General features: G+C 40.1%; 3 protein-coding genes across 4 annotated transcripts; 1 reads left to right on the top strand and 2 right to left on the bottom strand.

The window, feature by feature from the left end:
* Nucleotides 1-645: 645 nt before the first annotated feature.
* POGLUT3 (protein O-glucosyltransferase 3) lies at nt 646-14,977 on the bottom strand. Of its 2 annotated transcripts, XM_058045203.1 has the most exons (9): nt 14,755-14,842; nt 10,428-10,529; nt 9,828-10,021; nt 9,164-9,450; nt 8,183-8,399; nt 6,648-6,844; nt 5,472-5,666; nt 4,302-4,406; nt 646-3,475 (listed from the first exon to the last, which is right to left on the bottom strand). In XM_058045203.1, exons 3-9 carry the CDS (start codon nt 9,922-9,924, stop codon nt 3,350-3,352), a joined length of 1,224 nt encoding a protein of 407 aa, XP_057901186.1. In that variant the 5' UTR covers nt 9,925-10,021; nt 10,428-10,529; nt 14,755-14,842; the 3' UTR covers nt 646-3,349. The 2 variants fall into 2 exon arrangements, with proteins under 2 accessions (XP_057901186.1, XP_057901185.1); XM_058045202.1 differs by lacking the exon at nt 10,428-10,529 and having other exon boundaries at nt 9,828-10,025; nt 14,755-14,977.
* A 5,587-nt stretch (nt 14,978-20,564) lies between these two features.
* EXPH5 (exophilin 5) lies at nt 20,565-55,389 on the bottom strand. The gene is made up of 6 exons (XM_058018567.1): nt 55,271-55,389; nt 38,095-38,252; nt 33,800-33,944; nt 29,147-29,195; nt 27,438-27,564; nt 20,565-25,867 (listed from the first exon to the last, which is right to left on the bottom strand). The coding sequence occupies exons 1-6, from the start codon at nt 55,387-55,389 to the stop codon at nt 20,565-20,567; spliced, it is 5,901 nt and encodes a 1,966-aa protein (XP_057874550.1).
* Nucleotides 55,390-84,909: 29,520 nt separating this feature from the next.
* Nucleotides 84,910-239,399, top strand: DDX10 (DEAD-box helicase 10). Its single transcript, XM_058018377.1, has 18 exons — nt 84,910-85,095; nt 89,414-89,474; nt 89,713-89,843; nt 91,328-91,486; nt 91,943-92,063; nt 93,177-93,366; nt 95,390-95,516; nt 96,808-96,970; nt 98,225-98,309; nt 110,850-110,951; nt 117,654-117,741; nt 123,296-123,384; nt 131,236-131,698; nt 181,660-181,773; nt 183,991-184,152; nt 198,118-198,174; nt 227,342-227,475; nt 237,556-239,399. Exons 1-18 carry the CDS (start codon nt 84,910-84,912, stop codon nt 237,743-237,745), a joined length of 2,622 nt encoding a protein of 873 aa, XP_057874360.1. The 3' UTR covers nt 237,746-239,399.
* Nucleotides 239,400-288,358: the final 48,959 nt, after the last annotated feature.

Genomic DNA, 288,358 nt, shown 5'->3' with positions numbered 1-288,358 from the left:
GCTTTGATTATAGGGTTTTTAAAATTATGAATCTACAAGGCAGCTCTGGCACAATTCTGTCACGAAACCAGCACATTGGTGATCCTGAGGTAAATATAAAAAAATACAGTCTAAAGTATACATGAACTGTATTTCCTTTATGTATAACAGATGAGGATTTACTAGCTCTCATTTCAATACAAAATTGAGGTTGGGTATTTCCCAATGGGGGTGCCTAAATATATTAGGACATACATACGACATAAAACCAGTGTTCATTATATGAAGGTTCACTGTTAAGGTTGAAGAAATCTGAAAATAAAGAATCTGCCTTTAATCTGCCTGAAAGTAAAGACTCTGCCTTCCCAACATTAATGGATGTGAAGCCCCTCCTCTGCAGATGCCTGTGCTTGAAAACATTGGCCCTGGGACTATACATTATTGTAAACTATATACTATTTCAAACAAACAAACCTGCCTCTGTCATCACTGGTAAATCCCTGACAAAAACAGGTTTTATTCTCTATTTAAAAACTGAAATTACTAGAGCAAAATTTAGTACTGTGGTATGGCAGCAATTTTCCAAAATTACCACCAACAAGAGATTTCTACACCTTTGAACAGTCACTGTTCAAGAAATACGACAGAATAATACAGAGTCCAGTCTATGTATGCCACTTGAAAATTCTATTTAATGTATGTATTACACTTCACATGCAAAACCAGGTTTTATTCAGTATTTATCATTTCCTGTAACACACCAGGCTGATGGGTATCATCCTCTCAGCAAACTCACATAGATTTGACATCTTTTCTGGCCTGGTGGGGCACTTGTTACGATTGTTCTTCATTACAATTTAAATTGCATACAGCAGCACCAATGGAAAGAAGAGAGACCTTGCCTTACCTTCTTTTACCTTTGGAAGAGCTATAGCTGTAAAGTGAACCAGATTCTCTCAAATTAATATGGACTTGTAGTAAAAGTTCCACCATCTCTCTACTATTTTTCAACTAGAGCAAGAAGATTAGTACAGTCATATTTTTCAGGATATTTCTTGCTGTGAGTTATGAAAGCAACTGTAAGGCACTCTGTTGACAAACTAGTCTTTGAAGTGATACTTGTTACAAGAGAAAGGACTTTTTTTGGCAGAGAAGAATTAAGAACAGTTTCTTCCCCTTTTTATGAGGGAAGAAAGGAAGGATAAAATATTCACATTTATTTATAATTTAAATTTTATCTGATTCTTCTTTCAGTTTGAAAGACTTCTGTTTCAAGCTAGGCAAGTTTTCCTACATAGGTATTTCCAAAGAACCATGAAGTATGTGTCATGACTCCCCCTATTCTCTCTCATTTAAAAAAATACAAATGAATCACTTTTGGACTCTTGATTTGAAATATGTGGAACACTTTGTTTTTCAACCATCTTTTATGCTCACTTGCCTTTGCTGAGTGCACCACCTCTATAAACATGGGTGAATACAAAAAGCACGTGGCATAACAGGTAATTTCCCAAAATAAGATCATGTAATACAGTAAAAATAACTGTGCACATGGAACAAAAGGAGAGCACAGACAGTCCTGAGTGTCAGCTTCAGCAATGGAACCCTGTTGCTGAACTTCGATGTAGAAAACTTTATGTCAGATGAGTTGAACACATATTTATAGACTGAAGTTCTAGGACTGGTTTTCATGCTAAATAAAAACACAACCACTATAAATATGAGTGTTAGAACCAGAACAAAGAGGATTATGGGTAGAGCAACATGATACAGGTTTATTTCTTAACTGGCATAATATAATAAATGACTGATGGACAGTTGCACTGACCTCTTTAGAAAGACAAAGTTCTTTCCATATTTAGCATACTGCCTTTCTTCCTGCTCTAATGCAGAAATTTTATGCAATTTGCAGTGTAGAACCAAAAATGAAGCCTGCATGGTGTGTAGTGCACCAAATCAATCAGACAAGTCTACTGTCCTGCAGACATCTCCATTCTTTTTAGTGTAGGGAGAATTCAGTATCCATGAAAGCTTTTATTTGCCTGTAGTGAGTCAGGAGCTGCTCAGGCAGGCTGCATTAGCTAAGATGGAAACACAGAAATGGGTGCTTGTGGGCACTGGTCTCAGTATTGGTGTCTCCTTCCAGAACTATTTATGCATTTTGAAGTAGACAAACTTGGACAAAAATCAACAGAGGTATTTGGAGTTGTACCCAGCACTAGGATTCCTCTTCTGCCCCATCCAAAGGCAGACTTTATCACAAAGGTATGACCAGATCCTTCTGCCCTTGTGAATTTTGCATTGCTAGCTGCAATGTTCATGGCTGCACAGGAACTTTGGCAGAAGACATGAAAACCTCTTGCCCCGTCTGGAGCTAAGGCACCCTCTGGAAAAAACGGCCTTGAATTAAACCAAGGAGGACAACCAGCTTCCCAGTTGCTTTACATGGACTTTAACTCCTAGACTATTACAAAAGAATTAAACCAAGCTGATCTAAAACTCTGCTAAATCTAAAACAAATTTCAGATTTCACGTAGTCCAGAATACTGTGGATGGTATTGCTGAACTAAGATACCAGTGTTTCCCATGGCATGAAATTCCCAAGTCCTTTTGTGGAACTGTGACTACATGTACAGACAGTCACAGGAAGGGAACATGTTTTCAGAGTGGTGACTTGGCACCCAAGGCACTGTGACAGCTAGAGAGTCTGTTTTAAAGCAATATTTAATTCTGGTGATTCACAGACATGATGCTTATAAACACTTTTTTCTAATCTCTCTCCCTGCTCTCCATTTTCCTCTAAAATTGATGAGCATTATATCATGTTGTCTGTTACCTGTCATAAACCACAAAATAATCTGAAAGCATGACCAGATCTGCTATCTGTAGATCTCAAATATTCATTTTCTTTGTCTAGTTCGAAAATTGTTTTGCATACAAGAAACAATCTAACACTGAGGTAAACTTTATGAAGAAATCATAACACTGTTTCAACGTATCACAAATGCTCCTTTAGAATAACTTGCACTGACTCATGGCAAGATCTTTTGCAGCGAATAGTTCCTCACAAAACTTTGGTAAATAGGTCCCATCTGGAACATGAGCAGCTCTGTGCTCTGCTTCCTGATGATGCAGTACATCAAACAAATCCCCCAGACACTCCCCACTGCAGGCTCACTGTCTGTCTGGTGGTGGTCATGCAGCCAAAACTGTGAGAACCAACACTGTAGATCAGAATGACCAGGAAAAATAGTATGAAAATACAAGAATACATAACTAAGAATGCCTGGTACTGCATAAGAGTCTTAGATTTCACAGCTTAATTCCTATTCCTGCATTTTACGTGGGTAATTTTCTCCATCCAGTACAGTTACAGATCTTCCCTTAAAGGCTTTTTTCTGTGGCAAGTGCACACTGAGTCCCTGTCATCAGGCTGAGGTACAAGTTCCATTCCATCCCGTATTTCAGGTTTGCTGGCTTGGCGTTCGGCGTATTTCTGAAATATGTAAACAACATTTAAGAATGCTGTAAGCACCAACATATAATTCAAGAAGCAGAATTTTCCTCCTCCCTTCCACTCAGAAGCCTACCTTTATCCAGGCTCCTTATGCCATTGTTCACAGCCTCTGCACAAGAAGTCTTTGCAACACACCTACTAATGGGCTACATTGCCTCTGAAAACCTCCTGTCATGTTTCTGCCTATTATTATGGTAACTTGGATATTGTCATCATCTGTGCCTAACCACTTTACACAGATAATGCATAAAAATGTCATTTTTGTACACTGAACAGTTCCATCTTTCGTGTTAACCTGTGGCTGGTGCAGCTGACATCTAAGTGCACAGCAGTATAGGAAAAAGATACTTTCAGAGAGGAGAAACTTTGTTCACTAGAGATTTGCATTTTCTAAGGAAGAAATGACTACTGGGCCTGCTTCATCCCCTACACTCTACTAGTCACACTTCTGGAACTTCTTTTCCATTTATTCATTATTTTGTAGTAGAGTAGCTCAGAAGTATGAAGGGAAAAAGGAAGAAAAGTGGATATACAGATTTTTTCCTACAGAGACCTACTGGAAACCAAATACCAAGTGACAATGAAAACAGGGCTGACTGGGGATGGGGGCAAAAAAAATTCCTGATTCTGTAAAATAACCATTATGTCAGGTAGATTCTTTAATTAAGAAGAAGGGTTTAGCAAAGCTCTTCACACTGATCTATGAATAATATGTCTGCTAGTGATTTAAGTAAGGACTGAATATGAAATTTATAGCATCAGTAGCAGCTGGGGGGAGAGTAATAAAGTGATGTATTGTACTCACCTGGAGCACTTTATAATAGTAGCAGTAAAACCTGTGAGGCTGAAGTAATTCTCTTGCTGTTAGTTGTCCTTGTTTAGCAATTTTTCTTGCTTCCTCATCATTCTCCTTGAAAATTCAGATGAAACAAATGAATAACAGAGCAACTCAAAGCCTGCCTAGCATTAGAAGTTTTATTAAATGGGTTATTCAAATCTGCAAAATTAACTACAATTACTGGTAGATTGCAAAGGCATTATTAAAATTGCAGATTTGTTTAAAAATACTGGATTGCTTTTATCGTCACTACTGCTACCTTAGGGCTATCAATAACAACTTTCATGACTAACTTTACAATTTTGAAAACTCAATTGATTACTGCTCCACCATTTTGTCCAAGCCTCAAGCTTCTTCAAAATCAGTTCTGATACCTCCCAGATCTACTTAGTTTTACAGAGGTCAAAACCACATCTCTTGTCCTCTCCAATGCAATGGAATTCAATGTCTTCTTTTTTAAAAAAAGTGCATGAATTCATGTATTTATTCTCAAGCTTTTTAGGTCTATGTTGCAAAGCTTTTAGCACTCTCCTCTGATTCCTGAGGTAGAATTACAGTACTCTCAGAAAAGAAACTCTTCATATGTTTTTTTAACCTTAACAGCACTTGGACTTAAAGCACAAATGGTGTTTTCAATCACAGAATTTATCTGTTTGCTTACAGGATCCCAGCCTCCCACTCTGAGCACATTACAGAGAGCAGCAATTTTTTGTACATTCAAACAGAACATGCAGTAACTTCTGCTCTAGTCAGGGCCTAAAAAAGCTACAGCATTAATTAAGTAGTATCTAGGAATCTGGTTGTTTCTTTCACAATTACCTTAGTCAGTATGCTAAGGCTCTGACTCATGAACTCTTCTGCCCATACTTAAAATGAACACTTAAGTATTGCCCTAAATAGAGATGGTTATTTCTTGGTTATTTGGTTATTTGTTGTTAGTATAAAATGGTTATAGGCCTTCCCATTTTATACTAACAACAAAATGTACTTCCTTTATACCAAGATCTCAACAGCATTCATGCAATATATATATATATATATATATATGTGTGTGTGTAAATACAAAAGAAGAGACTATTAAGATAAATTGTTTACGTTTGTTTATCACTTTGAACTTGAATCAATAATGGAACTTACCTTAGCCCATTTTATTTTCTCTAGCAAGTCCTCTAAGTTTCTCTTAACTGGAATATAATGTTTCCAAGGTTTTAATCCAATATAAAAGTGTTCATAGTACTGGGAGTCTTGCTTCAATACCAGGCTGTCACCCAGCAAGAGGTATGGAAACCTGTAAGCTGCTACAGTGCCATCTACATTCACTTGGTATTTGTACTGCAGTATGAAGAGAGAGGAAAAAAGGTGAAATGTTTTGTGTCAGAATGGGAACAATGACTGCATAAATTATTATTTTAACAGGCAAGAAGTAATCATGTTTATTCATTTTCATCTTCAAACTCATTTCAGTGTTAAGCACGTGTAGTTTCATGGTCTTCTGGATAATATAATGGAAAAAGGATTTGTTTACAACAGGAGGCTGACAGACAAGAACCTTTGTGTCACATGAGCTGCCTGACGGGTGTCCTATTGAAGTGTCCTGGGATAGAGCAAGGGCTACAGCAGGGAAGGAAATAAAACTAATCTATACTTCAATTCAAACAGTAAATTTATTCTGACAACATTATTATATAGAATAACCTGAAACATATTATTATATAAAATAAGCTGAAACATAAGACTAGAAATAACCATGAATGTCATGCTTTGGCAGATGTTCTTGGCTGTAACAGCATTTCTGAAATACTGAACTTCAGAACAGAATTTCAATTGCTATATATTGTAATGACTTTACACAGGATTCTGTTCCCTTTATTTTTTTTATTTCTCTTGCAGTAGAATTTGTATGTTAAAGTACAACAAAAATACTCATCTATTTTTCTAATTTGTTACTATAAAGACTCTTTCAGATATCCATAGTGTACTTGAAATGGCTGTAAATTGTGTCCATTGTTTTCATATTTACCCCAAATCAAAGAAACCCTGATGGTGAGAAATCCAATTTCTCAGTCTATTAAAACAAAAACATAAGCCAAGATGCCTCACTAAGGTCTTTCTTGGCTTCCTCTACAAGTGTGTCATACTAGGACATGGATTACAGGTGGTTTATCTACTCTGCATGGACCTGTGCTACTATAGCAGCATAATTGTTTTGTTTACTGAAAAGAATTAACAAAAATATGCTTTCTTTTCCGCTGAAATTAATTATTTGAAATAATAAATTTCAAAATTAACCAGAAACTATAATTTTAGTACTACCTTAAAGAAGTCAAAAAAGCCCATCAGCTGAGCCTTCCCCAGCTCTTTTTCTTTTTCTCTGAAGAAGAAATATCCAGTTATTCCAGCATCTAGTAGTTCTGGATTTTCCTTGGATAACTTGACAAGATGGAGACGTTCTTCTCGGCTGTCTCGACCTCTGAATAAAGCCCTCTCAGTTTTGTTGTCCCAGAAGGGGCCTATGAGCAGTGAGTGACAAGACAAAAGCAAACAGCAGTGAAATGTTCAGGATCTGTTCAAGGCAAATAAAGAACTTGGTTTGACAGTGGTATTACATTTGGAGACATGGTAGGACAGGCATGGCTTCCCATAACCACTTATTAATCACAGGATTAAGCTCACAATTCTGGTTTGAATTTTGGGATGGGAAACTCATACAAGGAAAACTGGAGAATTGCTTTTCCACTCAACAATTTTTTATTTCAATAACTTCAACTATCTTGAAAGCTACCTAAGGGATTATAATAAAATACGTAAGGAAAATGCTAATAATTAAAGCAATTCTCCAGCCATAAAGCCTGCCACAAAAACCTAATTTCTTTAGTAAAATCCACCTCTGTTACCCAGCAATTTAGTTAGGTCCTTGAAGAACCATTTAATGATGCCTTAAAAAAGAAAAGAAATGGCTATGTTGTGTCTTCTCAACACTTAGCAAGAGTCTGAAAGACTTAATCTCTGCTTACTGCATTAACTATGCCCTTCCCCACCTTTCTTCTGAAAATTTCCCTAGAGCACCTACTAAATGGAGTAGTCTCCTACTGTCTCCTAATTGGAAAAGCAGCTGTACTAAATCAGTAAACACAGAATGCCTCTAACTGATCATTTAATTGAAATATTTAATTTTAAAACTAATAAAGAAAAGAGGAACTGAGAACTAATTAAATAAAAAGAAGTAACTTTCCACTCCAGTTTTACTCCTTAGGTATTGCTTATGCCATTTGTTTGATCCCTAAATATTCTTTAATTTCCTGAGGGGGAGGAAGACACCTGTCAGTAAAGCTGACTCCTTTTTCAAAGCCAGAAAAGCAATTCAAGGGATCTTACTCTGAGGTATTTCTTCATATGGACAATGTTTTCTCATTTGAAAGAGGCTGCAGCATAGTATCAGCTTACTTCTTTCAGGATTCAAATTAAGTTTTTGTAAACAGAACACTGGGCCACAACAGTCAGGAAAAGGATTACTGTTTGATTAGAAGAAACATATTTGAGCCCTTGACTGAGGAGAAAGGCCTTTTAATTACATTTAGTTTTCCTTTGCCAGGTCACAGTAGGCATCTTCTGGATACTTTTAATGTCAAATTCACATTTATTGCGATCTGGACTTCCTAAATTTTGGTTCTGAATGATACACCACCTTAGTGGCAGTGTTGAGAAGTGTTTGCAATCTGTAAAGCCTAAGCTGCTTGTATTCAGAGATTTCCCAGGGCACTTTGAACTGAAGACTTCAACACATTTGAATGCAACTAGCTTTTTTGATGGAAATCACAAATTCTTTTTAAACCCCCAGTGTAACTCACCTGTATTCCCTTGAATGGAAAGGAGATCATTGGTGACTCCACGCAGAGTTTCCAGAGTCGAGTGGGTTACATCATATGTTGGCAGGATGATATCTCTGGAATCCACAGAGCCACACCAGGAGATGACAGGTACAGGCCCAGGTGTATCATTAACCTTCCTGTGCTCAACTGGCCAGTCTCCAACATTGAGATAAAACTCCACGTCAGGAAGACGAACCTAGATGTGTACCCAAGAAAGGATAATAACACAGAGAAGCTGTCTGTCACTCTTACATCTATGCATCAGTTCTCTCTTGTCATGCACTCAGTGCACCTACTGGATAGTTCATAGATTTAGCTGTGCTTAATGCATGAATTCCAAGCTTTTTCCCTGCAAGCAAGTTCGAAAGGAACACCCAGAGGCCAGGAAACAGCTCCCAGTTGGGCCTTAGCCCTTGGAGCTTTCCAAGCATTTCCATTACTGCCAGGAGCAGCCCCCACACATTACTCCTAACACCCAGTGTTGTCTTGATGGAATGTCAAATCTTGCTTCAGGAATTATACATGTGAAGATACGACAACAATTGCAGTACTGCCATATTTAAATATATTTAGCCTGGATAAGAGATGACTGAGAAGGGATCTTGTCAATGCTCACAAATGTCTTAAGGGCAGCTGTCAAGAGGATGGGGCCAGACTCTTTCCAATGGTGCTCAGCAACAGGACAAGGGGAGACAAGCACATACTTAAACACAGGAAGTGCCATTTGAATATGAGGGAAAACTTCCTTGTTGTGAGGAAGACGGGGCCATGAAACAGACTGCTCAAACAGGCTGTGGATAGTCAAAACCCACCCGGGAGATGATCCTGTGCAACCAGTTCTGGGTGAACCTGCTTCGGCAGGGGAGTTGGACTAGATGTGCTCCAGAGGTCCCCTCCCACCCCAAGCACTCTGTGGTTCTGTGATATTGCCTTAATATGTGACATGATCCAAAGCAGTACCTTCCTGGCCAGTGACAGGAACATTTCATCGGAGAACATCTTGAAGTCTGTGTACTTCCCTAGGGAGCGCCGGTAGATGTGATTATCCAGGATAGTGTAATGGACAATAGCACCTCCTGTTTGGCTGAACCTGGCTGGGATTTCCTTGAGCATTCGCTGCAGGTCAATGGTGGGAAATGAAATGAAGTCTTTTGTAATCTGAGGCTCTTGGGATGGACAGGACATCATGTCCTGCCAGACCTCAGGGTCTTCCACAGGACAGTCACAGTATTCATGATAAACTGGTTCTGTGGAAAACAAAGCACCCAGAGTCTGTATTCGTGATTCTACAGCACACATAATTTATACATTACAGTGGCTTGACATTTTTATACCATGCTTTCTACAGTTTTCCTAAGAAATCATCCTTCCTGTAATTTCTGGAATTTTGCAGTGTAACTGAAAAAACAGCAACATTCTTCTCTTTTCAGAAATACAAGACTCTGTGTTATCAGGGTGAAAATATTTTGCTAAATAAAGGTCCATTTCTGTGAACGTGCCAAGCACACGGGGCACTCAGAACTGTTTGAGCTGTCCACAGCTACCACAGCCCACGTACTGCAGTTTGAAATATACCCTAATTCAGAACTTTGACACATTACATTATAACAAAAAATACCCTTACCTTTCAAAATATAAGGTGATTGAGCCACATGCTGATCACCATAAAGTATCTCAATTTTCAGGCCTTTTGTGACACTTCCATACATCCGATAACGCATAAGGAATGTACCATCATTTCTATCCAAAGGCCGAGGCGTGTAAATTCTGGTCACTTCTTTTGGAGAAAGTGCTTTAATTACCACTTTAAACTGTGTTCTTCCTGGCAAGAGGAAAATAAAACCAGACAAAATCACTTTAAGCTATTAGAATTACATCTAGTAAATAAAGGTAAGGAGCAAACTCCACTGAATTAAGACCACGGAATTTAATTTATTTTTCAGTACAATTTTTTAATTATACCAAGTTGGTAAAACTAGTTTCCAGTGATGAAATATCACCCTACCAAATATTCTTAGTCATTGCACACCTCTAAATGGAAAACCTGCAGGTGTAGATAGAAAGTTAAATATTTGATTATAAGACAGAAGGAAAAGCTAACAGTATTTTGAAGCTAAGATCAGGTTTTATTCTAAGTTTTCAAGTTAGTGCTCTGAGGAACAATAATTTCCTCTAGAGTAAGAAAGACAGGAAACCAAGTGAAAGTAACAGGAGAAAAGAATACTTGCCAGCTTGTGGAAAGGCAGTTGCAGCATGCAGGAGTCACATACAAATTGTTCAGCTTTGGGCTGCTGCTGACTGTCTTGAACATTTAAAGATCCAGCTACTGAAAAGCAGTGATAAGAGAATGATAATAGAGATGTTCCCTGGACATCTGTCTGACCTGTGCTTAAAGATCACCAGCATTTCATCATTAATGCACTAAGATATGGAATAACTTATGGACAATATGAGTATGCATAAAAATAAATCTGTTATAGTCTTTAGTTCTATCACAAGTGGTCATTGCCAACTTTATTAATTAAAAAAAAGGAGGGGGACAAATTATTCACTAAGTGTGACAGTCTAAGCATTATGAACCAAACAAATACAATGCTACCACCAAGTAATATACAGAAATAAATGCAACTGAAAAAATCCAGAAAAAATCAAGATGTAACTAAAATCTGAATATGTCCCAACAGCACTAAATGGTTGAGATGTCAAAGTTATATTTTGCATCCACAGATAAATACACTGATGTGGTAAGTACCAGTCTTTTAATGATTAATCATGTCTTCCTTAGATCACTGGGTCTTAAAATTGGATTCAAGTCAAGTACTGTGCAAGAATATTCAGATTAAATTACTCTCCCGAAGAAATGAACATCTCTGCCTCTAAAGGTCACTGCAAGTCACAAACTTGCTTGAAAGTAGCTGACTTCAACCAAGTACCCTCTCCCTAGGTGACTATCACCTAGTATTATTTGGATGAAGAAGCATTCAAATCCAGAGTATGTCATGAGGTTCACAGACAACTGTTTCTTGTTGGTATCACATCTTTGTCTCCTTGTACCCCTTTTATTAAACAGCATTTTTACTGGGTATAGTGATTTCCCACTGAAGAAAATTACATTTTCAGCCATCATAAAAATTAGTGAATATTGTGAAATCAGAAGTCAAATATTACTGAATTTTATATCCTTGTCCTGACCTACAGGAAATACCTAAGTGGGTCTTTTCCCCTGCTGGTTATGTACGTCCTGCTCTAGACATGGAGCCCTTGATCTGCCCAAAGGATATGTTGGGTTTAGCTGGTGGCACTTGGACACAGGAATCATTTGATAAGGGAAGTGACTGATAACAAAGCTCCATGGGAAAAAGCTAACTCCACTGAAAGTGAAGGGGAAGAAAAACGAGACTGAGTGTCTCGTGTAAGTACAAATAATTCATTGGAGGAAACAGACTTCTTGTTTGTAATTTACAACATTGATTGTGTAATGGGGCCAAAGCCTCCATGGTATACTTAATCATGACAACTTTTTGCTGATTTTTATTTTTTATTTGGAGGAAGTTACCATGGTACTTTCACTCCTGTTTTTTTGTTTCTCTCAGCCCAAAGGAATTACAAAAGAAAAATGTGTCCTTGATGAATCAGCAGTGCTACTACTTCTCTGTTACCCTGAAAACATGTCTGGGAGAGCATTTTGAGTACAAAATAATTTCCCAGCACTGAAGAGACACTAAAATATAGACACAGTCAAAATGGGATACTTTAGGTAATCCAGGTAATGACACCTGCTTTATGCATTTTTTTTCTTCTGTGCAGCTTGCAAAAGAGGTATGCCATGCATGGAGGAACAAGTGACGAAATGGAGGGAAAGAGAGGAAAAGTAACAAGATACTGAATTTAGGCAAATTGCTAGAGAAGAACAAAAAAATCCTAGTCACCCTATTTCTGACATGTATGCAGAAGAGAAATTAAAAGATCTGAAGATTTTTTGATTCAACTGTTTTACTAGAATTGTTGCTGGTTACTTTCACAGATGGAAATCACAAAATCGACGGACTCACTAAAGGGACACACAAATTATTAGCCTATACTTTCAGAGAGCTGGATGCAAGAGCATACATCCAGTAATAAACAAAGAAAGGCCTTGTGTGTGACCATCACAAAAGCCCAGGGATTGTGGTCACCAAAGGGAGGTCCTGCAGTGCCCAGGTATGAAGGTGAGTGAACTGAAATGTACAACTGTTTGGCAGCACTGCAATGAGAGCTGGAAGAAGCATGCCCTGCTCTTTGAAAGCATTTGGTGAAACCTACAAGAGTATCTGGGAGGCCTTGAAAAATATTTATTAGCACAGTATCACCTGATCAACAGATAATCCGAACAGATCATCAGAGATCATCTGAGCAACAGTTAATAGCTGATTTCATCACGGTCAATAGTAGACATGGTTGGCAATTGTTAAATCTAGGATAAAAGCCAGCAGAAAAGAAGGACAAGGCTTATCCAAGTAGCCAAAGGAAAAAAATCTATGCAGTTTACACTAAAAGAAAGTTCTGTGTTTTCAGCAGGGATTTTCTTAATCTCTGAAATAATTTTTCTAGGGAAACAATGAATTCTGCATCATTCAACAACCTCCTACAAAGGCAGGTAAAACAGTTACAGCCTCTGGGCTGAAATTCCAGTGTAATGTGCAATGGTGTATATCAATTCTGGTGAACAGACTAGATATTCAGAAAACAATTCTGCATTTAAAATCTACTTATTATGCTACACAAGTTTTATAATGGATCCCAGTAAGTCCTGACCCACTTAACCAAAATTCTAATGCACATAAAAAACAATTTAATAGATTTGGACACATTTCACCAATGTGATGCCTTAACTGTGGTTCTGCTGCTCTGATCACAGTGTTCCTGTTTCGCAGTGGGGGTGATAATGTCAATTTTTTGCTATCTCCACAGGTATATTTTGAGATGTTTTTAGTTTATGTTGGAGAGTGGTGCCTGAATGAATATTGTTATAATTCTTAATGATGTTTTACAGACTTGAACATTTTAAATCATTAAAGAACAGAAGTTTATACCCAGGGTCTCTATGAATACTTTAAACAGTGCTCATGCACTGAATATGATCAACTCTACCACTAATTTTTTTAAGGATGCTTGGCACCCTCCTAAACAGTTCTTGGCATGGGACAGCAGCTAGCACAGGCCGAGGCAGAAGCTCTTCCCTGCTGGCAGCACTCATGCTCTGTCTTTGACTGGAGGCCACAGCAGGTCATGGGATGAATGGAGATCACTCCATGCCAGATGGCATTGGGACTTGGAAACTTTCCTGGGACACTGAATTTATTAACATAAATACGAACACACACGAACACACTGCAATCAAAACTAGGTCTCAGTACCCATGTCCTCCCAGTTTATCTTGGAGGACTTACACTAGCATGAGAATCCAACTGAACTTCACGCCTTTTCACCTTTCCCAACCTGTTGTTTGAACCCAGGGCTCTCCCTGTGCAGCTGCTATCAGCCTCCACCCCACAGTGCAGTCGCATTCTGGACTGCAATTACAAACTGTGCTGACATCCAGCACCAAGCTGCAAAAGCAGATGGAGAAAGCCCAGACCTGAAATATCTGAAGTATCCACACACCTGTCAGACTGAAGACATCCCCTGTATAATATATGGCTGCTCCTTAATTCTGCAAGCAGCAGCTTTCTAACTAACAAGACATGAAGAGGCCATGCATACTTGGTAGCTGCCCGCTCAGTACCATCTCTGTGAGCAGTAAATAATACACAGCAAATTAAATAGCTTCTACCCTATATAAATTAGCAACACAGGATTTCCTCTGGGGCTATCTCAGGGTTATCTTCATTATGAAGTCTGTGACACCAAAGTAATTTTTATTTCAAATTTAAACTATTAATAGAGAGTGTGTGGCGTTAACTTGCAGCAGCAAACAGCTGACTGGCATCATACCACTGGCCTGCAAGAACGAGCCCAATTCCCACCCTCAGGAGAAGTGTCGTGGGATGGTTTGTGCTTGTGCTGAGTAAACAAAAATGAAAATTACTCCTTAACGGAACAGCAGTAGGATAACAGAGCCCAGAGGCTCTGCTGACTGAGACACAAATTTTAAGCAACTGGTGTGTGTGCAGCATTAAAAGTAATTACGCTACCACTTCCCATCTGTGCACTGGGAATCTACGTCCACTAGCTCCAGGAAGACTGGTTCTTTCTGAGCTTACGGTTTTTTACAGTAAATTCCGAACTGTTTAGAGCAGACTACTGGTGAGAGCAGAGGAGGCACTGGGCAGCACCAGAAGAAATGAGCCTGGGACCATGTGCTTCTCTTGCCATCCCGCCTGTCCCGGGCGCTGCGGGACCGGGTGCGGGGGCACAGCCACCACACGGAACGGGGAAAGGAAGGAAGGAAGCAAAGAAGAGGGGAAGAGGGCAAGGGCTGGGCACCTCCAGCCAGGTTCTGCGGCGAAACCGCGGCCCGGGCTAGGGTCTCCATTCCTGCCCCTGCCCGCCCCGGAGCACACGAACGGTACCTGGCGGGGAGCGGGAGAAGTTCCGTCCGGCCGCGCTGACCGCCTGGATGTAGAAGTACCGCACGGGGACGGTGACCCCCGCTTCCAGCCCGGGGCCCCACGCCAGGCTCCTCTCGGCGCTGACGGGGTCCCCGGGGTCCGCCGACTCCGCCGGCTGCAGCAGCGGCCCCGCGGCGCCCAGCAGCAGCAGCACTGGCAGCAGCAGCAGCCCGCGGCCCCCCATCGCCCCACCGCCCCCTATCGCGCCCGCTCGGAGGGGTCCGGGGCCTCCTCGGGCCCTGCGCGGCCCCCGCCCGCTCCCCGCCCCGCGGGGCGGCCCCACGGCGCCGGGGCCGGGCAGAGCCTGAGGGAGGCGAGCAGAGGGCCGGGCTTTCCCCGGGCGGCTGATTCCGCCTTTCCTGGTTCTCCTCCTCCTCCGGGCTGTCCCGCGATGTCCCCAGGGAGGTCGGGGGGTGGGAGCCCAGCCCAGCCCGTGTGCGCTGGACCGCGCCGGCGGTGGGAGCGAGCCCCGCCCGCGGGGACAGGCACAGGAGCGGGTTCGGAGCCGTGCAGTTCCCCGGAGCCGCGGGAAATACAGCACTGTGAGAGTGCTGGGAGAGCGGGGAGCGGGCTCGGGGCCGCTAGTCTGCGGTTGCCTGTCCCGTGGGGCTTTCTTCCCTGCCTGTGGGCGCTTTGAGGGCCGCGCTGAGGAGCAGGTGATCGGGGGTGTGTCGGCCCCCTCAAAGAACACGTTACCTGTGGTTTAGGATACGACTCAGCCGGCAGCTGAACAGCTGGCCTGGAATTTAGAGAGGAAAAAAATCATCTTTATCGCTTATTGTTACTGCCTTGTGTCAGCTGATGTACAGGGATTGCTGTAAAAGGAAAAAAAAAGCCCCCAAAACCTGACAATTTAAAATTCCTCACTGTTTTTAAGATTTCCCATAGCAATTGCATTTAAAGCAAAGGACAGAGCATGGACCCTGTTAGGATGCGCTGACACACGGTTCCCTGTCAATAGGCTCCACTCCCTGTCCCAGAGAGGAGGCTCAGACACGCACCCATGCCCAGGTGCTCCTGAGGTCTGTGCGTGACATGCTGCTGGTGGCCCTCATCAGTGCTGTGATGCTTGGTGAGGGGGGAAAAGGGATCACAGTATTATCCTCTAGAAAATTTAACAACCAAGTAATTTCATGGATTTAAAATGTTGGATTGCAAGTAAAGAGGGTAAAACTCCAATGATTTGTCTCCTAAGGTTGTTTTATCATTTTTCCTATTTGCTGCTACTAGGAAGTATTTCAATGTATGAGTAGATGGGAGGGTTTACAAGGCTGTAGGAGAATCAAGCTTCTGGGCAAGCCTGGATTTTCACATGCAAAGCAATGGGAGCACAAATGAGTTCTGTCTGGTTTTGAATAACACGAACTTCAAGTCTCTGTGCATACAGACCATGAAAAACAGGTTCCTTGAAGGGGAAATTATCAAGTCTGGTTTCCTCCTTGCTTTTGTCTCTAGTCTCTTCAATTCCTTCACTTCAGATAGCCACAGATCTCCACTGACATACCATGTCTGATACTCCCAACAGGTGAGAGAAAACTTGTGTAGTATTGCAGGGTACAGGGCAGGGCTGGGGTCAGGCGGGGACATCAATCTGCAGATCAGGATCAGTCCCTGTGAGGGGAATTGGGGTCAGACACAACTTTGGGATAGCTGCCTGTCCTGGGGTTGTCAGCCTGCAGATAGGGCCAGGCTCAGCAGGGAGGGCAGAGGAGAGATGGAGACCAATGACCTATGCCATCAGTGGGGCAGGGACTGATCACCCCAGGCTGGCCAGAAATGGTGTCCATGGGCAGAGAGAGCAGGGGGAGCCCTGAGGAGGTGGGGGGATCAGGGCCTGATGGTGCTCTTGGGCCACTGTCCCTGGGAAGGAGCCACCCCTGTTCTGGTATGGGCTGGGAGCAGCTGCTGGGAGCAGCTCTGAGGGAATGGCCCTGGGGATCCTGGTGGGCATGGAGGGACATGGGCCATCAATGGCAGTAACAGTGGGGTGAAGGAACAAGGGCAGAGCCAGAGGTCGAGGGGAGTCATTATCCACCTCCACTCAGTACTTGTTAGACCACATCTAGATCCTGCATCCAGCCTTGGGCTCCCCAGTACAAGACATCAATAAACTGGATCAAATCCAGGGGAAGCCACTGAGATGGCGGAGCTGGAGCACCGGCCCTGTGAGGAGAAACTGGGGCAGCTGGACTTGTTAAGCCTGTTAAGAGATACCTTCAATGAGGGGGTAGACCTCACAGGAGCCCCTAGGAAGATCATGATATGGTGCAGGGCAGAAGGATGAAAGACAACTAGCATGAGTTGAAAGAAGTGATTGTCACCTTGTAACATGTCCGTGTTATAGGCCAAGGCACAGAGAGACTGTCCAGTCTCCATTTTCAGAGATTTTCAAGCCTCAAATGGATGAAGACTTAAAAAGCCAGCCCTCACCTCAAAGCCAATCTGCTGTGAGCAGGAGGTTGGACCATAGACCTTCTGAGGTTACACCCACCCTCACATATCCTTTGATGAAACCATGACATTTCTGTCCCTTCTTTCAAATGTCATCAAGATGGTAGAATGCTCAAAGATCATCTAGGTACATGCACGACCTACTGGGTAGACAGAGGTCTAGACAGAAAAACCACCTTAGTTCATAAACCGTGTTTCCTTCTGAAGCCGGGCTGAAGGACTGCTCAGGTACCACAAGTACTGGCTGTAGTAATTAAGGCTGAAAGACTGTGATTGCGCTCACACATTTACACAACACGTGGCAGCCAGGTTTCACTCAGGCCTAATTGCAGCTGAAGGGATCTTCACGTGGAGCTCATCACCTTGTAAAACTACTCATCAAACACCACCCTTGGCCCCTATGTGGAGTATTGGCACCTCAAGGCAAGTTGCAGGCATGTGGCTCTCTAAGGGTTTAATATACCTACTGTAAAGGTTCTACCATGGATGGAAAACTAGTTTGTGTGCTGGAGCCTCGTCAGCTGGCAGGACAAGAGAAGGCAGCACATCCTGCCTGAGCCCAGCAGCTGATGTGACTGCTGGCTACAGCTGTGAGATGGACCAAGGCTGCCTGCCCTGCTCAATCCATGGCTTTGTTGGCCATCAGCACCCTGATGATGTTAGCAACCATATTGAGATGCTGGATTTTTTTTTTAACAGTCTACTGCATTCACAGCATGTGAAAAACAAATACAATACCAATACATTTTTTCATGTAAATGCAGAATTTTTTTCAAACAAATAATTTTAAATGTAAAAATCCTGTAAATTATCAATATATTTTTGCCAAAGAAAATCTTGGAAGAGTGCAAGTGTCAAAATTGGGCTCTGCTAAACTGAATGGAGCTGAATGCTATTCAAAAGGTATTTCTCCCTATGTTTTCATGCAGTTGACTGTTAGAATACTGCTATTCAGTGCAAATTTTAGTTTACAAATTCTCAACAGGCTGCAGTCTTCCACAACTAATTTACAATCAAAAGCAGTTTTTACTTGCTTACATTAAATCAAGCCACCTGATTTCCTGTCATACACAGCATAGCAAATGAAAAAAAATTGTATCTGCAAGGTGAGCACTTAATCCAACTACTGTTGAATGGTTAGAAAATAGTTACAAATAAAAATGTTCTAAATCATCCACATCTAGTCAAGAAAAACTGTATGACCATTTACTTCCTTTGTACACATTTCTTTTATTATTCTTTACATTATGTAGCTAGTATCCCAAATTTTTGGATTAATTTATTTTGCAGAAATGTACAACAACAGAAATTCCACACAGATACTCAGCTGGTTTTATTGTCTTACTCTACAGAATCCTGTACACACAGAGAATAGAGACATTTACATAAAAACATAATCTCTCCTTAGAATACCACTTTTTACAACACTGCAATTATACAGTAGTCATCTCCTTCCAGCACTGCCTATGTCAGCATATTCTTTTATCCTTGTGAAACAGGCATGTGGTAGAGATCAGTTCTGTCTATAAATATACAGTTTATGTTAGTCTTTCTATGTACAACAAAAGACAAATTACCCCAGCAAAAAGTAATGATACTTATATATCAGTACAGATTTGAACTACAGACCCACTTCTTTAACGAAGCTTACAGTATGAAAAAATAAGGATACCTCTTACCTACTGTCATATTTTCATCTTTCAGTTTCTTGTGGAGTAGTCAGTGATACAAGCATTGCTTGTTTTGTGTAAAATGGATTATTTCAAAATACCGATATACTGTCCTTCAAGTTAGAAAAATATAATTATGTCCTACAGAAATTTTATTGGATTAAAAAGCATATAAAAATATGGACCATCATTTCAATCCATATATGAAATTAGAAATAAAGTAGAAGAAAATGTATAATTATTTTAAAATATATCTTCTGGCTCAGTGACCCTCTTCTGATTTTTCATAAAAAGAGAACAAAGCTTAGTTAGAAATTTTATGGCCAGGGCCAAGTTTTGGCTACTGAGTAATAATATTACATTATTGTTGTGAGGAAGGGCCAATGGAACACGTTTACACCCATTCAGTTAAGAGGATAAAGAGACTGTGGTCACAGCAGGAACAGTTGAAAAATACCAAAAGGGGACAGTAATTTGACAAAGGGCAAAGAGCCCTTTCTTACTGGTTTTATTTACGTTGCCTGTAAAAAGCCACCAGTCAGTACGGTGCAGTGGTGCCCCAGCCAAGTGCCCTCTCAGGCTGCCCCAGGTGCTGCTGCCCTGGAGGGGCCCAGGGGCTGCAGGTGCCTCATCCTGAGACCAGCCAAGCAGAGCCAGCTACAGAACTCTAGGGCCCCACAAACTGTTTTGGTTATTTTCTCACTACTAGGACAACTAAAGATTGAACCTATGAGGTTAATACAGGAAACCAACAAGCTAAAACTTTTTATATTTTGAATTGTTAAAAGTGTATGTATTTTAATCCAAATTAACCTGTTTCTAAGACCAGAAATCTGGCCAGTCATGTCAACTGTAACCAAAGCAGTGCTGGTTATAAATCTTCCATGTCTGGAAAGCAGATTTCCATGCTCAGCTTTCTTTCTTTTGACCAGTTTCTCAGGGCTGTGCCCTGTGTTGAGCTTTTTCTCCTACACTAGAAGTACCTCTGCAACTCACATTGCTCACTGCTCTTGCAATGATGGGAAGTCCTGGTGTGGAATCTGCTTTAACAGCACAGCAGAAAAAATGCCACCAGGGACAGTGTTGCTATGCTTCCCAGGAATGCAGAAAAAGAACATTCATGCAGAATGCGCTGTAAAGATTTAAGAGGTTTCATTTTGTGAGGATATTTGTTCAGTGGGAAGGATTAGCATTATCATGCTTGATAATGAGGAAGATCAGAGAAACAACAAATTATCAGCAAAATAACTGCTTGGGTTTCTGTTAAGTTCTGTAAGAAAAAGCAGCTCAAGCTAGAATTTATCCATTCCAGCACTGTGTAGCTGGCAGGAACCTAAGTACTGCTTGCTGACTCAGAGGAAAGCCATCCCTGGACTTACACTGCCCAAAGCTCCACGGCTGTTTACCTTCTATTATTTGGGGAAGGGATTTTTTAACATTGTTTTTTCCCTGCTGAGAGAAACACGAAGGGTGAAGCCACACATTTAATACAAAAGTCAAATGCTCAGCTAATATACCATACTAACTCCCTTGAAACTAAGGAAGCTGTACCACTTTATAGCAGCACAAGAATGGGCTCAGCACATTTGACATGTTTTTGCCAGCCCAGAAACTACCACGCTATTGTGCCCTTTTAGTACCACAGTCCCTTCATAGCTCTGATTCTTTATCTATCTCATCTAGGTAATATTCATCATCAGTGGTGGTATCACTGTCTGAGTCCGAGTAAGCGGCTGGGTCTTCCCCGTAGGTATCAGTGAGCTCTCGGGGGGACGAGGCAGCTGATGACATTTTGCTCCCAGCAGAACTCGAGCTCAGAAGCTCAGCCCTGCTTATAGAAGAGCTCTCTGTATCTCTGAAAGCACCAGGGTTATTCAGAAGACATGGTCTCCATAATCGCCCTTCTGTGAGTGACCTCTTGATATTTTCCAGGAAAGCCAGTTGTTGCTCTTTGCCAAATATACCAAATTCCACAGATGGATACATTAAATTTCTGGTGCTGTAACATTTCTCATCGTCTGATGCCCAGTTTTCATTCTCATCACAAGACAACAGCTCTGAGTAAGATTTAAATCTCTTGCCATGTATGCCATCTTTGGGTAGAATATTGCTTCCTGAGGCAGAGATCTCAAGGGAATCTCGAGCACAAATGCCCTCGGAGAGGTGACGCTCTCGCTGACTTTTTGCACGGCTCTTGCACAACTGATAGCTATTGAGGTTAGCGTTTTCTAAGCCAGCAGGCTGAGAGGTATTTTGATGCTGACCAAGCACTGTCTGGGAAGTCAGGTTTTGCTCTGGACATGTGTTTGCCTGCAAGCAGCTATTCACATAGGTGTTGGAGTTTTTGTCAGTTAATAGTGGCAAGGGAGGAGCACAGGTATGACTGCTAGCTCTTCCTTTCTCTTCATCCAGTGGGTATGACGTAGTAGCACTGGGGGAGATGGTCTGGCTTTTGCTTTCTAACCTGAGATCAAGCACTTGGGAATTCTCATTTCTTGTGCTTACCGATTTATCTGGAAATAGGGTTGTGAGTCTTGGCCTGTTTTCCACTTTCACTGCAGTTTTTTGAGGACTGATGGCTTCCTTCTGGGTATATGAACTTGTAAAAGGCCTCCTTTTGCTGTTAGCAAGAAAAGAGGGATCATTCTGATTTTCAGTCTTCTTATTATCAGCTGTTCTTGGTCTTGGAGTATTCTTGTCAGAGTTCAGACTGTGATTCTGATTTTCATTGTCCAACTCCAGGAATGGCTGGTGGGAATCCATTGAAATCAATGAGTCAAGGGACATGTTGACCTCTAAAGAAGCAGCACTTCCATCATTCTGTGAAAAAATGTTACTTATGTGTGGTTTGGGGGGTAGATTTTTACTTGAAAATTTACGACTTGTTTTGTAAACAGCTGCCAATTTATTTTTAATTGAAGGTCTGTTTTTCCTTTTCTCTATATCTTTGACTTTGTCTCTTGTGCAGTCAGAGAGAAGCTTGTTCTCCTCTTCGGCACTCTGTGTTGTGTTCTGATTTTGTGTAACCCTGGGGACTTTATCTTTAATGTTCAGGTTGCCCTCAATATGCCTCTCTGATTCCTGAAAACCACTGTAAACCTTACCAATATGAGAACTCTGTGAGTTTTGCTCTTTTTTAATTTTTGAATTCTTTACTTCATCTGTGCTAGCCACTTTGTCTAGCTGAAGAAATGGATCAGCACTGGAAGCTGTGCTGACCTCAGATGCTTTGCTTGGAGACTCTGGAAGCACTTTGCTGCAAAAGTTTGAACCATTCTCTTTTTTTCTTGAACTGTCAGCCCTTAATTGCAGTCCACTAAATTTATTATTACACAGAGGGGTGGTTTGGTGTAGGACATCTACTCTCTGTTTAACTTGGGCACTATCCCTGTACATACCTTCCACAGGAGTAAGTGGCACATCAGCATGCTCTGTGCTACCACTCCTTCCAAGGGAACTCTTCTCCCTGGAGCGGATGAATAAACTGTTCAGATTTTTCTTGTTTACTTTTGGGGGCTGAGAGCAGGTTTCAGAGCTTCCCTTCTGTACAGTATTTTTATTTGTTGAATTAGAATATAAAGGCTTCTCTAAATGTCTGGCTGGCTTGGGAGGGGTTGATAAAGTGGACATTAGTGGTGTGGCTCTTTGTAAAATTTCCTTCTTTTCTTTTACATGTATTTCTGCCTTTTGGCTCCTTGAAGCATCAGAAATGGCCTTACCTGACTTAGTCACTATCGCAGTGGATTGTGGGCCACCAAAAGAAATTTCTTTTGTCACCACATGAGAAAGTACATTTTCTGCTAATGGTAGACATGCTGAATTATCTTTCCTGTTAGGTACCACACTCACTGACTTCTCAGAGCTAGGGGATAAATGAGAATTCTCTTCTTCACTATCAACAGCAGTTCTTAAATTCTGAGGTGTGACCAGAACTGAAGATACTTGGTCAGGAGAATATGAAGACACCTCTTTTTCTGAAGTAGTAGGGAAAAAAACATTTGCTAAACTCACATGACCTTCATTTTTCTTGTTTTGTATTCTTGGTGACTGAGCAGTCTCTTTGGGACAAGGTAAATCTGCATCCTCTGAATTATCTCTAAAGAGGCTACAAAATGTTTTTGAATGCCTCCGTGGTAGTGTGTAATAAATTGAAACTAGTTCATGATACTTGACATGATCTTCATCAACACAAACTGTAAATGTGCTTGTGGTTTTATATTTCTGCAAAAAATTTCCCCCTTCCTTATAATCTGAAAACACAGAGGATTCTCTTCTACTTAGATGTTTACATCTGTCTGTCAGATCAACTGATGTACTGCTACTTACTGAATCATTACTATTTTTGCCTAAAGGACTGTGGTAATCTTTTTTAGTTGTGGCAGCATTTAATGATGCTGATGTTAGAAAGGAACATTTTGGATCTAAACAAGACACATCTCTTTGATTAGAATGACAGGTGTCAGCTCTATGCAGAGTTTCAGACCTTAAACAATCATATGCTCTGCTTTCTCTAGGTAAAGAGATAGGCGTCTCTGACATAATACTACCAGCAATGCTGGCTGATTTTCTAGGCAAAGTGTAATAAATAACAAGGGGGTCAGAAGATTTGGAGCTGTTTCTGCCAGGAGAGCCAGTAATGCTACAGCTACTGCTATGTCTTGGCGAGCTGTCTTGCTTGTGAAATCTTCTAATACAAGGTGAAGTACTCCTCATTTTTTCAGTTCCTTTTTCAAGGCAAAAATAACTTAAATTATTTTGAGAGGTATCGGGTTCTCCATCAAAGCCACGCATATAAATATTTCCAGAATTTCCATTTCGTGGGGAACTAGTAGTGAATTGTCCATTATAGTCCTTAGTAACTAAAGTGCTTGCATTTTGCAGTGTTTTCTGTGAAATCTCTTTGCTAACACTTGTCCTACTCACTTCAGCTGTTGTCCCCCCTTCTGCTTGAGATTCAGTAACAGTGCTATTTACCGAAGAGCTAGATAGTGTTCCTAAGCATTTAGCATTGTCTTTATGAGAAAGTGCTTGGGGAGAATTTTGTGAGAAACTAGATGAGAGCTCAGGAGGACAGGACAACATGCCTTGACAGTTTGCTAATTTTTCAGTGGATAGAGCAGCAGTTACATTCAGTAATGAGGAGTGTCTCTTTGGAGTAGCTTTGTTAAGGGCTTCTGCACTCCAACTATCCTGTTTGCTGCTCTCTCTTTGAGCTGCATAATGCAGATTATGTTCCCATTCTTTCTGACGTGGAAGAAAAGATTCCTTCCTGCTCCCATCACCTGGCAAAACACAGGGAGGCTGACTGAACTCACTATTGGGTGGGCAATCATTTTCCTTCATTTCTACACTTCTTTTATCACCATTTGATGTATAAATTTTTGCAGGATCTCCTCTGGCAGTGGCTTGGGCTTGTCTCTTTGATGTCATTGTGCTATAGAGAGATACATCTCTTTGCCACATGGCAGAAGCTGGGCTGTTAGGGGAAAAACTCCGTGCGTTGATGTAGCTTGTATCTGCTTGTTGAGGAACTGACGGTAACAGCGTGTCTTCATCTGCCTGTTTCACACCTTCAGCCTTTTCCAGGTGTGTAAAGTCTGCCTTTGTACTCCTTTGGGTAACAACAACTGAATTCCTGTTCAGTCTTGTAGGTTCTGGTTGGTTCTTTGAATTGGGAAAGACTGACTCATCAGTTCTGATACCAGATGAAGAAACAGAAGATGTACAACTTAGCCAAGGCTGACAGCCCTCAGTGAATTCTGAAAAATTTCTGCTTGCACTTCTGGTCATCCTTTTGATACTTGTATTTTCTGGAGAGTACATGTGAAAATCATTCTGCAGGCGCTGTGAACCAAACTTGGCATTCTTTGCATGTGCCCACTGCTGGTCATTTAAATTAGCCATAAATGCTTCAAAGCTGGCGTCAGGGGAAATAAACACCTCATCACTGTAACACTGAGGAATATCAGTCCAAGAAGGATAGCTATCTTTTCTTCCATAAGAATTTTTTTGGTTTGCATACAGCTTCCCATGAGAAGAGGTGTCTCTATAGAAGGATCTAGAGAGATTATTTTCTGATTTGTATACAGGATAGTTTTCCCAGTTATCAAAGGGCAATGGAGAAGTAGCTTTGTCAGGGCAACTAACTCTGCTAAAACAATTGCTGCTTGAAATAGATCTTCTGTAGTGTTTTGAGTGGTAACTTGGGTATTTCTTAGTTTCTTGTAAAGAGCTGGGATATCTACCATGGTCTGTAGCATGAAATTCCATCAGTGATTGAGTTCTAAACATTGTTTCTGGAGCTTGTTCTGAAGAGTCTGGTGTGTTGTTCCATACAATGGAAGACAGAGGAATTCTCTTTGGGTTCTGTCGACCAAACCTTGGTACAAAACCATTCTTGCTCTCCCTTGCCAATGGATGCTGCAGACTAGATGCTGAGAGCTGATCAGAAGATACTGATGATGGACACCTTCGAAGGGAACACACAGAGTAACTCCTGCCAGCTGCATCCCTGTTCATACAAGCCTTGTGCCTGAATCCGCTGTTGTGCGTTACGGAGGGGGGATATAAGCTGCCCTCGGAAGACCGCCCGAAGGACACCGCAGACAGCCTCCTGCGCTGCAGCCGGGGGTTCCCCTGCACTGCATCACCGTAACTGCAATCCTCCTGAAAGGCCGCCTGGTGCCAGTTTATATATGCACTTTGTAACTTCCTTGGTCTGATGAAAATCTTGTGTTCATCTTTGGCCCGCAGCGTTCTCATTCCATCCGGGAAAAATGTGCTAGGCATGTCACTCCAGTCATTTCTCTGTTGCCCCCTGCCAACAGTCTGCCTCTTTGAAGTAGGGAACGCACTACTACTTTGGACATTGGATGCACTGCTTGTAGAAATGATCCTGTCCAAAGGGTCTTGGGCTTGTTCCTGGGCCAGTTGGTCATCCAGATCACTTAGAACTGCACAGGGAAACAAAAAAAAAAGATACTTGGTTTTGGTTTCTTTAATAATCTTCTGACTGCTTATGTTAAAAAGTTTCATGTACTACATTATTAATCAGAACTGGCTTTAAAAGGAGTCATCTTCTCAGCATTCAAAACCCTTCCCAAACCACACATTCTTCCTCCCTAGGACTTTTCAGCAGTCACCCATTATGACTAGAAGAAAAGAAATGTTCTCCTCCATGACTGCTCTTTATGTAAATGTTAGTCTTAAATGCTATTTAAAGGAAGAACAAAACAATTTGAAGTCTGAGTTCTCACTCACTGTATTTGTGTGTGTGTGTCTGTAAACCTTCCAAATATAGTCTGTAAGCAAAAAAATCCTTGAAAAGAATTCACTAGGCAAACACAGACCTTTCTGTTCACAAAGCACAATTATGACATAACTATAAGAAAACAGAATCCTGCAAACCATCAAACAAGCATATTCAGCAGTCTGGCATGTCCACTGTTTATTTCATTTATTAAATAAATTCTCTTCTGAATTGTATGAGCACTGAAAATGGCATTTTCTGCATAAGAAACGGTAATTAAATAGTTAGGAAGCTGTGATTCAATCTAGCAACAAATATGTATTTATATAAACATATATAGGCAACCTCATGAAATGGAATTAAACACTATGTAGCTCAATTAACCAAGATATTCAGTCAGAAGACTGATAGCAATGTATTGAAACTATTTTTATTGTCAAAAGCATTTTTCCTTTGCTAATTGTATTCTGCTATTTCCAAAATATTACATATAATATACAATGGATATGATTGTTTTGTTACAGAAGTTCCTAATCCACTTAAATACATAAGACTGAGTGATCAGTCACTACAGACCTGTGCTAACACTACAAAAGCATTAAGAAAGCATTGATAAATATGTATAGTTGGTATAAAATGTGATCCAAAGGTACTAAAATTCTCCATTTTTCAAAAGTTTCTATTCAGCACACAAAATAGAAGACTTCTGAGAAATCCAGCTTAGAACAAGAAACAGGATGAGTTGTTTCTGAGTCTTCCATTGGGAGGACATGAGCCAAGCTGAAAAAGAACCTGCAACTCTTGACTGGGGGTATAAAAAGGCTCCCACAAAACTAACTGAATGCCATAATGCCTCTTGATTCTGTGGTTTCTGGCTTTACAGTTTATAAAACCAGGCCCAATGATTCATCATGATCCAAATTATTCATGCAGGAAACGGACAGAATTCTCACATAACCGTATGTCTTCATCTAAAGGGTGCAGCGTGGGCTCCAGGCAGAAACAGCAGAGAACTGTGCACAGTTACATGGGATTCTTCTGAACTGTATCAGTATGAGAGGAAATGCACTCTAAGAGTGATTGATCACTGACATCTCCTGAAATCAGTGTTGGAGTAGACATTCTGCTGTCAGACAAAGACAACACAAAGTAGAGCCACTCTGCTAGAAATGAGCCATTTTTTTACAGCTGTGCTTTTGCAGAAAATTCTCCCAAACCACAGTAACTTCTGGTAACAACACTATCAAACAATACCAAAATAAGGACACACTTACCACTGAAAATCTCCTTCTCTAGCTGTTCATTCCATTCCAGTGTACTTTTCTCCACTGTTTCATTTTGGTTTGTATCAAAAGATTGACCACTTGTGTCAGTTGACATTGGGGAATTACACATTTCAGCCTGTTAAAAATTGTAAAGTAACCTGGTTTCAGTTCTACGTGTAGGTTCACATCACATTTCACATATCACATCACAACCCGTGTCACAAATTCCAGAGGTGAGCAAGCTCTGTCAGTCCATTAAATAATGTATTATTAAAATACACAACTGAGGGTTGTAAAATTGCATGCAGTTTATAGAGTTCTATACATATAATAAGGAGAATTACTCATCTTGTCCTCATCCTGTATGTTTTGGATAAGGGCATAGTTTACTTAACTTATCCTAATGCATCCTTATTGCATTGTATCTCTCAATTTAGTTTTCCACAATCATCTCTTCCTTGACCAGTGTATTTTAAAATTCACCCACTGACCTCCCAACAGAGATTTAATAATTTAACACTACAGTCCATTTTCTTATAGAAAGACAGCACTTAGTGATAAAAGTGGGGAAAATGTCATCCTATTCTCCATCTGTTTTTTGATTACATGTTAAACTGAGAGGTTCTATCCCACCCATATTTCACTAAGCTCACAGTTTCAGATGGTGGAAGTGCAGACAATTGTTTAACTGCTGAATAATTTTAGCTGAAACTCTTCCTTCTTTTTTCAAAAAAACCCCACCCTACTACTTTTTTTTTGTTTGTCATATTTATACTATTTTACTCATCTAACTATAATATGGCTTTATATAATATGTTTCTATAACAGACAAGATTCCCTGATAAGATCTTTGCTCAGTCATATATTAATATAGATTATCTCTTTGTTTTTGAAATATGAGAGAAGGGAGGTGGCCAGTTTACATCCTCTGTGCCTTTGATTATACACTGTATACCTTCTTAGTCCCCTCTGTGGTTATGCCACCCAATTGAAGATGAGGAAAACCATGTTAGTAATACAGGGTCGTGAAATAATTAAGATAGAAAATATAATCCTTGGAAGCAAATCTGATATTTCAACAGCATGCACTTAAATTACATCAGAAATATATCTGTTTTATCCTTAAAATGAGCTTGTGCTTATAAAATGGAACATCCATCCATCCATCCATCCATCCATCCATCCATCCATCCATCCATCCATCCATCCATCCATCCATTAAAAAAAAAAGTTCCTACTTCAAAATTTACATTTACATGGTAACTCTGTGCATGGAAATGTTGCACAAAAGGTTCTAGATTACTGCCTGTCAAAGGCCAGCTACTCTTTTTCATCCTTGTACAAATGAAATGAAACAAAGTAAATATACTAGATTATGATTTAGTGTGAGTTTTGATCTATTTACAGGTTGGTTACAGTTGCCAAGATATGTGAAGGTCCTGACCTAGGAAAATATCCATGCAATTATTCTGTCATTATGAGAGAACTGAAATCCTGCAGAGCTAGATGTAGGGCCTAGCTAGGAAAGCTTTGGATTTTAACAGAAAAGCTCAGTCTACTACAACAAGTTCACAACAAAGACATTTTACTCATCATTTAAAACAAGAACTGCAAGAATACTATTTAAACACGTTAAAGCAACAGCCTAGAGCAAGGGGACTAGTTTTTGAAAAATCTGTATTGAAACATTGCAGACAAGAAATTGATAAGCTACTTACCGTTGCCATTTCTTCCACTTTTGAGGGTGGGCTAGCAGAATTGTCATATCTGTAGGCAGAGGGATTTAAATGTTGGTTTTGAAAAGGAACTTGCTGTAATTTCATCAAGTAGGAAATATCCAGCAGCTTCTCATTTTAACAACTATTGAGAAGCATCTGAAAAAAAACTTGCTCTATGAAGAATTCATCCTTACCTCCCCCCTGCCAATATCCTGCAAAAATAAAGTGCTTGGAAAATGCACCATTCAGTTTGGCCTTGTCAGCTGGCAAACTTCATAACTGCACAGCCAAAAATGAACTCAACCTACTGACATCTCAGTGTCTGCAACAGAATTGTTTTAATCCAGCATTATGGTAAGATGGTATTTGTTCTTTTTCCAAACAACTATAATTTAGTAGGTACTAGTCATACTTAAGTTATATACTTGTTAAGTTCTGACTGGTTTGCATCTGCAATTCCATTGTTTTTCTCTTCTGTTTCACCCTACTCAGATGCAGAGCTGTGCTCTGTCCCTGCAACGGAGGAGAGACAGAAAGCAGATTGGTTTTGGTGTGAACTTTGGAACTTGCTGCTATTCACCCCAAACAGCCTTTATTTACCAATTTTTAAGACGTGGTAGAAAGCTCATCTGCTTTCCTAAGCTATTTAAGGCTGCAAGGGCTTGGCAGAGAACTGGCTCCAGTGTCCCTGAGTAATGCAGTGGTTGGAACAAGCCAAGAAGCCCCGAACATAAAAAGTACTCTGTCTGATGGGGTGACTTGCAGACAAATACAAAATAAATGAAAGAAAAAAGAACAGACTAGACGTCACTGAGTCTATTCAGGTCTGCAGATCCTTGTTTTACAACTAAGCAAACCCAGTCCCTTCAGATGCCCCGAAGGAAATGTTGTTTAGTATGTGCTGATTGCCAATTCTTCCTCTCTCAGAAACTGTTTTTTTCCCAGGAAGTTAATTCTTGGGAGAAAATGAAGTAGGGGAAGATGGTTCTGCTCAGTCCTGTTTGTCTCAAAGTCTTTTTGAATGACCTTGTTCTTAGGCTCTTAAAGCCTCCCTGTGCTCAGGTAGACTACTTTATTGTGCTTCAACAGCAAGTATAAACCGGCTTGTTGGCAAGTTCTTTGTGGCCCAGCCTTTCCTCCTGAAGTGCTTTGTCATTTGTTTGCAATGTGCTTGCAGGCAGGGAAGAACAGTTGAAAGGTGCAATTTGTTTTTGCTTCTGTAATTGTGAACTGTAAAACCAGGATTCCTCTCTGACATGGGGTCCAACTGAAACCAAACAAGCCTGTTGACTTCAGCGGGCTTAGGATTTGGCTAGACAGTCTGAATCTAAAATTCCTAATTTTTCCTTGTAGCTCTGAATAAAAATAGCCATTAAATCAGCAGTTACCTCCCTCTTTGAATGAAGCTTACAGAACCAGAACCCAGAACTGTATGTATCTTTTCCTTTAAACTTAAATAAAGTTGTGTTTTAATGCTTCTAAAACAAATTAAGAACGAAACTTAGGTTTCAGAGCTTTTACAATGATATCCTGTAAATTAAATTCAGTAAAATCCTGTGGCTTAGCAAGTTACCTTAGTTATACTTATATGCATAACAAAAATGCAAAAGCTTTGTTAGAAGCTTTCTTCCTCAGCTTTACTGTGCAAAGCCACTCTTTGGCAAAGCCCAAGAGCACAAAGCTCTCCCCACCTGATGTTGTATTAATTGCTCCTTGCCATGAACCTACGTGAAGTAGACATGTTAGTTAGAAATGTCAGTTAGAAATGTCTTCTGATAGTCTAGGCAAAATTTAAATTTTCATTTGCACCTGTGGCACTATTCTAAATTCATCTATGTCTTTATTGTCACTGTTCTCTCAGAAATAACTGGTCATTGCATCCTGCGTTATTTTTCTCCCTGCTAACTTACACTGACGAGGTTTTTTTAATATTTTCCCTATGCCAATCTCTCAATTTTCCAAACTGCCTTATTAGTTTCTATGAACTGTTTTAAATTTTCCAGCATCTAAAAATTAAAATTTTTCTTACTTTCAGAGAAATATTGCTTAATTTTAGGAAACAGTAATTCAGTTTCTTTTTTGGTTAATGACACGGAGCAATGTTTACATTATTTTGCACACAATGCATATGCACATATACTTTTAAATATTGTCTGTTATTCATAAACAGGAAAGAAGCTAAATTGATGTTGAAGTTCAGAAATATTTGCCACGTAGAAAATTATCCTCAATATGGAAAATGAAAAATTATATGTTCTACTTTTCCACTTCCATATATATGTATCTTTTTAATGACAATCAAATGTAAGATGAAAAGTAAAAGATGACTATCACAACTGGTAACAATAATAAAAATCCATGAATTAAAATCAGCTGTGAATTAGTATTTCCACAGAGGCAAGGCACCTGTCTTCCCCAGGCTACCACCAAGCTGTCTAATGTCAGTATAATCCATTTTCTTCAAGACTATTCTTATCAGTACTAAGTAAGAAGCCAACTAAAACCCAAACACATAAATCACATATGCTGAAAACACAATTAAACAGCATTTTTATCCAGGATGAATCACACTTACACATATAGAAGAGAGTAAGAATGAATTCAAGAACTGACACCTTTGAACCGAAAGGGATCAAACTGCCTTCAGACTACAGTTACAAACCTTTTATTAGCATCTTCCGTATGTCCATGTGAGCGCACTCCTTCCTGCAGCATCCATAGTTTATTCTCAGAGCAGAACACCACCACAGCTGCCGAAACTCCCTCTCCAGAACTCAAAGGACCCTCTAACCAGCCATTAATGTTCAGCCATTGAAAAGCTTCCGCCAGTTAGGCTTACTTACAGGATTTACGGTGCTGCCTCCTACAGTGTTTCACTAGCTCTCCAAAATAACTCTACCTGGTGAGAGGCAGATTATTTCAGTGCTTTGCCTATGCATAAAGCAAACCACATGCCACGGCAACACCTAGAAGAGGGTGGGGGAAGTTTTCAACAGAGAGGCGTGACTAGAAAATGTAGCAATCAGCTCAGTTACACGTCAGGATTGACTTGTTTATTTTTCAAGTTATGCATGGTCAGAAATCAAAGGCATCTGAGCCTGAGATACGATAGATTTTCCATGGAAAAAACAGATAAACACACACAAGAAAAGCTGATCTTATGAGTAGGCACAGTTTTGTTTTTTTGCCTTCTTCAATTAAGAAATCATTTCAGTGCTTAGATTCTACAGCAAAGCCTCGACCTTTGTGTGTGCATTGGCTACCTCACTGTGCACCAGGATAAAGCACCCTTGAAATCTGATTCTCAGTTACACAAGTGTCCCTTTATTCTTTGGGGAAGACTGTGGCCCAGTATTTCTGTGTTCCAGAATAAAGGGGCATTATCAGGTCACAAGAAAGAGGAAGGAGAAGATGACAGGTATGGAGCAGTGTTAACACTGCATATTCTTTTTTCATGTTGTGTTGTTATGTAAGAGAATTGTTACCAGTGAAAATCCACAAGGCTAACCTCAAAGCCTCTACTTAAACCTCTCCTTAAATCTCCTGCTTTCATACAAACACTCCACAATAGCAAGCTGCTATGTTACAAAACCTATGTATCAGACTAATCATAATTTCTTTAGAGGCTTGCATTCCCTGTCATTGTTTATTACAGCTGTTTTATTGCATCATGCCAGCAGGGAGCCCCAGGCACAGACCAGAATACCAATCTGAGACGCACCGAGCAAAATCAGCTTTTTGTACAAAGATCTTGCATCTTTGTACTTGGATTTCACAGCACTGCACAATGCAGCTCTACCTGTGATTGCCAGTCCCAAGCATTACCCTATGATGCACACAAGAATAGCAAGATTTCATGCACGTGCTGCTGACGTACAGCCACACAGGACAAAAGTTAAGAGAGATCAGGCAGCCTAACCAGCCTGACTGTAGCTTCCCCCACCCCTTTTCCTCTGAACAGCAGCTTCAACCCTGGCAATGGCAAAGGAGAAGGATGCTCTTCAAACAGTAGCTCCTGAGCTGCATATGAGACCAACTTTGGTTCAGATTCAAAAACCAAAGTAAACCAAAGCAAACCCAAGTACTGAACCCAAAGCACTGACAAAGCACAGAAGGCAAAAGGGCCAAGAGCTGTCCGGTTTGCCTGGCTGGAGCTAAAGCTGCAGGGCTGCCTCTAAGCTGCCTCTGGGCTAGAAATGGTGGGAACTGATGCAGCACAGCTGCCTGGGGCCGGCACTCTCTGCCATGACTTGGGAAAGCTGTGCTTTCCTATCGTATCACAGCCACAGGGCACCTGATCCCCATGCACCTTACGCTGTGTCCTCTTGAGAGGGAATGAAACAGGATGCAGCTGCTCCAAAGTCTACAGCCTTTCATTTACTTCAAATCTTTATGCAAAACCTGAGCAAAATAGGTTTAGCCAAGAGACTCTACCTACTACTTGTGACTTAGTCCCTTTCTTCTGACACAATACAGATAATCTTTCATTACAGGACCAAATAAATCACAATCTTCCCAATCAGGTAAAAAGCATGAGACTGAAAAAATAATTTAACAAAATTTTCTAAAACTTTAGAACTTTGTTCTATACCACAGAACAATTCATATACTTTTTAGAAGCTGGAAATAATGTATGTTCTCATTATAGCTCACCGTGGTTGCTTCTGAGTCTGGGTTTTCCGTGATCTTCTAAAGGAGGAAAGCCAAGCAAAAGGTGATCTGAACCCCAGAAAGGAAGCTGAGGTGTTCTTTTGTGCTTGAGGATTTGTGCGGGATGACATTTTTATTTCTTTATGATCTAAAAATGTGATAAAAAGCAGATTTGTTTTGAGCTCTTAATAAATGCAGTATTAAAATATACATAAATGTTTTATCTTCATAAAAAATTGCTTTTGCTTACCTTTTATGCCAGGTAAATCCAGTTTTGACATTTTTGGACAGACTATGTGACATACTGGTTTATAATGACTAACTAGAAGACAGAGAAAGATAAACAGGTCTAAAGTTTCAAAATGTATTATTTGTTTTGGGTGATGCATGTGAGCTACATGAGGCTGATTTTCACAAAGTAATCAGAACTCAATTACTTGAAAATCATACCTATTTTAAAATACAGGCAAATCAAACATTTGAAAATTGAGGCCCCTCACAATCATTACTCACTTTCTTTTTATGTTTGTAAGAAATAAAAATGCAACAACCCAGAACATACAATGACCTAAGTGACTGTAATGTAACTACATAACACCAACTCAGACTAATGTGCCCTCTGTATCACAGATTTCCTTACACTGGGATTCCTGTGGCCACTAGAGTACCTTTTTTTTCTGCTACAAACTGCATATCACATCTGTATTTTCAATGCACGATATTGTGAATTATTTCTTTGGAAAGGTTATGACTTGTTTTCTTCAAACAGAACTCAGTCTGCCTGTAAAAGCAGCAGGCATTTGGCGGGAAGATGAGGATGAGTATCACTTATAGAAAAGGGAAAGAAACAGAAGGATCAGTACCACACCACAGCAAACTGGAGAATACAAGGAAACAAGATATCACTAGGAATAAGGCATTACTTTTTTTTTTCCATTTAAAGCAACACATTTAAAGCCTGAAACAGCACAACGGCCTGAAAATGGCTTATCCAATGAGTGTAGGAGAAAGCAAACCCAGAAATTAGGGAAAAGTGACATTTATAACAACAGCAAGGGGCAGCATTTTGGACATTGTCCAAATGAAGTGAATAATTCATGTAATGTGATTTAAATCTTGTGTGTAATACATGGCTTTCCCTTCAGTGACAATCTCTGTGTACTTCAAAATGCCTCATTCTTTACCCCTTTCAGAGCCTATTCTCTTGGTGGCATGGACTTGACAATGCAGGTGACATCAAGAGAGTCCTAATAGCACTGCCATAGCCAGGATGGTCTTAGGATGTAGACACAGCAAGGCTTGCAGGAAGAAGCAGGATCTTTTATTTAGCCAGCTTATGCAGCTGGAAATATCAGACAAGCCTCTGAGGCACACAAGCCCTTCTTCAGATCTGAAATAGAAACAGGTGCTTTCAAAGTTAAATGCCAGAGAACAATTACACAGAGTTTAGTCAGACCATCTCTGAAAGATAAAAAATGTAGGTAGCTGAGGACTAGAGGGGATGTTGGGGATAAAAGGTCAGGAAACCCTGAGATCTATTCTGTGCAGGTCTGTAGTATGAGGAAAATGTTTAAGGTTTCACTTATCTTTCGAAATCCATGACTCTAGTTCCAGTTGCTATGAAGCACAAATAGGAGGAGCTCAATGAAAAACATGCAGAAGTGTGAATGGAATAAAAGCATATATTGTGCATGAGAGCTATCTGGATAGAAGATGAAAGTGCAGAATACCATGCTTTTTATAGAGACACTGTGTTTCTGCTGCATATTCATTTTGGATGGGCATCAGAATCTGTGAAATGAGATCTCAAGAAATTGCTTCCTGGTCAGGCCAACTTTTCAGGCTTTGACACTCACCCTGATAATAAGCACTGTGCATGCCTTTAGCCCAGTGTTACCAGAAAAAGTTTTCCACTGGTAGAGTCAAACCTTTCTCACCCAAATTAATCTACTTATTCCAAATGTCATTTAGGTGCTTTTAGTTTTTTAAGAAAACTAGGCAAAACAGTTTTTTTTTTTTGCTGGTTTTGGCTGGTATAGTTAATTTTCTTTCACGGCTGCTTGCATGGGCTGTGTTCTGGATTTGTGCTGGATGCAGTGTCAGTTACACAGGAATATTTTACACAGTTAAGGCTTTTCCTGCATCTCACCCCACCCTACAAGCCAGTAGCTCAGTGTGCACAAGGAGCTGGGAGGGGACACAGCTGGGACAGCTGACCCCAACTGACCCAGGGGACATTCCAGACTGTACAGCACCGTGCTCAGTGTGGAAAGCTGGGGGGAAAGAAGGAAGGGAGGATGTTCAGAGTGACAGTGTTTGTGTTCCCAAGCAACCATCGTGTGTGCTGCAGCCCAACTTTCCTGGGGACAGCTGAACACCTGCCTGCTCACAAGAAGTGGTGACTTAATTCTTTGGTTTGCTTCCTCATGTGCAAGGTTTATCCTTTATCTATGAAACTGTCTTTATCTCAGCTCATGAGTTCTCTCACTTTTAGTCTCTTGCCCATCCTGATGGGGGTCAAGTGAATGAGCCACTGGGTGGTGCTTAGTTGATGGTTGGGGTTAAACCACAAGAGTTCTTTAGGATACCCAGTGTAAGGCTCGAAGTGTTTGAGATAACAACAGACCTCAGTGGAATGTGCTAGACAGAATTTATCACTGTTCTTGCTTAGAATTCTTGTTTAGCTATTAATTGACAGGTTCCAGTGCTTGCCATGGGGATTGCTTGCCAGGCTGTAAGTTAGAGCCTATGCTCCTTGGTGCAATGGTTACGCGCCATGGTTATGGTGCACCTCTGCAGGGATTGTGACCAGGAGTAAGTGCGTAGAAGGTACACACCTCCAAGGATCCGTGGAGAACTTCAAAGTGAGTGGCCATGGATAAGCCCATGACTCCCCCACGGAGACTGCAGCCACAGGTAAGGCCATGTTGGAGTAGGTGCATTTCTGAAGGCATTGTGGCCCATGGAGGAGGCCATGCTGGAAAAGGTGCACCTCAGATGAACTGGGGCTGTGGAAAACTCCATGCTGCAGCAAGTATATCCCTGGAGAGACTGTGACTACTAGACTCTCACTCTACTGTGACTCTGCTTGGAGCAGGAATACCCCTGAGACACTGCAGTACATGAGTTAGTCTTAGCTGGAGCAGAGGCAAGGTGAAGGCAGTGGGGTGGTTAATGGGGACACACTGAAGAGTGTGGGACCTGAGCCATGGAATAAGGAGTAAAGAATGTGCTGGGTTTGGCTGTGATAATTAATTATTTCCATAGTAGCTAATATGGGGCTGTGTTCTGGATTTGTGCTGAGAACAGTTTTGGTAATTCAGGGATGTTTTCCTTACTGCTGAGCAGGGCTTACACAGCGCCAAGGCTTTTCTGCTTCTCACCCCACCCCATCAATGAGTGGATTGGGGATGTACAAGGAGGCAGAAGGGGATGCAGCTGGGGCCAGCATACCTGATGAATATCCCATACCATACAGCATCATACTCAGCATATAAAATCTAGGGGAAGACAAGGGAAGGGAGGACATTCACAGTGATGGCATTTGTCTCCTCAAGTCACTGATACATGTGATGGAGCCCTGGAGATGCTGAACACGAGGAGTGGTGAATGAAAGCCTTGCTTTGCTTTACTTGTGTGCGTGGCATTTGCTTTATCTATCAACTGTTGTTACCTCAATTCACTTTTACCCCTCCAATTCTCACCCCCTCCCATGGTGGGGGAGTGAGTGAGTGAGTGGCTGTGTTGTGCTTTGCTGCCAGCTGGGGTTAAACCACAACCTTTTTGTACAATGCAGACATCCCTGCTTTGATTGGGAAACTACCATTGTATTTACTATAATTATAGCAATTTCATTTTGATTAATAAAGACTTTTTTTACCATGAGAACAACTAATCACTGGAACAGCCTCCTCAGGGCCATGGTGGAGTCCCCATCACTAGAGGTTTAGAGATGTGACTGCAAATGGTGCCAAATAATCTTATCCAGGTTCCCCCTCCTATGAAAAACTGGACCTGAAGATCTTCTGATGTCTTTCCAACCTGGGCCATACTATGATTCTAACTATGGCATAAAAATATCAGGGATTTTCTGTTGTGAATCCCAGCTCTGCTTTTAACAGAACGTGCTCAAAGAAACATACTCATTTTGAAAACACATCTTTAGTAAAACTATGATTTGAGAAGAAGCTCAGTGCAATTTCAGAAACAAGGATTAACTATTACACTCTGACATGCCATAAGACGTTGGTTTGGTGACCACTATTATATAGATGAGGAAATGGACAAATGTAACTCACTGGTGTTTTTGCTCTTCCTTAACTGATGCTCTAATGGTGGTTTTAACATTCTATTGACATCAATGTAATTCTGATATTTTCTTCTTTTTATTTCTTCAAACCATTCTCCAGTCACTCCCTGCAGCCCTTTTTCAGATTTCTTTCTCTTCAGAAGTTTGCTAAAAAAAAAGGAAAAAAAAAAGCCATTTTAGATATTACAGGGCCATCATTAGGAACTCTCCCTGTTTTTCATTAAAGTATTTACAGTATATCTCTACATATAATGACTTTTACAAAGGCAGTGGGACATTCACAGCAATCACATAAAAGTTTTAGTGACAGCAACATTCTACTGTTTAACAAATGACTCATATGCTTGCATTATTCTCATCCTTAAGGAAGTGCATCTTTTTTCCTTGCAAGAATAAGGCAATCCATATGCATTCTAAAACTAATTGAATGTAAGATTAAGTTGATCCAATAATCAAATTAGAATAAATCACACTCAAAATAAAGCAAATTTTGAAATATTTATTCACTCATTTAAATAGAAGAAATAACAAAATTATTTTTATTTTCTAGGGGTAGATCACTGATGCCCTGACAATGAGGTGCCCACTACACATTTTCCATGCAAAGGAGAACAGTAAATTGAGAATTCAGCTAATAGATATTCATGAAACATGTTCAACAAGTTTATCACATTTTCCTCTTTCCTTGATGCATAGTGATTCTGCTTGTGTTCAATATGGATGGAGGCAGCCAATAATGAATATGAATGTTCTGCCACACTGAGGGGCAGCCTGAGCAAGCTACACACATGTGGCTGCAACTGAACAAGATATTTAGTAGCAAGTTCAGATTCTAAACCAAGAGGTAATAGGAATGAATTGTTTAACTGGACAGAAAAGAAAAAGGTACGATTGCAAAGGAGTGGGAATAGTGCAAGGGACATGCAAAGTTACTTGTTTTTAAATTACATTTACACTAGTGTCGAAAGTATAGATGCAAATACAGCAAATCCACACCCCCAACTGATTCTGATGGTAACAAAACGAGACGTTGTGCACAGCCTGGAGATGTAATACCAATGTTTGAGCAAGGCTTTCATGTAAATCTGCCTCCTTAATCAGGGGTAAAAATCTGTGTCCAGAATACAGATGCTCCCAGAGAACATAAGTTGCTTCAGTTATCAATTTAAGTAAAAACTCATCTGAGACAATACTACTTCACAGAACAAACTTAAAATTAAACATCTAGTCTGGAAATGGATATATTTTGATCTGGAATTTATGGAATTCATTGTCCATCCTAGCCCCTACTGTGCATCTGGTGGCATCTGATGGACAGGAAGGCTGGAGGGAGGCATTTTTGGGAAATGAGTATTTCCCTTGAAGAAGATTACACAGCCACCTGCACGAGTACTAGCCATTCCAAATAAACTTATTACAGAGGCAAAAATGTTACTCATCGCAGATATTACCGCACCATGGGAGTGACTAAACACCGTAAATGCATTGTGCAGTCTGGAACGCAGCCTAGCACTGATGTGAAGCAGGAGGGGATGAACAATGTGCTCTCCATAGCCAACTCCATGACCTCACTCCTGTGGTAAAGGGGATCCAAGACACTGGGAGGAGTAAAAGCACAGAGAGGAAGGCATGAGCTGCTTGGGAAGTAGCCGCAGCCACAGCGACTGCCCGGGAGACACCCCCTGGGCGGTTCTGCTGAAGTCCCGAAAGCGGAGAGCATCTGTTGGGATCCATCCCCGCGGGCCGAATCGCTTTTCCCGCGGGAGGCGGCGCTGCCATGGCCGTTCGGGGCAGGCGGGCGGGGCCGTGGCGCCCCCCGGCGGCGGCCGGCGGCAGCACCGCCCAGCGCCCGCTCCCGGCGCGTCCCGGGGCAGCGCCGCCCAGCGCCCGCGGCCCGGGAGCGACAGGACGGGCAGAGAAACAGCTGTTCGCCGCACATTTACGCATTCCAGGGCAAAGGGAAATATAAAAACCCCACAATCACTCTATAATAGACCATACCAGGCACTGCACGAACGCGCCTTGCACGGAGAAATGGAGTTAAAAGTTTTGCACAAACACTGACTTCACTGCTCAAACACTATAAAGTCTGTACTGGTACATGCCTGGCATTATATGTAGTCGTTATCTGTGTATCTGCTGCTTTTGAATTGTGCTGTCATGCCCAACTCATCAAATAAATCTTTTAAACTGCCTGTGCATATTTATATTTATACAGACAGAGTCATATATGGAACCCTATATATGTAGTTATTTGAGTAACAAATAATAGTTAATGAGTGTGATACACGATACATAGTTGCAGTATTGCACGACTGTTAAGTATTTCTCCTTTGCGATGACTCCCAGCCAAACCGCATCATTTCCCTACATACCTGCTCTGTCAAGTTTACTGCCCCCTCACGACACTAATGAACACCGGTTGTGAGCCAGAAGGAAAGCCCATCTCAAGAAACAATTACAGCAGGAGATGCTATCTGCACTCAGTATTGCAATGAACCTGCCTCTGAGGCAGCACTATTGTTACTTGGATAACACATTATGTGTTGAGACACTGCACGTAGGAGTGTCAAAACACCTATTGGCCTCTAAACCAAATGCACTAATCCTGCTTCCCAGTCTGCTCCATCCATCCTTACTCCTCATTTGCCTACGGCTATTTTGTACACTTGGAGCCACTACCTTTTGAGAGGAGACAACATCATTGTGACTGGGAAAAGTATCTATAAACTATTGTGGGGTTGAAGGCAAATCCATTCCCAGGATTACTTACAGGAGACTGCTCCACAAACCAGTGCAGGCAGCAACCCTAAATGACCTCACAGGCTCATTATCTTTCCCCATCTATTATTCTACAGAGCGTCTAAACCAATGAATCACTCAGGAGCAACTTCTTTGCAGTGTTTTTAAAAACGTCTCTTCCTTATTGGCACAAGGATGTCCCAGTATTTCTTACAGACATCTCCAGGGAAAAGTTATCCTAAATGTTTGTGTGCTCTAGACTTTCATGTGGGTTACCATAAATACTGTCCATAGATGTGCAGCCTCCCCTGCCACTTCCTGTTAGGATAATAAGGAGTTTTAATTGCTACTGTAAGAGGAAAGGCATTTTCCTTACCATCTTCACTCTGAATATAAAGAGGAACACATGTTCAAGGTAGTAGAAACTGGGTTGCCAAATAGGACATTTGGGGACAGCACTTGTTTGCAGAGGACAGAGGATTCAATCCTATTTTTGCTAAAAGCAGAAATTATTATTTCTATTGAGTTTAACAGAGCAGGATTTGACCCTAAAGGACTCTTACCACATACTTCATAAGAGAACAGATAAACAGCAACTACAAAGAATGAAAAATTGCACCAGGTGAAGAATAAACAGATCAAACTTGCTCATTGGATCAAAGCTCTCAGTGTCTGAAAATACAAGACTGAAAAGATTGCAGAAAAAAAGTAGTGTTGAAAGCATTAGATAAAAAATACAGCAGGGCAGATAACTTGCAGTAACCTAAACCAAGCTTTTCTCTTTACTCTGTTCATATTCCTTGTTTTGTCAGGAAGAAAAGGCTAGAGATCAATTAAAAATCAATGCCTGAAGAACCTGTTGTTTCCCAAATTTATTTTTTTTTACTTCAACTTACCCCCTTCATACCACTTTATAGATTATGCTGCACTGGTGAACTGTACAACTCCATCACTTCTATGACCAGCTATTTTTCTAGAAAACTCTGGCTCTTGTCACAGCCGCAAGTAGCTCTAAAACGCTCTCCTGGGGCAACCCTATGATGCTGGATTGTATCCCCATTTGTCTGTTTAGCCCAGAAATACATTCTGCACTTTTAAAACTAGATCTGAGAGCAAAGAGGGGAAGAAGGACAAGTGGTGGAATTCTTTTCGCGGCTGTGTTCACAACACAGAGGTAAGCAGTGCTCTCGGAGTTCTCTGCTCTGCAGACAGAGGGGGAGTTTTCCCTTGTCATATTTGCTGCTTTTTCCTCTGGTTAGCTGAAGCCAGAAGGGTGTTTTTGGAATGGTTTGGCCATTGTTGGTTCGGGAACACCAGGACCATCATCCAGGGGTACCCAAAGCTGCACGGCCAGGACATCGGACCCGAGCCCTGGAGAGACTGAGAGAAAGCCAAGGACACACCCACGGAAAGGACTCTGAACTACAAAGGACTCTCTGAATTTGCCGTCTCTTCAGAACAGCGAGAGGTTCCCTTGTTTAATATTTTTCATTTTCTCGTGTTTGTGAATACTTTGCTTGTTAAAGAAACAGACTTTTTCTACTTTTCTCTAAGGCTGTTTATCACCTGAATAGATGGGGGGGAAGAGCTGCTGAATTTTGCCCTTTAAGGAACATCCTTTTGGAAGTTCCCTTCCAAATTTGTTCCAAACTAGGACAAATGCATATGCAAGTATATTTTCTTACTTATAGTTCCTTTTAATTTTATGAAAACAATTTAAAGACATGCTTCTAAGTTGTCATCTTATTTAGAAAAAAAAGGGAAAAGAAGTATTACTGAGAAAGGCAAAGGCTACCACATGTGAAATAATTTGAAAAAAATTATTATCTGTCATTTCCTAGAAACGTATAATAGCAATAACAACAACATTTCAGTTTCCAAGGTGCCAGAGAAGCTCCTGTGGCAGGTTAATCCTACCAGGAAGAAAAACAATGAGTCAACACACTCTTTCCTAGCATGTCAGACACACACAGGTCTGTTTTCTAAGGCAGTCTTTATTCTTAGTAGCTGGTATACTTTTACTCAGGTTAAAGCATGTTTTGTTTATTTTTCTTTCTTACTGCTGTCTCTTTGGCTAAGAAAAATGAACCAAGTCAGCCTCATTATTACCTGTAAGACTTTATGCACAAGTAGATGAATAACAGAGGAAAAAAGACTCCCATATTTTGGTTGTACATACTACAAGACAATGTAAAAAGATCTAATGGAAAATTCACTTATTTGTTTATTTGATATATGTAAAATTAAGCATTTCTGCAGTAATTCTCTGAAAAGTCAAGGTCTCCTCTATTTTGATGAATAAAATGTGTTGTCAATCAATAATGCTTGAATCTAACCTGCTACGTTGTTGCTGATCAAATTTAATTTTCTCTTCCCCTGAAATAATAGTTTTCTAAGTGTTCATCCTTTTCATCTTTTTGTCATTTTTGTCATTATGTATTCATTTTATAATGCCCATTAACCCACCAAGTTGCCCTCAGAGGTATTTATCCGAGTATGTGACCAACAGAACTAAAGATGTGCATGGGCACAGAGCATGTGGCACAACAGTGCAGAATAAAGAGTGTGAGTTCAGTGTCTGTGACTGACCAGGACCTGAACACCAATAAATGTAATGGAAGGACTTCAATTCTCCTCAACAGGCACCAGGTCAGGCTGCGGCAGGGAGAGTCCCCTAGTGGTGACACCCCTGCGTGGAAAGGAGCCACTGGAAGTGCCAAGAAATATTCACCTGAAGGCCAGGGGTGCCCAGCACTGAACTGTATGGCATATGTTTTCAATTCCACTTTAATGGTCGCATGACAGTGCCAGCTCATAATTATCCCTAAGTATTTAGATTCCAGTTATGTGCAAAACCAAGACGCAGAAGGCAGAGGAAAGTGGAAAAGTAATTGATCTTCTCTAGTTTTTCATCCCAGACTGTACCTTTAATAGTCAGAAGTACTTAAAACACAAAGATATCACTTCTGCACATGAATTTGATATATGCAGTGACAAGTATCCTTTAAACAGCAAGTAGGGCTACAGAAACAGATTCTTGCAGACAGAAATATAATTTTGTCCTTAGAACACTTTTGTTGAGAACAGGTATCAGATTCATACATTATGACCTGCTGTGTGTGTCAGGGATACAGTCAGGGAATATGTGAGTTAAAGGCAGAACATCTTCTCTGCCCTTACTAAAGCTCTGCCTTATCTGCTATGAGGAAAACCCTTCCATTTCTACTTCTCCTCTTCTTAATTAAAAAATATAATAAATCACAAAATCTGTCATTATTACACTCTCTCTATTCAACAAATTTATTCATTTAAATTAAAGCTGATCACCTGCTTTGAGATAGCCTAATCCAGTGGCACTGTGTGCATTCATTACACACAACCCACAAAGCCAGTGAGATTTATGAGCATACACAAAACATTGGAGTCCCAATGGACATCGAATACTTCTACTCTATAAATCACAATGACTTTTGTGTCTACAGTTCTTTAACTTCAGCACCCTCTGTACAGTGACCAAAAGTTACCTCTGTTTTCTCCAAAACATTAGCTTCTCATATTAAAGTATGTGAAATTAATATAGTGACTTACACTAGCTGCTCTTTTCCTTGATCAAGTCCAACACTCCTTTCCCCTTGAAGCTTTTGTCTGCTTTTTTGAGCAAAAGCACACACTTTCCTTTGAAATGGAAAACTAGGAAATGTTGTAAGGGCAAGAACAAAGGTTAATTCTCATGCTGACTACATAACTCCTCTGTGTTCTGACAGCTCAGGAATCAGAAGCTCTTAGTTAATGCTCTGAAATGAGAAGCTCAATGACTGCCTTCAAAAAGTTAAGTTTTCAAAACAGACCATTGAAACCTGAGATCACGGGAGCTGAGGGTGATTAATTATGCACACAAGGTGCAACAATGCCTCAAGACATTACTGTTAACATTAAACTATTTCTTTAGCAGCTACCCCGGCTTTACAGTGAAAACATCATTTCAGCCCAGCTGGAACAAACAGAAAAGTCTGTAAGTACAGATCTTTTAGCAGTTATAAATACTTAGAAAATGAAAGCTTTTAGTCCTTTGGGCAGCTGGTCACTAGGAGAGAATGAGGTGGAATACCACTAGGAATGTCACAGCTGTTGGTGACTCCCCAGCTTGGGCTGACTCTCTGCAGTTCCTTTCACAATGCATGCAATACAGGGGAAAGCTCCATTCTGTGAATGTTTTATCCATTAGTTACCATGTCTCTGTAGGCTACAAATGATAGTCTAGAAAAAAGGGTGTTACATTGCAAGCTACCTACCAATATTGTATGGTAATAACAAAACAAACCCATGATGCAACGGAAAGAAAACCCACTTATCATCTTTAAAGTGTGTCACATAGCTTCTGAATGGTAGTAATTAATGTCTCTAATGAGATTACTTCATTAATAGGAATTTCTATTAATATTAATACATGCTAATAGAGGCAATGGATATAATTCTCCACATAAAGACTCTGATTTATTTGCAGTCATAGATGTAGTCTCAGTCCAAAAACACTGGAATAAGTTGTGAGCTCCTGAATTTCTGTCCCAGAAATCTTACATAGAAATGTAAGATGTATACCATGTGTACCAAATGATGGGTTGGAAGGCTGATGATCAGGTCTCTCAATAAATCTGAAGCTAATGATTAACAGAGACATATTTACTCTGCCAGGGTAGAGCTGCTAGTTGATTACAATGAACTTTTATAAATATTGATAGCATGCAAAGAGATAGTCGTCTATTGCAAGTAATTTACAGCTCAGTCATGTATTGTAAAATTAACTGCCTTACAAAGACATAAAATGCAGACACTATTCTTTATCTTATTGTTTGATTTTCTTTATGAAAAACATATATTTCCTAATAAACAATATAAGAACAAAAACAACCCAAAACCAGAAACAAAACACAGGCTAGGTGAGAACTCTGTAGGAGGGGAATTGGTTTCAAATTAAGAGCAAATCCTCATCTCTACAAGCAGATTTGTGTATGATGACCCATGGGTCTGGACAGAGTTCTGAAGTTGAGAGGCTCCAAAAAGGCCATTTGCTTGTACAGAGCTAAGCCTGAAGCCAAGGGCTCTCAAAATGCACCTCTGCAATCTCAGATAATTGTACAGAGTCTCACATTGAGCAGAGTTCACAGCTCTGGACAACAGAAGTAAGACAGGTCAGTGTACCTGCACACAGTTTATGTGTTACTGTAACACTACAAAAGCCTCATTTACATTGCTTTAAACTAAGGAAATAGGTCATAAGAATTAATGAAAGCTTTAAAAGTTGACACAGTGGGTGTTTTTCATCTGGAAATGTAATGCTTTTATACATGTATGTAATATATACTTACACAGAGATCCTCTGCCGTAGTACCTTAGACTCACATAATTTATCACAACTCTTCCACTGGAAATGGAAATATTTTATGATAATAATGCTTTAAAGTAGAATATTTACGTGTGTATAATTTTGCATATATTAAAGAACACAGAAAAATAAATATGTATTTAAGGACACACAAGTCTCTAATGAAGAAAGAGACTGCAGAGCACCCCAGACACAGTGCTGAAGCTTTTCCTGACTGCAGCTCTCTGCACTCAGACCCCTGCTGATCTAAGAATCCAAAGACATGGCCAGTATAAGTGTTACAGTTCCTTGATTATTCCAATAACAAAGTAAATTCAATGTAATTAATGTGCTATAAAGTGTAAATACACTGTACTTTTCATAATTTACTCCTGGCTATTGTGGTTTTGATGTGTTGTTCACAGTTAATATGGTACCAGGATATGGATTTATTTATTTCTGAGAAAAATAAGATAGGTTCAGTTAAGAGTTTAAAATGCAGACATTTAAATATAGTTTATTATAGTTAACAGTGTAAACATAATAATTTAGCTGCAGAGAAGGATTAGGAATAAATTTCCTGTGATGTTTTAGATGCACATGTCCTCAGAACAAATCCCATTTTTTTCTACCTGCTTTAATGAATTTCCTGCAATGAATACTTAAGGAGTGATTTTTTTCAGACTGTAAGCTTCAAGGAAATATGTAATTTGTCAATTTAAAACAAGTACAAGAAAGACCAAACAGAGCTCAGGCCTTAATTTAGATAGTCCTGTGTTAAATTTCTGGAACAGAAAAGAAAATGGGGTCTCTGTGCCCAAAATTCAAAACTCTAGTGGGCCAGATACCACTTGATTTGAAAACTAGATTCAGAGAGAAAAAAAGATTTTAAAGGATAATTAAATTGACTACACACAAACCACTGGCAAAACCTAAATTTATAAAAAGAAAAGGAGACAGATACCACAATTTTCAAATGCCATCAAAACAGTATCTGACAGAAAGCAGTGAACATCAGCTGGAGTTCTGACACAGCCCAAGGAGCTTTGCCCCCAGCTGTTAGCCAGGCTGAGAGCCACGTCTGCGGGAGGTACAAGTGCTGCATGTCTGGATGGATACAGGAGTTTGAAGTACATCAGGGGCCAAATCCAGCAAAACTCCAGCTCCTTGGGCTTCACTAGGGAAAGCAGGTGTTGCAGCCTTTGTGACACACAGGCCTATGAGACACACATGTCACCTGAGCACACCACCAGAGCACAGCTGTGCCAGTACGCATGGGGAGATAGCCAGCCACCACTCTGAACGTGAATCAGATGTGTTTCTGCAAAACACTTTTTTGAATTACTGGCATAGCCAATTTATTATTTCTGAAATAGATGCAAAGACTTGAAGGTGTTGGGACACTGTGTAGAAGTTGTCAGCATGAGATAATAATTCTCATCATATAGACACCTCAATGACTCTCTGCTAGCCTAGTAGGGAAAGCTGTCTTCCACCTAACAGTAATTTCTAATTCCAACTAGAATGTCAATTATTAATTAAACTTCTGCACTTGAATTGTGGAGGAGACAGAGGGTGTTGAGAATATTACTGCTGGAAAGGTCAGACCTGGGAAGTGTGCAGACTTCCTACAAGGTGCACAAGACTGTAATTGGGTCACAAGTCCATGGAAAACCTTAAAAACTTGGACTGTTCTGCATTATCTATTCCAGAATAACTCCCCATATTGACTGTCTACTCAATAGTCAGTGCTTGCTTGCTCTGCTGTGTCCGACCTATTTATTCGTGAAGGCTGGTCAATTTATCTATAAAGACAGAGTTCAATGAATTCTGCTTTTACCATTAAGTTTGAACTTCGAAAATGTCTGCCTATGACTTAACAGTAAGTCTTTGCTTAAATCTCATCCAGTTTCAACACCATCTTACTTTTTAGCAGCCCTAGTGACATCAGAAAGTGAGCTCAATAATAACAATAATAATCTTTGTGATTTTCACTTTGACACTGTTTGGTCGCTTGAAAATGCAAAAGTTAGTCTCAGCAGTCTGAAAGACCAGGCACAAAGCCTGTGTTTGAATGAGCACGGGTGAAAGTGCCCTGAGAATGTCCTTCCTGCTCCTGTGGGTTTGGCTGCCCGGGCCCTGGACCAGCCTGGGCAGAGCAGGGCTGGGTGTCCTTAGACAAAGGTGTTGTGCAGACAGCAGCCACAGGCTCAGCAGGGGTGAGCCCTCCTTCCCTGCGAGCTGCACAGGCTGTCCCGCTGGGCTGTGCTCCACTTACAGCCCCAGCTGCATCCCCAGCTCCATCTGTGCCCTGACCCCTAGGCTGACACCCAACTCGGCCTCCAGCCCGGCCCCTCACCCCTGGCCTGCCTGGCCATCACAGGCCATGGCTGACCCTGGTCACTGGCACCAGGTCTGACCCTGTCCTGACTGCTCATCTTGACCATGGCCCTGCACCATGATTCCGGCCCTGCCCCGTGAGCAGCGGGCTGTGGGCGAGCAGGCCTGACCCCAGCCCTGAGCGTGACTCAGCCCCACAGCCTGGCCCCGGCCCCGGCCCTGCCACAACACCACAGCCATCACTGCGCTGCCCGTCTGTGTCACGGGACACAGCCCTGTGGGGAGCCACCATGGACCCAGTAACCTGAAAAAAGCAGAAATACATTCAGTGCCCTGCTGACAGGCTGTTCCAAATGTTACACACTTCAAAAGGTTCTTCCTTCTGCCACCACACACACCATAGGAAACCCCCTGCCCTCAAACACCAAGCACAAATCTTTAGAGGAAAGGATTGACACTGAAATTAATTCATTATGAAAGGACAAGACCAATGAGCTGGCAGCAAGGCTGGTCCAGACTCTGCTCTGTAGGCATAAAACTGGAGGTACATCACAGCCTTTGGTCTAGTTATCTCAGATGGACAGAGTAAAAACCAACAGAGAAAATGGCACACACAGTGCCTACCTGCCCCTGGCCATTTCTATTTCTCCTTCTCAGCCTGTGTGAAGCCCCAGTCTGTGAGTCTAGACCCCACCATAAGATAGGACTATTAAAAAACACAATGAGGAAAAAACTTGGTATGCAACTTACCAATTGCAGTTGGTTACAGTACCCCCACTCAAACAAGGGAAGTCTCAAAATGGGATTCTTATGATAGCAATTGTTTACCAAAGCAATTGTTTACCAAAGCAATTGTTTAAGTCCCGGTCTTCCCTGCCATTTTTGCTTCTACTGGCACTTCTTTAGCATATTAGCCCTTCAGGGCTTCAAAGCCTATTTTCATTAGTGTTTACAAACCACTAAACACACCGGTGGCACAGTATCAGTGGTAAGTAATAATAGTATCTCCTCCACATCAAGACACAATAGAACACTTGCGCCCAGAAACATTCCTGGGTGGAGTATCTCTTATGAAAGAATTTCTTTATTAATGCTTTGTTCAGTAATGCTGTCCTGGTATCCTGTCTGCTCTCCCCATCCATGCAGCTCATGTACTTTGGAGCTGATTTTTAAAAATTCTTTGTAATTGTGAGGAGTTGAGCCCCAAATCCCTATCTCTAACACCCAACAAGTTATTCTTGATCTCCAAGAAAGTAAAGAGGACTACTTCTGTGAATATGACAAAATAAAGCCTGCAATGGCAGACCCCTCAAACTGTAAGCAAGACAATATAATTGGAGCACCAAGTATGAATATGCTTAAATACATACAAAACTGAGTATGTCTGCACTTCTGCAACAAATGTCTTCCCAAGAGAAGAAGGAGAAAAAATATATTTCCAACACAGGATTGTATTCCCCTCCTATTGCCAGACCTGTGAGAGTAAATGGCAGTCAGGAGAATACAATAAGGAATTACTTGCAACAAATGAACTCAGTAAATGATCTGCGTGAGGCAGTAAGAACAGCTGTGTGCCTGTAACAAGTAACTATGTCCAAATGATTTAGTTTAGAGACTGTCTGGAACAGTCAAAGGAGGGGACTCATCTTTCCCACAACACTCAAATGTTGTTAATGGGTCAGCAAGAGTGGAGCACTGAGTGGTGCTGACTGTACCTTCCAATTAATTTCATGTGCTTTTCATCTTCAAATTTGAGGGTAAATTAAAATAAACCTTTGTTTTGCTCCTGTCTATTCTCATAGTCATCTGTAAAATAAATTTCCTAAACATTCCCCCCCCAAAAGCATAAACCAACCTGGAAAAGAGCAAAACAAATAAACTAAATAGAATGAGTGCTCTCCTCTCCCACAAACTCCATTTCCCTTTCCTCTTTTTTCAGTTTCTATTCAGAGACAGTGGCTGAGGTGCCAGATATGTTCTAGAGCTGGCAATTATTTTTTTGCCATTCTTCCTACTGAAAAAAAGAAAAAAAAATCCTTAAATAATACACGCATACTTAGTTCTCAAAACATGATCTAGAAAGTAAATTGCTATTAGGGCAGGTAGGTTCATTTCCCTATTCTGTGGCTCAGTCTCTCAGTTATTTTCAATATCTTTTTTGTAAGTGAAGATAACAATTATTTCCCCTTTTCTCAAGGATTAATTAACAAAACCAGCACAAGACTATTGCATGCAATTGTAATAGGAGCATAAAACAGCCAAGTCTCCTAAATAAAATTATTAAAGGATACAGAGCTTTTGTGCCCTTTTACATGCATTTTCTATTTATCCATAACTCTTCTACTCTGTCTTGCAACTGTTCACTTTTTGGACAACCTGCAACTGTACCAGCTACCTGTTCCCATGCCACATCCTCCTACCTGCTGCCTCTTTTAAGTAGCTGGCTCCATGTCTCCTGGATCTTCTCATCTCAGCCGCTTTCTCTTGGCCTTGATGCAGTTCCAGGGGTGGAGGTGCATCTCAACACCCAGTGTTCAGGCTATGAGACATCAGAGATGCAAACTTGACTGGAATGACACCTGCTTGGGCACTGTCTGCCTCTCTACACTCTGCAGAGGGAGGAGCTGCCTTGGAGATAAAAGGCATTAGCTCCACCTCTGTATCCCATAGCTTCATGCCCTAATGCTGCTGAGACTTCCTACAGGGACTGCCAGTTCCTCTGCTACCTGCCAGGCTCTGAAGTGCTGTCCTGAAGAGATGGAAGGCAGTCAGCCTCTCTTCATCCTGCCCATTTGCTTCATCAATGAAGGACAGAAAAGAGAAGCACCTTCAGGTTTGTTTGGCCTTTGGGACCTGGAGGTCTCTGTGCAACTATTAGCTGTCAGTTCTTTTTTTCATTTCTGTCCCCAGCAGCTGCAGAACAAAGCTTAGGAAGATGAGCTGGGTGGACTCTGTAGTCTTGAAACCATTAGTCAAATATGTGATTTTCTGGCCTACTTCATTACATACAGAAAGTTGATCTGTGATATTAATACCTGTGCAAGTATTCATTGCACTGTTATAGAAACGGAATTTTTGGAGAGCCATCTGAACAGGATATTGCACTGTGAACATGCTGTATTCCCCCCTGCCTTCTCCTGGACATCTAATTCTAACTGAAGTATTTGTGATAAGGAACTTCCTTCCACATGCTTCTGTAAAATCATCAGTTTCACTAACCAGGCTTATTAAGTAGCATTTAATGACTTGAGTTGGACTCCTGCCTTAATACTGCAAATACTATAATGGAACAACGCATGTATATTGATATAAAACCACTAAATTCCATCTCTCTTCCGCACTAGCATGATAAATGAAATTTTCTTTGAATTGGTATTATGAATGAAAGTGGATTGGATGAGCAAAGAAATCTGAAGGGAAGCGTTACCCAAGTTCAAAATGAGTAAGTTTTTTTTTCTTTTAAATTATTATATACGTCATTAATAAGTTTCTGAATTATTTTCAGTGTAAATAGCAGTGAGCAGCCATATGAGTTATACCAAAGCTGACTGTTGCTGCTTCTCTGAACTTGTTTCAAGGAGAAGGAGGCAGGTAGGGCTGGTTTGTGGTGGCTGCTCAAAGGTACAGCTGAGAGGAGCCACGAGAGGGCACTGGAAGGAGAGAACCGGCCAAAAAATGCACTCCTGGGAACCAGCAGGCCGGGACACAGCAAGAGCTCTCCTCCCTGCTCAGAGCAAGAACAAATTAAGGTCCAACAGGACATACAGTTCATTTCTGTATATAAAAGCCAAAGCTATACTGAGAGGTGTCCCAGGCCAGGCTTAGAGGTCTGAAGGCTTCCAAGGGAGCCAAGAAAGGGCCAACGGTTCCCAAAGAATGTACAACAGGAAGGGAAGCACCAAGCAGAGCTGAGAGCTACACAAATGTTCACAGTTGACAACATAACTCACATGTTCCTGCTCTGCATAAAGGCTACTAAGAGAAAGGGAGATGAGAGAGGCTGTATAAAGCAACCTTTCCTCAGAAAATCTCCCCATTATACACTTCATTTCACAAAGGCTGTGCTGACTGGATGAAGAGAGATCCAGTTCGATCCAGCGCAGGTAAGCAACAAGAAAATAAATGTACTTGTCAGGAAATAATTGCAAGCTCAATACATTTGATGAAGTCACAATAAACCACAGATAATGTAAGAATTAATATTTTGATTTTATTTCTTATTTCATCTTTCAAAATTAACTCGAGTTAACATTTTTCAGTATAACAAATGTAGCTTGTTCCTGCTTTTAGGATTCTAGATCCCACTTTATAAGTGGGAATGAATTTCAATTTTTCATTGATCTTTTAAGAGACTGGCAGACAGCTATGTGCTTGCTTGTATGACATCAGTGTGGAGAAGATCAGCGCAGTCATTGGAACCTGACTTTGGTCTGGCAGCAAATGCTTCATTCCCTCTGTCAGTCCAGTCTACATTGGTCTATACAGGAACCTGATGCATTGTAAATACAGATGGTCACTGAAAACACTTTACCAACTTGTTTCTGTTTACTGGTTGTTACTGATTTGCTCCCTGGCCCTGCCCAGCTCCAACTAGCTATTTCCAAAACCATGCTCAAGAGCAGTTTGAAGGGCAACTCACTTCACTAACTTTGTGCAGAAAGAGTAGTCTTAATGAAATTGTTCCTTCCATTCCACAGTGTCTCCTGTATGCCTTGTTTGATTGACAGCATCAATCAAATAGCTACAAAATCACACTTTGAAAATATCCCAGGAGTGGGCTGCCACAGTTCTCAGGCATTCTTTTAAAACTTTTATACTGAAAAAATGTCTATGAAGTTAATTATCAAAATAATAGTAATAAGAATGGCAAGGAGGCAGGCATATGAGACAAAGGGGAACAAATGCAATTTTGTTTAGAGCCTCTGAAGCTCACTGTGGTCATATAGGAACTGCAAGATTTGGCCCTCCAGGGTGATCACTGTTATTACTTTGATTATAGTAGCACAGGGCAACACCACACAGACTGGAACCTGTCTGCTCCTGATGAGAGTCTTCTGGCCTGAAGAGCTTACAGTCTAAATAAGACCAGGTAGACAAGTGGAGTGAGAAAGAAAGTACTTTTATTAGGTCCAGGAGACATTAGGAAACTTGCCCAAGGACACATACCTTTGACAGATCCAGGGTTTAACCTAGATTTTCAGTATGGCACCTTGGTCATAAATACTTCACCTACCTTCTGCTCAACTTGTCAATGCCTCTTCAGCTGAGACTTAAACAGACTACATCTCAATAAAGCATCACCAGAAACAAACTGTTATACCATGTTTATTTTGACAGCTTTCACATAAATAACATTTTCTATTGACAAAGTCCTAAGTGCATAGACAAAGAAAAATACAAATTTGGGGGTAGGTGAAAGCCTCAAGCTCAAAAGCAGGTTACTGCTTCACAAGGCTCTCAACAGCATTGGAATGCATTGGGTTCAGCTTTAGTCCCAAAACCTCTAGTTTTAAACTTACAGGCCTCCAGCTATGTAATTCCCTATATCCAGCAAAATATTTTTTCATTTTGGGAGGGTAATAATAAGACACATGTAACAGAAATTAATCAGAAAAGTAATACCAAATTATGGAAGAAAGAAATTGCCAAACTTAACTCAGTCCAGGTGCACATGCCACAGAAAACCAAGACAAGTTTTAGATGTAAGTCATTGTTGACACATAATATTTAACCATGCTCATCATAAAATCCACTTTACTGAAATCAAAAATACACAGTACAAAAATCCACTTGACGCAAATGTTACTCATTAACATTCCCTCTATATCTTACTTGAAAGCATTTCTTGTGAAAAGTGCCCACTTGAAAATCTGAGAGGACACTGCCTCTCACTTCACAATGTGCCAAAATTCATACCTCCGGGATGAAATTATAACCTTTAATAATAAACGGCTCATTTTCCAGCATAATTTCTACTAACTCCTCGACCTTTGCTTTCACTATCAACACAAATAGCTTTGATGATTGCACAAAGGAGAAATACGAGCTAGAGACAAGGTCGAGGTGTCCTATATCTTGATAAGGCAGAGAGAATTCAATTAAGTCACTTTAAAGAGTCTCGTGAACTACCTTTCAGGCAGGTGAGCGCCTGCCTTTGCTTCCAAAAGCTGCCAGGATCGACTCAAAAGCCTCAGAGTTGCTACGTTTCCCTGCAAGGTCCGGCACAACTTCCCCGTCGCCGTGGTCTCCCGGGTACCGGTGTTTAGCCCACACCCCATGCCAGCGGCACGGCGAAGCACAGAAGCGGCCTCCTCCTCCTCCCCGGGGAAGGAGAGGTGCCACGGGGAGCCGCAGCCGTGACTCAGAGCCGTCTCTGTCACAACACGCATTTCCCAAACGTCCCGATGCTCCAGGTGCCCGGCCGGACGGCTCCGGCGGCAGGCAGCGCTGGCTGAGCCCCGGCAGCACCGCGGGGAGCTCAGCCCTCCCTGCCGCGCAGCCCCGCAGCCCCACGGCCCCTCGGCCGGCGCAGACCTTCCCCGAGGGGCGCCCCCCGCCACCCCCTTTCCCGCTGCCCACCTCCTTTCCCGCTCTCCCCGTCGGGATGAGCGTCCCCCCGCACCGCCGGGCTGGGGCCGTGCGCGCCCCGCGAACCCCGTTCCGCGCCCTCCGCCTCCCCACGGGCGCGATGGGCACGGCGGGACGGGCTGAAAGCCGGTACCTGACTCTGTCCTTCTCTGCCCGCCGGAGCTCCGCGTCCCTCTGCAGCACCTGGAAAATCGCCCTGGCTTCCTCCTCGTTCAGAAAGCTGAGATCTGGCCCCTGGGGCGCTGCGGTCATGGCTTGGCTTATCGGCGGGCGGGCGGGCGGAGGCGGGCGGGCAGCGCTGAGCCCCGCGGAGCGTGCAGCCGCACCAGCATGGCCGAGCGCCGGGCGGACCCGCACGCCGGCACCGCGGGACACGCGTGTCCCTGAACGGCGACAGCCGGCGCGGCGAGCGCTCGGAACCGCCCTGGCCCGGGCTGGGCAACTCCCTCCGCAGCGAACGCAGCGCAGCCCGGCGGGATGGGGCGGGGAAGGGCCGGGCAGGGCAGGGCAGGGCAGGGAGGAGCGGGGAGGAGCGGGGAGGCGGCACCACCGTCGGGGCCGAAGCCGGAGCCGGAACCGGAGTGGGCGTTGGTGTTGGAGTGGCCGCTCGCCCCGTGCTCGTGTCCCCCGGTTCAGTCGGGTGATGCGCTGAGCGCTCGGAGCGGTGTTTGCTGTGGCACTGCCCAGGGAGCACACGCTCGCACGGCGGGGCCGCTGCGGTTCCCTCCTGGCGCTGACGGCACCGTTCCCGCCGGGCAAGCCCCGCCACGTCTCTGCCCGGTTCTCCACGGCACCCGAATGCGGCCCCGGCGCTCCGCCCGGGCGTCGCTCGGCCCCCGGCAGTTCTTCCGTGGGGCACGCCGCGTCCCGCTGCTGCAGGAGGACGTGCCCGTAGTTGTGCGGAGTGGATACAAAGCGGCAAGTTTTCCACGAGGGAACAACGGGACAGTGTTACCTATTTATCTCCTGTAAGGCTTTCCTGAAGAAATAATAGGGAACTATTCTTGTTCTTGATCTGGGAGTTATAATCAAATCTCGGGAGTAATTTCATCCTGACTCCCTTCTAACAGCTCTAATGCAACTCAGCTCTGTGGTGAGAGCACCATGAATTGCTGTATCTGTCCTATATGTGTCTGACTAGTTCGCTGTATTGGTTGAAAAGTTTGTAAAATGTCCTTTGAATTTTTTCCATCAGAGAAGAGCTTTATTCAGGGCTGAACTGCAGATGGAGAAGGAAAATTATGGTCAATTATTTCAGGCTGAGAAAGTTGGGGCTCTTCAGCCTGGGAGAGGTTTGTTGTGCCGACCTTGTAACAGCTTTTCAACATATGAAGGGGACCTACAGGGAAGCCAGAGACGGTAGACTCTTCATTAGGAACTCTGGTGGTAGGACAAAGAGTAATCGGTACAAACTGAAAGAAGTGAAATTCAGGTTAGATATTAGGAAGAAAATTTTTTTACTGTGACAGTAGTGAGACTCTGGAACAGGTTGCTCAGAGTGGTTGTGGATGCCCCAGTCCTGGCAGTATTCAAGGCCAGGTTGGACAAGGCCTTGAGCAACTTTTTCTAGTGGGAGGTGTCCCTGCCCATGGCTGGGGGGCTGAGACTAGACAATCTTGAGGGCCCCTTAAAAACCCCTGATTCCATGAAAGAAAACACAATTTTCATTATGGCAAAGCAAGTCAGTGGAAAAAGGCAGGGCAGTGTGCAGCAGGAGCTGGGCTGTGATGCACGCAGCCACTGTCCCACCCTGCAGCAGGCTGACGTGGGGCTGCGGGAGAATGTTGCCCCACTAGGGAGCTGAGTGGTGCAAGTGGAAATGAGGGCCTTAGAGCACAGTGGGAATAACAGGTTGCAGGAGGTTCCTCGTTTTGAAAGAGCTTCTGGCATCATTTGTCTGACCCAAAGAGAAACTTACCTGATTCCTGGTAATCAAGCAACAAAACCAAGGCTGTGAGACAATTGATGAAAATGTAAAAAAGCAAACTATGTGGAGAGGGTGTGTCTCCAACAGAGAAAACACAGTGAATTTTTAATAGTGTATGGGAGACACTTCTGGGTAAAGTCCAAGCATTTCTACATTGTTTCTAAAGGTGCAAGAGCCACAGCTGTCCCTGGTGCAGTAGGGGAACTTCCCTCTAAGAACAAATGTCCTGTCCTTCCCATTCTGTTGCATTGAGCATAACAGAGTGACTGTTTCACCAGCAGAAGCTGAGTGCATGGACTTCTCCTGGGGACTCTCCCAGGCAGCAAATTAGACATCACTCTCCCTTTCTGACTGGCACCTGCAGGGTGGGAAGCAGTTGCTCACTGTGCTTCTGCATCATGCATCATGCTTCTACTTCTGCATCATTCAGAGCTGGGGCAGAACATGGTAACATTTTTTTTTCTGTACATCCATTGCAATGAAGCTCATCAATGCCCACACTTGCCTTAAAAACAATATTGCATCTTACTGGTGAGTTGTGGTCTTTTAACTTCTTGTGCAACTTACAAGTTGTCACTGCTCATTGCAGGAGATTGGAATAGATGACCTTTAAACCAAACCATTCTGTGATTCTATGGTGAAAAAGAAATACATGCATACAAAATAAATAGGAAGGCTGTGCATTTTCTTACGGTTTTGCAAAGGAAGCTATATATTACAGTTCTTACAAATAAAGGGTGGCATTTCCCCACAAATTTGGTGACTATATATAATTGTATCTATCCTGCATGTAAGTCAAGAATGGACTTGTATTTCTAAGTTTCTGTCATTCTTTTCCTTAATTTCTACAAATTGGAGTAATTGGTGCATTTTTCTTCCCATCATTAATAATGGGAATAACATAATTCCCATTATTTGTTGGCATTTTTTTAGTGCAGAGGGAAACAGGGACAAGATGTTCATTTAATGTATAAGCAATGTAAAGTCTGTCAGGTAATAAGAAAGAATTTTTTTGTGTGTGTGTACAAAGCAATGGAATTGTCTAGAAGAGTGACAAGTACATACACTAATGGCTTTACAGGGATGCTGCAAGACTTCAGAATGATAATTATTTCAGTGGCTTCTATTCAGAAATATTCTATTCTATTCTATTTAGAGATTTGGGCATAGCCATCTGTATAAGAATAAGACCTTCATTTTACACAGCATCTTTGGTACATCACATAACCATTACAAAGTGTGTGTTGGACCAGGAATAGAAACAGCTCCTATCTATGGAGTCTTTTACCAGTAATTTATTGTCTGGTAAAATAACCACTTTTTGGTGAAAAAACCACTTTTCCGAATGTCTTTTCATTACTCCAACTCTCTTACAAATTATGTCTTTTCCATATATGGATCATGATGACAGGAAAACACTGCCTGTATTCCAGTATTTGGAGTCCCTAGCACCTTATGTGCTTTAATTTCTGCTTGATAAACCTAAGATAAGAGACATGCTTTAAATTTTTTCCATGTTTTTCAGTTAACAGCTGTTCCAGGAAGATACAGAAGTGTTTCTTGTGAATAAGTAGTGTTTTCCAGTTTAAAAACCTGAAACAGAGGGCCAAAATAGCATATGAGAGGCTGCAGACATGAGACATCGTTAGCAATGTTAATTGCCAATGCCACTGAAGAGGATGCTGACATACATATTTTAATTATAGGGCAAATTCTTCAAAAACTGTGTTTCGCAAATACTGCTGTACTAATGGGTGTTGCTAACTTCACTTATTCTCAGTGGAGGAATTAAAAGTGTAGGGTTCTGGAAAGCCAGAAGGATTGATTCTAAAAGTTGGTCTGTGCCTAGGGAATTGGGAGGAATATGCAGAAGGGTTGGTTAAATCTTGTAGCAATTGGCCTTGAGGCTTGTAACAGCCTCGAGGTTTGAAAGAACTGCAAGGTCTTGTCTGTTCCTGTTGCACTAATTACTGTCTAAATTGTCAGCCAGATTAGTGAAGGCTGGTTTAATTAACTCCCTGAGTTAAGTGAGAATGGCTTTGTGACAAGGCAAAAAATAAATATGAAGCGTCTTCCATTTAAAATGTGCTAGATCTGCTTATTGCTTTTGAAATAAATATTTCTGACACTAGGCTAGGTGAAAAATACTCAGATCATACTACTCATAAGGAGAAAAGCAGTGCCTCCCCTCTGTTTAACAAGCCCATTGTTTATACCTCCATTTATTCTAATAGACATTGCTTATTGATGTGGGTTAACATTTGGAGATCCATCTGTATTGGAAAAAAAAGCTCCCAATATTACCAGTTAGATTGTGCCTGGGCCAGTCTGACCCTCGCTGCTGGGCCAAAGGCAGCAACTGCAGTGTATCACCGCAGAGATACCTCGGCTTGCTGGTGGTTGCAGCTGGGCACTGAACAAGTCCAGGCTTGTAAGGGACCCCGTTACCTCAGGAGGGATAGCTTCAGGCGATGGTGAAGAGAAAAAGGAGAGGATTCTGCTGGAGGGTTTAATGTCCAGAGGTTTATTCCATGGTTACAGAGGTCTGAACGTGAGGAGCTGCTCCAACAGAACAATCACCGCATGGTCTGATCACCTTTTTAAGCTCAGGGACAGGGGGAGGGGAGGTACAGGTGAGCCACCAACCAGGTGAGAGGGGCAGGGTCTCAGAGGAAGATGACACCCAGCCAGGCCAATGACCCCTGGGCCTGAGGGGCATCCTTTGAACTTGACCAACCACACGACGCCTTGCTGGAACGTTTAGCCTGATTGACAGGACTCACTCAGCATGGGGGCAAGGGGGAAGGGATAGACGTACAGGCACACCTGGGAAAGTGACCTGGAAGGCCAAAATGGGACATCACAGCACACCACAACACATCTGCCTTTCAGGGGACATGGAGGCTTGCAGTGTATGGTTCCCACTGCCACAGGTCAGCATCTCCACTGAGCAGTGGATGTCCTCCAGGATCTTGCACTGGGCCATTAATTCCCCCTTCAAGAGAGTTTTGGCCTCTCTTTTAGGCATTTCAGCTGTGAAGTGGTGCACTTTGAAGATTGCCTGGACATCAACATCCAAATGCTATTTGTGTTTTTGTAGCTGTTTGTGTGCTACACAGCCTCTTGTGAGGCAAGGAGGGAGCCAAGACCAGGCTGAGCAGGCTGTGGGGTGCAGACCATCACTGACCACCCTGTGAATGCCATGGGCAACAGCTCTGCTCCCACAGGGACAGCCAGTCTTCAAGGTACACTGTGTTCCCAAGTCACATCTTGTAGCCATCTGTGTGGCTGCAGACTGCTCCTTTTCACAATCTCCTCAAGCACTTCCTCTTGCTGAGTCTGTCATTCACCTGCTTCTTTTTCCCTCCCCATCCCTGGAGTGTGGGCTGCTCCCTTCCCCCACTTTTAGACTCTGTTCTGCCCACACAGCACATTTCCTCACCTTACAAGTACTGCTTGCTGCTGCCTCTTGCTCCAAGGCTTTCCTGCCCCATCCATTGCCAATATGGACTCCTCAATTTGTTTCCTATGCAGGGTTGTTTCTGCTGAAATAGACTTCTTGATCCCTTAGAATGACTTAAGGACATCAAAATATGATCTAGTTTTTGCCTACCAAAAGAAAGGTAAGAGCAATGTCCCAAAAGCATATTAGCATTGCATAGCAGCAAGGAAAGGTGGTCATGAGAGAGATCTCTGAAATGGTGACTGAAATCTGAGCAGGATCTCTGAAATGGTCAGACTCTGCAGTCTGTCCCTGGCATTCATGACACTACCCTCTGTGTATTTGGTGCTGCTTTGGAAAATGAATCCATGACACCCCTTTGTTTTGCTTTCTCCTTATGACTGACCATCCTTCTTCCTCCCTTATTTTTAGGATTCAGTTAATCACCAATTTCATTTGTAATACTCACTTTCTCTGGATGGGAGAGAAGAGAATATTGTGAGTAGGATCCCCCTCACAGGGCAAGACAGATTTGGCTTGTAGGGTGTTGCTGCAGAGGGCTGCAGCCCCGAGAGGCATACAAAACAGATTGTTACCTTTACAGCTCTGGAGTATTAAACCAATTTACAGCTCTGGAGTATAAAACTACTGTTGGAATGGGAGGGTGAACATGTTTGGTTGAAATTATGCAGGGTTTCTGCTTTTATAGAGGTCTGATGTCTTGACTGTCAGAGCCATAGGTTGGCTAGTACTGCATGTAACATCTGCTGTCTTGTCAGAAACTAGGCAACCTTCTCTTCCTCTTTAACTAATAGCTGCATAAACATAATCACCAGAGGCCAATACTTGGGACATGGCAGAATTATACATTTAATATATTTAGGTCATATGCCAGTGCATGCAACCCATTAAGACAGGCTTGAGTAAAGGTACAAAGAACCAGGCGTGACTAAACCATAAGGAAGAGATGTCATCAGAAGCAAGAAGGCAACCTTTAAAACACTGTAGTCATATCCAAATGAGTAAAATAGAACAATTCATAAATCCAGGCTGATAACATATTTTAAAAAAGGGGAAAAAAAAGAAAAAAAATGGGAGGAACAACTTGCTGAAGATCTCTAAATGAGGACTAAACCCTTCTTCAGCACATCAAGAAGCTCATCAGAGAGTCTGTGAGGCAGATCAATGAATGCTATATAAAAGAAGCACTATGGAAGATTCAGTTTGACTTCTAAAAACAAAATTCCTACTTGACAGTGCTCTTTTTGAAGGATGGCAGCAAATATTTGGACAAAGCCAAGTTGATGTAATCTGCTTTTACTTTTAAAGACATTTCATAGTACCATCATCAACAGCTTCCAAGGAAACTTAGTATTATGAGATTAAATAAAAAGTCATTTTATGGGTCAATAACAGGTTACAATTTGGGAAATAGAGGGTAAGAAGACAGGTTACTTATTATAGTGGAAGGTCAGTGGTAACTACTGGTCACAACCACTGGTAACCATTGATTTTCCCAAAGCTCTGTGCACACGCTTAGGTGACCTGGAAAAGAAATGAGCAGTGAGCAGAGGTGAGCAAGTTTGCTGGTATGGTGGTAAAGTTTGTGATATGAAGACATTCAGGATAGTAAGGACAAAGGCATACTTGCTGTATGGAACATAGATTATATTACATATTACCTTATGAACATAGATTTCTGCATATATATTCTGATTATATATTCATATATATTCCAAATAAATGAGAGAATTAAAATATGGAGTTCTGTATATTCTATATTTCTATAGAAATGATGGAAAGGAATTAACTTTGGTGTTTCTTCAAGTATAAGAATGAGGGGCCATCACTCTGGATTCCAGATCCATGGCTGTAATCAGGAGTATGTGTTGCATGTGGCTGTGGAAGGCTCCTTGTCTTAGCAATAAAGTTTATGAGGATTCCTCTTCTTTTATGCCTAGCTGTTCTGCTAATGTGATCATGACTAGCTGCTATGAGATTTTGTTGGAGTGGCTTTCCTCAAATAGTTTCTGGATATTTCCTACTAGAAGATATAACCTTAGGAGCCAACAGATCCCCTTTTGATATCAAACTGTTCTTCATCATCAGAGTCTTAAAAATTTTGCAGTTTACCAGCAGCTGAAAGAAGGATATCAGAGTTGAAGCAGAGTGGTGTCAAATATGGATAGATGAGGCTGCTCTGTATGGTGGGACAACTTTATAGGATTGGGAATAGACCAATTCAAGTGAGCTGTGCATTTTTGCATCCAAACTGCTTTCAGGAATTAAATTCAAACTCAAAATTTCTCTAGTTGTACTTTAATTTGTTTTCAAGCCAGTTTTCATGCTTATGCTAGATTCAGCATCTTTCTCATGTGAACCAGCACATGAGAAATATAGGCAAAGCATGCAAACTCAAGTGAAATCTCATGTGACAGTGAAGACTTACTCAAATGTCCCTGTGCTTCCCTCTGCTTGTGCTGTTACATATAAGCTAGCCCAAATCTAACTGCTGCATCTGGCCTGGTTTTGGCTGGGATAGATAGATAATTTTCTTCTTAGTAGCTGGTATCTTGTTGTGCTTTGGATTTAGTATGACAAGACATTTTTTAGGTTTTAATATGGTAAGATTTTAGATTTTAGTATGATAAGACATATTTAGTTTTCTAAATAGTGTTTCTATCAAGTAAAGGACTTTTCAGCTTCTCATGCCCTGCCAGCAAGAAGGCTGGAGGGGCACAAGAAGTTAGGAGGAGACAGAACCAGGGCAGCTGACCCTAAAGACCAAAGGGATATTCAGTATCACATGTCATCATGCTGTATATAAATTAGGTCAAAAGCTGGACAGGGGCTGCTCTTGGGAAATGGCTGGGCATCACTTGGGAAGTGGAGAGCAGCTGCATTTGTGTATCACTTGTTTTGTCTATTCTAATTCCTATTATTATGGTAATTAACACTACTATGATTTACTTCCTCTTATGTTTCATTAAACTGTTTTTATCTCAATCCACAAGTTCTCACTTTTACTCTTCTGATTCTGTACCTCTGGGACTCAACTTCCTTGCTGGATGGGGTTAAAGCAGGTTAAAGCATCATGCCACCTATAGTTCCTGAATGATGAAATGGAATGCATCCTCATTAGCAGGTGGGGAAAATGGTGGGGAAAAGATGGCATGCTGGATGGCAGGGCATCAGGGGGATCTCAACAGGCTAGAGAAACAGCCTGACAGAAACTTGAAGTTCAAAAAGGGAAATTAAAAAAACTAAGCAAGCAAACAAAAAAGCCATTTAAAAAAGGCAAGTAAAGCCTCATCTAAAGCTCTATGACACAATGCCACTGTACAATCTAGAACAGACAGGCTAGAACAGAGTCTTTTGGGAAAGAACCTGGGGTGGGGGGGGTCACAGTGAACAACCCAAACATCAGCCAGCAATGTGCCCTTGCAGCAACAAAGCCTAACTGCATGCTGGCCTGCTTTATTACGGGTGTAGCCAGCAGGCCAGGGAAAGTGACTTCCTTGTGAACTCAAGAGGCTGCATCTGGAGTGTTGTATCCAGTCTTGTGCTCCCAAATACAAGAAACGTTAGCACACAGGGACAAGTCCAGTAGAGGAGCATAAGACTGACCAGAGGGGTGTAGCCTGTGACATTTGACTAGAGGTGAGGTAAATGGTTTTGCTCAGCCAAAGAAAAGGTTAAGAAAATTTGTGTACAACTTTTTAGTGGATGGTTACAGAGCTCCTTGGAGGTGCAACACAAAAAGACAAGTAATAATGGACATAAATTCCCTGAAAAAGTTCGAAGTCACCATTATTAAAAAAAAAAAAATCCTGGATTTATTTGGGTTGAAAGGGACTTTTAGAGATCATTTGGTTTGTCTCCCCCAGCTATGGGCAGGGATGTTATTATTCACTAAATCAAGTTGCTCAAAACTTCACACTGCCTGACCTTGAAAACTTCCAGTGATGGAATCCTGGCTGATGCAGGTTGTCTAGGAAAGATGCAGATGTGTAAAACTGGGGAAGGCACTGAGCATCTAACATCAGAGTTAGCCCTGCTTTGAGAGGGGATTCAACCTGACAAGGTCCCAGAGTCCATGTAGATTACTTTATGCTTCTGTGATTGCAAGTGGTTTATAGCATATATGTCACATTCAACTCCTCAAAACAAAAATTATCAGAGACAGAAAATGCTTCTGTGTACTGACTGCAGGATGTAAATGTAGTCCATCTTGAGGAAGTTTATTTCATCATATATATCAAGTAATCTTTTACTAGAGACTAATAATCAGATTATCAGAGAGAGTCACCAGCAGCAACCCTGATTAATGTCCTTAGAATTTAATGGTCTCCAGGGTGGAGAAGTAAGGTAATACATTTTACAAAAAATATTACTTCAATTTTCATTTAATTAAGACAATTAAAATAAATGAAACACAATTAAAAAGTCTCAAAATCTATAATAAAATTGCATAATAAAGAATCTTAATGATATCTTTAGTAAAATTATTTTTGAGCTAAAATCATATCATACTCTGTTTAAACCCTGAAACAAGTACAATTATTAATGCCCCAGAGAAATCTCAGGCTTTATTTACATGCTCTGTCTCAGAGAACAAGGTACAGCAAGTATGATACAGCTAAATCAGAATGCCTCTGTGAATATGCCAGGGGAAATTAATATAAATTGTGGCATGAAAATGCCTTTCATTCCTGCAAAGCAGCAGATTATCTTGAACTTAATTATATCACAGACAATTCTGTGTCATTTTTAGCACTTAACTCAAAGAGTCCTTCTATTGCAAGAGAATCACAAGAATTAGACAAAATCCTTCCTTTACTTTCCCTTCCTTCCTGTGTTTGCATAAATACCCCTAACAGTGGAGGGGAAGGAGTAGGCAATTCACATCCTTCTTTTAAATACCAGTTACTTTTGATGTTGGTCAGCTACAAATACAGCAGATCAGAAGAATAAAGAGCATTATCGAGTAAAAGATACTTTACCTTTGCTTTGTACAGCAATCAAGTTCTATCTGAAAGATCAGGTAAAATACACACTTGCACTTCAATACCACTGCCTAACTTATCCTCATCTAAACACATTGATGATGAGTCTAAATACCTTCATCTGCCAAAGAAAGTAATCATTTCCCTAAATATAAGCACTTGTGCTGCAGACAGCTCCCTTTAAATGAATTAGCCTAATTACTTTTATTTTCAATGAAGAACACCAAATGGTTATAGTACACAATTTATCTCATTCCAAAGTAGACATTTAAATAGGTCAGATGAATCATGCCTTAAGAGAGGCTGTTTCTCTCTATTGAGTGTAAAGGGACTCTGGCATGACTAGCTCCAAATTGTAAACTGTATGCATCTAAAGTTAGGTGAGAGGAATCTCATCCCACCTGTTTGTGCACTTAATAAAAGAAGAATACCAATACAGTATGAAATTGAACAAACTGTCCCCAGGCTTTGAAACAAGTTGTTTTAATCTTGAAGCAATCTGGCTCTTAATTTAGGGTTTGATTTAACTCCCACTGAAGTCCATAGCTGCATGTTTTAAGGGGAATTTAATGAGTCTTGTCAATTACTGCTGTTCACTCTCTAATCAAGTATACTTAATTAAATTCAAGGAGAAATGGATACTCAATGCTTAATGAGAAACGATATTCTATAAATACAGGTTGTATTTTGAACAGGATTTTTTTGCAAATTAGTTTTTTCCCCCTCCATCTTATAAATTAGATATGTAAGTAGTATAGATAAATCCTTAGTGATAACTGTCTTTAACAATTCTAATTCAAGTAATCAGGGAATGCATATTTTTTTACCTTCCACAGGATTATTAGCTCTTTAATTAATACCTGGAATATATTAAATGAAGTCCAGCAGGATGTTATCGCTCTGTTTAAGTGACACCTCTGAAACTTGTTCTACACTGTCAATTTTGCAGAGCTCCTCAGCGCTGCACCCCAGGTAACAGTAGTCTTATTGGACTACTTATACACAGCATGCAATGGAGTTGTAGTTTGAAAATCTGATGGAAACTTTTGGGCCCTACTATCAGAGATGGAAATGAAGGGCTATCCAAATGAAACCATTGAAAATTTTCTGTGTAGCCAGGGTGTGGTTCCAGTCCTGGTCTTCATGTGGGGAACTGAGGAAACAGTGGGCGTGCATTACATGACTGTGACCATGTCGTGTAACACAGGGCCTTTGCTGGGAGAGATGAAGCCAGAAGATTTGTGTTCTCTTTTCTCCTTGATGAATTCCTGCTAAATACCTAACTGGCTTCACAGCTCACTGATTTGATGTGCAAGTGGTATGGAGGTCTTGGAGGAGGAGAGAGAGGGAACTCTGTGAAAGGAAGGAGCTAGCATCTGAGTGAGATTTACAAACCCTGGAGTTAGACACTACACATCTATTCTCTAATTCAGTTTCCATTTCTACCTGTAAATCTGCTTCAGAGTAACACATGTTTGAGAAGACAGAACATTACCAGGAGCTGCATGAGGGAGAGGAGGCTGCCTTGCTTCGCCTCTTTCCTGAGAATTGTGTGTTTCAAGTTCCCCAGACAACCCTTTTTGGCAACCCTAATGCAAAGGAAAAAGAGGTCAGCTTGGAAGGATTTTAAACATGTTAAAATTGAAGTAGCAACACTGCATATTAATAACAGGATTAAATGAAATAAATGGATCAGTACAGAGGGGCTGAAAGCAAAGGACTCTCTCCAGTGCACCTGGGAGTAAATGAAGAGGATTTAAGTAGGTGGGGAAATAGAAGCAACTTCAATATATTAGAAACACTGATGCAAAATTGAATGGTTTTTTCTTTTATTTAGCCTACCCCATTCTTGTGGTATGAGAATTTCTGCTAAACAAGCAGCTCTCCTATAAACGAGCTCTTCTGTTCCATTTCTAGCTTCAATCCGCACAACAACCTTTATTGTGGCACCTGATCCAGCCACTCATGAATAGTTGGTCTGTGTAAGCCTGTAAGGGAGAACTGTGTGCTCTGCAGAGCTCTTTAGTGGGGAGCACTGGAGATGATAGCTTGTAATGTTAGCAGGGAACTTCAGCCTCTTTGGTACTCTCCTTCTGGGTAAATCTGTGCTTCAATTGTTCTAATTGTGTCTACATGTATTTAAAAACATTTGGTGCAGACTAGGTAAAACCTTGGGTCCTGAAGGGATGCAGAATTAAGAAGTTTTTTCTGTTCCAATTGAAGTAACTACATTATTAGTTTTCTTGCAATTTACCACTTTTTAAATGAACCATAGAAACTTGGTATTTCATACTGAAAAGAATGTGAAGTTTCTGTGCATTAAAAAGTGACTGTGCTATGAAATCCATTATTAATTTTTTCATGAGGAATAATGAAAAACTGAGAAATTTTATCAATACTCCACAAGGAAGGCATTAGAGGCTACACACACACATACATAATTTATGGTTACATTCAAGTATATAATCAAGTTATGTTGATATAACTGCAGCATTTTCTGGTCTTTTTTGGTACACTGACCAGTGGCATGCTGAAAAATTTATATATGTTCTTATTTTCCTGTAATACCATCCATAAATTTTCCCTTATACTGGTCTATTTCATCAGATGAAAGAATCACACACAAGTTTTATAACACTATAAAGATAGGATGAGTCTGGTTACTTTAATTACTAGCCCAAAAATGCTAGTAAAAGTCATTTTGATGGCACAAGAGATGTCAAAGCAACTTAATCAGTTTCAAGTTATCATTTTATTTACAAGCTTACGAAATCTACATAGAAGCTTCTTTCTTAAGAGCAAAAGAAAAATACAGAACCAAGATGGCACAACCTTTAGCAATGGCTTGACTTTAAAGGCAAAGGGATTTATGAGATGTACATGTTCAGTAAACAATCACATTTATGTACTTGTCTGGGTTTGATGGTGGAAATATTGCCACAGGTTTGGCATGGCAACAGACATTTCCAAATCAGTGGAATTGCACAATAATGATTTTGTGCCATATATAGAATGGAAATTCTATCTGCTCTCATGGGCTAATTTTGCAATGACTTGCCCACACACCAGACCCATTGCTGCATAGAGATCCTTATATAGGGCTGCTGATCTTCTATTGGTTAATGTTTCTCAGTCATTCTCTGCTCTTGAGCTGTGGGCTTTGGGAGTCAGTGGGCCCTGAGCCATGGTCAGTCTCTCACTACCAGAATTACCTTTCCCCAGCTGAGATTGATTCAGCACAGTTGCTGAGATGGATTTATTTTTTCCTTGTCTTGTACATTTTGCCAAATTTCCTGGTGGCACACAGATTCTGCATTCTTCGTGTCCACTATCAGTGGTACACTCTTCTTCCCATGTTTTAGTAACCTCCCCCTGGATCTGAGATCATTGAAGCTTGTCAAGCCCTAAACCTTAACAATGCAGTGCTGCCAACAACTAACTTGTTCTTCTAACATCCAGACATCCCTTGGAGCTTGTTAGCTGCTATCTGTTTCATGGATTCAATTTCCTTTCTTTTTATTAGGCCTGAAACGACACAAAGATCAAACATCAAAGAACATACTTTCTTAAGAAAATTTTCTATATAACCACATTTTGCAACACTGGGACACCTGACAGCATGTTTTGGGGATCAGTTGCTGCCCCAGAAGGTAAAAAAAGGCACTTATAGAATTGACTAGTGTAAACTGGCAGAATGGACTATCCAAGTGCTGTAGCCCATTGAAAAGTGTCACGTTGCATCACCTGGGTGACACACACCTGGACAAATAAATAATATGGAGGCAGTTAGGAGCTGCCTATCACCCTTAACTTCTATCCCATGTGTGGACAGCCTCTGGTAATAGTATCTAGTATTTTGTGTGATCTTAAATTTCATGATCTTGTTAGGAGCTGGATATGCTGTCCAGGGGATGGGGATGAGAAGATTGGTAATGTAAAAGCAGACAGTTCCTAAGAAGGAGCTGAGTCCTGTTACCCAGAACAGCAAAAAATTCTCCTCTCTCCTTAATTTCCTTGGCACTGTGATGCTTGGTAGAAGATGCTCAAAAAGGAGGAAGAAATAATTATTTGCCTTTGCAATTAACCCTTGCCATGCACGATTAAGTCAGAGTACCAGAAATGCTTTTTCATTCAAACACCTCCTCATTCAAGGTGAGAGGCAAAACCAGTTCTTCCTCCATGTCTTGATGGGGACACGTGTACCTGTTTTCCATCAGCCCTGCTGACAAAGAACAGATCTGTATTCATTCAGAACAACAAAAAGACTTTGTCAGCCAAGGCAAAAGTAGTTTGTGTGCTGTAGTGGCTGACCTTGAGCCTACATCTAGTCTGTTGCTCACTTCTCCCAAGAAAAATGGGAGAGAGACTTGGAAATGCAAAAGCTGAAAGCTTGGATTGAGATAAAGAGTGAAGAAAAGCTATTTGTAGAAGCAAAGCAGAATAAAGGATTAATTCACAACTTCCTATTGGCAGAAGGTGTCCAGCTACTTCCTGGGAAGCAGGACCTCACCACATGTAACAGTTACTTGTAATGACAAATGCTTTAACCACAAACATCCCTCTTTCCCATTGATTTCATAGTTGAGCACAATGTTATATGGCATGGAAAATCCCTTCAGTCAATCTGAGTCATCTGTCCTGGCTGTATCCCCTCTCAGCTTCCTGTGTACCCCCAGATTATTTGCTGGTGGGGCAGAATAGAGGAAGAAAAAGGAAAAAAAAGTGACCTTGGGGCTTAACAAACACTGAGCAGCAACACCCAAACTCTGGTGTGTTACTAACACTGTCTCAGACTCAAACAGCAAACACAGTAGGCTATGAAGAAAGTTAACTCCACCCCAGCCAGACCCAGTGCAAGGGCTGATCATCAAGCTGCTGTTGTGAGAGGAGAGGAGCCCCTGTGCCAGCAGACATACCTATGGAGGAGCCTGATATGTCTGGGTATCACTGTAAACCTACAAATCAATTAAAAATCCATGACCTGTGGATGTCTGACTGATGCAGCCTGTGTTCTCTCCTTGTCTCAAGGAGTTACGAATGTATCTGTGTATCTGTTTTATTTGCATTCAAAATTCAACGCATCAAGCACTACACCTTGATGGACCCAAGCTGTGTTCCACTGTTGGGAAATGCATGGAGGAAGCTGGCAGGGAAGCACAGGGCCAAGGGTGTGTGGAGGATCCCAGTCCAGGCAGGGCCAGCAGAGGTGTTGTGGCCAGGAGCAGGAGTGGCTCCACAGCAGGGGTGTAAAGAGAGGTGTGGCCCCAGGCATGGCTCCAGAGGTGAGGCAGGCAAGAACACAGGTCCAGGGTGGGGTGGAAGAGCAACATGTGTGCTGGCAAAACGCCCAGGTCCTGGCTCCATGCCCAGAAAATGACAAAAGAGGGAACCAGGAAAGGACCTACCAAATGACCTTCTTGCCTGGGAAACCTAATTATGGCTCCAGCGTGGGCTGTGGTGATACCTTGCTGGTGCAAGGTGAGGGTGGAAGCAACACTGAGGGCTGAAGGTGGAACAAAACAGGCTATGAGGAAGGCAGATGTGTGGAGAGATTGAGTAAGAGATTAGGAAGAAGCCAACAATTGTTTTCATGCCTATATTCCACTACCAAAATACACCAATAAAATCTATACTTGTAATTTAAAATGTATCAAAATTTTTGAACTCAGACCTATCTGGAAAAAGAGCTTAGGCTTCTGAGTATGGAGGTTACCCTCCTGCTATTGTGTATTATTATTGTATTTGAGAAACAGGACTCTGGGTAGATGATTTGCACAGGCAGGGCAATGCAGAGATAAAGCAGGTGTTTTCCTTCCAGTGAAAATGATCCAACAAAATAATCCTGAATACTCTCTAACTGCCTGAGTAAAGGGTAAAAGCAGTTTATGTATGCTGAGATATTTGCAAGTTGGCTGAGTAGCTTGTTAAATGGAGATCTACTTAACCATATGCTTACTCTCAATAATTTGTTAGTAACTTGATGAAAGTAGATCTTGTTCCAGTGCAAAGTGACTGTCAACTGCAAGCATTGTTAATAACAATAGCACTGTATTGTACTCGTGTGGTGATAACCCAAACTACTCTTCAAAGTACAAAGCAATAGAGCCATTGAGGATTTTTCTTATCTTCTGTCTAGTCCTCAGTCCCCTGAATATCACTGTTTCACCCACTCCTAACTGATAAAGAGATAAACCCCATATTTCCAGTGCAACTGCATATGTTTACTGAGTTTCTAGAGGATTTGAATCTTGTTATGCAGTGTTCTTGAATCAAATTGCTAGTGAATTTTTTTCCATAATGTTTTTGTGTGTCTGTAGGAAGAGTTTGTTTCTGTGTCACCATTACACATAGAAGCCTTTGCAGAATACTAATGAAATAAATTTATCTCACTAAATGGGACATCAAAGCAGGTATCCATTTAAACATTTGTGAATGATGACACTTCAACAGATGTAGACCTTCAATATCTCAATCTACATATCCTAATATGTAGCTGTACGATGGATAAGTGGCAAATGAGATAAAAAACTACTGTGGTATCTTAGAAAACACAGAGCACCTTTATTGCTCTAATCTGAAGCTCTTGGAATACCAAAATGACAAATTACTAAATAAGTGCATAAATAATTGTAAAATTATTTAAAAGCAAACCAGCATATGCTACTGCCTTTGAAGGATCCATTGCCTAAGCAAGAAAAAAGTGGCTTTGTTTATTTTGAAACTCAGGAGAAGAATGTATCTATTACCAGTTCTCATCTCTGTAAGTCCCAAAGTCAGACCTTGAATCAGAAGAAATGTTTGTAAAGGCATGCAGATGTATATGACAAACAATGCTTTTATGTCTTTACTGGGCACTGTGAAACTTCTGTCATAATCTGTTCTCCTCTTCTCTTTTTTCTTTCTTTTATCTTTTTACCTTTTTTATTTTTCTTTTCTTCTTTCTTTCTGCAGAGGCAAAATGATCTGGTTAAATGAACAGGATAATAAAACATGAACTTATGTTCAGATAATGGTCTCCTACTTCTGAAGAAAATCATGAAGTAAACCTAAGAAATTTATTTTTATGTCAATCTAAGCCATTTTTGGAACAAAATTTACACTTTGTTAAGGTTAATCCTAGACCTCAGAATGCACAATGAGATCAAGCTTCAAGGTTGCCAGGGCAGCTTCTCTCTCTTTAATAGGAAGAAGTTAACCCAACACAGGAATGTCAAATAAGATACTGAGATAGTTCAAAAGTAATATACTTTGAATGCTACTTGCACATTTAAGCTGCTAGAGGCAACAGAAATGGTCATAAATATACAGTGGAGACTTTTAAAAATCTTCAGCTCATTGTAAACTTAGCTGTTCACAAGAGTTTTAATACTCTGAGTACAGCTGCTTCCTGGCAGAAGTGCAGAAGAGTCTCTGTGAACCCATGCTCCTCCAACGCTCCCTTGCAGTGTGATGCCCAGCTGCCAAAAATCAGGCAAATGCACTGAATCCCATCATTTTGTGTGCAAGCTGGGTTTGAGACCAGGTACTGCAAGGAACCATTTACCTGAACTCCTTGGATACATGCTTTGTACAGTAGAGATATGGCTAGCTTGTAATTCCCTTTAAAGATGCAATTTGCTATGTTTATCACAGGATTAACTGGGAGGAACTGCTGGCTCCCTCCAAGGCAGGGAGGCCATGTAGAGAGACTTCAACAAATGAGAGGGCAGATGAAGTTCCACAAGGGAAAGTTCTGGATTCTGCACCTGGGATGGAGCAACCCTGGATGTACAGGGGAATGAGATGCTGCAGAGCAGTGCCACACAAAGGGACCTGGGGGTCCTGGTCTGTGCCAAGTTGGACATGAGCCAGCAGTGCCCTGGCAGCCAGGAGGGCCAACCCTGTCCTGGGGGCATCAGGCACAGCACAGCCAGCTGGGCAAGGGAGGGGATTGTCCTGCTCTGCTCTGGGCTGGGGCAGCCTCACCTCCAGGGCTGGGGGCAGCTCTGGGTGCCACAACATAAAAAAGACATTAAACTATGGGAGAGTGTCCAAAGGAGGGCAACAAGGGTGGAGAAAGGCCTTGAGGGGAACCCATATGAGGAGTGGCTGAGGTCACTGGATGTGTTCAGCTTGGAGGAGACTGAGGGGAGACGTCATTGGGATCTGCAGTTTCCTCATGAGGGGAAGAGAAGGGGCAGGCACTGATTTCTTTTCTGTGGTGACCATGACAGGACCCGAAGGAATTGCCTCAGGTTGTGTCAGGGGAGGTTTGCGTTCAATATTGGAAAAAGGTTCTTCACCCAGAGGGTGTTTGGGCACTGGAACAGGCTGCCCAGAGAGTGGTCACAGCACCAGCCTGACAGAGTTCAAGAAGTGTTTGGACAGCGCTCTGAGACACATGGTGTGACTCTTGGTAATAGTGCTGTGCAGGGCCAGAGTTGGACTCAATGCTTTGCTGTGATTGTGAGATTCTGAGCTTTCCAAAGGGTCTTCTGGCTGTCTAGAAAGAGCATGTTTTTCAGTGGCTTATTTTTCATACATTTTTCAAAATTTGAATTGATGTTCATGTCCTTCATGAATTACAGTGTGTCTCCAAGGTCTTTATTTTGCAAAGCATAATTTTCCAATCCATACCATCTAAGAACTAACACCGATTGTTTTCATCCTACAGAAAGATCTTGGGGGACCTTAGAAAATGCAGTTACCTGCATATTCCAACATATAGCAGTTGCCTTGCCTGCCTCAGAATCTTGAGGACTCAGAACAGCTTTTAAAATCCATCTGTAACACCAAAGTGCTTTTCCTGCTGCATTTGTTGCCAAATAAACCCCTCCCTGGAGCTGCAGTAATTGGATTTATTGCAGAAAGGCATCCAGAAACAGGAAGTTTCTCTTTAATATTACTGCAAGGAATGGGGTGGAGTGATTAGAATGAAGATGCAAAATAGTTGTTATCAGGAGTGAAGATCAAAGAGAAGGTGATGAATGGGCAGTTTCGGTTGTTATTGCTTTTGAGAGGTGACTGAAGGGAAAACAAAGCAAAACACACACATAAATTGTTGCCAGTAAAGGTATTGGCCTGGACTCTTTGTACACCAAGTTCACTCGCTCTGCAGTCCTTAAAACAATTAAACAATAAGGAAAATAAACCTTTTTATTCTTTTCTGTAAGAACATAAATAGTAACTCAAATGCCTCTTCCTTTTTCCTAAACATAAACTGAAATCCCTCACTATGTATCCTTGCTTTTCTCCTTTGATCTCTGGTTTCTTTTCAAGGATGTCTCTTGCTATCTTTGTATCTCATGCAGTATCATAATATGCCAAATTACGCTGATATATATGATGCCAATTTTTGTGGCCCAACAGGCAGTAAGCACAGATTTACAATGAAACAGAACAACAATAATAAATGGCAGGAAAAAAACCAGAAGCTTTTTGTGAATCCAAATTTGAATCCATATTGTTTTCTTCTGAACCTGTCCATACTATCCCAAGCACAGGGGCAATGCCAGGTGAAAGAGAACATTCTTGCCGAGATGTGCTTCTGTGAACACTCAATGTGATTAGATGTACTCGTTATAGTTTTATTTGTCCCTAAAAGGAGCTACCTTCTTCCCATGTCTGGAGCATTGCAATCAGAATAAATCCTAAGCCTCGTGTACATCTACAGCAAACTCCTAGGAGCGCTGGATTTCAAGTTTTTGCAGTATTTGCATTGCTCTGTTCAAAAGGAAGCAAGTGTTCTGGGGCTTCTCAGAGAGGCTAAGCCACTGAGATGTTGTCTGCTTCATTTACCCTTTCTGTGCAGTCAAAGTGCTACTGTTTACCTGATGTCACAAGGCTGGATGCTTTGGACACTCCAAACTGACTGATAGAGGCTGATGTGAATGAATGCAAGCAGTTTTCCTCTGTCTCAGATGTGGAAAGCCAGAACATGGTGTACTCCCTTTGAAATTTTCTGAGGGACACAGCAGGATTAATTCCTCACAGACTGTTTACAGTCTGGGGCAGAAAGTTGAGCAGTGTTACCACTAAATCTCAACATGCAGCCATCCAGCTGGACAACACTCACACACACGACAGAGCACTGGGGCTTTTGTTGCTTTTTCTTTCAGTCACTATTTGTGCCTCACAGAATAGCTTCTAGTTAGACAGATAAAAATGCCTAAATAAGAATCTTATGATAGAAACAGTTTCATTGTAACACCCGAATTTTATGTGTAGCAAAAAATCAACTAGGCAGCCATCATTGGTACATATACAGTTGGAACAGTTTTCCTTGTGTATAATTTAATGTTTAATTACCTTGAATTTTAATTGTTGTTTTATTATCTTGCTAGTTATTCTACAGCCTTCACAGAAAATCCTTTGACACAACAGAACATACTGTGGAACAGTGAGCCAGGAGTGCACAGAGTGAGAGAGGGGCAGGTGAGGACAGTGTCCTCCTCCCTGGCAAGGCACAATCCCACAGTGCCTGAGCAGGGCAAGCAGAGCTGGTCCTGTGGTGGTCACCCAGCTCAGCCACATGCCAGTGACCACCAGACACACAAGTTTGTGGTGATCCAAGGTCCAAGGCCCAGACATGTCCCCTCTGGAAGCCATGAATCCGAGCTCTGTGGTAGGAAGTTTTTTCTGCCAAACTCCATCGAGTGGCAGAGCCTGTTAGCTTAGATTGGGTGGCTGTGACTGTCAAGATCCTGAATGTGGCAGGAGCGAATCCTCTGTAGAGCTGTGTAGAGCTTTTATGGGTTCTGTGTTTGCTTTTATGAGTTGTTGAGCTGGTCTAATACAAGTCTGAAACAGAGATGCTAATTTCATTAAAGAATATCGAACATTTTTGAACTGGATCCAAAAAGTAGCCACTGAAAGATCTGTTAGATTTGTTTAGGCTTTAAGTTTGCCTGTGAATCAACCACATTTGCTGAAACCTGTTTCCTGAGTGTTATTATTGATGGTGATTTCAAGGATTGCTGAATGAAGCGAAACTGGAACACTAAACTGCTGAGAAGCTCAGTGAAGCTTTTTATGTCCATGTCTTCACATGCCTTTTATCGAATCTTTACATTTGGTGAACATTAAACTCTTTGGGGAGGGATAGGGGGCAGTCAGCTCTAGCTTGGAGGCACTTTAATTTCCTGTCTACATGTCATGTTCCCATTACAGTGAGTGGAAACCCAGCCAATTCAGCTAATGGACTCTGCAGGGGGATTCAGATGTCTCTTTCAAAATGAGTCAAATAGCTGCACAGTTTCCAGTGGGATTGAACATAAGCATGCAATGCTCTAGGATACAGAAGCAAAAGACTAGCACATATAGTTTGGGGTATATGGGAGATCTGTGCCCCTCTGGAGAGGCAGCTGGGGCTCAGGCAGGGTGCCTTACAGCACCACAGGTGGCAACTAAGCAATTGAGCCAAGCCCCTCCATTTAGATGTCTATATATACATATATCTGTGATCTGGAGCTGAATCCCACACCTGAGGTTTGATTGTTCAGAAATTTTAAATCATTATGTTCATTTGCCAAACAAAAGTGGCCAGAATCTCCCATGAAAAATGTTATTTTTCTTAACATAGTTTCTGGTTTTGCTTTTTACCATGTTCTTAGAACCAGAGGAAGTATGGAAATGTTATTGTAAGATTTAGAAATCCAGCTATTTAGGCACATGTCTTTACTCCATCATCATGAACTGGCCTTTGGTAGGGAACTGTAGACAAATCCACACAACTTCATCACCACATCCTGAAAGAAACCCTTCTAACCTTTCCTTGAATTTGTAATTGTGAAGATGAGGAGATTTAGCACAGTAGCTTTTCTCTCTCTAGTTTTTAGAATGCTGTGGTCACTCTGAAGTTTGGAGGTCATGCGGCTACTCATGCTATAGTGGCAGTTTCCTTTTCACCTGAACCTTGGCAGCACCTTCTACTTGAGAAATCAAATGCAACTGAAATAATAAAGCATGAAGATAAATTTATTTTTTATGAGACTTTGCAGTTATTTAAGGGATGAATTTGGCTCGACAACTTTACAGTTCATGCAGCTGTTGCCCATGCAGGTCCACACAGGACTCCTACAAGTACAGGGACTGTCAGCAGGAATGGCTGAATGGTAGGGACACAGGCATGGGTCCAGTCTCACCTCTGGCAGCATAAATAGGCACTACCAGGGTAGTTTATCTTCAGTTTCCTTTGCCTTCCCACATTGCCTCTCTGTCACTGACTTCCAGCCTATTTCTCATCTCAAATTTGTCTCGTGACCCATTACTATAAAATATCAGTCTAACGAGTCTAAACTTTTGAAACAAATTTAACTTCTACAGTCAGAAACGTGCAGATAGATAAGGCAGGCTGGGTGGCTTACACTTCCCAGCCACAAAAAGAGGTGTTATTAAATCATCATAACTAGGAAGGAAATGTACACTTCAGAGTTGAGCAATACACCTGGTGAATAAACTAGAGGATCAAAATAATAAACTATGACTCTTTCTGCAAATGCAAAAATAATCAAGCACATAAAAACAAGGATAATAAGGCATAAGTGCTTGTTGCATAAAGGTACTGTGCCTTTTTTTACATATCCGACAAACCAAATATATTATACTACGCTAATGACCTGGGAAAAACAATACATTAATTGCCTCCTGAAATTATTCTGAAATACAGAAAGGCCAAGAACTGTGCTAAATAAAAATGTTTTTTTTCTACAGAGTGCCTTGATAATTAAAGGACAACATTCAAGCATGTAATTTTAATATTAAGCTTCAGTAGCACCACAGTGTGTACTATTCTGTTTGGAAAATGGCATTCTTCCAAAATGTGTGATCATCTGAAAGGTTAACTCATCTTTTGTAATTTCATTTGTCAAGTCTGCATCTCAGTCAGGAAATCAGCTCAGTTGTGAAAGAACTGTCAAGTGTACTCAAGATGAATTGCATATTAATGGAGTTCCCTGCACTGGAACTCCAATGCAATGGAGTTCCCTGCATTGCCTGTGCCCTGGGACAGTACAGAGATCCCAGCCGTCAGGAAAAGGCAGGCTCGATGAGTGAATGGTCCTTCTCAGGGTGGTGTGCCTGTTGTGATCCCGGTTTATTACTCATTTTTATTTCCCCAGGTCTGTCACGGCCCCTAGTGGCTCAGAGACACCCAGACACCAGCATGGGCCCGGCACCAGCAGCCCGGAGAAGGGTGAAGTGCTGCGGGGCAAACTGTGGGCACGGGTGAAGTGATGGGGCCTGGGAAGCCCGGGCGTGTTCAACAGCTCTGTGAGCCAAAACAAGTTCCAGCAAACCCCATCTTACATTTCTTGCAAGATTGGTCATGCTTATAATTTTCAATAAAAATATTTTGTCGATTGAAAGGAAAAATGTTTTGATTTTGTATTTGTTTTAATATTCATCTTGTGTTTTTATTAAAAGAATCTATGTATCATAACATTTTGAAGAGGCAGATGATTTAATTTAAACACTGAAAGTATGACACGCTAAGTAATTAATTTTTAGAATTGCTTTCTGTTTTATAGGTTATCTTGTCTGACAATCTGAGTGAAAGCTTTTCTTCTTATCCATGGAATTGTTCTTGTTGGCCAGAATTTACATTACAGCTTTCCCAATGTTCAGTTGGGCTTTCATTGGCAAAAAGTTCATTCTATGGGCCCTGCAAACTAAATCATGAATATTATCAGTCCTCTAGAAAACAAAAAGTCCTCTGGCATTCCAGGAGAAATGTGTTTATGCCATTCTAGTCATGGCATCCTTAGCTTCTGGATTGTCTACCTAAATCCAAATTCCTGTAATTTACATGCTTGGTAAAAGCACACTTGTTTTATTAGTTCCCCAAGAAGAAATGCATTTGCAAATTCATATTTGTTTCATTGTTGGAAACAGCTGTTCTTTACTAAGAGGAAAATACAAGATCTCAAGTACACCACACAATATTCTTGGTAATAACTGACTATCCATCACAACTAACCCATTTGCTCAGACCAGGAATTATTGAAACAGTTTTTCTACTCTGGTTTTGAAAATCCAGTGTAATTTTCAACTTCAAAACTATAATTTCTTGGTAGCCTTTTATTATAGGGCTACCCAATACAGGAAAAAAACAATTCTCTGGGTTTTATTAATTTTTTTCCCTCTACCTGGTCTCTTTTATTGATTGCTCTCCATCCCAAACACCAACTGTGACTCCTTTTTAGAGTTGCTTATCCTGGGTCTGCATGAGAGTATTGAAATTTCTGTTTTAAATTGAGAGCATTGATTTTCTTCTCAGCCTGCAGTACTCAGACTAATACCTCTTGGCTAAGCTGAAATGGAGTTCTGAGACCATGGGCAGGAGTTGGGAGAGACCCCGGGGGAAGCTTAGCAGGGACAATAAAGTCCAATAGCGCCCTCAGGGCCCTGACATCTACTCTAACACCCATTTATTCTCTGAACAAGTCTGTCCATCACACCTAATAATGCTCATTTTAAAGTGATTTTTCTTTTTCCAAGTGAGATTATAATTTTTCTATGTCATATTGTCCATCCTTTGGACAGATAAAATTTCATAATAATGTCTGATAGGAACATTACCTCTGTTAAAAATAACTTACAAATCTGACTGCCATTTCCATACTTTTTCCAAACTGCTCTGAATCTACATTGTAGTAGTGCAAATATTACATTGAAGATCCACCCTTTCACTGTGGGTGTCTCATTCAGAGACACTCAGGCAGAATATTCTCACGTGCTTTCTCTCAAATCTCCTGAAGCACAGCAAGTGAGCCTTGGAAGATAAGGGTGCTGAGAGCCATTGAGGAAATTCTCCTAGCATGTGATTGTTTTATTGAGAAGGGCTTTAGTTGTTTCTCACTGACAAATGGTCCTTCAAGGGTCACATCCTCTGGTTTGCTGACTACTTCTTTAGGTATGTAAACAAAATGGTGTAGAAAAATGGAAAGTAAGCATGTTAGTATAAAATAATCAAGGATTTAATATGAATGCCAAAGTTTAACTTAAACACAGTGATAATTTTAAAATATTATTATCAAATAAAATCAACCTTTACTTATCTTAAATTCCTGTAGAGATTTGCAGAAGAAATATTTAACTGGGATATGTGGTATGTGAATGAGAGTCTATGTGGCTGCATGAGGCACCAGGAGAAATGGTAGAGCAGGAGTGCAGGGAGTGATGCACTTGCAACAGATTATGACCAACCAAAAAATGCAAGAAGGAATATAGGTAAGAATGGAAATTTGGCAACATCTGGGTGTTGGACCAACTGTTCTAAATCCTTGGCATGAAGAAAGCCCCATGAAACACAGTTCCATAGCTGTGTGGTACAACTCAGCTTGGCCCTGAGGTTTTCTCAAGAGAGAATATTAAGGATACCAGAGAGTGTGAACCATTGTCACCATTCAGGATGAACCCAGACAAAGTGACAAGGGCTTGATTGTCAGGGCACAGCCAGGACTGGCTGCTCCCTAAGAGCCAGGATGTCAGCCTGGTAACACAGCCCCTGAGTGAGGGAGCAGTGTGTGCTCACAGCTGGCAGCTGTGGTCAACCAAGAGTCCAACTCATCAAACACATCTGAAGCAGGTCCAAGGTCAAGCTGGAAAAATCAGTTCCTGGTCAGGGACAGGATAAGGATGAGGATCAGGATGAGCTCTGGTGGCCATAATGAGGGTCAGATACAGTCACTGATGACTGGGCATGTCCACAGTGACAAAGCAGGATGGAGGTCAAGCCAGGAAGTCATTCTGCAGCTCTGGGTCCCAGCCAGTGGGATCTATGGCCAAGGACAGGCACGGCCATGGCTGAGCTGGGGATGGGGACCAACATGACGTGTGACATAACTCAGACAGGCCCTGAAGCTGCAGGGTGGAGCTGTGCCAGGGTGCAGGAGGAGGACTGAGGTGAGGCTGGTCAAGGCCATTAAGGTCTATGAGTGCCCTCAGGGCCCTGACCTTGTTACTTGGTGCCCCTTGTCCTCCTCACCATAAAGAACTTTCAAAACACACACGTTTGTACTCATGAGTAGGAAAGATTGAGTATGCATGAAAGTGAACACTATGGAGAATGACTGTTCCTAAAATAGGTCTTGTTTAAAGTGAAAAATTGCTGCCTTCCTCTCTGTGGTTGTGTATAGGGCTTTGCTACTTTTATTGTTATAGCTGTACTTCATTTCTTCAAATTACAAGAAAACAACTGTGCTTGAATAATTTATTTGAATCATTTCTCATTTCTCTCTCTCAATCTCTCTCAGAAGGACCTCTGGTTTTGCCACAGTTTTAGGGATAGTACTATTACAAGGCAACTGAAATTTTAAATGTCTTATTAGAAATTTTACAAGGTAGAGTTTGTTCCTGTATAAAAGAGAAACTTTCACAAACCCCTGACTGTTTCTCAAGCAGGCCCCTCACAGTGAGAGGACCAGAGAAATTAGAAGGGCGATTCCAGAGCCCTTGCAGGCTCCCAGACCTCCAGCCTGGAGCTCCATCCAGTATTTTACCTCATACTGTGGGACACAGCACAAGGCCCTTTTGACTTTCTGTTTTCCTTTCCTGGTATATGGACCTCTTGGCTAATGAGCAAATTAATTATTAAAAAAGGCTCAGCATGCTTTCATGCTTTTCAGAACCTCTTCAAAGCGTTCATGACAGTAGCATAAAAAGTTATTTTAGAAACAGGACAGCAAGATATGATTTTACTTGTTTTTTTTCATTGAGGATTTATGTCTGTCATGACTCACAGACCACTGCTGCTGTTCTGTTATGAAAGAGATGAGCCCTGCAGGCAAAACACAGACCAGGTGAGCAAAGCCAGCATGTTCAAACACAACACTTCTACTGTACATTTACTCAGGAAAAGAGTAAACTTACTCCAGTGCTGGGACAGGAGAGACAGGAGGGTTTTTGCTTGGATGTTTTTTTATTACAGGCAGACATAAAATGCTTAAACTGGCAGCTGAGCCCTGTGACAGTCTGACTGTGCTAGATTGGGACTTTGTTTGATATATCACAGTAATGTGTTGTAACTGTGGGAAACATGAGCCATCACCCAAAGCACATCCTTCAGGGTGGATCAGCATCTCCTGCAAACAGCTTTTTATCAGGTAGTTTTGGACAAAACTATTTTTGTTTCAAGAATAAAACCTTCAGGTTTATTTATGAATACTTATTCATTTGCACAGCAATAAACCCCTAGAAAAAAACATTGCATTCAAAGCTGTACCTGGGTGAAGAGATCTCCCTGGGTCATACTTAAAGGAGATATTTCCATTCCCTGCTGAAATTAGTAACTTAATGGATTTTAAAGGGAAACCAAACATTTCTATGATCATAAGTTTCCCTGATCTCAGGGAAGAGGGAAAACATCGTTCAGCGATACACTCAACATATGTATGGCAAAAGTGGAGCTAATTAAGAGACACTCCCTTTTCCCTTGGCTTTCTGGAATTCCAAACCCTCATCAGAGACAGCAATTATTTTGGGAGTCTTTCACTGTTCCCCTCATCAAGGTGTTTACTTCCGTCTTCTGCCATTGCATAAATATGTTTGCAATTTTCTCTTCCTGATGTGGCACAATGATTCCACAGCCTGTTTTTGTTTTGAATTCCGTGTGCTGATGAAGGGCTAAAGCTCACTCAGCAAATTGTTTCTGACCGCTGAACAACTGCAGAGCAATGCAGACCTTCCCATTGGGAGGGGTTAAAAATTGGTGAACGTAAAGATAGTGTAATATAAATCTGCAGGGTGCTTAAATCCAGTTTGTTGAGAGATATGTGCCTCTTACAGACACCAGCCTTACACCATGCAGTGTAGGACAACTTTGTCTGTTTGTGGTTTTCCCTGTGACTTTCTGCCAACCCTTTGCATAGTTCAAGGCTCTGAGCCAAGGCCATTAAGGCTGACTACAGCTGTATTAGGAAGGGTCAAAGCGATGTCAGAGCTTAAACCCAGCACTTTAAACATGAGCTCCACTCTATGCCTTTCAACTGAGTTTTGATTTTTCCAAATTTCTCCGTTTTTCCCTGTACCAAATAAGCAAATAAAGCATTAACAGCCTTGCCACAGAGTTCTTCCTCCTGATTCCAGCTCCAGAGTACTCATTCCAGCTCTGGGGTCCTCAGGACAAGAAATACATGGAGCTGTTGGAATAAGTCCAGAGGAGGCCATGAAAGATGACCAGAGTGACAGAGCACCTCTCCTATGAAGACAGGCTGAGAGAGCTGTTTAGGCTGGAAAGAGAAGACTCCAGGGAGACCTTATAATAGCTTTCCAGTATCTGAAAAGGGGCTTATGACACCAAGCTGGGTGATGTGGCTGACACACTTCAGGGATGGGATGCCATCCAGAGGGAGCTGGACAAGCTTGAGAACTGGGCCTGTGGGACTTTCACCAGGTTTAAATGCACCAAGTGCAAAGTGCTCCACATAGGCATGGGCAACTCCTGGTATGAACACAGGCTGGAGATGAATAGATGGAGAGCAGCCCTGGTGAGAAGGACTTGGGGGTGCTGGAGGATGAGAGGCTGGCCATGAGCTGTCAGTGTGCTCCCACAGCCCAGAGAGCCAAACGTGTCCTGGGCTGCATCCAGTGGTGGGCAGCAGGGCCAGGGAGGGGATTCTGCCCCTCTGCTCTGCTCAGAGCCCACTGCAGGGCTGCATCAGCTCTGGGGCACCAGCACAGGGAGGACAGGGACCTGCTGGAGTACAGAAGGACACTGGGATGATCAGAAGGATGGAGAACTTCTCCTGTGAAGAAAGGCTGAGAGAATTGGGATAGTTCAGTCTGGAAAAGAGAAAGCCTTGGGGTGACCTAGCTGTAGCCTTCCAGTACCTGGTGGGGGCCTACAAGAAAGCTGGAGAGGGACTTTTCTCAAGAGCAGGTAGAGATACATCAAGGAGAATGTATTCAAACTAAAAGAGGGCAGATTTAAATTAGACATTTGGAAGAAATTTTTCACTGTCAGCACGGTGAGGCACAGGAACAGGCTGCCCAGAGAAGCGGTGGATGCTCAGTCCCTGGAAGTGTCCGAGGCCAGGGTGGATGGGGCTTTGAACCACCTGGTGTAGCGAACGGTGCCCCTGCCCACGGCAGAGAGGCTGCAACTGGATAATCTTTAAGGTCCTTTTCAAGCAAATCCATTCTATGATTTTGTGATTCCTCCACACACATTGCTGCGGACAAAATTTATGCCAGCACTCAACACATACCCCTTTTCTATTAAGGCTTTATTTTCTTTTTCTCTTTCAGTAATTTGCAGTAATTTCCTTGCTCCAGCACCAAGTCCTTCTTCGGGTTCCACACTTCCCACCCTGGCGGAGGCCGGGCCGGGGCGGTGCCTGCCGGCGGCGCCGCCCCGGGAGTGACGCGCTCCGGCTGCGCCCGGCCCGGCGTGAGCGACCCACGCGGGGCGGAGGGGCAGCATGGGCCGGCCCGGCGGCGGCGGGGCCGCGGCGGCCGCCATGGACCCCGTGCGCAGCTTCGAGCGCTGGAAGAAGAAATACACCCGGCGGACGAAGAGGCTGCGGCTGCAGCGCAAGGAGAGGAAGCGGCCCGAGTGGCAGGTGGAGCGGGAGAACATCGGCCGCCTGGTGCAGCGCTACCCCGAGGTACGGCCGGGCCGAGAGCCAGGGGCTGTGCGGGGCGGTCTGTGAAACAGCGGCTCCTTCCTCGTGTGGCGTGTGTGTGGACAGAACCGGGAGGAGGAGGAGAGATGGTGTCTGTAGGTCCGTGGTCGCAGGGGTGTTGGAGGTGCCCGTAGGTAGGAGGTGTGCTGGGTGGCACTGCTCTGCGGTGGGCAGCGGGCTCTCACTGTCACGAGGTCGCGATGGAGCTCTGTTCTTATCCCCAGGCAGAGGAGCAGGGACCGGCAGCCGCAGCTCAGGGGTTTTGGTGGAGCTGACTGTACGGGCTGTGGAGCTGGGGGCAGTGGGACCCTCGGACGGGGGAGTTTGTGGTTAAAAGCATAGCGAGGAGGAGGAGGCTGGGGCAGGTTGTAACCAGGGCCGCTTGGCCCTTCTCACCATGCAACGTGGATATCTCCGTGTTGGAGATAGCGCACGTTTGTCTCCGTAGAAAACGCACGGCGGGCAAACCATCAGTATGAATGAATGTGATGTTTAGCCTCAAGCCAGGAAATAGTGTTTGAATGCGAGACCTGAAGTGAGTGGTGTTGGTTTTGTTTCTCAGAGTCCCTTGAATTCCTGCGGGAAATAGTCAGCTTTGGAATAGTCAGCTTTGGGTAGTCACCGATCACACTGATGGGTGGAAAGCGCTGTAATTGTGAATACCGGGTTAGATGTGTGCTGCCTGTGGCGCTGCTCTGCCTCCTGCCAGCTTTTGCTGAGTTTGCAGGGCAGTTGTGCTTGGTTATGCAGCACTCGGCACAGCGGGTGGTAATGACTTTTTGGTGGTTGTAACTTGATTGAGCAGAAAGTAATGACAAGAGATGTAGAAGAAACACATCTGTTACCATAAAGAGGTCATGTTAACTCCTTTAGTTAAAATTCAGCAAGTTAGTATTCTTGAGCTTCACTGGATCATTTGCTTTGCTATTTGAAAACAAATGGCGTGTTCCTCTACTCCTAGCCTTGGCTATGTGAATGTCTATGGATGTTTCTGTGTCACTAAAGTGACTGCTGCATGTGCATCTGTTTCTGGGCATGGGTGATAGTTCTGCTTCATTGTGCAGCTTGGGGCAGCATAGGTTGGGGTTGGATAGTGGAAGGTCGTGTTTGTGTGTATTTTTGGGGTGTTGAAGAAAAGAGGCTGGCAATGTTCAGGCATGTTTTCATCAGAATTAAGAAAGAGTAAATGTGTGCTTGTGTTAGGATAGTTCTGGGGGCTCTTGGTCTCGCCTCTGCTGGGGCTTTGCTGTCCTTTTGCTCCAGAATTCTCTTGCCTGTGAACTTCTAACTTTCTGTCTTCAGTCCTTCAAATAGTCTTTTCTGGTCCCTGATAAGGTTTTCCACTGGGTCTCCAGTGTTTCTTCCACGTTACCCTGGATCTGGTTAAAGTAGGCGTGAGAATTGTGAATAAGTGCCATGTGCTTGGATCATCAGCGGTCTGCAGAGAGTTCTGCATGATGCAGATCCCTTAGGGACAAGGGAAGCAGCCTGCTTTTGGGTGAGCTCCTCTGTGAAGAACAGTGGCTGGGGTCTCTGGCACACAGGCTGTGCATGCGTTAGATTTATATGTGCATGGAATAGTGGTAGAATGGTTGGTGGATGCAAGATGATCCAGCTTGACCTCCTGTCCATGATTTCATGTGTGAGAATGACTGCAGTGCATAAACAAGACAAAATTAATAATGAAGACCCAGCCACTATACTTTGTTACTGGATTTTTTTTCCATTTGTTGACATGTGATGGCAAGCATGGCAAGCATAGATGGAAAATGTGAAATTTACTTTCAATGTGTCCATATCATGGGACCATTTTCTGTGTTATATGTTCATAGATGAGTTGCTTTCTGTTGGTTCAGTAACTTTGTTGCCTGACTGTCAGGCTATTGATGGACCTGGTCTATTCCAAACAGTTGTGCTCATGAAAAGCATTAACGGCCTAACTGATGTGCTGGGGAGCTGTTTGTGAAAAATGCTTTCTAGTCTGCTTGGTGTCAAATTAGTCAAGTTAGAATAGCTGAATATTTGAAATATTTGAAATGAGCTGGCTGCTCTCATATGGAGGGGATTGGAGAGAGCTCTGGTTACAGCTTCCCAGCAGATGAGCAGAGGTAGTAACTTTGGACAAGGAAACAAACTAAAAAAGTAGAAGTTGGTGGTGTTTTCCACTGGTGCATGTAGATGTGGAATAGGATTATCAGAAGGTCTACCTTAGACATCAGTCCTTATGCCTTCTATTTGGACATGACTTCAAAATAAATCAGTACCTTCAGAGTTCAAGGGTGCTACAACGTAACATTATTCAGCTCCTGGAAATATGCAGGGCAGAGAAATAATACAAGAAGCTTTGTGATGTGGCCTTTCCCAACATTCCTTGCATTTTCAATACTGTTCTCACTTTTTTTCCCTTGGACATCCTTGAAGGAGCTAGGCTTATGCTTGTAATGATTTTTAAATTGATTTGCAGAAGTTGAGGGTAGAAGAGTGGAACAATATTTGTCTTCTTTTTTGGTTAATACATCTGTTCTTACTGAGTCATCTAAAGTTAAAAAGAAATTGATTACTGACATACTTCAATTATTTAGAACAATTTCAGATTGCTGCAATAGCCTATTTGATGTATCACAAACCTGTTAAAATCTATCCCTTTAGCTGCACATAATCGATTGTGTGAATTCTTTTTTGATGTTAGCAAAATGCTTTTCCCTCCTGTAGGCCTACTGTTCTTCTATGCAGAGAGTCTCTTGGCTGAAATGAACCAGAAACTGTATACATCACTGAGTTGTAAATATTTAGCATGCAGAATAGTAAGACTGGGAATTATCAACTGAATCTGAAAGTATTTGTCAAGAATTCCAATTTATGAAAGTCAAAAAAAGACCTTTTTTATGGTGATTCTGGTAGGATTTTTTCCCTCCTCCAAAATGATGTTTGGCAAAAGTTTAGTTGCTCTGTTAGGACACAATGAAAGCTTGAAATCTATCTTGCTAGTGCTTTGCCTTGAAATGTGTCAAAACCAGGTTTTAATAAGAGCATTATAACTTTTTACCCATTTTTATCTTTTATTTATAGAGATTAAATTCATATGTTAAGTTACTTGTCTTGATTTTACTGGAGAGACTTAGGCTGAAAAGAGTGCTGTTGTGATTTAGATGCTTTAAACAGCTACAACCTCTCAGTTTTCCATAACAGGCAGAGCCTGTAAAATGCTTGCTGCTTCAAGGAGATAGAAGGCTGATCTGACAGCTCAGTAGCTCTTTATCTGAAACCTTTTCTGGAATTGTTAACACAAGATGTCAGGAGGGTCAGAAGACTATTTTCCTTGGTCCCTGGCTTGGGAGACTTCTGTTCAGCACTTTGTTAGAGATAAACAATACCTATTAGAAATGCATGAGTTGTAAGCTCCAGGTTTGACATTTAGAAATCTCAGTTCATGGATTTTAGTCAGTATGCATTCAAAGCTGTGTAGTCTGGCTTCTTTTTCAGGCTTTATTAATTCAGTAATCTCTATTTTTTCCTGAGTTTTGTGGGTTTTTTTGTCCTGCTACTATTAGTTGTGAAATTTGCCAGTGAGAGCGGTTCACATCTGCTAGAACAGCCTTGAAAATACTGCATTTTTTCCAACAGCTCTTCTTGACACCTCATCTTTGTAAATCATTGAGCAAACTCATGGACTCAAACACTTTTTACTGGGGGCTGTGTGTGTGTGTGTAATTAACAGCTCTCACATATGGGTGCATACAGAGAATTAAGTTAGTAGATGCCAGGACAATCAATTACTTTTTTAGTATTTTTTTTAACCCTGTAGGACAGGTCTAAAAAATTAAGTACACAGAGTGCTAGAGGCTGGTGAATCTGGTGAGCTTCAGGACATAAATGAACTCTTGTCAGTCAGGTAGATGTAATATTGCTGCAGCTCTGAGTACCCAAATACACGCTGCAGTGAGGATGAGATATAATCCCAAGCAAATCCCTGCTAGGATCTGAAAAGGACATCTGGGCTCTAGTAAGGTGTAGACCAGGGACCTCCTGAGGTCCTCTTCAGTCTAAATTTCTCAATGGTTTCATGATGTCTGAGCTTTAAATTGTGCCATTAACCTGCATTATTCAAGTATATAATTACTTACTGAATAGTTTATGGTAAATCTGTGGTTTAGATTAGGTCAAACTAGTATAGATTGCCTGACTAGCTAACTTGAATCAGGTCATACTGAACAAAATGTTAACACCAACTTGTAGAATGCTATTCAGTTCCTCTCTTATGGTTGGATTGTAAGCATTGATTAAAATTATTTTGTTGCAGATAAATGCAAGTGAAATCCAAAGATTTTCAGATTTTCCATTGTCAAAGAAAACCCTAAAAGGTGAGTATAGAACTTTTCTTTAGAAAAATAATATAAGTAAAAGACATAGTTTATCTGCATCTGAACATTTTTTTTTTTTTCATTAAACTAAGTTTTAGGTAAGTATTGCCATGCAAAGCATTTTCTAAGCAGAGTAATGCAGTTGTGGACCAGACAAAATTGAATAGCTTTTTTTCTTTCTTCTTTTTTTGTTCCTCTTCCCCTCCCACTCTCTCTCTTCCCACCCTGCAAATACCAGGACTGCAGGAATCTCAGTATCGTGTGGTAACAGAGATTCAGAGGCAGACCATAGGTTTGGCTTTACAAGGGAAGGATGTACTTGGAGCTGCGAAGACTGGATCGGGCAAAACATTGGCTTTTATTGTTCCAGTAAGTGATTTACATCCTTCTATTTCTACTCAAACCACGTTATCTCTGAAATACTGATGTCAGTCAGTTTACATTAGTAGATCCTGAGAGAAAAGGAGAAAAGTTAAAATCCAACTGATCTGTTTCAGGAAAGCCAAGATACTTAGGAATTGAATAAAGCTGCTTCAGCTTCTGAAAGAAGTGTATTTTTTGTGCCAGGAATATTCTGCGACTTAAAAGTTTCATTTTGATCCTTACATTAGTAGACCCTGTGTGATCTAGAAAGTGCTTGGTTGTTCTCTCAGGAATGCTTTCCTGGTGCAACTCTACTTGTCCGATTTTTCTGGCATTTTAAAACTAGCTGTATGTAACAGAATGGTGGATTTTCAGTTCCTTAGATTTTTTAATGACTGGTTTTCACTCCTTTAAAATGTTACAATTTGGACCTTACATAACAAAGTTAACCTTAGTGATTGTGGACTTCCTGTCAACTCTTTGGAAATCACTTCTAGGGGCAAGCAGAAAAGTGGGATGAAAATCCCTGTAATGGATGTTCATGTCTGACAGTTTTACTCAAAGCATCATGATCTGCATTTCATTTCTTCAGTTGAGACATGTACTTAAAGTGCACATATAAGCAGATACAAACCCCAAAGGGGAGAATTTTTTTTTATGGAGTTACTCTGTTGAACATTACTTGCATTTTTGTAAGCTTAAATTTCTTTGGAGCCTATTACTGTGAGAACAGTAGTAGGTGCTTTGAATACCCTCTCTAGTAAAGAAGATTTATGCTGCTTTAAAAAAAAAATCTTATTAGTAGAGAATAAAAAAATGTAGGTGGCTTCACCAGTCTTGGGAATTTAAGAAACAAGTGAGATTACTATTTAATATAAGAGTAGATGTACTTAGTTTTACAAACCTTATTTTAAAACAGTTTTAGAGAAGAGGGCTAAGAGAGGAGCTGAAGAGTGGAAAAAATTCATTGTGCAAGTATGCTTACCAGCTCTCTGTATTTCAGAAGGCTTCAGATATTCATACCTTAAACGTTCTGTATGTAATGTGTGGATAGACTGCTTCAAGTCTATAAGCCAGAATTAAAGCTTCAATAATTAGTGTTCTTCCAGGTGCTCACTGTACCCCTGGTTCCCACAAAACCTTATGAGCAGAGGAATTTCTCATGTTTTTCTGTACTGATTCCTATTATCATATAAATGGCGTAATTTAGCAGAGTAGGATTAATTGTGCAGTGAAGTGTTTATGATTTTCCACTCATTGCTGTCTGTCTTAGGTTGGTACTGGAGAATTTTGCTTAACAGCAAGTGTCATTACCATTAGTTAGAATTTATATATCATCAGCCATGTAAAGTGTGCACTGATGTTTCTTCATATCATTATTTTAATTAATGTGGCTTTGTCTATTTTTTTTTAAATTACACTTTGATACCAACTTATTGCACATTTTTCTTGTGAGATTTTTGTGGTGATAACATGGTCACTTCTTTCAGGCTTTGGAGCTCCTCTATCGGCAGCAGTGGACTTCAGCTGATGGCCTGGGGGTGCTGATCATCTCGCCTACCCGGGAGCTGGCCTATCAAACCTTCAAGGTTCTGCGCAAAGTGGGGAAGAATCATGAGTTCTCAGCTGGCCTTATCATTGGAGGAAAGGTGTGTGTCCCTCTCTTGGCGTTTGCTGTGTGGAAGCATAGTTGAGTGCTGCATTAAGTGCTAGTTAAGGAAGGAAACCCTGGGCTTGGAAAGTCAAGGAGGAGAGTGGTTAATGGGAACCCATCAGTGACCCACTATTTTCTTGTGTGTATTCTGTGTCTTTGCTGAAGCCTTTTGAGGCATATTTAAAGTCTTTGCAGTGTCCATGGCTGGATGGACCTTCCTGCTAAGTCTTCCAAGGACTATCCTCTTAATTTAGATTACTCTGAAATACCTTTTCCTCAAGCCACAGATGTGAACATGCTGAAGAGATGGTGGCATATCTGTGGGAAGGGGAAAGCTGCTCCTTGGCTATTCTTTCTATGAGCTGTTAATAGATTAAACTGGCCTAACTGTTTCTGGTACTGGACTTCTAGTCTGAGCAACTAGAGCTAAGATGGATTAACTCTATTTCAGGATCTGAAAGAGGAGTCTGAAAGAATCCACCACATAAATATGCTGATTTGCACTCCAGGACGGCTTTTACAGCACATGGATGAAACATCGTATTTCTATGCATCTGATCTGCAAATGTTGAGTAAGTTTTTTAAGTACTTGAAAGTACTCAGGAATATATTGTAACAGCTCATAATTGTATGCAGCACTTCTTTGCATAAAAAGTTTATTCTTGTCATGTTATGTAGATGAAATGGCATTTAAACTTGCACGTGTTCAGATTAAATTAGAAAACAGCAAAATCCCTTTCTTGTGTGTACTCTGTCTGAAGCAGTTCATAAGCATGCCATCCCTAGGATGAAAAGAAGCAGGGGATTTAGTAAGGAACCCAAACCCCAATGTAGTGCCCCATATAATCTTTTACATTTGTCTTTACTAATGCTAAACTTACCTTTCTGGGTGTGGCTCTTGTGTCTTTCCTGACATGATAATTGACTAGCTATATAGGATATCCATTGCAGTGTGTGTATTTTGGACCAGTTCTAGAAAACATTTTCTTTGTGTTTTAAGACAGATTTCCGCTCCTTTTATTCTTTTGTTTGCATTGTTACCATTATTTGTTTTCATCTTTCCAGCCTGAACAAAAATTTTCAGCGTAATGAAAAGGTTTGCCAGCTTCTAAGAACTGCATAATCAGCATAGCTTGAGGAACTTAAAAGCAATTTAGAAGCTAATGAAGCTGATAAAATGTGAAATTATGCTTGCTACACTTAGTACAATTCATGACAGACAAGAATTGCATTAAATGTAGGCTCTTTTAAAGCTTTGTCTCTGTGCTATACCCTATATTTCAATGGTAAATTCAGCTTAGGTACAGGAGAGTGTTTTGCTCTGTCACAAATACTACAACACTGTTTTACGTTCTGTGCTTTTATTTCAGTAAAAGGCCAGGGAGTCTGTTTGCAAATTGCCAAACTCTTCACTTGAGATGCTGATCTTTTTCCTTCTACATGCGAAACTGAGGGCTGTAGTGCATAGATTATGGGAAATGCTATGATTTCTGTTGCAGGTATTTTTAAAAACATGTTTTATGAAGTACAGGGATATCTAAAGAAATTCCTGTCATGTACAGTAGTTAATTTAATCTCTGCATTTTAAGTACAGAGAGTATTTTGTGCTACATGGATTTAATGTAGTTTTTTTAAAATAAATAAATCTAAACCCAGTTTTTTGTCAAATTTATCTTTCAATCCAGTTCTTGATGAAGCTGACAGAATTCTAGACATGGGGTTTGCTGATACAATGAATGCAATCATAGAAAATCTACCTAAGAAACGCCAGACCTTGCTTTTTTCTGCAACACAAACAAAATCTGTGAAGGATCTTGCACGGCTGAGTCTGAAAGATCCAGAATATGTTTGGGTTCATGAGAAAGCCAAATTCAGGTATGTTGGGATTTTTTTTTTTTCACCCTGGGGAGGGTTAGATAGTGATCCTATTCAACTGCTGCTCTGACAGTTCTCTGAATCAGAGGTAGCATTGTGCGTCCATCACTGGATCGGTGTCTGATCCTGCTGTGTGCCTTCTGAAAGCAAGATATATCCAGGGGGGACTAGTTCTGACTGAATCACTGCAGGGAGGCTGAACCTGTGCTTGTCTTGACTCCTCAGGCAACTTCTCAGTCAGGAAAATTCTTTTGCTCAGGAGGAAACTGCAGAGTGGATTATAGCCAGTGTGCTGCGTCTAGCCACACTCAGTTCTGAGTAACTCCTTTTCTGCTGTTCCTTGCCTCCCGCATGTGGGTGCTTACTGTGCAAAACCACCACAGATAGTTTGTCTGTGTGCCATTTGTAAATCTGGCTTTCCAAGGATGTGCTTTCCTCTTGGGAAAGTGCAAAATGGCTGTCTTGCTTGTGTATTCAGTATTAGGTGCCCAAAAGAAAGCATTTGCTGTTAGTTGACGTGTGGTAACTCCTGTGGCTTCCTGATGTGCTGTGTTTTCTATGCACGTTCAGGGCTCTGGCCCTGTGTGCACAAAATAGATTTGTCTTGCCTTACAGTTAGGAGTTGGATGGGAGGTCCTTGCTGGAAGTGAAGTATATGGGGTGCCATGCTCAAAAAATGTAATGTATCACTAAATGAATGTTGCTTTTTGGCGCATAATTTTCTTTTGAAATCCAAATGAAGAATGTTATTTTGCATTTCTGTGGGCTCGATCGAGTGTCAAATTACTTATGAGCATGGATGATTCTTTTTCTGCTCTTCTCTGAAATATGCACGTATTTCCATATGTAAGATGCAGGAGAAAGGTGAAGCACAGAGATAAAAATGGTTTTCCTGGGAGCAAACAAGAAACCATCAGGAAAATGCATGGCAGAACCATGCAATTGAATCTTGAAGAAGTTTTTACTATTTGATTTGATTATCTTTGTATTGTACTTCAAATACCTTTTTTTAAATCAGTAATACTATCAAAGGCATCTTAAATAAACATGATTGCCAGAAAAACAAGTATGGCTAATACCTTCTTATCAGAAGAGAATGTACAAGCCTTGTATGCAGTCTTCATTTTGGCGACTATCTATTTCACAGATCTCCCATGTTCAGTGAAGTCTATTTTAAAGTACATTTAATTTTTTTAAATATTTGGGAGAATGCAATTAGATAACAAACCAAATTAAAAGAAAGGTAAGTATTAATTTGTTTTAGAGTTTACTGCCTTAGGTTATTGCCTTATAAAAGCAATTTCCTCTGAAAGACGTAGAAAGCAAAAAGTGCTGTGGCGTAATTCAAATTAAATAGCAGAATAAAAACTGGAGGAGTCTCTTCTAATTTCATCCTCCCAAGTGACCACCTTAGAAAGGTAATTTTGAATACCCACAGTCTGTTTAGGGTGAAGTCAAGGGAGATCAGCATTTAGATGTGTTTCAAGGGCAAATATCCCAAATAATTTTTCTTTTTTTTTATTTCTGCTTTTAAGAACAGAAATGTGAGTTCAGATGACAATTCAGTGCTTTAGAAAGTCACTTTGCATCTCAGTGTAATCAGTAAAAGTACATCAATGCTCTCTTTTTGTGCGTGATTAGACTCTGCTTTGACATTGCCTTGAGCAGAAATGATGCTTTAATAGGACTAATAGACAAAACTGCATTTTAAGTCAAGGCAATTTGAATGTCGCTGCTTAGACATGGAAAGTTTGCCTTGCTGGAAGTAAATGAATTTAGAAGTAACGTCAAAAGTCATATTTCCTTCCCCACTGGCTTTTAATAAGGGAATTGATGTAGCTTTAAAATGAAGCTGATAAGACTTGTTTCTCAAAGTGGGAGAGCTTTCCAGCCTGATTCCTTTTCTTTTCTTCTTTTTCTGAGTATGTATAAGACACTCTTGGCTTAAATGAAAGGTGAGACATTTTTGTGATTTATCTAAATGAACTTTTTTGATATGTTTTTTTTTTTTCTCCTTCTTTAGTACCCCAGCAACTTTGGATCAGAACTATGTTGTCTGTGAGCTTCAGCAAAAAGTAAACATGTTATACTCTTTCCTGAGAACTCATTTGAAAAAGAAGACCATTGTGTTTTTTGCCAGCTGTAAAGAGGTATGTTTTTTCTCTTCCTCCTTCTGTCCCAGAATTTAAAAACTGAAAAAATGAACATATTCATATAGGTATCAATGCATTAGAGAGGTGAGGTTGTGGGCTAATTTGCTACAGGAAATTGGAGGAGCAAAACATCACCTACTGCTGTGTGTCATTCAGGACCTGGCTTCAAGGCAGTTCAGTGACCCAGGCTCAGTGCAGGAAGGTTCTGGAGACCTGAGTGTTCTCAGCCACTTTTGTGGTCTGCTGTTCAAAATGAATGCTAAAAGTTAATGTCAGTAAGGCCCAGCTATTTCAGTTCTGTCTTTTGACATGCTTCATAGTTAGATTACAAAGTATTTCAGTAATTTTACTTGCTTTCCTTACAAGCTTTTAAATGGGCCTGTTTGAGAAGGTGTGATTGTGAAATAGCACTGGCAAAGGTTTTTCTTATGTAGCAAGTAATCCTTCAAATACCTGCTTTATAAGTGCCCTGGGACCATTCTGTTGAAGCTATTTGCATGTGTTTGTTTGGCACAGGTATTTGTACCTATAACTACTGCATGTATCAAGTATTTTACAGTGCAGGTATTGCTTACTAATGTAATACAAGGCTAGTATTTTACAATAATGGACCATTTTGCAATGGCCTAGTAAATATTCATTGCAGTTCTTTCACCTGTGCAAGAGGTGGTGATATTTTTGTTGTTCTGCAGTTGACTGGTGGCACTGAAGTGGTTGGCTTAGTTGTACAGAAATTTTTGGAGCTGCAGCTGTTCTGCAGTATGCACAATTTATTTAACTACTTTCTTAAAAAGATGCTAGGTAGCTGCCTGCTGTAAAACAGTGCTGCATCATGGGTACTGTAGGTAAGAGTAAACAGGCTGATTTTATTAGAGAACATGTTGAAACTTGAAATAGTAAACTGAGACTGTAGACTGATATTTAAGTTGCAGTATAAAACACAACACCCCTCCAGTACTGTCTAAAAGAAGTGCTTCCCATGGACTTTTCAGATGGACTGTGTTCCTTTGCATACAGCCTAAGTACTCACGTCCCAAGTTGTTCTTGCTGTTAACCTACTCTGGTTTCCTTTAGGAAATGCCATCAAAAGGCCCGGCAGTCTTTTGCCACAATTGCTTTCATCTTTTAGTACCTGGTTGTGTAACAAGATCTCAACATCTTTTTTCTCTGATGTGGAGAAAAGTTTATTTAATTTGATGTACAGTTTCAGTTGCTATATACACTGTATATGATCTTAACTTGTTTAACAGTGCATGGTAATCCTTTGCCCCCTTGATTTGTTGGGTAGGTTCAGTATCTGTTCAGAGTGTTCTGTAAGCTTCAGCCTGGTCTTCCTGTCCTGGCACTCCATGGCAAGCAGCAGCAGATGAAGAGAATGGAAGTCTACACTTGTTTTGTTCGGAAGAAGGCAGCAGTGCTTTTCGCTACAGATATCGCAGCTCGTGGCCTGGGTAGGTACCCGCAGGAGCAGCAGCTAAACCTGTTGAGGCTTTATCAGACTTTATACTCTGAAGACTGACCCAGGTTTTGAAAAATGAAGCTGTAGTTTGCTTAGGAGCTCAAAATAGAGATGCTTCTTAGAGTTCTGCTGTTTCTTTACTGAAGTGGCCTTTTTTGTCTGTTCTTGTGTTTTCTGTTTATCCAAGAGAAACAGTTGGTAGGTAAACAGTGGTGTATCAATGATGTATTTTTTTACTTGTAAGGCAAGATTCCAGCAGTTTTAAGTATTTCTGATATGCTTGTATCCTGTGGGTTATTTCAAAGTATATGAAAAATTGCTAACCTACTGATATGTGGAAATGGAAACCTGAAATTTTAATGTCTGATAGATGAGTGGCATTGTAGGACTGTATTGATAAGGAGACAGAAAAATAAATGAGGGTAAAATAATTTTTTTTCTTTTAGTTCTTGGAGGCATTTAAGTATAACACAGGACTTTTCAAGAGTCCAGCCATTCTTTGAGATAGCAAACTCTGTTGTCCAAAATGTGAGGTTTAGTCACTGTGTTACAAAAAGAAAGAAGGTGTTCTGAAAACTGAAGTCAGGAATGAAACTGGTACTCATACCTTCCATACTGCTGAAATCTCACCAATGCCTATATAATTTGGGTATGGTTAGTTTGTTTAGTGTGGATATAATTCTGGAATACTGTGTAGCTGCAGATTTGGTTTCAGTGCAGAGCATGCTGCTGAGTGAAGTGCAGTGGTTGGAAAATGCTTATTATTAATACCATTCACAGTCAAGGCTGACTTTTGTCAGGCTTGGTCACCTCCTCTCAGCTTTAAGAGGGGCTGTTGTATTTCTGTGTGTGACAGCTGAAGTGATGCAGTCTCACCACAGCTAACTTCAGACTCCAGTGGTGTAGCATATTAACAGTGAGGATTAAAAGTGGGTCAGATATTGTTATATAATTGTTAACCATAGGGTGTTTTATCATCTGTGTGATACAAAACATGTCTATTCTTGTCAAGTGTGAAATTATGTTCCATTCATTGCACTGTCATAATTTGGGAAATGAACACACAATTAATTTAACTTTCTTTGATGAAGAGAATGATTGTTTATGCATGCTAATGCATGCAACATTTCAGAGGTTGCACTAATGTCTGTAAATGGGTCCAGGTGGTGGTTCTTACAGGAATTAATGCTCTTGCATAGGAGGGTTTGAGTCCAGTGAAATTACTTGTATTTTTTTCTTTACACAGATTTTCCAGCAGTGAATTGGGTCATTCAGTTTGATTGTCCAGAAGATGCAAACACATATATCCACAGAGTGGGAAGAACAGCCAGGTTTGTTTTCACTTTTCATGAGTATTTTAATGTTTAAAACAAGATCTCTGTAGGGACAGATCACTGGCTAAAGACTTACTTGAACAAAATTAAGATATAAATTAGAAAGAAAAAGGCTGTTATCACTAAGAGACCCTTTTGATTAGTTAGGAGTAATGATTCAACTTAATAATTTCTTAGTGAGCTTCAGAGACTTCTTACAGCAGACAAAAATATCCCTGATTGTTCCATCTGATTAGGAATAATTATTGGAGGAAATAGAAAACCTTTTTCCCTTGGCAGGATTGCCTCAAAGGATGAGTTTAGTGTGTGTGTGAGTGGAAAAGCTTGTTTTGCTACTGACATTTACAGATAAATAGTGTTTTACACTGTGGATCCAATTTCTTTGTGAAGACTCTTCAAAAGAATGTAATTATTTCTTCCTTATTTTAACTTGACAGGAAGGAATCAAATGTTAATTACAGGTTAAATTTTTAATTTTCTGAGTCTTTTGTGGAATTATATACTTAAGCATAGCTTTAGTTAAAATATTTCTGGCTAAGCTTTTATGATGGGAGTTAACCAGATACACTGTTGTAAACCAGGTCCTTCATCTCTGAAGCAGATTTTTAAGTGAAACAGAAGCTGTTACTGCATATAATTCAGGAGATCAAAAACCTCATGCAATTATCTGAAGGATGAAATGCAAGGCCTTGTCTCTAATTTAATTTGTTTGTAGTAGAGCTTGCAATATAGGCAGTTGTCAAACCTAATGACAGAGTAGTTGCTTAGAGTAGGATTTCAACACTATAAGAATTTGAGATCTGTATTCCTAGGTTAGAAGGCTGTAAGTTTTGGTGACTGTACCATGCCAATGCACTTTCAGCACTCCTTCAAAGTGTAGATGTTTTAGCCATGTTTTCATTGTAATTGGCAGCATTTCTGCCCCATTCTGTCTCTCTGCTCTCAGTTTTCTGATCTTCTGTGCTGTGGTAAAAGGGAATGATAGATTTTTAAATTACTTTGAAAAAAAACTGTCAATGAACAAAGTCAGTGAGTATTGTATATAGTTAGATAAAACACGTAGCTATTTTGCTAATTTAAAATTTAGATGTAATCTAATGCATACCAATTGAGGAAAAAGCGTATAGGCTTGGTTAGAGTTGTGTTAAATTTTTTTCTCTTTCTTTTTTTTTTTAATCCTCTGTGGCTTCCACAGAAGGCTTGTAATTTTGTCTTTATGGCATGCTGTCATCATGGAAGGAAAACAATGTATTTGGGACTGTTTAATTGGCAGGGTTTAGGATACTGGTTGAGCTCTTTCTGAACCATGTCACTCAGTTAAAGCACCTTCCTGGAGTTGGAATCCTCAGGCCTTTTCCCTATTCTCATTAGGAGCTGAGAAGAGCAATTTTAACCAAGTTTAGCATGGGGAAGAAGCTCTAAAGAGGTGCAAAGCCAAACAACTCCTCTTTGTTATAATGCTTTTATTCAAATGTCCTCTGAGAGGACTTTAGCCTGGCAACCTTAAGGGTCTGTCTTCAGTGGCCTCTTAAGTGCAGCCTTCTGTGATTGCTCCAGGGACAGATTTAGACAGAAAACTGGGGCAGGGTGTCTGTCTCAGGGACTGTGGACTGTGCTGCATGCCTTACTGGGCTGTAGATTACATTTCCTTCTATGCCAATCTTTCAGTAGGGAGACCTTACTGAGAAATTGAGGGTACACCTGGTAAGTTGTGTGAGTTGGAGGGTGTTGACTGAAAGTAAAAAAAAAAAGCTTTTCTATAGGAAAAGCTTCATGTTCGTGGGTATTTTCTGTTTCCTAATCTCAAACAAGGATCAGCAGGTTCTGCCTATACTGGGCATTCATTTTGAAGAAACATACAGGCTGTCTCCATCCTTAAGGTAAAACAGTCCTTGAAGGAAATTTGTTTAGGAAACTTTATGGCATGAAATAAATCTTTGAAAATAAAACAAGGGACATGTCTAATAATTTTAAGTAAGTGCTGTGCAATAAGTAAATATGCTAATGCAGTTTTTGATGTGGGTAATTGAGAATGTACTTCTCATTGAAATCTGAGTGTTGAGTAGGAAGCTTCATTTGTTTTCAATAGCTACAGTTCATATGAGAAACTTGTGTTTCTTCTAGAAACCTGATAAAGATGAACTGAACTGCAATTTAGTAGTCCTCATTAATGGGGTTAGAGATAATTACAAATTTTCATGGGTTATGAGAATATAATTGCATAGAATGAAAGCTAAATTAAAAATCTCATCTAATTAAGGGGCTGTGTTAAACTGTAATTAAAACTGGGATGCCAAATAGTGTTTACTTTTGAAGTCAAATTATTTTGTGATATGAAAGTAAATATGAAGGGAGAGAAAATATATTGGGGAAGGGGCTGGAAAACCTTTGACTAACAATCATGGATGTGTTCCCACATACATCTTACAATTTGGCAAAGCTTGATCTAAGACAAGAGGTAGCAGTTTATTTTAAAGTGGATAAGGCCAGTGTGTTTCCTAAGAAACATTTCATTTGCATTTTACCCCACTGAAGAACATAAGTTGCAACTCCTGCATTTTTGATTTATGGTTAAGTAAGATCAAGAAAATTTGGGTGTAATCCAGTAATGCTTTTGCTTTATAGTAGAATTTACATATATTGGGTGGGGTTTTTTTTTTAATAAACTTGAAAGGTATGCTACAATTAGACTGATTAGAAGCTGTTTCTTCCAGTTGCTTTCAAAGTCTTAAATAGTTCACTGACTTTCTATAATACTGACAATGTCATGGGCAGTCCAATAAATACTTTTGGTGTTATTTTTGCTGCACAGTGTCTTAGAAAAGTCAGTGGTTTAAAACACTAGCTTACAGTGTTTCCTCTGGGATTTAGTTTCACAAACTCTAAATAAAAGCTGCTTGTAGCAATTGCCTGCAAAACTAATTTCTTCTGGCTTTTAATTTCTATTGATGCCTTGTATTCTGTAACCTGTGAAGCCTACAGTTGAAAGTATTCTTTGATGAATTTTGTGAAAGAAGTTACAGTGCCACTAGGGGACAGCAGAAGATAATAATAATTTTTGAAGCACCCTGATGCTCATTTTTCCCCCCAACTGTTTTTCCAAACGTAATGTCTAAGTTGTATGGCATGAAAAAAGTCTCTAGGGATATTTGTCTTCCAGTCATGATTGCATTTGTGAGACAAGACAGCAAAAAGTTTATTTTGTCTTTTTGTTCATGCATAACTGCCTTCAAGTTTGGATGTACCTATATCCTGGCAAGTCTCAGTAATTAATTTCTTTCTTTCCTGGCATTGCATTCATCCCTCCACTTAATGTTTAATTTTTTTTTTTTTTTTTTTTTTTTGCTTCAGAAGCTACTACTGCTGCTTGAATTAAGTAATTTTCATGTCATGAGTCTTCTTAAAGGCATTGGCACTGGAATGTTAAACAGAATAAGTATTTTTGTTTTGCAGTTTTTATCTGTGATATGTCTGGAGCTATATAGGATTTAGGTCTCACTGGTTCAGACTTCTGATGGTATTTAATCCAGCCTAGCTGGTTAGCTTTCTTAGGTGCTTATACTGACTTAGGAAAGTAATTGTAATTCTGTTGTTGTCAATAAACAGTGTGCATACAGGCATGCTTCTTTTCTTCTAGTAAATTATATTTCTGAAAACAAATGGAGTAATTAAATTCCATCTTCCCAAAGCAGCATACTCTGTTACCTGCCATTTTTGTGGTGGCTGGTATGATGATTAGACTGAAAGAGGTATGACTAAAGCCTCTTAAGAAGAATGTGTATTTTGATGCTTTGTGAGTACTGGAGAACACACACACCTGTCAAATTAAAGACAGGTGAAAGGGGCAGGTGATAGGATGATCTTACCCTGTCATGCAGTTATAAGCTTCGAAGCTCATTTATGCTCATTGGGACATTCCTTAAGTAATTAATTTCACACATTATATGTGTGAGAGTGAGACTAATAAGCCTTAAGAGTAATGTGACAATAAGGCATTTAAAAATGCAAGTGACTTAATAGTATCTTTTTCAATGGTGGAAGCTTGATTTTTATTTTTCTTTTTAATTGGGAAAAATTTCAGGGATATGTGTCTTGGGTCCTGAATAATCTGGACAGCCAAGGTGACAACTCCTTGTTTTGATTATTTTTCTAAGACCCACTGAAGCACTTTGAATGTTGTTTAAAAATATATACTGTATTAAGACCCTCTCACATTGCAGTCGAGTCATCATTCTAACTCAAGTCAAGTAAAAATAGCTGCCAGTGGAGGTCACAAGATATTGTTGACACCACATTTAACTTGGAATTCACTTTATTAACTTCTCTAAAATTAAACACTGTATCCTAGCTACGTTCTTGACAGTGGCCTCTGATGCTGCAGTTGTACTGACTGGCACTGTGTTATCTGCTAGAATTCGCTTCCTAATGGAATGGTAGGAATGTTCCTGTGCACTGAACGATTAAGTGGCCAAGGTTATTACCTGCTGACAGGAAGCTGTGCTGTTTGCTGGAATAACAAAATAAATAAGCACATGTATTTTAACTCAGCAGAGTAGACACAGCTGCTGTGGGTAATGGATTGCTTCCAGTGTAGGCTGCAGCAGTCAACAACCTCCCAAGGCCTTTTGAAATCAGTTTATTCTAAGACAAACTTGATAAGATTGGTGAGCCACAAGAACCAATGATGATTCTTGTCCATTATTTCTTGTGACCAAGACTGGCAAGCAGAGTCACTCACCCAGTATGACTGAATGGAGGGGGCTGTGGTTCTGTGGTGAGAGTAGAACCATCTAGGTTCTCGGAACTTGGCTACTTTCCAGACAGAAAAAGGACATTAAATGGTCAGTGGAAAAGAAAATATCAACTGAATCAGTTAATCTCTGACTTCATAGCCAAATTTACTGATAATTTTTTGGGGATACTGAACTACAGTGTATTCAATGGCGAATAGAAGTGATCTAAAGCAAAAGAATAAAGGAAAGCCACTTCACATTTTGTTGTTTAAATGCTCTGTGGAATGTCAGATTGTTCACAACCCATGGGAAGAAGCTTCTTTTCCTGGGTGAATTGTGAACTTAGCAGTGAGCACTGGCTGTCTGCTGCATTGGGTGAACTGTGGATAGTCAGGACGCTTTCTGGTCTCCTGTAGCTTTTATTGGGCTGCTTTGGTAGGACTTGCTGTAGATGGTACAGCACAGTTTCAGATTGCAGTGTGCACAGATCTCTTATTTAAGATTTGTTGTTTTAAGCAGAAATGCATATTACAGGAAGAGGCCATTGATCATGTAGATGAGATAGAAATTCCAGTACGCATTTATTTTCTGTGCTCATTTGTCATTTAAAAAAACAGCAAATCTGTATTATGAAAGAAACCTGGCAGTGTAGAAGTTACAATAAATGGCCTGTTCCTATTCCTGCCTGGAAAAATACTGTTTTCTTGATTTGAAGCTTAGATTTCCCCAGTCCTCATTATGTCACAAGGCCCAAAAGGTATTATGATTGGAAATAAAGTTTTGCCTGAATTGAGCCTGGTTTTGGAGACCTAAAACTGTTACTTTGTTTAAGAAATATTTGTTTAGATATAGTAGCTTCTGTAGTCAGATTTAATGGTTGAGTTTTAAAACAAAATATGAATTACTGTGTTTCTGTAGAAGCCCTTGGGGGTAGATTTGGATTTTACTTTCTCTTTGTTAAAGGATAGTGTGTGGGTGAACATATTTATTTGTTATGTGTATCAGATTGAAACAGATCTGCTCAGAATAAAACTATCCATTCTGATATTTTTTGGATATGTTTTTATAGATGTCTTACATTGTTCCATTATACTAAAAGTGCAACACAAACAAATGCCTGCTTCAATTGAATGCTTTTTCCTTCACTTCTGTAGTTGATTTAAAAAAAATTGAAAACAGTTTCAAAATTAAATGTAAATTACATAGAAATAGTATAACTTGACTCACTTTAACTTTTTTCCTAATCTATCTCATATTAAGCATGATTATTAGGTTATTCGCTAATAATTCACTGCTGTTTCTTTCAGTCTTTGCAGAGGCAGATCTTTGCTAGAGAAACAGGAGTCTGTGCTGCTTTTTGTATTTTGCTCACCAGTTTTTCTGCATGACGAAATCTTCTTGTTCTAGATTCTTTATTGAAACTAAAATGATATGCAAAGATTTAAAGAGCATTATTTTTCAAAATCAAGTTGTCCAGATTATTTCTGTTCTGAGAGGGGTATGAATGGCGTGTAGTGAATAAATGATTGCCTTATATAGTGAGTAACTTGGCTTCACAGTGGAAATAATTATTCAATAGTTTTTTATTTATAGTTTTGCAAGTATGTATGATAAACAAAGGCTCCATTAGAAGAAGTGTGAAAATATATAATTAGAGTGTATCATCATGCACATGCAAAATCAGGCACCTTTATTGGGGTTGGTTTCGATGCTATTCTAAATGCTTAACTTACTGACTTTAGTGTTTTGAGGAGAGCAGTCTCTTACTCGCTTCTGGTAAATCTCTAGCAGATTTGATCTGGGTGAGAATGAGACAGTTGAGCAGTTATCTGGCATCCCTAGTGCCCAATTTCCTTTCTCTGAAAAGGTTTACTGTGGAGAGTTTCTGCAATGCTAAAGGTATCCAAAGGTGGATTGTTGGCTTGGAATGTGATACTTTTGGAAATGGGCTTTGATTTAAGCTCACAAGCTTTGCAATGATACCTTACTTCCTTTTATATCTTTTGACAGATAAAATGACAGCATATGTTGATGCTATCCATGCTGGCCCAGTTAGGCTAAAATTAGATCTTTAACCTAGTCAACCTGGTAAAGTCCTATTCAAGTTACAGATTAAATAAAAAATCCCAAAAAATACTTGTTTTTGAGTAGGGTGGTAAATGTGTGATGTCCAGAGTATAAAACAATTACACTTATTTTTCCTGCATGTTCAGGTGTGGCAAATATCTTCAAAAACATAATAATTTCCTGTATATTCCATTTTCTGTAATGGGAAATACTCCAAATCAAAAAACTGTTATGCAAGTATCTTTATATCTGTAACCCTCCTCCCCCAAATTTTATGATTATCTCATCCTCTGTTTCCTCCTTTGCCAATTTTTAAAATAGATGATTTTTTCTTACCAAGCAAAGCAGAAATACTGCCTTTAACCCTGGAAATTTGGCATCAACTTATGTCTTCTGAAATACAAACGTTAGGGAAACATGTTGTAATACATCTGTTGGAGACAACCTGTATAACATTTTCTATAATGTCTGCATGTCTATGCACCTTATCTTTACAGTTCCCTTTCCATAACTTTTTTCCTACTGGATATGTGCTTTTCCAGCAGAACACTGGTGCCTGATGAGCATCATGAGATGGTTCCCATTCCTGTTTTATTCTGTTACAACCACAGCTCATATGTTACTGACAATTAATATGTGGTGCATTTGACTGAACTGCATGTTACAATGGTCATGGCAAGGATGTAGAAGTACTCTGAATGTGGTTTCAACAAGTTCAAGCTAGCTGCTTGGCCGGGTGGAATTGATTAACAATCAGTATTGCTATCATTTACTGCCTTTGTGATAATGGTAATATTTGCTTTAATGGTATTGCCTAGGGGTATATGCAGCTGTGGACTGGATCTGATCAAGGATGGGTTAAGATAGATTAAAATAAGGCAAGAATTGAGTGTCTATTTATCCTGCATGAAAACTGTTTTTTCCTCATCCTATCTTCACTGGACTATTGCCATTCTGTTTCTTCATGTTTGATACCAGCTGTTGGCTTAGGGTGATTTTAGAAGTTTAAGATAGATTCTGTCATGGTGCATAAACTATCCTCTTAATTTTAATGTTTGTTTGTTTTTTTTTTTTTTTTTTTTTTTTTTTTTTTTTTTTTTTTTTTAATCAAGTGAAGCTATTTGGCAACACTTTGTGTTTCTTTGCTAAGGAAATGCTGTTGTGAACATTTTAAAACCATTTTTCTCTACTGGTAATTAGCCACTACCACATTGTTGAAGTAATTTATCCCACTTCCTTTTTGTCTGCCTTTGGCACTTGCTCTTGATTGTAGGCATCTTTCTTTTTCTCATCTGCAGTCACTGTAAATATAACCCTTTGCTTTATAGCACTAATGATGATGTTCACAGCTTCCTGCTTGCAAGTCGTAATTGAGTTGCAGAGAAGTTGTTTGCCTTTTTCAAACATATTGAAGTCAGTAGACTCTAGAAAACAAAGCAGATATGAACTAGAAGTGATTTTTTTTTTCCTCCAAAGACTTTCTGCAAATAAGATGCAATTTTCCATGGACTTGGAATAAATCATATACCCTTAGAGACTGTTAAGATCACAGTGCAAAGATGAGTCCCTTCTCTGGTTTCTTGATCACCTTGAAGAGATGACAGGATGTCATCAATTATTACACAGTCCAAGAAAGTTTGATTACTTTCAGGTTTTTAATTTACTTTTCTTCAGCAGAGTCAAAGTGCATACTTATTGGATAATAAATCACCAGAGTAAATTAGCATTTTAGGACAGATGTTTAGTTTTGGTGAGGATGGACAACTTGAAGGCTGCAGTTGGCAAGAATAGAGAGAACTTCTAATATTCTCTCATCTGCAGAAGTAGTCCTGCTGAAGAACTTACAGTAACCAAGGTTTTTTCTTCATTGCTTTATCATCTGTAAAGGTTTAAGCATTTTGTTTGTGTGCTGAAAATAATTACAGAGATTTTCCTTTGTTTGCTTTAGTGGAGAACTTTATTCCTGTAGGATAATAAGAGGTGTTCTTTTCCTGTTCTAGGCATTGTAATGGAAACAAATTTTAAGCAGGTCTAACTGTTCTTATTACTGTTTATGCCACTTTTTAGTAGCTTGTCCTTTCCTAAGTCTGCCAGTATGGAAGCTTTTAGTATGAAATATGCAGAGGGAACACTTTGGTGAAGTTCAGTTTTCCACTGAAGCCTCTCTTGTTGAGATGATCTTTAACACAATATATTTCTGATTAGCGCATTATGAGGTTGGGGTTTTTTGAGAAATAAGATAGTACTCTGCCCAACTAAACCTCCTTTTTTATAGGCTGCATTTTGCTTTCTTTAACTGAATGTCCACTAAGCAGATAAAAACCTTCCCAGATGGTATTTAAGATCCTTTGGTTTTTAGCTTTATCAATTCTGTGATGTTTTCATTTTTGCGTGTTTAGCTCTGAAGAACAGTGTTGTTATTAAACTGTTTGTTTTTATTAAGTCACGATTATGGTATAAAGGGCAAAGACTGTTCCTCCTTAACTTCAAATATTTTTAAACTATTAGCATTTAAAAGAGAATGTTTCCAAAACATGTATGGGAAAGGACTGCACTGCATCAGTAGTTACTAGATGTCTTTCAGTCCTTTAGAATTTCTGAAGATTTAGCTCTGAGAAATATTTCTGTGTTGCTTTTTCTTCCCCTCCTTAGTAGGTGGAAAAATATGATAAAGTAGAGGTGCTTGAAAACCTCTCTTTTCCAGATCTATATTTTCATGTGGTTGTTTGTTTACTTATCTGTGCTACTACTTTGTCTACATAAAGGCTTTGCAAGACTTAATGTAAACATTGAAATAGTTGGTGTCCATAAATACCAGATGTGGTGCTTGACTTTTTTGGCGAATTACCTATGGAATGTGCATTTAGGATTTGTACTTTATGAAGCAACTACTGACTCAGCATACAAAGAGTTTAGCACTAATAACACAAAATCAATTTTTAAGGGTCAGAGTGAAGGTTTATCTGATCCTGAATCCTGTTTCAGAGAGGCCTCTTGGATACTGCTGGAAAGCTATAAAACAAAACAAGCATAGAATGGTTTTTCCTGTACTGTATCATTGCAGATTTTGGTTTTGTGGCTTGTAGAGAGGATAGCTGCACTCTCTGCCCTTTGAGTATTTCTTCTTAATTTCTATGACACTGGCCTTTCACAGTGTTTTGCACACTGAATAAAAGAGATATGATTAAGAAACAATTTAATAATGCCAAGTCAGGCACTCTGGGATAAGAAATACCACGAGCAACAAAACTACACAAATCCATGGCTTTGGCTAACTTTAGGGAATCTGAAAACATCATTTCTATGTTTATACAGTGCAGTCAAGACTTTTCTTGACAAATGACAAAGACTTTTAAGAGATTTAAGAGACATTTTTTGCAAATACCAGATCATTCACGTAGCTCTTGTTGGAGTCCTGTCCTTTCATACCATCTGCTTTGGAGAGAAAAGTAGATCTGCATTATTCTGTACTCTAAATTGGTGAGACTGGTATTGGCAGCAATATTATCTTTGTCTTCCTGTCTGATAGATACAAGACAATATTTTCATCCTTCTTTCCAACAGTGCTCTGAGAGCTCAGGTTTTTTTGATGAGTAATTGGGGGTCTTGGTAGTATGATCATCAGTTTTTACAATAAAATACAAAGTCCTCTAAGGTTCAGTGGCTTTCCAGCATTTCATAGCTTGTTCAGATAGTGGCAGTGTCCAACAGGTACCCACCTTGTAGGTATGTAATTTGTAATTTGGTTAGGTTGAAATATATAGAACTACTGTAAAAGGTGCACTTGGTCCATGTAAGCAAGTTCTTCCCCACCTTAGTTATTGTATAAAGGGTGCAGACATTCCATGGGATGTTTGGTCAGTTGGGACAACATGCTTGGTAAAGATAATAAATTAAGACAAACATATGTATTGCTTTAGAACTCTTTTTTTGATAGATTGTGCAAGCTGATATTTTTTGTATTGATAACATGGTAGGTCTACTAATGAAATGGATTTAAATCATTATAGTTTTTGTACAGTACCAAAGTACTCTTATCAATCAATATATAGTCAGTAAATTTACATGATGTTGGCATGTAACTGAGATTCTTCTCTCATATCAATTTTATTTCCATGTAAAATTTTAAAATCTAAAATGGAAAGCTTAAAATTTCATTTACTAGACACTTGTAGATGATCTTGAGAAGTTGGTATCCAAACCTATCATACATTGAAGAAAAAAAATCCCAGGCATCCAAGAGTATTTTGTTGTGATTTTTCAAATTCATCAAATGGAAGCAGAAAGCTGTAATAAAAGCTGTCAGACTGTTTTAACTGCAGATTTTGTTTCTACTTGCATTGCTTACTGTGCTGTGACAGATAGTGTTTATAGTTTTCAAACAATTCTGCAGTACTGTTTTTGCCAAGTGATAACTGTTTATCCTTGGAGAAATGTGGGCTCCCTGTATTCCACTAGAAATGATTTTTATCAGTTTTAATGGTATGATTCATGTTTGATGTGCCTGAGAATATCCTTCTGTGCTCCCTGGCCTCCCTAAAGAAGGGATTTTAAAGCTGCTCCACAGAGCAACTAACCAGTTTTGTTTTGCTTTGTCCTGCACATTGCTCTCATCAGTTGGTGATGAGTTGAATTCTGTCCAATTCTGGCATATTTCTGAAATTCAGTTGGAATTTTGTTTTTGTAATGAGGGACTGTGCAGATATTTAGAAGTATTTCTAAATATAAACAAGGAGACAGTGTATACAGTGCTACAGTGGATAGCGACTTGGTGCCTGCAAGCTCATCACTACCCACTTCTTCAGGAGATCCTAAACCCACTGTGCTGTTTGCTTGCTAATGCTATGGGGTACTTTTTTCTACATCAATGTCCTGAAGTCAGTAAATGTGCCAAAAGCAGGAACTGTTTTCTTGCCCAAAGAGAAAGTGCTCAAGAAGATGCTTTAATCATAAAGTAGCTGATTTTTTAATGTCTTTGCTAACCATGTATCTTGAGTAATTACCAGCTCATCTACATTTGGTACAGCTGTTAAGTGCACTGAAGAGTGAATGCTAGATACATTCTTATGGGATCAGTCTGATTGTATCTTTTCTATTACATCTGGAAACTGCTTCTATAAATGAAAGAGCTCCTGTTTTTATACTTCTCTTTCCTTGATGTCACTGTGACCTCTTAGCCTTTACTGAACATGTAAGAAGAGGTTGTTATTTGAGACCAAGGCATTTATCCTTTTGTAACCTTTCCCTGTCTTTGGCTTGCAGGATATGCAAAGAGAATCAGTTTTTACCAAGTGTTGAACCTTACCTATTTGATTTCTTCTCAAAATCAAACCTTACCTATTTGATTACCTATTGAAACCTTACCTGGCAAATGCTGAATGCAAGTAGCTGGATTTTCTAGTCCTGTAGTCAAAGGACGCTTTGATCAAGTGCTATTTGTTTGCCACTAATACTTCAAGCCAAAGGAGGAAGAGTGTCACTGGTCTGAGCCCATGTCTTAGCCCCAGATGTTCAGAACTCCAGGCATAGTTTTAAAATCAGCTCAAGTAGGGATATTGGCAAGTCACTTAACTGGTTTGCCTCTTCTTTTCCCTTTGTTAAGTGAGAAGTTTTGTTCATTCTTTGGACTGTTTATAAGGAATCAAATGTAAATTCTCATTGGCTCTTGAAAACATCAGCAAAAACTAATTTTTTTCATGTTTGCTTGAGGTTTCTTTTTTTTTTCCCTTTTGATCAGGTACAAAGAAGGTGGTGAAGCTTTGTTGGTATTGCTTCCTTCCGAAGAAAAAGGGATGGTGGAACAGCTGGCACAGAGGAAAGTACCTATCAGTGAAATCAAGTAAGTGGCTAATGCCCTGCCTGTTATTCAACCTTCTTTCTGCAAGAGTAATCTGTGATGAGTCTATGACAATCTTGATAAAGTGCTTTAATTGCCTGAAGCTGGACAAATCAGGGAAATGAATTAGTTTTGGTAGTGTTGTAGAAGGAAAAGACCTTGAGAGGTTACCTATTTTATTGCTGTTCCCAAAGGCATGATGAGCTGCACAAATCATTCTTATCAGATGCCAATTAATATATTCACAGTTTCCCAAAGAGACCTCATCCATACTCAACAGTTACTACCATTAACATTTTTTCTTCAAGTGTCTGATAAGACTTGTAAGTAATTTAAATGAAATATTTCTTTTGCCTTGTGCCAAGAATATATGGAAAGTGATGTATTCGCTTACTCTCTGCAGCTTCTTTTTATGTAATTGAACATGATAATGCTCTCTTTCTCTTTTGCAGATTAAACAATTACAATTTCTTTAATCTGTCCCTGTATGTTTTTATTGCTGTTATCATTTTTGTTTCTCTTATCTGTTTTTTCTTTAGTTCTGGATTTTCTCTTCAACGTGTCATGACCTTTCTGAATCAGTTAGTTGAAGGACAGGAAGTGAAAGATGGTAATTTTACATACTAAAAAGAGGGTTCCAAGGGAAGCCTGTAAGGAGCTATGCTATCTGTACAAATAGAACTGCCTTTGAAGCAGTTGCAGAAGCATATAACAATACCAGGTGAAAATAAAAAAGCATGTTTCCATTTTCTGTTAAATGCAGAGTAATGGATATGTGGGAAACACAAAAATCCTAACTGTAAAAATATTAGAAGAAAAGACCACCACTAAAAAATTGATGGTACTTTCTTATTTAGTAGCTATAGGTAGGAACGGGTTTACTGTTTTCTGAGCCTGTCGGTCTGATGTTGAATTAAGAGAGAAAAGAGAATGTGAAGGAAATATGGAAGAATTGAAAACAAGCCAGAAAATGTGATATCAACCTGACTCCATTTTTAACACTTAAAAAGTTCAGGTCACACCATGCCAAAAATTGTACAGCAGAGATAAAAGAAATCAGAGAAGGATGACAAGGTAGAAAATGTCAGTTTCTGTATGAGTGGATATGAGCAAAGCTAGGCTTGTTTTACCTTGAAAAGCTGTGGTTTGCATGTGAAGATACAGATATCTAAGCAAAGAAGGGAATTACTTATACTGAATTTCTATGTAGAACAATTGTTTTTGAGAAGAAATCTAATTAGGGTGAAACCTTAGGTGGTTATTTACACCTCATTGCTTAATCTTCAGGTTTGCTCAAAATTTACAGATGAACATTTCTCCAGAGAACAGAAACAATGCACAGAGTACTTTCTGGATTTAAAGTTTAATTTTACTTTTAAAAGTATTTTTGTTGTATAGGATATGCCATTTCAAAGGCTCTTCTGAACTGTACCTGTGACTACTATTTCTGTGTAACAAACTGAGTACCCAGCAGCTGGTGAAATAAATCTGCCTTTTCTCGTTAAACACTTATCAAATCCATGCAGGATGTGGACCAACTTCAAACATAAACAATTTTTGCTAAAACAGTGAAATAAGGACTATAGTGCAGTCCAACAACTACTCAGTGACAACCCAAACAAAACCTCACCAACTGAATGTGGATAATATCGGTAAAGCAACTGAAGTCTGGCATTTTCTTTTCCATTAAGCATCATAGTGCTTTAAAAGGATCTGTTGTATAACCACTGCAGTAAATTTTCTCTTTCCAAACTTCATCTTTTTCCATCTTAAAATGGTAGTTATTGAAGTAATTTATCTTTCTTTTATATTCAGTAAATAGATGTCTGATCTCATACACATTATAAATATTTCTCCTTTCCCGTTTCTTTGTCAGCTAAGCTTTTAACATCGTAAGTAATGGTGCTAATTGTTTGAACAGCTTATCAAAGGAAGTGGTAAAATAACCTCTTTAGGCTGTGTTTATCCATGTAAATAGAAATCCATGTTTTTGTACAGGGATAATAATCCAATTTTAATAGGGTAAATATGTCACCCCCAATAAATGCACATTATAATCCAAGCTAGGTGAGTCTCTAGAGAGGCATTAATGGTTGCATCTCTTAACATATTGTTGTTAATCTGGTGTTACTTTGATGGAAAACTCTGCTGCTTTATTTTTTTTTTTAATAATACCCCAGAAACTCCTTCTTGTACCAAGCCACTAGGACATACGTATTATAAATGCGTTCAAGAAATATTCTTAATTGGAATCATTATTAGAAAAGTCAAGGGTTTTGATTGATAACATATTTTAACATCCTGCCCCAATATCCAGATTTTCAATCTGCAAAATAAACTTTAATAGAATTTATAACATTAAAATGAAGGGGAATGCTTTCACTTAGAATTGTCTGCCTAATGTATTATGATTTAAAATTTGTAGCATTGTCCTTGTAAAAGGCTAACTAAAATCCTTAAAAAGTTATTCTTGTAATTACTTGTGGATTGCAAACCAATTAAATTCTAGAAGTTTTTAACTACAGATTTTCTCATGCCATTTGCTTCCAGCCAGTTTCCCAATTAATATAAGGCCAGTGTGTTTTGTCAGTTTATAAATTGTTTAAGAAGTTGCATGAACCCGTGGATCATGTTCCAGGTCTTGTGGTGAAGTCTTCTCCTGTTGTTTGTGCTTATTCACCTAATTATAGATTCTTAAGAATTCTAACTTGGGAATTAGAAGATAATGAGCACTGCTCATTGCCAACAGAGTTTAACTGTTCAAGTTGCTGAAATTCATTCTGAAAGCTTTTTTCCAAAAGCTTGTTTCTAAAATGTTGTACAAATGTTGTATATTCAATTGTTTGTTTGGCTGTTCTTATTGACCTGTGTTCTGGTACAGTGGTCATAAGAATGCTGTTTTTTTCTTATTTTGTATTTTTTGATTTGCAAACTATTTTTGATGTTGTTTTGTTTCATCTAGACAGAACTTTTAAAACAGTTCCACAATTTGAAAGTAGAGAAAGGAAGAACTTTCCTTGATGCCTGTTCAAAGGACTGGGGTTTAAGCTCTTCCCTTAATTTTCAATGTTAGGTCTAAGCTGCCAGTAGAGGTTTTCAGTAAACTAGTCCCTTGTAATTAGCACAAGCTGCCAATTTACAGATAGTGCTTTTAACAGTACATAACTTCTTCATTATTCAAAAAGAGCAAGAGAAAATGCAAAATATGCAGTAATAAATACAATAGCTTAGAGCATTTAAATATGGCAAAAAGGTACTCTGAAAGAATTAGTTTGTACATTTTTTAAAGGAGTCTGTAATCTCCAAGTTTACCATGCAAGCTGTAAATTTAAATTATTTTTGGTAGTATTTGAGGTTACTTTGTTGCATCTAACTTTGTTGGGTAAAAAGATAAGAGCTGCTTCCTCAGGGGTTCCCATAACAGATCTTGTGTCTAGAAAATTTTACCAAAGGAAGTGCAAGTATACAGATACCCATGATGTAGTATTGCTTTCTTTAATTTTATGGCAAAAAAGAGATTTTTTGAGGAAAAAAGCAAAAACAACAACAAAACACCTTTTTTCCTTTCTTTTTTCTTTCTCACAGTGGATAATATTTGGATGTGTATCCCACATGTTGGTGGTATCAATATAGGGGATCTGTTAAAACTGGCTGCCTCCCAGTTGCCATAGTTACTGTAAGAGTGGTGTCACTATTGAGTGTGGTTCTACACCGGTGTGTGATCTGCTGGGTGAGCCTTCCATAGGTGCCAGCCCTTCCCCCTCCCTCCAGCCTTCAGGATGTCTAGTTGGAACCACAGGGAGCCACATTCACACTGAGAGCACAGAGCAAAACCTGCTGCTGCTGCCTGGAAGCTGGGTGGAAATCTGGAAACTGTTCTGCTGCAGCAGGGCAGCAGGGTCTTTTAGGTGGTTCATCTTTTTTGCTTAAATTCTATTTTGGAGTAGAGTGGGGGAAGGACAATGCCTTGTTAAAACAGTGCTTGTATCCTAGTATATAAACCAGAGAAAATTAGAGGAAATCAAAATGTGTATCAACCAGAAAATTTGCTGTCTGATCAATACATAAGGCCAGGAAAGCTGGGTTCATGTTTACATCATGGCATAGTCAAGCGTGGCCATTTATGCAACTGGTAGGCAAAACTAGCTTCAGAAAGTTGTACTACTCCTTGAAGGTAAGATATGTGATCACAGAGTAAGAAATAACCAGCCTACTTAAAATGGCAGACCATGTTACAAAACCCCCTTCTAGCCTTTGCATAGTTGGTTTTAGCTCATTGGTTCTTGCCATTTAAGCAAGCTTATAAATTATGACAACTAATTTCAGTGTTTAGCTTTTAGGTTTGCTTCTCCTAATAGTCACATGTATAGACTTTATTGTAAAGAGTTTCATTTGTTCAGAAGGAAATAACATACAAACTCATTATAGCTAAAATCCAATTTAACAGTGGCCAGCTTTCTCAGTTTTTGAATCTCAGCATGAGAGGAAGATGACAGTGGATGACTGTCATGATACAGTGTTGGAGAAGAGAGAATTCAGTACTGCTCCTGTTTTTTTGGTAGTCAGTGCTGCAAATTTGCTGATTCATTAACAAACACATAAGCTCAAAATGTGCCTGGGGTACCATGTTCTTAGTTGACATTGCTTAGATTTATACGACATTATCTGGCCAGTCTTTTAAATGCGGAATGTCTTGTTCTTGTTTTTGCAGTTTTCGTCTTTTTCAAATCCTTTTCTTGCATATTTCAATCAAATTACTCAGAATTTAGATTCAGTCTACAAAATGTGGCTGTATTTTGTCTCGAATTGTTGTCTATTATGCTTGGAGCCTCAATGACACATAGTCTCTTAAGAATAATGAATCATATTCCTACAATAATCAAGTCATAGAAAATAATGAGTAATAGCATGTCCAGGTGAAAATTGAAACTTCATAAGCATTTTGAGTCTGACAGTGGTGGCAGGAAGTAGTTTGCAGTCTCAGCAACTCTTTGAGAAGTGCTCCAAGGCCATTTTTTCATTACTTGAAGATTTCACATAGACCATATTTCCCTATTCTATGAGAATGTATCACTGCCAGATGCTTTCCTGAAAGCAAACATGACATCTACTGTTTCTTTCCCATTCTTAAAACCCGCTAATGCTGCTGTGGAAGATAATCAAACTGATGAATCATATTTTTCTTCTGACTAAGCTGTGTTAGCTGTTGTGTATTTGCTTATTTTCTTTAGGTCCTTACAAATTAGTATTTTTTGGTATCAAGAAAAAGTTAATTGTTTAACTTCCTTTTTGCCCCCTTTGAGTATGAGCACTGTATTTACATGGCCTTTTGGATAGGATTTTTTTTTTCCTTCATCTTGATGAGTTGTTAAGATTAGATACAACTGTGACTCCAAGTGCTTTTACTTTCTCTAGTTGCTATGGAGCAAATTTCTTCTGACCCAGCTGATTTATCAGAGTACTTACTTGGTCTCCTATGATTTGTGATTCTAGTGTGAGCTTGCACTGTGCTGTAGCTGTTGTTAGCTGACTGATTGCAGCTGCCACTTGGAGTGAAGACAAGGAAAAAAGGCACTGGCTAATTTTAGGACTTTGAGGTCATCTCTTAATAGCTTTCCCATAACTTAGCAGCAATCCAACACTTTTCTGGACTGTCTTACTACTGGTGTTCATATTAATTTTTTTATAACTCATGCTATCCCTTCTTTACTTTTTGTATCATTATATTTCAAAGATTTGTTGGTCAGTTTGTCCCCCACTCAATTTTTCACGCTTCTTTTCTTCTGTCTTATGCTTTTACATTTTTAGAGCAAATTATGTGTTATGTGGAAACTGGAACTCATGTTGTTTGGTCTTTCACTAAAACTGTAACTAATAGTGCTTCTGTACACTGTAGTTTTCCCCTGGCTGTATCTGAACAGAGTGAAGAAATTGAAATTGTAAGGGAATGAAGCTTGATATCTGTTTTCATATTTAGTAAGAATAACCTCCCACCATGTTTGCTAGGTTTTATGATACACTGGGGTGGCAGTAGCAGCTCAAAAGTAGATGAGATCTGGGCAAATAAATCTGCAATAATGTAGGTATCACTGGAATAAGTTTAAAAATTCAGAATCTGGGAGAGGACCAGATATCTTTTTAGTAGGTTTAATGGCAATTTCTATAGTGCAGTCAATATTCTTTATTTACTTGAGAAGCTCTTAAATCTGTTTAATCTCAATGTCCTTTATTATTGCTCACCTGGCTATTTCTTCTATGAAGTACTTAAATTTCAGTATTCCTGGCACAATGAATCTTATTTAAGCTTTTAAAAATGCTGACATTTTCCTTATGAAGACTTTTATTTCAGTATAAGGTAGTACTATAATTCATTATGCTGTTTCTGTATTTTTGCAGTATTTTTATAAAATCAAGAAGTTCTTTTCTGCTGATTTCTGCTTTGCTTTGTAGTTTCACTACCTTCCCTGAAAGCTGTCTGAATAAAACAGCTGCCATTTGTCTTTTCTGCATTATTTGTTTGAGGAGTGTAATCTTCATAATATGGTTCCATTCTCTGTTATTTCAGTGGTAATAGCTCTGTGCATATTAAAACAATGCAAAAGATGTGAAGATGCTCCTGAGAACCTAACAGGTGCTTATTCTGAAATCTTCTAATAATTAAAGCTTGTTTTTTTCTTTTTTTGTTTTTCTTTTTCTTTAAATTAGAATTAATCCTGAAAAACTTACAGATATTCAAAAGAGGCTGCAAGCATTCTTAGCTCAAGATCAGGAGTTGAAAGAGAAAGCTCAAAGGGTAAGTCATCTGCTGCACTGTAATTCTTGGGGCATGTTGGTTGAGTGGAACTGCAGTTGGAATAACTGAGCAGCTCAGACATGCTCTAGGAGCAGTGATTGGAACTGAAGAGCCACCAGAGATAACTGAGCACTTGTATTAGGAGAGAAACATAATTTAGAGAGAACCAGAGTCTTCTGAGTGATGTCCAGTGACAGAAGAGGAGGCAACAGGCACAAATTTCTGTACAAAAAGCTCAATTTAAACCCATAAAAAGCCTTTCTTGTGAGAATGGCTGAGCACTAGAACAACAAGGGTATGCAGTCTCCAAATGCTGGTTATTAAAAACTGGGTTCCTTCCTGAGCAGCCTGCCTAGCTGACCTTGGTTTGAGCAGGTGCTTGCACTAGATGGTCTCTGAAGTTTCTTCTCAACTTCAACTACTTCGAGTTTCTTGGAAAGATGGTACAAAAAATGTCAAAATAATGCTACTAATAAAAAAGGTGTCTTGAAAATAGCAGATCGCATTACTTGACTTGAAAAGCTGGAGATATGAAACCATGTAGGCCTCAACATGCCCACCTTGATCAATTTTTATTTGTCATATATCCTGAATATATGTGACAATTTGTCCTTTCTCAGGGTAAAATTGAATGCATTGAATAAAGCATTTTAACTTTTGTTTAGATTTAAATGATCAGCAAAATAGATTAGAATAGCTCTTCTGGGTAAGATGGAGAATTATGTGAATGGGATTTCTTTACTGTGCTGGTTAATGCTGGGAGACTTCATGGACTGACAATATGTGCATTTCACCACATGTTTATCAGGTTTGGGGACGGTAGGGACCCTTCAAATAACAAAGTAGGTGCCTGGATGAGAATGAGCTTGGTTGTAAAGGATACTTTCTGTGAAAGGTAGCCTGCGAAACATTTCTGGAAATTGCACTGCCTCTTGCCATCACTAAGCATGTTTGCTGACCCTTCCTTGGTTTTGTAATATTTTTAGGCCATGAACTCTTTGTAATAGAGCTTGCTACTTTTTTATTGAAACACTGCAACACGTTGGTTTGTTGGGGTTTTGTTTTGTTTTTGAATTGTGTATATCATTAGCCTGTGAATTCTGTAGTTGTATCGAGTCTCTTCAAAACTATACAAAATTAAAAGCTCAGTTTGAGATGCAGGAAAGCACAGTTGGAAGGATAATTGGCAAATCTTTCACACCATTTTTTCTTATATATATAGGTTGAATTGAAAGAGTACCTCCAAAGGCCACATAGTGAGAAACCCAGAAATGCCAAAGCCTGAGAAATACATGATTGCAGAGATTCTGGATTAGTGTTAATAACTTTTTATTTTTATGAGCTAGTGTGAATACTAATGACACTTGAAGCTATACTGGTAAACCTGAGTGGTAGGGTAAAATGAGAAGAGGATTGTGAAAGCTTAGAGAAACCAAGAGTTTGAAGCTTTCTGTTGAACTGGGATGTAAAATGAGTCAAGTTGAAATATTTAAAACTCTTGAGATTCATCTCACCTAGCTTTAGATGTCCTCTGTGAGTTAGTCTGCCTGAACTTTCTTTTATAGCTGATAGGGTGGAATAAGCACTTCTATAATGCCTCCTGGCACAGATACCTTAAAACCCCTTTGGGATGGATGGATGAATGTTTTTTTTATTTGTGCTGCAGAGGTAGGATGTGTGATGTGACCTATCTTGGAGGCCTGCAGTAGGGACACCTAGTGAGTCAGAGGAATGCCATTCTTACTTCTCTAAACAAGGAGATTTAAGTCAAAGTGCCTGAGGAGCTCAGTGTGAGCTTTGTGAATAAAATGTCTAAGGCAATGTTCCAAGGGAATGCTTTTAAAAACTATTTTTGGCGTTTAGGTATTCCAGGTTTTTGTAGTGCATAAAGCATTACTTGAAGCAGTGGGGAATGTCAGTGTAAGCTTCATCCTTGCTGCACAAACCAGAGGCACTGGTGTCACATTCATCTCCAGCTGCCACGGGAAGTTGCAGCTACACCAATTTATGTCAGAAGTGACAGAGCAGCTGGCTGGGGGAGGATGAGAGTAGGAGTAATCCAGCATCATTTTACTTGGAATGAAAACACCAACAAACCTCTGTTTCTGCCTTTGGCTTTTTAAGATCGCTTAAAAGGCAGAGAAGGATCATTCTGAATTGAGCAGAGGAGTGATAAAATTTCAAAATAGCTCAAGAATAAAATGAAACATGGGCTGTCTGTCAGTATTGCAGATACAAACTTAAATTCGTTTGGAAAAATTTTAATTGCCATCTAATTACCATTTGAGGCTTTTTTTGTTGCAGTTTTTAATTTATGGATAGCAGAGAAGTGTTATTCTTGCAGGCAAGCTGTAAATACATTCAATTTTTGAAAAGCTTGAAGTATGGACAAGTGATTTATCACAGAAGTGTCCCTCCTTAATCAGGTTTAACTATGAATGTTCAGACATACTATGCAAATGTGCCCAAGTAGTCTTTCATGTTAATGTGAATAAAACAATGAAATGCATGCAAATGAAATCCTGACCTTGGATCCTTATCTGAAATGCTACATTTCTCAGAGGCATGGGTGTGTTACTTTGTCTAGCCTGTCTGTTGCAAGCTGCCAAGTTCTTGACATTTGTAGTGTACGAAATAAATTCCCAACCTGAGTGGATGAGATAGCAGCGAAACGTCTGTGCACAGAAGTTCAGATAGGATTGTAGTCTACCATCATGTGATGAGGGCATGAAGCCTAACTTATTGTGTCCTCTAAGCTTGTTGATTTGCTTCAAGGTGCCTTCATTTTTTTTGAAAATAGAAAGTTCTTGATTACTAATTGCTTCAACAAACTTCATGGTTCATTTAGTAGGACATGGCTCCCCTGCTATTGCTTGGAAAGATGGTTTAAATCAGATCGGGGCTTTGAAACCTTTGCAGTTCTTCTCATGGACTGATGCTGCCTGTTGGCATTTCTTGTAATTGTAATATTTAATATGTCAGTTCAGCCAGTTCTGGAAAACAGTTTAAAAAAAGAATCTTTTTTTCTTGCTAGTCGAATGCTATTGTGGCACTGAAGTGATATCTGTCCATTAAATTCTTCATGACACCCGGAGCGATGTGGAGGGTGTTACAGCCTGAGATTCCAGCCACACCCTGTTACTTTTGAATTACTGTCCAAACAGCACATCAGTTGAATTGTGTGCATTTTAATACTTACAACAGTTATCCAGGAAATAGATCAATAAATCAAAATTTAGAGGTAGTAAATTCCTAGAGCATGGTACATTTTTCTTCTGTATTTCCAGTACTTGTACAATCATTTCTGCTGCTTTTGGAGACATGTAGCTACTGCTGTAGTATAACTGTAATATGTTAATGATGCCCAACCATAACATTTTCCATAGAAATTACTGCATATAATATTTTTGCAGTGTTCAGTTATTTAAAAAAAAGCCTTGAAAGTGATATCGAACAGCAGATGTGGCAGGGGACAACAGCAATTGTAAAATAGCAGGGAAAAAGTTCAGACTGCGTAAACTTGTTCTCCCTCAGCTCCAGTGTGTGTGTGCAGGCTGAGGAAGTCTCAGGACAACTGAATAAAATCCAACTGAGATGACTGAGTTTTAGACAGAGGTTGAAGTCAACACACTGAAATCAAATTAAATAAAGCAAATGGCTTGAGTTCTCTTCTTGTAAAGTAGAACAGCTCTTCTATGCATTTGTTTGGTCTTTCATTCTTAGTTATTGTGGGGCTTGAAAAGCATGCAAAAGGCGTGTTCTTTCTGCCCTTTATAGTTTGTTAATTTCTAGACCACGTGTACGAAACACATGCTGGTAAGGTAAGTGGATGGTTTTATCAGTTATCCAACACATAATGAGATTTCAGCCCTGTAGCAAGTAGTGACTCATGTAGATATTCAGATCTGCAAATCTTAGATTCACAGGAAGGATGCTTCTTTTTTAATCTACTTTTTTTTCATCTGTCACTGCAGAGAAAAAAGAGGCTTTCATTGATTTTTGTCACTTGCTAGACAGCAGTAGATTAATGAGATCTGTCAAATTTGAAGCCTTTTCCTAAACATTCTAATTACCTTTGTAAAATGATTAATAATTCAATGTGAGCAAAGAAGTGTTTGATGTAAGTATTCCCCATCTCAATCTTGGTAGCAGCTGAATGAATTGAGCTCACACTTTCCACAGCTAAAATTAATTGAAAGACATAATCAGGAAGGAAGCTTTACCCAAAAAGCCCTCAGCATTAGGAAAAACAAGCAAATGAAAATTTACTTTCATAGTGAATTAATGGGCAGCTTGCAAAGTATATCTCTTAGCTCTACACACCTTAATCATATTTTATTGAGGTCTACATACCTTAATCAATAGTTTTTATTTCTGTTACTCAGAAGAAAAGAATGAGTTTATAACATTGCTTAATTTACTGTCTTATGTTTCATTTTACCTTTTAAAGTGTTTTTTTCTCTTGCAAGCATTTAAAGAATCCCCATAAGACATAAATGCTCCTGACTTTTGGGTGTTTGTTCCTCTATCTGAGGTTAACAAGAAATGGATTTTTTTAAAAAAATTCCACGTGAATTATTAATACAGTAGTTTTCTCCAATAGGTGCCTGTACATAACAGAACAAGGGTGTGATTATAGGATGCTTGAATGTAATTCTGTGAGCTTAACTTGCTGTTGTTATTAGTGTTTGATGGTTTAAACCTCATGCTAGGAGTTTTGACATGTGTCAAAAATAAGGTTATGAACAGAAATCCAAGGATCTCTTCTGATACTTGAATTATTCCAGTATTTATGCTGCTGCTGCTAGGTAGAACTAGACTGTGTAAAAGAAGCATGAGAAGAAGAAGAATCTTTCCTTTTGGGAAGATGCAATGTAAGATTAAGTTATTCTCCTGTGTAGTGCTTCCAGTTTTTTTGGAGAAAGTCTATGATTAATTGAGACTTCAACCTTGGATTGGTCTTAGTAGGTGTTGTATAGTGAATTTGTCTTGGTCAGCTGAGTTGCATTCATTGACTGTGTGCATGTGATGAGCTGATGGTAAATGCAAGGTAATATGAATCATCTTAGACCACAGTGAAGGGCAGCTATATTGAGTTAAGTAACTTCCTGCTCATGGCTAAGATTAAGTCAGGATAGCTCAGATTGATAGCAACAAAGTCTGTTTGAAGTTCCACATAATTTAGATATCGGAATAGCATAACAACATTCAGAAAAGCTAGGAGAAAAAAAATCAAATTGAATCAGTGGTGTTTCCTTCTGACTAATCTGTCATATTTTCTTTCTAGGAAAATACAACATGACATACTCTTGGGAAATTCAGTCAATTCAGCCAATGTGAATGTAATGAAATATATGAGCACTTGAAGTTGCATCACTTCTGTAATAATGATAAATTTTTGTCTGATGAGTAATTTAAAATTTCTGCCTGAAATCTATGTTAGACTACCTAATAGTGAAATTCTATTTTGTGTTTAGAGCAACAATATAATGTTTGTTTCTTGTGTTGGTAATTGAATGTCTTTTTTTGTTGAATACTTCCATTTTTCTTTCAGTGTTTTGTATCCTACTTGCGTTCAGTGTACTTAATGAAGAACAAGGAAGTATTTGATGTTTTCAAATTGCCTCTAGCAGAATATGCTCTGTAAGTATGGTCAACTTAAAATATGAAAGCTGTATAGTGAGATGTTTTGCAGTCTTTAAATAGCTGTTTTGATTGTGTTAACACACAGAATTGGACTTCTAGTCTTCTAGTGTATTAAGTTTCATATTCATGGTGAGTTTTTGCATATTTTCAAGAGCATTCTAAATGGAAATTATGTGTAAAGGCAATATATGCTGTACAGAGAAATAACTTAGGGCAGAAGGTACATTTGCTATATATACTAGAAGACATAACTTCTGAAGTAAAAGGATAGAGAATAATGTTTTGGTGTTTTTTCCCTCCTCAGATTTGCCCTTCAGCCTCATAGCTAAATACCCGCCTGTAAAGCGTTATTTAAAAAGAAATTGGAGCTATCTAAAGACTATGTATTGGAGTCTCATTTTGAGTATAATTCGGACATTTCTCTTTGGCCATCAGTTACTTTTCAGAAGATTCAGTGTGTTTGGTAAAGATGAAGCATCTGCACTAGACTGAATAGCATCTATTTTGCTATGTCTATTTTTGTACACGTATGTGAATCATTCCATATTTTGTATGGGAGGGAAATTAATTTTGACAGGTTGACTGTACAGATGACAGCCCCTTGAAATTGTTTTAAGATGTGAATTTTTTGAAATCTCATGGGGACACAGGGTAGTCGTAAGGGAGCAGCAAGGTGTTCAAAGGTTCACAGTAAATTAATTTGATGTGTGTGGGATTTCATACAGAAAAGGCTAATTTGCCAGCACATGGTATAATGAACTGAAATGTGACAAATTACTAGACTCTGGAACACCTGGTCTTTCTGTGCTGTGCTGTCATTAACATGATTATGCTTTTTAAGATACATAAGCCTATTAGAAAAGATGTTTTTTAACTTCATGGACTGAGACTTTTGAAAAACGAGAACTAGCATAAGCTCAAAATTCTTTGCTACATGCAATGCCTGACCATTCTCTTGTGTGGTTTGTCAGCATCTTTAAAATCTGTTGTAGGTCTTACTGTGCTATGAATGTAAGGAATAGTTGCAGAAAATGAGGGCTAAGAGGGATAACCACGCAAACTCAGCCAGTGTTAGAAACAGACTAGCAGATGGTGATAATGTTGAATTTTCAGAATCCTAGTGCCTCTTTCTGGATTTCAGCATGGTCTGCCATCTAGTATCTGTAGATGGAGTAGTCTGCAGTTCTGTTCTTCTCAGGTCTGTGTGCCCAGATTTGGACCTTCCTCAAAATAATTCTGAGTCTCAGCTTTGGAAAGCTACTAATGTCATTCCTGTAATAAAATGCAAGAAACCAGTCAGTTGTTTGGAGAGAGTAGGAGAGGTTTAGTCAAGGCTGTGAAATATGTGGCAGTATAATCAAAAAGTCAGAAGGTAATAAATCTGGGAGATAATTTGGAGATTCAACAAACTAGAAGGTTTGTTGGCACTATTCTTCCCCACTCTCCAGACTCCTAGTCTAACTAAAATACACCCTGCACTTCAGTGCACAGCGACTGATACATGTATCAGCCATCTTCATTTATATGAAAGTCCCTCAAAGTCTGGTATGTTTGAATTTTGCATCCAGAACCAACCTTGGTTTCCATTCTGCACACAAACTTACGGCAAAACCTGAAATGAAAATCCTTTCTTCCCTTTACCTTGTGTGCATTTTCTGAAAGTACTTAAGCCTTTCTGTGGAGATTTACTGCGAACTTGATAGATGTTGCTCCACTAAAAATCCTGCAGAGAAAATAGGCTGCTTAATGCCCCTGTCAGGTTTGCATTGCAGGCTGTTGCCCACATTCCCCATTACTCTCCTGCTTTGCATGTCTGTGCACTGAGATTCTCTTAAGCTCTGTTGATTGAGTCTGCAGAAAAGCAAGTATTTTTCATTTTTATATGTTATATAAGATCATATATATATATAAGATATATAAAACAAAATATATAAAAAATGTATGCACACACATGCACACACATCTATTCTAGCCATTGATCACCTTTAAGCTAAGGTGCATTACTATTCTGTCCAGTGTTCTCTCATTATAAATTGCTATCAAGAATAATTTGCTGGAGGAAGACTTGTGTAGGTCTTGTGTTAACATAGGCAGCCTTTAAGTCTGATGAAGGAGAAGCTCAATGCTTGCATTAAAAAGAGAAATTTGTCTTTTGATTGCAAAGGACAGCTTTGAAAGCATAAGAAAATGTAAACAAACAACAGGGTGAAAAAGAATAATTACATAGTCTGGTCTCCTGGAGAGGAGGCAGTGTTTTGAAATATTTTCTTTCTCAGGCACTTTATGTTGCTAGGTGCTAACACATACATATATCTGTACATTGTTCACCGGGGCAGATCTTATCAAGTGTGCTGGATGGACAGGTTAGTCACAGTTCTAAGGGGCTGCCAGGGAAGGTAATTTCCTTTGTGACTGTAGTTATGTCTTTCAGGAGAAATGCAGCAAATTTTCCTGTTTCTCCCTGTATTGGTACATAGAGAATAAATAAAACAAGTTGAAGCCAGATTATTGGGAAAATGTCAAATACACACTCCTTAGTATCCAGATAGTTCTTGCAAGTATTGCTTGCAGATCAGTATTAAAAAGCAGTAGGTAGCTGCAGGTGCTGTCAGGACTGAAATGGGTGATAGCAGAATGCACGATCCATCTGTCCACATCTGTCTGTCCTTTCACTAACCAGGGAAAACACCCACTGCACTCTTATCACCACCCCTGGCCTGACCCGTACTGCATGGTCAGGGCAGAAGGTTTTATTTGTTACCTTGCTCACAGCTGTCTGTCTCATCCTCAAACAGTGCCCATAGCGGTCTTTGCATGTCTTGTCATCTCTTTGTTGGTTCTTGGCCCTACTTCTGGCTCTCCTTATACTTACTTTTCTACATGTTAATCTCCTAACTAAAAAGAAAGCTCCTGATTACATTTCGCCAGTCTTCATGCACCTGTAACCAGACTCAGTATTTCTCATGCTGTTACCTGGTTAATGTCAGCCTTGTATGCTACTGCTCATACAGACCCCAGCATTCCCTCCAGTCATTTGCAGAGTTTTGGTGTTCCTCAGTGAGCTCCCCCTCAAACACCTGAGATCCAGCTGTCCCTTCCTGAGCTTCTTTAACTGCTTCTGTAAACTTTTGCCTACAGCTTTCTGAAGAAGCTGCAGTCTTCTCTTTCAAAGTCCAGGGTCATTATTCTCTTAGTCATCATCCTCATTTCTTCTAGGATCTTGAGCTATCTTTCCTCATTCTGCAGCCAAGCTGGCTATTGACCTTCACTCACCTTGGAAGCGAATGTGCTTGCATATGCATGAGTAGCAGTTCCAGTAGAGTGCCTGTCAGAGTTGGCTAAGCCAGCTAACTTGGAGAAAGGGACTTTAGAAAACCTTGTGGCTTGTGCTCTGCTGTGTTGCCCTCTGAGCAGGTGTCAGGGTGGCTCAGGTACCAAGGAGCACCACCAGGGTTTGGAACTGCAATGTGGAGGTTCCTTTTCCTTTGGTAAGGAAGAACTACATCTTGGTCTTCTGAATTATTAGGTTGCAACCATGACATCCTATTTGATTTCCTTCTCTTTGGTCCTGACCCATGAGGTCGTGAATAGTTTGATCCTCCTTATTATTAATAGAGTGCCAGGCATTTGAACTCCTTGATGGAGAGGAATAAAGCTGGCTGGTAAAGTAAATAGCGCAGCAAACAGAATTTCTCTGTTCATTTTGGTTGTTAATCAGACCATCTGGATAGCCTGTTAGTTCAGATTTGTGTCTTTTCAGTTGATGTGTCCTGTTTTCAAATGGTTGCTCATCCTCTATTTTAAATGTTAAATGTGGATGTAGCATGTATTGCTAGGCAAGTAATACATATTTCTTCTCTTGAAATAGCTTCTGGGAGTATTTAACCTTTTCCAACCTATTTTAGGTCTTTGTCTGAACCTGTACCACAGTAAAAGTAATCTCCGTGCTGTGTTTCTATGTGTTCACATCATTCTGAAGTAGTTCACTAATGGAATATGTTTATATTTAGTAAATGTGCTAAGTTAATATCAGGCTAAATCAGTAACTTGTGTAAAATTGTTCTGAAGCAGTTTACAGCTGGCTCATGTTGTAAAAAGGACTAGTAATCTTCTAGGAGCAAATTAGGAGCATTTTTCAAACTTAAAATTTAAAAATTTTACTGGTCTTACATTTGTTTTTTGCAAAGATAGATATTGCTTCGAGTGTCTAAGATTTGGTCTTTCTAAAAGGTTGAGAGATGTCAAGTTTTTCTCTTATCCCAGTAGAGGCAAAGTTAGCATGTTAATATAAACACACTCCTGGTCTTTGCATAAGCACAGCTCACAAGCCTTAGAAGAGTCAGTATTTTATGTCCGTTACACCATTCATTTAAATTCATTAAGAAAAAGGTTAATTGACGCTTGATCTTCAGTATTCACTGGAAACAAAAGTGGTATTCTCCTTAAAGTCATACAGTGTTACTTCTTTGCAGTTTTACTCTTTTAATTTATTTCCTGAAAGTCCTTGTGAACTTGCTGCTAAATTAACAAAGGTACTTGAGCATTGTAGGTGATTTGTGTAGTTACTTCTATGCATTCCCTAATCAGTGTTAGGGAATGCTGATGTCTAGTCACCTTGGTTTCAGCTGAGGAACTGAATCCATAGAACTGCCAGCTGTACTTTGATTTATAGCAGTGAAATACTCCCTTGGTTTCAGTATTGTCTTTAGAAACTGATTTCAAATGTCTTTCTAGAAGAGCTTGCTCTTAAGAAGTCATTGCATTTCACACCAAAATACGAAACAGGATTGTTTGTTTTGTCAGCTGAATTGTTGTTGCCATTTAAAGGCTACCATAGTCTGAAGACTACACTGTGGTGTTAGTGTGTGTTTAGTGTTGTCTGTTAGGATTTATGAAATCTCACTAAATAACTTACCTGCTTTTTGTCTGTCTTCATCAGAAAATCTTGCACATCTCTTATTCCAGATGAGTGTGTGAAATGGTTGCACTAAAGTAAAAAAATATTTGCAACTTCAGTCATAGTAGGATTATGATCTGAGTGGCATCTAATGAATTATTGAGAACTAATAATGCCGTTTGTAGTTTATGAAAAGAAAGGCTGGTTCATACATTGAGTTGTTTCAGTATGACTGAACTATAGATTTGGTGAATAATTAAGAAATAGTTTCAAAAGAAACTGTCAAATCTTAAAATATGGGGAAGCTTTTAGCAGTAGTAAAATGTCCAGACTGTTTGTCCCAGATTTTTCTCCATTTGGAATATACTATGAAAAAGAGGCAGTAATGGACCAAAACACTGATATTTCTTTGAGAAGTTATGTAATTAAAAGTATTGAGGGATTATTTAATACACTTTTTCTAAGCTTATCTACTATTACTGTCTTACCAAATAAATGTGACCTTTTCTCTCTCTTCTGCCTGAGGTCTGTATTCTTTTGGAAGTAATTTGAATTCTGATAGCACTAGTCTTTTTTTTGTAGGCTTGATAAGCAGTGAAGAAAAAATTGCCAAGACTAACTGACAATTAATTTTATTCAATTATTAAAGTAAGACATCAGTGCAGTACAGCAGTCTGGCAAGTGAAATTTCATACTTGAATGAAAAAAAGATCTGTGATGTGAAGTCTTGTCCACATTGTGGGCTGCTCTTTCTGTTTTGTAACTTTTGCTGAACAGAGAATAGTTTTTCACCTTGTCAGACTTTTCTATGCATGTGTATTCCTCATCTTTGATGCTAGCTCTGGAGGTGTAGAAGAAAAGCTCTGATAAAATCAGAGTTTTCAACCCTGTGTACCTTGTGCCTGTCTGCTTGAGAAAGAGAAGTGAGGACTGATTGTGTAGTTGCCATACAGTATTGCTGCTTGCATTGCTATGTCAACACTTGACAGCAATACTTTATGTAGAATAATGTGAAATCTGGAAAAGCAAAAAAGCATTTGTCTTTTAAATGATTTGATTTTTGCAACTTCGATCTCCTTGCTGAAGAGATTGAATGCAGCAATCTCTTGATGTGTGTTTTACTGTGCCTGGTGTTAAGGCCCAATTCCAGGTTTGAATGGCTTCCAGCTGCTGCAGTGAAGCATTACATCTGCTGTTTGGTTATTTCCATTACAGTTAGTCAATAGGCCAAACTTTAACACATCATTTCATTGCAAAGGTAATTAGTGTTTACTGTCAAACAGTAAAACAAGTTTAAGATCTCTAGTTGCTCCAATTTCAGTTCCCAATGGTGTTGAGTTACCCTCTGCACTGTCAGTAAATGTGCAAAATACGTTGGATAAAAACTTCCTTTGATATTTTAAAATAAAATTCTATTTGCTTTGTTATTGCTGTTAATTGCATGTAGAACAGTACTGAATTATCAGAAACATTAAACCAAAATTTTAACATTAAAAATAAACTTTCTTTGTTGGAATATTTGTTCTTTATCCTAACATTGTGGATTGCTGTTCGGGTTTGTGTCTGTTTTTAACCTGTGGCTGGTACCAAAAGTGCCCTGTTTAAGCACAGCTGTGATTACAATTGGGTTTTTTTGTTTAAGCAGGGCACTCCTTTTGATTAGCCTTTCCCATTGGCTACCATTAAAAGTTCAAGGCTGTCCAGAGCCTACAGTGCACTCTTGCTGCTCTGCAGTATCTTTGGGTGCTTAATCAACTGTTTATTATGACATTTCTGCTGGATAGTATGGATTAGATATTTCTCCTGTGCTATAACTTGGAGAATTATGCTATCTACTTGAACAGCATTGAGAGGAAAGCTGGTGTATAGCTGTGCATGTTTTGAGTTGAAAGAGGCTGGTCTTTTTCAGGTGTGGGTGCCTGTAGTCACTGTATTTGGTTAAATCCTTTATTCCTTTGTTAAGTGTATGTACAAGCACCAGGTACTACTTTCAGTTCTGTGTCATGGGTTCTCCCTGTGTTCCTTGCACCAGTACCAGTGTCTCCTCACATTTTTTATTCACCTAATGAGATGGCTCATGAACTCTGAAAGCAGTTTGTTTGTTTTTTTTTTTTTTTTTTTTTTTTGTTTGTTTTTTTTGTTTGTTTGTTGTTTTTTTTTTTTTTCATTTGGAATTGACAGGGTCAGGTATAATAACAGTGAAGTCATATGGGCTGTTGGAGTCAAGGTATCCGTTCCCATGCAGTGCTCTCCACTTTTTTTGCTAGACAGGATTTTTGCTTTTTCTGCAATTTTTGCCCCTTTGTGTAATGCTTATTAGTATAACTTTGAATTGTCATGCATAACTGGGTAAAATAATAGCTTTGCTGGCACTGTTAGTTATGTATGCCATGCAGGTAAAGCCTTGCTGTAGAGAGGTGGAAGCAGATGAAATTGCCTTTAAGGGAGAAATGTCTCTCCCCTAGCTTTTTCTGCAGTTAGTCATTCATCCATACCATGTTTGTTCTGCTGCTCTCAGTCACTGTGAGGTCAGGGGAATAATGTTCTGGGTGTACTTCCAGTAGTGAAGGACACTTGACAGATCAGTGTTATCTCAGTCCTTGACATGTAATCCATGTATTTTCAATACCAAATTACACTGGTGTTTCTTCCACCATGTTTTACTGTGAATCATAGATAGTTAATTGGCTCTTATCTGCAACTTACCAGGTTCTTTGTTTGCTTTCCTTCCTGGGAGGCTTGCAATTGTTTTTGAGAGGTCTCAGTTATTTCATCTTGCCTCCTCTTCCAATGTTCACTTGCATTTTAGACTTTTCTAAATGTGCTGATCAAATGTATCAATATGAATCATAATTGAAATTGAATCACTTGAGCCATCAATGAGAGCTTCTAATTTAGTCAAATTTTGTGTTTCTGCCTTTTAAATTTATTTGGTTCATTCCATGTTTTAGGTCACTTGGTCTTGCAATGGCACCTCGTGTGAGATTCCTTCAAAGAGTTCAGAAGCAGCTGTGTGCAAACGAGGCAGCCAATGGGACAGACCCATTGGAGGAGACAGTGCAAAATGAGAATGCCCTCACCTTGCTAAATGAGGAAGCAGTGGAGAAATGTGCAACTAATTTCAGTGGAAAAACATCAGTTAACAAAACAAAGGAGAAGCAGAGAAGAAAAGAAGCTGAGGAATGTTCTGTTACCAGTGGAAGTGCTGAGGAGAGTGGTGAGTCTGAGGATGAATCGAAAGAAGTGTCTGAGGAGGAGGAAAAAGAAGATGTACCTAATAGGGGACCAAACTCAGAGTCCATGCAGTTCTTTGAAGATGATGATGATGACGAGGACGATACTGAAGGTCTTGATTTGCTGACAGTGAAACAACGGGATGTTTTTGGTGTGGAAGCTAAAGAGAATCCAGCACCGGTAAGTGTGCTTTACAGTAAGGCTTGTGAATCTTAATCATTTTTATTGGACTTGCTCCAAGGAAGGAGGAGAGGAAAAGAGGAAATTCTGCTCTTAGCAGAATACTTGTTTGAAGTCAGACGTGGTGTGCATATGTATCAGAGGTCATAAATACTCCCAGAGGATCAGTGGTGTGACTGAGCTGTTATCATTTTATGCTGTTAGCACAGTTTTACCTGCATAACAAATATCCTTGTACTCACTTAAATTTATGAATAATGTGACTCGAAAACCTGGGAAATTGTGACAGTTGTAATTCTTATCCTTTCCTAATTTGCTTGTACCTCTCTAAATAGCTGCCACTTTGAGTCATAATTTTGATGCTGAACCACGGTTTATAGCACTGGGAACTAAATTGCAAAACACAATGAGCCACTTCCCAACAGAAATCATAGCAGAAAGATCTTTATAAGAATGTAACCTTCAAACAATGACTTTCAACAGGACCATTCCTATTAGAATTGAGCCAGTATCAAAGAGAGAGGGGAAGAGCACATGTTTCTTGTGAGGCATGGCTATAAAGGTTTATGGAAAGTATTCATGTAAATCTTTCATTTCCTTGGTGCATAGCTTTATAATTTCGATTTCCTTTGTCCTTGGTATTCTGAGAAATATTTCTTTCTTTTAGTCTTTAAATACAGTGTTACAGGAAGGGGAGTTTTGGGGCTTTTTAAAATTTTTTTTGTAATTTCTGTAGAGCAGATTTGGTATGTGCACATTGGAATTTCTTTTTTTTTTTTTGATGTATCCTTTGCTAGCAACTGTATTTCTGTAGTAAAAAGATACAAGCAAAATAACCATCTGGTTTGGCATGGTTTTCTTCTGCACTTAGATGCATTCAAGGGCAACCTCCTGTTAAGCAAAGTGCTTTTTTTTTTCGAACTGGTATTTTAAATCTTTCTTTTTCTGGACTATTACTTACCACAGGGCACTTACCATGACCTTGAAGCTAGTCATCCTACTAGCTGCATTAATAAGCAGCATCTTTGCTTTGGTATGTAGTGAAATATGAACTAGTTTTATCAGCTGTCATTGTCACAGATGAGCAGTTGCACAGTGATCTGACTGCTGCCTGCACTCTCCTCTCCACGGTGAGGAGGCTGGCACAGGTTGCAGTCGCATCTGAGAACTGTGGAAACAGAGTTAACTTTCTGTCCCTGGTATTCTCAGCCTGAGTGGTTCTGCCCAGGCATGGCCACTGCCTGCCAGTAGCTTATATTTATTAATCAACTTCAGTTTTATGTGGAAAAGAGCTTTGTGTTTTAAAAGCAAAGAGGAGTAAAGCATCTGTGCCTTATTTAAAGAATGATCATCTCACGGCTTTCTTATTGCTTCTACAATTTTGCATGCTGAAATACACAAGCAAGTTCATGCTGTTTTTAATATGTTGCAAGGTTTTGTTGAGGAAATGGTAAAGGGTGAAAGTTTGAGGTAGAAGAATGAACAGAACAAATGTTATGAAAAGTGTAAGTGATTTAGAAAGTAATTTGTAACCACACTGGCTAACCTTTTAAGAGTTTTCCAGCATTAAACATTCATACTAACCGTTTATGTTCAGGTAACTCAGACATTATTTTCTGTGATAAGTGTGGATTAACTTCTGTAAGGGTTAGTAGCTCATGATTGGTGTGCAAGTGCAGAAGACTTTGTACCACCTAACACCTCTGGTACATGGGGGCATAATAAGAAAATACTAAGTTTCTCTTCTAAGCAGCTGAAAATAAAAAAACAAACTGAAAGTTTCAAGATATGTGTCATTCAAAGCTTAAATTATATTTAAATAAACTCCTGCAGAAATGCCTATAGTAGTGAAATATGTGCCTTTTAGAAAGTCAAAATGCAGAGCATACTCTGCTTAACTTGATCAAGGCATGCAGTAGTGTGGGGTTTATTACCATATGATACTGTGAAAATTATTGATAAATTGTGGAATGCTTTAAATGTAAGGATTCTATTTTTAGTAAGTAAAAGAGAATAAAGTTTTCTGTCACTAACCATATTAACTTTTAAGGTTTTGTTATAGAAATGCAAAATAGTAGAAATTACATTAAATTCTTGGGCATTGTGCATTTTTTATTTGACATAACTCAGCACCTCATTTTCTCAATGTTAAGATGAAATTGATAATGTGCAACAGCTTTTATTTTTTTTCCATTTTCCATTTCTTTATTTCTTGGATAGAAGTTCTGAAGTGGTTATTATTGCATTAAGACAGATCAATTAATATTTAAAGCATTAGCATTCTGGGGTGTGAGATGCACTCAGCAGTGTGAATGCAGTTTTCCTGGTGCTGTGTGTTGCAGTGTCCTTCTAGGAAGGACTCAGGAACCAGTTTGCTGCATTAATTAGTACTAGGAAAGGCTGCAGAGTGTCTAGGACTATGAACATAGAATGTATAGTCAGCTGCATTAGTTAGGAGGATTTTTTGGAAAATCTGTTCTGTGTGCTAAATAAGATAGGAGTCCTTTGCAAACCCTGGCATGTGGTTATCTAATTTGGGGTTTGTGAATATGCCCACAAAGACTGAATTCAGTTTGCATTTATGCTTTTAATGTCTATAATTGATTGTGCAATTTCACTATTCCTGCTTTGGGCTTCTCATCCTAAAAGCAGTTCCAAAGCAGTCCTGCTGTGATTATTGAGCGCCAGGACATTTTTTGCAAATGGAAACATTAGGTTTAGTTTCAGTTTTTGAATTGCTGTTGTTAGAGACACCATTGCTTCCTCATCCTTGTCTCTACCCTATTCCCTCCAATGGCAGAAGGAGCAAGGGGAAGTGTTAGGCTGGCTCTGATGTAGAGCCCTGACCTTTGTTTGCAAGTGGGGTTGGCTCATCCATCTTTGTACCAAGGGAAATGAACTGGTCAAAAAGAGCAGGGGTTATTTAAACTGATGATGGATTTGAAGGGGATTTATGGGATTTTCGTAGAACAGGTTTTTTTTGATGAATGTACACGATACCCAGCCTAACTGTAGAAGAGGTTATGGTGTGAAGTGTGACACATCCAGTGTTAATCCTTCTAACAGTGTGACTTGTGGCTCAATTTCACTTTTTCCCTTTCTTGGTGTGTGTCCCTTGGCTGCATGTGTACTTTGTCTCTGTCATTTTGTGATAACACATATAAAAGAAAAATCTGTTTTCTGCATTGCTGTATAAAGGGAGAAACCTTGGATAAGTTGAAAGACCTTGGCAGATATTGCAGTTTTGTTGTGAGCTTCCTAGCTCATTTTTTAAAGAGATAGTCACTGGCTGCTCTATTTATGAATTTTACTTTGATATGTCAAGTTTTTTAGCTGGTGTTCTAACTCATGGGACTTATTTAGACAAGTACAGTGTTCTTATGCATAAAAAGAAGGTCATCTATATGCATAGAGCCATTAGCAGATAGGCAGTATTTAGCTGTTGTGTTAACATTATGGAAATTATTTTTTTAAAGTGCATTTAACAGTATTAGCAGTATTGATGTTGCAAAGACCATAAGTACTCCCTGGTTACAAACTTTGTTTCTAATGCTAATTTTATGAAATTGCTTTTTGCATTTGGCAATTCAAAGGCTCTACTTGTTCAACTTCTATCGTTATTTATTTTGAGAACTAAGATTAAACCTATAATATTTTTATTGGTTTTGTTTATACTTTAATTTTAGTCAACTTGTCAAACATATTACATACTGTCAGACTTCTCTTCTGCTCTTGAATTTTCTGTTTTAGTGAGGAAACATTACTGAATTCTTAGAATTGCTCTGGCTTCCTCCCTGCTTCCCCATCCCTTGTTTTATGGACTCCTAAAACTTCTCAGGTGTATTCAACAATTGCTGCTTGGAACACTGTAACAAGCAAAAGCATACAGGGGGCTGTCTTGAATAGTACTTGCAGTTTCCTTGGAGTTAGTCTGGCTCTTGAAGAGCATGCTGTTTGAATGCTGTGGCTATGGAAGGAAATTATTTTATGTGCTGTGATTCTGTCTAAGCTGTCTGGCTTGCCTTGCAATCCATTATTCTTACATTCAGTGAAATTTTCTTAACCTCTCAAACACATGAAGCAGACACTATAAACTGCCATATCATGACCTGGATATTTACATATTGATAACAGCAGGAAAGAATGAGACAAAGGTAAATCTCCCTAACTACAATGATGGGTGGGTCTGTACCAAGAAACAGAGAGTGGTAGCTCCTTGTAATGTGGACTTTGCATACGACATAATCAGGGAAACATCATGTAATATGCACCAAAATGAGGACATAGTCCCCTGGAATTTTCTTCTGTGATGTTGAGAAGGAAGCCTGTTACACTCCACCGAAATTGAAATTAATTTTGGGAGATGTGATTTGTCTAGATTGCTTCTCTTACACTGTCTTTTCTCTCTGAATGGGATTTCTTTCCTCCTGTTACCTGTTATGAGAGAGCTTTTCACCACTCTTATGTTTATATACTGCCTTTTTTTGACATGAAACATCTCATTCTTCTCACCACCCTTACTAGCTATCATTCTTATGCTTTCATATTAATATATTTTAAGCAGTTGACTTTGTCTCCTTGAAGCTTTTCAGGGGACAGCAAGGTAAAGAATACCCAAAGGGTGGAAGAAGCAAGGAAACAAGCTGGCTGGCTCTGGCAGTGGCATTTCCCTTAGGGGTAGCCTGCTTTGCTCCTGCCGTAGCGGTGTGTTGTGTCCAAGAGAAGAAAGCTGCTCCGGGCAGCCTGCTGGCTCTGAAGAGAGCATAATTCCTTGGAGACATGTTGCAAAGTGAGCAGTCTGGCAGAGAAAATAGAGAAGTTACTTATTTGTAAGTTAAATAGAAGTCAGTAGTGTGATGCATTACATACCATAAAGTCTCCTTCCTGAAGAATGTAAGTGCTTTAGGTTCTCAGCCCAGTAAGAGAGTGCTAATATATTTCTAGTTGAATTGCAGCAAGTAATAATTTATATGAAGAACAAAATATTTGCATACAAGTGAACTAGGCCTACATTTATATATTAGCCAGAATGCTTCAAGATTCCAGTATTAGCAAAAGTTATCACCCATGAATGGAGATGAAACCTGCTGATGGTACCTCAAGCCTCTTTATGCAGAGCAGTCATCACAGAACACATTCTGTGAACTGCATAGAAAATTTTAAAGAAATCACATTTTCTTTCAAAGCAATTTCAGTAACTTCAATACAACTAAGACTTGTTTTTTTAAGTACGTTTATGATATCCAGTTTTACATTCTATGTAGTTTTTAAAAGTCCTGTTAATCAGGACTCCTTCTGTGAGCTACAAAAAGGACAGAGCAAAGCCATTTACTTCTCTTCTTGGACAACTTCTACTTTTTTGATTTGCAGAATAATTCATTCTCCTGACACTACAATTTTTGTGTAGAACACTCGTGACTTGCTTGCTAGATTAAACTGTGCAGCAGAGGCTTTTCAGGCAGTGCCTTGTAAACACCCATTACCTACATGAGCTCCAGCTCTGTAGATCAGTCACTGGTTTAGACTTTTTTCATTGCTTTCTCAGGTTAGCTGCTTTAGCACTCTTCTGTTGGCTCCACATGCATCTTCAAATTTCCCTCTAAAGATTTCTATTTCAATTGCATTTTTACCAGCTTACTAAGAACTTCTGTAGTTTATAAAAAAATCCCTGTAAGTTTTTAGATTTCTTATACCTATAAGACAGCACTCCAGGTGCTAATTTGTGCTAATCCCTGTGATGTTTAGGTTAATTTAAAAAATCTACAATTAGAAGTCTTGGAATTACTGGTAAATGGTGTATTTGAAATAAATGGATGCTATATAAACCTTTAAGGATATATGTTCAAGACTGTCATCCTAAATACTTGAATCATGTTGAAAACCTGGATAAGAATATGGGACTTTTATGAATATTTATAAATTGTATTTGATATATCTGCCCCTGTCACAGATACTAGCTTCCTGTATCACAGGTTATGGAGTACATAATTCTGATGTGCTGGGCTTTGCTTCTGTGGAGAATTTAATGTGTTGGGGTGCTTTTGAACCTCTGTGAATAATGGTACTTTTGATGCCCACAATCTGCCGTCTTGGCATTTGTTACTCTTGTAAGTAGGAATCAGGACTAGAAAGATGGTAGATGAGTAGGAAACCTGCTTTGAGGAGTCTGATTTGAGGCAGGATAGGCTTTCCCAGGTCTGGTGGGACTTGTTCAGAAGTCAGTGGCTTTTCCAGCTGGCTGAAATGTACTGCTTGCCATCAAGATCAAGGGATGTTGACAAGTTAGTAGCCACTGTAGCACAGTTCTGAACCAGGCAGTGCCACCTCTTTGTTTCAGCTACTGAAACCGTGAGTTAAACCCCTTCATTCCATGTGCCACCTGAAGCAGCCTCACAAGCTGCCTTGCCTCTGTGGGACCTGCTGAAGCACCACATCACTTACTGCCCTAAGGAGAGGAGGCTGTTTGGCAGCGTGTTTCTGTGGCTGACTTCACAGAAGTGGTTTGAAATTGGTGTGTGACAATCTGAATTTTGAACCTGGATGGAAGGTATACTAAGCAAGTTCCCAGATGGTACAAAACTGGAAGGAGCTGCTGACTCCCTCCAAGGCAGAGAGGCCACGTAGAGAGACCTCAACAAATGAGAGAGCTGGGCAATAATGTTCCACAAGGGAAAGTTCTGGATTCTGCACCTGGATGGGACAGCCCTGGACGTACAGGCAGACTGGGGAATGCGATGCTGCAGAGCAGTGCCACACAAAGGGACCTGGGGGTCCTGGTCTGTGCCAAGTTGGACGTGAGCCAGCAGTGCCCTGGCAGCCAGGAGGGCCAACCCTGTCCTGGGGGCATCAGGCACAGCACGGCCAGCTGGGCAAGGGAGGGGATTGTCCTGCTCTGCTCTGGGCTGGGGCAGCCTCACCTCCAGTGCTGGGGGCAGTTCTGGGTGCCACAACATAAAAAAGACATTAAACTATGGGAGAGTGTCCAAAGGAGGGCAACAAAGGTGAAGGGCCTTGAGGAGAAGTCACTTGAGGAGCAGTAGAAATCACTTGGTGTGTTCAGCCCATGGAGACTGAGATGAGGCCCCGTTGCATCTGCAGCTTCCTTGTGGAGGATTGAGGAGGGGCAGGCACTGATCTGTTCTCTGTGGTGAGCAGTGAATGGCCTGAATCTGTCTCAGGGGAAGTTTAATTTGGTTATTGGGGGAAGGTTCCTCACCCAGAGGGTGTTTGGGCACTGGAACAGGCTCCCCACGGAGTGGTCACAGCACCAGCCTGGCAGAGTCCCAGAAGCGTCTGGACAGCACTCTCAGGTGCATGGTGTGACTCTTGGGTATGGTCCTGTGCAGGGCCAGGAGCTGGATTCTGATCCTTGAGGGTGTCCCTTCCAAGTCAGGAATTTATGTTATTCTGTAATCTTTTCAGGTTGCTGATGATTCATGCAGTGCAGAGTGCTCTGAGCAGGCTGGGCTATTATTTGCGTGCTCAGGTTTCAGCATCTGGTGCAAATTCAGGCTGAAATGAGGTGTGTGCTTTATCTCTCAGTTGAATAGACCTGAAATGAATGAGAGAGTTGCATGGTCTTTTATATCAAGAAATATTAGAGTATGACTTGTATGACTTGAAATATTTCACTAAAATCTTACTAATTACTAATTTAATACTTCTAGTAGGTTACTCAAGCCTGCACTAATATCTTCAGTTTTATTTGTTCTTTATCACTGATTTGTAGCCTTGTTTAATATATTGCAGCAGTTTCATAGATAAGGGTGAATGAGCAAAATACTCTGCATTAAATCTGCCTAGTTTTGACCAGTATTCTCTAAATATGTAGGATTTGTAAACTATTAAAATGTCACAGTTTTCTTTAAAATCATTAGTCCCTGAATGGTTGTTGAGCAATGCCATTGGAAATGTTTATAACTATGACATAATTTTGGATAAGTTTTCTGGAAGTTGAATGCTAAAATTATTAAATACTACTAGAAATTATACAACACTAATTTTTAAAGGAATGATGCTTTCTGAAATTGTAAAAATGCAGACCAGCTATCCAGTATGTATCTGGAGTCTTCTAACTATATTAGTCAGCAAAGTTAGAATTTTGAGAATTATTCTTTATTGTAGAGTGGCTTCTCTGATACAGACATCTGCTACTGTAAGCATTGCTTAACAAACTACCCATGCACATTTTAAACAATACTTTGAGGCACATTTCTGAATTTGTGTCTGAGCTGTGTAGTTTTCAGATGGAATCGTTTGATAATTTGAAAATAAAATTTGTGGGTGATGATTCATCAGCTATTAACCAAAGTGAGTCCTGGGGTAATTCATTACACTATCACTGACATTTTGAAGGTTGTAATTTAATGGCTATTTTAAAAAGGAAAAATGTGTATGCTCTTTTGGAATAGCACCTGCTGACTGACTGACCAGGAGCTAGGAATTCTGCTTAGTTGCATGGAGCAGATATTCCATGTTTCCATGAGGCTGTGGTTTGTCCCAGCTGTGAGGAACTGTACTGTTGGCATCCCAATTGGGATGGAGTCTCTCACTTTTTACAGCCTGGTCTCTTTGCTATCCATCTTGGATAAAGCAGTACCTGCATCCTCTGGGGATAAAATTCTCTCAAAGGAGCATTACTTTGAATGAGTGAAAGGAAATTAAACCAATTAAGACTGCACCCTTTAGCTTTATTTCAGTAAAAAACAAATTAAGTATAAATCTCTTCGGACTAGCCTGGTGGGGAAGTCTTAGAGGTCTTCTCATTCTTCATTATCACACTGTTCCTCTGGTCGTTTTCCATGTATTTCAGTGCAGGGTGGTTTCTCTCCTTTGCCTGAGCTACATATGTGCTTGTTCCTCTTGCTAGAAATCTTCATCTAGCTGATGCTCAGTGTATCAAGATAAGCTGCTTTGCCTGCTCCTTATGGCCCATATGTTCTGTATGGACCTCTGTGAAGTAATAGGGTTGTGCTTGCAAAGAGAGATGGCTGGCAAACAGGCCTCAAGAACATGAGGTGCATTAGTAAATCCCTCAAAAAAGCATAGATGGGTGACCTTGAGTGGGAAAACAAAATGACACATGAAGCTTTTTGAGGAGCTAAATGGCAGTATGATTTCCCTCAGATGGGTCCCCTGTGTGACCAAGACCACAAAGCATTTTTTAAAACTGTTTTTTATGGTAATTTTCTGTGGTAATGTTGTCTGTGCTTCTTGCAGAGAGGCTGTGCATGTGGGCCACTGGAGAAAAAAGCCAATGTCAAGCCATGAAACCACTAGTATTGTGGTTTTTGAAATTGGTTTTACCTGCTAGCAGAGTAGAAAAGGAGTGTGTTTGAGGTACTTGTGCAATGCAGATCTTGCTGTGAGTTCTCAGGGAGGGGAACACAAGACTATACCCATTTAATAGAGTAGCTAATAATGACACCATTCATTTTAAACTGGAGTTGCTGAAGGTGCCTTTCTTGTTTCCGTAATCTCCACATTGAGCAAAATTAGTATTAGTTGATGTTTTATTTTTGTTGACTCTTACCTGAGTAAGAGTGGGAGAATTACGAAACACCAGCTGTGTGGTAGCAGCTTTCCAGCAGCTTTGCAACAAAAACCACATCTTGCAGAGCATAAAATGACAGTATGTGTTTGTTTCTCCACAGGTCTGTATGCATATACATGTAGGTGCATATACCTCTTATTTCTGGGAAAAATACTGTTTTTGCAGTAACTGTTCCTCTGCTGTAAATACATAAAATTCTAGTCTGATTTTTGGTGTCTGTACTTGTGGGTGATATTCTTGCATTTGGATACTTCAGATTGCACTAATGCAAAGCAGGGGTCCTTCTGGTGAGGGCACAAATCCCAAAATCCCAGTGTTATTCCCAAGTGTTTTTTTGTGCGGTTTTTTTTTTGCTTGTTTTTTTTTGTTTGTTTTTTAATGGAAGGGAAGAGAAGAACAAGCTGTTAGTACTAAAATGTGTATTGACAGCTGCATCTGAGGCTTGTTTGCATTGAGATGCACTGAATACCAAAATGTACTTCAACCATAGCTATTTACATGCTTGTAAAGCAATAAGCACATGTTTTCCTGGATTCTGTTATATTCCAACCACAAGAACTCACTGTGGGCTTGCAGAAATCAGTAGTTCATCATTGTGTATTTTGAGAATAGCCTGCTGACCTAGAATCACATCATTTCTGCTAAAGAACTCGGTGTGAACTGTTGCTGTCATTTCCTGTGATGTCTGCTTCGTGTGAAGAAAGCAACTTCCAAGGAGTTTCATGAAAGTTTACGTGTCCTGGCTCACAGAGGAGTACTGTATTTGCAAGACAAGTCTTCACTGTGTTTTGTCATGTCCTGTTTCTTGAGGTTTCCAATTCAGGTTCAAATTTGAGACACACTTGACATATAGATGGGAAGCATAATTGCAAACTAAAGTTAAAATTTTGTGTGTGTTTTGATCAGTGGATTGACAAGAAATACTCATCTCCAGCTTTGGAACACATTCTGCGTGGGAGTTTCTAGCACATGTAGGTTTTACATCAGTTTAGAAACAGTGTTTGAAGATAGAGGCACATTGTGAGGGAAGGCTTTGTAAGTATCTGTCACAGAAGCTATTGGGTCAAGAGGGGATTGAAGGGAGAAAGGAGAATAAGGTGAGAAACCTGAGCTGAAAGGCAGTAGTTGTGTATGGGCGTGACAAGCCATGAAGCATCTTTAGAACCTGACCCTTGAGGACCCCACAGGATACTGTCTGCAGGTTTCTGTCTCTCTTAACTTCATGTTTCATAAAAACTTATACTACTCTACCACCCCTTTTGCAGTAATATTTGCATATGTGTTCGTGTGTTGCTCACGACCACAGTTTTGAATATTGACTGTTCTACTGATATGTGGTTTATTTTTCTACAGATTTTAGTGCTACAGTAGTTGCATTTTATAGATGTAAAGGGAAGTGGTCATCTGATCTGACTTCCCTGGGTATTATAACCATGTTGTATTACTCAATCACTCCTGTATTGAATGCAAAACTTGAATTTTGCATAAGTGTACCTTTCAAAAGGCATCCTTTTTAGTTCTGAAGAGGTGTAAAATCTGCCACAACTAGTAACTTTTCTCAGTGGTTTAACTCATATGTTTGTGTTGTACTGAAGAGGTGGGTATGGGATTGAAGAAAAAAGACAACAGGGGACATAATAAGAGGACAGCAGTGGAGAATATTCTAGCAAATACTCCTTTGGCCTTACAAGAGAGACTTTATTTTAGCACAGAGAAGAATGTGAGAAGAAAATGTGATAATGTTATGGAGGAGGTGAATGACATGATATAAATTGAAAATGCAGTGTGCAAATGCAAATTAAGGCAGCTTTTAGTTTATGGACAATTTGTTGCTGAATGTTAGCAAAAGTAATTTGGATGGCCTCCCATAGTTCCTTAGGTGTGGAAAGGGCGGTGTGGGAGTTGAAGATCTGTGTTTTGACTGAGTGAACTTGAGTCACATTTCTGCTCCTTGCTGGTTCAAGTATTATAATTATCTTAACAAGGAAAGCCTTAAAAGAAGGAGAAGAATTTAATGTATCACATCTGCAGGTAATTTTTATCTCTGGTTGTAAGATCAGCATGTGCTGTAAGCGAAGGAAATGTTATGTTTTCATTAACCAATTTTGTTCTTGTGGCTCTACTTTCACAATCCCTTTTTAACATGGGAAATTTAAAACATAAATTACTTTGACTTCTCTACATTTTCAAGAAGTATTTTACTCTTTTTAGTGCAGATTAATTTTTCAGTGGGTCATTGAAGATAATCAATCTTGAAATTTCTCTGTTACTGCTAATCTTCTTTTTCTCTTGGAAAAATAAATTCATATTTTATTTTTCAGGTGAACACTTTTGAAGCACTTACAACCAACAATGCCCTTTTAAAACATCTGATGATGTAATGTAGAATAGCTGCTAGTGATTAAAACCAAGACGGTTATAATGGAATATTTACTGGGTAAATCCAAAAGAGACTAACTGGTAAATAGTGGTATGAGAAACATTAAATTCTTTTAGTGAAGAAACATCAGAGAATTGGAATGTAATTTTTAGCCTGAGTCTTTTATCAAGCACGAGCATCTCATTGAAATGTAAATGCTGGCATGTTGTTTTCATTTTTTTCTTTTCTTAGTGAAATAATAGTTAGAAGGTATTTCAGATCGTTCTGTTGTTACATGCGCAACTTAGTGCAGCATGAGTGCTGTGGTCTCTGAAATGGATAGGGCTGTGGTCATGGTATCCACACTGGGCTGCTGTTGGGATGGGAGGTAATGGATGTAGTTGAAAACTGATGGCACTTGTCCTGCTCCCATGAGTCTTCAGCTTGATGAATTCCTTGTCTGTGGATGGGTTCAGGCATCTCTGATTTCCTTCGCCTCGCATTATATTCTCTAGTGTTAGAACTTCTGGACTGTCATATCTAGAGGCAGGTAGTTCCTCAGATATTTTCTTGAAGAAAGGATGGGAAGTACATTGGAAGAGATTTTATTTTACGTTATGATTTTCTGCCTGTCTGGAGCTCAGGAGGGGATCTAGAAAAGGGCATGTTTCCTGCTGGTGTGAGAGGCTGGCTCCCAAGCTGATGCAGAGGTGGTGGGAGAGGAGGGAGCTGGGCTGCAGGGCTGTGCTGTGCTGTGCTGGCTGCAGGCTCCTGCTGCAGTGAGAGGCTCAGTGGGCAGCGCTGGGGCTTTGCCAGGGGCTCAGGCTCTGAGGGCTGGAACTGTACTGAAGGGGTCGAGCTACCCTGACAGGAGACATCTCTGCTTCCCCGTGTCTCATCTCTGTCTGCTGCTTTAGCTTTTTGCAGGAGCAAAATGCTGCAGCATTCCTTCTCTCCTGAAGGGATGACTTTGTTACCTAATTCCGGATGGATTGTGTGGTAACTCTGAAGGTACACACTCAGTGAGATAAAGGGGCATTTATGGCAAGGAGTTAAACATTTAAAGTGGAGGAATAGTGCTTGTACTGCTGCTTCCTCTCTCTCAAGTCTGAAGATAATAAGGCAGCTAGGTGAAATTAAAAAGAATTAGCAAATCCAGTTTTTCTGCACATATAACTGTGTCTAAAGATTTTACAGCTAAAGAATCATTAGCTCTTGTTTTCAGTTAATCATCCGAGCAATGCAGTGCTTCTAAAAGACATATTCCCAACTAAATTTGTTCACATTTTTTCAGCAGGAAGGCTCAAATCTACATTAAAGTATTATTAGCAAGATTAAATATAAATTCATGTGGATGTTCAGTACATATTTGGGAGGTTAATGCTTGTATTAACCATTCTAACTTTTAAAACTGAGTTACTGATTTTATGGTTTAACCCCAGCTGGCAATTAAACACCTCACAGCCATTTGCCCACTCCTCTTCAGTAGAATTGGGGAGAGAATCAGAAGAGTTAAAGTGAAAAAAACACCTGTGTTGAGATGGAAGATAGTTTAACAGGCAAAACAAAAGCTGTGCTTGCAAGTAAAGCAAACCAAGGAATTAATTTACCACTCCCCAGGGGCAGGCAGGTGTTCAGCCATCTCCAGGAGAGCAGGGCTCCATAATGCACACCAGTGACTTAGGAAGACAAAGGCCATTGCTGCACATGCTTCCTTCTTGGTCCCTCAGCTTTACGTACTGAACATGATGCTGTCTGGTTTGGGATATGTCTTTGGTCACTTGGGGTCAGCTGTCCTGGCTGTTTCCCCTCCCAGCTCCTTGTGCACTCCCAACCCACTCACTGGTGGGGTGGGGTCAGAGGCAGGAAAGGCCTTACCTCTCTGCAAACTGTGCTCAGCAGTAACTAAAACATCCCTGTGTTGCCAACACTTTCCAGTACAAATCCAAAAAATAACCCCATACTACCTACTGTGGAAAAAAATAATTCTCCTCCAGTCAAAAGCAGCACACTAGGCTAAAAATGTTGCCACAAAATCAGTGAAATAGTGAGTATTTAATTTCTGAAAGCCACAACTACTAAATCTGTTTCAGGAGTGAACCCAAACTTCATATTCTTAATTCTCTTACCCTTTTCATCAATTTCCTTAGAATTCCATCCTCTCTGACATGTGGTGGGCAGGCATTTGTGATTCACACAAAAAGTGCCATATGTTGCTGAAAGCTGTATATACATTTGGAAAGAGTTGCGAAGCTCTGAGATCTCAATACTGCCTTTAGAGATGTCACTGGCCAGGGTTTACCTTGAGAATGTTTAATGAGGTGGCTCAGCATAAGAACAAACCAGTTGTTAAGGTAGGGGTGACTTGTTTAGAGCACGATGATACTAATGTATGGTGAATGGTGACTCAAGTTCTTCAGTCATGAGAGTTTATATAGTGGTAAAGGATATTTAAGGTGATGGGAGAAACCAGGTTATTTCTAACTAAAAAGCTGTAACTTGTTTGTTTTCCTCTATTTGGTTTGTTTACTCTGAGAAAATTCTATGAGCTTAATTTCTATGCTGTGTAATTTTTTTTTTTTTTTTTTTTTTTTTTTTTTTTTTTTTTTTTTGTTTACACATAGGTTACTTAAAATTCATTGAGCAGTTCTGTGTACTTTAATGTCTGGTATTTGTGGGCTGGGTTTTTGCATTTGCAAAATGACAAAACTGTTGGAGGTGAAAGCTTAGGTCTCATGGTAATCTATAATGGGAGTTTGAACAGTGCATTCAGGCTTTTTAAACTTACCTTTTTTATTTACTATTTTTGTATATAAGAAGGAAAAGCTTTATGCTTTATCTCTGGAGTTCTCTGAAATCTTTCTCTCTTGCCTGAATCAGTGACTTATGACTGAGATTCACTGTCCTTGGACAAACTTCTGCTATTCTCCTATGTTCAGACGGAGGCTAACAGACAGCCCTAAACTGCTCTTGTTGGTGGTTGTAGAATAAACCTATTTTTGTGCACGAGCTGTGCCTCACTTTGTGTTCCCTTCTCTCATACTGCCTTTATGTTGCTTTTTTATTGCTGACTCTTTCACAAATGCAGGAATTAGCTGACATGGGAGAGAGAATTTCTCACCAGTCTTCTTTGTGCAGAAAGATAAATCTGTGGATTTTGCCTTGTATTTAGACTTATAATCTTGTAATAATCTTGTATTTAGTCTGAATGTTTGTTGTCAGCTTTTCAGGAAATAGAGAGAGTTGATACCATATTGAGCTCATTTTTACACATAAGCAAGGCTGAATGCAAAGGTTTCCTATTTGTTCTGAACAGTGGTAGGAGCTCCTGAATCACTCTGCAGAAATTACTGTAACACAAGCAGTCCACCTTACCTTCAGGTGTACATTGATACATGGAGGATATGGCTGTATTTAGTAGTGAGTGGCCAGGCTGAAAGAAATCCAACTCATCCCTTTTGGGCCATTCAACCAACATGATTTCCTTCAGTGTATGTGGTTATGGTTAGTAGCTGGAACTTCTGCAGATCCCCCCTGTGTGCCAGGAGCAGCAAAAGTCACCTACCTGTTGCTAAGCATTAGCTCTAATTACTCACAGGGAGGGAAGGGATTAGAGTTTTTTAGTTTTGTTTTGTTCAAGGCCAATTTCAGAGAAGGTATTGATAACCAAAAGGCATATACAGTAATAATATAAGAAAATGTATGTAGGGATAATAGACTTGAAGAGAGAAGATAAAACCACACTGATACTCATACAGAATGGGAGCTTACCAGTGGCAGTTAGAATTCTTTAGTACTTTGGGCACATGAGCTAATTTAAAATGTGTGAATTGTTAATACTTCACCTTTTTACTGTATGCTAATGGCAGTTAAGGCAGTGAAAACCTACTTTCTGCTTTATCAGAAAGCTGTTGCAGTTGTTAGACATTACTTTATGAACATCTGTCACTTTTAATATTGAGTTGGCAACCCCCCAAATTGTTAATGAATATATGAATTTTTAAGATCTGAATGGGTTGTGCTTGTATTGGAAAGCTTTGGTGGCTAGCTGCATACACAGCAGGCATCACTTCTAAATACTGGGTCTAGACTAATTAGGTTGTTCTAATAGATGGGTTGTTGATGAAAGCACTTAAAACTTTAGTTGAAAGAATCTTCAAACAAGCAACAACAACAACAACAAAACCCTATCCAAGAACTCCCTCTTGAGCTTCAAATCAAGAAGTGTTGCTAATCCCAGCTGTGTAGTCAGAGTAATGTGCCAGCTGTCCCAGACCTGCATGTGACAGATGACTGCTGTAGGCAAAGTGACAAGTTGTAGACAGCTGTAGAGACAATTTTTGATAATGTCTGGGGTGGGGGGGAAAGTGCATAAAATATTTTTTTTTAAATGGTTATTCAGCACAGAATGAGGAAACACTGAGACAACAGCAGCATCCCTTACTCTCCACAGAGGTGTTGGCAAACTGAGTGCATCCAGGAGCTGCATTGAATAAGTGTGGTTTTTTGGGAGATGAACTGTTCAGTTCTTGAAGCTACAAAAGGGGTTATTACTTTTTTTCAGTATTTTTAAAGGCATTGTGATACACGGGTTAAGATGGATGCAATATTTTGGGTAGACACAGAGGTGAAAAAAGATAACTGCTTGAGAAGGAGAGAAAATTTCCTTTAAGCAGTCTTAGAGGCCTTTCTGCATGGCCTAGAGCAGGTCAGCAAATCCTTCTGGCCCTTTTGCAAAGTATTTAATGTATGTGCTTATGCTTGGATGGTTATTTCTCTGCGTGCATTCACAGATGATTAGAGGAATGAAGCACCTTTCCTGTGAGGAAAGGCTGAGAGAACTGGGTTTGCTCAGCTTGGAGAATAGAAGGCATGGGGTGCCCTAACTGTGGGCTTCTATTAACTAAAGGGGGCCTACAGGAAAGCTGGAGAGAGACTATTTAAAAAAGTACGTAGTGACAGGACAAGGGAGAATAGATTCAAACTGAAAAGAGGGTAGGTTTAAATTAGGTATTAGGAGAAAAAAATCTGCACCATCAAGGTGGTAGGACAATAGAAGAGGTTTTCCAGAGAAGTTGTGGCTGCCCCATCCCTGGATGTGTTCAAGGCTGTGCTGAGGGGGGCTCTGAGCAACCAGGTCTAGTGAAAGATGTCCTGCCCATGGACAAGAGACAGTGGCCTCAAATGGCACCAGTGGAGGTTAAGTTTAGATATTAGGAAAAAATTCTTCCTGGAAAGGATTTCTAAGCATTGGAACAGGCTGCTCCAGGAAATGGTGGAGTTGCTGTCCCTGGAGGTTATTTAAAAGACATCTCAATGTGGCACCTGGGGACATGGTTTAGTGGTGGACCTGCCAGCACTGGGTTAATGGTTGTACTCGATGTTCAAGATCTTTTCCAACCTAAATGATTCTGTGGTTCTATAAATCAGGTTCATAAATCAGCTCTGTGACAAAGGCTGCAGTACTTATATAGCAAATAAAAATAATACCTTTGTCTTGGTGACTGGAATGCTCAGAAATTGGAAAACCAGTCTGAGCTTACATGCTTTAATGTTGAGGCCAACATTAAAGTGCTGCATGTGCACTGACTTTTGCTAGAATGTTTAGCACTCAAAGTATGCTCGTATGTGAGTAGCTTGAAATCTGAAAGCTCCTTTCTCTCTCTCTCTCTCTAAACAGTGTCAACTGCCCAAAAAGGACTCAGGACTTTCTCAGGAGGTGTTTATTCTTGGTGCATGAACTTGCATTTTAGCCTTGTTCAGCTCATTTGACCTGTGTCTCATGATTTTGAAATAGAATTGGTACTTGTATCTGAAACAGGAAAGTTTAAAGGTGATATCTAAATACAGCAATACCAAAAGTGTGATTATTCTCACTTCAGAAGTGCTCCTCAATGGCTGTGGTAGCAGCCAGCTTGAAGCAGCTATGGGTGCATTTCCTTGCATTCACTTGAATGTGAAGATGTACTTCAAATAAACCAAGGTTTTAAAGCACTTTGCTTGTTCAGATTTTAGGAAATAATGGAGTTTGTAATTTTGTAGTTTATGAAGACTCCGTGAGTATACTTGTCTTGGCAATGTGTCCCAAGAGATCCTTTATTATTTCTTGAATGACAATCTAAGTGCAGCACTCAGCCATCCCTGATGAGTGGGCTGAACATGTGACTGGGGAACAAAGCTGCTACTGACAACCTGTTCCCTTTAGGTTTGTCTAGGGCAGTAAATAAAAGTTACATAATTTGCATAAGCCTATTAAGTGGTATTCTCAAGGGGAATAACAATAATTTCTAATGCTGTTTTCAGTGCTGACAGTCGATCCATTTAAAAATTAGATACTAAGAAGGATTCCAGTGAAAGGAGAAGGTGGAATGGTTTGTGGCTGTGCCACAGCAGGGTCAGGAAGGTACAGAAAAATGTGAGTCCTTCTGTGAGCAGTGAGTGCCCAGTCTTATATGTTGTATGGAGTGAATGTGAAAATAAAGCTAGACCAGTACAGTTGTTTGAAGAATAAGGTAATTTCAGAGATTTAAATGCAGGCAGAAAGAGATTAATGAGCTCAGTATAAATTCCGTGTGACTGTCTATTTTAAGCTAAAAGTATACAGATGCTTGTTTTTCTGCATGAAATGAGACAAAATGAATCACAGTGAAATTGAACATATGTTATTTGCACTGGCTTGTTTAAATCTGTTTCACAACAAACATTTATTGGAGCCACTCAAATTTGTGAAGAGGAAAAAATGTTTTTGTGGTCTGTGATGTTTCTTGAAGTGGCAAATTGAAAAAGTTCACTACATCATCCTTGTAAAATAGAAAGGTTCTGTATGCTGTCTATTTAAAAAGGAACTTGCAGAGTAACTTGATTTGGTAAAAGTGTATGAAAAGATAAAAGTTAACTTTTCTTTAAATTTTTATAACATTTAGGTTTTCCCTGTACAAGTCCTCACATTGTGTTACTACTGTTCAAGAGGGTGACATTATGGTATGGTTGGCCAAAATTTGTGTGATTCTGTCTCCCAGAAGTAAAAATTACTTGTTGATAACCACAGGTACGGAATAAGTATATCAAAATCCTCCCTCTTTGTTCTGAGATGTAAAATGAGTGTATCCTAGATAATGGAAATGGCAATATGTGCTCCAAATACAGCTCTAGTGTTGTCTAGGACGTTTCAGGAACAAATGTTCAATTTTTGTTCTCTCTTTACACAAATGTGTAAAAGCATTTTTGGTACAAGTAGTTTTTAAAAACGTTGACTGGTGCAGAAAAGTGAGGTCTAGAGAAGAAAGGAGAGAAGATTTGTACTGTATTAAGCCTCTTCATTATTCTGAAAAAATATTTGTCATAGCTTAAAAAGCAGATTTTAATTTGCAGAATAGACAGTGTTATTCGAAGTCAACACTGGATTGTGTTCCTAGGGTTTGAGACTATTATTTTATTAATGCTATGTAATTAAAATGGCAAATGGAAAATTAGAACTCGGCATTTGGGGTAGTTTTATTGATGTATTCCATGATATATTTTATGTGCTTATCTGCCTGCAAATGTGCATAACTTTTTAGACTTTTGACTATTTCTTGAAACTTAAGTTAGTGAAAGCTATTTTGTATTATGGAACAGTAGTAGTAGATATTGACTTTGTGATAATGGCTCAAACTACAGTTCTCTTTGGTCTTTTCACGCATTGTGAAATATTTGCATAAGGGTCACAGAAATCTTTAGCAAGTACAATGTATATTTGTTGAGTACTTTCTGGTTTAAAAATGTGGTGCTTTTATGCCTAGAATTAGCAGATCAGGTTATTGTTGCAGCAGGTTTTCAGTTCCGTGCCAGTGAAGCTGGCAGCTTTGATTAGATGTTGCAGTGCAGTCAATAGGATTGTAGTTTGTCATTTGAGACTGCTTTGGTTTCAGCATGGAAATTCTTGCAGCAGGAGGAGCTCTCGACTCTGCCAGTGTGCCAGCCTAGCAAAGGTTTGCCTGCTGTCTTAAATGGAAGCATTGTTGGGACAAAGGCTGTCATTCTTTTAGGCATTTGCATGATCTCTGCTGGAGTTTTCAGGGCTGTACAGTATCAAGGTAAAATCTTTTTAAAAGTATTTTGAGAACAGTCAATTTGGTGGTCAAGCAATCCCTGGAACAATGTCTGCCACAGCTGGATATTTTCAAGAGGTGTTTGAACAGTGTGCTAGATAATCTCATCTTGACTTCTTTTCCCATGAGAAGAGGTTGGACCAGATTATCTCTTGAAGTCCTTCCTGACTCTTTTTTGTTGAGGTTATGTGGCAGATTGGTAATACTCCTTATGGACAGGCATGTACACTGAGGAGCTTCAGGAGTATCCAAAAATGTTATGAATGCACCCCGGCATCTTCTGTTCAGTGGAATGACTCCAGGCTGCAGCACAGCCATCAGTGCTGGATGCCTCACATGCTTGACAGTCAGCTTCTGATTTCTGGTCTGGCACTTCAGGATGAAGCAGGACACTTTGATAAGCCAAAAACCATATGGTTACACTTGGCAAAAACTCTGGAGCTGATGACTGAAGGGCTGTATACATAATTGTGGCATGAACACGGCAGGCAGCACAGCCAACCTCAGACTGTCCTGAGCTGAGACACCGCTGTCCCCTGTCATTAGGGTATGACAAGAAAAATTGAGCAAGCCTCACACACTCCTTGCTCTGGAGTTGTTTACTCCTTCATCTCGTCTATTGCAGGGATGCAGGGAAAAAGCAAATATTGGTGCTGTTTTCAAAAGGGCTCTGGGCTGGGTTTTAGGATTACAGAGCTGCTCTTTTTTTCTTGACTTAGTGTCCAGTTTCTAGTAAAAGTTCAAACTGGTGCAGACAACTGGGCATACTGGTTTAGATGTAGGTGCAAATGCTGGAGTTGAGATTGTAGGCTTAAAAGTTAGGAATCAGAGTTTTGATTATTTAGATTGTCATTTCCCCACTCTGCTGTTTTCAGGACATGGGGGGGAAGTGGTGAGTATATTAAAAAAACAAATCTCACTAAAGCCTTCAGAATTATTGGACTGCCCCTAAAATAGAGTAGAAAATGTTGCATTTTTCAATGGAAACACCAAAATAAATTACTTCTGCTCTTTCAAAGAGGTTCAGGAAGGATAGGAGTAGTTAAATTTCAAAGTTGTTTTGAAGATGGTTAATTAAAAGGATCTGTAAGGTAAATGTTGACACTTTCTAAGAGTCTTCATACCTGTACATACTTTATTCTTTGTTAATACAGTGCTTTGAAATATTTTTGTGCAAATGTACTTTTTTAAAAAATGAGATTTTCTTAGGATTTCCTGAGATTGCATGGATTTCAGGACCAAGCTGGAATGATTTGCTTATTCTGTAAAGTGACACACATGACAGTAGAAGGGTGGTTGGGAAAACCTGAAGTACTAATGATAAATCTGTGAGGTTAATTTTGTCTACTGATTTACTTGAAGGAATGGTATACCATTAAAACATGGGGCTGAAGACATTTTTCATTGTGCTTATGATGAGTCTTCCCTTTGTTGATGTTAAACAGTGTAACTTAGTCTGCTTCGATTTCCTTTACTCCACAGAACAATTAGAACAAAGCATTTTGCTGGGTCAGTGCTGTGTTGATTCTGGAGAACACTTACCTGTCTCTGCGTTGAGTCAACAAACCAAGTCAAGAGCCTTATGCTGTACTTAACTTCGAAGGCAAATTGTGCTTTTTAAGTGCTGCTGCATTTGTTCTGAGGAGTTTTTCAAGTGGTACTTCAGTGTTGCAGAGAGATACTTAGAGCTACGGTAGAATCGCACAGGTTTGATTGTGTTTTCAGAGCACCTAGTGAAATTTCTGTTCCTGTAAATGGTGCCTATTTTAATAGAATGTAAATGGTCGAGCCAGGGTGGGTCCTTAGAGAAATTCCCAGACCCTTAAGTTAATGGCAGACCAAGAACTACTGTCTTAAAATGCCATTCTCATTTCTAAACCTTCTCCTCTCTCCAGTAATGAACCTAGAGACATGAATGGAACAGTTTATTTAAATTGCCTTTAGCTGTATCTATTTAAGAAATAGCAGGAAAATCTTTTGCATAAATGAAAACAAATACTAGCTTGCATCCCCTGAACCTGTGTCACTGTAAGCAAGTTGCTGCCTGAGCAGTATAATGTGTTTAATTTGGGACCTTTTCCACTCATAAATATTGAAAACCTAGCTGAAATTAAATTAAATGTTTGGAAGTTTAACTGTATAAAATGAAACTTAAAGCTAGTTATTATATTTTCTTCATTAGATGAAAATGTGCTTTCTTTACAAGGAAATAGTTTTGAATGGAAATTAGTGATATTTAAAAAGACTATAAGCTGAAGGAAAAACTGTGGACCTTCTGATATACATTCTTGGTTTTCCCTCTTCAGTCTGGAGCTTTTAATGAATTTAAAAGAAAAATGGGTTCTTTATCTTCTTGCTGTTTGTCAAGAGGAGATGATTAGTACTGAAATCCATACATGCATGTATTTCATATACATACATATATACATACATATATACATACATATATACATACATATATACATATATATGTGTATATACACACACACATTATGAAAGCTAAGGGGTCTTTCTGAGATATTGATTGTATAAACATTCTGGAGGCCAGTGCTTGCCTGGCTGTTCTCCATTACAGGATGCTCATGTGTAATCCGATTAAGCTTCAGAATATTTAATTTGAATTATTTTTTCTGACTATATGACATGTTTTATATAGGCAAAATATAAATGGAAGAGTAGGAGTCGGACAAAGCACACTGTGCCTATAAAAAACACACCAGGAATTTTAATAATCTGAAGTGCCCATCTCACTTTGTATTAGGAAAAATGTCATCTTTAAACATCCAGTCCTTAAGACCATTTTGGAGCATTCATGCTTGCTCTGCACCTATTCCAGGATTGCTTTGTTTTCTTGGGAATTATCTAGTGTGTCAGGAACCTGCTTAATTGAGATCTAATAAGGTCGTGTCTTAACATAGGTTTATAGTGATACAACTAGAATTAACCAAACTTTCTGGTAGGGCACCCCAGTAACACCCATGTGTTTTATCATGGAATTGTCAGGGTTGGAAGAGACTCTGGAGATCATCTAGTTCAATCCCTCTGGCAAGGCAGGGTCATCTAGAGCAGGTTACACAGGAACACATCCAGGTGGGTTTGGAAGGTCTCATGTCTCCAGACAGGGACACTGCATGACAGCCTGGGCAGCCTATTGATGTCTGAATAAGTTCCATCTCTAGTATATTGTCTTTGGTTCTGCAAAATCCTCTGATCCTATTTTATTTGGTATCCAATATCAGATACTTCAGGAGTACTAATTCATGTGTGTGGGGTGGATTTTGTGATGAGCTAAGTTATTATGGATTAGTTTCGTGGGAACTAGCGTTGCAGTTGGAAGAATAAACTTTGTCAGCAGGTTGCAAGGCTTTTTTTGATGTGTGCATGAATTTGGCTAGCAAATACTTTGTGATGCTTTCGGTGGTCTCCAGCCCTTAAATGATTGTTTCCACTAAAATATAGATCACTATGTTAACACTTTCTCCCATATGTGACAGCGCGTAGGCGGGCTGCGTTCTGCCGAAGACTGTATACCAAGCTGGCACTGTGAGGGGACAAGTGGGGACGTATGAACTGGCAAGACATTAAAAATCTGTGAAATCTGTTGTCTTAGATCTTGCTGGTAGAGTGGAAGAACAGAAAAATCTGTGTCTGTGGGTGCAGAGGAAGCAGTGTAATGCAGTAAGGGTGGATCTGCAGAGTGAGCCCCATGTTTACAGCACACTCCTGTGGGGTTTGATGCTGGGGCTGATCCAGTCTAGTCCTGCCCATAGGCAGTGGGAGCATGTAAGGTGCACTCCTGAAGGCATCTAAAAGTCTTGTTTCATGCAAATTGAACCCATTTCATATGCTGTGAGACTGCTGTAGTGTGCCCACCAAAACATAATAGGTAGGAATGATCAGACACACTCTGTAATGCTGATGGTCTATTTTTTTTGTTTACTTTAGGTCCTACTTTTTTAGTACATATTTTTTTGGTTTTGTCCTCTCTTCTTTTTACTTTTTATCACTGATGTTTATTCAGTGCAAAATGTCATGATGTACCACACCAATTTCCTTCATTCTTAGCAGAGTATCAGTTAGAGGAGTATGTGTATATGGATGGATGCCCACAAACATGCATGCACATACTTACAGTGAACAGTTTGTGTGTCAGTAGTCCCATTCACTTACAGTCTGTAACCAGTAGAGTCCTGGCAGTGATTAAGGAAGGCATTCAGGATGGAGGGATGTCCCAGTATCACTGATGGGCAGTGTAGGCTTGAAAATGTCTTTCTTGCACTGAAACCAACTCTGAATGTTGTCCTGCTCAGCTCTAAGTCGTAACTGCATTCCCTGGGACCAGGTTGTCTTCCTTTCCCTGCAAACAAAGGAGTGCACTGTGCTTAGACAGGCTTTGGGGGAATTTCTTCATTAGTCCTTGCCTTATGAGATGACTTCAGGCAGTGGGATATAGTGTCTTCTGAGCATACTGTTCTCTCTTACAAGGTCACTGTCTTTTCACTGCACGTTCATGCAGTTAGTAATACAGTTCTCATTTTTGATCTTGAGATGCTACTGAAAAGTGACTTCTGCTTTAAAGGAGACAAGGATTTTATAATTGTTTGCTCTAATTTGCTTATGAGTCTTCAAATATATAATTTGAATACCCAAAGCTCCTATTAAATATTCAGATGAGATTCTGTTCTTCAAGGCTCTTAAAACAAAAGACTGGGATCACAAATGAAAAATTACTTCACAGCATGCCCAGCAGCAATCAGTGCATCAAGAAGTGGGGCTTACAATATACAGTTAATTTTGAACAGTCCACACCAGTGTATTTAATGGAATTTAAGCATCCACAGCAACATGAAATGATTATACTTCTCCAGCTGTGTGTGGGACTTTGCAAGAGTGTAGCTGACACTGTCTGGTGGTATCAGCCAAATGGCAATGATCTGCAGGCTTGGCCAGTAATGGGATTCTGAGAACTAAACAGTTGGTTTTCAGTATCTTGAGGATTTGTTAGGCTCAAATAAAACTATCCAGTTGCACAAACATTTGATCTTTTATGCAGGACTATTTGTCATTGCTGGTGATTGGGAAAAAAGCAGGAAGAGTTTCTGCAGCCAGTAGTTCCAGACAGTACAACAATTGCAGTAATAAGAATCTGGAGAGCTCTTTAAGGTCTTCTTTAGCACTAAATTCTGCCACAGGTTTTCCAGGATGTCACTTCTCTCCTTCTTGAAATATAGGTACACCACCGAAGGGAAGGGAGAAATCAAATCTCTGGTTCTGGACAGCAACACAACATTCCAAATATTAATAGCTATCTGGTGCAGTTTTGGAAATAGCATAGTTTGAATTTAATAGGTCTACAAATTAAATTTACTGTACAAAAAGAGTTTATTTCTAGAGTTCAGCTAGGAGGCAAGAAGATTCTAGTATCAGATCTGTGTTGAAACAATACTGGGTCTGTCAAGTCTTCACATCCTTATCTCTCTTCCTGAATATAGCTGTTATTTCTGCTCTGGAAGGTCACACCGAATTCTGTCATCTTATCACTAAACAGTCCTTCGAACTTTTTTCCTTCATGTCACTTCTTTCAACTCCTTCCTGTGTTTGGGTTGAAGTTCATGGATTTGCAGCGTATTTGTTAAGGGCTGTTGCAATGTAAAATAGTTTTATCATCTTGGAAATTTTTTAGGAATACAGTCTTGGAATGAACTCAGCTTTCAGGATTCAGGTTTCTATGTTTCCATATAGAATCAACATAATCTCTTTTTTTCTGCTTTACAACATAATTGTTTTTTATTTTATGTGTAAATTATATCTACCCGTTCCCATGTAGGCTTTATTTTTAAATCTAAATAACAGAAATTTCTTATTTACTTTTTAAAATTTAGAGGCATATTGTTCGATTCTAAATTGTGTGAGGGAAAGTTTTTAGAGGATTTATAATCTTACCCTGATCTCTCTGGTCTGTTTAATATATAGGATTTGTTTACGGTTGCTCTGTACTTAAGTTGCTCCATACTTCTGATTATCTGTATTGGTTTATTATGTATCTCTTGCAAAGTGTCCATGTCTCTGAGGCAAGATGATTGGAGCAGATGTAGCTATCAGAATGCAGTGTATAATGAATAAAAATATTGGTTAGTTTTCTGTTTTGTTCTTGATTTATTTTCCTTTTTGATTGCATGGTTAGCTCATGTTTGAAAATTTATGCACAGTAATTTGAGATCTTTAAGGAGTGATGTAGGTAAAGTTCATTAGTGTGTGAATAGTGCCACATAGCCATTTTTTCTGCATTAATTTGTGTTTTCTGTTATTCAGTATATCATTCTGTTTTCAAGTTCCGTATCACTGTGACTCTTCTCAGTAAGTTTGTTGTTGACAGATATTTCTAACCCAGTTATTCACCCCTGCTTCAAAATTTCTTGGGAATGTGTGGAGCGTTACAAGTCTTTACTGAAATTTTTGGCAGTTCCTGTTAACAACCCACTGTGAAAAGTGTCTTTCACTCTTTATATAAATTAACGCTTTATCAGTGTTTAAGGGGGTCTGCCCTCTTATACTGCAGTTTTTCATCCTATAATGGTTTTTCCTGGTCTTTGCAGCTGCTGCTGCCTCTCTGATCTTGTTCCTCATCAAATAGAGTTATAACACAGTCTTTGTACAAAAGCAAGTAATTTGAAGAATTTTGAAGAGTAGTGCCACAACTAATATTTCAGTTGCCAAAGTGATGGATGTGGGTGGTGGGCAACGGGATGCAGATGCTGACTCCTCTTAGGGAAGCAGCTGCAAGAGGGTGCTGGGCTGTGCCAGGAAAAACCGGGCTGGGCAGAGTCTCTTGGCAGGAATTCACTGAGCATGACTAGAGGCAAGTAATCCTACCTGGAGGGAGATAATCCCCAGGTGAAAGCCTGAAGATGGGCATCATCCTGCCAGGCAGGTTCAGCTCCTCACCTTGTACAATTTCCCACTTTTTTTGTGCTTTTCTACTACAAACAAGCTGGTAGGACTTCATTTTGTCAGCAGTTCATTCATCCCTCCAGGTTTCCATACATTTCCACAGATGAATTTGGGCTTTTTTTTTTTTTTTTTTTTTTTTTTCTCTTACATTATATTTAGGGAGTCTCAAATCATGCAGTGGAACTGCTGGTGTTGATTCAGGAGGTTCAATCATAGGCTGCTTATGCTGTCATTTGCTTGTGCCACCTACAAGCCTTTTTAGGCTGTGCTTAAGGGTTGTGTAACCTCCTCTATAGTCCTGCTCTTAAGCTTGCAGTAACACCTCTGTGCTATCTTCAGTGCAGCTAGATGACTCGTGGCTAAATTGCACCAGTGTCTCTTCAATTTAAATAGGGATTTTCTGTGTGGCGTGATATCAAAAGCTTTATTGGACAAAAGTATTTTATGCATTTCTGTTCTTCAAACAATTTCTTTGATAGCTAAAGAGTATGGGTTTGGCCTGGCATCTTTGGTCTACCCATGCTGAATCTTGTCCTGTTTTGTCTTTTTATGTTTTTTGTTTGTTTCCACCAAATGTTGTTTCAGATCCTTTCATCCCACTGAGTCAGCTGGTGATGGTTGCTCTTATTTTTCCTGGCTCTGTATGTGACTATACTGTGTTGTTTTGAAAGCACATTCTGATGTTCTGTAATCCTATATTCTACCTGCATAACAACTCCACTGTTACTGTTTTTACTGTATGTGCAATTATAGGAATCAGTGTGATTTCAGTCCTATTAGCTGACTTGTGTGTTGTTATTTTCTCACTTGGATCCCTGTTTTGGCTACTTGCAGGGTTCCTGGTAAGTTGTCTTGTAATGGTTATTTATTCAGGAATCTCTATAGTTCTACAGGCTTGGTTTTGCTTAGATTTATATTTTTGAGAATTTCACACTTGCTGTTAAACCATCTTCTCTAATGAAGCCAACCTGTCCTCCAGCTGGTCTCCGCTTGCTTAATTTCTCAGCCAGCCCTTTTGGGGCTTGAATTTTTCATGCTCAGAGTATCCCAGGCAGGAGGTGCTGGAGTTTGTGACACTAATAATCCACATTTGGGAAGTGTACATAGGTCCAGAGAGAATGGAGAGGATGGAATGCCACGTCCAGGGACTTCAGGCCTTATTTAACTCTGTGGCTAGTATTTGCAATTCCCAATAATCTGCTTTCCTATAGTGCAAACTTACAGATTTTGATTCAGTTTTTATTTGGGCCTTATTTCTTTAGCATATTTCAACAGGAGTATGCCTTGCTTTTCCTTTGAGCTTTCTGTAGCACCTGGGGAGCAGAAAATGAGATTTTTTTCAGGTCTGTGTAATATCAGGCATTATTGATCATTAATGGCCAAGGATAGCAAAAAAAACCCCCAAGTAACAAGAAAAGAACATTCAGTAGGAAAATGATAATATCTTGGTTCTTGTGATAAATGAATCAATCTTTATTTCACATGGCTGTGAAATAGCATAATATACTTTATCCCAAATTTTCTAGGAATTTTGGACTGGTTTTGTTTATTATTTACTCATGAAAAAGTTTATTTGCTCTCATAGACCTCTTTTCTGTTTTGTCAGGCTATGCAAATAAAACCATGAGAAACAACCATTGTAGTGGCTATAAACAAGCAAGCATCTTCATCATTGGTGGTACACACAGACATTCAAATCTGCTTTTAACAGATCATGAATCTCTGTGTGGGAAATGAATGAAGAAATATTTAACTTTCTGTTTATCTCCTCTGGTGTGTCTCCTTATACTCTGTATTTCTGTCTTGATTGATGTGCCTTTAACCTTTTAGGTGCTTCTCATGTTTGTTTGCCCATTTGTTTACCTCCAGCCTAGCTTTGTTTTTTTAAATAACCTTCCTGTATGTAAAACTGGAAAGTCTTTCAGTAAAGGTTGTGTTACAGTTTAGCTCTGTACTGCTGTGTTGCCTTTGAAAAAAGAGGATTTTTTTCCTGTTCTTTTTTCTCTTCTTGCCACATATCCTGTCTATGGAATTTGGTTTGGTATCTTCTGAGCTGCTGTACTGCTCTGTGGTGCTACATCTGAATTTTCGTCCCTTTCTGATTGGACTCTATTAAATTGATTTTTTTTTTTTTTATTTTTCATCTCTCCTATCACTTTGTATCTTTTCCCTGTTTCAGTGGGGTAAACTCCTGCTTAAAAGAAATTTAAAAGTCATGAGTCTGAGAAATAATAACACCACAAGTAGTATATATAGAAGTAGCAAACAAGCAAATGCATGTTTTGGGGTAAATTGATTTTTAGAGAATGAAAAGAAATTTCAGAATATGCTTGTTTAGATTAATGCTTTTTAGGTTTTTTTTTCAGATGGCTTTTATTCTCAGAAGTTGCTATTTGTCTGCTATGCTTTTTATTTACTGTGTTATGTAATCTCCATTTGCTGAAATTTGCATTTCTGCCTTCATGAATATATTATTTTTCAGAAACATTTTGGGTCAATGAAAAACTTCATTAAAATATGTATTTATTTAGGAAATACATCGCTGGAGGCTCCAGAAGAAACAATACCCTAGAATTTTTAAGCTTTGGTATTTCTAAAGTATTTATTGCTCTAACAGAAATTTACAGAGAAGGGGAATAATAGGATATTAAATTTGAAGTCGGAATGAAAATGGCTTTACAGATATAATTTGAAGGAAATCTAAGGTATTAGAATAAATAGTCCCACTATCTCAAATTTCATTAAATGATGTACAGGCAAAGACAGTAATGGATTTTTCAGCATTGACTGCCTCAGTGAGAGGTGAGCAGTTTGCATTTGAAAAAAAAGACTGATATAAAGGCTTAAAGCTTGCAGTTTCTTTTTTAACTGCTTATTAAAACAACTGATCAAATGCTTTCTGTGAGATTTATTGCTTGCTTTCATCTGTCTTAGCCATGTATTTCACTAATTTAGAGTGATATTTTAGCAGAGTGATTTGGTAACGGCTCAGCAGTAAGGCAATGTCTGATCTGGAGGTAAAGGTTCAGTATTTGATGTTGCGTTTTCTCGTATAGCACAGCATCCAGGACACAGCTAGTGAGGGCTTGTAAACAGTAAAGGAGGTTGGGACACAAAGGAGATGTGCTGCTTTACAGAGGGGCTCACCCAGTGGCACAGTAAATGAGAATTTTCTCTGCAGACCAACCGCAGCTACTGCCAAATAACGGTGGGGAAACTGTGGGCGATGAGCACTTACTCTAATTGCAGCACTGACAAGGAGGAAGCAACAGGATAAAAATAAACCCCTCATGCTTCACTGGGCCTTCCATTACTGTAGCATTGGAGATTTTTGTATCTTATGAGTTAAGGGAATCTTCTGTCCACACATACTTTGGGCTGAGTCCAGTAGAATGTAGTGAAACATTTCAGGTCCAAAATACATTCAAGTTACTGGTTCCTGAGTTCTGTGAACGAGCACTAATCCCTGATGTTTATGGAATGAGGCAAACTGAACTCTAAGTGGTGTTGAAGAAAGTGAAGAGGCAAAATAATGAAAGCAATAGTCTATCTTGTAGTTCCTCTTCTACAATTTAATGTAAAAGACTTCCATTTGAAGGCAAGGGAGCACTAAATACCTATTTCTGTTACTAACTAAATTTAGAAGAATACATAAAACATGATTTGTGGATGTTAATAATGTACATTTTAAATGGTCTGTGCACAGTCCTGATTAAATGTGATCTATATTTTGTTTAGCATAGATTATAAAATCTCTAATTAAAAGCTGGGACTTTGTTGCACTAGGCATTTAACTTACTGCATATATACTGTAGCTGAGCTGCTGGTTTAAGGTGAGAAAACAGGTGGGCACAAAAGACAGATGGGGAAACACAAGGTGATGAAGACAGTTATGGGGGTTGTAATAAGCTGCAGTTGCCATTTACCATCTGCCCAGCTACAGTGAGAAATTTTGTTATACCATTTTTTGTTGTAGTGCACTATTTTTTCATTTTGCCTTAAAGATGTAGCAGTGCATGTCCATATATATAGGACTGTGTCATTTGGTTCAGTGTTGGTTGGTAAACATACTAATACCAATACTTATTATTATTATTATTATTATTATTATTATTATTATTATTATTATTATTATTATTATTACTACTACTACTACTACTACTACTATTAATACTATTAATACTGCTATGACAGAGAATTGTTCCTTAGCTTTCATATATGTTCCACACCCTGATTTGTGGATGCTTGGGATCTTCCTGGAATTACAGTTGATAAGGGGGTATCAGTGAGTGTTGATCGCTAGTAATAATCAAGTAATATTTTTCCATTCTTGTAATGGAAGGACATAAACAAGAGCACTTTTCTCTTATATGTAGTGTTCCCAAGTTTTGTCCAAATTGCAGTATTTATTTGAATTTGTTTTAAATCTATCCAGTGTTTAGTTTTTCTTGCCTAAATCATCCTTTAAGCCCTGGTAGGCTAACTTGACTAAATTCACCTAAGGAATGCTTGATTTTGAATCTGAAAGGTACAAAAATAGTAAGGAATCAAGGTAGTTGTGTGGAAAGACTGATGCTGGTAAGTTCTGCTGTTTGAAATACAGCTGGTGTTGCAGTCCAGCATCACACCACATTTTTGTGGTGAGGATACACTAGGAGAGGGCATGGGAAGAGAGTGTTTAACAAGGAGCTGGTGCATATTGAGGAAATCCAGATCAAAACTGATAGAGCTCATCTTGAAGGGTGGGTAAGACTGACCATAGGGGTAATTACAGTTTTTGCTTGTGTAGGCCAGTCATCCAAGGTTACTCCTGTAGTGCAGAATGAAGATAATGCTTTAGATTAAACACAAAGAAGAACATCTTTACAATGAATGTGGTAAAACTCTCAAATAGGTTGCCTGAAGACTTGATAGATGCCTTATTCCTGTAAGCTTTGAAGGTCAGGCTTGGATGGGGCTCTGAGCAACCTGGTGTAGTGGAAGGCTCCTGCTAATTTCAGGCAGATTGGACTAGATAACCTTTAAGGTCCTTCCAACTCAAACTATTTTGTGATTCTAGGATTCAGTGATTTCAGGAGTTGATTCAAAGTCCCTGATGTTTTACCTCCTTCTTAAAATCACCCCCTTGGTTTGCAGAAGTAGTAAGGAAAAAATAGTTTTCCTTTGTTTCCTTGCATGCTTCTCTGCTCTTCCTGTTGGCTTTGTTTGAGAGTCTCTTTTCTTAACTTCTGCACTTAGTTAAGAAAAGAACTCAAGTCTGTAAAGTAGAGCTCTGCTCTCTGCAGAATTCCTGCTCCTTGTTCCATAGACTGTTTGGAGGAAGAAGATCTTTGTAATATGTTTGCCCTGTTGATATTTGTACTGCATTGTAGCAGTATCTTCATAGTGAAAACAGCTCCTTTGCATCTGAAAACTAACATGGAACAGTGACTGCTGGGTTATGTGAAGTGAGTGATGGTTTTGTCTTGGCTTATGTCAGTAAGAATTGTTTATAGCTGGAGGAGCAGTGGGACCTGAAGCTGGAACATTGTAATAATGAAAATAGTTCTGTATTGCAGATCTTAAAATTCTAAGTAGGATTTTGTTTTGCAAGTTCACCTTTGGAAGAAAAATAATAATTTTATTTCCTTCTATTTCCTGTCTTTTTAGAAATGTAGTTGTTTTCCAGATAAGATTTTCAAAAGGTTTGAAAGTCTCATGTCTGTTTCCCATTAAAATTGAGTTTATTTCTCAAACCACCCAAACAGTTGAAAATCATACTATCCTTACAGAACTTGAACCTCCTTGTGATGATTTTTGTAAATCACATACCAGAAAAAAAACTCATGGTGGCTCCTTTCAATAACTGAGTGCTACAATTTTGCAAGTGAAGGACTTAGAGCCCTGAATTTCAAGAAGATTAAAAAATGGAATCTGTCTGGACCACAGTCCTTGAAAGTGAGCAGTCCATGAAAATATGAAGTAAAGCTTGGCCAAGCAAATGTTCCTTGAAAAGGAGTTTATTTGTGCTCTGGGAAGTGTGCTCACATTTTCAATTGGAATATTCAAAGTCAAGATGCTTTTAATGGGAAATATCTCCTCCCATTTTCGTTATTATTTTTTCTCCCAGGAGGATAAGAAATATTTCCTTCTATTTTTAAAAAGCAGCCTACTGGGTGATTAAAAAAAAAAAGTATGACTTTTTTGTTGCATATATTCTATTTTAAGCAGTGAGAGTGGATTTTATTAGAGTAGTGTAAATAAATAAGCAGATGGCTTTGAATATTAATACTTTGCTTTGCATATATTAAATGTCAGTATAAAATTTATTAAGAAGAAATATTTGCTGCTGGACTGTCTCTGTGTAGTAGGTTAAACATTCCAGTTTTATCCTAGCTAAGATATTGATCTCTTTGCACTGATGGCCCATAGCTGACTCATTATTTTTCCCATAGCACTACTAAATACTGAAACCTACTGATGTTCTAAACAACAAAGTAGATAAATAAGATAATAAATTATGGCAGTTCTCTTCTGCAAGCTGCTAAACTGATAGAAAATGTATTATGGTTATGTCCTTGGAAGAAGCTGGCTGTTTCAGTGTAGTGTGAACTTCTTATCAGGCTTCTTCTCTTCTTCTGGTTATTGACCACTAAATACCCTTAGCTGCTTTTTTTCACTTGTAAGTAAATCAGTCAAATAACCCTTGCTGTAAAAAAAGCTCCATGTTAGACAAAGCATAAGAGAGTTCCACACTAGACTGAAGCAGAAGACATTTTATCCATATGGTCTCTCATATTCTGCCTGTCTGTGTTAGCCTAAACTTGGATATGCTTTTTTATGTTTTTTCCTCAGAGCAGTTGAAAATGGTAGATGAAAAGAATCTTACCCACATTTCTGTAAATGGCTACAGGAATAAAACCTATTGAATGCATGATAAAAAGTTACTGCAGCATAAAAAAACTGTATTGTTCAAGCATGGAAGCGTTGTAAAAAGTGCTTGTAAAAGCATTTCAGAAATTTTCCCCCTACCGTAGTTATGAGTAAGTCATCTCAGTATCTTCTCTCTTTTGAGAAAAATCAAAGCAATCAAATGCAGCAATACAAAGGGATGACATCTGTTTCTGTCTATTTAGTAGGAAAAATTACTTACATATATATCTATATATATCTATATATGAACTTCCATCATCTTGGAAATCAATCTGTGCAAGAAATGCATAGGAAAAAAGGCATAATCTCAAAGTATTGTACTTTGTAGTTTTAAATTGAGTGGTAAATTTGTGTGTTCTTACAAACTGGTTTGTCTGCAACAACCATATTCTATTACATTATCACTGTTACAGAGTTTGAGAAAATACTTGCTCTGCAGAAAAGGGATTGAAATTGCTCTGTCATTTGGTTCCATATTGGATTACTGTTTTGGATAGAAAAAGATCACTGGCAATGTGAAGTACATGGTTATCTTCCCACTCAGTAGTGTTTTTTATGTAGAATCTTTTTTCTGCTGAAAGGTTTTAAGAGGATGTTTTTGTTTAATCTAGAATAAGATGTGTCAGTGTGAATGCACATGTTTGAAATCCAGTTTCCACACTGGCAGTCAATCTACTATTTTTGGTTTTCTTGCTCTTCCTAACTTTTGCTGTTGAAACTGTCTCCAGCTGCCTTGACATTCTGGCAGTGAAGCAGCATTTGGGTTTCTTCCAGCTGTGGTCACTGGGTGGCTCTTGGCACAAAGTGAAAACACTTGCAGTTAAAATGGGAAATATTTCTCACCATCCTAGAAATGTCGACTTTCAGGCAGTTTGTTCTTAACTGAACAAATGTCATCTGCCACACATGACCCATGCATTCTCTGAAACTGCTTCAGACACTTTTTTGAAAGAGATGAATGTTTCTCTTATTTCTTAAGCTAGCTATCTAAAATTATTTTTAATGGAGACCTGTCAGCAGCTACCCTGTATTTTTTTTAGTAGTGACAACAGATTCGTAGTCCTAAACACATTTTTTTCTTTCTTCTCTTTTGTCCATTTAAATTTACTTTTACAACCTCATGTATTTTTGCAACACCAGTTTGGTGGAGTAGTGTGTGTGTGAAGTTGTTCCAGGTGAGCAAGGTGAGCTTTTCCACCTTGCTGGAGTGAGAATGAGCGTAGGGCAGACTGGGGTGGGGCTCAGGACTTCATTGCAGTGGCCCAGTTGTGCTAACATAAGCTGCTGTGTCCCCACTACATTGCTGCCTTCAGGCTGTTTTCTTTGGTGTGCCTGGTGGCTCCAGCTTACTTCTTCACTTCAGGCAATGTAGCAATCTGTGTGTGTGCCCAGGAGTTTAGCTAATGCTCAAATGGGATAAGTCTTTGGTGGTACAGAAGTGAAGTCCAGCCAAGAGATAATCTTTCAACAGAGATTTCTTAATTTAGGGAAATTTCTCAGGAGACCATGTTGTGTGAATTGCAAGGATGGGAATTAAGCCTGAAAATGAACAAATTGTAGTTTATTTGTCAGTGCTCATGAAAACGCTTCAGGAATGGGAATGTGTTGTTCAGTTCCTGTTACTTGAATTGGATTGGTCCAGCTCTTGACCTTGGAGCACGGCGTGTCCTGCAACACGTGCTCACAACAATTTGCTGTGCTCTCAGTGGGAGGAATCAAGGCATCTCTTTGGATGGCAGAAATATCTTCCATCTCCAGCTGTTGAACCTTTTCTTGTGAATGTTCTGGTGCTTGGAGCTCCAGTCATAATGCCATTCCAATTCTCTTTGCTTGTGCTTTAATGCAGCTTTCCTGCAGGGCTGGCCTTGGTGTTAGAACGAGGAAGAGGCAGGGATGACTGATCACTGCCACGTGTCTTCCCTTTGGTGGGTTCAGAGCATTTTTTGCTAAAATCAGTGATGCATTTCCATTGACTTTGGTTTGTGAAACTTCATTGTAAAATTTTTATGGATTTTCAGTAAGCACAAGAAATGTCTAGGCCTAAACTATTTTGGTGAATAGCTAACAAGGCATTTTTTCACATGTTATCCCTGCAGACTTGTTTTTCTGTCTATGCAGAATATAAAATCCACATTTATTCAAAACCAGTGCAGTTAAATTTAAGGGAGAAGAAGAGTATGTAATGTCATACAAACTTAATTTACGATGATGAAATAACTATAACAAGTAGATTATGTTAATTTCTGAACATCTCTAAGGCTCAGTGTGTTTCTCTAGAAATAACTACTAATTTGATTTCAACTTGACTTTCTTCCAAGGATCTTTAAAATACGAGTATTATGGCTCAGATAGGATAACCAGAACATAAGTTTTCCTAAAAGCTTGTAGCAAAGTTGTACATGCAGCTCAGGAGGAAAGATTCAGTGTTAGAGTGCAATTAATTGACCGCCATAAGCTTTAAGACATTGTGTATTATTAATGACAGATGTTTGTTCCACTTTCAGAACAACTGTCATAAACTAATTGATCTTGACTTGGCCTGAGAAACTAAGGGTGCACATAGAGCAGGAACCATGGACATGACTGAGGAGAATCAGTAGCACCTCAATAATTTGTCTTTCAACACAGATCATTGTAGTCACTGTAGCAGTTCTAATCCTTCACCTCTCTTAACTCTCTTTGACCATTTTTTAAACTTTAGTTACTACTTTTTAGCCTGAATTCTTTTAAATGTTCCACAGAAAGTTAAATTGGTTACTCCTGTTATATTGCCTTTGTCTAAAGAGTTAAGAAACATTATTTTTGAAAATGTGCCTTTGGCATTCTTGTGCTGTAGGTTATTTCTTATTCCAATTTCCATTTCATTTTTGTAATCCATCATTCCTCTAAAAATTGCTTTTCTGCTTTGCATCCTTTTGAGTTCAGTCTGAGGGCCTGTCATAGCCCGATTTCCTTGCCCTTCACAGTTTCTTCTAAGTTTTGCTATTTCCACTTCTAAATCAACTGTTACATCCAGTAAGAAAGATTCATTAAAAGAAAACAAAACAAAAAAACCACAACTGCTAGAAGATACTCTGTTAATGGGGATTACCTAATCATTTAATGCCTGAATTGCGGGGAAAATTATTTATTTTTTTTTCCTTCCAAATGTATGGACAGTTTTCATATCATCTTTGCTGGAAGCTCAGTTGTCTTTGCCCTTCTAGTCGAATTGCCAGCTTTCTGCCAGTTTTACATCCTTGGAGCGCCAGCTTTTCTCTTTGGGCAATGACCAGCAAAGGGCAGCTGTGGAGTTGTGTAAAAGAACTGCAGGACCACTTGTGACAGCATTTTAAGTCTGTACTGAATACATGGAAAAAGAAGTCAAAATACTCAACCTTTTTAAAAGAAGAGAAATAATAGATGTGAAATATCTTTCCTGGTTATTATTGTGGTATCTGCATCTGCCTTTATTTATGAAGAGCTTCTATCTGTTCAGATTATCCTTGATTGACATTTGGTTGAGAGAAGCCAGCTCTGTTCTTCTCAGGTCTCTTGGCAGCCATGAGCAGCTCCCTCAGCTGATCTCTTGTTCTTTCCTCCAGTGCTCTGGTGTGTTTCTGAGGGGTTACTGAGGAGGCCCTGGTGCACTTGGGCTCTGCTCTGCTCTCCTCGTTTGGGAGCAAAATTCAACCAAGCCTTGTGTCAAAGATAAACCCTCTCAGACCACCAAGCATCTTCTTGCTCTCTGTATAGTATTGCTGTGTCTGGGTGGAGGCAGGGGAAGGGCTTCACTTGTGTCTGCTCCTGTGCACTGAGAGGAGCATCACCTTCAGACACCTGGGAAGGGGAAGGGAAGGAGGATGTGCCATGTGGGTCAATCAGAAGAGGAAATAAAGCTCTCTTAAGGACAGTGGTGGTTATCACACTAATTACCGCTGAAAAGTACACACTGGTCAAATAAACAAAACTCAGGGTTTTTTATCAAAACATCTGCAGTCTTTGCTATTTGTGGTCAGAGCCTGGGGAGAATATTTTTGTGGTGGCAATTAAATGGACATAGGCTGTGGTTTTAGCTTGTTCAAAAGGAGGGAGAGAGGGAGTTGAGATAATATATTTCTCTGCAAAGTAAAGTTTTTGTTACTTTCTGATGACAGATCAGGAGAATGTAGCAAACAAAATGTTTTGAGAAGCTTCAGCCTTGACTGCTGCTGTGTTCCTGGGGCCAGGCCTGTGGCTTTCTGGGGAGAAAGAAAGGTCATGCTTATCACACACAATAAAATACATTCAGCCTTAGAGAAAAACAGCAGGAAAGTTTGGTCTTCTCATCCCACCTTTTGATCTAACTTTCTTCTGCGGAGTATTTTTAAGTCATAATTTTAACTATGTTTTGACATTTATTTAAGCCTTGGCTGCCTTAATGATTATGCAGAAAAGTATTTTTTTCCTATTTTTCCTAAGAATAACTGTGTCCTAACTCCTAGAAAATAGTCACATTAAACGCAACGATCTTTATTTAACTAAAAAAACCCAAATTAATCAGTTCATTAAATGTCAGCTTAGCATTGCCTTCTGGCTCTATCGTCCCGTGATTACGTTTCTCAGAATATTTCAATTTAACTGTCTTGCAGTAAGATATTAAGTGTGGACTTTTAGTTTTGCTGAAAATTGCTCCTTCTCTCAAAATTTATAATGTCCAGAACATATGTATGTACTCAGCACACCTCAGGACTTAAGGATTCCTTTCATCTTTAAGGGAAGGGCAGCCTTCCCTTTCCCTTCCTACTTGTCTTCCCTCACTCCCATTTTGAGTGTGGGCCTTTCATGTGGAAGATTGATGGGGGATGAATAAGCAGAATCTTTCACCTGCTGAAAACTTCAAAAATATCTCAACATCATCGTTGTTGGAGATCTATAATAGAACAAAAGTTGCAAAGAAAGTGCAATTTTCTTAGCTCCTCAACTCCACCTTAGCATGGTGTGGGGTTTGGATTGAGTGTGGTTTTGTTTGATTGAAGGTTTTTTTTTTGAAATTGCAGACAGGAGATGCCTAGGTTTGAAGTAATTTGTAATTTTGTCCAATATCAAATACATGATCATGCTCTCCTAGTTTGCCAAGTTGTAATGGAAATAGCATCTTCATGATAGCTTTTCCTTGCTTGCAAAAATGGAAGCTCTGGAGGGTAAATAGCAGTCAACAAAATAATGGGATTTGCTTGTTCACTGATGTTGTGTCTACTTCTCTTGGCTGTAGAGGTCCTGGAGAATTGGTGTGCTCAGTTTGGATTTTGTCAAAAGAAGATTTTGTTGTAAGGGTGCATAGCTTATAATGGCAGAGAGGAGTGGAATGAAGGCATTTTGTGCCTTGATCTGGCACTGCAGTTACTAATGGGATTCATCATTATTGTATACTTCTTTGATTTCTACAGTCCGAGGAAGTCTGAGTTATTAGAATATTTTGACTTACACAAGTTTCTTTGGAGATACATTTTTCTACCAACCAGATGCTGAATATTAACAAAGCTGTGTTAATGTGTTTGATTTTGAATTACAGTATTCTGGAATGTCTTTATCTTCATTTAGTCATGCATACGTGATTATAACTTAATTTAGTTTTTGCCTAGAAATATGTGAATGGTGCTGTGTTCTCTATTAAAGCTCACTTAAATAAGCTGCATGAGAAGTGATGGCCATGTGTTGCTGAAGGGCTAATGCTTTAGAAGGGGATGTTGTTGCTGCCTATGCTCCCAGATAATAGAGATTTTCAGCCTAACGCAATAACTATACTGAAAAGTTCTGTGTTCCAGTGCATTAGAGATATCTTTCACAGTGAGATATTACCTAATTATTTTATAACTCACAAATTTCTCAAGAAGTGGATTTTTTCGTGTTAGATCATATAACAAAAAATGTAGAGGGTTTTTTCTTGCCTATATTTCTTGTATAATAGTCTTATACTTAAAGATTAGGAAAATGAGCTGCAGTGGTTTTGCAGATAAATGACAAAAACTGTTTGTTGGCATATACAGATCGAGTTGTGTTTACAATTACATAATTTATAATCTGTAAATCAAATGTTTGTTTTGTGGGCTGGGGGGGGCTTGGCTCTTCACCAAGGCATTTCCAATTCTGTGGAGGAGTTGGAAATATGGAATATAAAAATAAAAAGAAAAAAGCAGAGGGAGAGGGTAAGATAGAGGGGAAAAAAAGCATGAAAAATTGATTGTGCAATGCTGCTCATTCATGGTTCCTTCTGGTATTCTGGGATTTTATATCAGGGTAAAACATTAACATTCTATTATTCAGTATAGAACATGAAAGCGTGAAAGTTTTCTCATGAATTTAGGGATGAAAATTCACTTAAAAATACATTTTCATTATTTGGTTTAAATTTTGTTGCTGTTAAATGCTGCTGTGAGGATGCAGGAATTGTATTCCAGGATTAAGAATAGTAACCAGGCATTTCTAAAGTACCTGTAAAGAAATGAGAGGAAATGGTTAAAGGAGAATTAAAGTTCTTAAAATGAATGCAGAGATATGGGAGGGCATGGAAAAAAAAATCCCTTCTCTCATCTAAATTCATAGTTGGAAATACAGACCTACTGATGGAATCCCCAATATCCTAAAAAAATAGTTTTTTGTTGAAAATGTTTTGTCTTTACCATTGTATACGTAGTTATGATTTTAAGTCATAATTGACAAAATAAGTTCAGTCAGTTATGATAAGTGTTGCAATATTAACGTATTTTTCTGAATATTTTCTCTTTTTACCTACTTGTTAAAGAAACTTTATCCTCCATCTCTGTTTATCCTTTGCCAAAACTCCAATTTTTAAGTCTTGATACCAGCTGCTGAGATGAAGAGTCCTGTATCACATGGAGTATGCATTCATCCCTAGGAAAAGTGTAACAATTCAGTGGGAGATAATTTTAGTTGTTTTCTGTGTTTTAGAAGTATTCTAGAGAAATGCTGCTATGTGGTATCAGAAATGGGAGTAAGATTAATCACTGGAGAACTATTTAATAAAGATTTCTCTACTTAAGCTTGGCTCTTGTCTGTGGTTAGAGATAAATACTGGACAGGGACCCATTTCCTGGTGCCTGTTTCTCCTTCTTTTCTGCTGTCATAGTCTATATACAAGTAAAAACAATCTCCTAAATAAACACCTTTTTAAAATAGAAGGAATTATAGCAAATTCCTGTCTAAAAACAGTGCAAAGGTCATAATGTAAATATATTGCAGAATATTCCAGTTGTTCTAGCAAGTGGCAAAATTTTCTGATCCTACCTCCTGCATTTTATGTTGAACGCTGAAATTTTAATCTTAAATTTAGTTATTTTCAACTTTCCTGGCTTAATTTAATCTGTTTTGGAGAATAGTAGTATATTATGTAATAAGAAATCAATTGTCACCCAACCCTTGCACCTAAACTCAGAACTGTAGTGAAACTCAGATTCAGAAGTAGTCTCTTGTGCTAACAGTAATCAAAGCCATCGTGTAAGAGTGTGGTTGCCATAGTACAGGTCTGCCTTTGCTGTGCCTTATTTCATCTGTGTCTCTTTCTTTGATCTGAAAGGCAGTTTTAACTGGGACACAGTAGTGTGATGAGCTGCTGGTGGTCTTTGTCTGTAATGTGATGTGCAGGTTTTGGCTGGGATAGAGTTTATTTTCTTCATAATACTGAGTATGGGGCTGTGGTTTGGATTTGAGCTGGAAATTGTCAATAACACAGGGATGTTTTCATTGCTGCTGAGCTGGGCTTTCACCAAGCCAAGGCTTTTCTGCTCCTTACCCCACCCCACCAGTGAGGACACTGAGGCTGCAGGAGGAGTTGGAGGGGGCACAGCTCAGGCAGCTGGCCCCAGCTGATCCAAGGGACATTCCAGACCTTCTGGCATCATGCACAGCATATAAAGCTGGGGGAAGAAGAAGGAAGGGGTTGGGACGTTCGGAGTGATGGTGTTCATCTTCCCAAGTCACCATTAGGCATTGTGGAGCCCTGCTCACCTGGAGATGGCTGAACACCTGCCTGCCCATGGGAGTTGGTGAAGGAATTCTTTTGTTTGCTTTGCTTGCATGCTTAGCCTTTGCTTTAGCTATTAAGTTGTCTTTATCTCAACCCAGGAGCTTTTTCATTTCTATACATCTTGATTTTCTCCCCCATGCTGATGTAGGGGGAGTTAGTGAGTGGCTGCATTGTGGTTTGTTGCTGGCTGAGGTTAAGTCATGACATGCAGTAAGCTATACTGAATAGTGGTTATTAGAATGTTTTGTTATCTACATGACTTTTGTTTCTCCTGTTGCTGTGATTTTGAAATACTTCATGTCTAGGCTATTCTTTGTGCTATGAGTGCTGTTTTTCTTTTGAATACCGACCTGGGTCTTTCCTTTGTAACTGTTACTGTAAAAGCCATATGCAGTTGTTGTTGTAAGTTTTTCTCTCCTAAATTAATGGTCTCTTTATAAAATCAACATTATGTCACTAGATTTAGAAAGGAAATAATTAATAGATGTACTAGGTAATTTAGCTGTCTAGAATTTCCCTGATCAAACTGTGGTATTATGTAAAGAATTACCAACCAATAACTTCAGCTTCTTGCTTTTTTAGCATCTTGCTTGAAATCTCACATGATACTAGCTGAAAAAAGCCAAAGTAAGACACACACACATACTAACACCCTGAAGAAAAAACACCCCAAACCAACAAGACCCACATCAGTCCAGCCTTTTAATATAAGCCACCCCTTGAAAAATTGAAGATCATGTTGATCTTCATGCTTGATTACTATGCTATAAGAATTCATAGAGAAGCAAATAGAAAACATGTAAGGAGTGTTGTTTTTTCTTTTGAGTATGTCTACCTATTTCCAGATTTTCACAACTGCTGTGATAAAAGCTGTCCTCATTGACTTCTACCAATGCTGTGCAAGTTGTTTGGATAGTGTCTGTGAACTTAAGCTTCCTAGTTTTTAACGTTTAATTAAAAAGTAAAAACTTGGAATACTTCACCAAAGCCACACTTGTACAATACAATTAGTCACACCTGTATTACATAAAAAGTAGAACAACAACACAGGCTAACAAAAGAAGCTTGTTTTCCTAGGGAAGATTGAGGTAGTTCTTTTATGGAAGCAGCTTTGCCCTGCTGCTTCTCAGTGGCTTTGGCTTGTTCTGATGTTCACAACAGTGCAAAGTGGACCAAGATTTATGAGCAGTCAGCAGAAGTTAGGAAGGACAGAAATAGCTGTTGTTTGGAGAAGTGGACTGGAAATCAAAATGAAGACTACCTAGCTATAGCTACCACAGATCATGAAGCAGCATCCTTGCATCCCCTTGTGGTCATGCCCCATCCTACCCCATCCTAGGATTTTAGCCTCTATACTCAATAGGAATCAAATTGTGTTATCAATAGGAAGCTTTTGTTGTCTAGCATTTTAGAGGTGCTTGAAGTAAAATGGACAGGACTTCAGAGTCTGACTGTTTTGCTTCTCTTGATGTTTTCTATCTTATCCATAGCAATTATGTGTGAGGAGTAAAGTCTGTAACTCACTGCTGCTTCTGTGATATTTTAGATATTTTTCAGGAGAAGTGAAAACTTCTCTCCCCTCTAAACTCCTCTCTCCTCCATTGTAGGTAATCAAAGCCTTGTAGTCAGAATTTGGGAAGTTTATGGGTTTGGGAGGTAAAGCTTTATGGTGAGGCTGCTTTAGATTAGTGACTGGAGGATAGTTAGTATTTTCAAAGTTCTGTGGTGCCTACCGGATGAAAACCATCTCTGCTTTCCATGGCACAAAGAGGAGCCCAGTGCTTTTCTTTGTCTAAGGTTTGGTAGCTTCAGTCTGCAAGCCTTCTGTGGGGAATGACATCTGTGGCATTCACATTCTCTGAAAAGATTCCTTCACCCAGGATTTTTCTCCTGGGAAGCTGAGAGCTGAGAAGCCTCAGAGAAAAGGAAAACTATTCTTATCTCATTTGCTTCTCCTGTATTTTGCTCATGTGGATTGTGTTTAGAGATTGTTTACCCATAGGTGTTTGTTTCATTATATTCTGGTGTGAGTTGTTTTGACTCATTGGCCAATTATGGCCAAGCTGTGCTGGGACTCTGGAAAGAGTCACAAGTTTTCATTATTATCTTTTTAGCATTCAGTAAGTATCCTTTCTGTATTCTTTAGTATAGTATAGTATTCTTTAATAAAATGTAGTATTATAAAGTGATAAATTAGCCTTCTGAAAAGATGGAGTCGGATGCATCATTCCTGCCTTCATTGGGGCATTCCCTGCAAATACAATAGACATCCAAGTCTGAACGAAGTAGCTCGACAGAGGGACTGACATACTTGGTGATACTGCAGATGTGATAGTACTTGCTCCTCTTGTTTCTTGTTTCTTCAAGAAATACAAAACAAGTCTGTGAAATTGAGTCCCACATTGATTTTTATTTCTCAGAGGCAGTTGCTGTTAAATTCTTGGTAATGTTGGGAGAGACTGGAAAATACTTCCAGGTATGGCACTATTCTTCCTAGGAATTGTATGATACAAGCAGGGGGGAGAAGAAAAGCCCACAAACCCTCTAGAAATGCAGTAATGCTTGCTTTAGCTTGTGGGACTGGAGAATTGATTCTGACTTTTTTCTTTGCTACTGATATTTTAGTCTGCCACAATAATGTAGTCCGGTCTTTAGGCAGCTTTTCTAGTGAGTGTTCTGTGCTTGCTTTCAAAGGTGTGTTGAGGTGAAATGAAAAAGAAAATGGTAGTTAGAAACAAAGTAACTTTAGGTTGATGATGAGAAATACTCCAAAGGTCAAAGTACATGTGTTTTGTCTTGCTTGTGGTAAGATACTCTTGTTAGATCCTGAGTTACTGAGGATTACATGCTCAAATCTATCTATTCACTTAAAAATTGTATTACTAAGAAAAAATATTACAGTAGCAAAATTTACTGATGGCTGTGTTTCTGTGCCCTGTCTCTTCAGGAAAATACGGTAATTGGAAAAATAGTGAATCTTATTTCTTAAACTTGTCAGTATCTTCATTTAGAAAACCTTTTGTTGTTGATTCAGCTTAAGAATACCAGATGTTTTAAGCCAGAAATCAAAAGCTCCCTCCTTTTTGGAAAAAAAGAGAAAAGAACTTCCATTTTAGCTGTATTGTTCCTGATTCTATATCAAAATGTTTGAATTTTCTGTGCCTGTAAGAGCTAGGTTTTATTGTTACTCATTAAATAACCCAGCAAACCATCTGGCATGTACAAAAGGAAAAAGAAATTTCAGCTTTAGATTAGTAACAGTAGAAAATCCCCCAATTTTGCAGCTGATCCTACATTTTACGGATTTTTTTACAAACTTGAGTGACTCTTAATTTATAATGTTTAAGTATTACATGTCATTTTAAAGAGGCTAATTATTGCCCTGGTTTTGTTTGATAAGTTTAACTATTGCCACATCTTTATAGAAGAAAAGATGAGATTGAGGGCTTGTTGTATTGGGCATAGGGCAAAATGTCCCTGCTGGTGAGCAGCAGGTAGCCTCTTCTCATTGACAGAGAGGGGTGTGTGCACCAGCTGGTGCTTAAACTGCTGCTTGCAACTGGAGTTCAGATGCAGAATTCCTTTGGGATCTTAACAGCATCATGAAACCCTGAGCCCAGGTCACCCATGCTGTTTTGTTTGGATCAATGGCTTATCTGATGGAATAATTCAGCTTTAGAAAGGGATGTACTGTGGCAGGATCTGCAATGTAGATCAGTGTAGACAACAGCTGTGCCCTCCCAGCTCACTTTAATATGCCCAGGCCCGTGGCTTGCTCTGGCACTAGAAGCAGGGTCTAGTAGTCAGCAGAAACCCTCTGTTCACTTATATCTGCTGATGTGATCATGCTTCTGCCTGCACGGCCTGTGACCCCAGTTCCAGTGTTCACTGGGCAGAGAGGAGTCAGGACTTCTGCTGCCTTTGTATTCTCTGCAGAACTTCAGGTTAACAGCTGACAGGGATCTTCTGGCAACCTGCAGCAGTTGGTGGTGAACTCTTAGTGAAGAAAAGAGATGAAGCCCTAGAGAATGTCAGTGCTGCTTGTCCGTGCTCAACTATCTCCTAGTCCAAAAGATGAAAATGGGAAAGGAGTAAGCAGAGTGGCATGAAAACACATGGAACCAAGGGTTAGCACTGAAGATTAGGAAAGCCTGAGGTCTCATATCCAGTTGCACGTTTAAAGTAGATTAATCAGACTCCTGCTCGATGGGAAATTCGTATTTCAAATGTGAGGTCAAAGCAAAGACAGGCAGTGGCATTAGAAATTTGGGTGAGAGGTTCACAGGGTGTCATGGATCATTGAGGAGGCCATGAGCTCAGATGTATTTAAACAACCCATCCTGCATCAAGACTTAAGCCACTTGGAAAAACATCTGGCCATAGGTATGTTCAATATAAAGTAGCAGGAAGTAGGGCAAGAGGCTCTTAGAGTGTGGGGAATAGATCCTCTGAAAGATGCTACTGGAGACACATGGAGGGAGAAGATTAAGTGACAGAAGAGGGACACTTTAGGATTATGTAGGGACTCCAGAAGAATGTGAAAGTGATCCCCAGAAGGGAATCAAAGCAGCATGTATGGGATCCCACAGTAGCCCCAGGACTGTATACACTCCGTGGCTGATCAGCCTGACTCTTACCTTGGATTATGTATTCTCCCCCTTGGAACAGGGAAGCTATGTCAGAAACCACTGCCCTAATACACCAAAGGTCCCTTCTTCTACTGCTGAATACTGAAGTCACGTAGTTTGGAAAATTGTGCCTACATCTGTGATAAAATGTTTTGATATCTGAACCCATCTGGTCTTAAACTATGAGTCAGTCAGGGGAGTGTCTCTGAGGCTGAAGGAGCCTTGATAGCCATCAACTTTGTAGTGTACTCAGAAAGCTGAACTACCAGTATAGTGGTGGACCCTGACTGGATGCCTGCACCCACCAAAACCTCTCTGTCATGCCCTTTTAGAGCTGGACAGGGACGAGAAGATATAACGAACGGTTCGTGGGTTGAGATAAGAACCAGGAGAGATCACCCAACAAATGCCATCGCAGACAAGACAGACTTAAATTAGAGATATTGATTAGAGTTATTGTTAACAAAATCAGAGCAGGATAATGAGTAGTAATATCAGACCTTTAAAACAACTTCCCTTTACCCCTCCTTCTCAGCTCTATCTCCTCCTCCCCAGTGGCACAGAGAGACAGGGAATGGGGATTGTGGTCAGTTCATCACATGGTGTTCCTGCCACTGCTTAGGGTAAGGAGTCATTCCCTTGCTCCTGTGTGGGGTCCCTCTCATGGGGGACAGTTCTCCAAAGTGAATCCATCCCATGGGCAACAGTTCTCTGCGAACTGCTGCAGTGTGGGTCAGTGCTTCAAGGGCAGGCTGCTCCAGCGTGGGTCACAGTCCTACCAGGAAACCTGCTCCAGTGTGGGCTCCTCTCTCCACGGGTCTGCAGGTCCCTGCCAGGAGCCTGTTCCAGCACAGGCCTCCTGTGGGGTCACAGCCCTCTGTCAGGCATCCCCCTGCTCTGGTGTGGATCTCCTCCATGGGCTCCAGGAGGATTTCTGCATCCCATGGGTGCTCTGTGGGCTGCAGGGGCACAGCTGCCTCCCCGTGGTCTGTGCCAAGCAGGGGAACCTCAGCTCGATGCCTGGAGCCCCTCCTGCCCCTCCTTCTGCCCTGCCCTTGGTGTCTGCAGGGCTGCTCCTCTCACGAGTTCTCACTGCCCTCTCCTCTGGCTGCAGTTACATCCGTGCAGTGACTTTCTTTTTCCTCTACTTGAATATGTCATCACAGAGGCTTTGCCATCACTTCTGGTGGGCCCTTGGCTGGCAGCACGTTCGTCTTGGAGCCAGCTGGCACTGACCCTGCTGGACATGGGAAAAGCTTCTGGCAGCTTCTCACAGAAGCCACCCTTGCAGCCTCCCTGGTACCAAAAGCTGGCCATGCAAACCCAGTCCAGTGTCCTAATAAAAACCACAGTTTAATTATCTAAAGATTGTGTAGTGTTTTATACTCATGCTTTTTTCTCTGTAAGTTTTAAAAAATTTTGATTCCTTTGTGTAATGCTACACAAGGAATATTATAAATCTGTCAGGTTCACCCACTGATCCTACACTATGCTTTTTGAGTCTTTAGTGAGGGGATTTAGCTTCCCATTTTTTTCTTTTCTCCTCTTGTTCCTTCTATTTCTTTGGAAACTTTGTATTATCCCGTTTTTCCCATGCAACTTGACTGCACCAAACTCAGAGGAAGGAGGGGGGAACAAGGTACAACTGGAAACATTGCCTAGTTGTGCATGTAAAGACAACTCATTGGATATTTGTGCTCCTCAGCTGGGAAAACCCTTTTTAAGAAATGTAAACAGCTGAAATTCACAGTTAAATACAATTTTGCAAAATACTGGTGTACCAATTTCAATCTTACAGTAATTTTTTTTATAGTAGCATTTTATGCTGCTACCAATAATACTGGCAGTGCAGAAGTAAAGGACTGTTTATTAAAAATGAAAGCCAAAAGCAGCTGCTGAAAGAAAATGCTGTGGTAGCGAATAGTATTGTCCCACCACCTTGAATTACATTTCTCTTTAAATTCTTCCTCTGGACAGCTCCTGTTGTTCTACTAAGTAGTTTGTATTTTGAGGCAAGGGTTTTGTGCTAATGCAGCTTCTGAAACCATTTGTTTGTAGGGTAAGCAGCAGTAATGAGCACAGCTTTCGGAGCTGTTACAGATGTACCTAACCTGTGCTAGCTGCACAGTGCAGCAAAAATCATTTGACAATACTGAGGACAAAAGTGCTGCTACTGTTACTATTTTCTATAATAGATATGGTCATTACTTGATATCACAGGCAGTAGCTGTCACAAGCCATTTTTCCTGTTAGAAGGACTATAATTTTTCTCTTTTATAGTTCAAATTTCACTGCATTAGTGTGCTGACCATAATGGCAGTGACTTTCTGAGTTAATGTTTTTTTGCTTCTTTTTATAGTAGATTTTGTATAGAACGTGGAAACTGATTAAAATGACCAAAATAAAAAATGAAAGTGAGAAAAAGGTCAGTTTTTTCTTTTTCTTTCTTGTTGCTTTGACTGCTTTCTGCTATTTATTAGAAGTTGAGGCAGTTTAGTGACTGTTTTTCAGGCACTTTTCTTCTGAGTAGTGGAGAGATTGCAGTCTTAATGGGATGGTGAATGAGTTGTGGGCCTTCTCCTATGGACTCTCCACATATTCCTTCAGAATATTTTTGCTATAAAATAATTTTGTAATGTCAGTTTCTGCTTAAAATGTCCTCAGTGTATTGTGCCCTGGTAGATGTTAGAACACAGTCGGCATTTTTTCTTGAAAGGAGATTTCTGGGTAGAAGAGTTGGGGGTGGTGAATCTCCACATTCTTTAGTTCCTTGATGTTGCCACTTGGTGAGTGCCTTGGGGAAACATAGATAGGCCATCTGTGGATTTCACTGTTTCTGTGGATTCATTCATTAGTTGCTCTGGAGTCTTCATCAATTTTCCCCCTACTTTCTTTTATGATGCTAGTAACTTTTGTGATATTTAAATGGTATTTAATTCTAAACACCTCCTGGATGTTCTGCAAGAGCCAAAAGTTATGAAGTAGCAGTATTCTTGCACTTGTGGCATTCATTGACACACAGATAGCTCAGACTGGTTTGCTATGGTGCCTGGGACAATGTGATGACAACTGAGAAGAAATTGGTCTCTGATCAGTTGTAGTTACTGGCTTCAAGTCAGTTATACTGTATTTCTTGTCTGATGAGGCTTGCTAACAGCATAAGTTGGTGAATCTGGTGTCCTTGTCCTTAAAAGGTTAGTGAGATTTGAATGAGCCAGGTGTCCTGGCGCTGGCAGGATTTAATTTATGCTACATTTTTATTAGAGTAAATGAATTTCTGATGATGCATCCTGCTTAAAGTGCTTTTATGAAAAGATTTACGGGCTGATTTTTACTGGAAATGATTCTTACTCATATTTTAGGAATTAAATTTTCATACATCTGATTACTTTTAAGAAAGTTTGAAGTATATACTCTACGACTAGTAAAAAACTCATAAGAAACCTTACTGTCTTTTATGCAGACCACGTCAAAATTAAAGATGAAGAAAAAAGCAACTAAGACCCAAGAAGCCAAAAAAATCTTGAAGAAGAAATTTAAAGTTAATACAAAAATAGTTTTTACTGAAGATGGAGAGGTAAGATCACTTAAAAGTAATTGTATTTTTTTGGAATTGAAGTTTCTATATTTCTGTATTCTATTTGTAGTTTCTATAAAGTCAAAAATGTACTTTATAACTGTATAAATAGGCACACTGCTAAAAAATGTGTGGCATTTGTAATTGGCTTACCTTTTGCAAAAGAGTTCAGCTTCCATTTAGAATTCAGTTCCAGTGAGAAAAAGAGAAATGTTGAGCACTGACCTCTTTTCATCTTTGTATGTATAAGATACTTGTATGAGAGCTGTAAGTGGATGTACAGAATTGTATCTCTTTTCTGCCTATTATCTTCAATTTCAGGTGGTATCAAGAGCTTGGATTTTTTTTCTCACAGAAATGTAAAACAATTTTCCTGTAGCTGTTTGCTAAATCTCCCCCAAGTCTTGAGTTAATGTACTGGAATTGAAAGAAGACCCTGATTTTCTTCCCAGTATTCACTATTTCTAGAATAAAAGTTTTGTTACAAAAGCTAAGGAAGTACCAAATTTTGGCCTACTGGTGCTGGTGTAGCAGTGCTTGGAAATTTGCCAGTTATTTGATTTGTTCTTTTAGTAGAGCAATAGAAAAATTTATTGACTTTATACTGAAAGGAACTATTGTGGATGCTGGTCACTCTAGGGTTTCCCTGTGGAAATAACCTCACTAGCAAATGTCCACATTCCATGAACTTTTCTATAATTTGATTTCACAGCTTCAGATGCTGTGCATGTTGTTTTTTTCAATTTCCAGCAGTAAGATAAAAATAGGGTGGGTTTTTTCCCCTCTTTATAATAATTTCAGTAAGGCATAAAGAGAGGTCACATTTACAAGTATATAATTTGCTTTTTTTCTGACAAAATACATCATTTTATATTGCAGGTGAAGGGAGTGTAGCTACATGCGTAATTACTAACATTAGGCAGAATGTAAAAGGTTTTAGAGGTTGCCCCATTGACTGAAAACAATGTCAGATATTTTTAGATATTCAGAAGCTGTTGTGTCAGCTTCAGATTCATATGCAAATGTTTTAGGTATCTATGCAATGAAGCAAAAAGGAGGAAGAATTGAGAGAAATCAATCACAAAGATTATAGTTTGAAAAGCAATACAATAGAAAAGGGGTGACATTTAAGGAAACACAAAATTTGCATCTGTGGATGTTGTTCTTGCTTTTTTTCTCCCTGAGCTGTGTAAAATTGTGCATTGAAATTTTACTGTTCTATTCTGCATGCTTCTTTTTGATAGTCCTCTAAAAATGTATCTTTCTAGAAAATACAACTGCACAAACTCAATTTTACAAAAGGATGTGAAACAATGGGTTGGATTTATCTGTACCTATTAAATAAACAGCCTGTGTGCATTAGGGAGTCCTAAATGTGTTTGGTTTTGCATTTGTACTGAAAAGCATTCTATATTTTCTGCCGTGTACTTTCCTTTCAAGAGTTAGTACTCTACCAATCCATGAGCAAGAATGATTTTGCAAAGACTTTCCCTTGAAGGTGTGTGCTCATACGCTGAGGTATAAGCTGCTAGGTCATAAGATAGATGGGGATATTTTTTGGTGAATATATGGTCTTTGTCTTGAATTCAGTTTCAGATATTTAGGGGAAGCTGGATGTGTTTAGTGTGTCATCCATCAAACATTTCATCAGCATGAGTCATCAAACATTTCCAATACACTCTTAGTACAATAATCAAAAAACCCTTCCATGTCTGTTCTCCTTGCTCCCCTCAAAACATGAACCTGCAGTCATGGGGTTTTTTTGTTTTTCTTTTTGTGTATTCTGGAATAAAGGTTTGTCTAATTTTTGTCTTGGTTAATATGTTGGAATGTTGATTTTTAGATGAAAGGTACTGTTTAGATTTACTGACATTTTTTTCTGCTCTCATTTTTTCTTGAGAGCAAGTAGTTTTTTCTCCCCAAATGAGTAGCAGGATTAGAAATTACTTGTTCTAATCAGGAAAGAGGACAAAATAAGGGAAGAGATTGAAGTGAGTTCACTAAACAATAATGTGAGCTAATGAAGACACTTATTTTAAAATAATAATTTTAAACTGAATGTGGTGTTAAATAAGGTCTATTAATTTGTTTCCTTTGCAGATGACTTTCTTTATTTGGTGTGAAAAAATAATGTATTGGAATATTTAAGACACCAAAAGTGTGATGTGGAAAAGATTATTCTAACCATTATTTTTCTTGCTGGCATCTCTAATTCAGTTAGTGCAGCAGTGGCCACCTGTGCAGAAATCCAATTTGGCACAAGCAGATGAGGAAGATGATGCCAGTGGTATCAACTTAGATAAAGCCAAGGAAATCCTGCGTGAAGAAGACAAATTTGACAAAGAAGAATATAGGAAGAAAGTAAAGGAAAAACATAGGGTAAGTTGATTTCTACCTCAATTATTGAAGTACAGAAGTACTGCACTGTGGATTGCTCAATGAGGAAAAATACTTAAATACGTTGTGAAATAAATGTAGTACAAGTTCATTTAAGCTCTTCAGTTTTATTCAGGACTACACTCACAGGAAAACTTTTAATAGCTGGATAGCACAAAGCCTTATTCAGCATTAAGTGTTGGTAACAGTGGAATTTTATTTACAGCTTTAAAGTTTGGTAAATTTCGTAGGAGTATCTTTTTTTTTTAAGCAGTGTTCACTGGAAGGGTTTGTTTCACCAAAAGAAAGTATTATTAGGCATATACGCTCTAAAACCTGCTGGCAGTGAAAGAGTATCTCTGAAATGTCTTCAGACTACCATTTGCTCAACATTTAGTGTCACATTTCAGCTAGGCCAAAGTGTTAACTTTTTGTGTTAGTGTGCTTAGGGCTATCAGAATTTACTGAATGAATTACTCAAACTACATGATATGATTTTGGCTGTGACTTGAAAAAATTGGTATCTGCAGTCTGGCTTCTCTCTGGTGTTTAAAAACCTTTAAAAGTTGCAGACCACAAGTTTTCCACCTACTTCTCTATTATTTGTTATGGACCAAAGCAGGGTTGTCTGATCTTACTGTGTACCTGTCATATAGAACACAGCTGTGTCTTTGAGCTCAGGGGTCATTCTGTTAGTGATTGTGAGATGGGTATGGCATTCTCCAGATAATGGATACTTGTAAGATTCCACAACTATGTGTTGTTAAAGGCCTGATTTATACTCAAAGCTTCAAATTTCCAAAGTGTTAGAAAGTGTTGTTTTATTGTCCTATTCTGTAAATGCTGACCTAATTTAGTTTGACTTTCCACTGATTGTAAGTAGTTAGTGCAAGATCTTCCAGTGTTTGTGAGTGTTTGAATTGGAACAAAATGATTTGGAAGGAATTTGTGAAAGTTTCAAGTCATGTTTTGGCTATGAAGTATCCTAGCTAATGTCAAAGTTCACACATTTAATTTGAGTCTGCTCCTCTAGTCCTGTTGCAGTCATTTGACAAATACAAAAAAAACTCACATCATTTTTAGCAAAGGGTTCCAGTTGATAGGAGGTGAAAAGAAACCATGTTTGTTGTGCTCTAAGTGAAATAATAGTCGTTTACAGAAAACAATGCAATCAGATTTCAAGGATGCACTTAATGAACAGGGAAGGAGAGACTGATTCTGTGACTTTGCAGTCAATCTCTTATTCACTAGCAGATTCATAGAGTTTGAGTGTAGGTTTGGCATCAGACTTCAATGATAAAATACTTAATCTCTTGGTCTGTTAGCACAGCTTCATTGTTATAGTGCTGAGGGGAACAAACCACGTATTTCCCTGCATTGAAGAAAAATACTTAAACTGTGGAGATACTGTGAAAAGAGAATGTCTCTTTTCAAAACTGAGACAGACAAAATTACCAGACTGGCCACATCAATGTAATTGGGTTTTTTTTTTAATTATAGAAAGTGTCATACATGAAGCTTCTTGCAGATTAGTGCATGAGTATTTTTCATGCTCCATCCTTTATGAAATGAAATAAAATAAATTATAGTATATAAAAGAAGGAAATAGATGAAATAGATTAAAAGAAAAAAAAGAAGACTTCTGTTTGATATCCTGTGAAATGATTGTCTAGTGTTAAGGGCTGCCATTCAGTCACTGCATGACTGACACACATCTGACATTGTTCCGATTTTTTTTTTATTTGAAACTTCACAGTTTGAGGTGAAAAATACATCATATGTAAATTCTCTGTACATAATTAAGTATTCAGTTACCTGATTGTTATTTAATTTTTGGAATAGTCTTATAACAGTTTAAAATTATAACATCCAGCTTTAAATAAGATGAAACTTGCAATGAAAGGGCAGGAAGGTGATGGGTGTTTCTCTGGTAGAACCTCATTTGCTGTCCCATTGTCTCACCAACCTTTGTGGGTAAAGATGAATCTCTCTCCCCACTACAAAAGGCATTCAGGATACCAATTCATTTCATCTATTAATTAATATAGTTTATATAAGGTAAGGCTGACATACAGATTGATTCTCCTGCTCTTTCTTATTACTGAGTCATCCATTTATGTTTGGGATTCTTGACAGTCAACTGTTGCTGCTTAGGAAGCAGCTGTAGTAGTAATTATAGGGAAAATATGCTAAGCCCTGCTCTTTTGTCTCATCCAAGGAGAGACGGGCATACCTCCTTCTTTTTGGATCAACTTTAACTGGTCCTGTGACCAGAAGATTCCTTCTTCCAGTGATTCATGAAGAAGCTACATATTGACTTGGTAGAGAAGATACTACTCAATTTTTTCATTGCCACAAAATGTGCAATTTTTAAAATTCACACTGTAGGGGAAGGTTCTGTGGCATAATTCAGAAATCATAGGTAAGTGTCATAGATAAACATTATTTTAGCTATTTCAGTCATTGTTTTTTCACTGATGTTTTTGGAATTTATTGTGTTGTTAATGGGCAAGTCATTTATCCTTCATTAAGAAAGAATGCCAGGGGAAGATTTGAAGAGCCTCACGATAAAAGCGAGCTACGTGGCCATTTGCACAGTGACTTCCCAATGGTATTTAAAAATTCTCCCACCTCATAAGGTTTCCCTTCCCAAAAGATAATTGCTCAGCAGCAGATACTAGTTGAGTCTGAATTTCTGTTTAAAAGTTTGGTTGTTTATGTAAGCCTGGCAGGCAAGTGGTCTAAGTTATTTCTTGCCCTCATTTGGAGCGAGAGGGTGAAACCTAAAAGATGAATATTCAACTGTGTTACCAGTAAAGGATGTGAGAGCAGTAAAAAGACTAGGAGACTTTTTTTTTTCATGACTTTGGATTTTGTGTAAGTGTGTATGTCTTAGTGTCCTTTCTTGTGTCATTGAAAGAGGAGCTTTTTAAAGTCACATACTTTAATCCCATCTTATATATCCCTTTGCTGGCATTCAGCAGAACCCTTTATACAAAGTCCTAAATCCATCACTTGTGACTGTCATTGCTTCTTTTTAAATCCTCTGTGCTTCACTCTGAGCCAAAATACATCATGTCATAACATGAACTTTGTTATCTGACCTGTCCTTTCTGCAGTAATGCTAATTATTTAATTCCTATCTTTGTTTAAATTTCCTTCCTGCAAGCAGACTGCTGAAGATCTTTGTCCATTTGACATGTTCCAATATCAGATGTGACAACTTTGTTTCTTGGTTTTCTGACTTGGCTGCTGAATTCTCCTACAACTCTCTTTTTCCTAGCTTTTTGAAAAAGCTATGGCTGAATCTTTCCTTTCTGCTTTTGGTTAACATTTTCATCAACTTAACTTTGTTCTGTTCCTTCACTTACATCAAGTTTCAAATATGTCTTAATTCATATTTCTTCTTCTTAATTCCTTTTCTTCCCTACTGCAGCTGATACCTGCAGTAGTTTCTTGGTGCATGTGTGTGTTGTGTGTGTGGCAGTTGTTTTGTTTTTTCCCCTTTAAATCAAGTTTTGAAACATGCTAAATCTATTAAAGTTATTAAGATTAGCAGGCCACTGGAGACAAATGCATTTTCTTTCTAATTAATCAAATGTAGCAGTCCGATACTTGGTTATTTACATATAATCATAAAGTCCCCTCAAGCTGAATGTGTGTTAATAGGTCTCTACATTGGCTTTGAAATGGTGACTTATAATAACAAAACAATTTACAGAAGGCTATAAATGCAGAAGTTATTTGATCTGGGTTTTTTTATCTACAGGTGGGTTCAGGTTTTGATTTAGATAATGAGTAGATGTAGAAAAAGCAGTGTTTTCATTAAGCTTGTACTTTTATAGGTCATCTTCAATTGAGAATCCTTTCTTAAGGTTTCTGCAGTATAATCTTGAAGATTAGAGGTCTCTGGGAAAAAAGTTTACTTCTTAAAATCAAAACATCTCTAAAATAGCTTTTTTTTTTCTAAGGGAACATGATACATAAGCTTATTATGAACTTTCCTTGCAAAACTGTTTCTGATGAAGAACAAAACTATTCAGAAGTATCCACAGGCCATTGCTTTTAAATCCATTTGTGAATGTAATTTAAATGAGCACAGTTTCCTGTATGATCAGAAAGATGTTTTGATGCATTCATGAGATGCTCGGATTAGAAGAGTTGTGTGTTGCAGCGCCTGAAGGCTTGTGGCAACTTGCAAAGCATCTACACTATAATTAGGTTTCCTTCATGAGTCTCACATTTTATTATCCTCTCCTTGCTCTGCAAATATGGAAGAACTGAAAATCAGATGGATAGAAGTAAATAAAAATCTGAGATATAATTGTAATGTAATTAATGCTTACTGAAGTATTGGAAGCAAAGTAAATTTTAGTGGTTGAGCACAAGGGAAGGACAGTAACACTGATCAAGATGATGTGAAAAGAATTCTGCATTAATGGCTATTTAATGAAAGCCATTTGAAATGTGTATAATGTTATAAACAACAATAAAGGGGAAAAGTTAATAAACTATTCAGAACATGTTTTGGCACTCCATTTTTCAAGTTTTCAACTGAAAATGCAGTGTTGTTAGGAGGAAAATAGTGGCAGAGAGGGATTCATCTCACTTCTTAATAACCTCTTTTTCCCTGTACTAACTCAAGCTCAGAAAAATGCCTGTTGGCGATGAAGGAGAAATGAATAGGAGCCTTATTTCTTACCTCTCTTTCCCACCAGTAAGATAGGCTGTGAATTTTGAATGATCACTGTGAGAAGAAGGCTAGAATATTTTTTAAAATATAACTTTATTTGGGCAGTATTAGTAGAAATCAAGCTGAGACTTCAGGGGTCTGATACTGCTAGATGCAGTAGTTCTGTACGTCCCTGGAAGACCTTAAACAAATGTATTTACAGAGAGATAACTCAGTTAGACTGCGGGTGACGGGGGATCTTTCAGAAGGTACTGCATTGTACCATAAGTCTGTATTTTAAATTTTAAATATAATATATCCTTTGTATTTTTGAGATTCCTTGCACAATCTTCCTGGGATACTGATGTTGCTCTATGGAATCTGGAGATATTTTGTGGCCCTTGTGCCACTGAAATGATCTTGATTTGTACCACTTGATGTTTAGGGCTGTATGTTCTCAAAGTTTTGCTTATGCTGTTCTTAGTTCAGTAGGAAATAGAGAATTATTTTAGAAACTGTAACAGATTACCTCTCTTCGGTTTGTCTCCTGTGCCCTAAATGCATTTGTTAGTGCCATAGTGCATAATTTTAATAAGGAGCAAACACTGCAATGTTTCACCCTTTGTGTGTTTGCTCTCCCAAATACTATTACTCTATTAACTGTTTCCAAGTCTAAGAGAGAGAATTCTTTGTACCAGACTTAGGTAGGGATTATAATAAAATAAATAGCTTTCATTTTCACAAGGAGTATATTGAATTCTGATTAAAATTCATTTTTGAAAATGGGAGATTACAGACTGGTAAAGGACCCAAATCCCTTGGGTTTGAACTCAGGCAGTTTCATCTGCAGGTGTTTTTGCTGAAGCCTGCTGCTCTTCCAGGCTGCAGAGTGAGCCCCCTGCACGTGTACTGCACAGAGGGACACACACACAAGACACACTCTGGATATCCACAGAGACAAGAGAGGCTGCACTCACATAAACATGCACAGCACAGGCAGCACAAGCTTATTTCTTCTTGTTGACTGATAAGGGGTGGTGGCCACCAGCAGGACTAAGAAGATCTCATCACTCCTTTGATTGATAAGCGCACTCACCAACACATTAAATAGTAAAGTGGATCCTAAATACGTCTCATTTAATACCTACATCATAGGGCCCTTGTGTAGTCACTGACCTTGGGTTTTTCGTCATGCTAGTCTTTCTGCTCAGTCTCATAGTACCTTTCAAATACTCAATTTGAAATTTACTCCTTCCCATGAGGCTGATAAATGTAGATAACCTGTTTTCTCTTTGTCTTACCGGTTACAAACTTTTGTGTGAATCTTCCCAAGATTGTGTTTGTGCAGTTCCTTAAGTGCTCATCTGCCAGTGACTTACGAGTTCACATCTTTTGCTACTGTCTGCCTCACTGCTCATTAGGGTTAGAGTATTTCATATTCACTTTAGTACTTTTTCTCCTTGTCTTTGTCTTAGTTGTAACAGGCTGTCATTGCAAACTGCACTTTTACATTCAGCATATTCCTACCATCAATGTGTCCCTAGGACTTACTTCTTCCTTTGGCAGCCCCATTCCAAATGGAGCTCTAGGCTCTGCCTCTCTGCTTTTGCAAGTGATTTCTGTTGATGGCAGAGTAGTTTTGATTGAAACATGTTTGGTTTATAGTTTTATAAAATAATTCTAAAAGTTGTAGTGTGTTGTAATAAATCATTGAATAACGTATATCATGCTCAAGAAATTGAAAAGATTCCGCAGGGCTTTTTCTTTATTTTATAGAATAGATGTTATATAACACAAGCTGTTCAATATGGTTGAAGATAAATGATCCCATGAAAAACAGCATTTTTAGTTTGAAATCAGTCATTAGATTAATTCTAAAAGAAAGTTGCATCATATTTCCAGGGAAGTAATCTGAAGGAGTAAAAAAAATTGACATGCAGGATTATGCTCTTTATTAAATAAAGCACCTGAATAGTCCTGCACTTTGAGGTGGAATTTGTCCATGTGTACAGTTGGTTTAATGTGGTGCTGGGTGAGAATGATAAAATTCTCTCACGTAAAGAATATGCCAGTGTAAGAGCAAAATATAAAGGGAAGGAGGTTACTGCTGAGAGGAGTGCTCAGCTGAACAGCAAGGAAGAGTAGAGATGGAGAGATGTGTAAAATAAATCAGGGAGTATTACTTTGTTCGAAAGCCTGTCTGAGCTCTTCCATAGCTTTTGTGTGCAGGCAGTGCTGCTTTTACGCTCCAGATGCACAGCTATTAAGATAAGGGGGATGGACACTGAGAAATGGGTTGACAAGCATCCTGTTTCAGCCTTAGCTGCAGCATCCATCTGGTCTCCCTGTGGTGCCAGTGGAGGCAAGGGCTTGCTTGTTTATCTTTCACTTCAGCAGCTGAATGGGCTACACTTAGAGCTTGAAGTGTCCATGGATGTTTTTAAGAGTCTTGCAGCAAAATTAGAGTTCTTGACCTCATCTTATTGATGTGAAAAATAAGAAAACGAGATCACAGGTGATAGAATATTTTGAGTCCACAAGGACTATTGAATCCAGCTCTGAAGTGAATGGCCCATATGGCAATTGATCCCACAACCTTGATATTCCTAGCACCAGGCTCCAACCAGCTGGTTTGTGTACACGCTAGTCAGATGAATGACAGGAGGACACAGCTGTGGGGAGGCTGAAGTAGTTCAGGCACAACCTTAAACTGGGCCTTTACCAGCCCTAGTGCTCTAGGGGAGCTTCCTAATGCCAGGCTGCTTGTCCTGCTGAAGGATGTACTGGAACAACAGCCCGAAATGCTGACCTCTGTGTGTAAAGCTCTGTGAGGCACCCTTTGCTTGCTGAGGATCCCAGTACTGCTGGGTGTCTGCATGAGCTGGCACAGATACCTGAGGGGCTTCTCTGCCTTCTCTCAGAAGCCCTGGGCTTTGTGGTGAGGAACCCTAACCCTGGCAGAGCAGTGACAGCAGCCTTGGGCTAAGGCTGGCTCAAAGGAGAGAGCTGTGGAGGCAGACATGTTGTGGCAGTTCTGTGTTCCCCTTGGCATGCCTTTTCCAGGTGCAGTGTGCTTGGAGCCCTGGGCTTTGTGGTTTTCCTGGTGTTTGAGCTGGGTGTTTCCTTATAGGTGGCTGCATTAAGACAACTCAGGAACCTGTGACCTCTATTGATAATGAATTTTCCACTGGCATCATCCCTTCAAAGGCTAAAGCAGCCACAAAATGAGATGAAGGGCATCATTGCCAACTTTCCTCTATTTTTCTCTGGAATATACTAGCATGGTTTGCAGTGTGACTCCCATTGATTTCTTGTTAAAATTTTAGTTCACAGCTTTAAACATTACTTTTAATCATTACCTAACTAGTTAGTTATCTACCTTCATTCATCATGTAATTCAGTTGTAGCTGTATTTTGAATTAGTTCTACCTTTATCTTGCACTGTATGTGTTTGTGTATGTGTAGGTTCAGTCCCACCACTCTCACAGTAAACAATTTCTTTGTAATCTTCAATCTAAACTAATCTAAATCTCTTTAAATTCAAAGCCTTTACCCCTTGTCCTGCCCAGTACATGCCATTGTAAAAAGTTGCTTTCCAGCTGACTGACTGGAAGGCCACATTTAGGTCTAACCAGAGTCTTCTCCAGGCTGAATACTCTGAACTCTCTCAGCCAGTCTTCATAAGAAATGTCTTCCAGCTCTCAGATCACCTTCATTGACCTCCTCTGTACCAACTCCAGCAGGTCCCTGTCCTCCCTGTGCTGGTGCCCCAGAGCTGATGCAGCCCTGCAGTGGGCTCTGAGCAGAGCAGAGGGGCAGAATCCCCTCCCTGGCCCTGCTGCCCACCACTGGATGCAGCCCAGGACACGTTTGGCTCTCTGGGCTGTGGGAGCGCACTGACAGCTCATGGCCAGCCTCTCATCCATGTACATGTTTAAACCAACTCACTTAAAAGCTTTAGAAAAACTTCCCTATCATTAAAACCTACTCACTGGGAAAGGAATCATTTTGATCTTTGTCCACTGGTTTCTTGTGTTGGTTTTGTTCCAATAATGTCCTTTTAAGGGTCAGTTTCTGCCAGCTTCTGTTTTCTTCTTTTTAATGAGAATACCTTTTTCCCACTGCCTCTAAGACTTTTTCCAGTGCTTGTTTAATGATCAAGATTGTCCATGTGCTGTTTTTCACATGCATTTGATGGCTCTGTGTTGCCTTAAATTGGTGATTACCAGGTGTTTCAGTTTTCCTGCCTTTAAATAAACATCAGCTTTACAGATGAGGCTTACATCATTATGTTTATATAGCTTGTTGTTTAAAGAGATTATTTAATAGGTTTCTAAAACCAAACATTGAGATTAAAAAAAAATACCTCACAACAAAACAAACACAAAACAATGACAATGGTTTTGCTTTTTTTCCTGAAGGTATTAAGATTTATTTAATAGTTACCAAAATTGTAGTTATTTCCAGTTTGTTTTTTTTTTTTTTTTAATAGTATTCAAAGAAATACTGATAAATTTATTCAGTTCAATGTTTGAGTTAGGAATGTTAGTTTGTTTCGGAATGTTTGTTAGGAATGTTAGCTGGAGAATTACTTGCATGTAGATGTTTTCTAGTTTCTGTAAGGCGAAATATTAAGCTACATAGCAATATAAATGTAGCAATGAGCCATGAGCATGGAAACAATTCAAGCTTGGTGTGAAATCTTGAAGAAGAAAACTGTGGGAAACACATTTATTAAGTCAGTTTTCAAGCACATTTGTGCTTCAAAATTTTGGTGGAAACCAGCTCTTGACTATTGCAATGTCACTGTATGAGAACTGCTCTGAACTTTTGAACAACTCTGGGTTTTCTGCAGCACAACTGACTGAATTTAGCTGTGTCCCACTAAAATAACAAAAGATAGTTGGATACCAAGACAAGGTTCCACCATTGACCAACATGGATTTGCAAATCACAGCCAGATTTTTCCAGGCAATGGAGTGATTTATTCCAGAACTTGGTAGACCATTACCTCGGCTGTTAAATAGAATGGGTTGGTAGCTCCAAATTATGGCATCTGTATGTAAAGGAATAGTTACTAAAAATCTAGTGTTCAAATGATGGATCAAAACCTGAGGGAGTTCTTGAGTATTTAAATAAAAAGACTTCAGAGGACTCAGATGAGCATGAAATTTTTCCAGGAAATAGATTTGCCACAGGCTTTTTTAATGCTCTCAGAGCTAAATATGCCATAATATGCATTAGTTTTGTTGAGTGAAACTTTTATTTCCCTTCAGGTAAGGAAATGTAAGAGGTCAGTGAAATTTTAGGGTGGAAAAACAGCAGGTTGTCACCAGCTAAAAGAATTTATTGAATGTAAATCTGACCTATGCATAAGTTCTTTAAAAGAAAGAAAGGCGACTTTTATTGTACAAATTTTCTACGCCTCAAAAAAGCTAAAAGAAAAATTACTGTATGAAACAAAGCTCTTCATAATAGAAATAACAAAAGTAAACACTGTTTTTTTTTATATTGCAGTAAACTCTTTGCACAATGTAAAATGAACTCCTAAATGTAGAAAGAAGAGAGAGTCAAAGGAGGAGTGGATTTCCTCTGGGAGGAAAGAACTCTGAAAATTGTTGGACTTAATTTTTTTTATAACTAAAAACTTGGGATTTAAGCTCTCTATGAATGTCTTTCACATATTCCTAACCTCACCAGCTGGAGAGAGCTGCCATGCTACAGTTAGTTATTTTTTTGTCTCAAGTTGAGAACGTGGAATGTAAATGTTAGAATATTTATTTAAGTGTCTTGGAGTTTTAAGAATGAAATGAGTTTTTGTTTTCAAACCCAACAGTAGAAGGAAGGGGAGATTAAATGTGAAAAGAAGCCAGTGTCAGACTTCTTAGCTTCATGGTTAAGAGCAGTGAGCATTTCTGCCACATATTAGATACAGCTTTATCCATGGTTTGGGCTCCTTTTAGGCAGAGCTGTTTCTGTTGTCAGTTCTAGTACAAAAAAGTTTGAAGGTTTGCAACTCTTCTTTAAAGCCAAGTGATGTAGCCATATTACATGTTGATGACTAAAAATTTTCATCGCTTTGATTACTGAGGTTATAACCATCCTTTTAAAGTAGCTTTGTAAGAGTGAAGAAAAAAAGATAATTTGCAGTAAATTAAAAAAGCTGACCAAGAAGATCTCTGAGCTGTACAATACTACTAATGAAAAACTAAATTAAAAGAATACAATACTAGCCAGTGCGGGTTTGTAGAAATTAGATGTATAGTGAGTTATATGTTTTTGGCAGAGCAGAACCTTGTTTGTAAATACATCTGTGAATACACTGAAATTTCTACATGGCTTTTATTGTGAGTGTTCTGATTAGTAAATTAACATGTCACAAATTAAATGGACCAAAACCTCTGGCAATGGCCATAAGTAAAACAAGAGATTCAGCATGGATTTATGGGGAATTTTTCTGTGTGAGAGCAGTCAGGCTGTGGCATGGGCTGATCAGAGATGATGTGCAGTCTCCAGCCTTGGGATTTTGGCATGGCTGGATGAAGCCCTGTGCAGCATGACCTTACCTCAGAGCCGACTCTGTTGAACCAATTGACTTCCTGATGTTCTTTCCAGTTGGAATGATGCTGTGACCCTGTGAATGGCCAGTGTTGTTCAGAGTGTGTTAGTGTCAAGCAGCAGAAGCAGCCTGATTAGGGCATTGCCTTCTGAAGTGCACTCCTAGCTCCAGCTCGGGGCCAGCATGCGTGCACGCTCTGTGAAATCCTCTTTTGTTTTTCACTGGCAGAGATCCAACGCCTTTCTGCCCCCTGCTTGGGAAAAAGAAAAGCAGGTCTTGACAGCATCTCCTGGTGATTGCTTCTCTGTCTTGTTTTTCTCCTGTGCTCCTTATTTTAGTCTCTGGACCTATTAACTTTAGAATCGTTTTGTGTCTTCACTGTCCTTTAGAGACTAGAGTTTATAATGCTGCCTGTGTACTCCTCTCCTGTGTCCTTATGTCAGTCTTCTGCTTTCATAGCTGTCTTTTCAGGGCTCTGTTAGAAATCCCTTGAGCAGGAACTTTGCTGCTATATTTGTTCAAGCCTGTAGCTGTAGTTAAAACACTGACATTTTATACACCATAGAATTTTTCCATCAGAATTTTTCTGTCCAAAATTTTCTAAACTGTCCTAGTCAAAAGCTGCTTTGTAACATACGGTGTATTACTTTCTACCTATGTTCTCTCTGTTTTTTAGGGGTCAAGTTTGAATATTACCACAATTTTAGCAGAAAAATGAGAGAACCCCAATGGTTACCCCAAATGGAGAATGTGTAGCTAAACTATGTGGAGTGGAGGAAGTGGAAAACTTAAGTGAATAATTAGAAAAGCATAAGTAAAAAGGATCAGAAACTTATATAAATTGACTTTGGAGAGAAGGAATCATAATATGGATGATCATGTTATTACCATGATGCATAGGACTACTTCATTGGAGGAACTGCATGTAGAGCAGACATTACTTAGTCCTGGTGGCTTTTGTTGTCCCATATTGTGGCCTTAAATGTAATTTTTTTTTCTCTCTCTCTCACTCTCTTTTTTTTTTCTTTATTTTATTATAATTTTTTTATACTTTAACACACCTAAATAATAAGACAGCTATGTTGTATGTGTCTGCAGTAGTTTTTTTTTGTTTGTTTTGTGGGTTTTTTTTGTGTTTTTTTTTTTTTTTTTTTGTGTTTTTTTTTTTTTTGATTTTTTTTGGGGGGGTTTTGTTGTGGTTTTTTTTTTGTTTTTGTTTTTTTTTTTTTTTTTTTTTTTTTTTTGTTGTTGTTTTGTTTTGTTTTATTTTGTTTTTTTTTTTTTTTTTTAGTTTCACAGCATGCATTAAAGGCCCTGGTACGTAACCCTGAGTGTATTGAGTTGTTTGAGTCAGACAGCTTTGCACAAAGCATTGGGGAATTGTTTCATTTTGATTTGGAGAGAAGAGGTTGACTTACACAGAAAGGGATTTTGAAAATAAGCTAACACTTGTATAGTGTGGGCAATTGGGAGACTTGAAAATGGCACATACCTGGCAAATGTCTCAAAAGGCCCTGAATTTAGACACCAGCTTTGAAAATCTTGGTGGCTGTGTTCTCTTTTTCCCATGCCTGCAGTCAAACACTGCTTTTCTGAACAACTTTGTGTGATACCTACCAATATGTTTTGGCAGCATCATTGTGGTGAAATGGCACCAGGACTACTGAAACTGTAGCTTTCTCCTTACTCCCATGAGTGAGCTGATATGGAACTGCAATTCAGCCTTCTCTGTGCTGAAGTGCTGACCCTGGACTGATGTTAATGTCTCCTTTTATGTGAACTTGATTCTAAATGTGCTGATGCCAGGGTGGCCTGTATTGCTCAGAGAAACTGAGTTGTATTTCAGAAATATTTTTAAGCTAGCATAAAAGAGTTTCAATACCAATGTCATCAGGATCACTAAGATAAGAAGAGGGAGCTGTGTGCTTTTCTAGAGGATGTGCCCTCAGTTGCATTTCTGTCTTTTCCTCATGAAATAAAGAATTTAAGGGATGTTCAATTACAAGGACCTGACAGTATAAATATAGAGATAGTACCTTAGTTGGTGTAATAATAAACAAAACAAGCAGCAATAAATGTCATTTGATTTAAATATCCTGGGCACTTCTGCATGCTGACAGATCTAGCAGGCGGCTTTGGATGAGTTTTTTCTGCATTTAGATAATTTTCCTGTAGCAGAATCTTTTTGGTTAAGAAATCTTTGTAATGGTTTCTGAATCAATGCAATTACTAAGCAAATGCTGTTGTAAAGTGTTTGTTGCTAATGGACATATGAAAGGCAGAAGATGTTTTAGCTTTCACTTCCCAGTTACTTAAGCAATTCTGAAGTTAGGGAAATTTTAATTTTAGTTTAAGTGGATTTTATTTCATTTTAAGTCACTGAGAAATAAGAAAAATTGGATCTCTTAGTATAATTTTAACTACCTTATTTTACAGGCAAATACTAGCTCTGTTGAATTACTCAGCTGCATTATTCCTTTCAGAGTAGTAAGTCTTGGTAAAATATGAGCTTCGATCCTTCTTGTAGTTTTATGATTTCCTTTAAGAGCAATAAGAATAAATAGTGTCTCATTCAGATCTTTCATGTATTGTTTTCAATAACATGTGGGGTGAATACCACCAGTCTAACGCGTACATTAAAAATACCTAGATGACTCAACATTAATCTTAAAATATTAAAGAAAAATAAAAACAGTGCAGAAGTTTGCTTTAAAACTGTACATCTTGTTTATTTCAGGAGAAGAGGCTAAAGGAAAAAGCAGCAAGGAGAGAAGCCAGGAATAAGAATGCACAGGTAAGGGGTTTTGTTGTTTTGATCAAGCTACTGGTTGAGGTTTGAAATGTTTTTTAAATTCTTTCATTGCTTTCTTTAATAAACAGTGTTGTGATTAACTGCTCTTTAAAGGCATTTTCTCTTTGCTTCTTTTTTCTTACTCCCTTCCTCTGATGTGGTTGTAATAACTTGGTATTGAAGGATTCCGATAAAGCATGAATATATATGTTTGTGTGTGTATAAATACATAACGTGTGGAAGCCCTTTGGAATTTCATCCTCTTCATTATATATATCAGGTGAGTAGCAATTTCAGCTGAAGTACTGATGCCATTTTTTTCTCTGACTTGGGTCCTATTTATGATTTGTAGGCAGATTAATTTTTTTTTTGTGTACCAAATCTCGCTCCAACCTTTTTCTGCCAAACTTCTTTTTAAACAGCAAGTATTTACATGGAAGTTCATTCCTTCCCCTCATCACCCCAGACAAAACCTGTGTTATCCTTTTCTTCATGTATATGTTATTAATTTCCTAGAGGCTGTTCTAGTTTTTCATGTTGCTTGGATTACAATAAACCAAGGTTTCATTCAGCTGCAGTGATTTCTGGAATATGGACGTGGGGATGTGTGACACTGCATCTACTTTTGCTACACATGAATAGTTACAGTTTCTTCTTGACAGTCGGCAAGTATCTTACTCCCTTGAGAAAATCGATAATGTTCTTTGTCTGATTTTTGCAAGCTGGCTGTGCTCTGGGAGGCTTAAGTGTAGGAAGATGCTCCATTGTGTAACTCTGAAGTGGAAAGTAATTACAGTTTCAGATGAAAAGCCTAGTTATGCTCAGTTTTAAGTATGATTCTGCCTTCAAAGATGGCAAGCTATGAGAGCTGTTGGCATCATGACTCCCCAATCAAGCAATAGAAATTTTCTGCCTGTAATTGAATGTATAAAGATGCATACTTTTTAATGCATTTAGCAAGCATTTTAGGAAAATTATGGAATGAATAATTAACAAACATCTTAATAAAGGGAGAAAACATTGATCAAATCAGGCTGTATCACATTCATGAATACGGCTTGTTAATTTTGCCTCTTTTTAGGGAATAAAATATTATTCAGCAGCTGTGGAAAGAAATCCATTTCTTTCAAAATTATCTGCTTGCTGATGTACATCTCCTATCCTGTTCTTGGCCAAGCGAATGAATCTGTCAGTGCTATTGGAAAGTGAATGAAGTTGATCCCTGTTGAGGAATGATTTTTATGGTGGGGAGGTTGTGTGCCCGTAGGCATGGTTTGGGTTAAATGTGGAGCCTTAGCCCCAAGCCCACAATTTTATGCACTCTTGCCTCTCTTCTGTGCAGCACTTGCATTTGGAAAGCTGATTTACTAGTGCTGGTCTGGTGTGAGATTGGCACCTGCTCTCCTTGAGGGTACCAGCTGTGTAAAGCTGCTATTGCTTTGACTTCATTTTATTCTGGAAGCACTTAGCTCACTCTCTGCAATAAGGTGCAAGCCTCAGGAGCTGACGTGTCTCCTTGATGAAAACTGTTGGGATTTTTCTGTTGTTTGGAGGCTATTCTTGCCAGAACTCTGTGCAGCCAAGTCCAGTCATTTTCAGTGTGGCTCATTTCAGGGAAAATGCTTCCACTGGGAAAGGCTGCCAGCTTGGACCTGGACTGTTCATGCCTGGAAGTGGAAGGGAGCAGCAGACAGTAGATAAAGGTGCCAGTTTCTGTCTGCTGGGTGTCTGAGGAATTAATTAAGAACACTGCCTGCTTCTCAGGATCTTAGACATGAGGCCATGGTAGTTAAAGTTCTCCATAGTCTCTCTGTGTGGGATATGACTCAAGCAGCTTGTACAAGATACCTAGGGGAATAAAGAAGGAAGAAACGGTAAAACACAGAAACTATTGGAACATAAACCAGTTTAGAAAATATATGCTCCCTAAGTCAGGAGTTCAGAAAATGTTAACATTTTCACTAGAGCTTTCATAATATGTCTTGTGACCCACTTACTCTGCTATACACTATTACTTTGGTAATTAGTAATGTTTTCTTGAAAGAGAAAGCAATAAGGAGAGCCAAAAAAAGTAGAAAAGGTATTTTTAGCTGTGTTAATGCAGCTTAGCAGCTGGAGAAAAGGACTAGATCAACAATTATGAGTAGCCAGTCACTTCAGAGCAGCTGTGGCCATAATTTGTTTTTCACATCCTTCTGCTTTATCCTCTTGTTTGTTTTATTAATTGTCTCCCTTGGGTTACAAACTCCTTGGGTTACAAAGTATTATTTTGCTATCTTTCACTAATACACAGCCCACCAGGTCTGACATGACCAAACCAGAAATTTACTTTCCCATTCTTAGTATTAAATAATAATTCTTTGTGAATTTAGGGGGAAAAAAAAAAAGAGAGGAAAAATTAGAGGAGAGAAGGATGTTCTCTCTTTTCCTCTGGTGCTGCAGGAGCAATTGCAGGGAAGATTTTGCTCAGCCTTTGTCATGCTGGGACAGGCCAGGCTTGCTGCAACTGGAATTGACTAACCAGATTCTGGCACGCTCTGCTGAGTATGCCTGAGCAGGAGATTAGATGAGTAGGTAGCTGCAGTGTTATTGACTCCACCTTGGATAGATCTCCATGCAATAAATAAACTAAGTAAGAAGTGAAGACTCTTAAATGATGCTTTGGAGAAAGTATTTCTAGGTGTTTATGACCATTAATTAAATTTTCATGCAAAAGACTGTGAAAACAGGTAAAACAAGTCTTCTGATATATTCTTAGTGAAGAAAAACTGGAAATTTAAGGTTTTGGATTTTTTTTTTTTTTGATCTTAAGATGTTTAATTGTCTCCCATTTTATGAGAATTTGATGTGATATGTACAAATGAAATCTTTTAAGATAAAAAGAAGCAGATACTTTGTCCTCACTCAGTACTGATTAGATTATAGTTCTCAAACCCTCCAACAAATTTCAATACTGTTTACTTGAAGAGAGATTTCAATACTGTTTACTTGAAGAGAGTCTGGAGAAAATTAGGTAAGAAGTAGTCTTTTGAGCAAGAAGTAAAGCACTGAGCAGCAGGCAGTGACAGCTGCCCCAGGACAGGAGTTGGGTGAAGCCAGCCCCTGGCTCAAGCAGGACATCCCTGTGCTTGTGGCTTTCCACTTTTTTTTCTAGAATTTACACATACCGATTTCTTAATCTGTTTAAAGTACTTTCAGGTTTCAACCAGTATTTAAAGGTCCTTGCCCTGCTAGCAACTGTTAGCTGCAATGAAGCTGAACAGGACTGCATTTCTCCTTTAGGGATTTTAGTCTTTTGCTACCCCGATGCCTTAGAGCACTACTGATGTGTTGAACATTATGTGAAGTGAGAAAGATTTTGATTTCTTAAAAAAAAAAATTTTTTTTTGTAGGAAAGGAATTTTCTGGGAGCAGCTAAACAGGTCTGTGCTTCAGGGTGGAGAGCAGAGCAGGAGTCAGGAGAAGGTGCTGTTCCCTGCCCAGCACCGATGTGCTAGGTGATGCTCAGCTATCAGCTCCCAGCATCATGCAGGAAGTGATACCTGGTCCCTGAAAGAAGGCATTGATTGCTGTCTGCTAGAAATAATTTGGATGTCATCTGTAAGCAGTGTCAGGAGGTAAAACTTGCTCAGTCATGGCAGTTCAGTGCATTGATTCAGGTTTTGGCAGTCCTGTAGCAGTTACGCCATGCTGGTGTCCAAAGCAAAACAAAACCTGAAAAAGCTCTGACTAGCAGAGCAAAAGCTGTTTATCCAAGGTCCATAAGAAAAATGGATTAGCCTGCTGAAAACTTAGAGAAATAAAGCTTGAACACATTTTCCTTACTGAGATGTTTTTCCCCATTTTCACTGGACAAAATTGAGGATGGGGATTCTTACCCAGCTGGATAACTGATTTGTGGAAGAAATCTAAGAGCTCAGTTGTCAAGGGTGCTTTTTCTCGGGAATGAATGGTTGCTGAATAATTACAGAACATTAAAAGATCGACAGCAACAGCAGGATAATAAATATGCTTTAACTTCTCTCCTCTCTTTCTCTCCTGTTCTTTCCCCAATATATTTTGCTGTTCCCACAGGAAGTAGTGCTTGCATATGAGATTTTACAAAATACATGCTGTATGTATAATTGAAGATTTTTCAGAGTCACAATCTTTCTGCTGTGAGCACATCTACAAAATACACGTGGGTGAGCAAGAGCCATATACTGAAAAGATATGGCAGATTCAGGCATTGATACCTGCCTATATCACATCTCTGCAAGCTATAATGCTGCACCCCTGAAGCACAGACCTGTTTAGCTGCTCTCAGAATGCTTAATATAGTATTCTGTTTTCTGTGCCTTGTCCCATACTCTATTGAGATTTTAACCAGAAAAATGCTTAAACCCACCATTTTGTTTTAATCTCTAGCACCTCCCATGGAATTTGAGATACACTTGCCAAATATAGCTCAAGAAATATTTGCACCATGTGGGAAAATTTAAACAGGAAGGGAGAAGTCAAATCCCTTGAGTAGGTGTGACTGATAATCTACTCATAGAAATATATACTTCAGAATATTGTGAAAATTCTTCATCCATTGTGGATAATTCCTGTAGTTACTGGGTTTATAGCACCTCTGCTTCTGCCTTGAATTTCCCTTTTCTTGAGATCTAGCCTATAGCTTGTGCTCAGGCTGGAGACACTGGATTCAGTGTGAATGTGAACAGTAATTTCAGTGTGGAAAGGAGGTTTAGAGGAGTGAAGGAGGGATTTGGTCTGTCTCTCCTGTGAATCCAGGTTCCCAAATCCCCTTGATCACTGGGGCCACCGAGTCTTCTTGTGAAAGTATCATGGGATAACTTGTGGTGAGTAGTGAAGATGAATTGTTCTGGTCGCTTCTCATGACCCTCTCATGGATGCTGTTGAGGAGGCATTGCTTTAGCTCCCTGTGATTTCTGGAGCTGGAGCAGGGTTTCAGGGCCAGATCATTCTGATGGTCTGGAGAGTGTTGAGGTTGTGGAGTTTGTTGTTCTTCAGGAGGAGAGAGTTGTGTTGTCCTGAGGTAGCCTCAGGACAGGCTATGTCTTGTCACTGCTGTTTGATAATCACTGTGAAGGTCTTGACATTATTCTTCATCAATAATTATTTTTTATTCTGAAAACCACAAAGAATGGCAAAAAATTAGGTCATGTTCATCTACAAAAACTTGCAGTATGTTTAATGTGAGGAGCTTACAACTGAAATTACTGTGTCAATTTCATCCCTTTTAATAAGTCAAACTTCTCTCTTAAAACAATCTCATTAACCTTAGTTTAGAAGTAGTTCTGGTCTGTTAACTCTAATGTTCTGGATGCAAATCCAAAAGCTGTAAGTAACTTTATTTATTCAGTGCAAGGTTTGAGTGTTTTGAATTTCTTTGAGAAGCTCTGTGAATAAACAGAGTAATTTGGGATATCAACATCTTAACATACTAATTTAGGAATTTCATTTCAAAGTCAAATCATGGAAATGGAAAATGAATTCCTGATTCTGAACTACTTGTATGCTGAAACATTTTTAAAATTCAAGATATTCTACAATATTTTAAGTTAATATTTGAAAATGGGTATTATGTGCCTGTATGGAAATGTTACCTGTGTTTTGCTTTTTGAAAATAACATTGATTCCATTTAATATAATGATTGAATTGCTTTAAGTAAAGCTGTAATAAGTCCTATCTTTTCTGCAATTAAGAATTTATATGATTAAACCAATATTTCAATGTTGTGACCCTGAACAAGTTACAAGTAAGAATTCTGATGGATTGATTTGCCAATTACCCATGCTTCTGTAAACCTTTTCATTGCATCCAGCAGCACACTGAGGATTTCAAACATATTTATCAGATTGACAATTTAAGCTAATTGACCATGGCTATAGCAATTGAATTTTGTGAGTATAATGTTCACAACTGTTATTTTTAATCATATGTGGTATGTGATGAGAATTTGCTGCTCTACATGCCAAAAGCTGATGTTTTACCAGTCACTGAGGTGATTTCTTCATAGACCTGGCACAGAAGCATAGTAGTGGGACTGTGGACCTTGCAAATACTCTCTTATTCCCTGAAGCTCTGCTGAGAGGAGGTTGATGCACAGTGGATCAACACAAGTGCATCTTTCATTACCATTTCTGTTATAACTATACCTTATTTCTTGTTTTGTGTTCACTTGCACATTTATGGTGAAGAGAGGAAGCTTCTTTTTTCTTCAAACTTTTGGATTTTTTTTCCAATATTGGTGGCTTGCAGGGGAGCTTTTGATGAAATATGTAATGTGGATATTTAAGAGTAGAGTAACAGAATTTCTGGCATGTTAGGGAGCACAAAGGTTATTGTCTTACTTGATTCTAAATGATTGTTGAAAATTTCTAGGACAATACTGATGAAATTTCTCCAGTAGACTCCAGCAATATTACACTGTTAAATTCATTGGTCTTCAGGAAAACCTTTTGTTTTTAGAATGTCTGTGTAAGTTTGATTGGAACAGAGGTTTTGGATACAGCTGCTGAGCTTCAGAGCTTTCAATGTGTTAAAGACTACACAAATTTATTGATTTCAGAATCAACAATAAATTGGCGCTTTGACGGGGAAAAGAAACACTTATGTTTTCTTATTGAAAGTTTAGGCTATGAAAATTGCAAACTGAGTAATTATGCCTTTTGCTCTTCCTCATGACTTACATGGGTTTGTAATAATTTATTTGTATCATGTAGTTACAAATAACTCTTGGTAGTTGTAGAATTGAGGAATGCTTTGGCACCGTTCTACCAAAGCTCTTGGAAGGGGCTCAGCAAAGAAGTGAATCTTTACTTGCTTTGCTGCTTCACATCCACCTCTCTTCAGAGCAAAGCAGGTGAATATCACTCTGCTGCATTTTTACTCTTTGTCTGTCTCTGTGGCTGTTAGGAGCAGGATTCCACCATCAGGTGTTTGCCTGCATATAGCAGTGTGGTATAGCACAGAGAGCGCAATTCAAGAGCTCTGCTAGCCTTGCACAGTGGCTCAATTTCTTCCTGGCTTCCAAAATTTCTTGTTCATTTTCTTCACTGATTTAACACCCTCCTCGATAGTCTCTCTCTGAGCAGCACATGGAAGATTGTTTTGGCCCTCCATGACTCTGGCCATGGAATAAGAGGCAATAGCCAGTGCTGGAGCAGCAGATCCACCAGTATGAAAAGAAGAAAAAAAAAAAAAAGCTGTTCTCAAATGTTATAAACCTTTCTTTGAGCGTTTTCTTCTTAGTAAATAGACCACTACATGAAATTAATTGTAATGATACTTCATTTGTTTATTTGCTCTATGTTGCTCCTTAATAGTGTTTAGTAACCAGTATTTGAAATTTCTTTCCCTCTAAAGCACAAAATTTAAAGCTGTTACTCCAAGCTCATTTGCTGTGTTCCATACATGTGTGGAGCAGCAAAATGTTGTATATCAGTGTGGAGTTCTTCTTGCCTTTGGCTCACCACAGTCCATTAATGCCATATTCAACACAGTACAGAAGAACTGCCTGGAACTGGACTTCTGGAGATCTTCACTCTGTTTTCCACCTCTGCTCATAATCCTGAAGAAGTGAGAAACTCCAGCCAAGGCAGACATAATGATCTTAGGCTTTCAGCAGCCTTCACACAAAGCTTTTATTTGGGAAGTAGGTATTTTCTCTGGATTGAGAGGTCTTTTCCTGTTCCATTGTGAAAAGCCAGGTGTATTCACATTCCTCAATTCTATCCGTAAAAAACATTGTGCAGGTGATTGCATTTCACAAGTAAACTATATCAGTTAGTTCTAATTTATTTATTTTGCACCTTGGTTTGTTCTGGTAGTACTCTGAGCTGCTTTGCAGCTTTCCTTATGTGTTTGAAACTTTCTTAGATTGTAGACTTCAGATGCAGGAGTTCTACTTTGTTCCATATCTCCGATGTGAACTTCAGAATGAGTTAATTGGCTGATGAGCAGGGGTAATCTTTCAGATGTGTTTTGATGACATCTTCATGCAGCACACAGTGGTATTTAGTTTTAAATTAAGCACTTCTGTTTTCTCAGCATCCCCCCTGTTTATATTCTTGGAATGTGTTACTTGCAGTATTGTACATAGTCTGCTATAGCAGTTGTAATTGCTACTAGTGATGAAAATTGATTTGGGCAATCAGAAAACCATTATCTGCATTGACTGATAATGCTGCAGTTACCAACATCTTAAAATTCTTCTGGTGGTTGTTTTTTCAGAATGCTCTGGGGTCCTGCAGTCACCAGGATTCCAGTTGCTTTATGCTGAATCTTAAGTGAGCGTTAAAAGAGAAAGAAAAAGTTCTTGGTTGTTCTCTCAAATATATTTTTTTCCCAGAGTTTTTAAAGATTTAGTGTTTTGTCAGTCCTCCTGTGCCAAATATATTAGATCAGGAGTAGTGCAATATCCCTTGTTTTACCGCAGTGTGCAGAGATTTTAATAAGTTTTCTGTTCTTTCACACTATCAGCTGCATTGATAAACCAAGCAGTTTATTAATAAGAAATGCCAAGCTAGTAACTAACACATGGTTATTTAGTACCTCATGGGAAATCTGGTAAGCCCATACTTCCCCCAAATGAAGCTCATCTTGGATAAAGGTCCATTAGGACCTGGGTCTTTCTGTGTTGGTTCCCTCAATGTTCCTTTTCTTTAAGGCCTAGTGCTTCCTTTTTGTATTGTTTTGTTTTGTTTTTTCCTCTGTTCTTCCATGAAATTTGTTGTGGCCTTACAGGTTTCTTATCTCTTGCTGTTTCCTTATCCTGCTTTCTGTTTCTTTTGAAGGAGCTAACTTCAAGCTGCTATTGCTTCTGTTTGGTTATTTCTGCTCTGGGGAAAGAGCAGTAGCAAACGGGAAGAACAGGAAGAAAGATAATAGCATCATCTAGTAGCAAAGCCTTAGGAAATGGGCTCAGTATTTTTAGAGAAAAGTTTTGAGGGGCTTTTTTGTTAGCTTTGTTTTCTTCATACTGTAAGGTTTCATATTTTTCTGATGTTCTTTCAAATGAATATATAGTGATAATCTTTTGCTGGGCTGTTGCTAGGATTCACGTTTTAAAAGATGCCTTGTCCAAATGAAGGTGCAAATGAGACCATATGCCAACGTCAAGAGTACAGATTTTATTTAACAGTAAATGTGAGATAAGTAGAAATAAAGTCCACCACCATATGGGTCCTGCAGCATCCTCCTGGCCCTTTTACTTCTGGTCTTCTCTGTGGTGGGGGTCCTGGAGTGTTCTTATGGAGTCACCACTTCTGCAGTGCCCAGGTCCCAGGTTTGCACAGTGTCGATGCGTTCCTACAGATGGAGCTGCATGTGTATAAGGAATTGCTTCCTTTCTCACAGTTTGCCATGGTGGGAATTTTGGCAGATTGACAACTGATCCTTCCTCTTACTTTAAGGAAAATACTTACAAATAAGTAGAATTTTCAAATAAGCAGCTTTGCAAAGCAAACTGTTATGACTGATAATAAGGTAAGTTGAGCATATGTCAGTAAGGCAGTCAGCAGCATGTAATAGGATTAGACCTGGTTTATACAAGTGTATTACTCTCCTCTCGTCATTCTTTTTGGCCAATCTGCCAAGGCTTTGAAATTTTCAGCAAGAAAAATTCTGGATGGACAGGGGAAGGTGATTAATTGCAGTCACAGTAAGCGTACATTTACATGAGTGGCTGTTTAAGGTGAAAGCTCATAAAGATCATTAAGTTTCATAATAAATGGCAATCTCAGTCCATTTTCTTTGCTAATTCACCTGCTGTTAAAAATGCCAAAAGTTTTTAGCATTTTTAATTTCCCATCACCTAATATTCTAGCAGACCACATATCTACAAAAGTAGTGCTAAGGGTCATTGTAACTATTCAAGGTATTTACTAACTTAAGAAATGCGTAGAATTTATGAAATTCATCCCTCCTGGGTACCTGTACAGCATAACTATATGAATAAAACTAAAGCTTTCTGTTTATGAATTAATTCAAGTCATAGCCAACCAAATCAGAGTAGGATAATGAGAAAATTAAAACATCTTTAAACACCTTCTCCCCACCCCTCCCAACTTCCTGGGCTTAACTTCAATCCTGAGTTCTCTACCCCAAGCAGGATGAATGAGCTGTTAATGTGGTTGTGGTCAGTTCATCACACATTGACTCTGCTGCTCCTTCCTCCTTAGCAGAATGACTCCTCACCCTCTTGCCCTGCTCCAGCATGGGTTTCCTCCCAGGGGAGACAGTCCTCCATGGACTTCTCCAGCATGAGTCCTTCCCCAAGCTACAGTTCCTCACAAACTGCTCCAATGTGGGTCCCTTCCACGGGGTGTAGTCCCTCAGGAAAAGGATACTGCAGTGTGAATCCCCCATGGAGCCCCAAGTCCTGCCAGCAAATCTGCTCCAGGGTGGGCTCCTCTCTCCATGAGGCCACAGGTCCTGTTGTCATGGGTAAGAGGGGGACCTACAGATAAAGTTTACTAGAGAATCCATGTCTGCAGGGCTGTTTTTCTCACATTTGCACACCCCTCTTCACCTGCAGCTGTGCAGTTTTTCTTCCTTCCTTTAACTTTATCTCAGAGGCACTGCCAACATTGCTGATGGGCTTGATTTTGTTCAGTAGTGGATCTTTCTTGGAGCTGGCTGGCATGGGCTCTGTCGAACAGTGGGGGAGCTTCTGCTGGCTTCTCTCAGAAGCCACCACTGTAGCTCCCCCCTGCTACCAAAACCTGCCATGCAAACCCAAGACAGGGACCCAGCTGACAGATGTAAAGCAAAGAAAGACCTAAAATTAGAAGAGGTAAAAATAGAGGATGGGAAGCTGTGTGATTGATCTTACAAGCAACACATTTATGCTTAATTCTGTCAGTTAGGTTTGCTGTATTTGTTAGGTCAGACTGTGGCTCAGACAAAGTTCACAGAAAAGCAAAAAGTGTCATGCTGAAAAACATTGATTTAAAATTTGTTTTGAAGTGTATAAAAAATTGGCATGTCTTAAAAATCGGTGATATGGCCAGGCTGTTCGGATTTATCCCACGACCAGATCAGAAGGACCAGATCACTGTTTTAGCCTCAAGACAGGAAGACAAATTACTTATTAACTTTGAAGGTAGTTTACTTAGATGTTTATCAGAAATATTTATCTATATGATGCAGTTGGTGAAAGGACTTTTGATGTCATAGTATTGCATCACAGAAAGGAATTTTCTAGTGAATGTATTTATGAGGGAATTCCATCCAGTTCCCTCTGTTGCCAGTGAATGCAGAGTTTGTCTGTACCATGGCAGAAAGACAGGTCCTGTATTTGTTTTCCCTTTTTCAGAGTTGCCGTGTGGATACAGGTGAGGAGTAAGCTTGGAGCTGTACTTTGCAGGATGCTGGCTTCACTGTATGCATGTTTATTCATTAAAAGCTCTTCTGAGACTGGACTGCTCTGACTGCCTGGTTTGAAAGCACTTTCTGGGTAGTCAGTGAGGGATCATTGTGACTTCCTGTTATAGTTCATCCTGATTTTTTTATGTCTCTGTTTTTATGTCTCTGTTTTTATGTTTTTAATGTCTCTGTTCTCATAATAATGCCAATGATACTGAAAACATTCAGGAAACACCTAAATGTAGACAGAGAGCAAGAGATTAGTGCAGATACCTGATTCACCAACTAAAATATGAATTCTGTTAATTTGCTCTGCTTAAAATGAGTTGATGTACTTAATTCATTACTACAGATTGAGATTAGTTTTTCAGGGGCTAAAGAAAATATCCTGTATTGTTTGTTCTGAAAGGCATTTGAAAGACAATTCCCTGTGTAATTCATTAGGCATTGCATTTCAAATCCAGTCTTCAGTTGAAATAGTTTTCAGATTTTTACAGATTCTGTAATTTTACAAATTGCTAACTGCATTTGAGTGTCAGACACTGAGTGAATTAAACTCCTAGAAGACTTCTTGGTAGGAACATAAAGAACATTAAAAAGATTAATGCAGCCTCCATATATAGAAGTGCTTGGGGATTATTTTCTGTCACTAAGAGCATTCACAGTAGCATCAAAATATTCTAGAATTCTGGAAAGATATCCCTTTGTAAAACTGCCTAAAAGATGTATAAATATCACTGCACCTGTTAAAAAATGGTTAAAAGAATATTAGATGGATAAATTACTCTATAATCCAAGGCTCTGATCTGTCTCAATAAGCAGGTATTGACTTAATGCAAGGATCATTTTGTGGCCATCTGAGACCTGTATTATTCTAGAGGCTTTCCATCTTAAAATCTATGAATATAAGGATGGATTTCTGTGTTAAAGAATTCTCTTTCTGCTTCCAATTTTTAGCTTTTTATGTTAGCAAGAGGAATCAGAAAAATCTTGTTCAGTTCTGTTTCTTGATAGCCAGAACAAAGATAATGGCTGACTCGGTAACTCATTGCTCACTTATGGATAATATCTAGTGAAGCCTTTTCCAGACTGTGAATGGTATGCCAGTTTTGGAGCAGGTCTCTAAGTCCCTCTGGAGAAATGAGGTAGATCAAAGGGACTTTACAGGTGCACTGGGAGTGCCCCTGGCTGGGGTAGAAGATAAGCAGCTTTGGTCTGAATGGATCTGCTGAAGCATTTCTAACTGACAAGTAGAAACTAGGAGAGTGATTCACTTAATCCTTGTTGATGTTCTCTTTTAGTAACTTCCAGAGAAAGGCAAAGTACTGTGTAAGCTTTCTAGCCAGCTTGAGTTGTTGTATAGTGAGTTTTAGTTCCTTCTCTAATCTGGTACAGTGACTCCTACTGATCATTCTGTTGTTTCCTGTCTCATTTTAAGCCTGAAGTTAAAATACTAATAATAGTACTGATAAAATACCAATTCTCATAAACACTGTACTTTCATTGTGTGTGAGAAATGCTGCCATAGACTTCTGGTTTCATGCATTCTGGGTGTCTTCTGGCTACAGCCTGAGCAGCAGGGTCCCAGGAGGAAGAGCAAGCTATTTCTTCAGTAGGTAGTGGCAGTTAGGCTTTCCCTGGTTGCAGTTAGGCTTTCCCTGTCTCCTGGAATGAAAGAATGGTTTGGGTCGGAAGTGACTTAAAAGATCATCTGGTTCTAACACTACTGCCATGGGCAGAGGCACCTTCCACTAGACCAGGTTGCTCAGAGCTCAATCCACCCTTGCCTTGAACACTTCCAGCCATAGGGAATCAACAGCTTTTCTAGAAACATCTTCTAGTAAGTCTGGAAGTATTCCAAAAAGAAGAGTATTTTTTAATTATGTGTGCTGTTAGACAAAGATGATTTGGCCATAGTGAAAAATCTGTGTTGTACATAAATTGTTTGTCAGTTTTGTAATTTTTCTTAGTGTATATTGTGTAGACCTCAAAGCAAACTGCAGCTATTTGCAATAGTGTCTCCAGAATATGCACAAGAGAATAGTTTCAAACATACAGCGAGAAATTGCAATTTTCAAGTTTGGCTTTTTTGTTTGCTTGTTTTTTCTGCTTTGTGGTGGTGTTGAGTAGGACTTCTGCTTTGTCCCTCTGCATACTGATGTCTGAAATTATCTTTGGCAGTAAGATGCTTAGCGTGTTCGAAGTTGTCTTAGTATAGTACTGCCCTCAGAAAGAGACTTTTAGCTCAAGCATTTTTCAGATACTTGAGTCACAAGCTCAATACTAGAATGAAATAGTGTCATAAACAGTATTAAAAAGAATGATCTACTTGCCCTGATATTTTTGCCCTGATGTGTTTCACCATAAAAGAAAGCGACGTAGCTTTTTTGCAGAACCTTTTGCTTTCTTCCTGGCTCTTAATTGGTAGCTTGAAACATCAGTAAGATCTATAGCTGCTAGAGCTTTTCATTTGTTACCCTCACCATTCAATGGAACATTTTCCGTCTGCTTTTGCTTTTAGGCTGCTGTAAAATGCTGAAAATGCCAGCACAGAAGTCTTTGTCCATCAACCACTACAGATGTGACTTTACTGTAGTTAAAATACATGTACTTTAAGTATGGTATTTGTAAGCAAAGATAAAAAGTTGCCTGCTGGAAAATTGTGTCAAAAGCTGGTGATAAACTACTTCTATTGCAATACCAACAACCATCTAACTTAGTGAAGGAGCGGGAAATGTCCTCTGTAATTCTAGTCATATTTTCCAGGCTGGCCTTAGAAAAGCTTTCTTACTGTAAGGAGCTTCTAAACCAAATGAGTCTTCCATAAGTCTAACTGAAGGTATTTCTAGAACACTCATTGCTGGTGAATGCAAGTGTTATTTAAAATAGTGTTAAGTCTTCGTGGACTGAATTTTTAAATTGCCATTTAGCTTTGAATTCTGGAAAGCTTTTCCTTGCATGCTACCTTGACAAGTTAATAAATTTTTGTCCAGTATGTTAGACTCTTTAAATTTTGCTGACCTTGTGACTAGTACTAAGTGCCTTGTCATCTTTCAGTGTGTTTTTCCTCACAGCAGTCAGTAATCAGGATTTACTTCCATTCACATGTGCAGGCAAGAGCAGTGGCACATATTGAGTGAACTCCTTAGACTTTTTTTTTTTTGCTTGGGGTTGGAGCAGAGATTTGAGCAGATTTTCCCACTTTTGTCATGCTAGTTGCTTGCCTGCTTGACAGTCCTTCCTCTCTCTTATCTGAAGGGCTTTTAAAAATAGAAACAGTAGAAAGTTAAAAAAAAATTTCAGTGTATACATGATGTGAAGATTACACACTTTTATTCCAGTAACTGTAGATAAGTCAGGGTTCTACTGCTCTCTGTATCTCTTGCTGGAAACATCACCTTCGTGTTGAGAGGTATTTCCAAAGGTGTTTTTCAGGCCATATTATTACACTGAGGGCATCAGAATTTCAACAGCTTTGTCACTTATTTGGCAATAAACCAGACAAACTGTCAGATGTGTATGGATTACAATTAAAAGTGTAGCTATGGATTATGGTGGCTTCTTAAAAGCAAGAAGTGTTTTTGTAAATGTGTTAACCTTTCCAGTTAGAATACTGTATAGCCATCTTAGCTTTTCCTTAATTGACTGCCAGTGTTTTTATGGCACTATTCCCTGAATTATGACAGTAAAGTTTGCTTATCACACTGTCAGTCCAGCAAAATAGAAAAAACATGGTACTCAAGGTCAGTAATAGATTTTACTCTCATTTGGAGAATCAAATTGCAAAGGTGTAGAAAATGCTGGTGCAATGCTTGAAAAAATCTCAAGGCCCTGGATACATGTGGATACAGAAGGGCATCTTCTGTAGTACATATGAAGGAGAGGATAGAGGCTGTAACTTATATTTTACTGTTTTGCCTGAAATGTTCTGAACTCTTCCTTTGGATGAGGATTCTTTGGAACTCTTCAGGGAAGTCAGACCACTTGAAATTTTGGTGCATTCTTATTGTTTGTGAGGCATCCTTATGAGTCATCTTTTCTGGGAATGGTTTTTAAAAGGCAGTGGGATAGATTACACAGGAGTATTCTTTATAGTCATCAGGCAGTATCTAGTAGTTTGAGGAACAACTGGAATTTTTTGTAATTTTTGGCCATTGTGTATCTGTTTTCTAAGTTTATTCATCTGTCCTGTCTTGTAGCTTTGAAAGCTATTTAAAATGAAAAATTCTGTCCTAACACACTATTAAAGGTAAGGCCTTGACTTTATGGAAGCTCTTTTTAAATGCATTTTTGAAAGGAGAGCTTGAATGTAGTTTTACTTTTTTTTTTTTTTTTTTTTTTAAATATCTGATGATAAACTTTTTTTTTACCAAAAGAAGTAGAAAGTATTAATTTGGACAGTAACAGGCTGGGGTTTTTCCAAATCAAAATCTTCTTGTATTATATGTTCTTGTACAAAAAATATTTTCAGGTAGCTTAATAGTAGTAATAGTTGTCTCTGAACAACAGTATTGATTTATTAGCTGAAAATGGTCTTAAAAAGTAATTAAAATGATTCATACCAATGGCATGTATTTCCATGTGATTAGAGAGGCTGTCAAAACCTGTATCAGTAAAGTGCATTTAAAAGAATCAGGATGAGATACATTGGTTTGACTTCCATGATCAGGTCATTAAGTTATGACTAAAGTTAAAAGCAAGTTATTTGTTTATCTTTCACATTAATAGAGTAGTGATACGTTCCAGTGTTGAAGTTTGCTTGAGAGTTTCTGCTTCCTCTGGAACTGAACTTGGAATGTATTGCTGAGGAGAACTTAGAAGTCTTTTAGACATACCTCAGGGGTGCATTTTGCTCTTGGGTTCAGGATTCAGCCTGTCACCAGATATTTTATATATCTGTTTCTTTCCATGTGAATCATGAGGATTGAGGGTTTCTTTTTGTTTTGCTCTGTAATTTGAGGAACAGCATCCTCTGAAAATATCCCTCTAAAAATTCTTAGCTTTCATGAGAACTAGGAAAAATCTTTCTGAGGTGTTTCATAGTTGTGTTTTCTGGTACTTGTGCAGGATCTTGAGGTTTTGCCTTGTAAAGTTTTGCTAAGTGTGCCAGCATGTGGCAGCAAGGTTGTTATGGAGTGCCCATCTGTGCCTTCCATTCCTGCATCAGTTGGATTTTGATACTATCTAGATTTTGTTTCAAGCAATTGAGTTATTTCTACAAAATAAAAGATAAAGATGATGTTGATGCAGTGGCACTTCTGACATGGTACTGCTTGTAAATATTCTTGCTCCGGATGTGATACTCAGTGTTTCAGTGGTATCAGTTTAACTAAAAAATACAACCAGTTGCATCATATGTTCTGTACTTTATTCTCAACTACCTGAAATCATGATTGGAGTAGGTGTTCTAATTTCTCACTTTTCCAATTGTATATATAAAATCAGACAAGAAAAAAGCTGAAATGGTTAATCCTGATATCATTTTTGTATACGGGTAGGTGATTTCATGTTGATGTTAAAAGACCTACCACTTTGAAATAGTTTATTTCCTCTGTAGTTGTCACCTTGCCTATTTAAATTCCACTCCAGTTGAAAAGAATGCACAACCATCAGTCTTCAGGGTAGCACTTTATAGAAATAAAGAGAAAACATAGTTGTTAAGCAAGTGGCTTGATGTAAATGCATTTAGTTGAAGGTGTTGCTCTGGCCTCCAGTCATCCAAATGATGTCCTTAATTTTTAACAAATTAAGCTGTTTTTTGCATGTGCCCTTATGGCAGCTTTGTTAATTATAACTGCACTAAAATAATTGTATGCTTATAACAGTTTTTAATTTATTTTACTTATATGACGTGATCATAAAAAACCTGCTCTGTAGTATATTTCTTGGAGTGTTGTAAGGTTATAAATTAAATAATATTTCAGCTGATTCTTGTAGCTGCCTCTTCAGTGAGACACAGTGGACTTCCTAGCAGAGAAGCTTGAACCTGACACCCCTGACTAGGTCATGTGGTATCTGACTAAGGCTTAAGATTTCCTAAGATAAAGTAAAATATCCTTGTATTGTAAACATATTTTTTTGAGTCTTAAATCACAGACCATTTAATAGGGGTGATTTAATTTAAATTTGATTTTAATTAGTGTGCAGCTAGAAACATTTAAACAACAGAAGAGCACAGGTCTCCTCTGTCCAAGGTGCTTTCAAAGAAAGAATGGTTGGAAGCACAGCCTGTCTCAGATATTTCAAAATTTACAAATAATCTGTGCCCTCTGTTACCCATTGAACTCATTTATCAGCTGGTTGTCACTGGAAGCAGTATTTGGGCTGCTAAAATGGATTGCCAGCAAGGTGCTGAAGCTCTCAAAGAAACTGATCACCTTCAGCAGTGGTGCCTCTTCATCACAACTGTGAAGAGGAGTGATTTGAATTATGCCTTTAAGAAAAGGCATCTACAAATTACTTTTTAATAATTTTTTTACTTATACATAATGTATAAAGCAGGATTCTGTACTTATTTAATAAAAATAGACTTAATACAAAAGCAAGTTTAATTAAAACTCATAACTGGAGATGTCAGAATGCTGATCACAGGTCTGAATATACTTCTTTCTAAATTTAGTTATATATTCTGAATTTCATGATGGATATTATGTACTCAGTGCTTTGGGAAGTCATGCATAATGTAACAAGGATATTCAGTTAACAGTACCTCTAGCAAATGTTCTCTGTGCTAATGTTGTATGCCAAGTACAATGTGATATAACAAATTATTTATTTATTTTCAATAGATCATTAAATTTTATCCTCAAAATTTTGTGAATTTGCAAGAGCTTACAAAGGAAGCGTAAGCCATTTAAGATACATGTGTGAGGAGATAGGTTTGTGGGTGCAATCAAATCATAATTGGATTTTATAATCAGGTTGCTCTTCTGAGGCAGAAATAATTTTAGCGACTCCATAACGCTGAAATCCTACACTTCTCTGTGGCAAAGACTTGTAGTCCTGAAGAAAGAAAAAAATCCTCCTTTGAAAATAAAATGTTCTCCTTGCAAAGACGTGTGACTGTGCAAAGAGGACCAGGCACTTATGGCCCACCATTTCTCAGTGGAGAAATTCTGCAGTGTCTCTGAAATCAGTTTAAAAGTCACAGTTCTTTTGTTTGATTGTCTTTATCTAATATAACAGATGCAAAATGTTTCTAAGGAAAAAAAGTATTGGCTTTTGTATTAGGTCAAGAATTGAAGGATTACGCAAATCTAAATCACCCACCAGAAGTAGTGGAGAAAGTAACATTTGAATATAATTCTCTTTTTGGAGTGTGTTACGGTTTCTCCCTTCAGATTTTCATCTATACTGAAACACTAAGGAGCAATGACTCTAATTGATCCCTGAGGGTGGGTCTCAGGGAGGAATTAACGTGGCCACGGGAAGCCCTGCCTGGCCACTCGGCAGTTCAGGAAATACTAAGCACAGTAAGTTTAAGCACTGATTTTTGTCAGAGGTGGAACACCTCAGCAAAGCAATATGTGGCAGTGTATCTACACTCCAGCCAGTGGCTGCTGTTCCCTGTACTTCCTGATGGTTGGAAAATGGTAATTGCAAACAGATTGTGTAACACCAGAAGGTTGGAAGAGCAGTTGAGCTGTTTGCACTGGAGTTCAGAATGGGCGCTAGAGTTAGGCTAAAATGACTTTTCCTGACAGCTTTCTAAGCATGTTATGATCTACTTTCAAATCAGAGAGATTAATATTTATCCTTCTTATTTTCATTTCCTTCACATATTCTATATATGTTGCAAATATTTGGGGGAGTGGGAGAAAGAAACATATTTATTAATATTGTGATAGATAAAAATCACTGACTCAATAATAAAAGAGTTATCAAAATACATATTTTAAATTGTTAGGTACATTTTTTATTTTTGAGAGCTTTACAATGGTGACTAAAATGAAAATATTAAGGAATGACCTATGAAAAAATTTGCTAGAAAAATCTAAAAAATTATTCAAGGAATCAAGTTGATGATTAAGTTTCAGATAGAGATGTGATTTAGAGAACAGTCAGTAACAGAGAAAACTAACTGCTGTTTCATCTCAACTTGTATCCTTTTCTCATTCTGAAATACTTTATTTATTTGGTAAGTTAAATTCAAGGTGTCGTTAAAAGTTGAAAAACATATTAGGATTTGAGGAACTGGTCTTTGTTTATTCTAACCATCTCTTTGAGCCGGTGAATGTAAATTGGGTTTGTCTTTTAGCTGTATCAAAATCTCATAAGATATGATGCTTAGAAGTAGTAAATTTTGCTAGCAGCAGAGAATGTCGACATAAATGTTAAACTTACAATACAGCATCTGCTTGGATCAACTTAATTTTGCCTACATGTATGTGTTGTATTTAAGGTGGTCCTATTTAATTATTAACTTTTAAATAATATGCATACAATATACATATTTTAGAAAATAATTAAAATTCTGGTTGGAATCAGTTTCAATTTCAGATGGAATAGGAATCAGCTTGACACTAACGGTGATTAAAAAATGAGTAATAATCAATTGGTGAAAAAGTGATGGCTCTTCTGTCATTTGTTAATGCAAAAGGAAAAACTAGGAATTTAAATTATTAGCATAAAATAGTGGTACACATTTTGTGTTAAGTCCAGTATAAAACAACTGTGCCCCAGAATAATGGCATTAAAAAAAAGGTAGCAGTGATTACTTGTGAAACGAACTGTGAGAATTTAAAAATTACTGATTTTAATGGGGTTTATAATTAGTGATTCAAATCACTAGTTTAAATTGATTCCCCTGATGTTGCTGTCTCTGATTCCTTGAGAAATGGATGTAAAATAGCCTTGCTTTAGTACAGTGTGAAGAGGGAAAGTTTGTACCTGCCTGTGCAATGTTAATGACATTATGTCTAACCGTACCTAAGTTTGATCATTCAGACAGTTTTACCAAAAGGTAATTTTCAGGGAGTTAGAGAGAGCCATGTTTCACAAAAGCTGTCCCCACAGGAGCTAAATGCCAAGGTAATCAATCATACAGTGTACTGCATCCTGTTGTTATGGATATAGTACCTTATTTATGCAGTATAAAGATTTTTTAGATGTTGTTGAAATGAACAGGCTAGCACATGACAACTCTAGGTTGTAATAAGTTACATGAGCTGCAAATTGCAATTTCATAGGTTAAAATTTGTGTAGATGCCTTCAATGCTTGCAGCAAGTTAGAGACTGATTTGCTGTAAGTGTGGACTTCTGGGGAGCAGCAAAAATTCTGTTAGAAGTCTGTAGTATTTCAATTACATCTGTAGATGAGTATTTGTATACCAATTGTATGTCTTACTGAATCCAAGAGTTGTTACTCAGTCACTGGAAATAGGGTAAAACGTTTTGGCAGCAGTACAAAACCCAAGGACTGTTTGAGAGAGAGCATAGTTTAGGTTCTTCAGCAAGCCATTGCATAGGATATAATTAGGCACAGATTTTTGATGGAAAATTGTCTCAGCTTTCAATTTTTCCCTCACTGCATTGTTCCAAACATTTTGGTTTTGCTGAGAACAAGATAGTCATCTTCATCAGATTCATTTAATAAGCTGTTGTATTTGTATGAGAAGCCCTAAAAGACTGATAGAAAACAGAACAGTGGAAAAAGTGGAAAAAATAATGGCTTCCATGAAATGAGGGTGACCTGCTTCCCTTCTCTCTGTCAGATATTTTGGTTGGTTTTAAGGGAAATTTGTAGTCATACCTGTAGAGTGATTTTCAAATTGTGATCATTACCCCTCTATGGCTGAAGAGTTCTGAAGCTGAGAGAGTTCCTGGGTTATTGGCAAAGCGCTGCTGTTCCTTACCATGCCTTGATATATTTCATTACTGTTACCTACATATTTTTTGAGCCCATGTAAACTCTTGAATACTTCAGTGAAACATTCATGGCTTTGGTAAAGAGAAGAGGTGCCGTTGTGTATTCCGCCATGCATTCTCTAGTTCTATTGATTTAATTTCTCTATACCTGGAACTTCTTCCTCTTGGCTGTTTTTCTACATTCTTTGCAGAGATGCAATCAGCTCTTGTGCCATTCTCATGCCTTCTTAGTCTCCCCATTTCCTACTCTCTTCCATTTTAAAAATAGATTTAGCCAGCTCTTCTCTCCCTTTTGTCTCCATTTGTCATCACTGTCACCTCCATCAGATCTTCTCTTTGTAGTCTTCCTCTCTTAGGCCTTCTCACTTTTGCCTTACAATTCTTCCCTGTTTGTCTTTGATTCCTATTTCCACACTGGTCTTTTGTACTTTTTGAGCTGCCACATTTCTTCATGCCCTTCTGTTAATTTGCAACGTACACGTTTCAGTTCTACTCAACAAACATTAATCAGCCTTCCTCTCACTTGTTGGTCATTCACTTGGCCTTTCCATACCCACTCCAGTTTTAGAAGGTTTGCAAATGTGACCACACTCTATTCTGGTGTCTCTCTTCTCTAGTAGCTCCTCCTTTATAATTTCTGGAAATCTTAAAATATTCAGTCTCCTTCTCTCTTTCTGTGATGATGTTTTGCACAGCCTTTTGCTTTTTTTCCCTTCTCTTACTTATGGAGAAAAATACAAATTCGTGTCTGTACTCAGGAGTCTTAATTCAGTTTTTCTACTCCAGCTGTACCTTTCTGCCTAAATTAAAATCTTAGCTGACGGATTTCATGGATTAGGCTATGCTAAAGAAAACTTCAAGCTTCTTTGCTACCTTCTTTCACAGTCACTCTGTGTACAACCACTTTATCTCACTTCAGCCTATACCTTAGCATTGCCATGGTCACTTTCTGGTGCTTATCTAAATCCTTCCTAATTCTCCATTTGTCTTTTCATTTACCACAGATGACAAATGTGTTCTCTCCTTCCTGAAAGTTCTCCTGTAGGTTCTCCCTGTACTAGCGTTCCCCAAGCCTGCTGCACATATATTATGACATTTTACTCAGTTCCTAGAGTAACACTAACTCAGCAATTATTCTTATTTGGGTTGAAGTTTTTGCTTTGAAGTTGCTTTACATTATTTTAGACCTGAAAATTTGTTTCTTTTAATTAGTTGGTCTAAAAGGTATAAATATAAATCTTCATATAAATCTTTCATGTTCTTCATACTTGTCATTTTTAAGACAGACCTGTCATACTTTTTCATGTAGATAAAACTGTTATCAGGAGATATTATAATTTTCTGTCTGCTAATGGGTGGCTGCCAGTCTACCTCAGAATCTTTTTCAATTTCTTCATTGAGGTTCCCCTGTGCAGAAATGCTTGTAGAAATACCAGAGGGCAGGTCTCTCTCTGTGTCATGCCCATTGCTCAAATCTTCCCCAGGCTTGCTTCCTTGTCATTCATCAGTCTGGATTCATCTGTTCTCTTGTGGCTTCTACGTAGAGCTTACACTTTTGGTGCCAGCAGTTTTCTTTTGCAAAATTTTGTAGACAGAGATTCATGGCTTAAGAAGGTGAATTCAACAACAACAAAAGTGATTAATAATAAATGACCCTGCAATTCTGCAGCATCAGCCAGTGCTTTCTGATTTACTTGTTAGTTGTTTTGAAATTGGAACAAATATGAAACTGTTGCAGCTGCCACATAGGTCTGGAACAAAGGTCTTGTTATCACAGCAAGCAATTGAGTCAGTGCCATGAGCTGCGATGCCTCTTCTGTGTTTCTTTTCCTCAGTTCATGTCAAACCACCAGAAGGAGTTAAAATAACTTTCACTGCCTGGAATTAATTTGTTTTCTATTTTTTCTCCCTGTAAGTGTGCTATTTTATATGCATATTTTGTACAAGCATTTAGAGTACGTGACTTCAGCAGTACAGTGAAAGCATTAAAGTGGTGTCGTTGGACAGACACTTAATGGCAGTGTGGCTCTTTGTTGTGTACTGAATACAAATCAGTTGTTTCAAGAAAAGAGCAGAACTAACCAGTTTACAGAATTACGTGACTTAAAAGGCTTCCTTTCTAATTACTTCAAGTCAGTGCTGCTGTTGATCTGTTCCTTTTTGAAAAATACCCATCACTAAGCAAAGAGTGGGACCTGCCTGCAGTCTCTGCTGTGAGCAGTGCTGGTGGTGGGACACTGCTGTGTCACAGCAGGGCTGCTGCTCCCCCAGGCTTGTGCAGAAGTGCTGGAAAGTGATACAGAGAAGATTCTCTCATGTAGGTGCCATCTCTGGACATATGCTGAGATTCCCTGGAGAAGGTGGATGTGTTGAAATGTTTGAGCACAGACATTACTTTGGAGACTTGCTTTGTGTATTTGAGCTGACAGCCATGACTGCTGTGAACCTGAAAGTGGATAGAAAGGAGGACTGTAAAGACAGTCCAAGGGTTATGTGCTGTGAATATAAGTTCAAAAACATTGTTTGTTTGGTTGGGTTTTTTTGGGGTTTTTTTGACATGGCATAGACTTTTGGACTAGTATTCTGGCATGTCTAATTCTCTCAGACTTCAGTAATTTCTTTTAACACTGCTACTTTCCAGAATGTAATGTATTTCAGTGTGTATTTTGCTTCTAGTGCTACCTACCTAGCAACTTGGTTTCTTTTCTATTGTATTTTCATGTCTTTAACATTAATTACATATAAGGTAACAGTTTAGTTGTTTTATCCTGATACTAGTCTTCCCTATTGCTAAAATGACGTTGATAATTGTGGCTAATAACAACTTGAAGAAACCTGTCTTTACCATAAGTATTCTACATGTGTCATAGAAGAACAAATTAGAAAAGGAGAAGTGTAAGGTCTAGTTTTGAGACATATCCATTATAATTGAAACCCAAATACATTAAAACAAAAGGTCTCTGAGTAGATTTAGAACTTCTCACCAATATCTATGAGTTTTGTGTTTTCAGTGCTTCTGAACTGTGCTTGTGGCAGGAGCCATTTCCAGCACAAATTGCTTTGCTATAGTTACACAGGAATTTGAATGTCACAATATATGCATCAATGTCTGCTTGTTTGGAACACAGGCTTACCCATTCACTGACCATAAAATGTGGGGCATTTAGGAAAGACAAGAAAGAAAATTAAGTATTCTCAATGTGCATTATGTGAGAGCACTGGTAAAAGTAAGATTCTGCTGGCTAAACAAGGCATATTGTATTGTTTGAGATCTCTGATGGCTTAAAAGAAATAAAAAATGACTGCATGAAATTGAACCTTGATGTGACTGCTAGTGATCAGGAATGGTGAATGATTGAAGATGAAGCTAAGAGTTACTTGTCTCTTCTAGTGAAAACCAAGAATCAATTTCTCTGAAGTGTTGTAAAAACCAGGAAATATGACTGACTCATGCCAGAGACCAAAGATCAGTGAGATTGTCTTAGTGCAAGGATTGTGTCTGGCTGACTAACCTGGAACCTTGGTTTCCCCAGTTTTTGGCTACCAGCCTATCTGGCCAGAGCCATGGAACATGGATGCACATAGATGGTAAAGAGGGGAGCTGTGAGTTTTGGCACAGCTTGGACAGCTCTGTGTTTGTCAGACTATGTGTAGTTTGCTCCTCTGGCTCCCAGTCAGTTTTCAGTTTATGCTAAGGCTTTTGTCTTGATCTTCAAAACAACTGTTGGATCAAACACCCTAGCAACATCAAAGGCTGTATTTCATTTTTGAACTGCCAGAAAAGCTGTATTCCTCTGGGGCAATGTAGATAATGAAGTATCAGAACAATCATTCATTAGCTGGGAACAGTGTGATGGGCTGGGGTACAGGCTATGAAAAAAACCCAAACCTGTGAGGTGATCAGGTGAATCCACAGTAATGCATTTTAAAGGAAGTGCTATAAAACCTCTCTGTATGTATTAATGGGTTCCATCATAAACATGAGGCAAAAGCAACTTCTGTTTTCATCTAAAAGATAATTGTCAAAAAGAAGAAAATTGAGAAGATTTGGAATGCTGTCAGATCTTACAAGATACTTTATTTTTAAATATCCTGTTTTATGAGCCATAATATGCTAAACTTCTGAAAGTTGTGTACCTGTGTTGGGTAACCTTCTAGCAGTGTTTAGAACTTCGCTTTTCTTGGCATTACAATCACAGGCATCACTTATTGGGAGAGGCATAGTAGCAAAAACTAAAGGGTGGCATAGCTCTAAAAGGGCAGAGTATTAAGTGTGATGGTCTCAAGTGTGATCAAATTCTAAACAAACCTTAAGAGTTTTGTTTCCAGCTAATTGGAAATATTCTCCCACTGTGCTTTGTAAAGTACTATCTACAGAACTGATAGTGCTTAAGCAATTATTTCTCCCCTCTCAACCTGGTAGCTAGAAACTGATAAATTGCCTAAAGTGTTGAACATCAAAAGTGCAACTCTAGACAATTTAATTCGAGGGAGAAAAACTTCCTAAACTAGAAAAAAACCCTTCTTAAATTAGATATAAATTTAATACCATAATAAATATGTATTTTAGAAATGAAATCTAAAGACAGTATTTTTCTATCTACAGGTCTTCATGATGTGTTTTTCAGTTCTCCTTTTTTCTTTCCTTTTTTTTTTCTTTTCTTCTGATGATAGTCAGATAATTGCCACCTGAGTGCCTATTGCTTGGTAGAAATGAGACATCATTCTGGTTTTTTTGAACATTCAAGTCCCTTGGGTGTCTTGGGTGCATCAGTTTCCTAATTTTAAGTTTCTCTTAGCCTGCGTAACTCATTTACCTGAGCTCCATCAGCCATTCGGGCCCCCTTAGGAGGTGGGGAAGTTGTCATTACATCTTGTAACAAAGACAGAAGATGAATTGGAGGTATTCTGTTGATAAACATGGCAAAAGCTCTAGAGAAGCCTGTTCTGTCTGTGTCACAGGGTGTATGTTTTCAAAATGACTGCAGTAAGGTCAAATGTGATTGTTGGCTTGGTACAATGTGGAATGTTGACAGCAACAAGGTTTCCAAAACTTCCAGCACGGAAATTTTGTTGAATTTTTCTGAAATGTTGAGTTTGCAGAAGAAGAATCTCTTCTTCAGAGAGAGACTGTGTGAATGCAAAAATGATTGCATCTCAGTGTCATGTTTAAACTGAAAGTCTTTGTGCAGGTTTCTGTGGAACTAGAATTACAAAATACATGGCCTGGTGTTGTACAAAGAGAGAGAGCTTGTCATCCCTGAGCTGAGGCAAAAGATGATTGCCACTGAATTCCGTTCTCCTGGCCAGCCTGATTTGATGTCTTTGATGTCAAGCATGGCAAGTTTCCTTCCACAGCTGAGCTTCACAATAAGTACACACTCCAAAGTGGGTGTTACATTGCAGCCAGCCTTAGACATGAAGTACAGGCCATCAAAATCTCATCTTCTAAACTCTTTTGATGGTGATTGCCTTAGGGCAAGTCTAGTCCTGAGTCTGTAAATTGCATCCTAGTTGTGTCCGAAGAACTTTTACACGTGTCATTTTGAACTATGATTTTACTTCTTTTCTCCAGCTCTTGTGGTGAATAATGTGAAGTCACAAGATTTCTTCTTTTTGACTGGCTGATATAAATTTGAAGTGAGAGAGGAAAAATAATGAGTTTCTGTTGTTCAGCTGTGGATGATAAATGTTCCTGCTCAGGTTCTTAACATTTTCAGGGTCTTAGAAATATTTTAATGAATATGTAAGCAGTGATACTTACAAGAAATACAGCCTCATGATTCCTGATGAGTGAAAGAGGCATCTTTGCCAATTATTTCTTTTGCTGTAGCAAGCATTATGTTTAACACCTCTCTGCATCTTTTCTGCTGGACAAAATTAAAATGAATGTGTAATTAAAGCGAGGGTTTGGTCTGTGTGTCATAATGGAGAATATTAATGAACAGCCCCAAGTTTTAAAAGATGACTGCCAATAAATGTTAGTAGTACAGAACTCTGTTGCATGGTGTCACGCATACATATTAAAAATCCATTATTTCATACAAGAGCTTTGAATGCTACTTCTCTTTCTCTTTTCTTTTCAATATAAGATTGGTATGCACCAGCTATATCAAAAGAATAGGTGCAATTGGAAGGACAAGTAAAGAGCAAATATTTAATGTTGTAAGAAATTAAAATAAGCTATAATTTAATGCAGAACGATTTTCAAATGAGAAAATTCATTAGCAAAAAGGTGACCTTCAAAATAGTTTTCTGTGGAGTTAGTAATGCTCTGTAAGACTGTACAAAGAGATGAGCTTGAAGACTTTTTTTTGTAAGCAAAAACCCTGCAAAACCAAAACCAACTTTCTTGTGAAGTGGTACCTGAAGTTCCCAAGACTCAACATGCTTTTCTGTTGGTGTTTGTTACCTTAGAAAGCTTACAGTGCTGGAATCTGACAATGCTTTTAGTAATTTTATACACCCAGCTACATTATATACTTTTACTGGTATTTAAAATAGTGAAGAACAAAGTGTGTGTTCACTATGTTTTTCTTCTGCCTTCCTCTGCCAGATTGCAAATATGGCTTTTGTCCCTTTCTTCTACTTGCTTTCAGTACACTGCAGAAGTGTCACTAGTCAAGCAAGAATGGACTCTTGCAGTGGTGACTAATCTTACCCTTCACCAGCTCATTGCCTTTCACTCACTGTATATGCAGATATAAAAGAGACCATTGGTATGGTTTCTGTTTGACTTTTAAGTTTATTTTTATTGCAAGAAGGTACATCCACATAAAGACTGTTCTTTAAAAACTTGATGATAGAAATGGTGAAAAGGCAAAACAAAAATTAACTTTAAATATATAATGATGTGAAGTTATTCATAGAATGAAAGATCATTTAAATGAGTACTGTTTTAGAAACTCAGCTGTGTGCATGTTGATTAGATATATAAACAAAAGGTAGCAATGTCTTTAATTATAATTTCTTGGAATTCATTTTTGTTTTCCAGCATAAATATGCATGGACCTCGGGTTCACGTTGCTTAGAAATGCCTGTAAGCTTGCTGTCTGCATTTCTGTGTGCATATACAATTGCATGTGCCCTCCAGTGTATCTGGTTCTTTGTGCCTACTAGCAAAAATTTACAGAAGTGGTACCATCAGTTCAGGATTAAGTAGAGCAGAACCTGTATCTGCAAAATTAGCCAGCTTTTTTTATATTACCCAGGACTTCTGTGGAGCAGCATCTTCTGTGCTCTCTTTGTTAAGGAATTAGTGAGGCACTGCTGTACCCTGGGGAAACTTGCCAATGCCATCAACCCATCTGAGATGTGCTGGGGGACAGAGGGAAGCTGAGTCCTGGAGAGGAGGGATGAGGGGATCTGGGAAGACGCCTGTAGAACATGGATCTCTTGCAGAGGATGGGTGAAACTCCCATAGAGCAGTTAATTCAGCTTAAGCAGCTTTTTGGTTTTTAGCTGCAAGGACACCCAGATGCGTTTTAAATCAGAGTATTTCATTAAATCCACCTAACAGCAGTGATTTATGTGCCCACCTGTGAGTGTCTCTTTTCCAGTGTGTTTCTGAGGGACAGTAAAGCTGCATATTACTTAGACACTTGCTCTCAGATGGCTGTTGATTACTTGCTGCCCAGATCTCTCCTAGATTTTGTAGATTTAAGATTACAATATTGGAAAGTAGAATTTGAACATAAATCCTTGTGCTTCCTTTTTAAATAATGTTTCTTCAACCTTTAACAAACAGCCTTGGAAGAGAGCACTGATGATGACAGAAATGATTCTCCTTTCCTGGCTATGATCCTGGTGGTGTTTGACTGCATTTGGGGGCAGTGGTTTTTGTTGCAGCCTCCACATTAAAGGGGTTATGACAAGTAACGTGGACTTGTTTATTTGTCTAGTAACTCTCCATTTGTCACCTCACAGGCTGAAGAGGAAACAGTGGCCTTTCTTGATCACAGTGGAAGTGAAGAAGAGTTTGATCCAAGCACTCTCCCAGATCCTGATAAATTCAAAGACTCTGATGCAGAGCAGGATTCAGAAAGTGAAGACAGCTATAGGTATGCACCATCTTCCATGTTAATTTTAAAATGGTATTTTTTATGAACTGTTTTGTTTACATGTTAGGAATTTGTCTTACAGTCTTCTTTCTCATGGGATTTAGTATTTGTCTTATAAAAGTTTGTGTGTTAGGTGCTGAACAGAGCTGAGCTAAAGGCTATTATTTTCTTTTGTGAAGTTGTATAAGAATGATTTTTGAGTCCATATTGAAGGGATCTTGGTGAGGCTGTTTCACATACAAAAATCTTGACTAATACCCTGGAAGTTTCATGTGTTTCTGTGGTGGGTTTACCCTCTCTGGATGCCCAGCGCCCACCAAAGCCACTCTATCACTGACCTCCTCAGCTGGACAGGGAAGAGGAAATGTAGTGAACAGCTCAGGGGTTGAGATAACACCAGGACAGATTCCTCACCAGCTACCGTCATGGGTGAAGCAGACTTGACTTGTGAAGAAATCAATTTATTTATTGCCAATCACATAACAGTTGGGTAATGAGAAATAAACCCAAATCTTTAAACACCTTTTCTCCACATCTCTCTTCTTCCCAGGATTAACTTAAAATTTCTTCTACATCCTCATCCTCAGCAGCACAGAAGGATGGGGAAATGGAGGTTGCAGTCAGTTCATCACACGTTTTTTCTGCCACTCCTTTCTCCTCAGGAGAGGATCCTTTTCCTGCTCCCATGTGGGGGTCTCTCCCACAGGGGACTTCTTCCACAATCATCTTCAACTCTTTCCTGTAGGCTGCAATTCTTTGTGAACTATTCCAGTGTGGATCCCTTCCATGGCATACAGTCCTTCAGGAACAGGTTCCAGGTTCCTCCAGTGTGGACTCAAGTCCTGCCAGCAAATGTGAACGTGCTCCAGCCTGGGCTCTTCTCTCCACGGGGCCACAGGTCCTGCCAGGAGCCTGCTCCAGTATGGGCTTCCCAAGGGATCACAGCCTTCTGGGGCTGCAGGGGCACAGCTGCCTCACCATGGGCTGTGCCATGGGCTGTGGGGCAATCTCAACTCTGGCACCTGGGGCACCTCCTGCCCCTCCTTCTGCACTGACCTGGGGGTCTGCAGGGCTGTTCCTCTCACGTGTTCTCACTGCTCTCCCTGGCTGCTTTTGCACTGTTTATTTTCCTTAACTATGCTATCCCAGAGGCACTTCCACTATCACTGATGGGCTCAGCCTTGGCCAGTGGTGCATCTGTCCTGTTTCAGAAATGCATTTCTCTTCTGTCACATTGCAGGTTCTTTCTGGATGGAAGGAAAAACGTTGAAGTAATTTAAGGATTTCATGATCCCTTTGCACCTGTGCTGTATTAAATAAATTTGTGCAGGGTAAAACTTGATAAATTCTATGATTCAGTATTGTTCAGACTCTTTAAGAGTCAAGTGAACTGGACTCTGAGTAGAAGTAAATGTATAATAATAAATTAAATTAATTCAATTCAGTGTTTATAATTGAATGAAGCAGAAGAATTTGTTTCATGCCGCAAAAAAAACCACAGGTGAGAATGAGGATCTGTACTTGACACCAGTATGCTGTGGGAAGATGAAGGGATACAGCATGAAATCCTGTGTGGTTCACTGCAACAAGAAGGCCACTTGTGTTTTTCTGACAAACAATGTATCATGTAACAGATTGAGAAGGATAATCTTGACACCTAAATGGGAGCATAGATGTCTAAGTTCATAAAGCTCTTGCTTTTCACATCTGAATCGGGTGAATCCTGGGGCTAGATTGTCCTTCCATGTGTGTCACTGTGTGTTGTGGAGTCAGTATGCAGGACTGGGTGGGGGACATGGATTTAAGTACTAGATAGTCCTCAGTTAACAGGCTGGTGGCCATGTCCCTTGGAGCCTGTTCACCGCTGAATGCCAGTAGAACTGACAAGGATGGGGAAAAGCATTGCTTTTTCTGAGCAGCAGTAAATCTCTCCTTCTTTGTGTGAGGGGAGTATGTATTCATACATCACGTTTTGTATTGATCCTTTCCTCAGAATGTCAGCTAGACTCAAGATTAGCTGCACTTTAAGAATAAAAGTTGACAGAAATGGACAGATTTTTGGCCGTGGTAGTAAGTGCAGACTTTTGTTGGATCAGTGGCTGATCTGGCCCACCTAGAGTCAGGTCATGCACTCTTAAGGAGAGCAAGGACTCAAAGAAAGTCAAGATCCTTGATAATCTTCCCTTCCTGTGGAGTAGATCAGGAAAGAACATACACTGAAGGAAACCAGGGAGGTTTCCTTTAGTGTATCTCTAGACATACCTACACTGAGCATCAAAGCTGCCTTTGGAGCTGGAGAACAGACCACTACACACGTTGAAGAAATGTGGTTTCATCAACACTGCTTACTGGAAACAGTCCTTGGCCTGTCTTACTGCACCAAAATACGGAGACATTGCCCAGAAGAGCTTTAGTTGGCACCATGTGAAGCTGCAGCAGTTGTGGACAATCTCATGCCAGTACTTGTGCCTGCACCATGGCCAAATCCATTTAGCCTGTAACAACATGACTGATACGCCCTGGGCAGGCCATGGCCAGCACAGGATTATCCATCACGTCACCAGAGTCATCAATGGTGCTGCCTTCCAACACACCCCACTGAGGCACCCATAGAAATAGAAAAGCTGTTTGAGAGCTGCTCCAAAGTCAGCTTTCATGCTCAGCACCCTGTAGAAGACTTTTGAGAAAGAGCAAGATACAGTGAAGGAAATTAATTTGAGGGTGTTAAATCAACAGTCATGCCTCATGCAGCTCTCTTAGAATTGCTATTGAGTTGTATGATGAGTTGCTTTTGGGGCTGGGAAATACTGACCTAACGATTTTAACAAAAACAAATCAGCTGAGAGTAGCAGACAGTCAAATTGGGCTTTGAGATAAGAAAGTGCAACTCTGTGCTGTTTTATATTTCCAAAATCCAGAGATTTTGCTCAAAGAGTTGGATTAAAATAGAAATATGTTGGGCTACACTAGCTGCTCCTTGCTTTAAGGGGGGGGGGAAGCTTCTAAAAGGGATAATTCATAGTAAGTATGAGACCTAGAGTGTCTTCCTTTAAGAGTCTTTAAAGAGAGACTATCTGTCCATGGTTTCAGAAGTCAAAATCTTCTCTCTGTCCTCCCACAGAATTTTTTTAAACTGGGGAAGCTGTACAAATCATGAATTAAATTTGCCTTTGCATAAAAATTCCCTTCCAGCCATACCTCTATAAGCAGAGTAATTAATGACTTCAAGCATGTAATATGAGATTAATTTTTGTATATCTAGCAACAGTCATCATATTTGGTTTAAGGCTATCAAATGTAAATTGTTAATGAGGTGAAAAATCTAAGAATATAGAACAGGGCGAAAGAAAAGCAGCTGGATTTCTTAAATATTCATTTTGCAGTCAGATTGAGGTTTTGGTATTTCTAATTCTTCAGCTTCTTTAAATAAAAGTATTGAGGAAGAGCAAAGTTCCGATTGACCTCATAATTATCTTCTTTGAATCTTTAATGGGTGCAACTGATCACATTAACTCCTAGATCAGCATGGAGAAGATCTTGGACATGAAGGGAAACATCTTAGTTCTGGTACTGTTTTGTTTGTGACTTTATGGACAGTCACCAGGTGACAACTGTGCAAGTTAGTAGTCCATGCTACTTTGCTGCGTGCCTTCCTATATTTATGAAGTTTATGGGCAAATTGCAGTTTCTTACAGCTTCTTCTTTCAGCAGGATGTTGATGTTGACCTGCTAAGTTTTGGGTCATTCTTGATGAGGTTGACATTACATTGTCTTTTGAGATGATTTATCAGCAAATCATGGTGCTCCTTCTAAAATGGATTATTCATGTCATATCTGTGACTTTGTGAAGGCCAGAACTTAATGTTGTGATGGCCAGAAAAGCACCATAGGAGAGACATTATAAAAGGTCTCAATTTAAAAGCCTTGGTCATTCTGATTAGCTGCAGAATTGGACATTGAGATATTGAATTGCTCTTGATAGAGGCTTATATATTCAATTTTAGAGGTGTTTTGATTTATATCAGTGGAATGGACAGTAAGGGAATCATAGAATCATTTAGGATGAAAAAGACCTTTAAGATCAAACTGTTAACCCAGCACTGCCAAGTCCCACTAAACCATGTCCCTCAGTGCCACATCTACAAGTCTTTTTAAAAACCTTCAGGAATGGTGACTTCACCACCTCCCTGGGCAACCTGTTCCAGTGCAGCGAGGTGTGGCCTTAAAGTCAGGTGTCCAGCGGGCAGGAGGGCGGCCAACACCCAACTGCAAACGTGGGAGCACCCCTCGGCATCAGAAGGCTTCGGGCTGTGCTCACAGCGGACGGAATCACTGCTGGCTGACGAGAGTAAAGAGTCCGGACACTCACTGGGGACTTGTCAGATTTATTGTCAACCAGGGAGCGACAGACACCCAGGTGCTGAATCTAATGTGTCTGCCAGCGAGTGACCAAGAACAAAGGGTGCATCAGGGTTATAAAGGGGAGGAGTGATCTCAGGGAGGGGTTTACAAAGGAACCAATAGGGGAAGGTGAGGGAGTGGACTTAGGATAACGGGCATGAGAGAAAACCCAATAGAAACAATGTAAAGGAGGGGCCCTGGAGCCACAGCCAATCAAGTTTCCCTAAGCACAGAAGATTCTGGCAAACTAGGAGGAATGGGGAGTGATTGACTGGGCCCAGGGAGTAGAACAAATTCACATATAAGGAAACCCAGGGGATGGGAAATTATATAACAGAGAGGATTGACATAAACTGAGGCGGGAGTAACCAAGGTAACCAAATGATAGACAATACAATGGCGGGAAAAACTGGTGAGGGCAGAACCATTACAGAAAATGGGGGGAACAATACAGAAAATGGGGGAGCAATTAAACAAACTAACAGAACACACTACAACATTCCAGGACTTGACAGCAAGCCTTTTGGTGAAGAAATATTTCCTGTTATCCAATCTAAACCTCTTCTGGTGTAATTTGAGGCTGTTTCCTCATGTCCCTGTCACTTGTTACCTAGGAGAACCGACTGATCTCCACCTGGCTGCACGCTCCTGTCAGGCAGCTGCAGAGAGTGCTGAGGGCCCCCTGAGCCTCCTTTTCTCCAGGCTGAACACCCCCAGCTCCCTCAGCTGCCCCTCACAGCACTTGTGCTCCAGACCCTTCCCCAGCTCCGCTGCCCTTCCCTGGACACGCTCCAGCCCCTCAATGTCTCTCTGGCACTGAGGGGCCCAGAACTGAGCACAGGATTGGAGCTGTGGCCTCAGCAGTGCTGGGTACAGGGGGACGGTCCCTGCCCTGCTCCTGCTGGCCACACCTGGCTGAGCCAGGCCAGGATGCCATCGGCCTTCTGGGCCACCTGGGCACACTCTGGATCATGTTCAGCTGCTGTTTGCCAGCACCCCCAGGTCCTTTTCCACCAGGCAGCTTCCCAGGCACTGCCCCCAGCCTGCAGCACTGCCTGGGGCTGTTGTGACCCCAGTGCAGAAGCCACTGGCCACTCCTAGAGGTGGCCTCTGCCCATTCATCCAGCCTGTCCAGATCTCGAAAGTAACACAGCACAATATATTTTAATTACCATTGTTATGTGCTGTAGCATTCTGACAGCAAGTAAGGAAGAAGCTGCACTGGGCTTTATGGAAGGGACTGCAGTAATTAATCTTCATTAGGATTGCTGCCATGGCCTTGTGAATTAAAATTTATTACATGGAAAAAGTTTTGGGCACAGCATGTTTGATTAGCAAAATGCCAATATTTATGGGATAAATTATTCCTAACTTTTCTGAACTGTATTTTACTAGCAGATTCATTCATTATTCCTGTACATTTCTTTGGGAAAGAGCTTGTGTGCTTTGTTGCAGCCTGGAAACTTGACTCATGGCCTGTAGTTCAGTGGCGAGGGTTGTTTGTTTCCAGAGGAATGCTAGTAATCCTATGCTCCAAAGCATCCTCTGATAAATGTTAAGTGAAGCAGAGCCTGTCTAGAGATCTTGCCAGGATCACGTTGTTTAAACAACAGCTACTTGGCTGTGTGACTGCACATTTCAAATGGCTGATTCTCAAGCATTTAAAATCTAAATGTTACAGCTTGTTAAGACATTGCTTAAAGCCCAGAAGCGAGTTAAATGCTAACAATTAAAGCTTTCTATTTTTCCTTGGTATTACCTGAAAACATACTTGTGAGTTTATTTTGTGGTAATTTAAAATTTGAGTTTCTTGGTGTATAGCTGTCAGGGTCATAGTTAGATCCCGTTTCCCAGATGCCATTCAGATACACTGGTGTTTGTTTTAGGGACAGGATTCATAAACTGTACTTTACTGTTTGAGTAATAAATATTTTCCACCAAATGATAGCATCTTACTTAGGTGTTACAGCTGAGCAAATGGTGGCCACAGAAATTACTGCGCCTGTTGATAAGTTGGCTATTGATAGCTCCTCACCTGTGTAAACACAAAGTAAATCCTTTCATCAGGCAGCCTCAGAATGCATGGATTATTCAGGCAGCTGAAAAGCTTAATTTCACCAGATGGTAAAAGGAAGAAATTGTAAGGCAGATGCACATGCCACTTTTGAAATGTTATTAGTAGAAGACAAAAGGATGCACTGACCTGGGTTTGGATCTGAATTGGGGATTGCTTTCTAACTGAGTTCTGGAAAATAATTTACCTTAGCAAAACTTTTGTTGGCAATTTGTGAACATTAGCTGGTAGTACATCAGTTTGTGTGTTTGTGAGGAATGAGGGGCCATTTATGTCCATGGAAACAATAAAAGGACTGGCTCTACAGGGTGACAGACCTACAGTTAATGGAGACTGAGGAGGAATTCATTTGACAGTAAGTGCAGAAGTTATTCCTTTATAGCTGCTTTTGCACACTGAGTCCTTTCACATGTGAAGCTGAGAGTTTTGCCTGTTACAACTCCTCCAAAGAGCCTTCTGTCCATACAGCTAGGGAAAAACACCCTGAATGAGCACAGGATATCTCTGAGCATCATGATGCCACACATTTTTCATCTCCCTTTTAAAATTGCCACTATCACCTCTTGTAAAAGCTGCAACTCTGACTTCAGAGCCCCTTTTCACACCACCCAAACCAGTGCTGGTAAAAATCCATCCTGGAGGAACAGGGACGGGGGTTGGACTTGCTGTTCTTCAAAGGTCCCTTTCAACCCAAATCATTCTGTGGACAGTCAGTCTGTCTTTCTTCTACATCTCAGAATTAGGAACATCTTATTCATGCGTTTCACATGATTCTCTGTTTACCGGCTGAAGCTGTTGTTAACAAATACTGGTTTGCGTCTACATTTTGTGCATCACGAAAACGCAACTATTTTGCTCTCGTCACTGCTTGTTGCTTTTGCTGCTTCCTGTGTTATACATTCCTCTTTATTCACTTCTCCAGTTCACAGCCCAGCTGGGGTCAAATTATTTTGAAAATACACTTGCCTGTGTGTCGATGCATCTTCTGTTTACACTGCTAATCAAGCTTCGCAATCCCTCAGTAATAGTAAGGAGCAGCTTGACTCAGCAGAATCATCCCACAAAACTTATGATGAAAATTATTCATAATTGTGTTGATGTGCTTTTGTTTGTGGAAAAAGCTGAGGAATCTCACAGTTCAGTTCCTTCCGAACGTGTTTTATATTTAAATGTTTTACCTTATAGATATCTATGCCTAAGGTCTCTGAAACTCCAGAAGTGATTATAATTTTTGGTGTTTAAAGTCTGCTGTTTTATAGCTTGTAGGTACAAATGCATAGCTTGTGATGTTTCTGCACGGTTTTAATTGCTAAGATGTTTTTAACTAATGTCCTAGATGAAGCATTAGTCATTTATGAATGCAAACTGGGCTTCAGAGTCCATTCAAAGACTGGAAATAATTGGCTCTTTTGCAAACAAGCTAAAATGCTTTAACTTAATGAGGCCTTTCTTGAGCTTTTAAAGTGAACCCCTACAGTCTGTCCTGATCAAAGTGAACACCATGGAACTCCAGCCCAGACCCACACTGTCCGCTTGGAAAAGTGAGAATTCTTTCTGCTTCAGTATATTTTCATATCCTGTCAGTATAGCTTCAGCATTTATGGAATATCTTATGCACTACAGCGAGAAATATGAGAGAAATATTCCTTTCCTCAGAAAAGAAATAAAATGTTGGTAGCAAGCCCTGAAAAGCCACCCCCATGCAAATGACAGCTCAAAGCCAGCAAAGTTGCTATATCCTGTGAATTACAGGAAGAGTGAGTATTTGGAGCAGTCATCATCTATTCATGAATCATCACTGAATGCTTTCTGTTGGAAGGGACCTTCTGGATCATCCAGGTCCAGCAGTCCCTGCCGTGGGCAAGGACGCCTTTCACTAGACCACGCTTCTTTACACTCTTTTCTTCTTTTCTCTTGGGTAGGCAAGGAAGAACAATATAAAGGTAGGATATTTCATTTGCCTAAATTGTGGAAATGCAGGGTGTTCCTTATAGGATTTCCCTCCTTCCTCTGGGCTCTGAGTGGGCAGGAAGTGGCACAGTTCCTCTATGAAAAGTGGGATGGACGAGAGAGGGAGGCAGGTCATACCTGTGCAGCCCACCAGCACAAGGCCATCAGATCTCCTGGAACAATTCCTTCATCTCTGTGGAGAGGCAGCCAGAAAGCACAGTGTATACAAGCTGCATTGTGCTGCTGATCCCTCTCAGAGAGCATTTGGGAACTTGCTGAGAACTGCCATGGTTGGGGTTAATGTTTGAATTAGGCTGGTTTCTAGTGAGTGGTGAAACCAGCATTTCACAGACTGTTAACTAGCCCTATTAATGGGAAAAAATAAGGTGGGCAGCTGAAGGTGGGTTGAATTGGGCTTTGGGTTCCTTCGCTGCATTGATTCTAAGGACAGTATTCCTCAATTAGAGCTATTTATTGTAACTGCTGTTTCTAATTGTTAAATGTCTGAACAGCATTTCTGAATGGAACTGTTCACAAGCATTACGTTTACGCCATTGTAAAAACTATGGACATGAAAAAATTCTTGTTGAAATGGTTTTTTTAATTAAGCTGAATTTTCTGAGTAGAAATTTGACAAATTTTAATTGAAAAAATGAATTTAACCAACTTTTTTAGAAAAGCCGTAGCTCCGTTTCTGAAGTTCCATTTCAATTTTTGTTATATTTTTAAAAATACAAATACAAAAAGCTGAGAATGCTGTTTTGTTCCAGTTAGTTTGTTTGGATGGAATGATTTGGGGTGTGGAGGTTTGCATTTTACTAGTTTTGGGGTATGAATTCTACCCTACAGCATACAACAACCAGCACTCCATAATCTGGTTCCCAGATATATTTTAGAATAGATTTTATTTGATTGTTTTAAACTTAGATAAAAAGATTTATAGCATTTTTTTTTATGTTTTGGACAAAAAACACATGAAGATACATGAAAGCTCTGTCTTTCCTCCCATTGTTGTCACATAGCCATGTGGTAGAAGCCAGGGTGATAAAACAGATTGGCAGCTGTTTCATCCAGATTGAAGGCTGCAAAAGGCAGTTCATTCAAGTCTTTAAAAAATAGCAGAAGAAATAGGAATTCACCTGGGAAAATTACTGGGTTTCCCTCTTCCTCTCATGGCAAAGAGGTGTTTAGTAGCTTCCAAGGGAAATGTCTGAAAGAAGGGGAAAGAGTGAGTGATCAAATTAAGTGTAGGATTTGCCAGTGAAAGGATAGTTCTTATATTTTTATTTTTGGTGCATATTTATTGTAGGCAATATCTTGAATGCATGTCAAGGTCCACTGACACATCATGAAATCAGTTTTGTCAAGTTGTCTGTTGCTGTATTAGGCAGCAAATATTAGATAAGACTTATAGCAATATCCTGATACACTGTAATCAATTAAGACAGCAGAACATCCACCACCACCTCAGTCTGAGAGCAGCTCTAATTTAGACATTCAGAGTTCATCAGCTTCCATTGCTTCACCCTTTTGAATTGTAATTTTGTTTGCTCTTATCTTGACACAAATTTGCCTTGTTTAAAAGGAATTGTTAGATTACATGATGATATTGATTACCACAGTTGTTAAAAAGACTAATTGATTTTTTTCTGCAGTGAACTTGAGGAGAAGACTGGAAGAAAGAAGAGAAGCTATAGCAACAGTGCCACAGCAGAAGAAATGCCACTGAAAAGAAAAAAGATGCATTTCAGCCAAGAGGAGGACCCCTGTTTGCCATTAGATACTGGGCTTTCTCTGGCAGAGGATGAAGAGCTTGTACTGCATCTGCTCAACAGTCACAACTAATTATTTTTTCTGCAGGTTTTCTTCTCTGGGACATTTCCACAATTTTGTCAGTAGTTTACACAAAATGGATTTGGCATCTGGGCAGCTGGATCCGTGTGAATGTAGATAAATGGGTTCCATGTGCAATGGGATTGCCTTAGATTAGCTCACAGGTTATAGACAACATTTAGTTTGGTTTATAAGGTTTTCTAAATGAACTTTTCAACCTAAATCCCCAGGTGTCATTTTGCAGTAGCCTGTTCGTAATTTTAAATCTCCAAGTTTTGAAACAATTACCTTCTCTTATTTTTATCTTGCTTTAAATGAAAACAGGATGTTCCTTTCTTGACCATGCCAGGTTTGTTATTTTGGAAGATGTATGTGTACTAAAATTTTAAGGAGGAAATGCTGTTGGCAGCTAGATCATATTACTTAAAAATGAAGTATGTACTTTCTTCTGTGTATAAGGCACATATTTTAAGAATATTTTAATAAAAATTTCTAGAGCCTTGATTAAACTTAACTGTCTCTTTCAGCTTTGTTATGAAAGCTTATATTTATCCTTCAGGTATCACTTCTGTTATGATTCTGTCACTGGTGTTAGGCAATTCAGAAAACAACATTTAGAAGCTGAGTCTTGTCTTTGAATCCCATGTGAGTGAGAACACATTGTCACATAGTAGTATCTGTTTGGTCTTTCCATATGTCCATATGAGCATATTAAATACTCCTTTTTTGTCAATATCACTTTTTTGATCATAGGAATCTATCATCACCTGTTCAGTACAACCCTTTCCTCCTCTCCCTATACTCTGTTATCTTTTAGCTCAGTTACCCAAAACTGAAAATATACTGCAAATTCTTGCCTCCAAATGTTTCTTCCACTGTTCTGCCAGTAGGCAGGGTATCATAAAAACAATATTATAGGCAGAGCACATCTGCCATCTGCTCCTTCCTGACAATGTGGAATGAGAAGAAATGACTGAGTTTCACAAACAGCTAAACATGAAAGATGGGACCTGCTTGGCAGCTGATGCACAGTGTTTGTTTAGTCTACAGTGCCACAGTGGGCCTGGAAAATGCTGTGATGTGGGACCAGCATCACTGATGAATCTGTTAATGAAGAAGGATCTGCTGTGGTGCTGCTGTGACTGGTGCACGTGTCCTGTGTGCCATCCTGTGAATGGCTGCAGTGAATGTAATGAGCAGCCTCAGCAAAATATCTATCTGTGCTGGGATAGCAGAGCTCCTGCTCCTGTAGCTGTGGAGGAAGACAGAAAACTGCAGTGCAGAGAGCTCCACCAGCAAAAAGCTGCTCAAAGATGATTTAGGTAGAGACAACAATACATACAGTGGTGTGTTCTTCCTGGAGATGTTCAGGGACCCATAGTGTACTTGGTGGTGGTCAGTTGTCTTGCACATCACCTGATGTCTCTCAGATCAAAGCTTTGCTCTAAGGAGCATGAGTTGTTGTTGAGGCAAGCAAGTAAAAAACCAAAATACTTACTGTTTCTGACTAGAATGTTCTTATTTGTATGCTGAAGTGGGGCAGAGATGTTCCTACCTACTAAACAGTAAGACTAAAATTTAAATTATATATGTTGGAAGTATTGTGGTGCACTTTTTATCTTGTGATGATTTTTTAATTGTCTGCATAAAAATAATTTTTCAAGTGCTTTTACTTTTGTATTTCTGTATAATGAAATTTCTAATGTATTTGTGTTGTTTGATATAGAGCCAGTGTTTCTTGAATCCTTATGAATTTGCCCATCTACTTCAAATGTGTCCATCCTTGAGGGTATGGTGTACATATAAAGAATGAAGCCATGTGAAAAAGAAGAGGGAAGGGGCTTTAAGGGGCTTTTAAGGCAGATGCTCCATGCCACGAGTGTATGTAAGAACAGGTAACTGTTGCCTATAATAGAAGTGGTAAGACAAAAAATCCAACATTCAGCATTTTTGGGAAGCAGCAGTGGTTCTGGGTTATCATTCCTGTGAGCTATAGATCTGCTTTAAGGGGCCCCTCATCAGCCCTGCTTTTAGCAGTGTTTTTTCTGGTCCAAGAAACAAAGCACAAATAGACAAAACAAATGCCAGTCTTAGGACTGACTAGGCTGAAGGACATTTTCCATGGAGCTTGTTTCAATTCACACCTGGGGACCTCTCCATCTGATGCCAAAAAACCTGGCATGTGTGTCCAGAGCTAATGGGCAGGTGGAGCAGGACTGGCTGGGCATGCCACCCATCATCTATCTCCTTTTCTCCTGGTCCCAGGCATGCCACTGTAGCATCACAACCTTTTGCAAGATTGTACTTCATGAGCATTATAGTCCCAGCTTACACAGGAGAAGTGGGAGTGGGGAAATCACAGCCAAAGGCTTCCTTGATAACTTTATGTAGTTGATCTACACCTCCTAAATCACTTGTGGATTACCAAGAGCAGCCTCCCACTTGGCATCTGAGCTGATGCTGTGCAGAATTGTAACCTTCAGGTGTTGCATGTTTGCTGGGGTGGGTTTCAGGCTTCTTCACCCCTGTAATTGCAGCCTATGGAAAATCCCCTTTGGAGACTTCTTCAGGAGGGGTGGCAGAGTCTGAGTAAGGTGCTGAGTATTTTCCAAAGCCAGTGGCCAGGAGACGTTCTTAAACTGCCAAGCAGGAAGTCTTGTTTTAATTAATGCATTTTCAGATCAGTTTGCATTTTTGTATTATATGAATAGTGGTTGATTTCCTTCTGCTGCTAGAATGGTTCTAGTGTGTTGATTTATAGCTGGGTATAGTATTAAGATCTAGTACATGTAGCTAATTCTCAAGATATACATTAGGCATTTATGAAATGGCATAGTTTGGTCAGCTTTTATTCAGAATCAGTTTTTCTCTGTTGTGTACAAAATAATGAAGACTTTGTTTGCCAGATAATTTATTACAATTTGTTTGAAGCCTCTTTGGATGAAAACTGGTAGTCAGGTAAAAGTCAGGAGAGCATTGAAGAGTTTGGGTTTTTTAGATGGGTTAAATAGACTGACACTAGATGTGCTAGTTGCTGAAGACCCCCAGCTTGCAGTATTTTCATGAGGCACATAAAGTGTGTCATAGCAGAGGCAGTGTTAACCTCAGCATCATAGAAGTTTCTGTTCAGCGTTCACTTTGTAAAGACCTTAACCTTATTGATGCTGCACATTAAATTGTGTGAAGAGTATAAGAAATTTAGGCTGTATCATAAGGGATTGCAAATTAATATTAAACATTTTACATGGGTATTTTTCTTTAAATATTATATGAATAGAAATAAAAAATAATTCCTTCTGCTGCTGACTGAGTTCAGCTGGAGCATTGATTGGTGTGTCCTGCCGTCTGGCCATACTCATAAAGAGAGAGAAATGCCTGAAGCAACACATTAAAAACCAGAGAGCTGTGGTAGAGAACATTCATTTCAGGCTATAAAACATAGTACAAGATCTGAAGATACTGAAGTGACCCTGTGGGTTCCTGTAATCCTGGATATATATGACTAAACTGCTACTAAATACAAGAAGAAAATGTCTCTTAGTAAAGGCTGCTAATGGGTATTTTTCTTTATCGTGCTGCTCTCTAGTTTGACCTGATTGATGCTTATATCCTGTGAGAGATGGAGTATGCCTTGGAGCAGGCATGCTGAGCTGTGCTAGGCTGCAGCTGCTGCAGAAATGGCCACTGTGGCTCAGAGTGCTGCTGCTTTTATGCTGCAGGTCACTGCCCCAGCTGTAACCTTCCTGTGGCAAATAACCTGAGGTCTAAAATAAGCTGGCTGGTTCTGTTCTGAAAGAGATGACTCCTTACACTGCTCATTTTGGGAATTGGGCAGAAGGCTTGTGACAGGCAGCTGAAGGACAGCAACACTTGTGCACCAGCCACTTCTGTTGCTTATTTGATAGAGACCCTGCGCAGAGTGGAGCCAAACCTTGCACCCAGCCTGCTTCAAGCTACGAGATCCAGAACACAGTTAAGGTAACTCCAAGAGACATGCAATTTGCCATAAACAGTCCTAGTGAGAAAAGACTGTTACCTTCACTTTTGGACCACATTTCATTAGATTTGTTTGTTATACTGCTCTCTTTTCTGGTGTTTGTAGCTCCTTTGAATTTAGTGTTCTCCTTGCAAATTCATGGTTTATTCTCAGAAGGATCTGCAAATTTTATCTTTAAAGGTGGAAGTAGATGCCAGAAAAATGCATTGCCATCATTTTTGTAAGTCATAAAAAATGCTATCAAGGCATTAGTTTATACCATGTGGGCATTTCATTACAAAGTAGTGCACACTTGTATAATGAAATGCTCCCTCAACTTCAAAGGCAAATCACTCAGTCAAAACCATCAAGGAATTAGAAAGCCTAATGCAGAGGAACATTCTTTTCAGGTCTGTTAGGAGGTATTGCTACGATTAAATCAGATAGAGAAGTTGATCTGTTCCAAGAATGCCTTGTTCATTGTCTATTTTTGTCCATGTCTGGCCAGAAGCCATTTTTCACAAAGAAAACTATTCATCAGATTCAGTCATGTAAAAATGATTGCTTAAATTACACTGGGCTATCAGCTAGCAGCTTTACCCAGGAGTGGAATCTCTTGGGTCAATGCTATCTGTAAGTTTTGCACATTGTCTGAGATGTGCTTTGTCTCTAAAATGTAGATAAGTTTAATTAAACTAAATTAGTTTTGTTGAGCAGTTTTTGAAATCCTTTTGTGCTGAGATGTAGCTGTGCTGAGATTTCAGAAAAACTGAGAACTGTGAAGAAGAAACCAATGAGCATTGTTCTCCTAATCACATATGGGATCCTGGAGGAAGATAATATTCCTGGCTGTGGCCTCTCTGGGACTACAGGACTCCTCTCTCTCATGCACAGCTTGTCCCTCTGATGCTAAACCCAAGCTTCTACAAAAAAAAGCAATGTGTAAGTACAAGCTGTAAATTGAACTTGCTATAAATTGAAGTTGCTGTTAAGCATGTTGATGTGCTTGAGCTTATCACATTTAAGGTGATATTGAATATAGCTCAGTTTTTGCAAGTCCATCATTTATACATTGTGCTGCACTTCCTGAAGAAGTGAAACAGTTCCTCTAGTCTGGATGGTTAATGGCCATACTCATGTGATCCCTCCCACCAAATGCATTTGATTGTACTGAAATGCAGCTTGTTTTTATCCCATGAGCTCAGTGAAAGCTAATGAGTATGGCTTAGGAACTAATTTGAGCTTACTAGTCATCACAAATGTCTCAACAAATCACACTTCAGCAGGTCACAGGCTTTTTATGCCATTTCCCTGAGTACAGTTCTTATCTATTTGAAGAGGGTACCAGTCCTTTGTGGAATTTGGTTTTGAGAGGACTTTTTCCTCTTAAAGTAGATACTAATGTGAATCTTTTCCCTAGCAATGAGGAGAGTCTACTCCAGTACACTCTCAGTTGCACTCAGAAAGGTGCCAGTGCCTCAAATTGGTGCCCTGCTTGCCAATAAAAGCTCGTCATGGGTGGGAAGAGGCTGCCACAAGGACCTTTGCAATGGAGACACTTGTCACTAGAAAGCAAATAATCATCCAGTTGGGAGATGTGATTTGCCATGTGAGTGTTACCCTGCACCTGTTTCCCAAAAATTTAGGGTTTTTTTTCTTTAATCAAACACCCAGAGTGTCTGTGCAAACCCAACCTGATTTATTTGACTGAAATGCTCATTAGTGTGTGCAGAGAAAGCAAAGAGATTCTTGGAATTAAGTAAATGATTTGGTGTCACCACTCAATATCACACACTCAAATGATGGCAGGTCATCTTGCAGATGGGCCCTGTTTCCAAAGGGAAACCAGATGTCCTGCTCTCAAATCCCAGATCATGGTAAATGGCACAATTTCTGCATGGATGCTGCCAAGTTTGTCTCCAAGTAGTCCTTACTGTGGAGATTGTTGGTTTGTGAAGACCTGGGACATGGTTGAGAGTCAGAATATTGAATTAGCAGTGAGGTTACAGTGAGCAGCCATCATCCTGTTTCACTCTGACGCTGTCTGGAATGCACAGGGCAGTGCACATGAGCCCTTCTTGTCCTCTGAGAGATAAAGGATGATACTTCTCTTTATCTATTTTTTTACTTTACCTTTGTAAATCTCTCCATCCTCCATCAGGGAAATAACATTCAAAAGAACATTGTGGGGAGCTACCAGGCTTGGCTTTGGCATTCTCTTGCCAAAACCTTTCCTCACCTGTCACAGGGGAGAAGCAGTCCCAGGCAGAAGCACAGTGCTCTGGCTGATATCCCTTGGCAAACCTGTGTGCTGCAGTGTAAGACAGTGATGAGGTGACATGAGGATGGCAGCTGTCAGGGGCTGGCCCAGAAGCCTTTTTTCCAAGCCTCTCACTGACAGCTTTTTTAAAAAAAACTATCATTTGTTTTCTTGTTGCAGTGCCTGGCAGAGAGGCAGTGAGGTGGATTGCAAAGGAGCAGCGTGCAGGGGAAGCTTGGTGTGCAGGGGACAGTTCCACTGCTGCCTTCCCTCAGGCTAAGCTCGTGTCCAGCATCTGCTCAGTGCCCGTGGCTGCTGGCAGAGATGGTCCTTGACCCACACAGCTGTTCAAAGGGTCCTCTTTAGAAAGATGAGTTATCCAGCGCAAGGAATAAAGTGCACTGGGTGCACTTTGTATTTCTTAAATATATGTGAGAACACGCTAATCCAGTTCCTTGTCTAATGACTAATTAAGCCCATTTACTCTTTCTGTTGTTTCTTGTAGATGCTGATACGTTTTTTTGCAAACTGATTTGCTTCTTCAGCACCCAATTTCAGCATAAACAATGCCAATCTGTTAGTGATGCAGAATTCCCTTGGCTAAAAGAACAGCTCTCCTCCATAAACTTGCTAAATAGAATCAAGGGAGGGTGAAATTCTGCATTCAGCTCTCTTTTTTTTTCCTGCCAAGCATCTGAGGTTGTAGTTTCCACATGTCTAATGTGGAAGCAAAGGAGTGCAGATCTTGGCCACCTTCAGCCTGCTGCCACCCCGCTCTGAGCAGCTCCACAATCCCAGTGTGGTGGGACCTTGGCAGCAGCGCTGCTCTGCCAAGGAATGGCACAGGCACATGCCCCCAGTGGTGTTGGCAGCACTGTGGGGTCTGCACACAGACAAACAGCACAGGGAAATCTCAAGGGCTGGCACAACCCCTGGGGGAACAAAGAGTGGAAACACCAAGGAAACCCCAAGGAGAGGAAGGTGAAGCAGGGAGAGGTTGGGGTGGGAGGTGGCCTCTGTCTCCTACCGGCAGGAACCTGACTGGGCCCCTAAGAGATGGCTTGAATAGGTTTGGCCGTGGGGACATTCCTCTCGTGGCTGTCAGGGATTGCCTGCTCTGGGGGGCTGTAGCTGTGGGTGCAGCCGTGGGGACAGGCTGTGCAATTACCCACAGGGCTGCCATGGTGACCAGTGCCAATATGGTCACTTAGTTTTTTCCAGAACTCAGTCAAATCCTCTCTGGTTTTCTGATGACTGTGATTGGCCAGCTATGCCATTTGCAAAAGCTCTTTCATTGAATTAGCTATTCAGAATTATTTTGAATTTTCAAAATCCAACTCCTTCTGTGGTAATGTAAGATTTTATACATTTAACAACAATTCCACTCACATTTCTGTTGGATAATATTCAATAGCTCACCTAAATACTCTCCTCTGTATTGTAAATATTCATTATTTTCCCCATCTATTCCTGTCTGCCTGCACAGACACTGAAATTTCCTTTCTGTCACTCAAGTCATAAAGCATTAAGAGGGGCAGTTTTTCTCCACTAAGTGAAAATATGAGCTTGTCTATTTAGCTCTGCAGAGATGTTAGCATTCATTCTGTGTTCAGTTAATGTATGTGGCTGCAGCAGGCACAGATTCTGCTGGAACAAGCAGCGCCACAAAATCACATGCTGAGTGTTTTATTAGGGAAATGCAAAGCTCAGAGTTTGATCCTCTATGCTAAGTCTTCTAAAATACATCCTCCCCTCTTCTCAGCCCTCTATCTCCCCACTTTCTAATCTTATATGTGTTATTGAGCATTACTGCACATTTGGAAATGTGCAGGAAATATCCGCTCAGTGACAGCCCAAAAACTTGCCTGTAGTCCTCCCCAGTGAGGGGCTGGTGCTGCCTGTCCACCCTCCCCAGCATGTTTGCCACTGCCCTGGCTGCTCTCGCTGTCTGGATTTGTTCCCTGAGGAAGTGCTGCGTCCCCATCCTAGTGCAACCATCCAAGCCAGGCTGAGGGCTCACTCTGAGGATGACTGGAGCTGTGCAGGGCAGAGGATGATGCTGCAAACCTCTGCAGTGCTCCTGTATATGTGTGCCTGTGCAAGGATGGCCTGTTCTGAAATGTGGGGTTGCTGCCTCCCAGGCCAGGGCTGTGAATTCTCCTTTCACCAGAGGCACATCTTCCCCCACCTTAGTCCTTGCATGCTTCAGGACACGATCAGTCTCCAGGCAGCTCATGGTCTGTCTGCAAAGGGTTAATTTGCTGTCTGTGGAGAGTGGCCTGGGTTATCTGTGTGTTCAATTTATAACAACATAAAACTTTGCAGGCTCATCATGGTTCATGTGCGCTTGAAGTGAGAAACTCATCGCCTCTCCACTGCCAGCTCTCACTCTTGCCCATCATATGTCATCTGAAAAGTGTGTAAGACTCAGTGAAGCAGCAGCTAATGAGCAGAGGAGCAGATGTGCTCCCTAACACAGTGTCCCCTCCAGCAGCACCACTGTCCTTGGGTGATCTCTGGTCTGTGACAGTGTTCACAGGGGTTCTTGGATGAGGGAAGAGACGAGAATGTTGACTCCATGTTCAGAAGGCTTGATTTATTATTTTACGATATATATATTACATTACAACTAACTAAAAAGAATAGAAGGAAAGGTTTCCTCAGAAGGCTAGCTAAGCTAAGAATAGAATAAAAAAGAATAATAACAAAGGCAACTGGCTCAGACAGAGAGCCAGCTCTGCCATGACTGGTCACCAAATCCAAACATCTACAGGAGACCAATCACAGATCCGCCTGTTGCATCCCACAGCAGCAGATAACCATTGCTTACACTTTGTTTCCGAGGCCTCAGCTTCTCAGAAGGGAAAAAATCCTAAGAAAGGATTTTTAGTGAAAAGATGTCTGCGACACTGGTCTGCTGTGAGAACTGTTAAGAGAACATGCTGGTTTTATTTTGCAAACCCACAGTGTACCCCTGGTGCAACAGGTGCTCTCGGACAAGTGGTGTCCTACAGGGATGCTGAGACTCCTGGACAAGCCTCAAGAAAATGGCCTGCATCCTTAAGAGGCTGATGTTATGCACAGTGTTAGAAAGGTTACAGAGAGTGGAAATGAGCAGCCACTCACTTGCAGAAAGAAGAGAAAGTTTTCACTTAATGAAATGTGTTTGAATTGCCAAATCATTTCAATTAAAAATAGGTGTTTCAGCTGCTGTTTGCCAATCTGGGATTCAGCTGTGGCTGAGGACAGTGCACTCTGTGTCTCTGCTGAGGGTTTTAAGGATGGTATGGGCAGGGCTGTTGTCCCCAAGTGAATGCTGAGCTAGCAACAGAGCTGGGAAGAGACCATGGGCCTTTATGCTGTGGTCTTTTAGGTGCACAACCTGCAGGTGCCTTTGGCTTTTGTTCCAAAAGAAGATATCAGGTGTGTTGCCTTGGAAGAGTCTTTTGGTAATTCCCTCTTGGGTACATCATGCCTGGAGAAGTGCTGGCATCAGCCTACTGGCCTTGTTTGAACCTGCAGGATGAAGGGGGAACTTTCTGTGTATTTAAATAGTGCTTCAACTACAGCTTGGAGCATCTGAAAGGGACTGGGTCACCTCTGAAATGCTCTGTACTTTCTGTGCCTCAAGGTCAGTGATAAAATTCCTGCTGATTTGTTAAGAGCAGAGGTGGCCTCAGGGCTGATGTTGCTGAAAAAAAGACCTCACTTTTGACCCCAGCTCCATAGAAATGATCTCCCAGCTTGTGACCTGTCACCTGTGCTCACGAGGAGCAGCACTTACTGGTTTGAGCTGCCTTCAAGGATCTATATTTAGCCAAAACATTTTAGTGAAATGTTAGTGAAAAAACAGCCAGTGAGGCTGTCTAGGGGGCAGCTTTGGGGAACTGATTTTGTTTTCTTGGCAGGGGTTCAGTTGTATCAGCAATGGTGGGAAGGCCCAGATGGAGGAGGGAGCAGGATTTCAGCTTTCATTACAAGAATTTTATTTTTATAAACCAAATTCTGCTTGAATAACACTTCTCAGTTTAATATATTGATCTGAGCAGCAGCAGCAGGCAGGTTGTGATAGGCTGTTTGAAGGCTATTGGGAAGGAAACCATTTGCTGTGTAAAACAAATTAGGAGGTGGGTGTGCTCAGGTCAAGCTGTGTGCTGAAATGCTTTGAAGTGTCTCAATGCCTTGCAAGAATTCAGCACTATATGGCCAGTGACCAAAATAACCTGTAAACCATTAGGGACACCATTGATTCCTTTCTCATCACTTACTGGTGACCCATCAAAGTAATTTTCTGAATTTGGTGCAAAAATGGTTTTTAAATGAGGCAAAGGTACTTGGCTGTTTTCTGGCATATGTTGACTGTACCTTGGAAATGCAATTGTGAAGTTGACTGGTTAAATTTACCTGCCTGTACCTTTTGTTTAGGAGCAGTTTCTGTATTTGTTACTCTTCCAGGAACTTACACTTGATACATATGCAATTCAAGTGCAAAAGTAATTACAGGGAGTCACAAAGGGGTTATAACTCATTGTAATGTTAAAAATGAGAAGCTATTCAAAGGTGCCTTATAGTCAGGAGAGAAAACAGAAAGTTTCTTTGTTTTTGAAGCAGATTAGCTCATGGCCTGAAAATATTCATAGCAGGACCTTGCTCTGAAGCTACTGTAGGGAGCAGCAGCCTACATTAGAGTTGATTGTAGACCCTGAGCTCACTCCAAGTTAATTTTTCTTTCTCTCCTGGAGCAAACAGGAGGTTTATCATTGAAGGTGGTGCCTGGCAAGACAAGGATGCAGAAACTCTTGGAATGAGACAAGGGATTGATTTTGCCTTTGAAAAAACTGAGCTCAGAAGTGAAAAACTCATCCTTATCCCCATTCTGCTGCTGGTCTTAATTTTTATCTATTAAACATAAGAGAGCTCTGCCAAACAGGAAATATGAACCCAGTCAGGCTGTTTCTGGGCTCATTCTCCACCTAGATGAAAGTTGCAGGGCAGGTGGCACTGATGGCCATGTCCCAGAGGGGTATTTCCAACCTCTGAGAAACAGGCTGCAAAGAAAGGCATTTGAAAAGATTGACAAAGGAATAAACCCCATTTGCCTGGGCCAGGAGACTTCTGTGTTGTTTCTTCCCCATCCAGAAGTGGAGCTGGTGTCTACCATCATCACCCCAAATGGAGCTGTGTCAGTTTAGACCAGACATGGGTTTTCCTGCTCAATATGTTAATGTGAAACATTAGGAAAAACCTGGAGCCTTCCATGCAGGAGATGAAGGGACTGAAATCAAAACAGATTGGCAGGAGAACAGATGACCAGGGAGCAAGGAGAGATGGGGAAGGGGATGCCCTGTAGCGGATGCTGGGATTTGCACACTCTGGAGCCCTCTGATTCCTGTGATCTGTGATGTTACTGCCCTGCCTGTGCACTTGCTGCTGTTTCTCAGCATGTATCCAAACACTTCACACTAATGATCCTTCATTGCTAGCAGTAATGCAAATGTGTTCTTACCAGAAAAATGAGAAATCTGCTGTTGTCTCAGCTTTTCTTTTGGTTTGACAAGTACTTCATAGCAGGTGATAACAGGCCCTGACACAGCCAACTTGCTGCTGCAGTGTTTTGACTCAGTTTAGCTGAGCTGACTCGTGATCCATTTTTGGGGCTGATGAGAGATTTTTCCAGGATTTTCCTTCAGTGGTAGAAACATTTCTGTGAGATATTTTTATGGGGAAACAACCTCCTGGCTGATCCCTAATTGCACATCCTGGACAGTGTCACTCTGAGAGCAAGGCTCTTCTGTGCTGAGCTCCTGCCTGCTCTGACAGGAACAGACATCTGGAACAGACCCAGGTGAGCCTCAAAACAAAGTGCAAATGCTGCAAACCTGGCTTCAAGGAGTTTCAGATGCTGCTCAGATGGCCATGAAGTACATGGAATTCTAAAGAAGTGAACTTTAATAGTCAGTCTCTTATCAGAAGTATGGTTACTCCTGGAGGGAAGTGGGGCAGATGCAAAGGGATTTTGGGCAGATGCAGACTTTTGTCATTTTCCTTTTTTCCCCGATATTACAAACAGATCTTTTTGGCACCAAAGTAGCACTGGGAGAGAGTTTCTCAGAAAAATAGCTTTGCCATGTATTGCATAGATTGCAGCTCAGGACAGTGATTATCAACATTAGTGCTTTTGCTCCTGCTAGGACAAGTGTTATTTTTCTTCAATAATAAGTACCAGAAAGAAAAATATTGCTTGAATGTATACAAGTGATGTTGTTCGGTTTTGGGATTTCTTCAGGACTGATAATATTTATTTGATTACTGGTCTCATTAAAATTGCCATATTGATTCATTTGCCATGAAAATAAATTGGTGGATATTTCATATAATACAGTTGTATTGATCTTCCAGAAGCTGGTGAGACAGAGGCTTTCATCACTGGACAGCACATTATACTTTAATTGATATATTCTGAAAGCTAATTAGAGGCCAGCTGGATTCCTTGGGGGAATAATATTTATTTTTGATGTTGACAAAGTGCTCCAAAGCACAAGTCATATGGTGTGATTTAACAGTGATTAAAACTTGGCTACAGACACAGACTACTTGAGGAGACTGCCAAGGAGCCGAGACCAGAAAGAGTGAAGGCCTAGATGTGTGTAATCCCTTTGTGCTCTGTCACATACACACACCTCTGCCTATCTATCAGCCAGTGAAGTGTCTGGAGGGAGGCTGCAGCACTTTAATTCTTCAGTGTCAGTCACCCTCTAACCAGCACAGACACGTGTGTGTGCATGTGCCATGTGCAGCCTCGTCTGGAAACCCTGCAGAAGGGTTTATTGAAGTGCCACAAAGAAGTACAAGTGAATCAGGAAACCTAAACTCTTCCGCTCATGGTATCTTACAGTGATATGATCTTGTTTCTCACCTTATAAAATAAAACATCCATTTTTTTCCCCATAACTCCTATGTGTAATCTCCTCTCTGCATATGCTTTGCCCTGCTCACAGGGAGGGAAAGAGGGAATGACAGGAGGAACCTGTTGCCATGAAAACTCACCAGTGAGCACATACAGCACCTGGGATGATTAGCTCAGGTGTAGATATCTGCATCTCATCAGATGGATCCAAACACTAATTGTGCGCTGTCTGATCTTTTATATCTCTGCCTCCCAATTTGCTATATGAAGAATTATCTTTCCAAATTTCCTTCAGTGCTTTGGATGACTCTGGCAAAGAATTCCCTGTGTTTTCAGTTTATTATGTTGGAGCTTTTATTTGATTTCTCTAGAGGGGAGGTGTTCTTCATGACAAGGTTAAAGGATTCCATTGAAAATTGCAGGTGAGCTTTACCCACAGCAGGTCCATTCTCCTGCAAAGAGCAAAGTCAAGCAGCCCTGCCTCATCCTTGTGTGCTTCTGCAAGGTCTGCTCTCATCCTCTCATCCAGAGACCAAACCATTTTCTTTTTATTACTACTGAAGGCTGTGACTGTTTTCCAATTTTCTTTCATTTGTGGCAGGTATGAGCTCTGTCTGTTTTTCTGTAATTGATTCCTGTTCTTATTTCTCCCCACCTGCCTTCGGATGAGCTCTGTGCTCTGCAGAGCTCTGTCAGTGTCTGCAGTGGCTGGAGCTCTGCCTGTGCAGCAGCTGCCTCTGCCCAGCTGCCAGCAGCATCCTGGCCACAGCCTGTGCTTCCTCTGCTCCCTGGGACACCCTGGTGCTGTGCACCACGCCAGCTGTGCTGGGATTCCTTCATTCCATTTTGTACCATCCTGCCTTGCTCCTGTGCTGGGGACAAGCAGCCCCTGGAGCAGATTGGAGAGCCTGCAGGTGCCTCTGACACTGGAGGAGTGTCTCAGTTTGCAGCCAGCTCACCTGCAGCAGGTAATTCTGGCTCCCCCCAGGGTGATCTTCTGCATCTCTTAGCAAAGGAAGTGCTCACTGGCTCCTGCAAGCTTGGTTACCTTCCTAGGAGCTGAGCTTGTCTTCCTTTCAGGGTTGCTTCTGCTGTAGCCCTCTTGATTTTGGTAAATTCCAGTTGTGCCTCCAGGAGTTACTGTTGGAGAGGGAGTCTGAAAGAGCAGAACTGTCTTGCACAGGACATCACCAATGACTGGCATCAATCCCATACTCTGACAGGTAGCTAGCTGCAGCATCCTCCTGAGACATTGCTCCTTAGCTGCTGCTAAAACTTAACCTCTTCTCCCTCTCACATGTAATCTCATCACTCTGACAATTGAGCAGCTGCAAGAGGAGAGAGAATCTCCTCAGTATTTACAGAAAGATTTTCTGTTTCTGCCCAACAGCAAAAAGCCATTAAGAAAAGATTTTGGTTCTGTTTGTCTGGGCAAGGAATTTGTTTGTGAAACTGAATTTATGTTTTATCCTGGCAATGCTCTCTTTTGGTTAATCTTCATGAAGCCAATACTATAATTCCTTTCCCAGTGGCTTCCCATGTTACCATGAGCACAGACTTACAGCCATCCAGCTTTGACAAGTTCCTGGTGTGGGTAACCTGGGGGGTTTCCTCCTTTTCAGCCTGAGGATGAAAAGCTGAAAAGCTTTTCAGCTTCTCAGCCTGAGCTCTCAGTGCCTTTCCAAAGTCCTCTGGGACCTGGGGCTCCTTTTAATGCTTGTAGCTCCTGAGCTGGAATATGGCACCAGTGGCCCTCCCAAACAGCTCCATCCTCCTTGGCTGGTGGGACCCAAGGAAGCCTCTGCCAGAGGAGAGCCTGGGGGTGAGCAGGGTGCCCCAGCCAGTCCCAGTGAGGTGGCCTTGGGTGCTGTGGGGCTCTGTCCCTGCAATGGGGCAGGTGTGACTGAATCATGCCTCCATCTCCTCGCTGGAAATGTCTTGGGGGATTTCTGTCACTGCAGAGCTGCTAGGACCAACCAGCACTGTGCCCTCAGTTAGTGCCTGTTTTCTGTTAGGAGAGAAAGTATATTTACTCATTTCTTTCTCTCCTCCTTGAAGTTTTCCAGGAGAAATGGTGCTGGGGCAGGTTGGGAGGCAGGACTGCCAACACAGGTAGGAGTTCTGTGATGCATGACTCTGTTGTTGTGATGCAACATCACAATTGTTTTGTTTTCTCCCTCCCACTGGTTATTTTCACACATGTGTAAGAGAGTTTGAAAGGAGCTTTTCTGGGGGAGTTATTGTCATGAAAGGAACCAGAGTCAGTGACCATGATGTTGGTATTCATTACCAGCTGCCAGTGCTCTTTAAATAACAGACACTATGGCTACTTTGGCATATCCTCAGTTAAAAGAAGTAGATTATTTGGAATATCTGCAACCCCTCAATATCATGGATATGTTTGGGTTTTTCAGAGAAACAGAACAGTTAAGGCAATTCAATTCTAATTTGGCTTTAAAAATACTTTGTACATTTTTATGTTCTGTTTGAATAAGGGTATAAGAATACAAATATGTATTTCCATGAAAATATGCATTTCCATTTTCTTACCCAGGATATAAATGTCCAGTATGAGATCCCAGAGTGAGCAATATGGTTTCTCTTGGACAGAGTGTCTCAGTTTAAGTGTTGTATAACTCATACTCTGCTCCTGGTGTGGTGGCATAGAAACTGTTCCTTGTATATAGCTTTATATAACTGCTGTATATAACCTGCTATAGCTAAACTGCAGCAATTTAAAAGCAATGACAATTTATTCCCAAGTGTGGTCCCTGATCAAAGTTGGAGTCTCCATTTTAGGTGTTAAATATTTATTCAAAGTGCAGATCCCACATTTCTGGTACTGTGCAGGGAATTTATGACAAAGCACCATAGCGGGCTGGACACCAAAATGTGTTCTACTCCAGCATTTTTTAATTTTTTTTTTTTAAGAGCAAAGTAATGGAACATAAAATAGAATCAGACCAGTCCTTTTGCCAGTAAAGCTTTAGCTAGCTCTCACTTCTACAGCACAAGGGTGCAGGCCCAGGAGCTATGGGACGCTGGGTGTTGCCTCTTCCCCTTGCTGGGTGTCCTGGTGCCTCTCCTGGGGGTTTGTGCTGCTGCTGCCAGAGCTGACAGTGCTGTGGGGCTGCTCACTGCTCGTGGTCATGGCAGGGCTGTGTGCCTGCTGTGTCCTGCCAAGGACAAAGGCTCCTCTGTGGGCCAGACTGAAACTGGCCAAGAAGTGACCAGAACAGGGGGCTGCAGCACAATGGGCAGGGTGAGCACACACCTTCCATACCCAGTGCAGAAATAAGGAGGGCGAAGGGTGAGAGGTGGGCACCATCAATGGGAAACTTCAGCCAAACTGAGGGAGTTTGAAGGTGTTTCGCTCTCCATTTGGTACAGGTAGAGCCTGGACAAAGTGGGGACTAAATTTAGATATCTGAAGTTAGCTGAGGTGAATCAATCTGAGTACAAGGACACACAGGACAGCTCTGCAAAGGTGGAAACAACAATGCAGGACTCATAGCATTCCATCATTTGTAGCTCAGCACTCACCTGGAGGAAGATTGCCCTTTACTGATCGACCCATGGTACTTTCCACAGTGCTGACCTAGTGCTCTGGCTCAGGTGAGGATTTGCCTTTTGGCAAAACTGGGAACAGTGTCTAGTACTGCAGGTAATGTGTCCAACAACATTATTGGGTTTGGCAGATGGAATCCATTTTCATAGTCCATAATTTTCTTTCTTCTATGAGCCTTATTGTTTCTAATGTCAGTAATACTGGTATGCATTGTTTGCTTCATGTACTGTGCAGCGTATCTTCCCTGAAAAAACTCTTTCATTTACCTTTTTGTTCTTACACCCATGACATTGAGTCAGGGGAAGAAAACTACCTGACTTTGGGGTCAATAAATGGCCAGTTAGCTGAGCACTGACAAATTAAAGAACTGACAACTCTTGTTCCACATGCTTGTGAACAAATCACAAAATTATTTAAAAGGGGTGTCTGGAGAACAGCAAGTCCTATCCCCTTCTTGAAGTGGTTCCAGTTAGGTTAGGTTGCTCAGCCCAGTTGAGTTTCAGACATCTCCAAGGATGGAGATTGCCCAGCCTCACTGTTCAAGGAAAGGCAGCAGGCAAAAGGATACACATAGAGAGGTGAAAAACACCTCACAACAGCAGGACAGTGCCGTGAGCAGTGACCTCAGCTCTCCAGAACAGCAGTCACCATAAATATTTCACTTATCTAGTTCCTAGTGACACAAAGCAGTCCATTTAACCCAGGAGCATTTCCTTATGCTATTGAACTAACAGGAAAGCATGGCTGCTTTAGGCAGCCTTATTTAGAAGGGAATTTCAAATATTTAACCACTGCATCGTCTCTACTAAATAGAGGTCTCATGTTTGTACAGCTGAGGGTGAGGGTCATGCTCTGTATGTGAGGAAATTAATGCCAGCTCTGACTCTAAGGATCAAACCCTGAATGACTCTAAAGGAACAATTCATCATCACAGGAGTGAAGCATCATCTTCTTTCTTGTGTAGCAGAGGTTAAGACAGAAACTCATTGACCTTCTCCAGGAGGAGAACTGGGACACATTGAGATTCTGATCACTGTCATGTTGTTGGAAATTGAGAGAAAATCCTTTGAAATTACATTGGAGCAGAGCAGCAATAAGCAGCCTGAGAATGAAGCCCATAATCTCTCTGTCCCTATGTTGTACATGTTCTTCCTTTAGCCTAGTTTAAGAACAAAATCTTAATTTGTTTGAGAAAACCAAAAGTGGTTGCTGTGGTTAATTTATCTGGGGACACACTGGTGCTGATGATCTGGAGGAGGATGTTATCTCTGTCCTTTCACAAGGAGACAGATAACACCATGATGTATGCAAGATCCAAGCTGTGGCACGTAGGTTAAGAATGAGATAGCTCTTTTGATTCCTGCAAAGCACACTGCAGGGCAGCTCTCTGAGGATTCCTGAGGCATGGGGAGCAATGGGAAATGGAGGTTATGTGTACTTTTATCCCCTTGTTCTCTCTCGTGTGCAAGCTCTGAGCTGCCAGGAGCAGATCCCCTCCTGATTATCAAAGGTGCTCCACAGGGTGGCTGTAGTTCACTTAACCATTTCTTCCTACAGCTGACCTTATGCACAAGGACCTAACGGGCTTCTTTCCCCACTTTTTGGACACAGTGGTGTCCAGGTTTTTAGAGCATGACTGCACAGGTGTAAATGTGACCTGTTCTGGAGAGCCAGGCTGCCTGGGCAATGGCACAAAGGGGATGGATGAGGAAGAGTTTGCTTGGTTTCTCCTAGAGAAGCAGGGAAAAGGACTTTAGGGATATTCAGCTTGTGTCTTGCCAGCTTCTGTTTGCCCTGCTAGGATCTTTGTGTTTTCTGTTGGTGCTCTGCCCTGATATTTTTTGGGCATTAAAAGAGGACAAGGGTGCAAGGCCATAAGTGTACCAAAAAATGTGTTAGGCAATGGGGCTTAACACAGTTCCTTACTGTGCTGGTGGGTAAACAGGAGTAACCAGGTGTCCAGGAAAAATAGTGCCAAAGACTATTTCAGAGGAGGTATTTTCTGAGAAGGGTTCTCCCCAGGTGAGAGGAGCCCTGCTCCAGTAAGCCAAGGGAAGGTCAGCAAGAGCCTGAGCTGTCTGAGCACCATTTCTGGTTTTGCTGCAGCCCTCCAGACCCAGGTTACCACCCACCCTTGTGGCCCCAGGCAGGGTTTGAATGCTCTCCTCTGTGGTTAGCAGCTCTGAGCTGGATTTCTCTGGTGGTACCTGTGGTGCTGTGCAGCTGAGCCTGCTCCTTTCTGATCAAAACCTGAGGGCCAGTGGTAGGGTGAAGCAGAGGGAGGCTGCAATGTCAGTGTGGCACCTCTTGGGTTAAGTAAGTGTTGGGTAAAAATGTTCAAAGTGTCTCAGTGACCTGGGCAAACAGCTGTCTGCCACAAGTATTTAAAAAATCCCATTTATAAATGGGACTTGGGAACCTCAGATAAAGGGACATGTTTGAAAATTGTATCCTTCATGTTTAATGAGCAAGAAATCAACACAACAGGAGCAATCAGAGAATCTGATGGAGGTGTAATGAAATAGAAAGTATTTGCCATCCACCTTCTGGTCCCAGTCTACCTTCTGTTCCCTGTCCAGGCTGTCTAAGCTGTGCATGCTGGAAGACTGAGGTTTGTTTGTTTGTTTGTTTGTTTGTTTGTTTGGTGTGCCTCGCTCACACGGGGCACATGCACTTTGGCTGAGGTTTCCTGGTGCTAATGAAGTAAAGATCCATCTTCAGCTTTTGGTTACCAACTCTAACTTTGGTGCATAAGCACCAGAAGAGATGGCATTGGTTACATTTATCCTCTGGTTTACATGGAGAGAAAACCTGTTGCCTGTTCATTTAACTGGATTTACTACATCCCAAAGACTGTGCATGTGGAAGAGATGACAACTATTTGACAAAGGCCCTGCAGTTAAATTCCCCACTTTGCACCCTCTGCTCCAGATAAAATGATGTTAGTCTGCCAGGAAGCATAAAACAGCAAAGTGCATAACTGCACAGTTAATTATAGTTAATTATAGCCAGTGACCAGAGAGATGGGTAACCCTTGGTAGCATGGAATCAGCCTGTGGCTTCCTTGCTTATTTTACTCCTGATGGAAAAAGAAAAATTAGGAAAAATGTCCTCTGACCTGTGGACACCAGTATTTGCTGTCAGTCCATTGGACAGCATGTTGTGTGATATCAAAAGAGCAGTGGGTTGTGACTGGATGTGACACTCTGGGTTTCAATAGAAAATAGTCCTGCAAGGCCCCTGCTGTTCTTGCCTTGTTAGCCATCAGAAGAAAAGACAATTTCACTAAATTTGTTTTCCCCATCTCTATTATTTTAAAAAACCTCAACACTAGACCAAGTCTGGAGCACATGGGAAAAGGAACCGCACCAGAAGATACCCCCCTTATGACCAAAATTCCAGCAGAGGAGGATGGTAAATTCTCCATGTGCTAAAAAATGTATTGAAGAGTAGAGCTGCAGAAGTATTTAAAGTCTATTGTACTGCAATGTCTCCTCATCTATTAATGCACCTCAAATGTAGCCTGTCAGCTTGCTTTAGCTCTGCAGTGAATCTTTTTTGTCATTCTGGAATCTGTAAATAATGAAGGCCATCTATTAGGAAAGTATCAAAGGTCTTTTTTAACCCAACTCATAAAGGAGTCCTGGGGCTATGATTTGGAAAGGGTCTGGGCTGCTGTAACTTGTTTGAGCCCTAATGTGATAAAATTAGGAGTTATGAGATGTGACTCTTAGGTTCAATCTCAGTGTTGGCACAAATGAGACAATGAAAGCATCTATCTGATTAGGCAATCAAACAAGGAGAGGTGACTCAAAATATCCCTTCAATTTCAATAACTCCTGTGAGATTAGGGGCCCTTTGAAAACCATGTCACACTCCCTTTTTCTTTAATACACCTGCATTTAATTGAAATGCTATGAAAGAGGATGAAGGCAGTTGTAACCTGAGCAGCTTTGGTTGCATTCCAGTGTCACACCAAGACTTTAAAATGGTTGAGGAATTAGGAGTGGCAGACTAGTCCCCTGAGCAGTTGGTTTTTATACCCCATCTTTGTGCTTTCCAGGTCCCGCTGTGTTTCTCCTGTGAGGTGCAATGCGTTTTGTGGGTTGGCAAATCCTCTGGATGAGTCAGAAGTGCTGCTCAGACAGAGTAGCCAAGTGAAGCTCAAGGTCTTATCCTGAATTGCTGGGTAGGGGATGCAAGATAAACTCAACTCCAGTTTTTCCTACTACACCCTTTTGGTGCAACCAGATGTTCTGTTGTGATTGCCTTCATCAGATCCCTCAGCCTTCCCAGGAGGACACAGGCCAGCCTTCTCCTGCCTCCCACAGGCATCCCTGCTCTCTGCTCCAGTGTCCCCTGTGCCTCTGGTGCTGCAGGGACACTGCCTGGTATGTGAGGTGGGAATGCAAAGGGGGATGGTCCCCAGCTCTCGCTGGATGATGCTGCTCCACACTCGGAGCACTCAGGGGGCAGGACAGGCACGGCTGCCCCTTAGGAAGGGTGACATGCTGCTAGCAGGCAAAGTAAATGCAGAAAGGGCTTTGCAAAGGAGATCCCCAGGTTGCTTATAAATGTGTCTCCCCTTGTTCCTCTATGTTACACTGAATCATTTGTCCGGGTTTAGATATGCAATAGATTGCTCTTGTTCTCCTGCCTTACACATCGTGTCCTGAACGTCTTGTTCCAACGGCTTTAGGCCGCCTATAGCTTCTGGCAGGGTGAACAAATAAATTGGGTAAAAAATGCCATAAAATACCAAACAAAATTTTCAACTAGCTCCATTGTATTGTTTGTACTTGGCTGGTTATGTTACTGTGTTGGGTTGTATTATTGTGCTCTTTGGATGAGGTTGAGTCAGTGCTGCTCCAGGGCAGAGCTTTGTACAGGATTGAAGAGGCTGCTGTGCCAGGGCAGGGTCAATCCTACAGTCCAGTCTGAGTCCTACTTTTCTGAATTTCCTGTCAATGCATCCCAGGAAGATCTAGAGAACATCTGCAGCTCTTGAGCGAGGTCTGCAGCAGGCTCAGCTGGAGACACTCAGCTGCAGCTGAATTGAATAGAGCAGATCAGGCAGGATGAAGAGAAAGCAGAGATCACCCCTGAATGCAAGTGAACAAACACATGATGGAACCTGTCAGAGACAGAGCTCCTTAGTGGACAGACAGCAAAATAAACTTAAAGGAGCTGGGAGATTCTCAGTCAATGTAAGAGTGCATTTTGTCCCAGTTAGGTCCTAAATGAACACTTAAATGTTGGAATGATGCTATGTGAAATGAATTTAAAATCTGTCTGATGAGTATTGTGCCCAGTGAAGTTCTCTCTTTAATCTACAAGCCTTCCATAGGAGGCTATCAGCTGATTTTTTCCCTTCAGACCTTCAGGAATTCACACAAGGTACAAAATATATTCACAGTTTTTGTATTGAATATTGATCAAAGCTTTCTGTCTATAAATGCAAATGTTCATGATTTCTGTATAAATCTAGCTTTTCAGTGTGAGCAATTTTTTGTACTGCCTTAGAAATAACCAGTTGGCATGTTTTTAATGCTCTTGATTATTGTGGAATGTCCAGAGATAGAAAGAAAGAGGATGCTAAAGTAATCTACAGACAATAATAATTAAGGATTTGTTACCAGAAATTGAATTAATAAATTTGAACAAAATCAGCTTAAATTCATTAGTCAAACTGGTGCTTTCACTAATGTTTGGGTCCAGACACTGTAATGCTTACTCTGTAGAGTGCCTTTGTAAAGTTAGCTGGAATTTTATCAAAGCTAGGATATGTAAGGTGAAGTTCATTGTCTGTTATTTATTTACAAAGAAACAAAAATGTGCTAGTCCCTTCAGAGTGCAAACAAACAAACAATAGCTATTGCCTGTACTAGAGACCTTATACTCTAGACATGTGAAGAGGGATGAGAGCACTACACATCATAGAAAGAATACAAAAAAACAAGACAAGTTTTACAGTGAGAAGTAGGTAAGGCTCTGTGGTTCTGTTACATACCTACACTTTTACAGGCTTAAGATCTTGAGGTGATGCAGAAGGCAGTGAGTTTTGAGAAGGCATGTGACTAAGGAGAGACTATTAAGAATTTTTCTCTTTCAGTTTCCCAATGTTCCTTCCTGGTGTTGTGACTGATATGCTGATCTGTTTGTTGACTGAAGAATCAGTGCCACACTGCATAGAAGCTGAAGCCCAGGGGATGAAGCACAGAGTGCAGGAGCCCAGCTGTGCCCTGCAGGCTGGCTGCTCAGAGGTGTCCTGTGCCCTTGGACTGCTCCCCCCAGGTGTCATGGGGCTGATGCTCTCAGGTGCTGTGTGTGTGATCCTTGAGGCAGGAATCGCTGTCCAAAAAAGGACTTGTGTGCCATGATGTTTTTGTGTGTTTTGTGGTTTTACTCGCTGTGCCTTGGCAGCTCATTCCAGAGCCCCAGGTCAGGTCCTGCCTCTCTGCAAGGTGCAGGGGGAGATGGAAGAATGGATGGGCAGGAGCAGGAGGCAGCATGCTGAACAGGCAGTAGCTTTGCCACTTAACAAAGGTCCCTTCAGATGGGGACACGTTTTAAATTGTTGCCTTCTCTGGGGCTTAGATCTTTTCTCAGAGCTAAGGGAAGCACATTTATCAGTCTGGATTTACAGTTGATAGCTTTTCCTGAAGGCTACTACTGCAAAAATAAAAGGAGAAGAGATCAATTTTTTACTTTATTTTACAACCCAGTATGTGGGATGAGATGCTCTTTCTGTTCTGCAGCGGACCAAGGCCAAACTTATCCTTGTCTGATGAAATTCAGTCTATTTATCTTCATCATCAATGAGGGATTTTTGTCCTGTGCATGAAAAACTCATGGGATGAGAGAGCACACAAGTGAATGCCAGTGATACTTGTGTTGTCACTTGAAAGATTTGAGTTCCTGTTTTGGCTTTGTGAATACTTTATACATTAATGCAATGTCTGCTTGACATGAACCGCCCTGAATATGCCCCTCTCAGCAAGCCTGGCAGCTGGGCACTTGTAGATAAGGCTTTTCCACTGGGAGATGTGGAACACATCTGAATTAGGCTTAATTAAATTTTACTTCCCCTTGTTTGGAATAGCTTCACATTTTTCACAGATAGAAAAAGGATAGTGATGTTTTCCGTTTAAAATATCCTTATGCAATTAAATATTATGGGGGAAATTTCCTGTTTCTGTATGAAGGCATTTATCCAGTGTATCATTAAGGCACATGCATTTGTACAGGGAAGCAAAGATGGTGGGGGCAGCCCACCAGAAGTGGCAATTTATCTGCTATAGCAGCCATTGATTTAAATAATTTTATTTTTCTGGTGTAACATGCTTTTTCATTTCTCTTCTATCACAGATAGATTAATGATGGAACATAATATTGAAATATATTTTCTTTTTCAACTACCTAAATAGATGGCTGACTTCTTCCACAAAGTTTTAGGTAAAACAGTTTCAACATTGTTATTTTTGTTTACTCACCCTTAAAAACAATGTGGTTTTTAAGTCCTTTGAAACTATCTTTTTGGTTAGTTTTAAAAAATAAATGTCTCTGCTTACAAAAATTGTACAATGCATCAATTATTGTACAATTGCAATACAATTAAAGTATTCAAGCTTAAAAAGAAGCAGTTTCCTGATTTCTTTAAAAAATAAGAACTGACTGAGTGAATTGCTCTTTATTTTATTTTGGCAGTGTTGTTTATGTTGATCAGCACTGTACTCCACGCGTATTGCCATGGTAATTAATCTGAAAAGGACGATGTGCGTGGCTCAGTTCAGAAGATGACACTCTTTCACCCCACTGAGGACTGGGAACCTGCTTTGTCACCAAGCAGCTCCATGACCAGAGGAGGAGCAGCAAGGAAGTGACCAAACATGGTACCAAGCCAGAGGTTCTGAGGAGGACATGCAAGGCCTCCCTTTTGAATGCTTTGGTGTAGAAGTGTTCCTCTACCCAAGCACAGACATTTCTCTGTTTTCTGTCTGCCAGCTCAGCACCTCGGGATGTCCCTGGCCCAACAAGTTGCAAACCAGCTCTTGCACTGGCTGTCACTCCTCCATGTGGCTCCCCAGCTTCATCCACTGCAGGCAATGGTACCTCTTGGCTCTGTGCCAAGCTGGAGCTACTTTTGATGCTTACATTTTTGCTGAGCTGCATCTTTCCTGGTCTGGAAAACCATTAGGAGATTCCCAATGCTCATCTCTCCTTGTGGCTCAGTGCATGCATTTGCTTCCTGTAGATTTCCCCTTGTATTTTAAGATGGAGGAAGTCCAGTCCCAGCAGTGGGCTTGTGCCAGTTTGAGTTTGAAGCAAATAAGGCAGTTTTGTTCCTAAACACCCATAAAGACATTTCTGTCCATTTGACTGTGTCTCTGATGTCCTTCTCTGCTCTGTCACTTGAATCTCTGTGATGTGGGGACATGATTGTTCAGCAAATTATCTTCTCTGTTTATAATATCTTGTGTATTATTTGAGGACTATTAAATGAGTCAAAACAGTTGTGTATGAGGCATTTGCCAGGCCTTGATTCCACCTTATAGGAATAATGGACTGTGATCCTAAATTAGCAGAAATAGTTCACCCCAGTTTTGATCATGAATCTCTTACTTACTGATGACCGGTGACTTATCTTTGCTGTCACTTGGCAAAGTCTTACTTGTACATTTTATTAATTGTTTACTATTACCTGTATCTCCCTTCAGAGTAAAATGACACCCGACCCCTCCTTTGTCCCTTTCCTTTGGCTTTAGGAAGGTATTTCTGGAGAAGTAAGGACCCAAACGTAATCCTTTCTTCTTCCATTCGGCAGTGCTAGTGTTGCTGCTGGTGATGGTCCCTGGTAAAGAGTCAGGGTATTGGGTTTATATTCCTAAACAATGTATTTCACATGCATTTTTTCCCACTGCAGAGTGCTTGGATTTTGGGCTAAAACCATTTTTTCACCTGTTCTCCATTCATCCTGGAGACTCTTCCACCTCCCCAGCCCCAGGGCAGCTGTCAGTGTTGTCTCTTGAATGTTGAAACCACAATTTGGTCCAACCAATGTAATCAGGTCTCTGGATTATTTTCTGAACCTGGTCCCTGCTGCTCTTAAGCTCTTACTTGTCCTTGGCATCTGTGCTTTCCCCTCTCCTCTTTGCCTTGCTCTGAAGTCAATGTTGCACTGTGCATTTGACCTTGACATACCATTCTTAAATTTTAGAAAAGCTGCAAAGCTCCCAACTCCTGTGTTTTGAGGGGGCAACAAAAGCAGTACCTTTTACTGGCACAAGGTAAAAATATTTTCTGAGAAAAATATTTTTATTTTCTGAGGAAAAATATTTTCTGCTTGTCTATATTTATTGTCTCAAATGCAAGGAGAGAGTACTGCAGTCCTTCACTATACTGCCAGCAATACAAGTTTTGCAGTGAGCTCCTCAATTTTCTCATAAACTACCCCTCATATTTCTTCCCCATCACCAGTTTTTTAAAGGGATCATTAAGTTTCTCTTAGATAGACTCCTCTGATGTTGCAGGATGGGACCCTTCTGCTTTATCGCACTGCTTCATGATGTATGGGCAGAAATACTGCTTACCAAATAGGAGGTGAAGTGAAGCACTGGCTCTGCCATACTGTCATATGTTGTAAAACCCACTGAACACTCCTTAACACTGTTTTAATGCAGGGGGAAGAAAAACCCAACCAAATATATTTCGAGTGCTTTGAAATCATTCCAAACAGGGAGAAAAATCAGAGCTGTGGTGCAGCCCACCAAATGCCAAACATTCCAGATCCTGGGGCTGTCCCTGCAGGGGCCAAGCAGCCGCTTCCACCACCTGAACCCCGTGGTTCCTGTGGACAATGGTAGGCATTGCTCACCAGCCAAGTCATATTTCACCTGAAGGGGAAAATCCAGGAAGAGAGCACCTTGTGAATTTGAAGATCAGAGCCACGGTTGGGGAGGTTTGTAGATTCTGCCTCAAGGGCCTGCGATCAGGGTCCTTGTAGGAATTGTGTGTGAGAAGCATCGAGGTGCTCTGATGTTCAGGTGGAATTGTTTTGACAAGTCTAGAAAGATGTGAGTGAGGAAAGGTAATGAAACGAAATCTTCACTCAATGAAATTAAGGAACTTATTAACTCAGCAGCTTTGGGAGAATACTTTCAATCTAGATGGACACCTGACAGGAGCCCTATCAAATTTTCATAGATACAATTAACTCCTTCCATTTAGAAACACTCAATTAGAAGCTTCCAATTAGGCTGCACAGAACACCATTAAAGTGCTATAAAACCTCCAAACCACTGCTACTGACACTAAAGACCTGAGAAGGAATGATTGAACAGCTTGATCTGAAATGAGAGCAGCTCACCTAAGGCAAGCCTGGTGCCGATGTGAACACTTTCCTTTTTTATTTTCTTTCCAAAATAGATCATTTGTACACTGGCACATGGAAGTGCTTTGCATTGCAAGCAGGACCAGCTTGTGGTGAGCCCATCCACAGGGCAGGGCTGCTGAGCTGTCTGGGAGCCCCAGCAATCACTGGCTGGTGGGAAGCCTGCTCCAGACCTGCCCTGGGCTTCCTTGCACAGTGCCACATCTTGCAGCACAGTGCCACCCCTCTGCCCTTGCCAGCACTGTCATTCCCAAGCCCCCCAACTTTTTAGAAATGCTTGGAAGACCAAATACTTCCATGATCTGGCTTCCACACAAGTGACTTCTCTGATTTAATATCACCTCTTTGGGCAGGGTTTTTCCTCACTGTTGGCCTGAGCTGGTACCTTTTTTGGTTTTTAATGGGTTCCTGCACTTTTCCTTGCATATAATGTGGACAGAAACAGACCAGTGAAAGACTAGTTCAAAGGTTTATCTTACAGAAGTTGGTGGAAGTGGTGATCTTTTCTTAATTAAGGTAAAATGTGTGCTTAGGGAACTGAAAATGCACTGTTGACAAATGGCTTAAATGCTTACTATTAAAGGCCTTCATTAAATGAGGGGAGGGGAAGGGAGTAAGAGGCCAGGTAAGTGGTGGCTTGAGCAAGAGACCCCCTTGGGATGTATTCTGCTGTTTCACATCTAGGAGGCACTGACCATGTTTAAATTACAGTTTATCCACCCAGGCAGGTCTTGTCAAACCTGCTGGTTTTGGCTGGGGTAGAGTTAGTTTCCTTCACAGTGGCTGATATGGGGCTGTGGTTTGGATTTGTGCTGAGCAGGGGGCTGATAACACAGAGATGTTTTTGTTGTTGCTGAGCAGGGCCCACACAGAGTCAGGGCCTTTTCTGCTTTTGCACTGCCATGCTGGGGAGGGGCTGGGGGTGCTTGGGAAGCTGGGAGGGGACACAGCCAGGACAGGTGACCCCAAGTGACCAAAGGACATTCCAGCCCATCTGACATCATGTTCTGTGCTTGAAGTGGGGGAAAGGAGGAGGAAGAGCGAAACAATTGGAGTTATGGTGTTTGTCTTCTCAGGTAACCATTGGATGTGATGGCTCCCTGCTCTCCTAAGGATGGCTGAACACCTGCCTGCCCACAGGGAATGGTGAATTAATCCCTTGTTTTGTTTTGCTTTGCATGCATGGCTTCTGCCTTCCCTTTTAAACTGTCATTATTTCAACCCGTGAGTTTTCTTGCTTTTACTCTCTTGATCTTCTCCCTGATCCTGCTGGTAGGGGAGCAAGTGGGGCTTGGTTCCTGGCTGAGGTTACACCCCAACATCAACTTACATAGAAAGGATGTGGGTCACAAGAAGCTTCTGGTGCAGCCAGAGTTTGGCACATGAATGTACCTGAGCTAACTTGTGATTGTTTGCCTGCCTCTCTGGGATCTATCCTGGTGCCAACAGGATGACTTTGCCAAATGTACTTGGAGGCATCTCCATGCTTGATATGTGGTATCATTAGTGGCTCAGAAATTGATGGAAGCTCTTCAGTTAATGCCAATATTGAAATTTGGTACTCTGAATGTCAAAACTTCTACTGAAACTTTGAGAAAGTTGGTGAATGTGCCTCCTAGTAGATATTTCAAGGTAACAGATCAAGTGTTTTTAATTAATTGTATTTCCATACACACAGAGATAGCATTTTCCATTCTGAATTAATGACCAGTGAAATCCTGAGTTTAAATACAGAGGTCATTTGTAATTTACTGGAGGGCAGAAAAAGCGTCAACTCTCCCTTAATGATTCCACTGGTTTTTTTATTTCCCTTGACCTCAAACAACCAGAAGGATTTTTCTGTAAAAAACCTTTTTCTTCCAGTGATGAGACTCTGTATGTTGAGTTTCAGCTGTGATTGAATTTATACTACAGCCAAGTTATAAACCCTCGAAAATAGGATTTATAATGGAAATTCCAAGTGCAATCTTAACTGTAACAGCCAGCTTTATACTCAATACTACTATTAACATTCTTCAAACCCAATGTTCAGGGTGAGTCATACTGATCTAATTCTTTACATAACCCTTTTCTTTTCTGCAGCGCAGGCCTACTCTTGTAATTTCTAGTCATATGCCAATGGATATATTTCTTTAATTTGGGGGCACACAGGACACAGCTGATATCCAGTGCTATGGAAATAGACACTCTTTCCAGCAGGGCCATGCCTTCTACACATGTTTATTCACTTAAAGGACAAGTTTTGAACAACTTTCCCTAGTCTGAATCATTAATGTATTTGTTACTTGTTAATGTCTATGGAACATTCTAGTTCTGGTTTTCTAGTGCTTAGATAATCATGCGACATTTAAAATTATAATACGCAAACCATTTCTTAAGCTGTGAAAGTGAAGATAGAAGAATTGTAATGCCTTCTGCTTTCTACCTGTTCTTTGTAAAGAGAGGTGAAGAATAATTGGCATGATGTGAAGAATATGACATGCACTATCCTCAGTGGTGCTGTGCTGCTATAAATGCATAAGGTGATCCTAAAAAGGGAAGGCGAATATCAGGGATAAGAACAATGATGATGAAATCACTTTGCTTGTCCTGGTCCCTGCAGCAGAAGATTTGACTTTGCTGGCCAGAATTTAAAAATTCTGGTTTGTGACTATTATGGAAGTTTTAGAATTTCACAAGTAAATACAACTTAGACTTTGTATAAAAACTCATGAAGACAGCATGTAAAACAACTAGCAGTTTGGGAGGAGAAGGGCCAAGCTGACACAGTGTCTGAGAATGGAATTAGCGGGTGAAAGAAAGGCTCGAGTCCCACCGTTCCCTCGTGGCAGGCCCTTGCCTTCCCCTTGCCTCTGCTGCCTTGTGCCAGGGAGAGAATGAAATATTTATCTGCATGTATGAAGTAGAACAAATTCCTCAGGTGAGATTAAGAGGCTCCCTGAGGCTGTTGGCTCTGCTGTCCTTGCTCCATCCATCAGCAGAGGGAGAAGGGAAAGAGGAGGTGCCAAGGATGGGCCAAGCTGTCAGGAGCAGAGCACGAAGCACAGGGCAGCTTGACATCCCCCTCCAGAGATACACTGGTCTACGGGAACTTGAATGAGTGTCTGGAGAAAATCTGGCAGTATGGATGGACCTTCAGTTCATTCCTGCTCTAGCATAGTCAGGTCCATTCCCTTTTGCTGCATTTGTCCTTTCCTTAGATAGCGAGAGTTTCCTTGCAGCCCATGCTGCCTTATCCTGCCATTAGCTGTTCATATGGGTGAAGCATTCTGCTAATTTCATCTGCTGGTGACGAACTTCTCCTCCCACCCAGGGGCCCACCAGGACCTGTGCCTGAATGTGGCTGCAAATCCCAATACAGGTGACACTTTGGGCATGGCAGGAGCTGACAGCAAGCGGCTCAGCATCGAAGCAGTGTCCGTCCTCAGCAGGGCTGGACACTGCTCCTTAAAGCCTCAATTCCCACAAACTGTTTCTGACAGATCTGTGAAAGCAAACAGGTGAAGCAAGCCTCTTGTGAGCAGGTTTGTGTTTTCTTTCATGGGACACTCTGCTGTAAATTTTTAGGGGTCTGAAAATGGGAGAATGTTGACAGCCACAGGATCACTTCTGTAAATAGCCAGAGAATAGTCAGGGGAAAAAAAATGTCCATATTCTCTCCACCTCTTCAAAACTGAGACATAACGGGTGTTTCAAATCCTTGTGGAATTGAGCTTCTTTTGACATAATCAATTGGGAAATTTTAATTTCTTTCTTTAATAGGTCATATTATCATAATTTAAATTGCTGTTCTCCCACAGTTTAAATATATTTCCAGATTCATCCCCGTGATCTTTCCATCAACTTTTTCAGATCTGAAGTGTCAAGCCTTCTGGGAAAAAGAGGGTCACTAGCACTAATATTTGATTGATGCAGTAATATTGTCACTTGAATTTCTATGATACTCTGGTTTTACAGGGCCTTGACTACACATTAGTACCTGGTTGTTAGTTTAAGCTGTGTCTCTCTGGATGTATAAACTGTTGCTTTTGAAGTTATAAGCATAAGAAAAACTTTACTTTTTACTTTAAAAAAATAATCTAACAGACTGTTGAAATGGTTTGTGATGTTGTTATGATTTTGCAGAGAAGAAATCACCACTGAGAAAAAGTACTTTTACATATTTCTGGAAAACCTTTGAAAAGTATATGATTAATAAAGATTTGAAGTCTCTTGGGTATTTTAGGAAATGCTTAAACCCTTCCAAACAAGCTTTCCCCTCTGGGGGAAAAAATTTCTGCAGCTATCCCACCCACCCTGATGTTTGCTTCTTCACGTATCGGTGAAAAGTTTTTAACCTCTTGGTTGCTCGTAGAACAAACTCAGAAGAGGAAGAGGCAGCTCATGGGCCCCCGAGGAGCTCTGCAGAGAGAATTCCTTAGCCAGGGAAGGAGGATTCCTTATCCAGGGAAACCCAGGTGGGGTGTAGGCCAGGGGCAGCTGCCAGCATCCCATGGAGTGGTGGATGGCACATGGGGTCTGTAGAGGAGGAGAGATGTGGCTGCTGTGCTTGGGGGGAAAACCTTGTGGACCAAAGCAAAGCGCACTGGACTGGGACAGGTCTAAGGCAGGAGATGAGGAGAATCAGAGCTCTCTGTTGTGGGTGGTGTCAAATCAGCCCCTGGCAGGGACCACAGACTCCTGCCTGAGCCACATCTGTAGAAGTCTCCTGGCTGAACTTGACCAATGAAGAATAAAACAAACCAACCTTTAGGAGCCCTTGCCTGGCTGGATGTAGGTTTTGAATGGAAATGTTTTTTTGGCTGCAATGAGACTACAAAATGAAGGAGGACAGCATGTACATATTTTCACAATTCATTTTGGAGGGTTAAAAGAAAGACCTTGAACATGAAAATTGCATAAATCTATGCAGAGGGGCAACCAGAAGAATTCAGTGTACAGGAGGACCACACTCCTCACCTTTCCCCTCTCCCTGTGAGTGCTTGGTGAGGCGAACCAAGTGTTGGTGTATTTACTGCACTTCTTATCCCTGAGTGATTTGTTTTGGCTTACCACTCCAGCTCAGCCAGGAGCTGTCATGTATTTGGAGGAAAAGCCCTTTGCTCTATTTGCAATAGGCTCTGTACAACTGGAGATGGGTCAGACATGTTTTGCTGCATGTGTTTGTTGTTTGACAGGTGTCCAAGGGATTTGGAGATCATGCAAGGGTTTTGGAGAATCACACTCTGGACAAACTGCTGTTTTGGCCTTTTCCAGGAGAAGCCATCTCTCTGACTCAAGCTTCAAGCTGACAACCTGCCCTCTTGGCATCAGTCCCCTGGAGCCTGACACAGTGTTGGGGGTCACTTTGCAGGGGTGCAGAGGAGTGATGGAGATTCATCCTCCTTCTGCCACAGCTCTGTGCCCTCTTTCCCGGCTCCTCTTTGCCTGTGACTGCCGCAGTGGTGGCACCAGAGTTATGGCTGCTTATCCTCTCTCATATATCCTCCTTCAAGATCCTTGATTGTAGGTACTTAAACTTAATTACTGTGGATTTTATAGCACTCTGGGACAAGATAAAGGAGAATGAAAACTAGCGAGGCCAGTGGCCCTTCCTCTGCTGTTCAGGGAAGACTTAAAGGTATTTTTTTAACAGGTAATTTATGAAAACTCTGATCAGATTATGTAGCTGTTTCCTGCTATCTCAACATCATCCTCATGAGAACACTACTAATAGGGCTTGGCAGTAAATTTCTGGAGATCTCTTAATAGTATTAGTCTTTCTGCATCTGGGAAAAAGTTTTCTGATGTGAATAAATTTATATATTTGTCCTGATGAACATTATTAATTTCAGACTATTATTAATTATTAATTTCAAGACTGCTTGTTCAGTTTACCAAAATTAGAGCATATTGTCACACTGTTCTGCTAAACATCTCTGGTTACTTGCGGCTTTTCTATCACCCCTTTGTTGTTTCCAGCTGGAAGTCACCTGATTGAACTGATTTGCTTAATGTATTGAGAATTTGATCATGTAAGATTTGCAACTTAAATTTTTATTATTGAGAGAAGATAAAGAGGAGAAAAAAGAAACCACATGTCTAAACAGCAAATTCCTGGCAATTTGCCTGGAGGAAGAGGGAAGACACGGAGGTGTCCAGCTGCAGCTGCTGTGGCCTGAATGAGGACTCTGCATCTCATTCAACACTGGCTGAGATGAAATAGAAACTTCCATTTACCTTATCATGGAATGAATCTGGATCCTTTGGTAAGTAGCCTTTTTCAATATAAGAAATGTCAGAAAGAAGGAAAAGAAATCTCTGCTGTTCTACGATCTTAAAGCTCTTATTTAAGATATTTCTGGTGTGTTGTCTAGAAAATGTTTATAATTTATAAGAAGAAAATTTGATTAATTTATTTGTGATTACCAGCCTCATCAAAAAACTTGCTCTGCACTTGTCTCTGAATAACACTAGGTCATTTAGAAATTCAACTTACTGTTTTATTTATTTTAATGTCAAGAACCACTAATAATTAAAAAAAAAATGTTCCATCTCTGACAGAAGTCTTTTAGTGGGAGTTCAAGTAAATTATTCACAAATCAAATGATGATTTTATTCCAGTGGGAAGGTGAGAGATTGCATTATTCATTATTAATTCCATAATTCCATAATACTGCACAGCACTTTATGCAAAAAAAATGAAACCATCATTTGCAAAGAACAAATGCCTCTGGAGGCAACATGCACACAGAGACAGGCAGAAAGGAGCTGTGATGAGCCTCAGGTCTTGTGCATACCCCCTTCTTTCTTTTCTTTTTCTTAGTCCCATTTTCTTTCCCTGTCTCTCCCTGATTTCAAGTCCACCATTTTGGAATGGACAATTTAGATTAACAACTGATCTAGAAGAAAAGGCTTTGGAAGACAATGGAGAGATGCAGTTGTAAGAGTGAAGCTGAGCCTCAGGACATGCAGGGAGCAGCAGAGAACAAAATTAGAGGCAGCTGCTCAGGAGGGAAGGAAACAGGAATTGAACAGGAAGAAAAAGCATGAGCACGGGAGATGTAGGTCATGACCACTATTTTTGCTGTCTTTGATGCATAAGTAGGATCTGTGTGGGACACAGAGCAAAGTATGAGAGGGGAGTCAGAGGCTCTAACAACCTCTAACAAGCAGGGTGCATGTTGCCACCTCACAGACAAGAATAATCCCAGATCCTTTCCCACATTTATGCCCTTTTTCATGGAACCGTACTCCCTGTCAATCAAGTAGGATTTTCCTGTGAAGGGAAGGCTGGCAGATCCCCACGGGGACATCTACAGCTTGCTTCTTGAAGAGGAGGGTGGAGTAATGGTCCCCACTCTTCATCCAGGGGAGCCCTGGCAGCAGGAAGAAGGGTGGTATTAACCAGGCTGTGACAGAAATATTATTTCAACATAAAAGTAAAATGATTTTCCTGTTTCTGCTCTGGTTCCAAATAGGATAACTTAACTGTCTCTCTGTATCAACCCATCTTCCTGGATTTATTTGTTTTGTGACCTTCGGGATAAATACAAGTCAATATTGCAAATCGATGTTAAAACATTGGCTCTCTAAAGGGGAATGCTGAGTTTATGGTGAAGTGATACTAGTGATGAAAACCAGGGTCATGGTGCCTTTTACACTCTGTTCTCTGTAGGCTCTGGTATTTCACTGGCCTCCTGAAACACCTGGAAATATGGCAGCAACACATGATGAGGCCTCATTAATATCTGGTGGATGAAGCTTGCTCAGCCTCTCAATCAGTGTGCAGTGTAGAAATTGGGGATTTGTGCAATGGAAGAGAAATTAGTTTTTGTTATTATATGTCTTGTTGTATGCTAGAAAAGGCAAAAACAAGGGAGTGTGTTGTGCCACATTTTGCAAAGTGATATGGTTTGTAATGGCCCATGGGAGCCCATCCACAGCCTCAGGTCTGCCTGGCCAATGCCCCATCTCCTGCCCAGAGATTCATTTTTCTGGTTGAGGGCCACAGCAGGGACTCTGTCCTGGACAGACCTCTGGGGACCAGCACAGCCCAGAGCAGATGCTCTACAGGCACTACAGGCAACTGGCTGGGCACCTGAGTATCGCTCATTTATTGACTTGCCCATCGTGTTGTGCCAGTGACTGACAGGCATTTGGGCAGCTCAGCAACATGGCATATTCTTGCAACTTACCAAGAAGGAAAAGAGGATAATATGTCACCGGTATTCTCTGTTTGCTTTTGTTTTTGTTTTTGTTTTGTTTGCTTTTTGTTGCTGATTATTTTTGTGGTTACCCAACCCCTCAAATACAAGGCCAGTCCCCCCCTGTTCTGTTTGGTTATTTGTGGCATTACCTCCTTGGTAAAACAAGAAATTCTGCCTGTGTCAGACCCTGCCCGGAATGCAAGGAAATATTCAAACTTCTCTGCAGTTTTCATAAATCAGCCATCATTGCTCATGGTGAAATATGGCATGGAAAGTCATAGTCAACAAATACAAAAGAAGGAAAGCTTCAGCAGGTACCTCTCTCTAAAGTTCATGACTTTTCTTTTAGCACAGGAGTTAAGGAGATCTTCATGGTTTTTTTTTTTTTTTTTTTTTCCCCACTGCAATGGTTGTAATTTGAATTTATGAGCTATTTGCAGATCAATAAATTGTGTGTTACTACAGGCCTGTGCAGAAAAACCTGGGATGTATAGACCTGCAGAGACAACAGTGCTGGGGCCTCGAGAGCCTTGAGGCAGCAAGGCTTGCTTGCATCAACCTGCTGCCATTCATGGAGAAGATGCAATTATGCAGGGACAAATTACCCTCCAAGAAAACAATCAGCCCCAGGAGTTTTTCAACTGATTTTATTTGAAAATACAGCTACACACATGCATATGGTCACTGAAACCAAAAGGATTTCTACATAATTTCTGTCACTACAGGCAAGGGCTCCTTTATGGAAAGTGGAGCCTAAAAATAAACCCACACCACATTAATCCGAAGTCTTGTTTTTTGAGGAGATTAAAGTGTTTCTGATGTGCATCCAGTAATAAGCTCCAGCAACAGCCAAGAGATTCCAGGTGGCTGTCTGTTCCTCTGGGCTGAGCAAGTCATGATAAATAGGAAGTGATGTTGGCCAGGGAGAAACGGCTGTTCTGAAAAATGATTTACTGACGTTATGGGGTGGACCCAACCCTCACAGACCCGTCTCTGGATTCTGTGCTGGCTATTGTCCTCTGTGTTGCCACTGCCTGGTGATGACCCCTGTAAATCTTCTCAGAACCAAAGTGCCAGTACACTGGAGGACATTACCAAGGTGCAAAACTCTAGTTGTGACAACCACAAAGGACAGTCATGTCTGCACAAGTTTGGGTTGGTTGTGCTTCCCATGAAGAAATTAAGAACGGTCATAGCTGTCCAAGAAGATAACCATTTCTCTTGAGGGTAAGGATTGGTTAAGGACACTCCTTAGATGTTGCTACAGTGGTGTGAAAATTCATCATCTTACGGAAAAAGCTAATGGAATTACCCTGCTCACGTTGAGCTGAAGTGAAAGGACCAATGAGAAGGCAAACCAGAAAACATAAGGCCACAGTGGCTGGCACTGGAACTAAGGTAAGTGATCTCAGCTTTGGTGAAACAAGATATGACTGGGACCAGGGGGAAAAAAAGATATTCCTACCCACACCTGGGTACAGGCTGGTGAGTCAAAACACATAATGCTGCCTGAGTTATTTCTGATGGCCAGTCCCAAGGAAGTTGCTGCTTCTTGGTGTTTGTCAGAAACCCACCTTGAGCACAAAGGCAGGGCGTGGAGAACATTCCAGTCATGCTGAAAGCCCCTCATGTCCCTGAGGCCCAAACTGGCACCACACCAGGGGATGATGTCTCTGCTGCAGGGTCTCACCAGAGCACCTAGCAGAACACCTGGCTGTCTGTCCTGGAACAACTTGACACAATCCTTTCTGTGGGAAAATCCTACAACGCACCTTCCATGGCTGAAAAGAGACGGGCTGTGATCAGTAATGTTAAATGCTGACAAAAGAACCACAGAAACTAAAGGGAACCTAACTCTTCTGCCTTTAATACATTATTTAGGAACCTTGAGATGTGTTGTCTCAGCCTGTGATGACTACAGAAAGCCTTGCTGAATTTTTCTGTGGAACTAAATTAAATGAATCTGAGTTTGCAGTGATTTTGCAGCTCACTCCTTCACCAGTGTGTCAGTGTTTGGTGACTGTTTGCAAGGGGCTCAGAGGAATTCCTGGTAGGCCAATGGAGTGCTGCAGGGAGAGAGCTGCTGTCTGCAAGTCATGGCCCCTGGGAGAGGCACAGAGAACACCTTCCACCTGCCGTGTGCCTGTGGAGCAGCTCTGGGCCTTGCAGGACCTGAGCACGGGTCTTGCAGGACCTTCTTTTCAGCAAAAGCATATTTCCCCCTAAGAGACCAATTTTCTTGGTGGGATTGAAATAATAGTCTAAGGAAGTTTATATTCCATGGCAGGCTGTCTCATTTAAAAGTCTCCTGTCATTAGGCTTGTGCCATTATTGTAGAGACTTTTCAGTGCAATGTGCAGATGAAAATACAGCCCAGGAGATGTACAAATTAACACTTATAATGACATTTTTAAGGAGTAAACAGAATTAATTTTTCCTGTGGAAATTAACAACTCCAAAGACAATATCCAAGTGGTTGCCTAGGGGTACATCCAGCAGTTTTGTCAGTCAAGGGCAGAAGGGTTATATCTTCCTTTTTAGTTAATAGTGTTGTTTGCTCCTGATGAGGAGTATGTATTGAAATTTTTCTCTGTCGCGGACTGAACTTTGTTGCTGTGTTTCACATCATTAGTGGCAGATCAGCTTTCTGTCCCAGTGAAACCTTGCCTGTGGCCCTGCAGCCCTCGTGAGGCTGTGGGATCAGGGCAGTAATGCCAATGCAGACACTGTCTGTGTCCTGGAGGGAACGTGGCAGGTTCCCTGCCTGCTTCCTTATGAGGCTGGCTTCTCCTTCAGAGCAGCAGGGCAAAGATCACAGCAGATGAAGCCAATCTTTTTTTAATTAGCTAATTTATTATTTCAAAGAGAGAGTCCCTGTATTTAGTCCAGTGCAGATGCATTGGAGAACTGGCTTGTTAGCATTATGAAAGTGGAGGCTCTTTTACATCCCATTCTTCTCACACTTCTGAACAGAAGTTTTTGCAAAAATGTTGGTGGGGTTTCTTTGTCATTTCACATCTGTGCTTTCCTCTATGGTGCTCTGCTTTTGAGCTGCTTTTGGATGTGGAATGGTCACAGAGCTGCTGTACTCTGTGTCTGGAACCATGACCTGGTTTTCTCATCTGAGACCCTGTGTTGTTTCCCTAACATTTATCACAAATGAGTTAATCCTCTGGCATTTGACAAGCACATCAATCAGCCATTTTGTCCAAATTGACATCATACTGATCTGTCACTTCCAAATGTGGAAAGTTACCTTGGTTAGAGAAAAACGAGGAGAAAGAGGAGAAAGAGGAACATACTGGATTTTCCAAGATCTTGTCTGATCTTCTGGGGATTTTCCAAGATCTTGTCTGATCCTGGGCCAGATCAGGCAAAGCTCTGTTCAGACCAAGACCTGTATCTGACATTGATCACTGACAAGAGCAGAAGAGGTCAAACATGTAGTGATACTCTCCCTAATCTCCCTGAGTCCCCACATCCAGCAGTCTGTAGCTGAAAAACAGAAAGAGCCAAAGATAGCACATTTTTTATTAAAACCCCTGCGTACATTTTTCTTCCGCACTTATTCAGCCAGTTTTCGATGTATCTATATTTTTGGGTTCTACGGTTTGCTGGTGAAGAAAGTGCTCAAACTGGACCATATGAACAGTTTTCTCATTGTAAAAAATAGGGTGACTCCTCTCATCCTGTTTTCTATTTTCTCTAACCTGTTGACATTTTATGGTGTCCTTTCTGTGATCTAAAAAATTTCCAGATGTTAAAAATCCATTATTCCCACTTGATCCACTTGAATGTGCTGCTCTTAGGCTCTGGAATCTTCTCTATTTGTCTTTTTTGTCCCTCAGTTTTCTTACTCTCATTCCTTAGGCTGTGGAGACAGATGGCATGTTCATACATAGCAAGAAGGAGAAGTTGACGGGGTGTTTTCTCCTCCATCTCTTCCATGTGCTTTCATCAAGCACAGCTTCAAAGAAGATCTTCCTCTTCCTCCCTCCCTTTCTGCCACACACATGTATGACAGAACTTTCTTCTGGAAAATGTTTTCTTGTAGAAGCATGGTCGGGGACCCCTGAGGCATTGCTTGGGCTGCAGGGCTCTCACAGGGCAGGGCAAAGGCAGGGCTGGGCTGGGGAGCAGATCCTGTCAGAAGGGGGCAGAGGGCTGTAGGGAAGGCCTGGGGGCTCTGCTGTTGGGGTGTGAGAAGTGGGAGTGGTTTATTCACAGTATAACTAACCAAAGATATTTTTTACCCTTTGTCTTCTTGGTTGTTTCAACTAGTAACTTCAAATGTCATTGTCATGTCTTCCACCATGCACAGTTTCCATGTACACACGTTGTATTTCTGGCTGCTCTCTTCCTAACTCTGCAAGCACAGCCCTCATAAATCCCCTCAGCCCACACGCCTCCCTCTGACTCAGCACTCCCACAAGGAGAAGAATGAACTGAATGAATCCTCCTTTTCCAACAGCTGTAGTCAGCCAGGTCCCTGAAATGCGCCATCCCAGTTATTCCTCCTTTCCTCTCCTATCTGAAACCCAGCACACTGCTCAGGGCTGCCTGCATCCACTTTTTCTAAGTCTGGAGAGGGAAGAGGGCAGAGCATTATTTGGGAAAAGACCTGGCAGAGTCCCATGGAAACTTGTTTTTTTTTGTTCATTGCAGTCAGAAGCCAGTCAGCTGCAGAGCTGTGGTGCCTGGCATCTACACAGAGCATGCAAGAAGCAGTGTGATTTGCCCTGTTGCAGCTGCTGCCTGCTCTCCCTGCAATTCCCATTCTTTGGCTCCTCCTGCACCATGTCTGTCCTGCAGCTGAGCTGGGCAGTGAGGCCTGATGCCTTTCCCCTCCATGGGGTGCAATGCTGTGTGGGGCAGTGCCTCTCTGGCAAGCTTCTGGTTCTCCTCAACCCTCACTGGTTCCTGTCCTAGAGAAGAAAAACACTGGAAAGCTCAGAGGTATAAAATAAAAGACATTTCTCACCTTTAAATATAAAGTGATTTGCCTGCTCATAAAGGTGAAAAACATTGGGTCTACATCTACATCATTGCATCTACACCTAAATATTGCATCTAAAGAGCCCCATGTGTGAGTGAGGAGCCGGCAGCTGCTGCCCAGCACCAGGACTGGCAGGCAGGCCCTTCTCAACTCTAAATAATGGGTGCACAGGCTGCCGTGTCTGTGTTGCTGGCTCACTGGAATTGCCTGTCTCTGTGTGAAAGTCAGAGCCCTGCTGCTTTCCAGGTGACTGATGGTTCCCCCGTGTGTAGCTCTGAGACTGACCCTGTGCTGGAGCCTGCAGACACAGTGTGGAGGAGCACAGGAGCCTGGCAGCTCGCTGGGGACAATCAGTGCAGGAAGCTGACAGCTGGAGCTGATGTATGGCCCTGTTGCCCACCTGATGCGTTTAGTGAATTATGGAGTAAATGACCGTGGCTGCCGGTGAAGTCAGGAGATTTGGCAGGATGCTTTAGTGCTTGGAAGCTCACAGGCTGCCTCCCTCACCACAGTTGCAGTGCTGAGAGAGAAGAGAGGTGGGCAGTGGCTGTGTGACCAGTGTCAACACAGTGGATTCCCCTGGGATCCTGTGGCTGCATGCAGGGAACACCTCAGGTGAGTGATGAGGGGAATCAGGGGTCTTCAGGTACAAGACTAAAGTGAGAGGCTATATGACACTTGGTTTTCTCCTCCCTCCACATTTACCAACAGCTCCCTCTGTGTAGTGGCATGTTTCCACTGGGAAGTGAAGAAGCCTCCTGGTGCTGGCTGAGTTGACTGCACAAAAAAACCCAACCTGATAGCATGGTGCTAGAGCAATGGTTGGCCCAAGAGATGACTCTTTGCTTTACAAAAGAGGATCCAAGCAAGGGTCAGCATGGCTTTGTGTGGGTGGTTCAGGTATGGCAGAAGGATTCCTGCACTGAGATCACTACCAGCAGGCAGTAGTCTTTTTGTCTCTTTATTTCTTAATCAGCGACTGCAAAATATTTTTTCTTTTATTAACCCAAAACTTACTTGTTATTTTGGAGGGTTTTTTTCTATAGGTATGGATAAACTATTCTTTGTAGCTGATTACTGAGAAATGTGCACATCTTACAGATAGCTTGATATGTTGCAAATATTTTCTGTAAAGGCAGGCAACAAATCAGCTTTTGATCAGGTATGAGATCAACTCCTACGTGATGCTTGTGATGTTGAGGTGTTCTGGTAACTGGAACTGATTCCTGAATGTAATTTTTAAAGCTCTCCTCCCTACCTGATGATCAAAGACAGCAGAGTGCATAATTCATGGCCTTTCATATTCATGTTTATATTTTTGGTTTCTGGTAGGCGAAAGCCTTTGCCATTTTAATGAAATATATGCCCACCCACTGCTCAGTTATTGAAAGAGGATTAGCCTGATAAATACCTGTAGTTATCACTACTCATCTTCAGCAAAGAGATTATTTTTGAGACAGTCTCCCTGCTGGCAATTCTGCAGAGGTTTGCCTTAAGCATCTTTGGGCCATTTGGTACAGTTCTCCTTCTCCTACTGCTTTTGCTGTTGTGTTTATAGGCTAAAAGAAGGCCTAGCTTTTGAAACTGAGCACTGTGTGAGGTCATTTTTTAAGGCGTGTGTGAGAGCTTACCTCTGCTCTGGCGTGACTTGAAGGTATTTAAAAAAAAATTGTTTCTTTTTTCTTCCTTTTTTGTGTTTTAAATTTTTCATCAAGTAATAAATAGTGCCATTATCCTTGTAATAGCTGGTTTGGCTCTGATAATCTGTACTGCAATGATGACATGATAAAGCTGGCCATGAGCTGTCAGTGTGCTCCCACAGCCCAGAGAGCCAAACGTGTCCTGGGCTGCATCCAGTGGTGGGCAGCAGGGCCAGGGAGGGGATTCTGCCCCTCTGCTCTGCTCAGAGCCCACTGCAGGGCTGCATCAGCTCTGGGGCACCAGCAGAGGAAAGATGTGGATCCCTTGGAGTGAGTCCAGAGGAAGCTGCAATGATCAGAGAGCTGGAGCATCTTTCCAGTGAGGACAGGCTGAGAGTGGGGGCTGCTCAGGCTGGAGGAGAGACAGCTCTGAGGAGGCCCCATAGCAGCCCTCCAGTTCCTAAAGGGGCTTATCAGAAAGATGGGGACAGGCTTTTTGGCTGGGCCTGTAGTGGTAGGACAAGGGGTTTCAAACTAAAGGAGGGTAGATTCAGACTAGATATTATGAAGAAACTTTTTTACAATGAGAGCGGTGGAATACTAGAACAGACTGCCCAGAGAGGTGGAAACATTCAAGGTCAGGTTGGACAGGGCTCTGAGAAACCTTCTAGTGGAAGGTGTCCCTGCACATTGCAGGGAGACTGGACTAGAGGACCTTTAAAGGTCCCATACAACTCAAACCAGGCCATGATTCTATGATATATCCATGATGTACAAACTCAGTGGAGTTTGCACTTGGGTTTGTAGCCAAAATGTACGTAGGGATAGTATACCCTTTCAGGGAGCTTTGAGAGATTGCCTTATGCCCATATTTAATTATAATTTTCTTTGTCTTTTCTGGTCTCTATTCACATATTTAGAACAACAGCAATTTTGATCCTGATGGTCCTGGAAGAACTGGGGGCTCGTTACAAGAAACACAGAGTGATAGAATATTGAGTTTAAAGGGACCTACAGTGATCATTGAGTCCAACACTTTAGTGAATCTCCCAAAACAGAGATCAAACCACAACTTTTGCATCAATCACACGGTGCTCTAACCAACTGAGCTAATCTCTTTTCATAGCTATGTAACCAAAATAAAGAAAGCTGCTCGCTCTGCTTTCACACCACACCTTGTACAGAGTAGGGTAGAAAATGACTCACTTCTGATGCTTCTTCTGTTAAAGAAAATAAATGAAACACTGACAAATGCCAGCACTTTCCTTGTGCTAAGCATTTCTCAGTAATACTTACCTGGCATTAATATGCTGATATGCTGAGCTGTGGGAAAGGCCTGATCAAGGGGTGATCAGTCCTTGCATGGATGCTCATCTGGTAATGAGGGTTTTCTCTCTGCTGGCTGTTAAGCCTGTTCACTGTTATGCCTTCACTTTGGCCTTGATATACCCAAATTTCAAGAGCAAACACCATCCTGCAACACACATCAGCTTCATACAAAATTAATTTAGGAGATACAGCATAGTCCATGAGACCATATAACATAGTAGCTAAAATACTATCCTTCAAACTGGTTTTAACTTCGCAGCTTCATTTGCAGAAGAGAAGGCTTCAGGGAGACTGTGGCCTCCCAGTACCTGAGGGGAGGCTACAAGAAAGATGGTGAGAGGCTATTTACAAGATCATGTAGTGACAGGACAAGGGGGAATGGCTTTAAACTGAATAAAAGGCAGGCTTAGATTAGGTATTAGGAAGAAATTCTTTACTGCCAGGGTGGTGAGGCACTGGAACAGTTGCCCAGAGAAGCTGGGATGCCCTGTCTCTGGAAATATCCAAGGCCAGGCTGGATGTGGCTCTGAATGCCGTGGTCTAGTGGAAGGTGTTGCTGTCCACAGCAGGGGGGGTTGGAATTAGATGACCTTTAAGTTTCCTTCCAACCCAAGCCATTCTATGACATATGATTTTTTCAATTTGTGCAATCAATATTGCAGTTGTTCTCACTGACCTGTTCAATTAATGGGAGATGGTAGAGGGTGCTTTCTGTGATTAACACGTGTCTGGTCAGAGGGGAGGCATGACATTTTCAGCATGTGAGTTTGGCTGGGTGATCTCCAAGCTCAAATTGGCCAGAAAGACTGTGGAAGTGGAATTTGGAGCTGTAGTCAACATTTAATTGTTTCTGATGGACAGTACTGGTCCTTGGAAAACTGAAAGGAGCTGTAGCCACTGCAGCCTTGTGCTCAGCTGGTTCCATTGAAGATGAACACAGTTCAAAATTCTCTTCAACATGCACATGTGAAGATTTTGAAGCCTGTGACTGGCACTTTTGAGACTCTTGTTCTTGGCTTTTTACATCTGATTTTGCTTAGGCATGCATACATTTGATATAGATTACAACTCTATGAAGCATGATCCTCTGCAGCCATGGAAGTGTCTTGTGGTGTGTTCAAAACAAGCTCATCAGAAGTTTGGCAAATATTGTATTATGTCATTCACTACTGTGCTGTAAAATGTGAAGCTTAGCTGAATTACTTGGTAAAAATGACAGTAATAATCAGCTATCATTGCACAGAGCTTTGCTGTGCTCAAACAAATCAGTTGCCAATTTCTGCCAGACTCCATGAGGAGTACCACAAATTATCAGCAGCTCCTTGCACTTTGAAACAAATGCAGCACATTCTAAACATGTGCCCTGTTTCCTGAATTCATGTAGGGCCAGAAAAGTATGTGTTTTCTTGGTTTTTTTTTCTTTGATTGTTGGCTTTTGTTGTTGTTGGATTGAGGTTTTTTGGATAAAAATCCCCTTATAATCTTTTCTGTACATTGTTTCCTTAAAAATTAAATTTTCCTGAAGTCAATTAATGAATTTTAGCTATGCTCATTATTCACAGAGAATTGCTTTTCTACCCCCAAATTAATAAATGTGGCAGGCAGCTTGTTGTTCTTGTGCAGACTGGCCTGATGACACTTATTTTCTTAGAAGTTTCACTTGTATCATAATTTTGTCTTTCTCTCATGAATTTTGCTGACTGTTATAATATCATGTGTTTCTGTTCTCAATTCTCCCTCCTCTTTAGCATTATGTGAGAAAGAATCTGTTAGCAGACACTTTTTCCTTTTTAATGGTGTTTGGTAACTATGAGATGATGTATGGAAATCTTGCTGATAAAGGAGCCAGACTTCCCCAAAGGATATTCCCAGGAGATTTGATACCTGTTGCAGTCATTATTACTGTGTTGTTTTGCACATGTTGATCAAACCTCTGGCTTCCAGGGTCAAATGAAAATTATTCCTCTTTGGTCCAAGAATGATTTGCTTTGTTTTGTTTAGATTTGTTCCCCACTGGAACAATTTTGCTTCAGCAGCTCTTTGTGAACCAGTCACTGAAGTGCTGTTTTAGTGATAAAGTAGATTTGCTGTGAGGATGACTGCCTCTTCCACATTGACATTGCTATCCCATTGGTGTCCTTTTTCAGCTCTTCCAGGGAGTTGATATTTTTGTCACTTTCACATGAGTTGGACCTGTCCTGATCCTTCATTTCCTACAAGGTGACCAAGACTGCTCTCTACATAATGAACTGCTCTCTGTTGCAGTCTGCTCCAAGCTCACACTATCTGCAGTTTGGGATGAGTGCTTCCAGGCTTTATTGTGCTTCTTTTTTGTGCTGCTAGCTGCTAGAACATCACCAGGTGACCTTACCTCTTGTCAGCTTGTCTGGAGTGCTGTGTCCAGTTCTGGGCTCCTCAGGACAAGAGAGACATGGAGCTCCTGCAGCAGGTCCAGCAGAGGGCTACAAAGATGATGAAGGGACTGGAGCATCTTTCTTATAAGGAAAACCTGAGGGAGCTGGGCCTGCTCAGCCTTGAGAAGAGATGGCTGAGAGGGGACCTCGTCGATACCTGGAAGTATTTACAGGGTGGGTGCCAAGGGATGGAGCCAGGCTCTTCTCAGTGGTGCCAAGCAATAGGACATGGGGGAATCGGTAGAAACTTATGCACAGAAGTTCCAGGTGAACACGAGGAGGAAATTCCCTATTGGGCAGGTGACCGAGCACTGGAACAGATTGCCCAGAGATGTTGTGGAGTCTCCCTCACTGGAGATATTCAAGAGATGTTTGGATGCTATCTGTGCAATGTACTTTAGGATGACCTTGCTTGAACAGGGAGATTGAACCAGATAACCCCACTGTTACTGCCTCCTGCCTCACACATTCTGTGATTCTGTACCAAGAAAAAAATTCTGAAAAACACGATCACCACAAATTACTTGTGATCGTGTGTGTGTGTGTCAGCCAGTGGATGGTAGCTGCACACCATAAGTGCATTCTCATCTCATGACATATCAAGGTAAATGTCAGACCCTGTTTTTCCCTTTTCTGGCAACCAACCTCCCATACCTCCTATTTGCTGAGAATGGGACAATCTGCAATGTTCCTGGTGCTGGTATAGTGCAGGTGTGGGTGTCGACAGAGGTGACCAGATAATTTCAAGTTCATTTATTCCTTTCTCCTTTGGCTTGGTTTTGTTTGTTTAGCTGTTTTTTCCCCAAAAGTGGCCTTTCTACAGACTTTCCAGGGAGATCTTCCCTCAGATCTGGACAGTCTCTGAGCACCCTTCCTCCCTTGCTTTCCCTCAGATAGTTTCCTATGCTCTCTTCAGTCTCTCCACCTCTAGTTTGCTCTCTGGTGGCACCCTCCTTCCACCAGCACTGACGGGCTGGGTGTTTTCTCTGCTCCCACCTCGGGCAAGCTGCACGCTGCTGCCTGGCTGTGCCACCAGAGCAGCTTCACCTGCTCCTCATTCCACCACGTCTTGCATGTTTAATCACTTCTCCTGGTGCAGAAGTTAATGGAGGGTCTCTGGTGGGCAGCCCCTGTGGAGCACTGACAATTGCCAGCCAGCCCTTAATCTGCCCCCTGGCCACCTGCTAATGGCTGATAGTGTTTAATGCTCACAGGCTGCTTGATTGAGTAGGGTTCCTCCTAAAACAATTAGCAGGGCCACATCTTTCTTCTGCTTTTATTCTTTGAGTACTCGTAAAATCAGAAATGTAACCTAAAAGGAAAAGTGTGATGGGTTTTCACGCAGGGGAAACAGAGCTGTTTTCAGTGTGGACAGACTGTAAATTTCCCAAGTGCTTAAAATTCAGATTTTATAGAACTAAGCAAATGTTGACCTTCATGCTGTTTTGATGTTGGTTTTTTTTTGTTTAGTTTTTTTTTGTTGTTGTTGTTTTGTTTTGTTTTTCCCTAAAAAGGCTCTCAAGGTTAATACCTTTCCATTTTAATTTAGAAGCCTTGATTTACTTTCTGGCTACTGATAACTGTTCAAAATTTGAATGTGCTTTCATACATTGTTACTTCAGTCTGTTTTTGAGTTAAAGGCTTTTCAGTTATTCAAAAATAAGCCTAAAGATGGAAAATTGGAGAAAAAAAATATCTATCAACTGCTTCACAAAAGATTACTTTCCCATATTGACCACAGAGCTACAAATATCTTTAAGGAGACAAAACTATACTGCAGTATTTTAAGACTCACATGCAAACTGTGTAGACCAAGGCTATACCACATTCCTCTCAATTTCTAATGTATAGCTTTTAACAATTGTACCTGCATTTGGCCCCATTCCCAAAGAGCATATATGGTGTTTATATTGTCCAATATCTAGTCATGTTATTACCCAAGGCTAAGAATTAAATTGTAAATAATTAAGATTTTGAAAGTTTTTGAATTGTCTTTTAGTTTGGTAAATAATCTAACCAGAACTTTTTAAAGAATGTTCAATTTTTTAAAAATTTGGCCTGTACATGTCCTACATACTGGTGTCTAAATCAATTGAAGAGGTTCTCAAAGGAAGTAAAGAAATCACAGCTGCAATTCCATTAGTAATAATATATCCATGGCAGACAACATTGTCCATTCTGTATATAGAGGCTTTGGACTCTGATTTATTTGCAAGACCTTAGGAAGTCACTCAGCCATCATTTTTAGCTCAGTGAATATCTCGGGCTAGCACAGCATGAGCTTAAATGCTGCATCTTACACTGATAGAACCATGCTAGTATTTCAGATGTAAGGAGCAGCTGCCTGCCTTAGTTCTGAACTTATACTATACCATAAGCAAAGAATGATTCTTAAGTGGGTTTAACAGCCCAGACTGAAAGCTTGGTTTGATCTAGGTTGGTAATTTTGGAAGTACCTCCAGTACCTACCTAGGTTATTCCTGCTGCAAGGTGCATACACCTTGTTCTTAGTGAACGGAAAATTAATGGGTGGTTCCAAGCTGTCCTCTTGATATCAGAGGATGATGGAGGGCTGCATAACTGCAGGTAAGATGAATGATAAAGGAGAAATACTAAAAGTTTTTAAAAGGGCAGGAAAATGAATAAAGAATGTAATACTTCAGAGGCTTTCCAATTACAGAGACTTTTAAAAGGTAATCAGAACTTACAAAGAGAAAGGTTATGTGTTGGACAAATGTGAGATATTCAAACCATCTTCAGAAAGAACTGGGTGACCTTGAGGACTGCAATAATTGAAAGGGACTGAAATTTAACAGTACAAAATGAAAGGTCAGGTACTTGCTATCTAATAACAAAACCTTTATTACAAACTGGGATCTTAGCAGCTGTAAATGACAGAGGAGGAAAAGCTTCTGAAGGAATTGGCAGGTCAGAGTTGCTGTAAGTACCCATAATTATGTGTCTGGGAAAAGGCTGTTCAACCAGGCTACAGCTGTCAGGAGTGCTGGTAGGAGAGCATAAGTGCCATTCCATGAGGTATTCCATGAGCTCCAGCATCCCAGGCTGCTTTGCTTTAGGCACTTTGCTTTAAGCAAAGTGTTGATCCCTCCCTCCTGCTCAGCCTTAACTGAGCACACCTGAAGTGCTGTGTCCAGTTCTGGGCTCCCCAGTACGAGAGAGACACGCTGGACATGCTGGAGCAAGTCTATTGAAGGGCCATGAAAATGGTTAAATGCTCGGAGTGTCTGATACATGGGGACAGGCAGAGAGAACTGCGACTGTTCAGCTGGAGGATGAGAAAGCTCAATGGGATTATTCAATGTATATATGATGAGAGGAGTGAAGAAGATGGACCCAGGCTTTTCTCAGTGGTGTCCTAGTGATGGGACAAGAGGCAATGGGCACAAACTGACACATGAAATTCCATCTAAAGGTGAAAAAAAACATTTTTTACTTTGGTAGTGACTGAGCACTGAGACAGGTTTCCCAGAGAGGTTGTGGAGTCTCCAGCCTTGGAGATATTCACAAACAGCCCAGGCATGGTTCTCAGTAACCCAGTCAAGGTGACCCTGCTTTGAGCAGGGAATTGGACTAGCTGACCTCTTTCCCAGCTCAGCTGATCTGTGCTCGAGTGATTCAGAGTGCAGAGAGGGGTCACAGGGATGAGAGGGGTCCTGGAGTGCCAATCCTGCATGGGAGGCTGAAAGTTCCATCAAAAAATGCATGCAGTGTATGAAGGGGAGATTTAAGCACCACAGAGAAAGAAGAAATATTTATTGCAAAAGGCCATGGTCACACAATAATAGCTGGGTTTATGCTTGTCATAATAACTGAAAAGTTGAAGTAAAAAGGTATTATGTGTACATCACAGCAATCACATTTGCTATCAACTTTCCAAGCAGCAGGGGAAAAAAAAGGCAGCGAAATCTAACCTTTTTTAAACAGCTGCTAGAAGTCATTGAAAAATAAATGCTATAATGCAATATCTTCACGAAGTGGGGGTCCTTCAGGCCTCAGTGAGGAGCATTCGAATATAGAGATCCTATTTGGCTTCCTCCAGTCTCTGTTTCCTTGGAACAAGTGAATGCTGAGAAGTGAACTTGTTGATCTCTGAACTCACATCTGTATGACATTACAAAAAAGGGATTGTAAGGATATAGAGGAAATGAGGAACCCAAATGCATAAGAACATACAGATCTTCTCTATTTTAACTGGCTTAGCCACAGTAGAAACTTGAGCAAAATCAGTCATATGTATTGGAACATTGCTGTTCTGGTGTGACTTAATGGGGTGAGAGCCCTGAAGATGGTGTTTTAGAAATACAAAACATGTTTAATTTAGCTTTAAACTGACCCTTTCTTATCTTTCTTTAGAGTCTCATTTAATGCATTACAATGGGAGATGAATGGTTTAGGTTTTTTTCCAAATGCCTTGCTGAAAATCTCTAACTCCAGCTTCAGAAAGTTGTATTGGAAAGTGGTCTTGCACACCTTAGAAAGAAAATTTCAGCTAAAATTCTTCTTTTCCTGTCATTTTTGTTAAAGATAGAAATTGGCTGTGGAATTTTTGACCTTTGTTGATTATCTGTTATGTGAGAATGTTATGAGGATAAGCTACAGGTTTTTTCTCTCTATTGTTGCCTGCCTCTAGAAAGTATTTTTTAGCACCTCTTCTTTCTAATTCCCTCAGAAAATTCAGTTTGGTTCCAAAGGTCCAAGCCAAATTGAATTGAATGAATATGGAAAATTTATCCTTTGAGCAAAATCTCTACATCCACACTTCCATGATGTAGAGATCATTCAAACTATGTGGACAATTGGACAGGACAGAAACCTCACAGAACTGATAACAATTAAACTTCACACAATTGTTAAAGCAAATTACTCTCTTCACCATACATAATTACTATAATTTATATGGAATCATCTGTGGGAAAATAGAAGGCAAAGAGACTC

Source organism: Melospiza georgiana, chromosome 2 (assembly GCF_028018845.1).
Source record: "Melospiza georgiana isolate bMelGeo1 chromosome 2, bMelGeo1.pri, whole genome shotgun sequence".
NCBI classification, from domain to species: domain Eukaryota; kingdom Metazoa; phylum Chordata; class Aves; order Passeriformes; family Passerellidae; genus Melospiza; species Melospiza georgiana.
The sequence above is the reverse complement of the archived record's forward strand: the minus strand, read 5'-3'. Positions and strand labels throughout refer to the sequence as shown.

What these genes read in the sequence shown, in the direction of transcription:
- DDX10 (XM_058018377.1), top strand. Translation starts at nt 84,910, where the DNA reads ATGGGCCGGCCCGGCGGCGGCGGGGCCGCGGCGGCCGCCATGGACCCC. An exon ending in GTCAAAGAAAACCCTAAAAG is followed by an intron (nt 89,475 to 89,712) that starts GTGAGTATAGAA and finishes TGCAAATACCAG; the next exon opens with GACTGCAGGAATCTCAGTAT. An exon ending in AAGTAAAGGAAAAACATAGG is followed by an intron (nt 184,153 to 198,117) that starts GTAAGTTGATTT and finishes TGTTTATTTCAG; the next exon opens with GAGAAGAGGCTAAAGGAAAA.
- EXPH5 (XM_058018567.1), bottom strand. Translation starts at nt 55,389, where the DNA reads ATGACCGCAGCGCCCCAGGGGCCAGATCTCAGCTTTCTGAACGAGGAG. An exon ending in AAGTGGAAGAAATGGCAACG is followed by an intron (nt 27,565 to 29,146) that starts GTAAGTAGCTTA and finishes AATTTTTAACAG; the next exon opens with GCTGAAATGTGTAATTCCCC. An exon ending in AGAGAAGGAGATTTTCAGTG is followed by an intron (nt 25,868 to 27,437) that starts GTAAGTGTGTCC and finishes TTCCCTGTGCAG; the next exon opens with TTCTAAGTGATCTGGATGAC.
- POGLUT3 (XM_058045202.1), bottom strand. Translation starts at nt 14,977, where the DNA reads ATGGGGGGCCGCGGGCTGCTGCTGCTGCCAGTGCTGCTGCTGCTGGGC. An exon ending in GCTTTTTTGACTTCTTTAAG is followed by an intron (nt 5,667 to 6,647) that starts GTAGTACTAAAA and finishes TTCATACTGCAG; the next exon opens with TACAAATACCAAGTGAATGT. An exon ending in AGAAAATAAAATGGGCTAAG is followed by an intron (nt 4,407 to 5,471) that starts GTAAGTTCCATT and finishes TGAATTTTCAAG; the next exon opens with GAGAATGATGAGGAAGCAAG.